Source organism: Sceloporus occidentalis, unplaced genomic scaffold, assembly GCF_023333645.1.
Source record: "Sceloporus occidentalis isolate IW3139 unplaced genomic scaffold, rSceOcc1.0.p SCAF_5, whole genome shotgun sequence".
In the NCBI taxonomy this organism is placed as follows: domain Eukaryota; kingdom Metazoa; phylum Chordata; class Lepidosauria; order Squamata; family Phrynosomatidae; genus Sceloporus; species Sceloporus occidentalis.
In genome coordinates, this window is record NW_028316985.1 from 163,424,488 (window position 1) to 163,641,031 (window position 216,544).

At 38.5% G+C, this 216,544-nt stretch overlaps 3 protein-coding genes across 8 annotated transcripts; 2 read left to right on the top strand and 1 right to left on the bottom strand.

Moving 5' to 3' along the window:
• Nucleotides 1-45,657: 45,657 nt before the first annotated feature.
• GIMD1 (GIMAP family P-loop NTPase domain containing 1) lies at nucleotides 45,658-48,319 on the top strand. Its single transcript, XM_089526014.1, has 2 exons — nucleotides 45,658-46,050; nucleotides 48,059-48,319. The coding sequence occupies exons 1-2, from the start codon at nucleotides 45,658-45,660 to the stop codon at nucleotides 48,317-48,319; spliced, it is 654 nt and encodes a 217-aa protein (XP_089382140.1).
• A 2,677-nt stretch (nucleotides 48,320-50,996) lies between these two features.
• On the bottom strand, nucleotides 50,997-81,227 carry AIMP1 (aminoacyl tRNA synthetase complex interacting multifunctional protein 1). Of its 5 annotated transcripts, XM_089526011.1 has the most exons (9): nucleotides 81,145-81,227; nucleotides 77,379-77,484; nucleotides 70,384-70,441; nucleotides 68,810-68,943; nucleotides 65,757-65,870; nucleotides 64,609-64,770; nucleotides 62,687-62,898; nucleotides 59,244-59,412; nucleotides 50,997-51,240 (listed from the first exon to the last, which is right to left on the bottom strand). In XM_089526011.1, the coding sequence occupies exons 4-9, from the start codon at nucleotides 68,922-68,924 to the stop codon at nucleotides 51,074-51,076; spliced, it is 939 nt and encodes a 312-aa protein (XP_089382137.1). In that variant the 5' UTR covers nucleotides 68,925-68,943; nucleotides 70,384-70,441; nucleotides 77,379-77,484; nucleotides 81,145-81,227; the 3' UTR covers nucleotides 50,997-51,073. The 5 variants fall into 5 exon arrangements, with proteins under 5 accessions (XP_089382137.1, XP_089382136.1, XP_089382135.1 ...); XM_089526010.1 differs by lacking the exon at nucleotides 70,384-70,441 and having other exon boundaries at nucleotides 62,687-62,895; XM_089526009.1 differs by lacking the exon at nucleotides 70,384-70,441.
• A 123-nt stretch (nucleotides 81,228-81,350) lies between these two features.
• On the top strand, nucleotides 81,351-184,643 carry TBCK (TBC1 domain containing kinase). Of its 2 annotated transcripts, XM_089526015.1 has the most exons (26): nucleotides 81,351-81,388; nucleotides 85,581-85,811; nucleotides 90,577-90,649; nucleotides 113,353-113,467; nucleotides 114,471-114,544; nucleotides 114,898-115,033; nucleotides 116,398-116,458; nucleotides 118,437-118,498; nucleotides 118,799-118,860; nucleotides 121,161-121,309; nucleotides 124,333-124,471; nucleotides 126,649-126,748; nucleotides 128,646-128,695; nucleotides 129,638-129,767; nucleotides 131,173-131,271; nucleotides 133,353-133,415; nucleotides 134,560-134,686; nucleotides 135,769-135,819; nucleotides 136,872-136,955; nucleotides 142,385-142,470; nucleotides 148,221-148,257; nucleotides 150,603-150,764; nucleotides 157,275-157,450; nucleotides 166,319-166,494; nucleotides 172,783-172,942; nucleotides 183,635-184,643. In XM_089526015.1, the coding sequence occupies exons 2-26, from the start codon at nucleotides 85,619-85,621 to the stop codon at nucleotides 183,743-183,745; spliced, it is 2,676 nt and encodes an 891-aa protein (XP_089382141.1). In that variant the 5' UTR covers nucleotides 81,351-81,388; nucleotides 85,581-85,618; the 3' UTR covers nucleotides 183,746-184,643. The 2 variants fall into 2 exon arrangements, with proteins under 2 accessions (XP_089382141.1, XP_089382142.1); XM_089526016.1 differs by lacking the exon at nucleotides 131,173-131,271.
• Nucleotides 184,644-216,544: the final 31,901 nt, after the last annotated feature.

A 216,544-nucleotide genomic window follows, 5' to 3' on the forward strand; every position in this document is an offset into this window, starting at 1 on the left:
GTATCTCAGGGATCTGCAGTCAGTTTCTTTCTATTAGAAAGAATATATCAGCGTGGGCAAATCAGGGCATGTTGGCTCTCCAGGGCAGCCTCTCAAGATCCTACAGTCACTCAAGATCCTCACCTCTAGATTTTATTTTTATTTCAATTTTATTTTTGAATAAGCCAATCACTTACAAGGAAGTTCTCACTTAACAGGGTAAAAAGTTACAGTTCAAGCAAGGAGAATTATATTCAAAAGATAACGCATACATCCCTGAAACTTCTAGAGGTACAATTTGGGATATTGGGTTAGGAGAGTATAATTGGGCCCAGTAATAATGCTTTCATGTTACCTGATGCTGGGATATGTCATGCTGGTGGTGCTAGGTGGAAGGGAATGATTATCTATCCTGAGGATGGCTAACAAACAGATGTGAAGGGGAGGTGATAGGTACTGGAAACTGCTATGGTCAGTTCTGTGGAAATGCCTAGTTAGTATAAGAATGAACAACTGGGAGGTCTGGGAAAGGAAATGTTTTGGTTTTGAGATAAATGAGGTTTCAGTGAACAAAAAGGTTTGAATTGCTTTGTGCTTTTATTATACTGTGTAACCAAAATGCCTCAGTCCTAACAATATAACCATACTGTGAACTACTCTGGCTTCTGAATAAAGCTTGCTATTTTACCAGACCCTGAGTCAAAGTCTGCCAGTACATGACACCCATTGACATTCAAGTCATATAGCTAGACACACTTCAGGAGAAAGACCCAGCTGGGTAACTTCCAGAGTCAAGTATTACTGCTTGTAGCACTGGGCAGTGACAGTTGATAAGATGCTTCAGGATCTAACCCCTGAACATGATGCCCTTAAGGCCTGGATTTGGCTCCCAAACGTAGCAAATTATTGTGGGATGATGTCTCTAGTAGTAGTGTGTGTCCCTTGCTTTGAGCCTCTGACTATGGTAAGTTATTCTCAAACAGACCCGTCTGATAAGTATTTGGTTCAAGAATCCAAGGGCAGGATTTGGTTAAGGATGGTAGGACAAGCCCCATTGAGTAGATTCAGTCCCAGGTCTTTGATCTGGCAGTATGCCCACCAACCTTTCACATATCAAAATTGGGATACATGTATTCAAGATAGCAAAAGTTACTAATGAAGAAAAACACCCAAACTAGAAGAGTCTGGAGCAGGTACATTTTGCCTGCCCCTCTTGTCCCTTCGCCTTCTCTCTGCTGAGTTGGGTACAAGCTACTTTTGCACTTTGAATTCAGGTAGCAGCAACTGAAGAAAGCTGAGAACAACAGGGGAAAGTGGTAGGACTGTGATGGCTGCCACCTTGAATGCTTTATTATTATTAAACTTTATTTCTATAGCGCTGTAATTATATAGCGCTACATCCAAGTCACTATTCTTGTTTGTACATGCGAAATACAAGGAACTCTGACTAAGGTCCAAAACACACTGCAGAAATAATCCAGTTTGAGACCAGGTTAACTGCCCTGGCTCAGTGCTAGAAAATCCCAGGAACTGTAGTTTATTGTGGCAGCAGAGTTCTCTGATAGAGAAGGCTAGATATCTCACAAAACTGTAGTTCCCAGAATCCCCTAGTACTGAGACAGGACAATTATAGTAGTCTCAACATGTCTCATATGAAGGTATACGTTTATATACTTGTTTAAATCCATTGATATTGTATCGTTCCCCTGTAAATAGGATTCAAGACAACTCCAAAGCTTAAAAATGGCATCTCCTAAATGCCTCCCCCCCTTTTTTTTTTTTGGCTATTCTTAGAAATATTTCTCTTTCTTTTGCTGCAATAGCCTTTGTGTCATTTATAATACCTTTTTTAATCTAGAACAATTCCATCCCTCAGTCTTACAGCCTTTCTTTCTTTCTTTCCAAGATTTGTTCAGTTTTATATGTTGATACTGCCAAAACTTTGATTTAGACTTGATTCAAACAGGGATTAGTGCAATTTTCTTTTCATTATTATTTCTTTTTGTCATAATCAGCATTTGATTTCTCTTCTTAATTTCACTGAACATACCATTTTTTTTCTTCCAGCCTTTAGTTATGAACTATATAAAGCATGTGTTTCTCTTATGTATTATTCTTGGCATTGACTGCTTTTTCCATAAAAATACATATAATATACATATATGCATATGTATACAGTCAGCCTTCCATATCCATGGATTTTTTTTTATCTGCAGATTCAATCATCCATGGTTTGGAAATATTTTAATAATATTTAAATTCCAAAAAGCAAAGCTTGATTTTGCCATTTTATATAAGGGGCACCATTTTACAATGCCATTGTATTTAATGGGAGTTGAGTATCCACAGATTTTGATATCCGTGGGGGATCCTGGAACCAAACCCCAGTGGATACCAAGGACCCACTATACATACTTCAGTACTTTATGCCCAAGAATCTATTCACTGCTTACACTCCACTCTTACATTTCTACTGGAGGCTGGGAGCATGAAAACTCCCGGCCTCCTCCTGCTCCAGATTCCCATGAGCACCCAGGTGCACCCCATAGCCAAATGGTGACTGGGGGGAGGGTGTATTTGTATAGTAACTACTCTTGTGAGAAAATTAATACAGAAATGTGTATATTTCGGGGCTTGGAATAGAGAAGCACAAAGTCACATCTGTGTTTGGCCATGGAATTTACCTTATTTGATCTTCTACTCTTGGGCTTTCACTGTCTCTCAACAAATCTAACCTACAGTGTTTAATAGCAGGATAGGAACCATGTGAAGTGGCCATATATATTCCTGGTTTGGTAAATAAAAATAATTGTCTCCCATACAAGCATTTCTAATGCTACTGTATTGTCATCAGATAGGTTTTTTGTTTTGTTTTGTTTGTTGCCATCTGATTCCCAGGGAGAAATGCAGGGGAAAATGATGCAAACCCTACAAACCTCTCCTCCTTTCCTTGCACTTCACCTCACCTTGTACCTATTTATCTTGTTCCTTTCATCTTACCAATATACCTCTCTCCCTTCTTCTTTTTTGTCTCACTTTGTGACTTCACAATACTTCTCCCTTACCTCAACTTGTTCTTTTGACATGTTCTCTATCAATGCTTCTTGCACTTCACTGCTTTTGGCATCAAGCCCTCTGAAAAATGGCCTGTTCCAACCCATTCAGTTCAGGATTTACCCAAAGGCAGTGGGAGAACTTTAATTGCCCAATAGAACTTGATTTTTTTTTCCTGGACAACTACTGTAATATTGCTACATGAAACCACCATGAAAAACAATTGTTATATTCCGTGCCTTAATTCACCCCCTCATCATTCACTTCAATGGCTCCATTGCTTTCTGTGTAGTCTTTGCAAGGAGTTCTGCAAAACAAACTTCATCTGGACCTCCTCTGAAAAGCTAGGCTTTCATACAGATTTGTAACACTGTCCCACAAACCTTCAGATTTATAATGAGAGACAATGGCCCCATACAGACAGGCCAAAATAAATCTGCTTTGGGTCACTTTGGAGGTATGCTGTTTAATGATACATGTGTCCTAAGAGTCTGAAAGCTGCACCAAAGCTGCGCGCCAGTCCTTAGGACTGAATCGTGGCTTTGGTACAGCTTCCAGACTCTTAGGACGCATGCATCATTTAAACAGCATACTTCCAAAGTGACCTGAAGCAGCTTTATTTTGACCTGTCTGTATGGGGCCAATGGCTCTCAACTGATGCTATCCTAACGCTATCCAACTCATGCTAATGCTAAGGGTGGAACTCCACTTATTGGTTTGAACACACTTAGGAGCAGAGCATTTTTGTTTCCCCAAAAGTAGTAGAGAGGAGTGAATGTGCATTTTGCTCTATAACTCCACTTACAAAATTGATAGAGACCTTTTTTAATGAAAACTTGAAATCTGGGCTTGTCCAAATGGGAACTTGGTGCATGCCTAAAAACTAGGCGATTGTCTGGAAAAATCAGGGGGTAGCAACACTAACTAAGGCTTCCACAACAGAGGCTTCTATACAAAATAATTTCAGAAGAATCTTTAAATATTTGACATCAGAAGTAGAAATTAACTTAACCAGGGGCATTATAATTTTTCTAATTGAGGTCTGAATAACTAACATCTAAAAGAACAGAAAAATAATGTACAAAGGAAAAGTAATTCATTCTATTTTAATATTTCAGCTCACCTGTACTATAAGCCTTTGGCAAAGAAAAGTGACATATAACTAAATGTGTTTCCTATTTCAGTTTATGATATCAGTTTCTTGGACTAATTTTTCTTGACATTTTCCACTTCGTATCATTACCAATTTTTTTCCATCAAAAGAGAAAAATGCAATAATAAAACAAATCCCCATGACAGACATTTTTCCACTATGAAGAATGTATATTGAAAGCCTTGTCTAATACAAAACAGCAAAAAGGACAAAATAATGTGAATGAAAACTCTTCTTTTTCCTCCCATCCTAACTGTTTCTGTCTCTTTTCAAAGTATTATGCCATGTAGCTGTATGTATAAAGAATGCCATGTCACTTTTTGCTTGCTCTCATCAAATTTTCTTCCTCGGGCTTTGCTTTGTCAGAGAACAAAGTTTCAGAAAAATGTCAAATTATACTGAATCTGTAATCTTTGCTCATTATGTTAAAAAATTACTTCTGGAAAATATCACTGAATGTTTGATATTTATTTGTACACTTGCATCTTTTTGGGTTAAACCAAGAGTAGGAAAACGGTGATCTTCCAGGAGTTGATAGACTTCCAGCTTCCTACAACCCCAGCAATGAAGACTACGTGATTGTAACTCCCAATTATGAGAGTTACTATCCAACAACATCCAGAGGACTACTGGATGTTGATAAACTCAATAAATTAAAAATTATTATTTTTATTAGCTAAAAGCCACACTTTTGCAATAAACATACATCACCTTTTCTTAAACTGGTGCTGTCTAGTTGTGTTGGGACTTGATTTCCCACCCCTGATGCTGGCTGAAAGATTATGTAACCATAGTCCATCTACAGCATTTTGTAGGTGGCTGATTTGCAGTCTTTTTAAAGTGTAACAGATTAATTCAAAGTTATTAAAATGTCAATGTATAAAAATGCCCTCTTAAACTTATGCATAAACTCTTTATGAATCTTGGATCTGTACCATGCCAGACTACACATGGTGATGGGATCACATTTTGTTCTTATGAAATGCCTTTAAATCAACTTCACCCTATCCTCAACTGTCCTTCTCAACTGTTACAGACTGATGGTTGTAGCTTCTCTAACTGAATCTATGGCGGGATACAAACCGCCGCTTTGTGGCGCTTCCCCGCCGGCGCCATTTGCTCCGCGCGGGAGCCACAGCAGCCAAACCACGCGGCTCCAGCGCGGAGCAAAAAAGAAGCTCCATTTCGGAGCTTCTTCTTGCGGCGCACTGATGATGTCGCGAAGCGCCGCTGGCGCATTCGCAACGTCATAGGCGCCGCGACACGTCTGGACGCTATGCGTCCAGTACGTAAAGATGGCGGTGCCCATGTGGAAGGGGCGTCGCCATCTTGTACGTATTGTATATGTACTAGGGTTGGGGGGTGCGGAAGCACCGCCCCTTCCTAACCCTAGTACGTATACAATACGTACTATATGGCGGTGTGTATCCCGCCTATACTTCTGCTATTGCTCTTAATTTTACCAAAATGGCCCAAGACAGACGGGCCAAAAGCGCCATCTTGCCGCTGAAACTAGGATTCTGGAGCACGCAGCAACCACCCACTCCAGAACCCTAGTTCATGCGGACAGTGGCCTAACGGTGGCCTCTCATCTACACGGAGGCCGCCATCTTTACGTAAGTGATGCGCAGTGTCCACACATCACTATGTATCGCTTACATCATAAGTGCATAAGTGGTGCACTCACGATGTAACCCGGGACATCACGTGGTTTGGCAGCTGTAGCGTCCCTCCAGAATTAAAATGGTGCCTGCCGACTGCCATTATCGGGCGGTCTGTCTCGGCCCGTTATGTCTTTTCTAGTGAGCCCTTTCTTCTTATGATATGGCCCAAATACAACAACCTCAGTTTGCTTATAGGTAGATTTGCTCTAGGACCCATGTATTGGTCTTTTTAGCAGTCCACAGTATTTGCAGAACTCTTTTTCAACACCGCATATGAAATAAGTTGATTTTTCTTTTTATCAGCTATCAAATCACATGACTCCCCCATTAAAAAAAAAAAAAAACCTCATTGTGTGTATAGATTTGGTGTCCAGTAGAAGGATTCTAGTCTATCCTTTTCCCTAATTTCCTAGTTTTCGATGCATAGTAATGTTTCACTGAAAGGGATGTGGTGGTTTAGTGGTTAAAACACCAAATCTGATGATCGGAAGGTTGTCAGTTTGTCAATTTGAAGCCTGAGTGCTGCATGATAGGTTAGCTCCTGTCACTAGTCCCAGCTTCTGCCAACCTAGCAGTTCGAAAGCATGCAAATGCAAGTAGATTAATAAGTACCACTTAAGTGGGAAGGAAACAACATTCAGTGCAGTCATGCTGGCCACATGACTACCAGAGCAGTCCTTGTACAATGCTGGCTCTTCAGCTTAGTAACAGAGATGAGCAGTGCCCCCTACAGTTGGTTATGACTAGATATTCATGTCAAGGGACCACCTGTACCTTTACCTTAATGTTTCACTGAGGATGACCATTTCCCACCTGCAATTATTCATTCCAGAAAGACGTTTACCATCTCATGGGCCTCAAACAGCATTCAGAAAAGTAGCTGTGTTTGTTGTACTTCAAACAATGAAACCGTGGCTTTTTACAACAGACCGGCAAATTTGTTGCAGCATGACCTTTCCTGAGGTCTAGCTTTATGAAAGCTCACATTGCAATAAATGTATTAAACTTTAAAGTGCCACAGACTTTAGAATGTCTTAATGTCATTAAGTCATTATTAAGACTGCAGCAATAATTTCATAGTCTAACTGTCCTTATAGGCCTGCTTTTCATCAAAATCAACAGTGCTTTCATCATGCTAAAACTGCTAACTTCATTAGGATCAAATCATTACTGAAAGAAATAAATGGAATCCAGAGGGTCCTGATGAAATTTGTACATTACCTTTTGGAGCTGATGGGGAAACAGCTCTCCCTTGAGAACCCTAATTGAGAGGTAATGGGGAGGACACAGCCTTTCTTTCCTTCAAAATAAAACAAACCAAACAAATAGCCTCATATTAATGCTCTTCCTTCTGGCTGTGGAAATGAAGCTGTTTATCAGCCAGATGAATATGATCTGTTTCTTCTTTGTAAACCTTTCAACGCAAGACACATTTGGCTGGGCTCCTCCCTCTCCCCTGAGAGAGTCTTCTGGAGTATAACCATATTACCAGCAGGATTAAACCACCACTTATAAAGAAATAGATCTTTTTTCATTTGGTTCCTTAAAACGTTTAAAACAACCTTAAGCTGTCCTCATAAAATACATATATATAAATAAAGTGAAGTATTTTTGTGTGTTTCTTAGGCCTCAAGCTCAACTTTACTAGTCCCTTTGAAAAGAAAAATAACCGGTTTGGTTTATATAATTTCAGAATGCTGCAGGCTAGAACATTGCTTACGACTGTTATCCTTTACAGCAAAACCACTGTTGAGTCCAGTGTTGCCAGTTTTCACAAAATAATGAACAATGAAGATCTGTGGGGTCTCTGAAACAGGCAACATCCGTTATGTTCAATGTAGTGTTGCTTCAGGATTTTATTGAGTCCACATTTGTAAGCAAAACAAAGTGATTCACACTTCCTGGACTAATACACAGATTGGAATACAATTATCCTTCAGATTATGTACTTCTCTGAATTTTGCAATATAAAGATTCATTTACCTAAAAAAGTGACAAAAGGCATTTAAAATGCATATTTTAGAATAAAATGAGTGCAAAACTAGATTGTTTCGAGATAACATATGGACCAAAATGAATATTTTAGGATAAAATGATGCATATTTAACTATATGTTGACATTGTTTAATTTAAAAATGGGTAAGCAGGGTAGAATTGTCATGATCACTACATACACTAAGCTGACACAACCTGGGATTAGAATGAATCATCTATTCTTCTTCAATGACACCAAATCTATGAGAAAGTGATAGAAAGAATAGTGGCACACAGTCATAGAATAATATTTAGCTATGCAAATGATTCAAGAAGCTAGTAGTGTATCTAATTTCAGGGTGCTGTATTGTTTTAACTCAGTGATTCACTGAACATTTTGTAAGAGGTTTTTTAAATCTTTTTGATTGTATTTTATTTCTTGAGGCTCAACTGTTTTAATATTGTAAATAGTTTAATTCTATTTTAATGTTAACTTTTTGTATGTTTTTAATTGTATTGGTCTTCTAAATTGTAAGCTGCTTTGAGTCCCAAATTTTGGGCAAAAGCAGAATATAAATAAATATATATAATATATGTATATAACATATATAATATATAAATATATAATGCAAATAAATACAATAATAATGAACATCATCATTTTTAAATCCCTTTACTCTAGAGTATGCAGAGTAGGGTAGAGGGCCAGTGTGGTGTAGTGGCTTGAGTGGTCTGACGAAACCTGTTGTGTGGCCATGAACAAGATTCATTCTTTCAGCCTCAGAAAAAGGCAAAGGTAAAGCTCCTCTGAAAAAATTCTGCCAAGAAAACTCCATAATAGGTTCTCGCCTCAAGGTTACCATAAGTCAGAAATGACTTGAACACAACAAGGGAGAGTATGACATGTTGGCCACATAAGACTCCCCCATCCCATTTTTGTGGCTTCTACCTAATGACTCCTGCAGACATCCCCTTTTTAAAATGTATGATTTTTCATCCCAAAATGTCTCCAAACAGCACTACCCCCAAATATGGTCATTTTGCATTCTTTACATTTCTTTAGAAATGTACATGCTATTTACTACCCCAAATCAGTAAAAACTGAGCCAAAATGAAAGCTAGAAGTGACATCACATCAGTTCTAGTTACAGAAAAACTAGTGTGGAGCTCATTAAAGGTGTGCAAGGGCAAAACCTGGCCACTGTCTCTCTGACAATTGCCAGCCCCTGTTCTGCTACTTCACATGTAACATTTTAAGAGTATTTTGTTCTTATTCTCATTAAAGTTTTGAATAGTAAACCATTGTTGTTAGTTGTTAACAGTGTTGGAAAAGTAAGTCACTTGGTCTTCTCTTGCACTGCTTCTTCTTTTTCTCTTACTTAACATTACTTTTTTCATAGGGAAAAAAACCTTGGTATTGATAAGAGAATGGCATAACACTTGGAAAATTCCTATCATAATCCATACCTCCAGAGTTGTAGTCCAGCACTCAAACCACTAAACCATGCTAGCTACTCATCAGATGCTACTTGTCAGATATTACTAATCATAGCATGGCTCAGCAAGCATTTGAATCCGGTCTCCAGAGTCATAGCCCAACATTCAAACCACTGCATTACATTGGCTCCCTCTAAAATATTATTAGGATATTTTAAATATATCAATCCGGTACTACAGGTGAGTACAATAGATTGATCATTAAGCCATCCCACTACATAAAAAGTAAAATCCATCATGAGAACATTTCCAAGGCAAACACATGCTCTATTTTTCTGAAAATGCATTTCTGCTGAATGGTCTGTTAATGAAGCATTAACTGCCTCCATCATGCTCCAAAAACTGGATACAGAGTAATTGAAAGCATACAGAGGATGCAAGCTTGAGCACTAAAAATATTTTATTAGGATTTAGGTGAATAGATGTGGATAACGTATCTACAATATGTTAAAGACCATCTACTTTTAACTGAGAGATGTATAGGTGCCAACAGCACTGAGGAGAGGGGCATTTCCAAGATGCAAACTACTTCCCAGAAATATTGGTAAGTGTTCCTGCAGTCTTTGTCTTGTACAGTTTTACCATCACATTACACCATACATGTTTATATTCTTTGCCACAATTTAACTAAGCCTCTACTGTGAGGCAAAGTTGTTTGTTTGTAAAAGAGGCTGGCTGGTGGTTGCAAAGATACCACATGTCTCTTGCTTTTAAAGATGCCCTTGAAATTGTCCTTTACACACACACAAAAATCACCCCTATTCTAGAGTACCTGATGGAATTAGAAAGTCACATGCTATTCCTGTTCCCAGAGTGCTTTCTATCACACTGCAAGATAAATGCTCCCCAGGGTGCGCCCTTATATAATCTTACCTGGTACTACTGTGTGCGTGCGTGTGCGTGTGCGTGTGTGTTCAAACCTCTGAGTATCTAAGGCCACCAAAGAGATCCTTCTTTGTAAGAGAAATACTCTTTTCATTTCCCTTGCCCACACTGTTTATACCAGCAGCATTGCTAAAATAAACATATTTTACAAAGTGTATACGAAGTTATATCATGACAAAAGTTAAACTGTTGGAGCAATTTGCTTGCAACCAAAGCTATTTATACTTCTTTAAAATTCAAGCAATAAAATAAAGTTGGCTTCTATAGCCACCTTTAACTATTGGAATAAGTAGCTGATTTTTCAGGCGTTTGAAGCACCCAGATATCCTTCTTTAAAAAAAAGTTAAGGATCTTTTCCAGAGGATCTTGAAGCCAAAATTTCTGTGGTTTCTAAAAAGTGGAAATTGTCTTCCATGGGGGGAAATGCCTTTGTGTTCCAAGGAAAATGGCTTTTCTTTTAAATGTGTTCTGTCAACTTATACTTGGCTCAGGCCTCACATCTATTGTATGGATTTTTCACCAAGACTGTAAAATGTGCAGCTAAGAATAGCTGTGCTAAATGTGTGTGCGATTAAATTGTCTTAATGAAAAGTGATGGAGGTGCAGAAGGGCAGAATCTTGACACAATTTTGACTTACAGAAATGATGAAAATACTACTGCTCATAACAATGGTGCCTCAAGCTCATTCCTGGGAAACGATGTATATGATTTGGTAGAGAGTCCAAGTCAATCAAAAGTAATAGCCGCCCTAACCCTATGAGCCCCTGTACTGGCAAAGGAGCTGTTTTAGGTGGGCTGCAACAACTTTTGATCAAGCACGAGGTCGTGATGACCAGAATTGTTATGTCATAAGCTAACCTGTTATATACCGCCAACAATACAGTGTTGTTCATTGTGACTGTGGTAACAATTTTGACTTACACAATTGCTTCAAGATGTGCAAGCATACAGATGATTGTTGTTGAACTCAGGAACAGGAGGGGCTTAACCATATAGAAAAACTGGAAAACAAACAGTTGTAATGTGTATTATTTTAGAGAAGACAGTCTTCTAGATGGGCAGTCAGAGGGCAACTCAACGTCTGAAGTCACTCTTTATCTTAGTGATGGGGAACATAGTTCTAAATGCATTCATTCAAAGTATGCCACCTGAGTCCACTATAATTTATATCCTAGACCATAAAATCAGGTATTGTTTCTACTCTAGACTAAATCTCTAAAAGCATTTCTCATTCTCCCACATGGATTACTGGGATATATGCAACTAGGCAATTTTTAAAATATAATGTGCATATTTTTGGACCCAAGTTGTCCATCTGGTCTTTGGCATTTCCTGATTTCTGAGTGTTTTGCCATTCTTCCTTAACTTGCTTTCAATGCAGATTTGTTGTGGGTTTTTGGATTGCTGCTTAGGTCAGGAGGAATAATACATATGGATGTTACCTTGTTTATTAATTTATTTGTTTTTTTACCTTTGGCAGCACTCCTTGATCTTTTGCCTTTTCTCACTCATGAGTGCTTTCAACAATAGATACTTGGCTGGAACCACTGGATGGAAGACTGAAGTGCTGACTTTTTGAACGTTCAAGCCCAAAGGGCGGAAATAAAGTTGTAAGCTCTGCTGGAAGAGGTAACAGATGATATCTTAATCTTTCACTAGAGGCAGATTATAAACCCTTCTTGCTGCAACTGTAGAAATGGATCTATGACATCATGTCTAAGACTTTGGGTTGATCACTCTATATCCTTTGTTCTCAGCATGTCACTCACACTTTGAACAAAACTGATTGAGGGCACAACACCATTGATGCTGACAACCTGATGCAGAAGAAGCCTTTCATCTTTGAAAACTTTCAAGTGCTCCTCTGTTCATCAAAAGAGTACATTCACATTGTTTTTCTACTTGGAAGTTCTATATCTGAGAACGTGTGTGTGTGTGTGTGTGTGTGTGTGTGTGTGCAAGTTTTCTATCTTTTGGAAGACTTTGTGAATTCTTTCATATTCAAGTATGAGTAATAAACTTTCACCAGAACAAATCCACTCTTTTTTTTTCATTCATTTATTCTTTGCTGGCAAGCCAATGTTTAACTGAAGATAGAACCAGAATTTTATTCATCCAGTGGTGAATGTTCAAGAATGTACTCTCTTTCATTAGTCAGCTTGAGACATTCCTAGATGAAATGGATTATCTCGACTGATTTCAAGTTGGCTTCCCATCCAGTTTGAGGATTGAAACTGCATTGGTCTCCATGCTGGAGGCTTCCACTGTGAGAGAGGCTGGGAGTACAACTGCTGATTCATCCGATGCTCTCAACTGTTTTCAAAACCACTGGACCTGGTATTCTTCTAGATCAGTAGTCCCCAAATTTTGGTTCTCCAGTTGTTTAGGACTTCAATTCTGAAAGACCCTAGCCAGCCTGGCCAGTAGTTAGGAATTATCGGAGCTGAAGTATAAAATATCTGGAGGATCAAAGTTTGGGAATCAGTGTTCTAGATCGCTTGTATGATATGAAGAAATGAAGACATCTTGTTATGGTGGTTTTGTTTTTTTTAAAAAAAAATGCTTTAGGTAAATGAGCACTGTCTCAGCCAGCCACTAAAAGGTCATGAGGATGCTTTCCAAGACTGGGAAGCTTGGACAGAAGGGATACAGTAATATTGTACCAGTAAAGCATTACTTGCTGACTGCATGTTGTAATTCCAGAAGCCTCAAGCCAGCCATGCATTTAAAAAAAAATTCCTACAAATACACACACTTGCAATCACATACAACAAAATCTTTATTAGTTTTTTAAAAAAAATATTTTTAAAAAATAATATTTATTTTATTTTTAAATAAAATAAAATAAAAACCACAGTTTTGCACTACATGTATCATGGCAGTACATGGGAGTACTATGAAGATGCATGACTATAGATATACTGGGAGTATATCTGTTAACAATTTATGTACCTTTAAATCAACTCTGATTTATGGTAAAGATTTTCTCCAGAGGGAGTTTGACATTGCCTTCATTTCAGACTGAAAAGGTGCAACTTGACCAAGGTTTATGGGTTTCCATGTCTAAGTGAGGGTTTGAACCCTTGTCTCCTGGACAGAAACTGACATTTTCAAGTAAAGGTTGGGGAGAAGTCATCCCTAGATTCAACAGTATTTTATGAAGTAATTTTTGTATGAAAAAGTAATAAAACACAACATTTCCTGATTACAGCAGATATAATGAAAGCAGCATGGAATTATAAGAATAATATGTTTCTTCTTTTGAAGAAATTGAAAATCTGTCCTTTATCCTATTCAAATAGGTCACCATTTGGACATGTCTGTATTCCACTCTATTCTGTGATACTCTTGCCCTCTTCCTGTTCCATGTGTAGATCACACTTTTCCCTCTTATTTCTCCATCTCTGCCTAGGCCCTTATGTGGACATCTTTCACCCTAGTGTTGGCTGATCAGGGCCCCCTGAAGGCCTGGCAAGAAGATCAAATATAGTACGTGTCTGTTGGATGAGCCATCCCTGCTCATATTTTTATTGGACATTTCCAATATATCTTAAAGCAATTTGACCCAGTCAGCCATAATCTTTGCCAAATTTCCATTTCAGAATTCATCCTGTTTTAATTACGCAATCAAACCCTACAGATAGATAGATAGATAGATAGATAGATAGATAGATAGATCACTCAAGATTTGTTATTGATATGTCTATATGTGCAGTCACTCAGTAGATGCACTTGACAGATTATTCAGAGTAATCTGTTGTGAATTTGGACATTATCGCATGGGAAAACAGGCATGAATTACATGCAGTTTGTATCTGTCTCCAACAGATTTTACCACACTGCCCCATGCCTAGATGGTAAGCAGCCCGTGTGCACCTTGGGCTTCTCTGGTAGCTTTTCAAAGATGGGGAAAATCCCATTCTTGAAAAGCTACCGGAGAAGCCCAGGTTGCATACAGACTGCTTACTGTCTGGGCATGAGGCAGTGTAGTAAGATTCATTGGAGACGGATACAAACCAAATGTAAGTCATGCCTGTTTTCCCTTGTGATAAGCAACTTCCACATGATTCAACGTAACTGAGTGACCAGGAGGAAAGATTTTTTTTTGGGGGGGGGGGGTGATCAACCTCACCTCAAATAATAATTCTGCCCTCCCATGAATTTTTCCTTCAGTCTCCAGTTTTCTAGCATTGCAGTAAACTTCAACTGAGACTTTAGGATTGCAGTTTAGGCATCCAAAAAAAAAAAAAAGGGGGGGGGGGGGTCAGGAAAAGGTATCAAGGGAAAGTGAACAGAAATAAACGAGTTGCAGGTGTGACCATTTTGCAGTATCTTCTTCTATGCAAAGCTAGATGTTTAGAGTCTGAAGGAAAAATGCATAGGGGCAGAATTGTCATTTGGGGTGAAGGTGAACTCATATTTAGCATTCTCTGTAGCTTTGTGGGTATCCTAGGTTTTTAGAAAGAAAAAGGCTTTCAATCAATTTTTTCCATCATATGCATAATTCTATATTAGGAGAATTACTTCAGCTCCTTAATCATTTTATCCTTTTTTCTGAATTTCAGCCCCCCTCCCTCTTTTTTTTTTAAGGTCTTCATTATGTTGTTGTTTTTGTTGTTGTTGTTGTTGTTGTTGTTTGAGATCCTGGTATGCTACATGTAAAGGCTATTTTCTACCAAAAATCTATAAATGTGGAGAATACAAAATATAACATTCAGAATGGGTTCAGCAAATCACTCACTTAGGCGTGGTACATACTGCCCCTTTGGGGTGTCCTGCACCTGCCCCTTTCCGTGGATGATTGGGGCCAGGACAGCCATACTGGCAGCCCCTGCGGCCCCAATCTGGTGCTTTTCCAGGCCATGGAGAAGTGGCAAAATGCTGCTTCCCCATGGCCTGGAAAAGGGGTATCCTTGGGGCTGCATGCCCCCAGACACCCTGACAGGTGCAGCCATGGGAGAAAGGGGCCGCCCGGCCCCTTTCTCCCTGGCTTCATTCCCATGGCAATCTAGTTGCTGCGGGACTGAAGCATACGCCCAAAAGGAGCTCCATTTCAGAGTTCCTTTCTGCGTCGCAGATAGGGTGCCACAAGTGCCCTCCAGCAGCACAGTGATGTCACACACGTGTCGATCTGTGTGGAGGCAGCACATGCATGACACCATCATCACACATGGTGTATGGACAGCATGCCTTCAAAATGGCACCGTTCATACGAACTGGCGCTGGGGAGCGTGTGGTTCCTGTGCGCTCCCCAGTCCTAGTTTTGGTCTTAGGACGGCACTTCCACGCCGTCTATATCAGGCCTAGGTTTCATTCTCTTTCTTACCTTTCCATTTCAATCCTGGATCTTGAGACTCTTCCCAATGTCAAGAACCTTATTATTTAAATTTTCATTTGCAACACATAGAAGGAATTTCCCTAATATAATGGCTGAATGTATTTTTTATATGTTTTATTCATTTATTACTGGTATTTAAATGTAAATATGTAAAATTTCTAAATGGTTTTAAACATACGTATGTATCTTTGTGTACTTTCTTTTAATCACTTTTGTATACATTGTACAATGTAGAAGACCACAGTAAAATTTGGGGATGTGTGAATTGTGAAGCATAACTTAGTTTTAGCTTGCCTATTGGTTTGACTATACCAAACTAAGTAAATCTGTATTATGACACAAAGTGAATTAATTTCTCTCCCCTTCCCAGAGCAGTAACCATGCTGGCCAAGGGATTCTGGGAGTTATAGCACAGAAAATTAACTTCTCCAAGCTCAGTCCAAAACCTAGATACAATCATTTTGAAGGGGATGGATTCACATTGAGTGCACTTGTAACTCTGCAATCTATTTTACACTGAACTGATGATCCATGAGGAAAATGAGCTTATAAACAAACCAATTCCGTGTGCAGTGCAGCTTTGATAAAATACCATCAAATAAGAAATAGGAAAGCAGGAAATTGCAGGCTTGTGATTTTAAGATACCTATGTCTTTCCTAAAGCCACTAAAGCAGCCAATTGAAAACAGCCTTTTATCTTTTTATTTGAATATGCCCTGAGGCATTTGGTATCACAGACAACTATTTATGTCACAGGTACTGCCACATTTGAAACATGTCTTGAAAAAAATGCTTCCCCCCCCCCAAATCCATTTGGAATTTTCATACAACACCAGCAAGACAAGATTCATAGAGAGTTCACAGAGTCAATGAAGTGCAGAAGAATGTCTTTTTGTATCCACATTCCTTGTCTCTCATTTCGGTGAGCAATTGAAATCATGCTTAGTGGATTCAAGATCCATTAATTTTATGTACATGTTCCTCCCAGCCTCATGTTGTCCTGTTTGAATAACACAGGCCATTAATCTCGGACCAGGATCAGCCAGTCCAGATGCCAATCAGGTGGGCCCAGACTGATCCCGGCCCAAAGGGGCCTTAATCCAGTCCCAAAAGACTAGCTCCTCATTTAGGAGAGTAGGAAGAGCAAACTAATGTTTTGAACCTCCACCAATACATTGGAGGGGGTTGGTTATTTCCCTGTGCTCATTCCCTGGATAACCAGGAATGTGGAACAAGGATGATCAGCCCAACGAGCATGCAGTCTATAATTTGCATCCATCAGTAGTGCTACGTGGCCTTATGTTCTGCAAGGATTTATCGCTATGAAAGCACATGGAAAAACTAACTAGGTGCATTATCAAAACCACTGTAGCATTTCTTTACCAGATAAGCAGCAAAACAAAACAGCTGCAATTTTTGGCATTTGCTACAATGCTCACATCAATATTCAACAAGCCCCCAGCAGATGAAGAAAGCTATGCTAGAAATAAAAATGTATATTAAAAGAGGAAAGTTTGTTTTGATTCTGGTCAAAACTATTCAAGGACTTGGTTATTTCTTGATTGGCTCAGACAGCGGTTTCCCATTCTCTTGATTTTTCCCTCCAACTAATACTGTGGGTTTATTATTGTTATCCATTCCTTATGAAAGAGAACACAGCAAGCTAAAATTAAAGAGGAATATTTTCCCCCCACAACATGTTTCAGGAAGTCATTAAGTTCCACATTCTTCCCAGCTAATAGCTCTGCATAATTAACTTATAAAGAATTCTTAGAGTTGATCAGACTAATGCAAGTTGAAATTTATACTCAAAAATATCTCTGATGTTGAATAAAGAGAAAGCACAGGAACCATCCTAATTTTTAACACATTGGATGTCATCAATAACCTTTGTTCTTACTTCTGTATGACTGGACCTAAATATTAGATCATTAGTTCTCAACCTTCACAAACCTAATCACTCATCTACAATGTCCCTATATCTGCTCTGTCCACCCCATTATTGCTCTTAATAAGATCACCCGCATCATCAGGTTTTCATTTATTTGTTCATATTCTAATGTGTTATATTCCACCCCCTGTCAGCAATGCCCCTCTGCATTCTACACAGGGCAAAGAGAATAAATGGATGCAAATATGATCAGAGAATAAATGGACCCAATATGGCATCAAAAATAGCATTATACAGAGTATCCCAGGACACTGTCAGTGACTTCAAAGTGGAGTCTGACTCATTTTTTCAGACCCAGGATTTCCCAATCCCCCCATTACAGGAAGAAGAAGAGAAGCACACTTCCCAGAAGCTTCCAGGAAATATAATCTAACTCAAAAGATTGGATTTCTGCAACGCGCTCTAGATGGGGCAACCCTTGTACCAAACTCGGAAGCTGCAATTGGTGCAGAATATGGCAGCTAGATTGGTCGCTGGTAACTCCAGGTCGGACCATATAACACCTATTTTAAAAGACCTTCATTGGCTGCCTATTCGCTTCCGAGCTCAATACAAGGTGTTGGTTTTGACCTATAAAGCCCTAAATGGCTTGGGCCCAGGGTACTTGGAGGACCGCCTCTCCCCATATAATCCACCCCGCACACTCAGAACATCCGGGACTAAATTGTTGGAGGTCCCTAGGTCTAACCTTACCCGGACCTCACAGAGGGCTTTTACTACTGCTGCCCCTCTACTTTGGAATAAGCTCCCTGCAGAGCTTCGCTCCGCCGCCTCACTAGCTGTTTTCAAAAAACAGCTGAAAACATATCTATTCCGGCTGGCCTTCCCACCTTAATTTGTTTTTCTATTCTCCCTGCTGCCCCTTTTTCCCTTCTGACCCTGGATCGATGTACCTTTTTGCATTCTTCCTCTGCCCCTGATATGTGTATTTTTTATTCCACTGTTTCCTGTTCCTGTTTTTTGTTTTTTGTAGTAATGGTTTTAATTGTTATATTGAATTTTTAATCTGTATTGAAATGTTTTTTATAAAATTTGTAAGCCACCCTGATCATTTCCATGGAAGGGCGGGGTAGAAATAAAATTTATTATTATTATTATTATTAAAAGCATAACTCCTTACCACAAATATCAGCTGAGATTTTTTTAGAAAAATGAACTCGGGTAGATTCCAGATGGTGCAGCTGGGGGACGTGTGCTCCGATAAGAGGGCGCTTACATCTGGTGTCCCTCAAGAAGCCATTCTGTCCCCCATGCTATTTAACATTTGCATGAAACCGCTGGGAGAGATCATCCGGAGACACGGGGCACGGTGTTATCAGTACGCTGATGACACCCAAATATGTTTCTTTGTGTCTCCGACTGATGCAGTGACCAGGGATGGCATCTCTCCTCTAGATGCCTGTCTGGAGTCAGTAATGGGGTGGATGAGGGAAAACAGACTCAGTTTGAATCCAGAGAAAACGGAAGTGCTCGTGATAGGTTCCCCGAGCCCAGGGACGGAAATTTGTCCACCTGTCCTGAATGGGGTCACACTTCCCCTGAAGGACTCTGTTCGCAGTCTGGGGGTGTTCCTGGACTCGTCGCTCCACCTTACATCACAGGTGGATGCGACAGTCAGGAGCACTTGTTATCAGCCTCGGCCGATATGCCAGCTGTCACCCTGCCTGGGCCAGGGGGACCTTGAAATGGTGGTACATGCTCTGGTAACCTCTCGGTTGGATTTCTGTAACGTGCTCTACATGGGGCAACCCTTGTACCAAACCCAGAAGCTTCAATTAGTGCAGAACATGGCAGCCAGGCTGGTCACTGGATGCCCCAGGACCAGCCATATAACACCTGTTTTACAAGATCTACACTGGCTGCCCATTTGCTTCCGGGCGCAATACAAGGTATTGGTTATTACCTATAAAGCCCTAAATGGCTTGGGCCCAGGGTACTTGGAGGACCGCCTCTCCCCATATAATTTGCCCCGCACCCTTAGGTCAGCCGGGAAGCAATTGCTGAGAGTTCCAGATATGAAATACTCTGTGACTGAACAAAGGACATTTTCCAGCTCGGCCCCGCAGCTCTGGAACTCCCTTCCTGGTGAGCTCCGCTCGTTTACCTCCCTTAACTTATTTAGGAAGAGGTTAAAAACCTTCCTCTTCCAACAGGCTTTCCCCCAGACAATGTAGCATCTGCTCTCTCCCTAATGTATTGTTGCACCTGCACTTTACGCTAGCTATTGTTGTGTTTTAATTCTGAAGTTTTTACCTTGTTTTTAATCTGTCTTATTGCATTGCTTGCGTTTTTATGTGTATATACTGTTTGTGAGATTTGTACATTGTTGTACTTTGCTGTTACCCGCTTTGATCTGCATAGGAAAAGCGGGATACAAATAAACAGTTTATTATTATTTATTATTAAATAATAAAATAATAATCCCACACAGAAAAGGCTGTAGCTGGAAATTTGTGCACAGTTGATTTGCATAATTTGTTTTCTTGAAAATTGAAAAGCATGTGTTACAACCCTTTTAAAAATATAGTCAAATGTTGTTTCCATCCATAAAATTTACCAGGCAATGAAAACATTAAAAAAAAATACTGGGGACAGAATTAATGGTGTGAAATGGCTAGTTAACGATACAGAACATATCATCTCATGCATACTGAATTAATCAAAAACAGTGCAATAACATACCTAATAGCTGTCCTTCATGTCTCTACCCTAATGGAGTAAAAGCATAACCAGTAAAGATTTTCTTCATAATTTCCTTTTTTCATGAGCATTTCTTCAGTTTACATCCCTAAAGATATGCTGAAAGCAAGATGCTAAACATTTCTATGCTTTTAGAGGGGATAAGACTACATGTGAAAGAGATTTAGGAGTCCCAGTAGACCACAAGTTGAACAGGAGTCAACAGTGTGATGCAGAAGCTAAAAAGGAAAGTGTGATTCTAGGCTGCATATATAGAAGTATAGTGTCTAGCTCAAGGGCAGTAATAGTGCTTTGGTCTATTCCGCTTTGGTCAGGCCTCACCTGGAATACTGTGTCCAGTTCTGGGCACCACAATTCAAAAAGGATGTTGACAAGCTGAAGCGTGTCCAGAGGAGGGCAACCAAAATGGTGAAGGGCCTGGAAATCATGGGCTATGAGGAGAGACTGGGTATGTTTGGCCTGGAGAAGAGATGGTTAAGAGGTGATACGATGAACCAGTTTAAATTTCCGAAGGATTGTCATATTGAGATTCCACCTAAACATTATGGAGGAACTTCCTAATAATGAGAGCTGTTCAACAGTGGAACACTCTCCCTCAGAGTGTGGGGGACTCTCCTTTGGGGTTTGTTAAAAAGAGGCTAGATGGCCATCTGTCAGGGGTGCTTTGACTGCGAGTTCCTGCATGGCAGGGGGTTGGACTGGATGGCTCTTGTGGTTTTTTCCAGCTCTATGATTCTATGAGTCTATGATAGTAGTGGAATATGGTTGTAAACTGTTTTCTACTAGACAAGCTTGCAAGATCTTAGATCAGGGGTTCTACAGATATTGTCTTATTCAGGCTATCATCCTCAGCCAGCATAGACAGGTATTATGAAACCTGTAGTCCAAAAATTCTGGAGAACCATGCTCCCTATCCCAGCTGAGATTCTGTAGAGCTAATCAGTTTTAGCTAAATGTTGTCAAACTGCAAAAAATGCTGAGCATTTTGCTTTGATCTGCTAGCTCAAATTCTTCAAGGATTACATAATTAGCTTTCAAGAAAGAGCTCCCCTCTTGGAAAGCTAAGCTTATTGCTAATAATACTCAACTGGAATCTTTAATACAAAACCAGACCCTTTAGCTGAGACTAATCATACCAAAGTTGCGCAGTCAGTTTCTTCAAAGGTGGAGTCAGCTGCCAGTCAGAGCAACAGAAGTGACATAGCATTTATATCTTGGCTGGCACAACTATTCTTAGGGAACTAACCATGTATTTCTTCGAAATCAGGCATGGGGGAAGCAAGAACTAGTAGACAGCACAAGATTAATATTACTTTAAAACATCTTCTGGAATTGCTTATTTATGAAACAAGAACCTGGATGGAACCACATGGAAAAATATCATTGTAATTTACACGTACCTCAAGAAAAAATCTTTGTTTCATCTCCCAGCTAACCCACATACTTCAGAGTTGAGCCTTGTGTCTTAAGTGTTGTCTGTCTTTTGTTACTGTACAGTTCTGTGGCAGGCAGCAAGCCAGCTGCAGGCAAAGATTTGGACTACTAACTGTTACCATCTGATCCCCTGCCTCCCAAAGTGATTGTGACCCACAGGTTCAAAGACTTCACAATTCATTTTATAAATTCATATCAGAATGCTTTAACCAAGATAGTCCAAAGTGTTTTACTCCAAAGACCAACCAAGAGCATTTTCTTGCTGTTTTGGTAGTATGCCTTGGTCTACCAAACACACGGGGGTTGTTGCAGTGGCAACATTACCCAAGAACATAGCCATTCTCATGCATACGGCTGAATGGGAAGGAACATTATTGTTGTTCAACATAATTATTCACTTCACTTTCATGTGTGTAATTGTTGATTTGCTGGATAAGCATATTTTTCCAAGGTTATTTGGTTTTGGACTTCTGCACATTTTTATTATTCTGCTCTGTTTTCATTGATTTGAGAAGATGGATGCATCTGTCCTTCCACTACAGAAAACTCTGATGTTTTCCATCTTGTTGGTTTCTACTTTTCTTGTGTGATTTTAAAGGTACATACTCTCCAGAAATAAGCTGCCCCAATAGTCCAGCTACAGTGAGCCCTTGTTATCCCCTGGGGTTGATTCCAGGACCCTCTGTAGATAACAAAACCTGTGGATGCTCAAGTCCCATTAAATACAATGGCATTGGAAAATGGTGTCCCTTATACAAAATGGCAAATTCACGGTCTGCTATTTGGAATTTATAGTTTTAAAAAATACTTTCAAGCCATGGATGCTTGAATCCATGGATAAAAAATCCGTGTATAAGGAGGGCCAACTGTAATTATAAAATTCTTATTGAGCATACATGTTTTTTCCCTTATGCGGGGGGGGGGGGTCGGGAACGGATTCCCCGCGTAAGGGAAGAGTGCGTTGTACTACCAACTTCCATCCTTCAGTAAGTCTCAAAGGTGCTGCAAGATCCCTTTGCATACTGATTTTCCAGACTAACATAGCTATTTCTTTGAAAATCATCAGTTCATATTCCTCAGTACTAGCAATACTAGGGTTCCGGCACATTTAATAACTGCGTGGAAGAGGTAATTTATTAAAGATGTATGTTTGTCACCTGACAATATTACTCAATACATAAGACTGAAGGAGATATGGACAAGAAAGACAGAAAAATACCATCTAGAAGAGCTTTCCCAATGGCATTATCGAGAAATATTGGAGTACCATCGTCCCTAAATGTCATTGAGTAGGAGCTTTAGTCCAATACATCCCAAAAGCCCAGAAGGGAAGGCTAGTCTAAACAGTTTTTCAGAGGTATGCAACATTTGCCAGGTAAATTCTAGTTTTTGTGATGTGTCATGGGAACTTGAACTGTTTTGCCAGTTATCATATTGAGGAGGGAGCAAGCTTGTTTTCTGCTGCTCCAGAGACTAGGACCCGGAGCAATGGATGCAAGCTGCAGGAAAAGAGATTCCACCTCAACATTAGGAGGAACTTCCTGAGAGTAAGGGCTGTTCGACAGTGGAACACACTTCCTCGGAGTGTAGTGGAGTCTCCCTCCTTGGAGGTCGTCAAAATGGAGGCTGGATGGCCATCTGTCGGGGATGCTTTGATTTGGATTTCCTGCATGGCAGGGGGTTGGACTGGATGGCCCTTGTGGTCTCTTCCAACTCTATGATTCTATGATTCTGGTACAATAGACTGATAGGTTACCAAAATATGATGTTTTCATGATTTGGTGAATGAATCAGTATGCCAGTCACTTGGATACTGTTCATTTGCAGTATTTTTTATAACTGTTCTATTTAATTATAGCATTTGTAGAATTGATATACAAAGTCAATCTAGATGAACTATTTTATATTCTGTTCAGGCATGTTAGATTTTATGACTATTATATTTGCATTCTGAATAACATTTCAGTTTATTTTTTATATTCATGGTTATTTATTCCATGGCTAAGCTGAGTCTGCCTCAAAACTCTTTAAAGAATATTCTGGAGTAAATGTTATTCTGATTAGCTTCATAAGAAACTGATTTAGGAAACTGATTTCGGAAGTATGAGTAAGATCAATAAAACATTTGGACAAAGGATTTTATTAGAAAGCATGGAACATAAACATTTTTTAAAAGTAATGGATGCAAATATTTAGGGAAATGGTTCTTTCCCAAAAGATATTAAAAACATAACTTAGTTTTTTTTGAAAACAAATAGGATTTCCCTTGATAAAATTCAATATTGATATTCACATGAATTTCAACTGCACAAGAACTCAATGGTGTATGATTTGATAAAGTATAAAGAAAATAATGCAAGAAAAAATTGTTAAAATAAACAACAAAGTTATACACTTTCCCACTCATGAGTAACCTTCTGGCAATAATATAACACAAAGCAACATAGCATGATCCACTGTTGTTTTTTCATTTATATTATAGTACGTCAAGTGAAGAAACTGTTTTACGATTCTTATTCCTCTAACCTTTACTTTCAGTAGGAAAGTACTCTATCTTCTTGCTGGTGGAAAACTGATTCTAGGAGAGAGTTCAACTCAGTTCATCCAATTTATGGGTCAAGCAAAAGGGTTTTAACCACTTACCAAACAAGCTGTAAAATGCAACATAGGATAATATTTTATAACATGGCAAAACAGTAAAATAATGCCAAGTATAAATCATCTGTTGGACAGAAAACTTTAGAATTCCAATAAAATCCTACTCAAAGCTGCACTCCTAAAGTCCATGAGATGATGCCCCAGAGACCATGGGATTTTTGTTAGGGGGGATTTCCTTCTCTCGGGGTGGAGAAAGAGATCTGTTATTGGAGAGGGAGTGCTAACCTAACAACCTTCTACGTTGAGCAGCACAAATACCTACAGATGGTACTTTCAGGGTACCAGAACTCTGACATGTGAAAGCCATGATGAATCTGTTCTGAAGAACAGAAAAAGGAGGCATTCCATAACCATCCCATAGATGTGATGGGAGACCCTATGGATTGACAGTATCCAAAGCTCTTCTCTGCCTCAATATGTAAAGGAATATTTGGTATCTATATCAGTGGAGTGCAGTGAAGCCAATGTAGTATGAGCTTGTGGTATAAACAGGAGAAATATTCTTTTGTAAGATAAAAATGAAGAAATTACATTTGTTGTTTTACAAAATCCATTTTGGGATTGGTAGGAGATAGACAAAAGAAGATTATCTAAATTTTAATAGAAGATCCCCTAAGGCTGATTGACGTCCCATTAATTTCTAGGGCCTAAAAACTATAGGTTGCCCTAACTAAAATGGACTGGTTGAATCAATGTGGTTTACACAAGTGTTGTCTTATCATTTATTAACTTATTTAGTGGGGCTGCTAAAACTAGTACTACTATTAGGATTCAAGCCAGTGCATCTATGCCAGCTAGTTCTAACCTGTGATTTAGCAATCACAGCAGTATTGTTTTTTGGCACCATATTAGCGATACCATGTGCATATTTTTAACATAAATATTAATATTAATATTAAAATCATAGAATCGTAGAGTTGCAAGAGACCACAATATATCAGAACAATCCTTACAATCAAGAAAATACATTATAAACTAATTTTAACTTATTCTATATTGCAGGATTCAAAAAAATAATTAATATTGCTGGGAGCAATGTTACTTGTTTTGGGTAACAAAGACAATAGAAAAGAAGACCAAATAATCTGGAACTCAAAATATGGACATTCTGGAAACAGAAGTAATTTAACCAAATTATTCTCTTACTAACAATTCTCCAAATTCTTTTAAACCTTTGGACAACTCTATCATTTGTGGAGGGGAGGGGGGAATCTGCCAGATTTTCTAAACAGAAGGAAGATGTAAATGCTAAACTCTAAGATCAGATTGAAGTCGGTTAAGAATTCTGTACTTCTGGACAACCCAAGAGGTATTATCATGCCTTTGGCATAATTTCTGGGATATGAATTCCCTTTGGTCAGTAATAAGTGCCATTTTTGCTCTGGCTATGTGTGGTGGAGTTGGCTCTAGAGTTCCTGACTTATTACAGTATACTACCACCACCACCGCATTTTGACAGATTTTAATAGAATTTGTTTCCAAAGACTATGGTAAGAGAAATAAACACTTATCCAGAGACTGTACAAAAAAAGGCTTATAAAAGTGATTGGAGTTCAGTACTTCAGTTTGAGTCCACCAAACATCTCAACCCCTATTTTAAGAGTATCTCAAGATGTGTGTTATAAAACTGATACAGTTTTTATACGCAGCAGTTAGAATCTGACACTTAGAAGGGGATGTTTTAAACATAGTCATAAAATCACACTTGAATAACAATTATCTGCAGATGATTCTTGGAGTTTTGAGGGCTTTAAACTTGGGTTAACCTTGCTCATGTGGTACTGAAAGACATAGTATCAATCAAGGGTAGGAAGGAGAATGTGTATGTGTTCGTGTGTACCTGTGTGTCAAAATCATATGAAAGAGCAATTAGATTTGCCAACAGGAAAGCATTGCATGCCATTAAAAATTAGGGTCAACTCTATTGTTCACAAATCCAAACAAATGCCATTCTTAAGTTTGTGCTGTGTTCTCTACAATCCTATCCATGGTCCCTGGAGTCTTCTTCACCACAGCTCATGAGTGCCTTCCAAAAGGGGCTTGAGTGATGTGACTAACATCTGTCATGCGTGACTCATTTTTATTTCAGTTGAGAGTTGTGTGAACAGCAGGAGGGAAGGCCTTGTTTTGTAGGTGTGGGTTTGTTTGTTTTGGTTGGCTTTTGATAGGAATGTACATGCTGTTAAGAATCCACACAAGCAATGGGAGACCAAAGACATTTCACCTTCCACTTGGAGTGAAAGGTGATGGCGCCTATGAAGGCACTTGGGTTTGGCATGGGAGCTGTCCTTCAATGAAATTCTGACAGAATGAAAACACAGGTGTCCTCTTTTATGGAGACAGCAGTGGTCTTTGTTTCTCTCAAAGGTCCCTGTGGTCTTTGAAAGTTTCCATTTTCTGCCTGACTGTCTGCCTCCATCAGATTTAACCTTAACAAACTGTTGCTATAGCAGCATCACAGCATTCTCTGAGGAGCAGCATCTTGCTATAAACCCCACCAGTGTGAATATAATCCAACATTATACCAGCATTGCCAGATGTGTAATGATTCTCATGGTGTATAAAAAAAAATTAAGGACCTTCACCATGAAATGCACACCCCTTTGCCCTGTATGAGAATTCAAGGTTGTTCTAGTCTAGTCAATACTAAATTGGGCATCACTCAAGTAGCATCTTGCTTGGTCAAGAGAACTGAGATAAAAGTATGAGCAAATGTACAAAAAGATGGGCAAGAATTCCTCCTACCCACACTTATGTTACCCAGAGGTAACATAATTTTACTTATGTATATCTGCTCTGTAGTAACAGAAACTTCCTAATAACAAAAGTTGTAAGAGCAGAGTGTAAAAATAAGGGACCCTCTGCCTTTTCATTTCCTTGAAGTGTTTGTGTTGGTGGATTGTGAGGAGTGCCACTAAGTCCAGCTGGAGTAAATCACCTAAACCAAAGGTAACTTGAGAAATCAACATGGGTTCAAGTTATTCAGTCAGCCTATTGTAGTTTATACTAAGAATTAGATGGGGGGGGTTGTGCACAAAAAAAGCACATGGGGACAAATGCAACACTTTTAAACTCTATTGGGTTACTGGAAGTGCTTGGGTGTCATTGCTGCCTGAGAGAAGAAGAAGAGTGTAGCACAGGGGGTGGGCCACATTTTCCAGCCCTTAAAGCTATTTAAAAATAGCTCTTGACAAAATCAGCCCAAAACAGCTCACAGCTGCTGTCAAATATGGTGGCTTTGCACACACAACTGCCCAAACCTCCCCAAATGTTTTTGTTGTGGTCTCTGTTATGTGCTTTCATATTGTTTCTAACGTATGACTACCCTAAGGTGAACGAGGGAGTTTCCCTTTGCCTTCCTCTGAGGCTGAGAGGGTGTTACTTGCTCAAGGTCACCCAATGGGTTTCCATGACTGAGCAGGGATGCCCCTCCCAAAAAAAGGCCAAAAACAAAATTGCTGCTACTATAATTCCTCAACGATCCACTTCCACTACTTTTATATGTATATCAAACAATTCCTTATAGAAACTAAGCAGTAGGCATACTTTTAACTACAATTCTATGATTCTATGATTTCATTAAATGCAATTCAAATAATTTCATGTATAGCATTACATTCTTTATTCCCCAATATATAGACACTTATAGCTGTATTTTCTGTTATATTAATTTACTACTAAGAGCCAGCATGGTGCATTAGACTATGGCCCAGTACAGACTGCCGGTTTGCAGCAGCCTGGAGCCAATTCTCGGGTTCCAGAAAGAGCTGCATCTGTATGCTCCGGAGCCCTACCACGTAATGGCGGCACCATGTTTACACAGCACCATCCACACAGTGCATGTGTTGGTGACATCACATGCATGCCGCGTCCAAATGGGGCAGTGCATTGCGATGTCACCCAACGCCACAGGGCGCTAATGGCGCCTTGGCAGCATTGCAGAAAGGATAGTTACCACAGCCATGTGGTTGCCATGGCAACAATCCGGAGAAGAAAGGGGCAGCCTCTGGCCACCCCTTTCTTTTAATCTGTACCAGGCCTATGACTCTGGAGATCAGGGTTCAATTCCTCACCCAGCATTGGAAACCCATTGGGTGAACATGGGTATGTCATATGCTCCTAGCCCCAGAAAAAACACCTGATAGGTTTGCCTGAGGATTGCCATACATTGGAAATGACTAGAAGGCACACAACAGCAACAACAACAACTAACCTCCCTATTTTGCCACAAATCATATTTGTCTCTCACATATTTTCTCTTACTTTCTTCTGCAATCTTTTCTGTGACCTGCAATGATTCTGCAATCTTTTCTGTGACCTGCAATGATTCCACAAGCACCTCTCATTGTCTCCCAATCACAATTCATATGCAAATTATCTTCAACAGTCTACATGGTATGATACCATACATGTTGACCAAGATCCTACATCAAAGAGACAGAGTGTAACTTTACACCCATGAAATCAGACAATGTGCATACATTAGTGAATTCGCTACTGTGCAACTAAACGTGCAAACAAATGTGAATGCACTTCTTCCTATGCAATGTGAGGCTGTGCCACAAAGCGATAGCGCCACTTGGGCATCTGTTTCCAGTGTCTTCAACTGTATACAGACTTCCATTCAGACAAAAATGTCAGACAGTGCATTAGTAAATTCACCATTGTGGAAGTGACTATAAACAAATGAGAAATACATGGCTGAAGTGCGTAATGCACACCTACACGTGCCATAAGCACAACAGGTTCAATAGCACAATGTTTACAATTCTGTTTCCACAACCTTCAATCAAATACGGACTTCCACATTGGACAAAAATGTCCAACCACTTCTTCAGGAGAATTTATGCATGTGTAACTCACTAACTAGATGCCAGTTGACATCATACTTTACTTATTATGATAACATCAAAAATATTTAATCAATTATGTAATGTCACAGGAGAATGTGTATATGGAATTTCTCTCTTTTCCTGTATGATAGTGGAAAGGGGGGGGGGGGGGAATTTTGAAGTCACAGGATAAGTAGCCAGCCAGGCTTTGACTGTTAGAATTCAGCAGTCAATACTTTAGGAACACATATATGTATTTGCTTGGACAATATGTTATGAAGGAGGACCCTACCATACAGTTAGATCTTTTCTTATCTCTCTCTGCTAATTTGCCTCAGCAAGTGAGAACCAGGAACAATTTCCAGAATGAGTTATAGTGATACTTGCCAGCCAATTCCTTCTCCCATAGCAAGATGTAAAGATTTCCAAAGCTCCCTCAGGTGATGGCTATCTGGTGAGCAACTTCTGAATGTCCAGCTGTCAAAACTGAGCTAACTTGATTGGGCTATGAATACAAAGCACAGCTGGGCGGCCAGATAAGTACATCATATTAAGACTCTGAAAAAAACTATTCTTTTTAAAAAAAAAAAAACAGCCAAGCACATTGGCATAAAAACATAATCTAAGGTCCACAACCTTGTCCTCACTATCAAACCAATATCCTTTAAACTATTGCAGAATCATTACTCTAAAAAACAGTGGGCCCTTTCTTCAGAACCTCATGGTATTATTTAGTTGTTTTTCAAGACAGTAAACTTTATAAAGGAAAAACACAGGGGGTTAAAATAAAAACATTGCACATCTTGAGTTCTCTTTAGCCAGAAGGAAACCTGGTTTTCAGCATTACACAGAGAAAAGGCACCCATGAGCACCTGACTGGCCATATACCCCTGGTCTTTTCTTTGTCTTGTAACTTACCAATACAGAGGGCAAATAAGAATAACTTTTGAAAGGCAAAGTGTTATATAGTATATTCACTAAAAATAAGCCTTCAACCTTCATAGTGCAGGGCATTAAATATCTGCAGAAGAATAAACAGTTTTTAGTACTTCCACAAAATTTCCATCTCTGGCTTTGTCAAACATCTAGATGAAAGAATTCATAATTATTGTTAAGAATATATTTAAAGCAAGCTTAGGAAGACTATGGCTTTTCAGATGTCTAGTACAGTGTTACTGTAAACAAGAGAACGTAGGTTCAAACAACACTGCAGAAATAATCTGGTTTGAGACTGCCTTAACTGCCCTGGCTCAGTGCTAGGGAATCCTGGGAATTGTAGTTTGTTGTGGCACCAGAGCTCTCTCTGACAGAGAAGTCTTAGTGTATCACAAAACTACAGTTGCCATGATTCCCTAGCAATGAGCCAGGGCAGGTAAGGCGGTCTCAAACCAGATTATTTCTGCAGTATGTTTTGGACTGTATTCCTCATCAAATGCCATGCAACTTTATTATTTTGTTATTAGAAAAATGAAGTGACTGAAAACAGTTGTTACTTTCAACCTTTGCACTATTGATAAGGAAGCAGGTCATCTTTCAGTACTTTAAACTTTGTTCAAAAATAAAACCTGGAGCTAATGGAGTTTAAAAATAACTATTTTTATCTTTGATATCTTTTGTTCTGGAGTTTCAACCAAATGAATCTTCCAAATAGTCTCCAGGATATAACTTCCACGTGTACACATTACAATAAAATTCTCATGAACAACTCAGATGATCAGTAATTCCTAGAACATAAGAATCAATGCCTAGCAGTCAATTTTTGACAGGAGAGACTCAGGTGTCTTATAGCATTTCAATATCATGTTAACTGCATGGATCCTAAGGAATGCTATAGTTTCACAAGATGTTTAGACTTCTCTGCCAGAGAGCACAGGTGCCTCAACCAATTCAAGGAATCTATCGGAGGTAACCATAGCAGTTTAAGTGGTTATCAAAGTGCTATAACTCTATGTAGTATGAAAGAACATTCAGATTCAAATATTGGCCTGCCATGAAGCTCACTGGAAGGCATTAGCCAAGTAAAAGTGCAATTTCTAAGCTTAAGCTGTTGGAAGCTCTTACTTCTGAGCTGTTGGAAGAATGCTACATGCCTAAACTGCTGAGAGTCCCAGGAATAAGGCAGGAAAGAAAACTACATAAATAAATATCAGCATCTTGGAGTTACATTATTTTAGATAAAGTCAGAGCAGGATCTCGTCTCTCCCACCAGTGAAAAGAAGGAAAAAAAGAAAAAGAGGAGGAAGACAATGAACATAGAAAATGCATTTGTAGAAACAAACAAACATAGTCTTATTTTAACAATCCTGTAGTTGCTTCTGCAGCATTACTTTCCACGTAACAGATACTGTCTTGGTAGAACATTTTTCAAAGGTAACAATATCTAATGTATACATTTTAACTGCACTGAGGTTTTCCTTCCTGAATTTTTTCAAAAAGGTCTTTACTATAGTACCCTGTGGATTATCACAATATTATGAATTCTATGAACTGAGTTGAAGTAACAGTAAATTAATAAGGAGATGACAGTGTTACTTTGGTCTTGTGGTAACCTGTCGTGCCTTGTGGAATTTATGAATCTAAAGATATTTTTGTTTTACACTAGCAGCGGGTGTCCTCTGATGATACTGGACCAATACCTTCTCCAGTTCATATCTATAGTGACATTTTTGGTACACAAGCAATCCCCTTTGGCTTGAATGGTATAGAATCTAAATTTGTTCTGACTCCATCTATCAACTTTAATAATTTTAATGGGAGCTGAGAGGTGTGAGTTAGGATAGGGGTGGCAAAATAGTCAGGTGTTATGATAATAACAAACTTTCTGTGGAACTAACAGTGTGATATGTAGTCAGAAAAGTGCCAGTATTCATCATTTTGACAAGTAGGACACTCACTCAGAATAGTAAGTTCTGCCTTCCTTAATATCCACCAAGACTTCAGTGGAGGGAGAAAAAAGATGAAGCACAACATGGGGAATATCCAGTTCTGCTGCATCAGCTAAGCTGAAACCCGTACTTGTATTCATGGAAAACAATCGGCACACTACTTTTTAAAATAAAAATATTCTTCATAGTAGTTCTTAATGAATACACTGCTAGTGATGTAAATATTTGAAAATTTCATTCTTCCAAACAGAAATGTGTGTGTGTGTGTGTGTTATGATTTTCTTCCTTAATGTGAGACAGTCATCAGAAACTATACAATTTTCTAAAGCTAGAAACAGTTTGGGATTTGTTCTATGGGGGAAAAATGCACGTTAGGGTTTTATATTATACACAAAACAGCATTTTCTGCACAGAAAATAACTTAATGGTGTTTCTTGTACAGAAAATGCCATCTGTACAAAAATTGTTACATGCATTCTTTGTGCAAAAACCCCAGCCTATTAGAGCCATTAACACATCTATGACTGCATCTATGCTTCAGAGATATTGCAGTTTGACACTACTTTAATGGCTGTAGCTCCATCCAATAGAATATTGGAAATTGTAGTTTGGTGGGGCACCAGAGTTCTCTGACAAAGAAGGCTAAATAGCTCACAAAACTAAAAATCCCAGAATTCCATAGCATTGAGCCATGGCAGTTAAAGTGGTGTCAAAGTGCACTATTTCTGCAATGGAAGATGCAGCCAATAATTCAAATACCAATAGAGGGGGGGGGGCTTTTGTTGTTATTACTTCTTATAAGTCATCTATCAGGCACAGTGATGGATTAGTAATGAGATTAGTGTTGGTGTTCCCAAGATGAGGGTCAAAAACCAGTGGCCGCTGGTAGTTTCCATGTCAATGAGGTTGTGATCCTGCCCTGGGTTGAGCACCTTGGCTAGCTTTTTTAAAAGTTTAAACTAAAACCAGCAGTGGGTTTAACACCCCACCAACATGGAAGTCACCAGCTGCCACTTGTTGTTACAACCTCAGAGACTGGGGATAAACTGTGCCTAACCTAGGAGGAAATGTCCACTGTTTCTTCTTGTTTATATTTCTTTTGCATTATTATGGTGCCTGTTGTTGGCCATTCCTCTAAGGGCCAAATATGCTCTGGATCTGTATCAGACTCACACATCAGGTTTGGCTTGCAACCCTCTTCCCCCTTTATTCTCTCCTCCAATGCAATTTTCTCAGTGCAAGCTCCTTTGAGGACATAAGACAGTGAGGAATGGAAATTTTCACTCACTCTCACATACACACACACACACACACACACAACAGATCAAGAGCAAGTTCCAAACTCAAACCCCGTGACTGCTTTCCCTCATCCAAATAAACTGGCCAAATTAAGCTATGCCTGTTTAAACACACCATTAATGCCACCTTTACAGCTCTTTTCTCAGTATCTTGAAACTCATAAGATCAAACTTAATTTGAACCAGCCCTTTGCATGTCAAGATAAAAAATAGCCTTCTTCGCAACCATGTTGCTTTTCTGTTTTCAGGAAGTTCTTTTTGTGGGGGAGGATATAGCAAGTTCTTTCTTCCTCCAGCTCTGTCACTAATCCCCACACTAACGCATGCGTCTTAGACTGCAGAACTGTTGCTTTTTGAAAATATATATTTAATGTTTAACTATCAAAAATGCCATAGTTTCTGCAGAAACTGTCCTCCATTATTTCAACATACCAAATCCATAGTTAACTTTCTTTGCTTGCATGGAGTTGTTGGTGCAAGCAGAGAACCTATGCACGCTAGCAGTCCTACTTTCTGAAAGCCTTATTTCATTACTCCCTAGGATGTTGTTTACTGAACTCTCTTCCCAGAGAAGATAGACTGGCAGCCTCCCTACTTTCCTTTCCCAGACAAGTAAAGACGTTTCTGTTTCAACAGGCATTTGATAAGCAACTGTTTAAGGACTGTCTCATCTAAACAACAAACTAGATCTTGCTAATTGTTGTGCTTGGTTGGAGAGTGTGTGTATGTGTGTGTGTGCAATATAGGTTTTCATCTGGTTTTAATTTTTATTGTTTAATCTTGTTTTAAACTCTTGTATCTTGTGTACGTTTAACTAGGTGTTTTGTAACTTGTAAGCTACTTTGAGTTCAAATTGGGGAAAAGGCAGGATAGAAATAATAATAATAATAATAATAATAATAATAGGCTCTACTATTAGGCATAATGAGAGAGTTGTGTCAGTTCGATACAAGATGCTGGATGATGCAGCAACAGTGATCGCCTTTTAGTTTTTCCCTTTTGTTGAAGGCAAACCTATGTACTCAAGGTAACTTATCCTGCTTACCTTAAGGTAGCTTGCTATCTTCATTTGAAGTTGAGGATGTTGCCCTATCACTTGAGCTGAAGCAAAATTCAGCTCCTATAACAGTTGGCTTCTATAGGAAGAATATGTGAAAACGGGGAATGTGTGAGAGGGAAAGGACAAAATGAGGACTCTGCCCCCAAATACAAATTCTGTCCCCCAAATGAAATTTTCCTCCAGTCCCCAATTTTTAGCATTGCAAAAATGTAACTCTTCAATTAATCCTTTGGAAATGCAGTATAGTTTAGGCATCCAAAGCAAAGAGGAAGGGAAAATTTCCAAACACAACAAAAGGTAAGATTTCTAGGTGCAAACAACTGTCAGTGTCTCACTCTCTGCAGGGCTAGAAAGAGCACTGAAGGAGACTGAAGAACTATTTCATTTGGGGAGGCAGAATTCATATTTGGGACTCCCCCCACCCAAAAAAAACCCTACACTTCTGGGGAAAAGTATCATTTATAGCTTGCAAACTGTAAACAGCATTGATTTGGCCCTGATAGTTTCCATTTATTGTAATGCTTTTCTGCACGTAAAGTTGTTTGAGCTCATATGGAAAAATTAAATAATAAGGCATTTTTGGTACCCCCGTGGCCTCTGTTAAATTAACTATCAAACATTATGCTCAATAAATAATTTTCCATAAAAACTGCATTTTTCACAGATAAGTGTTGAAAAACATGTTTTCTTGAGGGGAAAAAAGAACTCTGTTTTATCAATAACTATTTTCTGTTTTCCCTAATTTGATATATTAAAAATATAAGTGAAACTTAATACATCAGGCAGCAAGAGTTTATACTTCACATTCTTTACACCAGCTGCTTTTATTTCACTTTAAATTAGCAAAGCAATTCCACTAAAACTTGGGAACTGTCTGTCCTAGCAGCAGTGCCATTTTGCCCTGACCACATGTTTTCTATTTGGTATATCTGAGGTAAAATCCCCTCACGAGAGCGGGAGAAATGAAAACGTGACTTGCAGGAAATATAAAAATCTGTATGCCTCTCTCGGCGGACTTAAAAGGGGGCCATGCATTCATGAGGATATAAAGCAAAAGATGTCTCAAATTTTTAAAAAGCAAAATGTTGTCAAGTAAGTTTCTAAATGTTTATGAAGGCACGAACGATCAGTCAGTCAGTATTGTTTAAGATAACAATGCATGCGTTCTCTAGAGAGCCACATAAAAAGTTGAGGTAAAATTCACATCTGAAAGAGGACAAGTTTCCACAAGAACATGCATTATAAGATGTTTTAACCTGGTAATATTCCTTTTGGTATAAGAGATCCGTAACCGCAACATTTTCTTCGGCAGCCTTTCCAACTAACGGTCCTTTCCCATGAGGACAAAGGTCCTTAGTACTTTACTAACTCTTGCCATATTCAGCAACATCCCTATGTAATAAAATTGTGTAGAAAGAATGATTCTTCTAGAAGACAGTATTGCGATGGTTGAGATTTTTTTGTTTTTTAGAGAAGATTTACACCTGAATGTAAAAGTTCCAGAGAAAGACGGACGTAATGGGCTGAGTGTGCAGGAAGGATAAAAATAAATGTAGAACTGGTCAGCATGCAAAAATCCATGGATAAGTAGAAGATGGACTTGGTGTCACACCTGCAAATGTTTCCAAGAAATAGAGGTAGTGAACTGACAAAGTTGTGGTTATAATAATAAAAATTTGTAATATTTTCATTTGAAGAAAACTTAAAATAATAATGAGTGGAATACAATCCAAGTACAAAGGTGAGCAAAAAGGCTGCCATCCATTCATCAGGATACAAAGCAAAAAGAAGTCTGTGGGTATTCTAGATGAATAGTTTCATTTATTCACTGAAAACAATGATTCATTAAAGAAGCAAGGTGCCTGAGGTCTTGCATCTTGAAATAGGTTCATGTGAATCAGTCAATCAACTTTATTATGATCACAGATCAATCATATAAAAGATAAAGCAGAAACCCCCAGCCTAAAGAAAATCAAGGATAAAAAATATGGCTCCTAGGTATAATCATTCTTGCGTATATATGTAAGAGGCAGTTCAGTGCCCAGCTTCTAAATAATTACCAAATAGCATTCACTAGGATTAGGGTGAGTTGTGATGAAATTTGACCAACTTGTTCCTAGTCAAATATGCTAACATTAAAAAAAAATCTGCAAAACAGAAACTATCAGAACAAATTAGAAGAATCTGAAAGGAACTTTTCCAAAATTGGGAATAAATATCATTATAATTAATTAATCTCTCACACAAGCAAAGTTATGCTTAAAATTTTGCAGCAGATACTGCTACCATGTATGGAACAAGAAATTCCAGATGTGCAAGCTGGTTTCAGGAAATGAAGAGGCACTAGGGATCACATTGCAAATATAAGATGGATAATGGAGTACACCTGCAAATTTAAAAAAATCAGTCAGTGCTTTATAGACTACAGCAAAGCCTTTCACCACATAGATCTATGGAGAGATCTTTTAAAAATGAGTATACCATTGAACTTGGTTGTCATGATATGTAACCTATAACTTGATGCATACTCAGGATAGGAAGCTACAGTCAGAACAGAATCTGGAGAAACAGAATGGTTCCCAATCAGAAAGGCTGCATTCTGTCACCTCATCTATTCAACTTGTATGCAGAAAATATCATCTATGGAGTAGGTCTAGACATGAAGGAAGGAATGTGAACAACCAAAAGTATGCATCATACTAGTAGCAGAAAACTTCAAGTGCTTGAAATAATTAGTAAAGAAAGTCAGAGAGGAAAGTGCTAAGGCAGGCTTGCTGTTGAACATTAAGAAAACAAAAATAATAATCATTGAGGAACTACAGGAATTCAGTATAGACAATAAGGAAGTTAGTATTAAAGCAATCAGTTTTCAATTACAGAATATTTCTTTGAATCTCTAGCTAATAATTCAACTTATCTAAAACTAGGAAACATCAAGATTGAGTTTGGGGATGATTCTGTGGGTGAAATTTTATGGATTACAGAAGCTTCCCATTGCTGTGTACTGCAATTTAAAGTGATGTCTGAACTAACTTTGTCATCGTTCTGACATAACTATGGAAAACATAGTTTATAGCAGTGGCTCTAAATCTCTGGTCTTCCAGAAGTTTTGGACTTCTGCTTCCAGAATCTCTAACCAAGCTGGCTGGGACTTCTGACAGTTGAAGTCCAAAACACCTTAGAGGACCAAAGTTTGGAACCACTAATATATAGGTTATTTTGTGGTAAATGGAGCTAGTGAATACAGTGAAAGTGAGAAAAGCTGACGTCCTATTCAATCCCATTTTATAAAGTATCCAGAGAGAAAAACCACTATCGTAATCAGTCACATCTAGTAAATCATCCAAAATCAATCTGCCTCATCGTTTCCATGAAATCGTGCCAAGGTTTGATTGGCTGATGGCTTTGTTTATAAAGCCTGTCTATCAACTTTACTTGATTTGGATTCCTTATGTTAGAACCAAGTCAGAAACCTTAGCTTAGGGGGGAAAAACAATTCTCTAATGTTTGGACAAGGTGATGAAGCTGATGATACTTCCCTACTGAGATTACCCCCTGATGAAAAAGTACTTTAAGGACTCCAGTTTGACTTTTGGTATCTGTTCAACTGCTTTGGTATAATTATTTTATGTTGCAAAGCGGCACAGAACAAGTGACCCTCCAGGTATTGTTGGACTGCAACTCCCATTAGCCCTAGCTAGCATAGCCAATGGGGAAGAATGATGGTACTGTATTGATTTATTTTATTTATACACACCCCACCTTTTCTTCTCAAACATGGGACTCAAGGGCCTACTAAATTATGACAAAAAACATAGTTAAAACCAAGCAAAAGTTTATTGCTAAAATTGAATTAATCCTTTTTAAATCCATATAAAAATTAAGTTCTTTTCACATCTTTAGACTGAGATCTTCAACATATGGAAGATCACATATTCCTCAACTTGTGGCATGTGTTCATGGATGCCACGTCTTCTTCTTCATGATTTAAAAACCAGTGCTGGGGGGAAGGAAATGCTGAAATAATCCATGTTAATATTTCAGTACAGCTAAACTTTCTCATTGATGCACATTGAAAGGTTCACTGAAGGCTGTCAGGAAAAAAAGGGAATATGGTGCACTGAATCAGATCTTATGACAGAGAAATAAAGATGCCTAAGAAATTTGTTCTTTGGTATTCCAGGACAACTTGTCCTAATCTGTATCTCCTAGATTGATATGAAGATCTGAAGGATAACTATCATTATTACTTTGTGCTTACTTAAATTTCCTACTAATCTGTACCAAATGCATTTTTAAATTGTATTTTATGATAAAATATGTATCAAATGAATATATAGAAAAATGTTTTTAGAAATCCATATTCTGTATGATAATCCATTCAAAACTATGTATTGAAATAAGTATTCATACATGTGCATTTTTCCAGGTTGCTTGATGCTGAAATAATGTATAACAAACATATAGATAAACACCAGCAGGAAGTGTTAATTTGGTATATTCACCTTCATTTTACATTTTCTGTTACTCACATTTTCTTGTACTCACAATGAAGTATTCTTACCATCTCATTCCTATGGCAAAAATGCTTATATAGGAGATTGCATGGTAAAAACGGTATTTTCCCAACCAGTCTATGAGTTTGCTCTGGTATTGTGATAAATACCAGTTTCCTTTTTTTGAACAGCATGTTCTGTTCAAAATTCAATATTAAGATTATCTGTTGACATACTACACATGAACCAAACAAGCTTCAGCCATTCACAGGTTCTGAAATGGCTCTATTGACATAACATCATCTGTTATTTTTATTTGTTTTGACTCTGTAGCCCAAGGACATATAATAAATTATAGTATATTCTTATCTTTTGCCTGAAACCATCCCTTGAGCTTTATGGCTGAGAGGGATAAAATCCTGGCCAGTATCATGTCAATTTCACCATGGTACATTGGCATTTGCTTTCAACAAAGTAGTGTTAAGGTTGTCGTTTTGGACTGTAAGCCTGCCTAGAGCCATGTGCATTTAAATCTAAGAATAAAACTGTTCTGCCTTTAGGGAAATCGTTTTCTCAGCAAATAACTTTGCTGCTCAATTTATCAGACTCCACTAACATGGAAGTCTAGGATGAACATGCTGGGATTTAGACATATACTTGCAAGGAGTCTTGAACTCTAAGACTTGCACTTGGACCTCTAATCCATCCATTCAAATTTACATGCATTGTGTAGTATTTTTTCCATTCCAGTTCCAGTGATTTCAAGCCTGCAAAACAATTATTATTGCCAAAGAAATCCATGTTGGTTTTAAAGTAATTTCTATTTTTTTAACATTACATTTGCAATGGCTTGGAACTGTATAATGTACAGGGAAAACATTCCCATATTTGGGTCATTAGGTTTTAAGTATAAAAATACTTATAAAAATATCTGGGTCACACATCATGTTCTAAATCCCTAGCAAATATTAAAATATGGAGAAGTCAATAATTTCCAGCAGATAAAAAGTTTGCTTATTGTACAACTCTATTTAAATTGTTTTGGATTCATCCCACTGGTACACAGAAAGGTTCAGTATGAATCCAGACTGAGATGTGAAGGCCTTTATCAGCCCTTTTGAGAAATAAAGGCTTTCAGTACCAAAGTTATTTATTCCACAGTGTACAGTTCACAGTCATACATCACTACTATACCATACTGAACACAACTGAACTTGCATTATTTTGAAAGCTAAACAGGGTCAGGCCTGGTTAATATTTTGATGAAAGATAAGCAGGGGATGCCAGGGATCTCTATGTAGACATAGCAAAGAAGCCTACTTGAAATCCTAGAGGGTCACTAGCAAAGTTCACAAGACTGGGCTGGATGGACAAGTGGTCTGACTCAGTATAAGGCAGCTTCTCACATTGAAATTTTACCTGGCATTGCCACTGTGTGGATCCCCTAGTTTAGACAAGTGAAAGATGGGAAGGCCACTGAAGTTAAGCAGACTAACCTAGTACAAAGAGTTCAGCCACAGAGAGGTTTTTTTGCATTTACTTTTGTTTTGTTTTTTCAAACCAGAGTCTAGATAAATTACCTTTTGAATCTATGCTATTCAGAATTCCCACCCAGTATGGTCACTGGCAGCTTGGGGTTATAATCTAAAAGATAACTTTTTCAAGCTCTCGGCTGAGCTTCCATCTTGAAGAGAGATTAGGAATCAGATCAAAGAGTTTGCTAGAGCTCAAAGATGTTTTGCTTGCTCAACTATTCACTTATAGTTACAAAATTCTAGAACTGGAAGTAAAAAACTGAAAGAAAAAGAAATGACCAGCTACTTCTTTCTGGAGACCAGAGCTAAACTAAAGTGGACCAGAGGAAAGATTATGAAGAAACTTGCTGCAGGGGGATAAAGAAGCACACTCATAATTCAGTAGCAGTTTGACCTGGCTTACTTTAATAAAATAGTGCAGCTGTTAGCTGCTAGAGTACCATATATGCTGTGAAGTCTTAAGGAGCTGGAATAGCCAGGAACCAAGAATCAGAAAGCATGACCACGTGAGGGTATAACATATCTATAAAACAACTTATCTAGAAGAAAATGGAAACAGTACTGATCTCTAGATACAATGCTTTTTTCAATAAAGGTGTAAATTGTGTATCGTTGAGTCATATCTGATGTACGGCAACCCTAAGGTGAACATATCACAGAGTTCATGGCACAGTTTGTTCAGATGGGGTTTACCATTGGTTTCTTCTGAGGTTGAGAGACTGTGACTTTCCCAAGGTCACCTCATAGGTTTCCATGGCTGAGAGGGAATTCAAACCTTAGTCTCCCACTGTCCTAGTCCAACACTCAGACCCCTACACCATGCTGGCTCTATAAGCTACAAATAGAACAATGCAGTGGTGATACTAAAAAGAAAATTGGAAAACACTTTCCAATTTTAACTAGGCATTATTATCTTAACATAAAAGGAGATTACCAGCAACATCTAGAAGCTCGAGAGATTCAGATGAATTGAAAGAAAAGTGACCAGGATCCTTAACTGCCTTAAGGTGTTTCCAAAATACCAGATCTTCTAAATTTGCATGTGTTTTGCTTGTTCAGGTTTGCAATTATGTTCTAAAAGGCACATATGAAATGGAAGCTATAGAAGTGGCTGACCATGAAGAAGATGATTCTGCTTAATAAAGTATCAAACCACTTTATATCAAAAGGCAAGAAGTGTTCACTTTTGTACAAGAAGTCAAGATACAAACATTCCTTTGTTGGCAAACAGAAATACACAGGGCTTTGTTTCTATATTGTACTGCTTATTTTCCTTAATCATTAAAAAATTAGGATGTAAAGCATATACTAAAATGATTTGATAGATTTAAAAGTTTTCCCAATGTTTCGTTGTTAGTTTTTCCAAAGACCTTCCTCCCCAATAACCAGCTTTTATGTTCGGAAAATAACTCTCAATAATTCATAATGTACGATAAATGGAAAAGAAATTTCCAGCCAGTTACATCAATACCTGTGAAACAGGCATATGCTGCCACCTTGGGGAAGACTTCTTCCCCTAAGCTGAAGGCATCTTGAGCATTGCAACATAAATCAGTTTCATGATTTGCCTGTCATATCCCCACAGGAAGAGAAGTTTCTTAAATCCTTCTACTCATGCATTCATAAGATCTTCCAGATGTCTCCTAGCATCCTTCACATTATGATCCTCATTGTGGAGAAGTGCCATTGTTCTAAGTGAAGAGAAGCACAATTTAATGTGTAATTCCGCAAGCCTGCTTTAACTGTTTATCACACTATACCCTTAAAGTGCCACAATTCCAGTTTGACTCCTCTAGCTGCCTCCTGTTGCATTCTGGGACTGGCAGTTTTAAGGAGGGGTATTTAGAATTCTCAGGCAGAGAAGTTCAGCTCCTTAAAACTGCCAATCCCAGCATACAACAGGAGGCTGCTAGAGGAGTCACACTGGAATAGTACCTCTTTAAGAGCATAGTGTGATAAACATCTTAGTATCACCCTGCATCACAAGCCAGTAAAATAAATGGCCGAGTGTTAATGTCTCATGCAAAAGAGACAACTGAATGCACCCACATCTTCGTTGTGTCCAGCACCCAAACACACAGCTTGGCCACTGCCAATTGTGCTGGGGTATTGTGGAAGCTGTAGTCCAGTTCGAAAGCATGTACAAATGCAAGTACATGCTGACACTCACCCAACATTCTTCGACCAGTGACCAAACTTAGGGCTCACTGATCTGTTTTGTTTTCCTTTTGATTTTTTCCCCATGCATTCGAATAGTATTTTGTCGTTAAATGATAGATGTACATGCTGAACCTTGTTTTGCTGCAGAAGGAGCCGCCTTCAAGGAATGAGGTTGCTGTTAGTACACTGAAACCTTACTCAACCTGGTGGCCCTTCAGATGTGTTGATCTACAATCCCATTGCCCCAGCTAACATGGTGTACTGGGGAAGGTGGGGAATATAAATTAAACCCCTGTGGATTGCAGCAGCTTGAGGAAAACCTTAGTCTGTTCCTGCTGTTAGTTACCAAAGGCCTAATCAATGAGCAAAAAAGGATAACATGACTCTCCAAAATACTGCTGGATTTGATCTCCCACAACCTCTTACCATTGGTCATACTGTCTTGCATTGATGGCAGCTGCAGGAAAAGATAAAAAGTAAAGGTGTTAAAGGAACACCAACTCCCTTCTAAATTTAATTCCAGATAACTGATCTTGCATACATTTCAGCATTTAAAAACAGTTTTATAATAATATTCAAACAGATTTCAGGTGAGAATAAACTACAAAGTGCAGTCTGACTGGAGCTAGAAGGACGTTATCATCTTATCAGCTATAAATGAGCATAACTCTGTAACCAATTAACCTATGTAAAGTGTTTGTGCCAGTCTCACTGTGGCACCTTAGCAATATCCGTTCCTGACTAGTACGTGCTGGAACTCATCACACAGAAGGATGGGAAAAGACAGAAACTGAATGGCGGAGAACTTTTAGGGTCTAATAAGGTAAGTGAAACTTATTATGCCATCTCAGGTTTATTTTCTAAATGCTATTCTTAAACATTGTTGAAAGATTTAATAATACACATCAACTGTAGCATGTTAGATACAGCAGCATGCAGAGAGTATAGCAGCAGTCTCAGCTCATAGACAAACTGTGCACTGTATTTTTGTTTTAAAATGTACCTTTTCCTCAAGCATTTGAAAGAACATGGAAATTACTAGTACAACTATTTGACAGGTTTCTTTACAGGGAATGCCATCTGCAAACCAAAATGATAGCTTCCTAGTGGGGAGAATGCCTCTAAATTTGCTTCCTGAAAATAAAAGCTGTTCGATAGTGGAATGTGCTGCCTTGAAATGTGGTGAACTCTCCACATTTTTAAAAAGAGGCTTAGTCGTCCGTCAGAAGTATTTTGTGTATTCTGCTTGGCAGAGGGTTAGACTGGATGGCCCTTGTGGATTCTTCCAACTTTATGATACCTCGTGTCCAGCTTGTAGGTTTCCCATAAACTGTTTGGCTACTCTGAGAAACCAGATGCTGGGTTGAAGAGTCTTAGCTATAGTCCAGCAGAATGCTTCTTTGGGTATGATAGTAAGCTTCCTTAAAGCAGGGATGGGCAAAGAGCAGTGCTAGGGCTTTTTATGGTCCCCAGGGCCATTTTTGTCATACTTGACCCTTGAAGGCTTCCCTAAACTTACACTTTCTGGATGAAAAAAATGCTTACCTCTCCTTGAAGCCTCCAGGAGTGCAATTTACCTTTTTTACAGGCAAATTAAACCCTCCAGTGTTGGTTTTTTTCCCCCAAAAACCAGAAGTGGACTATTGAACAATGTCCCTCAGCAAATGTTATTTGTGGTTTATGAGCCTGAACAACTATCAAGAGCTCCCATTTGGATGCAAAAACCTTCCATTCATTTACACTCCAAAGTGGATCTTTGGATTCCCTCCTTGAAGCCATATTGAAAGGGAAGTTGGGAACTCGGGTTCATTTACATAGTGCTAAATTGTGTGTTAGCACTACTGTATGTTCAAAGTCAACTATTGTCTTGCACATCTGGCAGACTAATTTTAGCAACTATCCTTCCATCTCAAGTCACTTTCTTTAAGATGATATTGTGGCTAGATCTCAGTTATGAGTACCAAGTTTTTAAAAAGCTATCAATAAACTATAATGTGTCCAGAAGAAGATAACAAAATCATAAAGAAACTGGCCCTGTGGTTGAGGAAGCTGGGTATATTTTCTTTGTAGAAGAGATTGAGAATTGTGTGTGTCTATGTGCCTTCAAGTCACCTGTTGACTTATGGCAACCCCATGTTCCAAAATCCCAAAGTGTTCACATGGGCAGGAACATATAGGCATCTATATATAAAATAGCGAGATCTTTGCTTTTTGATGGTCCAGTGTACACAAACTCTGTTTAATGCAGAAAATTATTAAAAATATTATGTCTAAAATTAACTTCAGGCTATGTGTATGTATAATGTGTATACAAAACATAAATGAATTTTAAGTTTAGACTTGGGTCCCATCTATAAGGTATCTCATTATGTATATGCAATTATTCCAAAAGCTGAAAAACTCCAAAATCCAAAATACTTCTGGTCCCAAGCATTTTGGACAAGGGAAAGGCTCTGTCTGCACTGCAGAAATAATCTAGTTTGATACCACTTTAGCTGCCATGGCTTAGTGCTATGGAATTCTGAGAACTGCAGTTTTGTGAGACATTCAGACTTGTCTGACATAGCGTTCTGGAGCCACAACAAACTTCAGTTCCCAGAATTTCATAGCATTGAGCCATGACAGTTAAAGTGGTGTCAAACTGGATTATTTCTGCAGTGCGGATGCCGCCAGACCCAACCTGTAAGTAAATAAATACTCAGAAGAAAATCAGCCTGAGTTCAACGGGACAACACCTAGGTTGGTGTGCATGACTCTAACCTGCTTATACCTAGCCACATTTTTATGTTACCTGATAGCAAAACACTTCACATTATTCAAGACTGTGAGATGGAGTTCAGTACTTCAGGTTAGCCTTCTGCAGCCTGGTACACTCCAGATGTATTGGCCTCAACATAATACAGAACTACTGTTCTCATTCCCAGAAGACAGAAGTGAAGATTAATTGCTAAATCAGGGATATTTCCTCTTTGAGTACTTCAGACCTTACCTTTCTTAACCATCCAGCCTATATGTACCATGATAATGCAGTATGTTATTACCGTTCTTTCAAATGTTAATATAGTGTTTCATTTTTAAAGAAGAATTCTGCAGGAAAAGCATCATGTCTGATGATAACAAGATGACTATCAATCTCCTTTTGCTGGGAAGGACACAGAGTGGCAAAAGTGCTACAGGGAACACCCTTCTAGGCAGTAAAGACTTTGCCAGCCATCTTTCTCCGGGCTCTGTGACCACAGTCTGTAGTCTCGGCCGCAGCTGCTGCATTTCCAACTTTGCACGTCGGCAGGGACGTGAGCTAACTCTGCAGGTCCATGTGCTGGATACTCCTGGCTATCCCCACAGCAGCTTGAAGAAGGAGCAGGTCGAGCAAGAAGTAAAAACTGCTTTAGTTCAGCACTTCGGAGAGAAAGGTCTACACTTGGCATTTTGGGTCTTGAGAGCTGACGTCCCACTGTGTGAAGGGGAAGAGATTTCCACAATCCAGTTCATCCAGGTAAACTTGTTATAAGCACTTACATCTGGCAACAGGCTAATTTATTTGTTACATTTATCTGATACTTTTCCTCCAGTGAGCTCAAGCAAACAGTTCTAATCTATTTGTTCCTCACAAACATATATATATATAATATATCATAAGACACTGAAAGAGAGAAATGTCATAAAGTATATTCTATAGCTGGGAAGAGACTACCATGATTTCCCAAACCCCAATTTAATATCTTAATACAATGATTGGCCACAGTTGTTTTTACAGCCTTGGATCCCTCCAGGCTCCCCCATTTTCCATCCTAAAAGGGTGAAATGCCTCTGCAATTCAGTTTAAAGATTGTACTGCAAGCTCCCAACCCTGTATAATACTAAATAAAATTCTGTTTTTTCTCAACCAGAAAGGGACTTACAGCCAGGTCCTGCTTTGTTTTTCATGTTTTCATTTTTGGCCATTTGCACAGCCTCTCCAGTTCCAGAATAGAATACTGGCCCCAGAATAGTTTTTCTTTTTGTATTTCTACTTCAGAGAAGGGCTTCTCCAGATGATCTTAGAATCTGAGTGGGCTCTAAAGGGAGATGTGGGGATTCAAATAGTCTAGGTCTGAGCTGTATAGGGCTTTACATGTCAACACCAGAACTTTACACTGTGACCAGAAGTGGCGAGGTAGCCAGTGTTGCTGTAGCACCAAGGAAGTTTTGTGCTCTCTGTAGCCAGATCCAGTTAATAATCTGGCTGCAGGTCTTTAGGCCAACTGAAGTTTGAGTACTTTTCAAAGGGAGTCCCACATACAATTCATTATAGTAATCCAAATGGAAAGTAACCAAAGCATATGTTACTATGACAAGATCCAACTACTCCAAAAACAGGCAGTTGGCACACTGGCTTTAACTGTGCAAATAAACACCTGGCTGCCACCTATGCCTGGGCTTGATGCAATGGTAGCAGTCAAAGTCTTTTTTGCTAACTTCATTGTCCCACCACAGGCCTTCAGGTAGACTTGTCCTTTTTCAGTCGGATTTGCTCTGCGCTGTCTGAATGTCAGTCTTGTCTCCACATTCATTTTATCACTGCCAGCTCCTTAGAAAACCAGGGGCTTGGTTTAGCTCCACTCTGCAAGAGGGGACACTTACAAGCAATTTTGTCCACTACCTTGGTAATTTCTCCACTCGACAGCAATCAGGGCATCAACCAAGGGAGCAGAAAATGCCTCAAAAAACATCAGGAATTCATAAGCTTCCTGGGATAGACCATTTTAATAGCGCCTCCTCTACCCCACCCCCCGGCAGAGGTTCTAAGTCTCATCAAGTCTAAACCTGACTGAGAAGTGATCTGTCCAACAACAGAACAGTAGAAAGTTCCTTCTTTCCCAGATCACCATCATCCTACCCTGTACCAAAAATAAGGTCTAGTGTGTGTTCAACAGCATGAATGGGGCCTGATAGTTTTTAATAGTAAAATTTTAACTCACTTCTGTTCCCAAAACACTACTTGAAGTAGTCAACCCTCCATATCCACATATTCTTTATGCAGATTCAACCATCCACAGCTTGAAAATATTTTTAAAAATACATAAATTCAACAAATCAAACCTTGATTTTGCCATTTTATACAATGACACTGTTTTATTATGTTACTGTATTTAATGTGACTTGAGCATCTATGGATTTTGGTATTCACTAAGGGTCCTGGAACAAAACCCAGCAGATACCAAGGGCCCACTTAGTATATTAGGTTAAGACGGAAGGTTCTTCTAATTTTATAATCCAAGAAGTCATGTTTGCTACATCTGTCAAACTGTCACTTTTATATTTAGGCAGATGATCAGGTGCACGTATCTCTACAGAAAAGGGGTGAGGCTTCCTGTCTTTGATAATCTTCACTCTGAAATAGAATCCCCTTTATAGATCCAGAGCAATGCTTTGCTTGATTGGTGGAAAAGATGAAATAGGAAGCGTATAAAAAGGTATGAAAAGGCTATAGTAAAATACGTGTTTGTTTGTTTGTTTTACAGAAACTCCTCGGTCCTAACTGGAAGAGCCACACTGTCATCTTATTTACTCATGCAGATATGGTTGAAAAGGCTAGGTTTAGCAAAGAACAGTATTTGCATACTGCTTCAGACACACTACATAAGTTCCTGCAGTGTGTACAGCAAAAATACATTTTTGTAGATAATCATGCAATGATGCTAAAAGAAGGAAATTTAAACGCTTTAAGAAAAACGTTGGAGTTTATAAGGCAAAACCATTACCAGACTCTTCAATTTAAGTAAACAAACAGTGTAAATTTAAGCAACTTATATACTTCCAAATTCTCATAAATTTGTTCCTACATTGCCTTTATGCTTTCCAGATTGGATGCCTGCCAAACTGTTCAGATGTTAACCTCAGTGTTTAATAAAAATGCATCATAAAATAATAATATACCTTATGTCAATAAGCAAGCATCTGATCAATAGAAACCTTTGAACTCAGCAAGATGCCAGAGAAAAGGTGCCATGAATCAAATGGTACAAATAATGAAACTAACATATTCAGAACTATTCAATGCTTGATCAACTGAATTGGGGTCCTCTTTACCACTTCTAGATTTTGCTGTGGTTCTGATACCAGACTACATTAGAGCTCTTTCCTTATATACGTACAATCAAATGTAAATTGACATTCAGCCCTAGAATGGTTTTTTTCAAAATGACTCATTTTTTCCTTCCTCATTAGGCATAGCACTGTATTGCAAAATCTATTAAATATAGGACAGTCAATATGGCTGCTATACTATAGATGTCATTACAATGTGTGAAATCCTCCACATTGTTTTGAATGAGCTCTGCTTTGTTCAATACTACAGAAATGGTGGTGCTAAAAATAAATGTAAAATTCACTTTCCACATCTCTGTTCATGCAATAACTGGCACAATAGATCTCTTATTATCCAATTGTTGTTTATGAGACAATAGGCATGCTGGGTTATGTCTGTTAATAACTGAATTTTATATTATTTTTGAAGAAAATGTATCTGTTATCTTTAATGCTGCTAAGAATCAACATTAGAGGCAATTTTATTTATCTCCTGGCACAGCAGATTACACAGTTAAATATTTAAAAACATTGAAACTGCTTTTATGAGTTATTTTTGTATACTGGAATCTGAGTATTTCTATTTGGAACAACAAATTATACCATACAGAAAAGTATTTTAGATTTAAGAGATAAACAGATCTGAAAAATTACACTGGATATTTTATGGCACATGGAATGTTACATAAAAATCAGTTTTATTATCTGAGGTATGGCATAAAATTTCATTAAACGTTCTAAATAAAATTCATTAAAATTTACTCTTCCAAGCATCAGGCTATGATTAAATTAGAAATGGGTTTTTGTTTATTTCCTAACAATGGCCTAGATCCAACATAAAAAATTTCTGCTAGTTAATGGGTCTGGATTTAACTGCTGTGCAAGAGACAGCATGCGCAAGAAAAATCTGAGCTGTTTTCTGCCCAAAAAAACTGAGCTGTTTTCTGCAGATATGGTTGAAAAGGCTAGGTTTAGCAGAGAACTTACACTTGTTAAGAGAACACCCTTTCTAAAACTCAAGACTTCTGCAGCACATTAATGGTGCTCCTGTATTGCAACAGTAACATAAAAACGCCAAATGAAATAAGAAGTGTTATTCACATTGAAGTGACTGTATCCACAAGTGGAGATAGGAAAATCAGGAGCACCAGCTATACAAGATTCTGGTGCTAGAAAAACAGCCCCTGAACCTTGGAGCATGCCTTTCCTTCAGTAGCAGAAAAAATATTATGTATCATAATGATACATAATACATCATTGGCTACAGGATCAATAATCTTACTGTGGACACTTCCCATCTCCAGAGGTTCACTGCCTTTTATGGATAGGAAAAAATGCCAAACACTCAGGCCCGATATTAATCAATGGGTGTTGAATATGGTGTATAATATAATACACATAATATGGGGTGTGACAATTCATTGATGGTCCAATCCACAGATCATTAGCCCACTGTATTGAAATATTATAATCTAGGACATTGCTCAGTTTTCAGATACAATTATATGCAGAATCTAGTAGGCAGCAGTTCAAGGATAATATCACAGACCGTACAGGTTATTCACTGATGACAACATACATCCTTTTGCATATTGTTCTTGTAGAAGTGTTCTCCTGGGACTCAGTTTCTGTAGAATACTGGGTAATTAAAAAATGAATGGTGCAAAAGTAAAGCTGTTTATATTTGGTTCTGCACCATTCTTTTTTAATCACTCCGCATTAGCTATATTATTTGTCTATGTCTTTATAACAGTGATAGGAATCATGCAGCATTCCTGATGTTGTTGGATTGCAACTCCAAGCATTTTGCACCACAGACTACGCTGGCTTGGGTTGCTGGAAATTGCAATGAAATAGTAAATTTGCTTTATTCTGAGGGATCCACTAATTACTTTTAAATCCAAACAAACTGTTTAATAAGCCAGATAAACTAAGAATTTTCATTTTAAAATGACTGACACTTACCATAACAGTACTATTCCAATATGATTTAATGCATTATACAGAACCTTCTAAAAATCTGTGCAACGGTCTACATTCATGGCCTTTGTAAAATTAAAATGACAAATCCCATTTTTGACATGAACACTGGCAGGATGAAGAAAGAATAGCATAAATATCCTGAATGGTAAAGCTAATTAGTGCTCTGATTCTCAAACAAGTTCATTGATATGCACTGGATAGCTAGATTGTTTAGTAATGTACATGAATTCTTTGAACTACTTGCAGAGCAATATAATGACCTCTTGTTCAGTGTGAAATCAATATTTACACTTGTACTTATATGCAAGAAAGTACCCAAAGAAGAAGGGTAGAAAGCCATGAACAGGCATACGTTTAGCAGCAGATGTAACAAAAATGAACAACTTATGGTTTGGAGTGAGGCAATATTTATTTTTAGTTGTTTTTCATTAAAAATGACCCTCCAGCTGTTCCATGACTGATTGAGTTTATTTGATTCCACTGTTGGCCATGGTAGGAGCCTTGCACACACCCTTCCCCTTCACTTCAAATGGCACTCCTTTATACATAGCAACACACTCATCATTGGTATGAAGATCAGGCTGTATCTGCTCCCACATTTTCTTCTTGGGATTAAGTTCTTTCTCGGGTTCACCTATTAAAAACAAACAGGAGACATGAAATGTTGGAGTTGGGAGAGATTATCTCTTTTCAAAATGCACCAGAAATGGTATGGGCTGACCCAAATCAACATGTTTTCATTGACATCAATTTTATTTTATTTGTAAATTCTAATTTTATCTGACTTTGACAAAAATACTTTTTCTTTCTGGTGAATATATGGTACCATGCTGACAGAGAAAGGATTTAAGTATAACATGTATTTCCAGTTAAAATGAAGAATGGAAAAACTTAAGCTGATACAGATGCAATACCTATTTTAAGCAATAGTTAAGGGATGCAGACTGGACCATAAGATTATGTACTCTTATCCTTCATCATCTTCTAACCAGCATTAAAATTCCTTTGTTCCTCCACCATTAAGGTTAGTCACAGCTAACACTCATCAAGGTTTCCTTTTAAAAAGAGCTTGGTTTAAAGCTGCTGAGTATTAATAATGCTTAATGTGTGTTCAGATCACAACTAAACTAAAAAAAACCTGTTAAGTTCTTCAGAAGAACTATAAAACACATTCTGACAAAAACAAGGATGCAAAGACAAGCAGACAAAATATTTTAAGTGCTATTTTAAAAGATCACATAACTCAAATATGCTCAAGATGGTTAGGAGAGAGGGGAAAGCAGTGGACAAAAATTCTGTCGCCTTTCACGTGTAACCCAATACTAGGGAAAAGAATAATGCCCTTTCCACACTACTTGGTGAAACTGCTGAGAACAGTTAAAGGGGTCAGAGCAATGGAATAACACAAAGCCCACATGTAGGATTATCAAAACAATTTAAGTGAGCAAGGTGTTCTGCTTCCCATCACAAATATGAGAGACCATGCAGAGCAGCAGTAATGCTTTATTTCTTATTCCTTTAGGATTAGCAATTAGTGCCTGCATTAATACACTTGCGAAGAGAACATGCTTTCTAAAACCCAGGACTTCTGCAGCACATTAATGGTGCTCCTGTATTGCAACAGTAGTATAAAAAAGGAACTCCAAATGAAATGAGAAGTGTTATTTACATTGGTTTTGTAATGAATTTGAAAAATAATGACAATGAACAATATAACACATATTTTTCTGTTATCACTTTTAAGGTGACAGGTACTGAACAGTATGCATGTCAACAAATTGTACTCAACACCTGAAGGTCGACTAATCAATTGTGATGTTGTACAATATTTCCAAATCCAAAAACCTATGAAATTTACGCCCCCAAGCCTTTACAAAGTAGCAAAATAATGAGTACAATTCATTGATCACTTCCCAGCTGCCAAATAAGAAGCGGAATATTATTTGAAGCAGACTGTTTTCATGATGAGCACTGTCATACAACCATATCCCACTATATTAACCAATCTCAAACAAAAGCCAAACAGAAAATGTGGGTGACCATAGCATAACATTTGCACTTAAGACTGCATAACCCCAATGATCCAATCATTTGGGATTTTGATCTCTGTCAGTAAATCAGGAGAGATACTTTGGTCATGCCAAAGTAGGCATCTACTACTGCTACTACCGCTACTGTTTTTCTCCAGCATTTGTTTTTATATTCTTGAATTAAAGAGCAAAAATCAATATTAAATCTACTGGGACCAGAAACAGACTAATAACCAAAACACACTTCTGAATTACTCCAGTTTAAGACCACTTTAACTGCCCTGGCTCAGTGCTAGGGAATCCCGAGAATTGTAGATTATTGTGGCACCTGAGTTCTTTGACAGAGAAGGCTCAATGTCTCACAAAACTAGAGTTTCCAGACTTCCCTACCATTGAGCCAGGACAGTTAAAGCAATCTAAACCTGGATTACTTCTGAAGTGTGTTTTGGATGAAGATATTGTTATCAGTGAAAAGAAAATGAAGAACACCATCACCAATTTCAGCTTCACTATAAAACAAGACAAATGTATGTACAAGTTTCCTTCAATCTGACCGCTGACAGGTTTCAACCTTAAAACAGGTACAACAGGTTTTAGAAATCAGAGGAAGTACATACAGAAAACCAGAGTGCTGTAGTGGTTTAAGTGCTGGACTATGACACTGGGAGACCAGGGTTTGAATCTCTGCTCAGCTACAGAAGCCTACTGGGCAAGTCACACTGTCTCAGCCTCAGAGGAAGGCAAGGGCAAACCCCTTTGAACAAATCCTGCAAGAAAACCCTGTGATAGATTCACCTTGTGTATGCATGCACTTTCAAGCCGTCTGCCAACCCCACAAATTCCATGGGGTTTTTTAAAGCAAGGAATATTCGGAGGTGGTTTGGCAAGTTCCTTCCTCTAAAATAAAGCCTACAGCATCTGGAATTTGCTGGTCTCCTATACAAACAGTAACCAGGGCTGATTCTGCTTAACTTCCAAAATCATACAGGATGGTTGCCATAAGTCCAAAATGGCTTGAAGGCACATAACAAGAAATGGACAATCATTTTCTCATGGAGTTTGTTAATGTGATGTTAACTCAGTTATACTATCAGATGGCTAGGAATCAACCTTTCACCTCAGCACTCACCATACAATTAATTACAAATAGCCCACCATGCTTTTCTTTGAAGGACAGCCAGAGAGAAAAGGAAGCGGCAGGTTTCATGCAAGTCCCCCACTTCTTACAAATCAACAATTTACCTTTAGAAACGTAAAAAAGAACCTGAGAGATGACCAGCTTCAGCAACAAAAAATACAGAAAAAGGTTCAACCCAACTCCAATTTTCAGCTGCGTTTTTCAAATACAGAAATACAGCAAAGCTAAACAAAACAAGAATTAAATTGCCACAAAGGTGAAGACACTTCTTCCAAAATGCAAACATTATAAAGGCAAATTTAGTTTTAATAATAAACTAAAATCTGGCTTTTATTACATAAACACCTTCTGGATCTTATTAAAATTTGCTTTGGAATACCCAGGCAAACTCCCCTGGGATCTGTGGTGAGTTTGTATTAGATTAGCACAGGCACCACTTTTAAATGTTACCAGAGCACCATGTTGTATGTACTACAGTAACCTCCCCTCCTCATCCTTTTTTTAAAAAAGAAACAACCATTATGAAGAAAATTTATAAATTAAACTGGAGGAAACTAATGATTCTTACTCTTTAGACAGAATTTCTATTTTCTAAATATGTAGAGCAAGCAAAATGACAAGCAAAATGTACTCCCACTCAAAGTAGCTCATGCAATGAAACCATACTAAAATTCAGCACAGAACATGCAATGTATCATTCAGAAAAAGAATCAGAATTGTTAACAGGGATATTCCCCCAGATTTTGACAAAAATTTCTTACCAGCTTACTTTAATTTCATTAAACATATACTTGCAACAAGATTCTAAACTGAACATTCCTGGATATCTAATTGCAGTCAGTATAATTTTATAGTTATTCATAAATTTTCATTTACTTTACCAAGTAAATTAGACTTGCATAAATTAATACTGAGGAAGATTAAAAGGAACTTATGATACAATGTGTATTTCCAAAAAGGACTATGATACAATATGTATTTCCAAAAGGGCCCATGGAAGTCTCAACTGAGTGCAAACTGATTCATTATACTATACCTTTAAAATGCACCACAGCTTTATCACTCAAAGCAAGTAAGTTTGAGGGGCAACAGTTTTCTATTCCTAGAGATAAAAATATTCCTAAAATGCAGCTTGAGCTTCATTTTGGATTCTGAAGTGTCTCCTTATTGCCTTTTCTACATCAGGTATCTGTTCCTGCACATCTAGTTTGTGTTACTTTAAATGTTTAGCTTTTACTGTATTCTTTGTATTCTATTAATACTATGATACAAATACGATACAAATCTACTAAATAAATAAGTACTGAGATACTATCGTTAAAATACTTGATTGAATAACAAAAAGATTGTTTTACCAATTCTCCATCACTCATCTAAGTCTCCTTCAGCTTTTCCCATTTTGGGAATTAGTTATCTCCCTAGATGCACTTTTCCGACATTCATTTCTTTTATTGACACATACCAGAACACCACGAGAACTAAACCAGAAATACAGCTTCATTTTCATGCCAGAAAGAGCCTCCTGCACTATTAAGCGTATTCTTGATGTTACTGGTATTGTTTTGCAGCTACCAGATTTGTGAGCATTTATTTCTCTTTGGTGTTTAGAGACCAATCACATTTAAAATGAGTCATAAATCCTTCATTTGGAACTTTTTAAGTTCCAAGGTTATCTCGTGCTTCCTGACAGAAAGGAAGCAATGATAAAGTTTGCAAACCCTTTTCTCTCTCAGTGCTACTTAATTCCTCAGTACAACCAATGAATCATGTGTGACTTTTTTGCTGTGGCAATGAGTGGGGTAGAAGTGTATGTCTTTCACCCATACATATTTATATCAAACAGGAGTGTTAATTATACTGTATTGGGGCCTCTAACTGTCCCACTACTACCGATTGTAGGGAGCTTTCCTTTGACTGCACTGACTACCACCAAAGGTGGGGCCTTTCTAAAGGGCCTCATGGTTCCAGTGTGGGAGACTTTATGGTTTAACATCCACTGCCACCACAAGCAGCCTGTGTCTCATGTAGCACCAGACCAATGCTATTATAGCAGTGTTCCAACAGGAACATGTATAAAATATTTATTAAATGGAAGATAAACACTGGTATAAACATAATAAATAAAAATAATAATAAAACTTTTATTTTTATACCACATTTCGTACAGATCAAAGTAGTTCACAGTCATTAAAATTCTATGACCCATGTCATAGTACAATATATCATACAAATCCAAAAAAACAATCAAAGTTTAAAAACATATATAATAGCAATCGGGCATCAGATAACAAGCTATTCCAGTAGGGAATAATTTCTCTACAGCGAGTTGGGAGGGTATGCTACCCGGAACATACTTATTAAATGGAAGAAAAACAAATCAAATGTTCAATAGCTTGGATTACAATTACAATCGGCCCGCCATACCCACGGATTCAACCATCCAGGGCTTGAAAATATTTTTAAAATATATAAATTCTGAAAAGCAAACCTTGATTTTGCCATTTTATATAAGAAACACCATTTTATTATGTCATTTGTTTAATGGGACTTAAGCATCCACAGATTTTGGCACCCACATGGGGTCCAGGAACCAAACCCCAGTGGATAACAAAGACTCACTGTACTTATTTAACTATTAATTCTGTATCAGTCACGCAACTAAAATGTTATGTTTTATATAAAATATTTATTTCAGTCACACTACTAAAATGTTACTAACTAAAATTAAGCAGACTAAAAACCTAACCCTATGCTCTCTCCTTCTTAATCATGAGTTCTCAATCAGGCTTCACTGGAATCCTAGGGCTCCATGAGAGGTCATTAGGGGTTCTGTAAGAGATTGAGATTAGGGGAAAAACAACTTTTTTGAGCTGCAGATATAGCTTTTATGCAGGAGTTCCCTAAATCCTGAAAAAATATTTCAATGGTTCCTCCAGGATATAAAGGTTGAGAAAGGCTGGTGTAAACTGACCTCTCCTTCACCTAAACCTCAACTCTTTTTGTATCTCCTCATAATCTCATCTGAATCTGTTTATCATCTTATCTCTCTCTCTCTCTCTCTCTCTCTCTCTCTCTCTCTCTCTGTGTGTGTGTGTGTGTGTGTGTGTGTGTGTGTGTGTGTGTGTGTTTGTGTGTCTTCAGATGTCCATAAACTTATGGCAACCCCATGAATTTGATTGCGTTTTCATAGGCAAGGAATATGGTACTCAGAGGTGCTTTGTCCAGTTCCTTCCTCTGAAACATAGTCTATAGCACTTATGCTGCATCCACACTACAGAAATAATTCAGTTTGGCACTGCTTTAACTGCCATGGTTAAATGAAATGGGAATCTGGAAATTGTAGTTTTGAGAGACAATTAGCCTTCTCTGTCAGAGAGCTCTGGTGCCAAAATAAACTACATTCCCCAGAATTCCACAGCAATGAACCATGACAGTTAAAGTGGTGTCACACTGGATTATTTCTGCAGTTCAGACACAGTCCTGGTATTCCTTGGAAGTCTCCCAACAAAGTACTAACCAGAGCTAATACTGCTTAGCTTCCATCATCAGATGGGATCAGGTATCTTTAACTTCCCCTGTCTAAAACACATTTCAAAAGCACATTCAAACTCAGCCGGTCGCCATCAACATTCCATGCTTTCACCCTCTCCAACAGACCACTTACCTTATCATATGCATACTATATAAATAATGATACATTGCCTTACTTTCTATAATACAAAAACTGTTCATATCATTACATGCAGTCCTCTAAATGTTGTTTAAGTGCAATTCCTAGGAGTCATATTCAGTGCAGCCAATGGTAAAGAATGTTGAGAGTTGCAGTCCAACAATGTTGGGGGGGGGGGGCATACCCTTCTCACTACAAAATTCCACCATTCCTTTGCTTGAAACACCTTACAAATTAACTGAAAAGAGCAATCGAATCCAACAAAATGAAACTATAATCAGTTGCAACAAAGCCACAATAAAATAACGTATCTGATTGTAACAGGACCACAATCATCCTCAGAGGGATGACATTTGTTAGCATCAGTTTCCAAAGCCTTCCTCAATGTGTGAGTTTAATGTAAATCTACTGATCGTTTTTGGAAATGTAATGACAAGAAAAGAGATTCCACCTCAGCGTTAGAAAGAACTTCCTGACAGCAAGAGCTGTTCAACAGAGGAATATGCTGCATTGAAATGTGGTGGAGTCTCCTTTGGAAGTTTTTAAACAGAGGCTTGATGGCCATGTGATGGAGCTACTTTGTGTATTCCTGCATGTCAGGGGGTTGGACTGGCTAGCCCTTGTGGTCTCTTCCAACTCTAGGATTCTATGAACAACTGAGTATTTCAAAAATTTAGTTTACTAATACAAAAGCTGAAAAGAAAATTAGTGAAGCTTATTTAAGAATCTGTTATGAATGCTAAGGCAATAGTGGGAGATGAAAACAAAACTGGAATTGATCAAAGAAAAAAAAAATTAGCACAGCCATGAGTACTGTTCTCAGATATTACATGTGAGATAATAAGAGTGGTTTATATATGACATGAAATGCATCATAGTAAATGAACACAAACTTTCCCATTAAAATCTAAACAAGCATGCATTTAAAGATCACTGTCATCTCTGTAAAAATGACATTTAACAACATTTCTTCATGCTCCAGACATACCTATTTGATAATATAATTTGGCATAGCATGCCAGCTTCTTAAATGTTGTTGCTGTGTGCCTTCAAACTGTTTCCAATCTATGGCAATATTAAGGCAAACTCATCACAGAGTTTTCTTTTAATAGTTAAAAGGGCAGTGTATACTTTGCATCACAAGTAACATGTAACACAAAATTCTCACTAATGAAAGTGATAGTACCTGCCCATGTAGTCTTTAAACCACTGACCTTTTCTCCTGTAATTATCCTATGCTACACACTGTGTCATGCTATACAGGGTGTACACATTGGTACTCTTTAGTAATGTTACAAATTGTGTAGCACAGAAAAATAATTTTGGGATTAAAAATAAATCTGTTCTCCCTGGAAGCCTTCAAGCTTCCTGCAGGCATCCAAGCCTCTAAAGTGCTGAATTTAATGTATATTTTCAAAACTACAAGGAAAATTCCAGCTGCCTCTACTTTGGAAAACACAAACAGAAACACAAATGTGTTTCCTAGAATAGGGACAGTCCTCAGCAGGACCTGGAAGATCACAACTGGCCTGAATATCCATGCATGTTTTCCATCTCTTTTCTAGAATATGACATAACTGTATAAAATGTAGTTTCTCCAGTAGTACGAAGAGCATTTTTTGCATTAGTTTAAGTAACAATCATATTTTTTTTTCTAATTAAATAAAAAATACAACTGATTGTACCTAATTGATCAAGGTATCAAGATATGTTTGTTCTATTTTTAGCTTTAATGGCAAATATTGTATAAATCAGGTAGACAATTTAATTCTGAGTGCATCTAGGATGCTTTTGCTTACCAGGAAAACCTTCAAATGTAATTCTGTCTCCCGGAACAACTCCACTAGGAGGAACTAGAATTTCCACCTTCTCTGGCGTGCTAGCACACATCAGCATTGCCTGGGACAGCACTCCTCTCATTTTTACTGGCTTGAGGTTGCAGAGAAATATTGCCATCCGGTTTTGTATCTGGACATGGACACACAGGTTTTAGAAAACAGAAATTAGTTAGGCCTTTCTGAACTTCTTCCATAGAGCAGAACTAAGACAAGTGTAATGCCATGTAACACAGGAGGTAAAAATATGCAGATACAGTGGAGCCTCCGCATACGCAGTCTTTTTATAGGCAGCTTTGAGCATAGGCGCTCAAAGCCGCCGGTGCGCACAGGGCGGCGCATCCCATTCAATTGAATGGGCGCGCACACCCGTTGCGCCTCGCGCGCCGCCACGCACGAGCCCCATTGGAAACAATGGGGCTCGAGCATAGGCAGAAATCGCCATACGCGGCAGGATCCGGAATGGATCCCCCGCGTATGGCGAGGTTCCACTGTACACTGTACACTGTTAGCAACAGTCAACGTTCTTTCAAGACTAATTCAAGAGTAAGAGCCAGAAAACAACCAATTAAGAGCTGTCTTTTAACATACAAACACAGTAGGGTGCAATAAAGACACTAGATCTTGAGATGGGCTGTGTTAATGCCTTAAACAATGTTTTCCTAGCTTTGCATTCTTTGTGGTCCTGGAGTTCAATTTTAACAGTTACAGTAGGAATTTGGCTGAAACATCTTTCTTAATTAATCAAGAAAAGAAGAACCAATTTGCAAGGTGGTTTACCATTCAGGATGTAAACATGCTTACTGGTTCCAAATGCCAAAGACAGGATGGATATTCTGGAAGAAATTAAATTAAAATGGTTGCACTACAACTCATTCATTTAATGTAATAAATGATTGGGTTTTCCTCTTCTTAGGAAACAATATCATAAATACCACGACGGGGCTGCATTTTGCCAAGATAATGAATAAACAGGGAATCAATTCAAGATATCCAACAAAATCAAAATACATTGTGTAACCTACAAGATGTCCTATCCTACACTACTTTTGCACAGTATAAAAGCAGCAGTTTTCAGTAATTATCTTTGCCCTGTAAAAAGGAAAAGCAGATTGGAATGAATTGACAAAACACACTGCAGAAATAATCCAATCTGAGATGGCTTTAATTACCAGGGAATTCTGGGAACTGTAATTTTGTGACACATTTAGTCTTCTCTGTCAGAGAGATCTAGTGCCAAAATAAACTACAATGCCCAGTTAAAGACTGCTAGTTAAAGCAGTCTCAAACTGGATTATTTCTGCAGTGTGTTTTGGATCTGGATTAAGCATAATGTTATACAGTATCTTCCATACATTAAAATAATTTCAATTGTTTCAACAAACTATTGAAGACATTTAAGCCTCATCTTAAATGGAAGGCCAACTAAGGGAACAAAGGCGGTGTACAGACCGCCCCTTTGGGGCGGCCTGCACCCACCCCTTTCCCCGACGGATTGGGGCCTCAGCTGCCACAGCGGCAGCCCTGAAGCCCCGATCCGCTGCTTTTCCAGGCCGCGGGGAAGTGGCAAAAGGCCGCTTCCCCGCGGCCTGGAAATGGGTGTCCTTGGGGCTTCAAGCCCCAAGGGCACCCCAACAGCAAGGGAGAAAGGGGCTGCTTGGCCCCTTTCTCTTTGTATCGCTGGCGCGGCTGTATACAGGCCATGCCAGCGATACGCGTGGCCAAAGGAGCTCCGAAACTGAGCTTCTTCTGGTGCCGCTGAAAGGGGCCACAAGCACCCTTCAGCGGCGTCAAATCACCACATCCGCGCCGCCCCATTTGGAGGCGCGGCCATGACATCATAATGGCAGCTCCAATGTAGAAAGGGTGCCACCATTACAACGCCGCGGCAACATACTAGGGTTGCAGGGCATCTGGAAAGGACGCCCCAAGGCAACCCTAGTACATGTGCAAGCCGGTCTGTACAGCACCAAAGAGTATTTTCTCTTCTAGAACACTGTGAACTGTAAAGAAGAAACAGAACACTAAATATAATCTCCTCCCCTTAGCCCAAATATGATTTTGGATGAGCTTTAAGATGTAGATGAAACCTACTGCTATATGTTTTGCCAGAGAGGAATTCCTTCTCAGTGCAACTCTGGCTATCACAAATATCATTGAATCTGTCTGGATCACAAAGGTTCCACTATATTGTATGTAACTGGCAAAAAGTAAAATACCATCTATGCTTTAAAATATACTGGGATACAGATGACACCAATAACAAAAGGTCTGCCATATTTTTATGCAATTGTTGGAATAATCAAACTGCCAAAGCACTCATGCACTGAGCTAGCCTTATAAACTATGTGTTTATCTCTGAGAAAAGGGGAAAAAAACAGTATGATCAAATGTAGGTTCTATACTGTAAGGTCTAGGGCGTCAAGTTTTAAAAAAGGGATTAATGATGCATGGAGCTTGGTAGTTTTCCTTACTGAGCAGCAATAACTTGTCATGGGAAACCTCTTCTGAAACTAAGGTCCAAAACGCACAGCAAAAATAATCCAAGTTGAGACTGCTTTAAGCGCCCTAGCTCAATGCTAGAGAATTGTGGGAACTGTAGTTCTGTAAGACATTTTGCCTTCTCTGTCAGAGCGTTCTGGGGCCACAACAAACTACAATTTCCAGGATTCCTAGCACTGAGCCAGAACAGCTAAAGTGGTGAAAGATAAGTTATAGTGCTTAGCAAGGAATAATGCATGCTTTTTTCCACATATTTCCTCCTGATTCACAAACAATAGGAAGAAATAATATGAAAGTAGGTTTTTCTCCCCACAAAATTGCTTAGATTATTTGTGATCTGGCTGAAGAGCAAAATTAGGATATCACATTGGTGTGAACATTAGTGTTGTATTTCTTTCCTACTAGCATCTTTTTTCAGTTTCCAGTATTATCTGTGCACTTATATGTCTATCTGTAACTGTTAAACACAGCTTCCCTTGCACATGTATGAACACAGACAGGGACATATTAACTGCTTAATATGGGTTGTACAGCTGAAGTGGCTTCAGTTAACAAGGAAATGATGCCCAACTCTCTTGCCTTAAGTTCCAAAATATTACAAGTGACTAGCACAGGAAGCAATACTGATGCAAGAGTAGAAGATGTAAGACTATGGGTCACTACTACACAAACAGAACGAGTAAAATTCTTGGAATAGATTCAAATTGAAATGCTGACATAAATAGAAGATTTGTTTCGGTATCTGTGTTTAATCTATTTCCAAAGTAATAAATTTAGGATTCTGAGATTTTCTTCCCCAGTATGGGGAAATGCTGAAGGAAATGTTGAAATATAATAACATTGAAAACATTGTAAAAATAAAACCTATTTCTCCAAATAATTTATCAAAGAAATTGAATCTGTACCTCTTCTAAAGGAACATGTTTCACTAGACCACTGACAACAGTTCTAGGATTTGCTTCTCCAACATCAACCTCCTCAATATACAGAGTATCAGCATCAGGGTGTTTCTTTGCTGTAGTAATGCAACCAATACGAAGATCAAGCCGGGAAACATCCAAAGGCTTTGAGTCATCATTTGTTGCTGACGGCTGTTTCTTCTCTTTCTTTTCTCCTACTGAGACAAATTAGAACATTCACAAACTTTGCAATGTAATTTAAGCACATTTATAAAAATATGCATTTCCAATTTTCCCCATATAAAAGAAAACTATGTTCTAAATCTAGTTACTAGTCCTAACTACAGTAGACCTACTGAACTGAAGGAAATTGGTTAAGCTAACACTCAACATCTGTAAGTCCACTTTTGTTAAAACTAACAAGTGGATTTTGGCCTCTCTTTGTGTGTATGTGCTATATACTCTCCATTATCTTGAATCAAGACATTAAATACTACAATTCTGCATCAACAGATTTCCTCAGATAAGGAAACATGGAAGCATACCAGAACAACAACAACAACAACAACAATAATGTAATCATTTCAGCATACAAAGGATAATCCTTAGGGTTGTGTAACTGTATTATTACTGTATTAGAACAAAATCAAACAGGATAAAAAACCTACTGTATATACTCATGTATAAGTAAAAAAATTGCTAAAATTTGACCCAAAAACACCTGGGTCGACTTATACATGGGTCAATATGGTAGTGGGCTGGACCCCAGAGCCTCTTCCACAGTTCACCTCCCCTCGTCTTTAACAGTCCTGAAGGCAGGAGGACAGGGGCTGGGGGGCGGGCTCTTGCCTCCCCTCCTCTTTCCCAGTCTGGGTGTCTCCCAAAGCAACAGCTGCACTGTACAGGAGCAGGAAGAGCGAACATTTGTCCCTGATGCTTTTTCCCTAGCTGGGCTGTCTCCCAAAGGGACAGCTGGGCTGCAGAGGGGGAGGAAAGGTACTGAGACCCAAATTTTACCCTCGACTTATCCACAGGCCTTCTCAAAATTTCTGATTTTGGCCTTAAAACCTGCCCTTGACTTACACATGATGTTGAATTATACACAAGTAGGATGGAATGTTGAGCCACAGATTGCTAAGAATGTCAGCTCAGGAAAAGAGAAATGATGGTAGAAGAATGGAACTAACATGTCTGAGCCTCAAATATAGTATGTGATATGACAGAATTCTCGTTATTCTCCTTTCTACACACTCTGCTCATCAATACCAACTCTCATATTGATGAAAGAAGTAATATATTTTTTCTACTGTTTATTGTACATACTCAACTATAAGTCGACCTCATGTATAAGTCGAGGTCAGGTTTTGGGGCCAAAATTATGGATTTTGCCATGGCAGGGGATAGGTCGAGGGTAAAACTTGGAGGCACCTTCAGTGTGTGTATGTGTGCGTATGGCAACAGAGACTCCCATTGGGGTTTTTTGCTTCATCATTTCAGCCAGACATGGAGGCAGGAGATGGACTCTTAATCAACCAATTACCCAGAACTCTTTCTGCTTGTCTCCAGAAAGAAGGAAATTCTTCTCCCCATCGCATGGGGAAATCTGGAAGAGATGCTATCACATTACCATAGTGACCCATAAATAAGTCAACCTGGTTTTTGGGGTCAATTTTTGGGCATAAAGTTTTACACTTATAAATGAGTATACAGTCACCCTTCCAGGTCTGCGGACTTGAGATCTGCAGACTGGGAAATCTGCAGAGGGGCAACCAGCATTAATGGAAATGGCGTGCACCCCATTCAAGCCTATGGGCCTTGAATATGTGCAATATTTGGAACATGCAGGAGGTGGGTATCCGGAACAGATCCCCCGCGAGTTCCAACGGCCAACTGTATACAGTGTTAGCAAAATACTTCTGCAGTATTACCTTTCTTCTCTGTTTTGTCTTTTTTCTTCTTTTCTTCACTTGTTCCTTTAGGTTGGTCCTTGGGAACAGATGGTGTTACTGCAGCAGATGCTACTTGAGAAAAACTGTCTGAAAATGACACTGTAGACAGTGTTTCACTGCTTGGTACTGAGACTTGTTTCACTAAATGCAAACACAAAATAAGATTCATGTTATTTTTAATGCAAAGATATTCTGGATTTAGCTTAACCAAATTGCTATAAAGTAATCCATTTAAAATCCTGGTGTGCTAGTTAAGATTATTTGGTGAAATATAAATCAGTGTAAATTGTAATGTTAACAGAAACCTTTGTTTGTGTATCCAAGTTCATTATCATTTGCACACAAATTTACATACTCTTCTGGCTTTTATTGGCAAGCATCATGAAAACTGATAGGTAATTAAAAAGCAAACAACAGCAGCAAGATTACTATAACCTAACCAGTTAATCAGAAGTATGTCACACTGATTAAAATGAGATATGCTTCAGTTTTACTTCTGCTTGGTATTGATTTCTCTGATGGATTTCTGTAGTTAGTGTAATATGGATTAACATTATAATAGAAACACAATGAAATATACAAAAAAACCTCTTTTTTGAAGGTGTTGGAAGTTAATGTTTTGGAAAACTGTCAGTTGCATCTGCATGTTTTTAATAAGACTAGTGCATTAATATTTTCATGTAGGATTAAAAGTTATATCCAATGAAATCCTTCAGTTAATACAAGTGTTAGCAAAATGAGGGGGAAAAACAGTTCCCCCTTCTAATCTGCAGCTGAAAAGTATCCTCAAAAAGTTCACACTTGACAGCTTTATTTCTCTCTGATCTTTCTTCCATGATGGGACTCAAGGCAGCATACATGGAGTTCTTGTGGACTTCCATAAATACACCGACTACACCAAGACCTGAAAGCTTCAGCAAGGTGGCTCCACATATGCCCTAACATGCCCTAGGAATTATACAGAGTATTCAAGTATTCTACCTCAAGCAGTGAATGAAAAAGCAGCCTCTTTCAACATACTTTCAGTACCTTCCCCCTGCATTTTTTTTTCAAGTATTACTTCAGGCTGAAATGAAGAACTGTGGTAAAGTAACACAACATTACCCTCCCAGCCCAAATTAATTTACCTCCATTTCGAATTTCTGCCTGGATCAATTCTTGTTTTAGCACCTCAATTTCTTTCTTCAGTTTAGCATTTTCAACTCGAAGTTTCTTCTCTTCCCTCAGAGATGCCTGTAAGACTACAGGGTACAGACATCACATTAAGAATTACTAAAGACAGAGTGTATTAAGCAGTAAGTTTATTTTTATTTTTTGCCTTACAAGAGGAATAGCCATGACAACAGAGAAAGCTTCAACATAGCAACTGAAAGGAAACATGTTCTTTCCATTAAAGGTCTGCAACAAGGAGAAGGAAATTTGAATTCTATCCCCTCCTCTTCCATGGAACACTTCTATCAGAACTTAGCACCTTAGTGTTCCTAAATATTTAAACATTTACCACACCATATTATTGTCAAAACACTACAGTAATACCTTCTGTGCCTAAGGTATTTTGTAATTCATTCCACGACATAAACAGAAATAGAGTTTCTTAATCAGATTGACTCTCCACCCCTCCCCTTCAATTTGGCACCTGTTCTAAGAAAGAAATGTTGCTCTAAGGTTCTTGTGGGAATACAATTGGGAACAGTATTATGTGCCTATTACAATGGAATGCATAGCCAAACTGTTTATTCTTTAAAACCTTCTTTCTTACTACATGAGGAAAGCTGGGATGGAATAAAGATGACAGACCATTTCATATAAGATGTAGTGAAATGAACTCTAGAGGCACTACCTTAGAGCTATGCAGAAACTGTTGAAAAGTTTGATCTCTTATATTCATAAGCAGAACATTTGTCTGTCAATTCTAAGCCAAACCACTTGCTTGGGAATTGAAACAAGGTAAGGCTTTGGTTGAGACACACTGGACAATATGCTAAGAATATTCAACATGAAGAAAATATGGGGGGGAAAAAAACAAAAAAAGGGGAATTGCACATTTTTATCTTGGATCTATAATGGCCACAACTTATTGACTGCAGCCTACAGTGACTGTTCCACATACAACCATCAAAGTATAATTGACAAAGGACATAAGGCAATATTAGTCAAATGGCTTTAACAGCAGTTCTAGATCGTAAAAAAGGACAGATTAGGCTTTTTAAATAAAATTTCAATCTTGACAAAGTTAAATAGAATTTAATACCTACCATAAAAAACTGTTAAATAACTAAGTGCTAAATGTAGGTGATCCTGGAAAAGAGCACAGGTCACAAGGAAAGGGCAACACATATTAAGTCACAGGTTGAAAATCCCTAGTTGAAGGACCTTTAGTTCAATCTCTCTAGCCTCTTTCATTTTCTAATATCACTAGTGCTCAGCTGGGCAAGATCTCAAAGCAAAATTTTCAATTAGAGAAGGTTATGCTGGGTTAGATAGATTACTTATGTGATTTCTCTAAGGTAACTTCATATGATGAATTTTAACAATGTCAGAGCAAAAGGGAGTATAGGGGAAATACTGTTTTATTACTCAGAGAAAAGTGTTTGACTTTTGGACAGTTCACACTCACTCCTTATACATCACCAGAAGAATAGTATTTCTAAAGTTAGTTCAAGACACAGCACCTTTGAAGAGATACTGGAGAAGTCCATATTTTACTATACTAATTAAATAGCACTCCAATAGTGCTATTTCTTTCCTTTTTAAAGAGCTTATATTTCTGTTCTCTAATCATCTTCCAAACAGGAGTTACATTTTTATTCTTTTAGTTGGTGCTTTCCAGGTCCACAAGCCACTGTATTAGTAAAGTAGTATAATAACAGAATGCTGCAACTATTAAGCAGCATATAAAAGCAGCTATAAAGCAGCAGCCTAATAATGAAATCACTAGCAAAACTACTAAATCATCCAACTTAAGCATTATGATAAAAATGAGATAACTGTGTGTGCATATAGCCAACCAATTAGCATTTTCAAGGTACAGAATTTGGAATATATTAAGCTATTTAGGCTTTAATTAGAATCAGTTCTGATGCAACAGCTACAGATCTGCACACTCTCTCTTAATTCTCTACATGATGTGAGCATCTATTCTTTAGTTCAGTAAATAAAGTAAGAAATGCATGACTGGGAAATTATTTTAAGCCAGTGTAGAAGAAATAATAGATCAACTGCAGTATGCTATCATACATAACATTCTAAAAACATTTCTTCTTTAGAAGTATTACTACAATATGTTAACATCGTTTTCTGGACTTTCAGCATGCTTCTGTTGCTTCCACTCTTTGGAACCATCACCCTCTCTACTGTCTCATCCATCCATCATTTAGGGTGAGCAGAAACAGTTATGCCTGCTGGAATTTTGTAAGTTCTTTGACATCATTTTTCTATGCGCCATCCTTTGCTACATGCCCCTGACCTTTACCCTCAACTGATACTAGGGGATGGTTCATGTCAAAATCCCCCAAACCTGCCCTCCACTTATACATGAAATCAACTTATAGTCAAGTATACATGTTATATTTGATATACCAGCTCCACAGCTTACATTCAGTTGTTAGTCCCAGTTGGAGTAAACAACTAAATCAACTCCTGAAAGGTAAATCATTATTTAGGAAAATCTCCCTGATCCAATGGATCTTTTCTAGTTGGGAATAGCTGTGGGTCTTTGACTCATGCTTGTTTAATTACCACTGAATTTAGCCACTGCTGTTCATGCGCTGCTCTAACATCTGTATTTGTGTAGTGCACCTAGAGCAGTGCTACTCAAAAGGTAACACACTGAAAGACAGCATGGACATTTGCACTGGCTGCCAGTTGCTCTCAAGTTAGAAGCAAACTTAGTGATATCTGGTTACAAAATCTTCAGTGTCCTGCCACACTCTCTCCCATATATATGTTCTCATTCATCATTTATTACAGTGTTAAATTCAGCATCTTCCCTAGTAAATGTTACCAAGTAACAACCAAATCATATTCATTTGATTTTTTTTTTAGATGTTTGAAAACTTTTATTGTGGGATTGTTTGTCTGTCTTACTGTAGGAAATGTAGAACCAAAAATATAAGGTTTTCCACTTTACAGTACTTATTAATTTTGTGTGGATATTTAACTATAAAGATTTATATCTTACTAGCTTTTTCCTTTAGAAGAGCAACTTGTTGCTTGAGGTATTCAATAACTTGATCTGCCTCTGCACCCTTCTGCTCCAGCCTGTTCAAAACTGCGTTGTTGGCTGCCATTTTCATCAAAGAACGGACTAAAATCCTGAATAAAAAGAAACAGGGTAATGTGAACATTTTATTAATGCAATTATCTGCAGCTTTATTTTGCATGAACTGATTGAAAACCAACTGGTGCTGACAGAATAGAGAGTCTAATAATAGAATAAATTGGGTTTATCCCATCTTTAAATTCACACTGAAAGGAATTTTCAAGTTACGTTTATGGTATGACCTATCGTGACAGATCCCCTGTCCAGGTAGCTCACTAAAACATTATTTGGTGTTTTACTTTTGTGCTTGTTCAAAGCACAATAAAAGTTTTTAAAAAACAAGCTTCTTCCATACAGTTTAAAATCTATTTGCTTCTTCTAGGCCAGGCAAAAATAAGGATGAGAATCAGACAAAGCTCAGCATTTTCAATGCCTACGAGTTTTCACAAGAGTAATACAATGGTCAGGAATGGGGAAATGCTATCTTGTAGCAGAAAGGTTCTCCATACTGATTGTGGAGGACCTGGCCCTGGCCCTTCCAAAGTTGTCCCTCTCTTCAACTACCAAAGCACGCCCCTCATCTGGGGATTGGAAAAGTAATTCTCCAAGAGCTAGCTAGGAATGTGTAAATCTTACTGTTATCTCTCCCTGCCTACAGGACATAGTATCATAGTGTTGGAAGAGACCACAAGGGCCATCCAGTCCAAACCCCTGCCATGCAGGAACACAGAATCAAAGCACCCCTAACAGATGGCCTTCCAAACTCTGATTAAAAACCTCCAAGGAAAGAGACTCCACAACACTCCGAGGGAGTGTGTTCCTCTGTTGAACAGCTCTTACTGTCAGAAAGTTCCTCCTAAAGTTGAGGTGGAATCTCTTTTCCTGTAGTTTGAACCCATTGTTCTGGATCCTATTCCTGGAGCAAGAGAAAACAAGCTTGCTCCATACTCAATGTTATCTGAATTGATCCCGTTTTAAAACTGAAAGCATATACCACTTTCTAAGTGACAGTGTTTGGCAGCAACTGGTTCTTCTCAGTTATTTATAGCTGCATACTGCTTCAATAAGCTAGCAGTGTATCAGTGATATTTCTGTCTTATGTATTTGGAAGAGTTCAGAAGATATGCATAAGATTTTACTATTTGAAATGTACAGTACTTATTCAAAGGCTGAAATGACCACTACAATAATTCAAAGATTGTTTTTTTACTGTAGAACTTTTAAAGCTCTTCCTTTTAACTAATGAAAAACATTTCCCACGTCTGTGAAATTCAATAGGTAACATTATCTAATATGAATTTAAGGGACCTTATAAGAATGAGTCTTCCAAAGTTCTGATGATACAAATTTGACCTATTTGTGCTTTACAAACATTGTTCAAAAATGTTCAAAAATAAAAGTGATAGTTTGTCAGCATATCAATTTAGTCTGACATTTTACACCTAAGACTGAAAACAGTATTAGGAGGAGGATGGAGCAAACAGAAATATTACCTATGGCTTAGCAGTCAAGACTCTCTCAGTCTTCTGCTTTGGCCATGATTAGAGCAATCTATACAAGAAATCACAAATGAGGGAAACGTAAATACAAACCAAAAAAAATCTTTTTTTCTAATCATATTCATACAAGGAAGATCAAACATTTAAATTTCAGTTCCAATTAAGCAAGGGAAATTAATTTATATAGCTATATGAACATATAAACATACACTCTGTCTTGTAAATTGCTTTTGAAAACTATTGTGGTGGGACATGCAAGCTAACCCATTTCTCAAATTCACTTGCTTTGTTAATGAACAAATCAAGCTACTTCTTCTTGCTCAATTCACATTACATTAGAACTATGTAACATAGTTTAATTATTTCACAAATATTTATTTGTGGAACCATGTTAAAAACACAGATATGCTTTCATATTTTTGGTACAAGGCAACTGCATATTAATCAGGAATTAAAACAAAGTGTAACCTCTGAGTTACATCTAAGTGTACTTCTGTTTTAAGTTGTTTAAATTAGGGTGCAATCCTATGTGCACTAACATGGGAATAAACCTACTGGTTTTTGTGAAATTTGCTTTTGAGTAGACAAAGGAATATGCATTTACTCATTAAGTGTGCTTCTGTTATAGTTCCACTACAAAAAGAAATCATTAGAGAAATTTAAAAGGCTGATGCACTAGTTGCAGGGAGACCCTCAGTTTTGACCTGCCAAGATTTCAAGCTTTGTTTGCTGAGCTAGTCAGTAATACTGACAAGTCACAGTAGGTCACATATAAGTACACACTGTTCTAGTTCAGTCATACCATGGGCAAGCAAGAAAAACACATGAAACAGAAGTACAGTGAATGTTTTTAGTCCTGCTGAGCATGGTAGATTCTTTTCAACAGAAAACTAGTTTTCCTGTTGAGTAACAACAGTTCATACTTTCATGTACCACTGAATCCACTCTTCATCTTTGTTGACACTATGCTTATTGTGCGCCATGACTTCATTTCGGACTTGTGGTGACCCTTTCATGGAGTTTTCTTGGCAAGGGGGTTGGGTGCTACTGCTTCCATCTGCGGCTGAGAGAATGTGACTTGCACAAGGCCACCCAATAGGTTTCCTTGGCCTATGGCAGCTTTAAAGCCTGGTCTCCAAAGTCCTAATCCAACATTCAAACCACTACACCATGCTGGCTCTCTTTGTTTCCACTATGACTTTCCTTATTTTTAACAGTATTCAATATCAAATCTTTCACCATGTATAGGACATTTTAAGGAGACAACATGGTACTTTGAGCATTGGATTACGACTCTGGAGACCAGCGTATGGATCACTGCTTGGCTATGGAAACCTACAGGGTTGCCATACATCAGAAAAAACTTAAAGGCATACAACAGGAAGACATTTTAATTGGGGAAACTAACCTAATCAATTCTTCTGAAGTGCATTTTGGGGTTCCTTATACCATTTCCAACAGGAATCCATTCATATTAAGCCTCTCATTAATTTGAAATGTGGATTGTACATCTAAGTTTGTACATCTTGTTTGTCCTTTTAAGTTGATATGTGTTTTAACTGATGACTTTTAACTGAAGTTGTTTGTTTGTTAATTGTTGTTATTCCTCGCCTCGATCCATGGGGAGAGGTGGGTAAGAAATCATAATTGTCATAATCGTCATTAGGACTTCTTCAAAATAGTAGAGGAGTTAAAATCAGATCTTAGTGACCATATTTACTGCACTAGCCAATGAAAACAAGATGAATGAGCCAACTACTTTTCTCCCAGATAGAAATAGGATAAAGCAGTGTTAAATTATTGCTCCCTCTCTTTATAGTTTGCTTGCCACCACACTGCATTTTTTTCTTATTGATCTTATAATAAGTAGGGTAAAACTGCCTCATCTCATGGGAGTCTAACCACCACCATCCTGAACCCGTCCGATTGTGTCTAATTATGGAAGTTAAACTGGATCACTCTTGGCTAGAACTTGGATGAGTGTTCACCAAGGAACACTAGACATTTGCAAATGAAGCTGGGGGGATCTGTCTAAAATGCCAATCAAAGCTGACAAAACAGTGTTGGACAGACCAATGATCTGACTCTCAATGAGATAGTTTGCTATGTGCAACAGAATAGACAATGTTTTATACTGTTCTAAATTCTAGGCTGTTTTACACCATGTTCTACATCTTTAAAAGCTCTATGACAACCTTAAATGTAAATTTAACAAAAATACAAATATAGTAATATTATATTTCTCCACATGTTGCAGAAACAAAAACCATGAATATCAATTTGTATGGAAGCATGACTGTTTTAAGCATAAAAAACTTTGTGTCTGTACCTTAATAATTCAATTTTATAAACCACTGTGGAACTACTACCACATAATCATTTAGTTAATTATAAAGTTGTGAATGAGCAAATTACTACAGCTGGCCTGAATTTTATTTATCTAACCTTTATAGTGGGAGTTAGCATTTTATCTCACCCATTGCTTTCTTAAAACTGAAGTCACACATGATTGTAATTTAAATTGTAAATTGCCTATGCTTGGCAAGTAGGTCTTTTCTCCTCTCAGGTGCTGAAAACAAATGCTGCAAATGCAGTCTTAGCCTAAAGAAAGCCTAAAAAAATAATCTGCCTCTCTCCCAAAGCTTAGTAAGTGGACCCTCCACATTCACTGAGGTTACACTCTAAAGACCCCTGTGAATGTTGAGAAACCACAAACAAAAAACACTTATTCTTTTTACCTAAGAAAGCACCACTCTAGGTATCTCCAGTGTAAGCCTATGGTCAACATCATGCTGGAGAACCTACAAATTACTAGCAACCCATTTTCAAAATTAGTTTCATTTGCATGATGACAATTTGATTCTCAAACTTGATCAGTATCAGAACAGCCAAACTCAAATTACCAAGAGGGAACTCCAATGCCATTTTGCTAAAAGTACTCTCAGCAGAGCTCTGCATCCAGATCTTTATCCTCGAAGAGCAAGAAATTATTTATATATGGTAATTCATGGTAGCCCTCCCATTCCCACAAGGACTAGTCTGAGGTCTCATATACTGTATTGCTGGATACTGACAGAACACACTTGTATTCCATTCAGAAACAACACTTACATAATACATGTTTTAAATAGCTTTCACATGGTCCTGACAGAAGCAAAGATTTCTGGTCCTTCAACTGGACCAGTGCTGCAACTGATTGTTAAGCACAGTCCAAGGGGTGCCTATGAACACAAATGACAATGAAAATCCCTATTCAGCCAAGATTTGCTGAAGGAACATGGGCAGTAATTGGTACTCTCTTTTAGGCCATTATTGCTTTGAGGTCATCTGTATTCAACATCCAGAGGGAGAATAGACCTGCTTGCCAAGCACAGTCAATTTGCAGTTTAAATTGTTTTCATGTGCTATTTCAATTTTTAAAAGCTTCTATCCAAGCAGTTGCTAAGTACCCACTAAAACATTTATCAAAATAGAAATATAAAGCAAGTGTAAAACCTGGGAGAGCTTCTGGAAAACAACACTTAAAATTTGTGATGGTAGGTAGCAAAGTCACTGGAGAATGCTGTATAGGGTTGTAGAATTTAATATTGGCTCAAAACAAGAATAGTAAAGGAACAGATGGGAAGAAAGAGATTCTTGTGGATGGTCACTTTCCCCCACCCCCAAAGTGACTGCTGCTTCAGAAGCTAACAGTTGCTGGATCACTGGCAGCTGAACATCAAGAAAACAAAAATAATGACCACAGATGATTTACATAATTTTAAAACAGATGATGAATCAAGATGCTCCATTCGTTGACTCGGTCATTAATCAAAATGGAGAGTACAGTCAAAAAATCGGAAGACAACGAGGACTTGGAAGGATAGCTATGAACCAAACAAATAAGATTGTGAAGTGGAAAGATATACTGTTGAATACTGAAGTTAGATTGTCCATGTCATCATATTGCCAGTTTCTATGTATAGTTGTGAAAGCTGGCAGTATGGAAAGCTGTTAGGAACAGAATCAACTCATTTGAAATGTGGTGCTGGAGAAGAATTGTACTGATACTGCACACTGCTAAAAAAGACAAATAAATGGGTCCCCAGCAAATCAAGCTTGAACTTTCCTTATAAGTTAAGATGATTAAATTGAGACTGTTGTACTTTGGATATATCATGAGAGAACATTATTCACTTGAAAGGAAAATAATGCTTGGTAAGGGAGAAGGCAGTAGAAAAAGTGGAGGACTGCTCTTCAGATAAACAGACCTATTGTGGGAGCCCCGAATCTGGAAAACTTGAGTAAGGCTGCTGATGATAAGGTGACTTGAAGGTCTCTCATTCACTGGGTCACTATACTTTGAAGTCAACTTGAAAGCAGTTACCAAGAAAGAAACCTGAAGAATCAACTTGGAGGTATGGGCTGAAGGAGCCATTTGTGGAAACTGGCTCAGCATTGTTTTAGAATGAAAGGTCAAGCCATGTGTAGCGTGCCATGAAGACATTATCTTTCTCTCTCTAGTCTTCCTTTGCCATTTCCTGTTGAAATGAATTATATTCAGAAATTCTAATCCATTAGCAAAAGTATGAATGAGGACAATGGCTTCATGGCACACTACATACATTAATCCAAGAGTCTTCTCTATTGCACACATTAACAAAAGAAATCTCAGAGAAAGTTTTGAATCCCAGGAAACTAAATTTTGGCTTGCAGATCTAGTTTTCACACATAAACACTAAGGTCCAAAACACACTATAAAAACAAACCAGTTCAAGGCTGCTTCATTTGCCCTGGCTCAGTACTAGGGAATCCTGGGAATTGTAGCACTGAGCCAGGGCAGTTAAAGCGATCTCAAACTGCATTATTTCTGCAGTGTGTTTTGGACTTCACTATAAAGATCCGAAAGACCCTTGTCACATTACATAGCCCTTTGAAAATTTAGGACAAAGGTCATGATTTGCATCTTTCTGGATCCTATTACATTCCATCCCACTCCCAGAACTGTGCAAATATTCTTTATACCTGAGCATTCATTATCAATCTGTCCTGAATTCAGATAAGTGGATTTATATCCAAAAAAGCTCACAGGAAAATGAAAACCAATTCTTCTTAAAGGTGCTGCCACATGTCATTTTCTTTCCTTTCTTTTCTCAATTCTTTCTGCCTCCTCCCTGCCTCATTTTTAGGCTGCAAGAAACAAACAGGGCTACTTTTTAATACTCCTTGGAGTTGACTCCCTTTCCAGTAAACTTCCATAAAACTGAATTGTGAAGCCCATTAGTTCTACGCTATGTATTTAATGATCAGAATATTTTTGAATCATTATATTTAGCAAGACTACAAAACACTTTTGAAGATTCAAATGTTGCTGCATATTTATTTTAACAGATCCTTTTATTGTGATATTAATGTTTAAGTATTTTATCTTTCCCATGCAAAAAAGCTTATAAACAAAATTATATTGAAACATTCATGGCAGATATACATCTAAAATCATATGTTTATGGTAACTGAAGAGTATTATTGGAAATTTAGGCCCAAAACAGATGGGCTTAAAAAGCTGGCCTCCATGCGGCTTGGGGGCCTGGCAGTTACATGGCACATGCCTCCAACCTGCATGGAAGCTGTGCCAAGGCTATCTAAGACAGCTCAAAAAAGGAGCTGATGTTTCCCACTCCTTTCCACAGTCCATTTGGTCACCACAGCCCCGGGGGAGATTGGGCTGCCCATCTGTTTTTCCACTTACTCTTTCAATATATAGTGTGAGTTAATATATCAAACTCATGGCGCTGCCACAACTGAGAACTTTGAGAGTAAAACAGAAAACCGTCTCCAAAACCTTTATTGGAGAACTATGCTCCACTGTACTGAAAGAACTGTTGTAGTTTATTTTAGAAATGTATACAGTGTGCCTGCGTCATATGCGGGCGCGCTATATACGGATTTGAGCATACTCTCAAGTGAATGGGGCTCGAGCATACGTGTTTTTGGCTTACGTGGGGGGGTGTCTGGAACGGATCCCCCGCGTAAGCCAAGGGCGCACTGTATTCTACTTTTTACATAAGCCTTAAGGTAGCTGCAAGATCATATTAAAATGAACAAAAATCAGATAGTGATCCAGCAATTATTTTTTAAAGCACTGGTCAATCCAGTTTAAAAGGGAAGACTAAGGGTGCATCTATGCTGTAGACATAATGCAGTTTTAAGTGCTTCATCCTATGGAATCCTGGGATTTGTAGTTTTACAAAGTCATTAGCCTTCTCTGCCAAAGAGTGCTGGTGTCTCACAAAACAACAAGCAACCACTGAAGTTCTCTAAAGTTCAGGTCATTATTCTGTCCGGTACAGGAAATGAATAATCTGGGGAGCTTTCATGCTGCCATGTAAACTGCTTCAAAAAAGAGTGAGAAATAAATTGTACTGCAAGACTCTCCTTACCAAATCCATACCAATGATACAATGATATTCCAAACTACATTCAGCACAGCATTAAATCTTTATAGACAAACAAGATTAAGCATAAGAGTATAGACAAACAGACAACTAGGAACACTAAGAGTATTTGTAAACTATTCAACTTCCCAAGTGACTACGTAGTTGCCATTTCAAAATGTTTCAAAACTGGTTCACAGAGTACTATCAGCATAAAAAGATAAAGGAATGGAGGACCATCAGGACCACAACAGGGCACCTTATTGAGAATGCTACATGCCACTTCTTCTTGCAAATGATCCCATCAGCTTTCAGACTTTGAGCAACGGTAAGAAAACGTCTTTATTCAAGCAACAGGTCAAGCAAAAAATGCAACAATCACTACATATAAGAAAGCTTTCTACCCTTTCCTACAGGTTTAGTTTTCCTCTGCAAATGTCTCAATCACCACAGTGTTATGAATCATGTTGTCTTGCCTCCAGCAATGCCTACATTCTGCTTTCCCTTGTTCCAAATGACTGTTTTACACCAACAGCATTGGTGTGTTTTACACCAACAGATTTAAGACAAACTCACATTTAACAGGCACAGCCAGAGCAGAAATCCTCCCTGCAAGATTCAGTGGAAGACAGGACCTCAACTCTACTTCATCTTTCCCGCCAAATATGTCCTTTGTAAGCACCTGATATCAGGAGAGGCAATATTAAGCATGGTCCTTAAACACAGTAGAGATATATGTTTTATATATTTAAAAACACACTAGTCTCAGTTTCCATTAAGAATTTAAAATTCTGCATAAGGCTTCAGCAATGCTACATCATACTAAGACACTATAATGACTTGAGAAATAAATGGAAGGAAGAGTTATAATGCATTCCACAACAATAAAAAAAGAACAAATGTAAAGATCTGGGAGAACAATAACAAGAGTGCATACTGAGCAAAATCAAGACAGACATAATTTTTCAAGCTCATAAGTAACAACCTATTAATTTCTGATGTGGTCATTGCATCCATAATCTAGCATGTAGTGCAGTCTGATTTAAACTCTTAAAATTCAGAGACCTCTTGGAATAGGGTGACGAACTACCCATTGACAGTAGTTTCTTTCTGCCTTCAATCCTTTCTTTCCTCTTTAAGAATCATATTATATGAAGACCTACCCTCACAGTTTGTTATTTAATACCTTCACAATTTTTAAATGCCTCATAATTTCTTCTTCCATTTCTCATGCTATGCCCTTCTTCCTGCAATTAGAACAAAGCCAAGCAGAGTTTACCCCTGAAATCTGTAACTTGGGCCAGGCTCAATACATACCTACTAAAGCTGCTGGAGCATAAATACCTCTATGCCTGGACCAAGCACTCTATGTGAAATAAAAACCACAACTAATTTTCTCACAAGTTGGTGAAGTACCATTTCCTAAGGAAAGGAAGAGGAATGATTTGATCCAGCATTTATCTTTGAAAATTTGCTCTTAAACTTTCAGAAATGGAGGTGTTTTAGCCTGGTACAGTAAAAAACAACAGAGTGCCATGATATTTTAAACAGATATATTCTGACATAAACTTCCACAATTAGACACATATATATGATATCTTACATTCAGCTGGTAGCAATATATGAATTTAAGAATGGCCAGGTGCAACATTGGTTCATCTAACTCAGGTCCAAAACACACAGCAGAAATAATCCAGTTTGAAACTGCTTTAACTGCCCTGGGATGCTAGGGAATTCTGGGAATTATAGTTTTGTGAGACATTTAGCCATCTCTTTCAGAGAGCTCTGGTGTCCCAATAAACTACATTTCCCAGGATTCCCTAACACTGAGCCAGGGCAGTTAAAGCAGTCTGAAACTGGATTATTTTTCCAGTGTGTTTTGGACCTCTGTTTCACTTACTCTGACAAGCAGAAGTATTGCTATCATCTATGATCAGAAGTTTGTAGCAGGAGATGCCAAGGACTAAGCTTTGAACGATCAGCATAGAAACACATGCTCTGCCCCTGAACTACATACAACCTATGTATGTCTGTGTGTGCGCACTCATAAACAAGGTGTTCAAATATATGTCATCTATCTCTGTCCACACTTAACACAGTACACACAAGGGAGCCAAATGCCCATTAAATGCCAACAGATAAAGTGCAGGAAAATACAGTGGGCCCTCCACACTCCCTGGGGTTAGGGGTGCAGCACCCACATGAAAGTGGGGAAACCGCAAATTAAAAAACCCTGATTTTTTAACTTGAGAGAACACCTCTCTAGGAATCTCTAGGTCTCCCAGTGCATGTCTGTGGTCACCGGCTGCCAGAATTGCACCAGAAGGCCTAAAAATACCCGGAGAAGTGTTCTAAGAATCTCTAGGTCCTCCAGTATGATTTTATGACTTAGAGTCAGGACCCAGAGATTCCTAGAGAGAACATATTAATTAAATCTGTGAAGAACCCACAAAAGTCAAAGCTGCAAATGAGGAGGGCCGACTGTGGCACCTTCACCCTATCTCCCCCTCTTCACAGTATACTAATGACCAATCCTCAATATCTTCACTGTGTCCACACAGCACTTATCAATCCTCCCTCCCTCCCACAAACCTGGGAAGGTGCCCCCTTTGCTCTTCCAAGACTTTTTTTGGAAAGTACGGGCCAGAACAGACAGGCCAAAATAAAGCTGCTTCTGGTCACTTTGGAGGTATGCTGTTTAAATGCTGCATGTGCCCTAAGAGGCCAGAAGCCTCCTAAGGACTACAACACAGCTTTGGCGTGGCTTCTGGCCTCTTAAGATGCGTGTCATTTAAACAGCATACCTCCAAAGTGACCAGAAGCAGCTTTACTTTGGCCTGTCTGTTCAGGCCCTGCAATAACATCCAAAATCTATAAAACGATACCTTTATTTGGCCACTTGAAATGCACAAAATACATGATGCAAGCTTTCGAACCCCCACTTGTTTCCTCATCAGGCAAACGTGCTAAAAGGTTATGAAACGACCATGGTACATTACAGGCCTGCATTTTCTCAGGGTATTGTTGTTGTGTTGTTAGAGGGATATCTAGGGAAGCAGACCATCCTCCTCCTAACCTTATGGCACAGGGAACAAAGCACTCCAAAGTCTAGGAGATAAAATCTGAATTTCATTAGCAATACAAAAAGGTTACTTCTTCTGAGATTCCAGATGTCTCCATTCTTTGTGAGGTCAAAGTCCCCTTTAAAAAAGCCTCACAAAACTACAGTTCCCAGAATTCCCTAGCATTGAGCCAGTGCACTTAAAGTGGTCCCAAACTAGACTATTTCTGCAGTGTGTTTTAGACCCAGAGAGCCACATAATGTAGTGCAGTGGTCCCCAAACTGTGCCCTTTAAGAGATTTTGGACTTCAGCTCCCAGAAGCCCTCAGCCATTTTGGCCAATAGTCCGGGATTCTGGGAGCTGAAGTCCAAAATCCTTTAAAGCAGACGGTCTGAGGACCACTAGTTTGAGCACTGATCCTGGAGGTTCTTATCCTGGCTTGGGCAAGTCACACTCTCTCAGCCTCAGAGGAAGGCAATGGCAAAAAAACCTTGTGGAAAAAAGAACTGGCCAAGGGTTGCCATAAGTTGGAAACAACATGAATGTACACAACAAACACAACAGAAGCAGAACAGCAACAGTCCTGTTTGAGTGTTGTTGCTCCTGTTGTGTGCCTTTAAGTCATTTCTGATTTATGGTGACCCTAAGGTGAAACTATCATTCTTCCTGTCAAGATTTGTTCGGAGGAGGTTGGCCACTGCCTTCCCTGGGGCTGAGAGAGTGTGACTTGCCCTAGTTGTTGCTGTTGGGCGCCTTCAAGTCGTTCTCAAGTTATGACAAGCCTAAGGCAAACCTATCACTATGGGTGAGTACACTATTCTCCAATGAGCCTCTATGGGCAAATATCCTATTATTCTCTATGGGCAAGTATTCCCCAATGATTCCCTACAGGCAAGGTTTCCTTGGCCACCTCCTTCACTGAGGCATCTCCTGGGGCTGAGAGAGTGTGACTTGCCCAAATGCACCTGAGGAAGTAGACTTTAGCCATTCCTTTTCACCTCAGTCTCTTACAATCATAGAATAGATCTCTCTAGAGGCTCTATCTTTCCATATGGCTTTCCAAGCCAGGATTCGAACCCAGGCCCCCTCTTTGGAAAGAGCCGCCTTCCATTTAATTTACAGGCCTGGCCTGGCGCCTATCTTGCCTTCAGGCCCTTCCCTCCAGAGCCCCAACGCCCCAGGCGAAGGGACCAGAGGGACTGCAAGTCCTTCGGAGGAGGAGAACAACAAACGGAGCCTCCTTCGAGAAAATGGCCGCTCGCCGCCAAAATAAAACTTACAAGCCTCCCGTCGTCGCCTCTCGTCCACCGGCCCCAACCGGCGGCTTCTGCGCATGCGCGCGAGAGACCTCCTCAGCCTTGCGTGCGTTTGGCGCATGCGCGTTGAAATCCCGGCCGGCTCCGGCCAATCAGGGAAAACCAGGAAGCGGAGGGAAGCAAGTGTGGCTTTGTGGGCGGAGCCACGAGGCTGGCTTTGTGGGCGGAGCCATGAGGCGGAAGCACTGTGCACTGCTAGGATCTGCAGGTAGAGTCCATGGAGGGCTTGGGCTGGGCTTCAAGGCAAGGAAGTGGAGTGTGGTTGTGGCTCTGTGTGGAAGGTCTTTGTTCCCCTGCTTTATAAGGAAGTTGGGGACTTTGAATAGGAGACAAATGACAGCACTTGCCCCATAGGGAATCATTGGAGAACAATTGCCCATAGGGAAACAATGGGGATGAGTTGCCCCTAGGAAACCATTGGGGAATATTTGCCCATAGAGAATAATAAGAAAATGCTTGCCCATAGAGAATAATAGGAGAATACTTGCCCATAGGGAATCATTGGGGAATGCTTGCCCTTAGAGAATACAGAAGTTGAGTTTCTAAGACATTCAACACCAAAAAAGGAACCCATAAATGTTTCTCTGTGGGCAAGTTTGGTTTCCATATAGGCAAGTACTGTCATTTGTTTCAGTAGGTCCTGAGGAAGCTGTGCCAAAGCTGTGCTCCAGCTTCCAGACTCTTAGGACACATGCATCATTTAAACAGCATATTTCCAAAGTGACCTGAAGCAGCTTTATTTTAGCCTGTCTGTATGGGGCCTTTGAATGCATGAAAAAGAAATTATGTGAAGAAAGCAATTCAGTGCACCCTTAAGTAAAAACAAGGAGACCAAAATCTGTGGCTGCTCAGATCCCATTAAATACAATGGCGTAGTGGGTGGGAGCACAAGAGTTGCTCAAGGGGGGCATGAGACTTGGAGGCTGTGATCTCCTCCTCCTCTTCCCAAACTGTTTTATATGCAAGATTTACACATGCGTTGAGTTGAATGTTGAATTTACTTTAATAAAAATGTTCTAATTTGAACGATATTATTTCCTTATGAAATGTTAAAATATGAATCTGCGTGAATGAAAATATGCACACTAAATAAAGACATATTTTTATTCAAATACTACACCGATTGTTGTGCAGGGCTGCTATCTCCACATGTAGATATAAAGGGAGATCCCAAGGGTAAAATGCTTGAGTATCACTGGCTAGTGAAATTGTGCCTATTACATAAAATAGCAAAATCGAGATTTGATTTTTGTAATTTATATCTGGAATATTTTCAAGCTGCGGATGTTTGAATCTGTGGATAAAGAATCCATGCACAGGGAGGGCCTACAGTAGACATACAATTTATTGAGGTGGTGTGGGTAAATGCTAAGAGCCAACTCATTAATATTATTAGGTTCATTAAAATCCAGCTGAGAACCTATTTTATCCTTACATGTATTGTTATTATAGTGTTGTCTCTGGGGTCTTTCTTCTGTGAACTAAACTGTTATAAATGGAAGAAGGTTTTTTCCCCTGTCCTCCATGCATTGTGCAGGAGAGGAGTATATGTTTTTGATTCCTCATTGCATGGTGTAACTCACTACCAGAAACTTACTCCAGAAAACCCTTCAAAGCAGATTTCTTGGGAATGTTGCTTTCATAGATGTAATGACAGCAGTGGATGGAATCCAGTCAATATAACTTAAATAGAAGCACAGTGCACCTCATCATAATAGGAGAGTTTGTGATCTAGTGACCTGTGTGCCTGTTCGATCTGTTGTCCAGATGTTAACAGTCAATGGGTAGTTTCATGGCTTCTCATCTCCCTTCCCATTTATTTTAAAACTGGGCAACCCTTCAAAAGGGGACTGTCCTGTGTAAAATAAGGCACATGATCAATGTGATGTCCTGCCAGGACTGATTGAATTTCCACTTGCATTTTCTTTCACATTGGTTCAGGCCATAGTATGTTTAGTGTAGAAAAGTTATTTGTATTAGTTGTGGGAAGAGCTGTAGGATTCCCCTGCATTATTTCCAGGTTTGGTTTGCCCTTTTCCCAGCATGCTCTGTTGTAGCTGGAAGCCTTTAGTTGGGAGCAGTCTTTGCTGTGAGCAGGCAGAGAGCTGTCTTTTGGTGGCAAACAGGCCCAGACAGCCGGAAAGGGCATTTCTTACACCTTAGCCATTTCAGTTACCAGGCTTTAGCCAATTTAGTTACCAACTCAGCCAAATTAGTTACTATCAACAAGTGAATAAAGAATTCAGGAGCTGAAAGACCCTGCACCAGCTCCATTGAGTGAGGAGAGCAAACTAACATCAGACCCAGAAAGATGACATCCGGAAGATTGCTGAAACTGTAAAGTATCTTTTATTTAGAGCTGGGGAAGAGAAAACTCTTTATTTTTGTCCTTTAAATTAAATTTCCCCCCTTTTGAACTTTACATTCAGCTTCAGAGCCTTTTTGGGTAAAGAGTTTGATCTCACCAGGGCACCTTGCACACCCAAACCTGCCACCACCTTTAGTTGGGTGTGTCTTCACAATCAACTTACCCAGTCATTGGATCATCTGATGATCTTCAAAAGACCTGTTGCTCACTTGGGCATTTCAATCATCATAAAATGAAAACATCATTTATAGTACAGTCCTACTTTAACCACAGCTAATTACTAAGTAAATCCTGTTGAATTTGGTGGGACAGCAACTTCAGGAAGTGTGTATAAGCTTGCAAATGTAAGCTGCCCTGGGCTTAAAAAAGCCATTTGGGGATGTGAGACCAACCTGCCAGTGCGGTCTTTGATCTCAGGAGAGACATATATATCACAGAAGAACAGAAAGAGCAGTGATAACTTGGCTCCCTAAAAATGTTGGGACCTGCTTGGTAGAAGTCATATTGGCTCAAGACCTTTGTCTGTCTGAACTGGAGCATCAAATGTTAACCCATATCCAGATGTTATAGTAACTAAGGCTGAATCCACATTGCATAAATAATGCAGTTTGGTACCACTTTAACTGCCATGGCTCAGTGCCATGGATATCTGGTAATTGTAGTTTTGTGGAACATTTAGCCTTCTCTGTCAGGGCTCTTTTGCCACAACATACTACAGTTCCCAGAATTCCACACTATTGAGCCATGGCTTTCTTCCTCAGAGGCTGAGTGTGATTTGCCCAAGCCCACCCATGACTAAGTGGGGATTTGAACTCTGGTCCAATGCTCAAACTACCACACCACACCATCTCTCCTTGGCAATATTGTAATAAATAGGTTTAGACTGTAGCCTTAGTGGCTAGAGTTAGATAAATAGCCCAATCTCTTTGCAGAGTTAGGCTGCACCTGCACTACAGAAATAATCCAGTATAACATCACTTTAACTAGCATGGTTCAGTGCTATGCCATTCTGGAGATGTGTAGTTTTATGAGATATTTAGCCTTTTCTGTCACAGCTCTGGTGCCACAACAAACTACAATTCCCAGGACTCCATAGTATGGATAACGTGATGTCAAATGACATTATTTCTGCATTTCATCTAATTATATAAATAAATAAATAAATAAATAAAATTTTTATTTATACCCCGCCCTTCCAAACGATCAGGGCGGCTCACAAGTGCACCAAAGTGCAAACATCAAACAGAGTTAAAAACAGCCAAAAGCATAGACATAAAAACAATCCTTAAAAACAATAAAAAAAAAACCCCTTAGCCCAACCTCACGGCCACGAGAGAGGTGGGAGGCCCATAGGATATTTAGTCGGGGAATGCCTGATTAAATAGGAAGGTTTTAAGACCCTTCCTAAATTGGGCCAGGGTGGTAGATGAGCGGAGCTCCGTGGGCAGCGTATTCCAAAGGGCTGGGGCAGCTGTGGAAAAAGATCTTCTGGCAGTAACAGCCAACCTGGCCCCAGGCACCTTCAGGAGTTGCTGCCCAGATGTTCTGAGGGTGCGAGGCGGAATGTACGGGGAGAGACGGTCTTTCAGGAAACCTGGGCCCAAGCCATTTAGGGCTTTGTAGGTAATAACCAACGCCTTATATTGAGCTCGGAAGCGAATGGGCAGCCAATGGAGATCTTTAAGCACAGGTGTTATATGGCTGGTCCTGGGGACACCAGTGACCAGCCGCGCTGCCATGTTCTGCACCATTTGCAGCTTCCGAGTTTGGTATAAGGGTTGCCCCATGTAGAGTACATTACAGAAATCCAGTCTATATCCATAATATAAATATTATTGTACATGTAGTGTATTGTAGTATATATTTCCAGCTAATGGAAATAGCTTTTGCTGCTCTGTTATAACCAATGTTAATATTAACAGCTTGTGTTTCTTCAACTGGCCTGACAATTAAAGCCCCAATCTGCTTGTTTTATAGGCAACCCATTTACTGATCCAGAGCCTGTTTTTACTATTTTTGTTTCTCATTCCAGGGCACTGTACTTAAGGTACAATCTCATCAAATGCTGAGATGTTCCCATTAAAAGATGCAGAACTGGGAGCTTTCACCTTCTTTGCTTCAGCTCTTCCAAATGATGTTTGTGGGAGCAATGGTCTGCCTCTGACACCAAACTCCATAAAGATCCTGGGCCGCTTTCAGATTCTGAAGACGATTACTCACCCCAGACTATGCCAGTATGTGGACATTTCTCGAGGAAAACACGGTGAGGAAAACATTCTTCCTCCCTTCTCTCCCCCCTGCCCCCAAGCATTGGGTGTGCATATAGGAGTGTTACAGTAATTATTCTATACATATGTTTCAGAGTATTCTGGACTTCAAAGACTAGCAGCAGTTTGCTTTTCTCCAGACTGACTCCATTGCAGCATTCTTCAGTCTTGTCACTCTGTTGTTACACATAACAGACACAGATGTAGAGTGTCGCTAGATTGCAAAGCCTTCGTTATGCTGTAGTTCAGATCACACTCATGATTTGGGGATATTTCCTTTTCTTTTTCACACTCTATCTTTCTTTATTCCCACTCCCCCCATCATCTTCTCTTTCTTTTTTCTTTTCTTTTTGGCATTCTTTAAAATTTACAGGCTTCTTTCAGTCCATTTGTTTTGTAGATTCCTGTAATTCATCAATCTGTCTTGCTTTTCCTTTAATTCCTTAAATCTCTCTTTTGATGTTTGAAGTTTAAAAGAAATCTGCTCCACAGAAGGCAGTCTCGACAATTTTCTCCCAGGTCTTACATTTTGGAACTTATCAGTGAATCATATATTGCAGTGCAGATGAACTATAAACCGTAATTTACACCTCTTGATATATATCTTGCAGACTGTTGTAAATCACTAGATGACTTCAGTTTTAGTTGCATCCTTTACACTGATCAAATAACATCTTAATGTTTTGTAGGAAGTAGAATATCATTATTTCCTATTTATACAGTGGGTCCTTGTTATCTGTTGGGGTTTGGCTCCAGGACCTACCATGGATAGCAAAATCAGTGGATGCTTGAGTGCCATTAAATACAATCTCATAACAAAATAATGTCCCTTATATAAAATGGAAAATCAAGGTTGGCTATTTGGAATTTATACTTTTTTGAATATTTTCAAGCTGGGGATGCTTGAATCCATGGATAAAAAAATCCATGGATAAGGAGGGCTGATTGCACATATTATTTAGTGAATGTTTTTCTTATGCTTTGCAAATGATTGTGCCACATTCAGACCAGTAATTATTCCTGTTGTCTAAAAATGTCATTCAGCAAGCAGTGCTTCCTCGTGTTTTCTGACTTTAAGGTAGAGTATATGATTAGAGTGGTTTCTTTTTCTTCCCCTTTTTGGCTTGCCATTTAGGATAATTTTTTTTAAATTATACATACATAACACTGACTTTATTGACACTGCAATAATAGTTGTGGACAAGTTCCGAACTGGGTAATACAGCTTGCATGCTTCAGATCAGTGGATGGTCAGTAATGTTGAAACTGGTGGGACTAATTTAGCTGTGACTACTTTTATCTCCTCTTCATTTTAGTAGGAGTTTAGTGTGATTAAGGGTCAAGATAGGCTGGATTGCATGAATGGATTTTGGAAAGTAAAGAATTCAGATTGTGATGGGCATCACCCTGCCTGTCTTGTATAGGAAAAGGAAAATCTCAGCAAGGAAGATGATTCATATGGAACCAAAGTATGTTCCTGACAATTAGAGTTATCAAGATCAGGTAGATTTGGCCCCCACAGAGCCAGTTTCCCAAATCATGCCGAAATGATACAGTGTCATGAACTGCAGTACTTTATATGAACAGGTGTTACATTCAGCTGCTTACAGACTTTGACATTGAATAGTGTGAATATTTGTACCAAACAGTGCATGTTTTCTCTTCCCATGAAACTTGTTATGAAGGGTACTGGTTTAGAGTTACTGTAGTAAAGATTCTTTTGTAGGCTTTACAAGCAAATAACAATTTCCACTTTCCCTCCCTACCTCAGAGCTCCTGAACAGAGGTGATTAACATTTGGTTCTCCAGAAATTTTGTTCTTTAGCTCCCAGAAACTCCAGTTCATGGTCTATGTAGGTCAAAACAAATAGCGTTCAGGTTCTGATCTTATAGAGTCTTACATCTCTTAGAAGTTATAGAACTTTTTGTCTCTGCATATCTGTTATTTAAAAAACTGTTATTAAAAAACTGAAGGCCCGTCACACATCAGACATAGGTCCAAAACACACTGCAGAAATAATCCACTTTGAGACCACTTTTACTCCCCTGGCTCAGTGCTTAGGGAATCGTGTGAATTGTAGTTTCATCAGAGCTCTCTTACGGAGAAGGCTCACAAAACTAGTTTCCAGAATTCCCTAGCATTGAGCCAGGCCAGTTAAAGCGGTCTCAGATTGAATTATTTCTGCATTGTGTTTTGGACCATAGCCAGCATAGTGAGTGTTGGGCCTGCAGTCCAAATATTTTTTTAAAAATTGGGAGGCCATAGTTGCCCATTCATGTCCAAGGGTATGTGTTCAGAATGTCTGTGTGCAGAGTGATCCTTGAAATACAAAACCTCCATCTGTATACAACTTACCTATTGTAATAACTACCATATTCTTAGATGAATGCGTTCATAATCTGCAGCTGTTCACCTTTTCCCTTACTTTACTTGTCTGTCTACATAGTTGTCTCCCCCTTACTTTGGTTCTGATGTTGGATATTGCATGTGGCCTGTCTCCTAGGAAAATTATATTTTTATGTAGAAAGTCAGATCAGAAGTCAGGTTTTGCCTGTTTTCTATATGCTATTCGAAACTGATTCAAGATGATTGTTCTTCCTTGGTATTTTGGCATCAGCTCCAAAAGAGAAAAAAAAGGCCATTACACCTGGGATCAGTTTTGTTACTTTAAGTGAATGTGTGTGTACACACACATGGAGAATTTTGTTAAACTAGCTTTAGCTATATAACTAAACATAATGCCTGGCAAAGTGGAGTGCAACACATAAGCTTCACATTGTAAATCTATTTTCGAGGAGTGAGGGTTATATGAAAAATGGCAATAGTCTTGCAACTATACTAGAACAATGTGTTATGATATAACAGAGAAAATATTTTTTGTTTGTTTTAAAATCACCAAATCAAAAGGGATTACAGTTGGCAGGGCATTGCACTGTTTTGTGTATGATGTACATCACAAGCAAAAAGACATTCTTTAGCTGAGGAGGAGCAGAATTATTATTACTACTACTACTTCTACTACTACTATTATACTTATTCATATTCTACCTTTTCCCAGTCTGGGATTCAAAGAGGATTTCAAATGTTAAAACAGATACAGCTAAACAAAATTGTATCACACAACAGTTTAAAATATACTTAAAACTATCAGTAAAAGTAGAAACACATAAAAACACAACTGTCAAAAAGAACTAATAGAAACAACACAGCACATGAAAGCCCCTTTCTTCCTGAGCAGTCAGTCCTCAGAGACCTGCTTATACAAAAAGGGCTTCACCTGCCTATGGAAGGCTTGCAAGGAAATTGCTTGTCCAACCTCTGTAGGAAGGGAGTTCCAGATCCTGGGAGCAGCCACCAAAAAGTCTTTCTCCATGTTCCCTCTAAGATCTTTCCATATATACATATCCATGGAGGAAAGATCATGGGCCAGAAGAGGGGGAGACCTTGAAGACTCTCTGTGCAGTGCAGAATGATCCACCACTGTTGTTCCAATACCATCAGAACTCCTGATGGTCAGAGAAGTGGCAAAAGAGACATATTGGGAGTGAACTGGACATTACCTCAAGCAGGTTGAACAGATATTTTTGTTTGATGTGGCAATGGCTTGGCCAGCCCCAAGTACATTTTGTATATTTCCTTCCAATAACTTGTAATGAGAGGGAAATATTCAAAATGAATGAAAATAGCTGGAAAAGGCCAGAAACAAACATTGCCCACTCATACCTTCTGCCCTGTCAGTAGGCTGTATGTATACTGCAGTTTTTCCCTCTTCCATTACATGTGTGTTATTTTAAATGTTAAATGTGTCTTCTTTCCTGCAACAAAAGGTGAGCTGTGCATTTTGGAATAAATACAGTGGACCCTTGTTATACGCTGGGATTTGGTTCCAAGATCCCCCGTGGATAACACATTCCGTGTATGCTCAAGTCCCATTAAATATAATGCCATAGCAAAATGGTGTCCCTTATAAAAAAAATTGGAAAATCAAGGTTTGATATTTGAAATTTATACTTTTTTGAACATTTTCAAACCGTGGATGCTTGAATCCGTGTATAAAAAAAACTGTATAAGAAGGGCCAACTGTAATGGAGGGAATGTGGAATGAATATACTGCCATATAATTGACTCCCTTTCAGGGTAACAGATAAATATTCATTCGCAAACAAAAAACTGAAAAATAGCCCCACCACCAATCCTATTGGCTTGGTTTTTAAAAAAGGAAAGAAATCAAGAAAGCAGCTAATACTGTTCTAGTATTAATCTATATGTGCAGACACTTACAGAAAATATAAAGCAGTGACAGCAAAACTATCAAACAAATGTGTTGAAAAACAAGAGCTTGTGTGTGTATCTTTGAACTGCATTTTTTTTAATTCATTGTCACAGGAAACTAGTCACAATTCTCCACGTTGAAAATGACATCAGACTTTATTGGTTACAAACAGTTACCACCTAAGCACCGAACTCCTGTTGTGTACTTATGCCAGCATACCTACATTGTTGTAAAGAATGTTACACTAGTGTCATGCACCAGTAGGATTCGAGCCTGTGCTTCAATTTTTTTTTCTTCTATGTATTATTTATTCATATGATTTTATGTTCAGGTAAAATAAGTAAACATCTTCTTTGTCTTATTGAGATACGGTGTTGTATAATATGGTTTTAATTTCAGTGCAACGTGAGTGAGAAAGTGTTTCATGTCTATGAGCATTGAGATGATTTATTAAATCTGTCTTTGCATGTATATTTTTTTTTCTCAGAGAGGCTAGTGGTTGTTGCGGAACACTGTGGAAGAAGCCTGGAAGACTTGTTTCGAGACAGGAAACCAGTGAGGTATGGTATCAAGAAAAACATTGCAAGGAAACATGCAAGCTGAAAGGTTTATCTTCTTTAAGTGATATACTCCAGATACACTTTTTCTTTTAAAACATTAACTACTTTTACAGGTCTATATGGAGTCAAAACTGACATCTTCCAGTTCTGCCTTATCCTTCTGGCAACCAGATAAACACATGCTTAAGATGAAGTATATAGTTCTTTTTAAAAAGGAAAAAAAAAGACATTTAAGGTTTTATCATGAAGGTTCTGAAAACTGCCAACCATTTTTCCTAATATATATTGTTTCTCTTTTTAGTTATATTTCAAATATTTTTCTTTGAATATGGAAAGTCCCTGAAACATATTCAAGAATTCTATGTATACAACACAGATTCTATCCTTTCCATGTTGTTTGTGCAGTGTTTTATGTAATCAATAGTAAATTTAACTTTGATACCAGAGGAAAAAAGATAAAGAAAATGCATAATAACTGTTGTTGGGACAAAAATGATAATTAGTGCAAGCGCAGAGATTAGGACATTAGAAGCAGCCTAGGACATTTTCTGAGGAAAATGCTTCCTCCTCCACTCCATGTACAAAAGGTAGGCAGATTAGTACTTAAAACTTACTACAACATTGGCAATTGGCAGTCCTGCTATGGAGAGTGGGGAAGGGGCTGGGTGTTTAGAAAGAAAGGCTGGAAGGGTCTGTCTTGGTTCCATCCAGGGACAGGCCATTTTTTATCCAGGTGACATAATCAGGAAGGCCACCTGTAATGGTGGTTACTGCAGAGGATGGTATTGTAGGCCTCTATCAAAGGAGCCAGCATGGTGTTTGAGCGTTGGACTATAACTGGAGACCAGGGTTCAAATCCTGGCTCAACTGTGGAAACCCACTTGAGCAAGTCACACTCTCGACTACAGAAGATGGCAATGGCAAACCCCCTAAGAAGAATGTTGTCAAGAAAACCCTTTGATAAGTTCACATGAGGGTAGCCATAAGCTGGAAATGACTTGAAGGCACACAGCAACAACAATCAAACAGCCACTGCACTAGTGTAACATCCATTGTGCTAGCAGAGATGTTTTTATACAGTTAATGAAAGAGAAGGATCTATTAGCTTTCTCTTTATCCTGCATCCCCCATCCTCTGGTTGAGGATACAGGTGAGATCTTAACTTCTGTACTGCATATTGTTTAGCTGTTTTAACTTGTGTTGTCAGCCCACGTAGAGTCCCATTTTGGGAGAAGGACAGGAAGAAACGGGCCAAAATGTGTTCTGTTCAGTAATTGGCTGCATGCATAGTGTCTCCTGTGCTTCCACTTTTGCAGTGAAGAAAACCAGAGCAAATACACTAATTGAGTTTTTGCTCCACTTGTGGCATATTGTATCTAAGCCATAATGTGCTGGTGATGGAGCCAGATCTCAGCCTTGGAATGGCACTGGCTGTGGCTGTAGTTGTCGCTGTGCTGTACATGTGAATCTATTTTTGCTATGTTGTAATCATGGGATTGGACAGTTGCGTCATGGTGTCTGTATTCTGATAATTATGAAACTATGTATCTTCTAGCTGTTCTCCTGGTTGGGGCAGATAATATAATCCTAATCAATATTCCTTGTACATATGTAAAAGTTCATTGATCAGATTCTCTATTATTGCTGTGTGCACCTTCAAGTCACTTCTGACTTATGGCTAGCCTAGGGTGAACCTGGCACAGGATTTTCTTGGCAAAATTTGTTCAGAGAGGGTTTGCTCTTGCCTTCCTGTAAGGCTGTGAAAGTGTGACTTGCCCAAGGTGGATTTCCCTAGCCAACCATGGGTTTGAATTTTTGTCTCTCAGTGTCCTAGTCCAACACTCAAAGCACTACACTATGCTGATTCTCTGGCTTTCTCTTAGTTATGATTATCTTTTTCATGACTGAATTTGTAGTCTTTCTCATTTACTGCGCTTTTTGCCTTCTGTTTTGAAAGGTACTCTTGGCAATCTAAACAAGAGAAGGACAAAGCCTCTGAAGTTCACTAATATATAGCCTAATATAGGAAGTATAACAATAAAGTACAGTGGAGCCTTAGTATCTGCTGGTTCCAGGACTTCCACCACACCATGGATACCAAAATCAATGGATGCTCAAGTATCATTATATACAATGGCATAATAAAATGGTGTCCCTTATAAAAATGGCAAAATCAAGGTTTACTTTTTTGAGTGTTTGGGGTTTTTGGAGTATTTTCAAGCCATGCATGGTGGAATCCATGGAGGCAGAATCCATGGATATGCAGAGCCAATTGTAATTTATAAGTACATTTGTATGATACATATATAGGGTCATACAACAAAAGTTTTTAGTTTCCAAACATATAAACAGGTTCCATAAACATGATAGTTACATACAGACAGAAAAAATATTTTATCAAAAGTTTACCTATTGTAAATGACCAACATTTACTTTTTCCAAGAACAAGCTGTAGCCAATTAAGATTGTTAGTTGCCAGATGCAGCCTTCTTCAGTAGCATGTTTTAAAAATTAATCTATCTGCTTGAGTGACAAACTAAAAGGAGCAGTATTATTTTGTTTTGGATTTTTCCCCAACTCTTCAAATATCTAAATAGTTATGTAATTACTGACAGTTTAGGGGAGAGGAATCTAGAAGAAAGGGCAACAGAAGATATGAAATAAAAATTATTTTGTAATAACTTTAAGAGCATGATCCTAGATAAAAAAAGTTTGGATAATACTGAGATGTCCTTGAGTTTGGATAATCCTTGAGAAGGCAGATCTGGCTATGGTGACACATGCCTTGATTACATCCTGTTTGGACTACTGTAACGCACTCTATTTGCCAGCAGGTAAAAACATTCCTAAGAAGGCAGGCTTTTTAAAATCGTGCAACCCTGGTTTTACTTGGGAGGGAGGTGGTTTTAGATTATGTTTTTAACTTTTGTATGTTTTTAATTTTAACTATGTAGTGTAGTGTTTTAATTAGGTAATTTTAACTGTCTTTAAAAAAATTGTTTTAATGTTTGTTTGTTTTTATATTGTGAACTGCCATGGGTCCCTGAAGGCAGCATAGAAATAAAATAAATACCTAAGAAGAAATAATACGCCTTCAGAATATATTGTCATTTACTATAGATTAAAAAGAAACATGTTTTCCCATTATTTAATGTAACTATTATGTTTGGAAGTTCATGGAAAATCCGTGGGCGGAAATAACTAACATTTCTGCCCTGTCATGGACGGATCATTTCCTGGTGGAGGTGAAAATCAAAGCTTCTACCCAGATCCCCCCCGGGGTGGCGGACCTATTAGAATGGTCCACCCTCGAAGGCTGATGGAACCCGAAAGGTTCCAGGAAGCCCTAGAGGGGTACATGGTTGGAAATGACAGTGATTCTGTTGATGCCCTGACTGGTATCTGGGACACAGTTCTCTCCAGGGCTATACACAGTATCACTCCCAAGCACCCTCTCAGGCCTGCTTCCAAAAGGAAGCCCTGGTATACGGAAGACCTCCAGGCAAGGAAGCGGGTGCTGCGACGGCTAGAGCACCGCTGGCGGAAACACCTACGCTTAGCCGACAAGGCTCTCCTAGACCGCATTTTGGAGGACTACGGAGAGGCAATACGAGCAGCTAAGAATTCGTTCTATGGTGCTCGTGTTGCGTCCGCAGAGTCGCGTCCAGCAGAGTTGTTCAGGGGTCAGGGAGCTAACTCAGCTCCCTCCTGTGCTGAACCAGATCCTTGAACCTTCTAAGGCCTGCTGTGACAAATTTAACAACTTCTTCGCGGATAAAACCTCTCGGATAAGCGAAGGTCTTAATGCCAGTATTAGAGCAGAACCTAGAGAAGAGGTATCCATAGCCTCCGTGGACTCTATTAAACTGGATCAGTTTGAGTCTGTTAGTACCAATGATGTGGACAAGATCCTTAGAAGTGTTCGGAAGACAACCTGCTCTCTCGATCCCTGTCCCTCGTGGCTAGCGGCTCAGGGGGGACCGGTGGTAACTTCATTGTTGCACCGGATCATAAATACATCTTTGAGGGACGGGCAATTTCCATCAAGCTTAAAATTGGCCATAGTAAAACCTTTGCTTAAAAAGCCCTCCCTCGACCCCCTGATGCATAATAATTATCGGCCAGTTTCGCTACTGCCATTTTTGGGGAAGGTGATCGAGAGGGCGGTTGCAATCCAGCTTCAATCGATCTTGGATGAAACGGATTATCTAGACCCATTTCAAACCGGCTTTCGGGCAGGTTACGGGGTTGAGACTGCCATGGTCGCCTTGGTCAATGACCTCAGTCTGGGCATTGACAGGGGTAGCGTGTCCCTGTTGGTGCTCTTGGACATCTCAGCGGCTTTCGATACCATAGACCATGGTATCCTTCTGGAGCGCCTGGCAGAGGTGGGAATCGGGGGCACTGCGCTCCAGTGGTTCCAGTCCTACCTCTCTGGGAGGTTCCAGATGGTGCAGCTGGGAGACGTGTGCTCCGATAAGAGGGCCCTTACATCTGGGGTCCCTCAAGGAGCCATTCTGTCTCCCATGCTTTTTAACATTTACATGAAACCGCTGGGAGAGATCATCCGGAGACATGGGGCGCGGGGTTATCAGTACGCTGATGACACCCAAATAGTCTTCTCTATGTCTCCGACTGATGCAGTGACTGGGGATGGCATCTCTCCTCTCGTGGCCTGTCTGGAGTCGGTAATGGGCTGGATGAGGGAAAACAGACTCAGCCTGAATCCAGAGAAAACGGAGGTGCTCGTAATAGGTTCTCCTGACCCGGGGAAGGTGGTGGTTCCACCTGTCCTGAACGGGATCACACTTCCTGTGAAGGACTCAGTACGCAGTCTGGGGGTGTTCCTTGACTCGTCGCTCCACCTTACATCTCAGGTGGATGCGACGGTCAGGAGAACCTGTTATCAGCTTCGGCTGATACGCCAGCTGCGTCCCTACCTGGGCCAGAGGGACCTTGAAACTGTAGTACATGCTCTGGTAACCTCTCGCTTGGACTTCTGCAATGCGCTCTACATGGGGCAACCCTTGTACCATACCCGGAAGCTACAACTAGTGCAGAATATGGCAGCCCGACTGGTCACTGGCATATCCAGGGCCAGTCATATAACACCAGTGCTTAAGGATTTGCACTGGCTGCCTATTCGCTTCCGGGCGCAATACTAGGTGTTGGTTATTACCTATAAAGCCCTAAATGGCTTGGGCCCAGGGTACCTTGAGGACCGCCTCTCTCCATACAATCCGCCTCACACACTCAGAACAACTGGGCAGCAGTTGCTAAGGGTTCCAGGGGCTAGATTAGCTTCCACTTCTAGGAGGGCCTTCACCATCTCGGCCCCCAACCTCTGGAACTCTGCCCATTGAGCTCCGCTTGGCCACCTCCCTGGCCCAGTTTAAAAAGGGGCTGAAGACTTTTCTATTCACACAGGCATACCCTGATATGAGCCCCGAATAACCCTACCCTCTTCTCTTCGTCAGCAACGGCAAGCTGGCTGGAGTGTTCTATTATTTTATTGGATTTTAACTGAATGTATAATTTGTTTATATGTATTATTATAATTTGTGGAATGTTGTGCACTGCCCTGATTTTGTAGAAGGGCGGTATATAAATAAAATTTTTATTTTTATTTATTTATTATTCATTTTTATGACTGGTAATTGAAAAGTACCTGGTTTAATTTTATTCATACAAACACGTACACACACACACACACACACACACACACTGGTTGTTATAAATTTGCATGTTTTTCACTACCTTTTAAAAAACACTTTACTCTAAAGCAGGGGTAGGCAAAGTACAAACTGAGGTAAACATAAAGGCTGCATGTGTGCCCCAGGGACACTTTTGTGGGGGGGGGGGGAGAGCCTCCCAAGGGGCTAAAAAGTTCCTAAGAGCCTCTACAGATCAGTGTTATATGATGGCGTGGTGGGAGTGTGGCGTATGCATGCCGCCCCTGCGCTAGAGTCATGCTGCACGTCCAGCCACATGGCAGAGGCGTCATGATGCTCCATTGGCACAGCGTTTAAAAATGCTGTACCAAAGGAGCGCTGAAAAGCCACCATCGCCATGGCTAGGGTGCCCTTTCCGCAGCATGAAAAGGACCCACTTTTTGCAGTTTCTTTTTCCGCTGCAGAAAGGCCAGATCAGGGCCGTGGTGTGTAGTTGCTGCGGCCCTGATCTGGCGAGGAAAGGGGTGGTCTGTTGAGCCCCTAAATTCCCAAAATTAATTTCTAGAGGGTGTAACAGGCCATTTCCACCCTGGAGTCCCTGGCCCAGCCCCTTCAACAGTCAAAATGAAATTCTACTCTCTCTCTCTCTCTCTTTTTTATTTATATGCATCCCCAAATGCCCTGTAAGTGTCCAGTAAGACCCCAGAACAAGCCCCCATATCCTCAAGAGGATGTTTGGAGACCAAAGATTGATTTTTTTGGTAGGACTGATGAGGGTGCAGCTCTCCAAGGTCTGTTGGGGGAGCAAATGTGCCCCCCCTTTAGTCTTCCACAGTTGCAGACCTTGGCCTAAAGAACAATTAGTTTGACATTATATGCTGTTGTTTATTCTATTTATATCCCACCTTTTCCCCAATATAAGAGCACAAGTTACCAGATCCAGGGGAGAATCTTAAGGGTGAAAGGCCCCAGGGGTTGGAATGATGGAGCCAATCTGGACAGGGCTTCTAATCATAGATGGCACTATAGACTGATCCCTTTCCTTCTCCTGCCTTTAGAGCCCACAGTAGGGCATTTTGCTCATTTTTTCCTTCAAAACGAGATTTTTTCCCCTCAGAAGCATGAATGACAGAACACCATCAAATGGTTTGAGATGCGGATCAGGACTATAGTATAATCAGAGATTTAAGAGAGAATGACAAGACAAACCCAAAACTTTCTTGTCAGGCTGATGTTGCAACACAAATACCCAAGCTCTTCCTTGGGCATCTTCAGAGGGAATGAGACAGTTCAGTCTACAGTTTATACAAGTGGTGGCTGGTATACCCTGCAGTGTTAGTGGGACAGCGAGGCAGTTTTGGATTTTACTTTCAGTTTTTGAGGATCCATGGTGCCAAGCTTGTTTGGGGAACAGGTTCATTAGCTCATGCAATTCCTTTAAAGTTCAGTCTAAATCTCAGTGGATTCACAACTCCCATTGACACTGAGGGCCACCACCAGCTGCCACTGGAATATTTGGAGGAGCAAGTTCATGATGGATGTCAGAGCTGGGAGCAGAGTCAGATTACTTTACATCCAGCAGTGTGCTAAGCTATGATTAAAGACTCCTAAGTCACTGGGAGACTTAGGCCCCATGCTACTTATTTGTTATGTGAAAACTAGAGTGTATAAGGATTGGATGAATGGTGTCCATTTCCTCAGGTATTTTTTTTGTATTCTCATCTTTTTCCTCATTACACTTCACTTCCAATAAAGAAATTCTCAAACTTGTATTTCCTATGTACCAAATAAAAACTGCCAGAGGTCTCAGAGGACCACTTAATAAATCAGTAGAGGATTAGTTCTAGAAATGAAAACACATTAGTCCTGTTTTCATAACCATAGTTTTGGCTTTGCCTGGTTTTGTGAATAAAGTTCTTTGAAGCTGGATGCAAATCTTTGTCAACTTTAGCCTCAGTTCAGGTTCACGCTTCATCCTACTTCTGTATCTACACATAAGGGTAGCATGTGGTGAAAATTTTCTCTTCAACAGGTACATGCCTTGGTCAAAAGGGCCTCAAGATCCTTGATGTGAAAAAAAAAATGCCAAAAAAAAAAATTGGTTGTTCTGCAGTCTTTCTATGGACCATCTGAATTAGGCTCACAGACAGCTTATGGTCTCTGACCAGAGTTAAAAATCTTTTCTGTTATCTTTTAATTTGTTATTTGGAAAAATGAATAAATACTATTTTAAAAAAAAATCTTTTCTGTTATCACGTGGTTGGATCTGAGCCACAACTACACATTAGTTCTCTCAATCACCATATTCCTTGGTAGAATCCACTTGATCCTCTAGATATTTTTGGACTTCAGCTCAGCCCCTGTAGCCAATGGTAAAAGAATATGAGAATTGTAGTCTCAAACATTTAGAAGACCAAAGGTTACCTACTGCTGATATAGACACAGCCCAGCCATTCTTTTCAAAATTTGAAAATAATTAATTTTGAAAGTTACTAATTCAGGACTAGGATATACTTCACCTTTTCAAATGATTGAAGAATGTGGCATACACTATTCATTGTAATTCTAACAACAACCCTATAGGGAAGATCAATATTATCTCAGTGTTGCTGGAGGAGGGGGGAGAGGAGATGAAGCAGAGAGATAGTGACTTTGTGATGGAAGTGAGATTTTAACTGGATACTATAGCTCAGACTCGTGGCTCTCCGAAATGCTTGCTCAAGAGACAAGATGTAGCCCTCCCTTACTTCTATAACATAAAAAGATTATATGATTTATATGAAACAGTACTGGTCCTCCCAATTTTGTTGGACTTCTAATCCCATAAGCATTTCTAGCATATGTGATGGACTGAGATGGTTTGCAGTTGGAGAACATTTATGCAGCACAATTTACCTGCATCCTTGACAAGACATAAGTCCATTGTCTCCAGAGACTGCTTAATATTGCTCAAAATCTAGTTATTTTTGCTTAATACTAGCTGCAAAATCAGTTACATTTTCAAGTCCTTTTATTCTCTCCATCAGAAAGGGAAAAGATTGAAATTGCTTTTCAAGGCTATGAATTAAAATACCAAACCAAAATAAATATATATCAAAACATTGTGTCTAGTCTTTTTAAAAATTCATTGAATGTTGAGGTCATTAATCTAATTATGATTTTGTGTGCCATCCACAAGCCAGCCTACACAACACAATTTCATCTTCATAGCAGTCAAAAGAGAAACTGTTTCATCTTAAGGGGACTTCCAGTGAGACCAACTAAAATATTTCCCATAGCTTTTCAGTTAAGTAAAATGGACATCTTTTGGTTTCTTTCATAAGACTTTTCAATAGACAGAAATAATTTAAGAAAAAGCAATTCCCAGTTATGCCATTCGATCTATCTTTGTCAATTAGCTTTTCAGAGAACTATTTGGGTTCTCCCCCCGCCCCATTTGTTTGGATTGCATTAGTTCATGATAGGAGCACTGGTCTTATACCCCAAAGTTGATGTGCATGCTATTGTAATTAATTTCACAAACTGTTATGGAATGGGAGACGCTGTCCTTATGGTTTATAGATTAATTCTTCTTACACTTGCCAGGAAATAAGTCCTTTGCACCTGTATCACTGGCTGATGTCAAGTCAGCAGGAAATCTATTAGCCTGTTGCTGAAACTGAAGATACAGCATAGTAGATGGTCCGTCTTTGCATGCTTATTACAAAACAGCAGGCTGTCCAGCTGTCTAATAGTTATTTGCAGTTAATCTTATGAAGTCATGCATCATTATACACGTTACATATGAGCTAACGTTTACATAGGTGTTTTTGCACAGTCCTGATTTAAACCCACAAGAAGATCCTCCTTTTCCTCTCCTTTTCTTTTAGAGCCGATATTTCATTACTTCATTAAATGATGCTTAGAAGAAAGTATCAGAAGTTTAAACTAGAACATAAGATATCTGAAGTAGTTACAGGCTTAAATATATTTGGCTGAATTCAAACTAAATTGTCCTGGTTTGTTATATCTTATCAGGAAGGTAAACATTCCACATGAAACATTAGAACACACTTTTCTTTTATGATCTGTGTATCCCCAAATGCATCCAGTATGGATAATTGAAACCCTTTGCTAAATGTCATAATCTTCAAAGCTTTTGAAGATCATATTATTACTTCTATCTTTTTCTTGTTAAAATAATCTGGGTCAGACACAGGGTCATTTCAAACAATTTCTGCCACACCAGTCTCTTATGTTTAACCTCTCTTCTTGTTGCTTTTTCTTCCAAATTCTGCTTCATTTTTTCCTGACCTGTTTTTTTAACTCAATACAGTAGTATGGTTCATAAAAATCCTTTTGACTTACTTTTGAGTGTTTGCTGGTGATGTGTGATGGGTTGTTAGCTGTGGATGCATCCAATAGCCTTACCTTCTCCTGACTTTCCCTTCAGGTTTCGGTTGTCCTCCTCATTAGGAATCTTCATGTTTATCTCTTACCAAAGGTTTCTGGTGTTGTTGTTGTTGTTTGTTTAACTGTCCTTAGTGTGGATCCTAAGACAGCAAGCTGAAATTCTGTCATGTTAGTCAGCACAGAAATGATTTGGTTCACAGTCTTTCCCCATCTTATACAAGTACCTGGAAGCAGAAAAAAGGTTAAGAGAAGGTGAGCCCAGTCCAAGTCAGTAGCGGACATTGCTATGCTCTGCCTCATTCACAGTTTTTTCATGGAACCTAAGACATTATCACCCTCTGCTTATGACCCTCCTGTATTTTCCCATCATTGCTTTTGGGTTTGTTGTGTTTTTTTTCTGTCTATAAAATCAATTGAGGTGAAGATCCATAAATACAATATCTTTACTTGCTATTGCTAGGACCCTTCTTTCTGAAATCACCTGTCTGTAGGATTGCACTGAAAGGCTGTAATCCTACGTGTGTTTGCTTAAGAGTAAGCCTCGTTGATCACAGTGAGACTTACTGAATTAATGTGTATTGGATTGCACTGTAAATGCAATAATTTAATTTCTGCTGTCTGTCCAGCAAAGACTAATGGAATTTTAGCTAAATCATTGGTAGTTTAGGTGTAAGAAATGTTTCAAAATATTTTTGCTTGAAAATATTTGTCAATATAGAATTTGTCCTTTGGATTTGAGATACAAGGTTGATGTTAATAGATAATAAGTAATAAGGCGGTCTAATTAAAAGAATTTTGTGACTGCTTTTGCATAGGAATAGAAAGATGTATAATCCTGTCTCCTATAATTTTGCTGAAAAAGTGATCTATTTGTATAGCCCAAATTTCTATCAGTATTAACTGTTCGAGTGTGTGCAAATATGCCTACTGGATTCTTCACTCTAATGAAGAGATGGTGTTTAAAATTCATAAAGTATTGTTTGATTTATTTGCTTGCCTCTAGCTGGGCTCTTGCAGCTTGTTCATATAGGTTTAGGAGTAAGTCTGACTGTGTTCAGTGGGACTGACTTTGTAGTAAGTGTGTATAGGATTAGACTTTTAGCTGTTTTTGAAACTTGGGTCCAAAACACACTGCAGAAATAACCCAGTTTGAGATGGCTTTAATTGCCTTGGCTCTAGGGAATCCTGGGAATCATAGTTTATTGTGGTACGAGAGCATTCTGACCAAGAAAGTGAAATGTCTCATAAAACTACAGTTCCCAGAATTTCTTAGGAATCAGCCAGGGCAGTTAAAGCAGTCTCAGATTGGATTATTTCTGCACTGTGTTTTGGACTTTAATAAATTACCTGTCTTTTGACTTCAGCATTATGTGTAGCAGAGGTTCCCAACCTGGGTGCCCCACATACCCCTTGGAAGCGAGATGGAATTTCAGGGGGTGGACAAAGAATGGCTTGTGTCCTTGAGTGACGACTCCCAACCCATCACTCATATTTTTCTGAATGAATTGGAATCCTTCTGCTCAATTTAGATTTCCATTTTTAAAGCTTATTTTTTAAAGTTCAGTTTGTTAACCCACAGTATTGTATGTGGTTAAGTATTTGGTTCAAAAATTAGAAATTAGATTTCATCATCTTCAAAATTGTTATTACTCTGGTAGGGGGTGTGAACGCTAATCAAATATTTTCTAGGGATGTGGCATAGAGGGGCATAGAGGAGGTTAGGAACCACTGATCTAGAGGTACAAAAGTGTCAGATAGCATATACAGTATAGCTGTTACAGTTGAGAGCATTTAAAAGTAATAAATGCCGTATTTTATTGTTCTTTTCCCATACTATACTTCAAAATGCTTTTTTTTAAAACTATCTTTTAATTTAGAAAGGCTACCAAATTCAGGATATAAATGCTTAGCTGACTTTTGGCACCTACACTGTGCATTCTGGATGGTTCTGAATTTGTGAGCAGAGTGGCCATAATATGTCTTCAATAAAATATAGTTGTCATGTTTCAGAGGTTATGGTTTTGAAAAATTACCAGTGAACCATCAGAGAGATACAGGGGTATAATATGTTATACACAGAGTCTTTGATCAGAAGCAGATTGTGTCTGCAGCTGTTTACTAGCTTGGTCGAAAACATGATCTGATTCGGGTGAATAAGTTTTATTTGCTCTTATTAAACTATTATCTGCCCTCTGGATTCATCCTCTGCTAAATATATTATTACAGTTGCATTGTACTTTAAAAATCAAATAGGAGGCAATCTTTATGAGAGAAACAACATGTAATTTGCATGGAGATAGAGACTGTGTGTGTGAGAGAGAGAAATCATGTGTGTGTTAATTAGTAATGATGAACAAGGCAAACACATGTTTTCTAGCCTGAGTTGTAGAATTGCAGTTCAGAAACAACATTTGACATGCTTTCAATGGCTGAATGTAATATTTGTTTATTTGTTATTTAATTTATATTCCACCTTTCTCTTAATCTGACAACCAGTGCAGAATTATAGCAAAATACAGTTAAGCCAATATATGGTACAAATAGACTAGGGCTGGATTTGAGTGCTGAGTCCATGAAAAGGGTATTGCAGATTTAAGTGAAATGCATGAAGGGAGAAATGTGTGTCATTAAAAATAAATGTATGAAGCGTTATTTCAGTTGTACCCATTTGGAAAAAATGATTGTGTCACTCAGAAAAGGGGGGTTTCCTGTGGAAGAGAGTAAAAATAAATTTAAGGAAGTGCATTACGGCTCAAACACACAGTCTTTTAAAACTAAAAAATGGTTTGTTTGTTTTTAAAAATCTTTCATTCTCATTCTAGCTAACATTTGAAAGAGCCAGACCTGAACCTCAGTGTTGAATTCATTAGTATTGCAAATGCTAGCTTACCTCCATGAGTGACAAGAGAACAATAAACCTATTTTTAAAAATCCTTTTCTAACCAAGTATGACAAAACATATTTTTGGGCATATCATGTCAGAGTTTTTCTTTTTAATCCTTTTCCAGAAATTCATTTCCAAAACAAAATTTATTGTAGTGAAGTCATGATGCAAGAAAATCCATTAGTCATGTCTTGTTTATGTAGTATCCAATAGTGCTTTTCTTAATTAGTTGAATATTTAGTAAATATGAAGTTGGAACTGAAGCTGGATTGCAAAATAACTTAAAACTAAAGCAGAAGGTATCATTGTACTAATAAATGTTTCCACGTGGTCGGAGTCTTGAGAGATGGAGTATGAATCTCAACAGCTAGGCCTCGAGGAAATGTAAAATTTAACTAAAGCAAAGTACAATAACATCCGAAAGCCACAAAACAGTGATACCCTTGTGGGGTCAACTAAAATGCATAAAATATATTATGCAAGCATTCAAAGCTCCACAGGCTTCTTTATCAGGCAAAGGTGTTAAACATAATATGAGGGTGGTAGTGGTGGATATGATGATGTTAGTCACAAGCCTGCATTTTGTCAGGTTGTTGTTGGTGGTGTTCTGAGTATGGAAGGATATCTAACATCTTGAAAAAATGCAACATTGTCAAGATTTTTCCCCTGTATTATTTTAATACCTTGGCCTGATGAAGAAGCCAGTAGAGCTTTGAATGCTGGTGACATATATTTTATTCATTTTGGTTGGCCCAAAGGCATCACTGTTTTGTGGATTTTGGCTGTTATTGTACTTTGCTATATGGCCAACATGGCTACCCCTGAATATGTTTAGCTAAAACAAGGCTATTTTAATATCTGAACATGGTCTCTTAGGGGCAGATATACCAGGATCTGAAATATTTGTTTTTGTTTCTTTATTTTTATTTGAAAAATAAATGGGTCACCTTTCAAAAAATTTCGGCTTGATGTGTGTTCATTTCTAGCATTGTTTTTTCTGCATCTTGGAAGGCTTTATATGAAATAGGCTTGTGCAAATATGTAAGGCTTAACTAGTGCTTAGGGACTGGGAGTGATCTGTGGGACCTTCTTGTCAAGTTCAACAAATTCCTGCCCTTCTTGTGAGCTTCAGCATGAATTAAAACTGAGCCTGAGAATGCTTTGGAATATACTGATACTTGAAATTTATTTCAAGCTGCAGTTTTTCACCAGTGCTTAACCAAGTGAAAGAGGCAAGGTAATGGAGAATTTTCAGTGGAGAAGCCCTTGCTCTTGACATTTTTAAAAGAAACTCTCTGTGACCTTTACTCTACTTTTCTTCATATTTATACAATATATTGAAAGTGAAATACAGGTGTTAATATATCCATATTAACCATATTGAAATATAAACAAATCACTTCAAAGACCCACAGTTTCATTGGTGCAGATTACTCCCACTACCAGTCCAGATTGGAGCTATTTTGCACCATTATGCAAAGGGATCTTGTAGCACCTTTGAGACTAATGGTGCAAAAGAAGTTGTAGCATAAACTTTCATAAACTTGGTCTACTTCCAATTCTATACCTGGAAAAGTGTTGTGAAGAGGATAATGGATTTCCACTCCATCCGGGTGAATTGCTTTCCAGGGGGGTAGAATTCAGAGATATAGCTGTGGTAGAGTCTCAAAAGTGCTACAAGACCCTTTTGCATACTGATATTAAAGACTAACATGCCTGTGTCTCTGAATTCTACCCCATGATTGTATTCCTAATTGTTGTGGCCAATTCATTATAACCCTTCTGGACATAAGGCATGCTCTACTTAACTAGGCTGGTCCTTGAACAGTTTATCCGACAGCCTTCTGTTACAGCTTTGCAGTATTGGTAGGACCTGCCTAAGCTCTGTGCTGGGCTGTTTGAAGAGCCCAGGGTCACACTCCTACAACGGGACAGTAGAGTAGGGCCTAATGGAGGGAAGTTTAAAACATCAATCCTAAATTCAAATGGCATAAAATGAGTTTAAAAGCAGAGGCAAGAATTATCACCAAGAGTCCATCCGAATAGAGGAAGAGGGATGTCATGATGTCCAGAGGAGTGTGCCGAAAGAAGGGCAACCAAAATGGCAGAAGGTCTGAAAACCATGCCCTAGGAGCAGTGACTTGGGGAGCTGGGTATGTTTTAGCCTGGAGAAGAGAAGGTTAAGAGGTGATATGATAGCCCTGTTTAAATATCTGAGGTGATGTCATATTGAGGATGGACCAAGCCCATTTGCTGCTTCACTAGGACATGGAACATTGGTTGCAAACTACAGGAAAAGAGACTCCACCTTAACATTAGGAAGGATTTCCTAACAGCAAGAGCTGTTCAATAGTGGAACACACTCCTTCAGAGAGTGGTGGAGTCTCCTTCTTTGGAGGTTGTTAAACAGAGGCTGGATGGCCATATGTCGGGGATGCTTTGATTGTGTATTCCTCCGTAGCAGGGGACATAGCAAGGGGTTGAAGTTGATGGCCCTTGAGGTTTCTTCCAACTCTATGATTCTATGATGAAGCAGAAGGTCCAGTTACAGAGGTGTGAGGTTATCTTTGCCTGTTGGATTGGTGCTGAAACCTTAAATCTGGTCATAGTGAAAATCTCTGAACTCAGGTTTTTTTCCCCATTGACATCCTACGCTGGCGATTCCTGTTTACTTTTGAGTTTGCTCTGAAAAACAAATTGAATTTGACTAGCTTTAAAGTGTGGCAGAAGAGACTTGAAAGAGAATATTTTAATAAGTTTCCACTCAATTATTTTCATCTGTTAAAATGGCATTGTGTTGAAACCAAGAGTCTACTAATCCTGGCAGCCTGCTGTGTCAGCACTTTTTTCATTTTTTCATGGCTTTGCATTTTATTAAATCAATATATTCCTTTTGGCCTCACTATAAAGGAGGAAGCTGTGGTGGGTCATTTAGGACACTCCAATACAGATTTCATGATTTGTGCAACCTTAAGCTGGAAAATAGTATACAAGGTCACTCTAAGCAATATTATATATATTCTGAAGGAAAGCAAAATAATGATGAAATTAATTAGTAATTTCCTGTCAGGAACTCTTATGGGGAAAAAAAATACTTCGAGAGAATGATGCTAATAATATGAATTGCTTGCTATTTTAAAATAATTGCAGCTGAAAAAGCACAAGGAAACCCAAAGACTCACTTCCAAATATTTTAAATATCTGAAAGTGGCTCTAGAGAGTAATTTGTATTCTCCAAAGGTCTTTCTCCTGCCTGGAAAAGGTGTGTGTTGTTCTTTTTTAAATAACAGTTCCTGATAAATATTGCTGTTATTTTAATGGGGAGATTATATTACCCCCCCCCTTTTTTTTTTTTTTTTTTTTTTTTGCAAATAAAGATTTGATGAGGCAAAGACAAATTACTTCTTGCACTATTCCATGCGTGCAAGAATTAACTAGTATTGTCTTCATAGACTTGACAGCAGCTCTCTAGGATTCTAGATATGGGACTTTTTTGGCAAGCTGCACCCAAAAATACCAGCTGTCTATGGTTGGTATCCTATGGAATCCTGGGACTTGCAGTTTTTTGTGGGACCAAAGGTCTCTGCGAGAGAAGTCTAAATGTCTCACAAAACTGAAAATCCCTTTTGTTACATACGCAGTAGCAAAGTCTCATTGCATACCAAGAATCCATTGTCTTTGTTTATACCTTTGCTAATGGATTGAAATTCGTGAATATAATTAAGTTCAGCTGTTTCTCTTTCAAGGCTTCTTTTGAAATTCCTTCCTCAAGGACTGTGACCTTTAAATCCCCTACTGTATGTCCAGAGAGGTTGAAATGCTCTGCGGCTGTTTTTTTGGGTATTGCCACTTCAAATGTCTAGCCTGTGTCCATTTATCCTCTTGCACAGAGAATGTTCTGTTTGTACAATGTAGAATTTTATAGGAGTTAAAGTACAGTACTTACATTGACCCATGGATAAGTAATTCTGGGTTTTTGGGGTCAATTTTTTTTACTAAAATTTCTAGACCTATGCTCACCCTTCAGATTTGGATCTCATAGAAATAGGCATTGTATTATTAGTGTCAATTATTTTCAATATCTGAAGCTACTTAGGGTCAGGCAGACCATTTCTGTTGACATGTGACTGTGCTGTTTTCAAGTCATTTTGTATCAATCCATAGCTGGAGCGTGTCCAAAGGAGGGCAACTAAAATGTTGAAGGGTCTGGGAACCATGTCCTATGAAGAACGACTTAGGGAGCTGGGGATGTTTAGCCTGGAGAAGAGAAGTTTATTATAGCCCTGTTTAGATATTTGAAGGGATGTCATATTGAGGAAGGAACAAGCTTGTTTTCTGCTGCTCCAGAGACTAGGACCCGGAACAATGGATGCAAGCTACAAGAAAAGAGATTCCGCCTCAACATTAGGAAGAACTTCCTGACAGTAAGGGCTGGTTGACAGTGGAGCAAACTCCCTCGGAGTGTAGTGGAGTCTCCTTCTTTGGAGGTCTTTAAGCAGAGGCTAGATGGCCATCTAGCTTTGATTGAGATTTCCTGCATGGCAGGGGGTTGGACTAGATGGTCCTTGTGGTCTCTTCCAACTCTACGATTCTATGATTTTATGATTCTTATAGAGCATGCAATAGTATGCTATCAAGGTTACAGTCAGTTTTAGAGGTTACTCTTTCATTGCCGATGATGAGCAATTTTATGATTTAAAAGTTGTCCAGTTAACATGTTTTCTCTTTTTTTTATGATTAAGAAGTTGTTGAAAATAAGTGTTTCTCCTTTGTCAAACAATATTTTCCCAAATGTCCTCAATCCGTTTGCAGTTAATGACAATACACCTACACTTAACATGCATATTTTAAAGTAGCAAAGAGCAAATGGTTTTTGTTGCAAAATTTGTTGAGAGGAGTTTTGTCTTTGCTTCCTCTGTGGCTGAGAGAGTGTGATTTGCTGAGTTTTCATGGCTGAGTGGGGATTTGATCCTCGGTCTCCAGAGTCGTAGTCCATCCCTAAAACCACTACACCAAACTGGCTTTCAACAAAGAGCAAATATTGAGATGCATTTCTACCTACCCTGTAACAGCTTTGAGGAAAATACAGTGGACCTTTGTTATACGCTGGGGTTTGGTTCCAAGATCTCCATGTATAACAAAATCCGTGTATGCTCAAGTCCTATTAAATATAATGGCAGAGCAAAATGGTGTCCCTTAGAAAAATGAAAAATCAAGGTTTGATATTTGAAATTTATATTTTGAAACCGTGTATGCTTGAATCTGTATATAAAAAATCCATGTATAAGAAGGGCCAACTGTAGTCCCCTTTTCAGATGCTGTTTGTATTGAAAAGAAACCTTCCATTGGTGCTGATTCATTTTTACAAAACACAAAGCAAATTAAAATGCAAAAAAAATTATTAAGCATCAAATCTCATTTAATCCTTAGTGCAGAACTATGAAAGCATTTGCATTCTGTTTAAATAGCAAAGAGTGTGTCATTGTTATCTTGCAAGGAGTTTCCTATGAATTAAGCATACTGAGAATTTCTGTTGGCCAACATGTGCCTCTCTCTGAAACAGTGGGAGGCTATGTGTTAGAGTATTTAGAGAATGACCTAGTATATGGGCAAGCTGAAGACATCTGCCGCTCAGTCTTCACTCAGCCATCACCTCCTATAGAAAGAGCAAGCCAGAAACACATTTTGCGTGCTACATTCAAAGATAGAAATGTATTTTGGCTATTCTTCAGCATTTCCCTCTCTAGTTTCTTTCCAAGGCTTCTGGCTGACACTCTCAGCTTCTTGACCTTAGGGTGCTGATTACCTGCGCTAGTTGCAGCTTATCACTCAACTATGTAAATTACCATAGTGAGCAGCAGTGTTGAATAAAAGAAGTAAAGAAGAAAAGGGGTTAATTATCTTAGAAAGATGGCAACTCACAGTGAAGGGAAATAAATTGAGTGGTTATTTAAGTATTAAAGAGCCAGTGCAGTGCGATGATTTGAGAGTTGGACTAGGACTCTGGAGACCAGGGTCTGAATCCTAGCTTGGCCATGTAAGCCTACTGTGTGACCTTGCACAAGTCACACTATCTCAGTCTCAGAGGATGGCAATGGCAACACACCCACCCACCCACCCGAAGAAATGTCCCAAGAAAACCCCATGATCGGGTCGCCTTAGGGTCACCATAAGTCAGAAACAAAGGCACACAACAACAATTTAAGCATTGCTCAAAAAAGAGGAAATGGAAATAGAGAAATAGAGGGTCCATATTTACATCTCAGTGTCATATGCACATTCGGATCTATGTGCAAATGTAGATATAGTTACTACAATTTAAATAGGAATAATACATTTTGTAAAATGCAAAATTAAAAAAACACTCCAGTACCAAACTGATTGTTTCTGTGGCATAGTAGAGGTGTGAGACTATCATGGCATTTAGAACAGTACCACAGTGTCAGCCATAGAAATAGTGTAACCCTTAATGCAGAGAGAGAACAATACCATATGTTTACGAAGTGGTAAAAGCATTGTCAAAAAAAAAAATCTACCTGTAGAAGCAAATTTATTGGTTCTGAGCAGACTAGCATATAGTAAACGTAAAACAGTCTATTTTTGTATGCCTGAGCATTGAAAAATAGTTCTGGCCAGTGTTCAGTGTGTATGTGTTTTATGTGCATGTGAGAGAAATGCTCAAGCAGCCAGATCTCTGCATATACTTTTTCTTCTCTTTTTAAACTGCTTGTTGGTTTGGCTATAGAAACGGCTTCAGAGACCAATACAGATTTCTCCCTGGTGTGCTAATATATTCTTTGGATTCTGCTCACTGATTTCAGCTTTATGTCCAACCTGAGACCAAACCCAAGTGTATCCAAGTGGAACTTTAAACCTGAACTACGCAGGGTCTGACCTCATAAGTCAGGAGTGAACTGTGTAACACATAGCTGGCCAACAATTTGTCCATTCTCCAGCACCATTTTGTGGACTACAGCCTCCTGCTGGACTAGAAGGGTCTCCGCTTTCATTTGAAAGAGTTGCATTAATATTTCTTGGTGTTGGATGGAAAATTTTTTACAACTTATGGATAAGCATGAGGCATGTTAAATAGATAGACGTCCACTTCTTTTGTGTTCATGTATCACTTCATCTCCCCCCACCCTCGGTTTGGTTTGCTTGTATTAAGAAAATGTAAATATATTCCTTATGATATAACCCAGGGACTGGGAGGAAATAATGGCTATTTGATATAAGAGGCAAACAATAAGACAATAATGTTTCATACCAAACTTATCCTAAGGAGACGGAAGCCTGCTAAGGCTGTCCATAATGGCAATTACCTGTAAGCAAATCCTGTTAACATAATTGAGGTTCCTTCCAAGTAAAGCTTTTTATCAGTTCTTCCAGATCAGTCTAAAGAAGCGTGAGTCCTGGTCCTTGGGTCTTACCACTTGGTGTCACTTCTGCATCCATTCCTTTTTTTTTCTTTTTTTTTTGGGGGGGGGGGGGCTATTTGTAACAATTTCTTCCAAAGGGTTTTTAAATCCAAAACACTTCTACTCCTAAACAGGGATTAGGCAGGGACTAGCCCTCAGACCTACAAAGTTACACCATTCCTGGGCTAGATGGACAGGTAGGTCAAGGCAGCTTGTTATGTTTCAGTCCATTCCTAGTTCTTAGCTCTTGCCAATATTAATAGGGATGTGTTTGCATGCACCCCTCTTTGAAGAAAACTTGGACTATGCTATAATATTAATTTGAAATGATCAGAAATATTGTGGATTTGTTTAGCTATTTAGAGTTTAAAATGTCTTTGATCAGACAGTTCAGTGTTTTTTTCCCCAAATGGCTGAGGTTTCTCCCTAAGAAAGTTGAAAATAAAATATGTAGTTTTGGAGAGAAATCTTGACAATTCTTGTGTCTTCATTCCTGTTTTGTCTGCAATTTTGTTGTTTTGCTGTTATATGTCTTCAAGGCAACCCTGATCTGTGGTGACAGTGTTACAGGGATTGCTTGGCAAGATTTAGTCAAACAAGGCTTGCCGTTGCCTTCTTATTAAACTGAGAAAGTATGACTTTCTTTTATTTAATGAATTTCCATGCTAAGCTGGTCTTCCATGGGTTTTCCAAAATCCTTGTCCAGCACTGAAACCACTACACCCTACTGGCTGTGGCGGCTACATACAGCTAACTTTTCCTATCAATCACAATCCATAGTATTTTCTTCAGAGTGGGGGTACCTTTTTCTTTCAGACGTTTATACATAGAATATGCATGAATGTTGTATAGAGTGGATGTAGTAATGAACTCTGAGCAGGATAATTAAAAAGTACACTTGCTAAGTGCTCTCAGCCAGTAAGTATCTATTGATGTATATAAGGCAGTTCATTACACAAGTTTGTATAACTTTCAGGCTTACTTACAAACTCTGCAGAAATCTCTGTATCCAATTAGAGTTGTTTCATGTTTTGGAATCTTGTGAAAACAAAACAGCTAGACACATTTTTAAAAAAGGAAACTTCAGAGTCGTCTTGTCTGCTTATGTCATCCCATATTTTCCTCCCAGTAATTACTGATAGAGTTCTCCTTTTGGTACAGTATGCGCATGGAACAAAACAGTTTAAAAATAGTGAGTGCTATCCTGCAGCCTGCAAAAACATTAGGATAAAGTAGGTTCACCTGCCCATGAAAGTCTTTGTTTGGCATCCTAGAGGGAAATTGTAGTTGTATTGCCTGCATCACAAACAAACCCTCACTTAATAGATCTGTTACATATTTTACTTGAGCAGTTAATGTAGTAGTTATAATTTTGAACAGTAGGGTGTATGTAATTGGCTGTTTAAAAGTTTTACTGCTCAAAATACTCTGGTTTTGTACATTGTCTTTTTTGCCATTAGTTATACAAAGGTTGCCCTCTAGTGTCTAAGTAAAATACCATTTCTTACATGTATATTATCTGGATCTCTGTTCTTGAGAGTATAATGCAAAGTCTGTATGGAGAAAATGCATAGATCTGTAAGTGACTGCAAAGGCAAATAGTTCCAAGCACCAGCTAATTAGGTGCAAATGAAGCAAATAGTTCACTTTCTTGCACATTTATTTTAAAAGCTCAAATTCAGTATATTGGTCTGCCTATCTAAAAAGAAATACATAAAACTGGTAAACCAGACTTTTTGTACAAGGCAGTTCCAAAATCCAGGGACTATCACCAATTATTCTATTCTTCATTGTTTCCATTTTCATCCCTAATGGTGATAGCACCTGTAGAGGGTTTCCAGGTGTGCTTAATTTGGATTGTGATGGAGATGCTACATCATATATGCTAAAAGGATATCACTGCATGTGAATTTTCATTTGCTAAAATGTTTGCAAAACATGTCTGTGGTTTCATATGCTGTTGTGAGATTAGAAAAGGGGGAGAATATTATACCTTTCATTGGTTAAATATGTATATATATTATCCTAAGTCAGCATTGTGGTAATAAGCAGACAAAAAACTTTTGAAGTTTTGTCTCTGTAGAAAAGATACATGGTTAGTATCAGAGCTTCTTCTACGGTCCACCTGCCTTGTGGAAGCTGATAGAAAGAGAGCCATACTATTCCAATGAATTTTAATAAGCTAAAATAATGACTCTATTCGGGAAATCTATGTAGTTTAGCCTTAACAAATTAACAATTTAATTGATTCTACCCAAGTTCTTGATAATAACTGTTGAAAATACTACTTCATTCTAGAGACTCAACCTACGATATTTTCTTAATCTTCTGTTACAGCTCTTTAAAGGTGTTATGCATTGCTTTCGAAGTGTTGCAGGGCTTGCAGTACATGAACAAGCATGGAATAGTCCACCGAGCTCTTGCACCTCGAAACATCCTCATGGATCAAGAGGTAAGACTACACCATTTATTTCAGTCTACATTGTTTTTCTACATAATTTTGAGGGGGGGAAATATCTCTTATAAATCAGTAACTTGCAATAAAAGGTATTGAAATTGAAACTGCAGGCAGATTCTGGGAAAGTTAATGAAACTAAAAATTAAGATGGATTCTCATACTGACATTTACCAATTTGTAGATTTATATACATCAAAGACTGAGTACCTCAAGCCTTGTTTCTGTTTCTACTCTTCATGGAGTCCATATCAAGCCTTCTGGGCTTCCCCATTATGGATACTATAATTTGGTGGTTGTCCAGCTGTTGTGTGTGTGTTTTCATTTTTGTAAGATTTGAATGCCCCTTCTGAACCTTGACTACTAATTGTTGTTGTTCTATTTATTTATACTTCCCTTTTCCCCAGGATGAGGACTCAAGGTGCTTGCAAATTATGACTACAATTTATTTATAAGCATACAAAAAAACAACAATAAAATAGAGCTAAACTATTAACAATATCAAAACATACAATTATAAAGAATGAAAAGTAGTTAAAATTGTTTGTTTGAAACAAGCAAGCTTCAACCCATCTTCTTTTTTCAATACTGTTAACATTTAACCACTAATTTGTGGTCATAAAAAGACAGTAAATTATGCTACAGGCTTTTAGTGTATTTTACAAAGAAAGAGCATAATAACAAGAACTCTGGGGATGGTTTCACTGAGATTGTGACAGTAATTGAAGAACATGATGCTTAATCAAAAATTTTCCTTTTTATTCCTTGTTACTCAGAGTTACTAAAAATGTGTCAACTTCATTTCAAAACTAATTCTGCTATCATTTATTATTTGTATGTATTTTTGTATTTTATTTCAAAAATAATTATAAAGGTAAAGAAAGAAAGAATACAAAAAACAGACAAAACAAATCAAAAACAAAAAAAGAAAAGAAAAAATTGGGGGAATTAAAAAGTCTAGTTTATAAACTAATTGTATGTTCTGCCTTTTTTTAAACAGGGGCATATTAAATTGGCTAAATTTGGTCTTTATCACATGACAGCTTATGGTGCTGATGTTGATTTTCCTATAGGGTAAGTTGTACATTGTCAAATTCTAAATATTACACATCATGTCTGCACTTTTTGAAACTGTTTTCTAAAGACTGACAAATTTAAAATGGCGTTTCCCCCCATTATTTCATAAATTTCAACTTCACTCATTAAAATCCATTTGCCTGTTTGCTTTTCTAGCCGTGTATTCAGTGTATCTTTTCAAGGTGACATTATCTTTAAATGTTTGTGTGAGTGTAAGGAGAGAGAGAGAAAGAGAAGGGTTTTTTTTAATTATCCTTCAGAGATACATTGTTTAATGAGACAAGTTTTCATTATGCTTAATCTGAGGATTAAGATATGCCAGTGTTTTAATTATCATTCTGTTTTTATAGATATCCATCATACCTGGCACCGGAAGTAATTGCACAGGGAATTATCAAATGTAGTGAACATATGCAAAGTGAAAAACCTTCAGGGCCTAAATCTGATGTGTGGTCCCTTGGTGTTATATTGTTCGAGCTTTGCATGGTATGTAATTTATGTGACTTTGGCCTGTTACAGACTGCCAAAATAAAGCTGCTTCGGGTCTCTTTGGAGGTATGCTGTTTAAATGATGCATGCATCCTAAGAATCCAGAAGTTGCACCAAAGCTGCACTCCAGTGCTTAGGAATGGAGTGTGGCTTTGGCATGACCTCCGGACTCTTAGGACCCATGCATCATTTAAATAGCATACCTCCAAAGAGACCCGAAGCAGCTTTATTTTGGCAGTCTGTAACAGGCCTATGTGTATTTTGGCTGTCATTTTATGTAGTCGCTTCTGACCCAAACATCTTTGTGTAAATGTGTTTTTACTCCACTCAAGCAGTCTTCACGATATGACACCAGATACCAAGCAGGGGCTTATCTTACTATAGTAGCACATGGGGGGGGGTGGGGGGAGGCCCACAAAGTTATAATACTATAATGTTCAAAAAACAATCACAAACTGTGATTATGGAGGGTTGTGGAGAAAATCAGAGAAGGGTTCAGTTGAAAAAAAGAAATAAATTTACCAGAAAATAAAGTAGTATTGCAGGTTGAGTCACCCTTATTGAGAAATCTGAAATATTCCAAACCTAAAACTTTTTTCATAGATGGCTGAGATAATGACACATTTGTTTTCTGATGGTACAGAAAAATAAAAGAATTTTGTATTTAGACATGGGTCTCATCTACATGATATGTAGATTAGATGTAAATCTACATTGTGTAAATATAGCCATTCCAAAATCCAAAATGATTCAAAATCCAAAACACTCTGGTCCCAAACATTTCAGATAAGGAAGAGTCAACCGGTACATGATTGCCTCAAAATTTTGTTTTTCAAATACAGAGGTGTACACTGTCTCTATCTTATATAATACACTACACATTGCAAACCTATGTGGTAAAGATTTGTTTTAATATATTAACAACACTGGGCTGTAATTTAGTAAATTTCTCTTTTGACTTGCATCTTTGGTTCTCCCAAATAATGATGTACTCTTCAAGTTCTGAGACACTCCAATAAACTTATTTTGGAAGGGAGGGATCTCCCATACGAAGTCATATGGGACAGCTTAACCTTAAAACATACTAGCCCAGTACAAGAGTGAAAATTAGCCTTCACCACAGTTGCTCACCCGTTTAATAAAGAGATTGTCCAACTAGTACAGCCAAATGTTAATTGATTCATAATGATTTTAGAGTTTCTAATGGGCATGCATCTGTTATTTAAGTCAGTATAACTGATTGTCCAAACAAAACATGTATAATTATGGATGTCTGTGTTAACCGAAGATTTAAGAGCCTACAGTGGCTATGCATTTTATAATGATGCTTCATTAATCACTTATCTTATTATTGCCTTCAGGGCAGAAAACTGTTCCAGACTCTGGATGTAGCTGAAAGACTGAAACTTATATTTAATCTTGGTGAGTAATGTTAACTATAAAATCCCAGATGAATCAACAGTTGTAATATTGATTTGGAAATGCATTGTTTTCAGAATGTATGAAAGATGAAAAATTAAACATGTATTAGAACAACACTGCCCATGAACAGCAGATGGATATGGTTAGTAGAACTGTTAAATGCAAATCCTAAAGATTTAAATGGGTGAAAAGCTGGGGGGAGGGGGGACTTGCTGCTTATTTTAGTTGTTTATTTTCAGTTATATCTGTAATGTGATATGTCACTTGCAAACATTACAGAAGTTATAGTTGTTTCTGTGCTGCTAAGTCTGTGGGCTGATCCTACCATTAGGCTGTACTTAGTGTTATCCCTGTTATCAAGGAAACTTATCATGGACACTTCATTTGTATAGTGCACAAAACACTATTGCACAACTATCAGCAAGCATGGAAAGGATTACTTTATACTTAATGCAAAACACTATAACTAGGTCTCATTATTCACCCTAGCTTGGCATTCCAAGAGAAAAGAACATGGGATCACCTGTATTCCAGTTCAGAATAACATGGGGTCATCACTGAACTGTGAGAGTCATGGCGAACAATTTTGCCAGACTTAATTAGGTTTGTTGTCCTCAAGAAATTCTAGACAGGAAAGGAGTAGCTTGCTTTTGTGCATTGGATATAGAATTGCTCCTCCTAGCCATACCAGGAAATATTAGCAGGTCATGCTGGTGAATCAAGGGTCCAACTTGATATAGAGGGGAAAAAATACATATCTGTTCTCAACCATGATAGACCAGTATCTGAAAAGAACAGGAGCCCTGGGCCACAAGCCCTTACATTCTCATATAGTTTGCCAGGGTTGCCAAGTCACTACTACAAAGCACATGCACTGCAAAAGTTCCATGAAGCTGACAAATTCTATAGAAATCACAACTTCTAGGCATCAGTAGGTCATTTACAGCCTCCAGTAAGGTAAACAACTCTTCTCCTGTCTTTGTTACATAACCCAATCCCCAGTCTTTCAATGTCATAGAGAACAAAATATGCTATGTAACCTTCACAGTGTCAGCTTGTTCTTTTGGAAGAATTTTCCTAGCATCAGGATATACAAAGAGTAGAGATGAAAACATTTTTTGTATTAGCACATGCAAAAACATGTTAGGATTTTCCTTCAAGGTAGCTGGCTCTTGTGCAGTAGAAAATTTGTTTAAATTTTCACTATATGAAGCCACTGCTTGAAACCTCTCCTTGGTTTTTTATCCAAGAGTGAAGGGAAGCATAAAGGAGCTTTCCGGGTCATCTTCCTGGTGCATCTTGGGAACCCCAGTACCACCAGCTGAGAGGAAGTCCAACTTCCATCAGCCAAGAGTATGTGTGTATGCTTTTCTCTGCTGTAAAACATGTACTGCATCCATTAATCACCCACAAGTGCTATTTGTAACCAATAGCTTTGTCTCATCTTGGACAACCTCACATGTTCTCTGTTTCCATACATGTCTGTGAGCAGGTCCTCAATTATTACATATATATAGTAAAGCAAACACTTCAGATAGGAGATACTGGGTAGCTGCTGCCCTTGTTTTATTATCTTATACTCTGTTTTAATGTGTGAATTACTATGTTTTAGTTTACTTTTTTTTAAAAAATCCTTTTAATTTTCAAAGCTTTTTATTGCATATTGTTTTTAAATGACATGAGTGGCTATGGGTTCCTTGTTTGGAGAAAGGCAGGATATAATTTAAATAAATAATAAGGTGATGAAAGGTTAAGATAAGGTGATGGAGAGGTAAGATAGGATTTAGCTATCATTCAATTGATTGCTGTACATGGAGTATCTATCGATTTATTATGAATTATTACTTTTATTTTTCTGCCTACCAGGGCACATAAAGTAAAGTCCATTAAAACAGGGTAGGAAAACCAATATGTCCTTCATTTTAGGTCATGGGCCAGCCCTGAATATTTGATACAATTTGTTCTCTTTCATTTTCAGGATGTGTAGATGATATCTTAACAGTACTAGCTGAGGAACATGGATGTCTGGACATTATTAAGGTTTGAACACCTGCATTCTAAAAGTTAATGTGACTTTAACTTTATAAAATAAATTTCTACGTGGAAATTCATCTTAGTCTCTTAGAATTTGCACGTGGTAGAAATCTTTTGCTGCATGTTTCAAATATTATCCAACACAGAAGGTGTAGATTTTGTAATGTGATTTAAATCCATGTTCTTAGAATTCAAAAAGGAACATTGTTCTCTTTCATTGTGAATTAAAGTCTTCATTAGCTGGACATACTCCATCCCATACAGTATGCAGATTTTGATAATGGTATTTGTTCATTTTTCTACTAGGAGGTTCCCGAAAATATTTTAATTCTGCTGAGGAAGTGTCTCACGTTCCAGCCTTCCAAGAGGTGAGTACATGCTGAAAATACATTAAACAATTATTATACAATTATGTGAACTATCTTCAAAGTAAGAGAAGTAAATCTATCCTGCTACCACAGTTTCCCCTACTTACTCATAAAAATGATGGCTATATATGACCAATTGATTTTATCTCTTATAGCATACTTTATATCCTATTTTATATTTTCTATACTAATTATATCCTAATTTATATTTTATTATATGTATTAGTTGTTTTTACAGTTTGTCTTTTAACTGAATAACTTGCTTAATTTTGTGTAGTTTATATTTTATTACTTTTAGATTGTACACCATTGGCAGGTTACATGCTGTTTTGATGATGCCTGTAAAGTACCATGCAAATTTATGGTGCTATATAAATAAACAACAACAACAGTAATAACAACAGCTACTGAGAGTGGTTGGAATCCTGTGCCAGCATAGTTATGCAAAATGGAGCAAGAAAGTACAAAGACAAAAACAGCAAGAGGCAAATATGTGTGGTGGTAATGGGAAAAGTATGTTGCAACCTGTTCCTGAAATGCCTTGATTCTGAGGGTTCATAGAGCCCAGGCAGTATAGAGGGCTGACTTGGACAAATTGCCTATTGGCTGGCACAGCCAATTGTCCAAACCTCCAGTCCGATACTTGTTCAGGTCCATGGATCCCTAAGAGCCAGACATTTGAAAAGCATGCAACATGGAACCACCAGTCTTCTTCCATCTCTACCACCCCCTCACTGCATAGCATTATAAAGTATAACCACTAGCATAACAAACTGTTATGCCAGTTTCTGAATAGAATCCAGCCCAAATAGGACTCCACTCAAAATCTGTATAAATACAGATGTGTGGAATTTTTTTTTATTTTTATTTTTTTATTTTTTATTTTTTTGTGCTGAGTATATTAACAGCCACATCTAACAGACAGCCAAAGGACAGGAAAAGTGTGGCCCTCCAGATGTAGCTAGATTACAACTCGCATCGGTCCTGGCCAGTGTTGTCAATGATAAGAGCTGGTAGAAGATGAAGTCTAACAACATCTGGACCGTAGTGTTACAAGATCAAGAGCATCCCAGGCCTTGAGATTTTACAGCCAAAACGCAAGAGCTATGGAGGCACCTGGGTGATGTCATTAAGAATGATATATTAAGCATCAATAACAGTTGCTCAGAACATGTAGCTCAAATAATAATAATAATAAACACCAAGTCCATTAAATGTGGAAATGCATGTCTGGTTGAAAGTTAAGTTTTCCAAGCTCTGTACTAAACAGGGGGAAAACACTTTTCCCAGAACTATTTTTATTGCATTTTCAAGCACTCCTTTTAAGAGTACATGGGAGCTACAGTTCAATCCAGAACTGTTTTACAAGCTCTGCTTTGAACAATAAAGTCTATAGCAGCTGTTCCCATGCAGTAGAGCATTAGGATACCAAGAATAAACAGAAATACAGAATTTTGAAGCCCTTAGATTCCTCAGCCTGAGAACCAGAGAAGAGAGTATGTGATCTGAGCATCCTGCTGTATAGCCACATCTACCCCAACTAAATTTGGCTTCTCGCTGGCCAGTTTGCACATTACACAAAGGAAAATCCAGGTTTGCCACCAAGTATATGGTCAGCTAGGAGCTATAGCCAGACATGGATTCCATCCTAATAGCTACCTTGAATCCCATTTGGGAGAAAGGTGGGATATGAAGCCCATAGATAGATAGATAGATAGATAGATAGATAGATAGATAGATAGATAGATAGCATACCTCTGTGTGTGTGTGTGTGTGTGTGTGTGTGTGTGTGTGTGTGTGTGTGTCCCCAAGAAACATGATGGCCAGTATGGACTATCAGTGACAGAAGCAATTGTGTTGTGAAGATGAATGGTAAGGAAGCAAAGACAGGATTCAATCCAGAAATTGGAAACGTTACATTTTTAAACAACAAATAAGAAACTCCTACAACTGTCATGGACACTTAGCAATCTGGCTGGAGGATTCTGTGAATTGTAATCTCTGGCCTGAATCCATTAGCTAGTCTCACATAAAGTACCTGAATGGTAAGCAAATATTTCAATAAATCCTATTGATTAAATAGATTTGCTCAGGCTGGGACTAACAATTGGATTTAGCCCACAAAGCCTACGCTTCCCAAGCTCTAAATTAGTAATATTGCTTTCTAATAGAAGATACACTGTGTAGAAAGTACTTCACTTACTCAGTTTTTGTATTTGGATTTTCATGTACATTTTTTAAGGAGTTCATTTTCAAAAGAGATCTGATATTTTTCCTGCCTCCTTTTTCTGTTATTCAAGGCCTACACCTGACAGGTTACTGAGTGACTCGGTTTTCAGTGAAATCTCATCTTTGTATCCAGCCTTTCACAAACCTACCACCCTTTTCTCGCCTACTCTAAGATGTGCTAACTTAACTCTTCCTGAGGATATTAATCAACTGTTCCAAGGTAAAAAAGAAACAACAAAAGCTAATATCTAAAGACCAGTATTAGAAATCATTTTGTACAACTATCTAGTCACTTGTGGAAAATTTCCTAATAATGAAAGAATAAAAATTATAACTTACAATTATAATTAATGAGAAGTAACTTCATTTCTGAGAGTCACTGTAGTATAGTGGTTTGAGCACTGGATTACAACTCTGAAGACCAGGGTTCAATTCCCAGCTTGGCCATAAAACCCATTAGGTGACCTTGGGCAAATCACATGCTCTCAGTCTCATGGAAAGGCAATGGCTCTGAATAAATCTTGCCAAGAAAACCCCATGATAAGTTCACCTTAGATCGCCATAAGTCAGAAAGTACTTGAAGGCACACAACAACAACTTCATTTCTTATATAACTATTTAAAGTAATTTTTATAGTTATAGGGATGTGGCCTCGTTTAATTGTTGAGGTGGAATATCATATGCTTTATTTGTTGCCTTGTGCTCTGTTGTGGCATTGGCAAAATGGAATTGAGGAAAGTATGTTTTATATCATTCAGATTTTCTTCATAGTATCAAAAACCATTTGTTTTCTTTAAAGAAATGAGAAACAGGGGAGATAAAGATTTGGTTTTAAAAGTCTTAACTGGAGCTTATCGCTCAGCATTTTAAACAGGCTCCAGCCTCCAGGGCTGGAGGTGAGGATTATCGCACAGTAAATCATGGCTGATTCTCCAACTGTCATCAGCCTGGATCCAAGCCGCACTCCGCCAGCACTTTTTAGAAGTCGGAAAGCTTTCCAGTTTCCAAAAAGTGCTGGTGGAACATGGTTGGGACCCAGACTGATGGCAGCCAGCGGTTCAGTGGTGATCCTCACCTCCATCCAGCATCCCAGTTCCAGCCCAGAAGGCTGAAGCGAGTTTAAAATGCTGAGCGATAAGCTCCTTTATAAAGTATAATTTTAAAAATTATAACTGAAGTGGTAGCTAACTATTGGGCGGGATTTGGACTATAACCCCAGCTAATGACTTTTTAAAAGTAACTTTCCAATCTTTAAATGTATGTGTTTCTGATCCTAAGCAAATTGTTTCTGTCACAGTACTGGTGTATTTTTGTTTGGTGACTTTCTGGCTGTTGAAGAATATTGCACTTGTTTGTTGTTGTCTGTTGTGTTTCTGACTTATGGCAACCTTATAGTGAACCTGTCACAAGGTTCTCTTTGCAAGATCTGTTCAGAAGGGGCTTGCCCTTGCCTTCCTCTGAGGCTGAGAAATTGTGTGATTTATGATTGTGAGATTGTGATATCACCCGATGGGATTCCATGGCTGAGTGGGGATTCAAAACCTGGTCTCAGAGTTGTAATCTACAATCACTCAGATCGCTGCACTACACTGGCTCTCAGGTTCAGGATTTATCCTGCTATAGAGCTGGAATGCAAATTATGGTGTGTTAATTACTATAGTCTGTCTTCGTCCAACTGCATCAAGACAGCATCTCACTTTTAATTCTACTAAAACAATAGAGTCTCAGGAGAACAATTTCCCATGTTCATAGTATGACATGTTATATTGACTAAGTGATCTGACAGTTCAGATATGTACCACCATGTCCATTCTAAATTTATTTTATTTAAAATGATTCAACGTTTGAGTGCTCTTAAGAGTTTGTCACAGTCATATGTGTGTTTGTGTATTTGTTATCCTTACAAATGTTGTTTTTATGTTTAAAATCTTATTTTATGTGAATAACAATATTATTTTTTTTAAAAAAGAAAAGAGTTCTTTACCGTCTTCTTAATACATTTGTGCAGACTCTGAGCCTGTGTTGTATATTTTAACCAGAAGGCTCCAGTCTTTGTCATGCATTTGTTTTGGAGAAAGAGAGAGAGACAGATTGCTCGGCTGGAACAGATTACCATATTAGAAAATTCAATGTGTTTATAAATAGCAGCAGTTAGAATGATCAGAAATGAGACTTCTGTTGCTTGTACTTCAGTGACCCAAGATGGTAGGAGATTTTATTGCCACAACATGAGATTTTTCTAGCCTCACAGAGACGACTAGCTCTTGAAAGCTGAAGAAAAGAAATATTGTCAAACAAAGACCCATAGAATCATAGGCTCAGTTCATTTTCAGCTTCATGTACTAGAGCTAAAGAGGGCCCTTTCCTGAGAATTTAATTGAGACCCAACTTGTTGTTATAGAAATTGCTGGACTACAACTCCCATAAAGCAAACCTAGATTTTGGGAGTTATAGTCCAACATCTCTGGAGGGCATCGGGTTGGCAAAGGCTGCCTTAGCAAATATAAACAACACTGGGCCACTGAGTCAATGGCTACACTCAGGGCACAGCAACTCATCATAGGTACAGTTTATTTAAATTGTTCATTTTGAAATCAGTGACAGGTTAAGGTTTTGTTGTTTCGTGGTTTCTGAAGGATATATTTTTATGGTGACATTTGGCCACAAATTTGATATGGCTCAAGTCAGCTTTTCCCAAACTGGTTCCCTTCAGTTATTCTTAACTTCAGCTTCCATCATATTTGGCTCATGACTTTGCTGAGGATGATGGGAAACAAAAATCACCTGGAAGTCATCAGGAATCATGAGGGATGGCTGTCTTAGGATACATTTTGGTAATCATTCAAAGTTGCATGAGCAGAAAGCACTTGAGGCAAACTTGGTGGATTTTATGCATTCTGTTATTTATTGCCACCACGTTCCATTAAGCTAAAAAATAGAAGTATATTTTAAATGATGAATAAAACATGTATTAAATGGTTCCCTGATGCACGTATTGCATGTTCTGTTTTCTCCTACAAAATCAAGATGGAGATGTCATTGTGTTACCCCTCTCACTGTGGGACAACCCCATAGTTTGTCCAGCTGCCTTTGTCTTCCAGGGAATTTCGCTTCTAGTGCTTCCAAAGGGAAGATCATTTATCTCTAATAATATTGTTTGAGGAATTATTCCTGTTATTATATGTCTAACAATGCAGGGGAAAAACTTAAAGAGTTACTGTCTTTGTTGGCTTCTGTTAACAGAGGAAAATTCCGATTACCTAGCAGAGAGATCAATTGAAGAAGTTTATTATCTCTGGTGCTTGGCTGGAGGAGACTTGGAGAAAGAGCTTGTCAACAAGGAAATAATTCATTCAAAGCCACCCATCTGCACTCTTCCAATGTAAGGAGTGAAAAACTACTTTTGGGGATGGAAGCTTGAAGAAAAGAGTTAATTTGTAAAGTGGCTTTAAAGGGGAAATGCAGGGTTGATTTTCCCCAAAAATGCTATTATCATGTGACCCTATGTAGCTGGTAATGTACTAAATTTTGTTGCCATTTCAAAATCTATGATCTGTGATGCAATTTCCCTATAATTCCTGTTTTGGGAGATCCAGTACATAAAACATTAAATGAAATATTTATGCCATGAGAGAGATGGTTCTCATAACAATTTGACTTGTTAGAGCTTACCTTTTGAAATTCAAAGAACTTAAATTTAGTCATGGCCAACTTAAATCTCACTGATTTCAGTAGGTCTTTTCTGTGTATGATGAGCTAGGACCAGTATCCAAAGGTGTTGTTCTGATGGTGCAATTGATGTTGCACATGTGGACATTTAGTTCCAGACTATGTGCATGGAGGAGAAAGAATCAAATGTGATTACCAGTTGTGTAATTGATTGTAGAAGAGATAACATCCCTAGCTCTTTGTAAGAACAAATACGGTATGCTACTAATGGAAGAACCAACAGAATTATCTTTGTGTAATAGAATTCTGCTTGTGTAGCTAGAAGAGCATACGATTGTCCCCTGCTAATAAGTGCCCTGGATTTATACCTTGTCAGGATCATTTAAGATTACTTATTAGGACCAGGCTGGCTAGTCCATACTTCTATTCATGTAAGACATGTGTATTATTATGCCCTTTGTTTTTCATGAGTTACTTTTATTTCTTTTCCTCTGAAGACCACAAGGTGGCACACTGGATCTTCCATCCTCTTTTCTTTCCTCCAAACAATCCTTGTTTTATTATAATAAAAATAAAACCAACTCAGCTCCATATAAATAGATATAGAAAGAACTGAAAAGGGGGACTAAGTGAGTCCTCAGAACAGCATTCAACAACAGGGATAATGTTGCATACTAAAAAACAACAACAATATTCTCTTCCCATCATTGCTCTGCTTGATTCTTTGAACTGGGATGAAGGCCTTGAAAGATACTTGCAGGACACAATCTGGTTGAATTAAAGATACAACACTGGTGAATTTAACATTTCTTTATACCGCCCTTAGACATTTATTTTGTCTCTAAACCAGTGCTGATTTTAGACCCTGTGGAATCTGAAACAGGCAGTGGGAAGTGAAATGTCAATATATGTCTTCACACTGGATGTCTTGCATCTCTAAACCCTGGATCATGTTTTATTTTGTTTCATCTGAGGGTTTTTTCCTTCTAAATAAAGTCATGTTTTCTGGGTTACCTTTTTGTCCTGTCAGTGCCTCTCATCATATTAAGTCTGCAAACTAGATATTCTCCTTTAGCTTGTGGATTTTATTTCCATCTCAGCTCTTATAAACTCTGGCATGTTACAGACCGCTGAGAAGCAGTGGTTTGGCTCTGCCTCCGCTTGCAGTGTCCGGGAACCGCAGCCTTTAAATGGCGTGGCTCCCGGACGCTGCAGAGAAGGAGCGCAGAAATCACGCTCCTTCTCAGGCCCTGGAAGAGGCGCCGCGAGTGCCAAAAAGCGCACTCGCGGCGTCACTTCTGGTGCGCCACGTGCAGACACAGAGCGTCCGCTACGTCAAAATGGCGGTGCCCATATGAACAGGCCACCGCCGTTTTGTATGGACTGAGTCCATGATAGGGTAAGGGGCGTCTAGAAGAGACGCCCCTTTTTCAAACTGTAACCCGCCTCTGTTTCTGTATATATCATACTGATCATCTCAACAGAAATGGCAATAGAAAGGGACAGTTCCTTAAAATTATACAACAGCTAAATTTAATCAAATGCCAATGGAAATAAAATAGAAACATCCCTATTCAAAATAAAATAATGTTAAAAATAAAATTAAGATTGCAGTAGGAAGAGCTTAACTCTCCTACAAAACAGCAAGACATTTTGGTGCACCAAACCTTTTCCCAAATGATTCCTTTAGATGTAGTTTAATGGGAACTGTAATCCAACAAGTCTGTATTATCTGCTCGGAGAAAGCTAAAATTATTATATCTTCTTTTTTTGCCTTGAATGCTTTATTCGTGTGTTCATCCCACGGATTTCCTAGATAAAGATAAAGTGATGAATTCTGTGCATTAATCTGTGAAAAACATATTTTGAAACAATTTCTGTTTGCTTTAGTTTTGTGTTTGAAGATGGGGAAAGCTTTGGACAAGTGCGGGATAGAAGCTTCCTTTTGGATGATACAACTGTCACACTATCTCTGTGCCAGCTTAGAAATGTAAGAGGAAATATGTTTCCCTAGGTTGGAATATTTATAAACATAAGTATACAGTTATACTGTGTATTTTGAAGAGAATGTGTAAGCATAGTGAGAAAATGTTTAGATAGTACCTGTTCAAAATGTTGAAGTATGTTCGGTATCACTTATCTTCCACCACTATCCCATTAAATCTTTATTTAAAGTTAAGAAAATACCATCTTGTTTTAGGCCTTCATGGTAATAATTCTTCATTTTAGCAATTATAGTGCTATAAAATTTGCATTTACTATGTGTGGAAGTTGCAGGTGGAAGGTTGTTGACATTGTGACAATGGTTTGACCTTTGTGGTGTGCTTAATCAGTTGGGGGGGGGGGGAATGTTCAGTTAAATGTTCTGAAGCAGTTTTAAACTTATACTGCACATGCTGGTTTGTTGGGGAGAGTTGTTGGTTGGTGTTTGTTTGTTTGGTTGGTTGATTTGTGCTAACATCCTATTTGTCTGGACCAAGGGCATGTTGGGCATAATCCAATAAAAATGAATGATAGTTTAGTCCCCCTGCAACTCATGGAATGCAGAACTACTCATAAGTTCTCAACCTTTGGTCCTCCAGATGTTTTGAAGTTCATCTTCCAGAAATACTAACTAATGTGGTTCATGGTCAAGGATTCTGGAAATCCAAACAACTGGAGGACTAAGTGTTGATAACAATTGATCTAACTAAAACATGGTGTTCTAAATTGTATGGGCGGAAGCCTGGCATGAATAGGAAAAGCTCTGTGCTACACATATTTGCCATCAGTGTATGAAAAGAGATGAAGATGGGATTGGAGCCAGCATGTTCATATTGCTTTCCCCTGCCCCCTCTGAGTAGTTCTGGATAAGAATTTGAAGCCAAACACCCAAATACAATATTTCGAAAATATGAGTCTCATATTGAAGTTTGTAATCAAAAGAGGATTAGTGTTGCATAAGTAAAAGACATTTAAAGTAAACTGTACATCCCCAAAGAAGATAATTCTGTGGCTTCACAAGTAGGACCTGAATTGTATAAGAGCATCCCTGCGGTGGTATTAATTTTAATAATGCTGGATTGTTAGGTCTACAATTTATTTAAGATGTGTTGAAAGCTATAGCTAGGAGAACACTGATGGCTAACAAGGTCTCTCTTCATATTGATATCATCTTTCTTGTTCTATGTGAACATTGGTTGCAAAGAAGCACAGTAATATAAATATACAGTAAGATAAATTTCAACAAGGTTTCTACAGTTTTCTGCTATTGCTGGAAAATTGTTCCAAATTAGAACATGAACCTTTCCAAAAAGAAAAGCCAAAGTTGTTACCTGATTCATCACACCAATAGCTACTGTAAGTCAGAGATGGAAAATAATGTCTTAAAAGTCATGGCATTGCCTGTAGTAACAATTAAGTAATGTATCAATAATTTAAATAATGTTCCCAACTCTTTTCTTAGTAACCAATGTGAGCTGTTCTCAGCAATTATGAGAGGAAGAGGTAAATGGTCTTCCACTAGTTTAATATTTCTATTTGTGATCATAAAGGCCTTAATAACCATTGTATATGGAGGTGCCAGGTATATAAAATAATGTTTAGGGTTATATTCTGGGAGCAGGAAGTACATTTGTCCTAGTGTTGGATGGAAATGCGCTCACCACTTCATATTGGTAAACTGAACCAAGTTCAGAATATTCATATAGTAGATTATAGCCATGCTAAATACTCCAAAGGCATCAGATTTTGTCTGATCTTGGAAGCTAAGTAGGGTCAGCCCTGTTAGTAATCGGATGGGAGATTGCTAGCAAATACCAGGTACATAAGGCGTTATCTGTTTCTTACAGCTCATTATAAATGCATAATATCTTTTTAATCCTCGGTATTTTTATAATCTCTCATAGAGGCTGAAAGATGTTGCTGGTGAAGCCTTTTATCCCTTGCTTGAAGATGAGTAAGTAAATATTTTATTTATTTGTTATTTTAGTATTTTCCACTTTCCTTTTTCAGCAGATCTGAGCAAAATAGAACTAGCTCTTTACTTGAGGAGATCAATTTGTTTTATAGAATGCTTATGTTATTTCCAGTTGATTCGGTTTGTGATCAGTAAAGCTGTTTGATAGAATTTACTGATCTACTTTTGGTTCTGAGTGAGATGGACTTGACTTGGAACAGGGATCAGATTCATCCATTTCCTCCACTATAACAGCCTTGGGGTTTTATACAAAGAGGTTGAGTAAGCAAAGAAGATGTTCAGTACTAAGAGCACATATATTGATTGAATGACAGTAGCAGCACCTTCAATATATTTATATGAAAACTTCTTACTTTATTCATTATCTCTTGTACAAAATGCTTTACTGATCACAAACTGAATGCTTTTGTACAAAATCCTTTTGGAGTAGGAGATTAGAATGAACTGAGCCACTTTTTAAAGGGGGGGTATTTTTTTATTGCAAGAGGAGGAAGAAGATTTCAATTATTTTAGTATTTTCCACTATTCCTTTTACAGCAGATGTGGGCAAAATGGAGACCCTACATCTTGTTTTACTACCTTGTAGAGGCCCCCACTCTCCCATTGATTTGAACTAAAACACCTTGAATTGAAGTCAGAGAAACACATTTTTCATAAAAATACAAGAGGTGCAGCCCCTATAATCTATGCAATGGGTTCCAAGATTGGGGGATTGCAAACCAAAAGTAATATTTGATCAGTTCCCATTTTCATTTTTGAGCTACTTGGTGCCATTGGAGAATGACTGCAACCTACATGTAGCAGGTCCCAAGAAAGGAAATTGGCCCCAGATCCACTAAAGTTGTCTATCCTGTCAGCTACATCTTGTCAGGGAATCAAATATAATATTTATTTACAACTAGTTTTTCCTTTCTGTTTCAGCCAGTCAAATGTACCCCATTCAAACAGTAGTAATGAGTTATCTGCTGCTGCTAATCTTCCTCTTATTATCCGAGAGCGAGACACAGAATATCAGCTAAACAGAATTGTCCTATTTGACAGGCTGCTAAAGGTATGTAGCGCTAACAAAGCTAGACTCATTCAATTTTCTTTAGCATCTAGATTCTTGGTTTTTATCTTTTTTTGCTCTTGAGTGTATCTTGCAATTAAATATGATAAAGGCTTCATTTATTTTTCTTTATACATCAACACTAGGGCTGAAATTAATAAAATAAAATTCAACAGAGGGGAATGCAAATTCTGCATTCAGGGCACAAAAAACGAATGCACAAATATAGGATGGAGGATACATGGCTCAGCAGTACTACATGTAAAAAGGACCTTGAGATTATTGTTGATCATAAATGGAAGATGAGCCAGCAATATGATGCTGCAGCAAAGAAGGCAAATGCTACCTCAGCTTACATTAATAGAAGCATGGTTTACAAGTCAAGGGAAGTAATAGTCCTACTATATTCGGCTCTGATCAGGCCTCATCTGGAATATTGTGTCCAGTTCTGGGTGCCTCGTTTTAAAAAGGACATAGACAAGCTGGAGCAATTTCAGAAAAGGACAACAAAGATAAGAGGTACAGAGAGAGAAATCTATGAAGAGAGGTTCCAGAAGCTGGGCATGTTCAGAAGAGAAGACTGAGGGGTAACATAATTGAACTCTTTAAATACCTCAGGGACTGTCACGGAGAGAAGAGGGTAGGCCTGTTTTCTGCTGCTACAGAGGGTAGAACTAGATGTGATGGTTTGAAATTACAGGAAAGTAGATTTTAATCAAACATTAGAAATAACTTATTGACTGAGAGCCTCCTTCTCTGGATGTCTTCAAAAAGGCTTCTCCTGCTGAGGAAGCTGGCAATCCTGCATTAACCAGGGGTTGGATTTGAAGGTCCATAGGGCCCCTTCCAACTCTATGATTCTATGATTTTCCTGTTACTTTTTTCAACTATTTTTAAATATATACTGGATTTATTATATTTCACAATATAATATACAAACATGTATTTACAAACATAATACAGGTTGGGTCTTCCTTGTCCGGAATTTCCAAATCCAAAATATTCCAAAAGCCAAAGCTTTTTTCACTGAGATAGTGACATCTTTGCTTTCTGATAGTGTACACAAACTTTGTGTACACAATGTACACAGACTACACAAAAATCAGAGTATGCAAACTTTGTTTCATGCACACAATGATTTAAAATATTGCAGAAAATTACTTTCAGGCTATGTGTCTATGTATATATAAAACATAAATGAATTTTGTGTTTAGACTTGGGTCTCATCTCCAAGATATTTCATTACGTATGTATATGCAAATAACAAGTATTCCAAAATCCAAAAAAATAAATCTGAAATCCAAAACACTTCTGATTCAAGCATTTCAGATAAGGGAGTCTCAATCTGTATAAAAATGTTAGGTATTATTTAAAGTATTTCTAATACTCTAAAATGGTATGTCTGTAGGCCTATCCCTATAAAAAAAACCAAATTTGGAAAGAAGCTAGAGTTGACATTCCTCCACTGATGCGGGGTTTAACTTGGGCAGCCTTACTTGGAGTAGAGGTAAGAATAAAAGGGAATGTTTTTAATTGAACATACTAGGGCAGTGGTGGTGAACCTATGGCACGCGTGCCAGAGGTGGCACTCTGAGCCCTCTCTGTGAGTACATGCTCTCTCACTCCACCACAGAGTTCGCCAGAGTTTGTTACTAGAAAGCTAGGGGAACATGGCACTTTGTGATAAATAAGTGGGTTTGGGGTTGTATTTTGGGCACTCGGTCTGTAAAAGGCTCGCCATCACTGTACTAGGGAGCATTGATGAAAACTATCATTCTAACTGATGGTTTCTTTTGAGAACCATGTAGTAAATTGTAGACAAATATTGCACCATAATCAGATTTTCCTCACTTTTGAAGAAGGGAGGATTGACCTTAAAACAAACCTGTCATGGATTTTGTTTTTGGGTTTTTTTGGCAATTTTTTTGTCCAAAGGGGGCAGTTACGATTGGCTTCCTCAAATGCTGAGAGAATATAACTTGCTCAAGGTCACCCAGTGAGTTTCTATGGGATTCGATCTTGATTTCCCACAGTTTTTAACCAACACCCAAACCACAACACCAAACTGGTTCTCACTGGATAAACAAGGCTTTTTGTCTCCTTTGGGTCTTAGTCTTTGCTGAATGGAATTCAAGATGACTACCTGCTCATTAATTACTCTGCTATTCCATGGGAAATACTTTTTTGTTCAATAATTTTTAGTCAAGTAACACAACACCTGAAGTAAGTGTTATTTAAAACTATGTAAAGTTGTGCAAAATTTTCATCGAGGGAGAAGTTGTACTCATACAACCCTTCAACCTACTATTTCCAGACTGCTTGTATTTCTTCTGATCATCTCTGCTTCATATCCCATCCTCTCGGGTTTTCAGCAGCCACTATTTCAGAGTAACTCACTTCACACTCCTCACCACCTCTTCTCTGTCCTAGTTGGTAGAGCATATGGGACTAGAGCTGAATCTACCAAAGTAGACTTGGCAAAGCCCTTTGCATTGACCATGAAAATAATCTCATTTGATTGAGGTGCTGGGGAGAAGCATCTTTGAAGGAGCCATTCCTTAAAGTCTGATTTGCTCCCACTTCAAATAACGGAGGCTGAAGAGATAGCTAAGTTCTTTTTGGTTCAGCTTTCCTTCTTCCCATTCCCACATCCACTCAGAGATGGGAGAAAAGTATGGGCAATAAAGATTTATTTATTTTATTTATTATTTATTTATGGTATTTATACCCCGCCCTTCAGCCCTAATGGCTATCAGAGTGAGTTTAAAGATATATAAAGATGGGCAAGAGAAAGGAACTCTTGGGTTTTTCATGGGCAGGGGGAACTGAATCAGAGGTGTCTGTCAGGAGCCAATTGTATCTTCACAACTTTTGCTCTCGAGTCCTGTTGTTTGGAAATGCATAATTAATTAACTGTAGCATTCCATTTTCTTATAACATCACTGATCCTGAATAAAGCACATAAATGTTCCCAGCACTCAGTCTGTTGATATGCTGGAGGGTGACGAAGGGCTAATGAGGAGATACTTCATCTCAGTTGCTGCCCATGCACATGGAAGATTACAAAAGCATCTTTTCCCACTCCATTTACCCACTGTGCCAACCCCAGCCTAGCATCCACAAGGTCAAAACATTAGGATATAGCTTCTAAATATAAAAACTCAGAGCTGGTTTTTACATTGAAGATAAATTGCAATGTTTGCCTACATGTGTTAGGTTTTATATTTGATGTTATAGCTTGCACAGAACTTGGGATGTGAATGTAAGCACATTTTTTGCCCCTTATTAAGTGAGCTACTAACTCAAAAAAGTAGAATATTGTAGTATGGCTCAAGATGTGCCCTTGAGAAGATTATATTTCACAAGATTTGCCTTGTGGCATTTTGTCCTGGCATGCTGCAATACAGTACCGCTAGGTAGTGTCCTGACATGTTGCTATGCAGTGTGAAGTATGCATTACAGGCCCCAAAACTCTTATCTGAGCCCTTGATAGATGGGTTTCGTTGGCATTTCTAACAGCAAAACAACAAATTCAGTGGAGCTTACAAATACATCAATAATACATTTATAACCTCTTGTGCATTTTAGGGTGACATTCAAGCAAAATATGATGCTATTGATAAGGACACTCCAATTCCTACAGACAGACAAGTAAGATTCTTTGATTTTGATTCTTTGAAACTATGCTACATAGTCACTGGATAGATAATAACATATATATTTTTCTGCACAAAAATGCTTCACAGTCTTTGTATTTTGAACCATTACTGTATATTTCATGAGAAAGCTGTAACCAACACCATTTTAATGATGCAAATGTGAAATTGACAGTAATTTGTGCAACTGAATGATAAACCAAAGGATATACCCATGTTTATCTAATGAATGCTACCTACAGTTGACTCCTCATATATTAATGAAGGATAACAAATGAAAAGGAGCTCAGTTGTTTTGTCAGTATTAATTCCCTGTCCCCATCATCATGACTTTCATCTTCCTGAAATAGAGTGTTATCTATAGAAGAGAGAAGAATTCACATATTTTCTATTAAACAATTTTCTTCTTAATGTGGGAAGGGAGGAGGTAACATTTCTTCATGCTCATTTATGAATTTGGGTCAGTCCCAGTAAAGACACTGTGAGTACTTTTTGACTCATTACTGTCAGGAGAGAATTATACTGTACATTTCAGGTGTTAAATTCCATGACCTGGTTTGTAAATACCTGCAACCAGACCTTGGAAATTTTGTGGTGTGGACTACAGCTCCCAGAATCCTCCAGTCTGCATCACAGGCTTCAGATATTTCAGGGGAGAAGTTAAAGGTATGAATTATATCAGGGAAATCCCAATTTTGGGAAGTCACAAGAAAGTTATGTCCCCCTCAGCAATACCAAAGTTATTTATGGAGTGGTGGAATAAAATCAACAGCATAATACTTTATTAATGGGCTTCCATACAACCATTTCCTTATTTTCCCCATCTCCTTTTCACAGTGTATCATTGAATCAGAACTTGGAAATCTCTTTTCTGGGCTACATTTCCCAAATTCCCAAAAACCAGTATGGCTCTGGGGAATCTGGCTGGCAAATTGTAGAATAATTAGTCCCAAAAAGTCATTTTTCAAGTATTACATAGTTAATATACTAGGATCAGTCATTTGGGATGACGAACTCTCAAATTTTCCCTTGATCTATAATGGGCCGTTTAAAAAAAAAAACTAGAGCTCCCATTCCATTTCTATGTCCTCTTCTGGGGCTTATCCTGATTTCTTTATCTGTGCTTGTATTTATTGTAGATTGAAGTTGACATTCCTCGCTGTCATCAGTATGATGAGTTGCTGTCATCTCCTGAAGGTCATGCAAAATTTAGGCGGGTGTTGAAAGCATGGGTCGTTTCCCATCCTGATCTTGTATATTGGCAAGGTTAGTTGTGCTGGTTACTGTGCCAAGCTGTCATTATTATTATTTAATTGCTGACATGTATTATTTCTTAATAAATTAATTAACAATATTTTTGAATTCATTGTGCTGGCTTCCTTAAAAATTGTTGAAAGATCATTCTTCTGTTATTTCCCTATTGTGTTTTGAAAAGCTAACTAGGGCGCTGTACAGACCGGCCCTTTTCGCCGGCCTGCACGCATACTAGGGTTGCCTTGAGGCGTCCTTTCCAGACGTCCCGCAACCCTAGTACGTTGTAATGGCGGCGCCCTTTCTACATGGGCGCCACCATTACAACATCATGGCCGCACCGCCTCCAAATGGGGTGGCGTGGACATGACGACGCTGCTGAAGGACGCCTGTGGCGCCCTTTCAGCAGCGCCAGAAGGAGCTCCGAAACGGAGCTCCTTCCTTGGTTTGTGTCACTGGCGCAGCCTTTACATGCTGCACCAGCGACGGCCCCTTTCTCCCTTTCCCCACTGCTGTCGGGGTGTCCTTGGGGCATGAAGCCCCAAGGATAACCCTTTCCAGGCCACGGGGAAGCAGACTTTTGCCACTTCCCCACAGCCTGGAAAAGCAGCAGATCAGGGCCTCAGGGCTGCCGCTGTGGCAGCTGAGGCCCTGATCTGTCAGGGAAAGGGGCGGGTGCAGGACTTCCCAAAGGGGTGGTCTGTACACCGCCTAGGTTAGGTCTCCATAATGATATACTGACAGCTAAACAAAATGATTAATATCTGAAGCCTATGAATTTCTAAGAAATGACTGCTAGACTCACTGGGTCTTAATTCTTGGAATCCTGTATAGGATTGTCATGCAAGTTATAATTTTAAGATGTAGTTTTCTGAAAATGATGGATGGTAACAAAGTGGAAAAATCGCTCTTAGCTCAGGACTTCATCACATATTACAGTCCTGAGATTAAAAAAAACCTGTGATATATATAAGGGACATATGTGTGGGTATAAATACAAGGGAAGTAATATGTCAGGCAATCAAAATATCTTCTGAACATTTTAATGCCTTACGAATGCCTTTAATGTTATTGTATTCATTTGTCTTCTTCTATAGGTCTTGACTCCCTTTGTGCACCATTCTTATATTTAAATTTCAACAATGAAGGTAAACTTTTTCCCATTTGTGATGTGAATGGATCCCCAGAGTATATCAAACTCTGCTTAGATGAGGAGTAATCAAATGTAGCCCCCCAGATGTTTTTGGTTGTACTTCCCAGAATCCCTCATGACTGGTTGTACTGGCTGAGGCTAACTTGAACTGTAGTCCAGCAACATCTGAAAAGTCACAGTTCTCTGTCCCAGGCTTAGATCAATTTAATTGCAATTGATATTATGCTAATCTTATTAATTTATGCGTCTTGTATTCATTTGATGCAAACGCTGTTTCAGAACATGCGGGGGAGCGGGATGTTTGAGAGGGAATGAAAGAGATACCAAAAGAGAAGGCAGCTGTGATAGGGTTTCAGTTTGACATACCCTGATACATTTGCTGATGTGTGGTCTTTAATAAATGGAACTTTGAAATATTTTATATATAGGAGTCTTTAGTATAAATTGTTTAGCTTATAAAGACAAAATGTAACTGTTCTAGGAGCAATATACTTTTTTATTTAGGGAGACATTTGAGCCCGTACAGACAGGCCAAAATAAAACTGCTTCAGCTCACTTTGGAGGTATGCTATTTAAATGATGCATGTGTCCTAAGAGATCAGAAGTTGCGCCAAAGCCACGCCCCAGTCCTAAGGACTGGAGTGCGGCTTTGGTGCAGCTTCTGGCCTCTTAAGATCTGTGTGTCATTTAAACAGCATACCTCCAAAGTGACTCGAAGCAACTTTATTTTGCCCTGTCTGTATGGACCCATTTGTTTTCTAATATGTTTAGACAGATGGAGCTTTTGTCAAGGAGTGTTGTGTTTTTATTTTGTTATGCTTTCAATGTTTTTTAACTTCTGTTTTTAACTTTTGTTTTTTAAAATAGTACTCAGGTTTAATTGTGTTTTAATAGGGTTTTGGGGTTGTTTTTTTTAGTTGTACTGTGTTTTTAAATGTCTGTAAGCCACATTGAATCCCATGCTGGGAGCAAGGAAGGTTATAAATTAAATAAGTAAATAAACTGATAGATGTAGAAGTTATTACTCTCTTTGTCCTTCTCTTTTAGCTCTGGCCTATGCCTGCATGTCTGCTTTTATTCCTAAATACTTGTATAATTTCTTTCTAAAAGACAATTCACATGTGATTCAAGGTAGGTTATCTGTTTAAATTATATTCTAATAAGCTGCCCCCAAAGGCCTTTATACAATTGCGTGTCTTTATCTGTATATAGTTTTAAATTTATAATCTGCTTCTCAATCTAATGGAAACTGTCATAGCCATAATAACAAATACCAGAAATCATGTTACAAGCCTTCTTGTTGGCTATTTATGAAGATCTTTTAATTATCTGCTGCCATTCATATGCTGCAGAATGTAATTCTGTAATCTTATTTACAGTGGCTCACATTCTAATTTTTTCCTTTCCCATTCATGTATGGGAGAATGTTGACTTCCACAAATGCAGCCCTTTATCCATTTGAAGCATCCCTGTCCTGTATTATAAAAGAGACCACTTCCAAGGATCTGCCTTCCCTCCAGGGTCAGATTTGTAAGAGACTACAGACAAAAGGGTTTGGGGTATGAATGGGAATGCTGTTCTGTGTTCTAAAGGAAATCTTCGCATCCAGTATATTGTGGCACTGCACTGTGAAATGTCTTCTGCTGCCTTGTGCAAAAGTTCTTGGAAGAACCCCATGGAGTTGCCTTATAGAGAGTCTGGGCCACTGGTCCAGGTCTATTCTGGCAGTAGACTTTTTGAAGCACATGAACTGTTTTCCAGCTCTGTGAACTTGGATCTTTTTAACAGTTGAAATTTAACAGGAGATTGAACCTGAGACCTTGTGTTGTACTCCTTAGGCTTTATGCAAAGAGATCTTGTAATACTTTGTGACTAACTGAGCAAAATATTGTTGTACCATAGACTTTTATAGACTTGGTCTATTTCCTTAGATGCATGGCTGTGCAACAACATCTTTTCTTCACATAGGGACAAAACAGACCACCCAAAAAGGGCAGATCAGGGATGCCCCAGAGCCACAACAACTGCACACGTGCACCCCCATTCTGGCCCATTGCTGCCACTTCAAAGGGACTTCTGAAAAGGAACTTTTTTTACTGCTCCTTTTCAGGGTGACTTTTACGGGTTGAGAATATGGATTATGTAAAATGCAGATTTTACTAGATGATGGTGCTATATGTGATTGTTTCTGAGCCACTGGGAAGATAGGAAGCTGCTGTTTTTATAGTCAGATTAGTGTCCTGCCATTAAACTATTCTCTACTACTATCCCCTGCTACTATAATGAAACAGAATGCTCATTTGCTACTTTTTAAGTGTATTTACTAAAGCATGCAGTGGTCTCTAGAAGTATGTTAAGTTTACCAGTAGGGTATTGGTCACTGGCTGATGGATTGTGGGAGCCATAGTCTCCAAGGTCTGAGCTAAATACATGGTTATTTCCATTTTCATGATTGTAGCAATTCAAAAAAGGGTCAGTGTGCTACCCCATAATTCTGGCAATGGTGTGCATGGATACACACACACACACACACACACGAAAATGTGTGCTTATAAATAAGTGCCTCCATACTGTTCTGGCTATATGCCTTGGTGGTTTTCAGCATTTCTAGAGACCATTGAGTAGAAACTGCTAACCTTGGAGTCATCATAGCATTTCCAATTTTAGAACTTTGTCCTACACAGCCACAGTATAGGCTTTGACAATATTGTACACTTTTTGTATATGAAGATGCAAAACCAGTTAAAGATTTATACCTATAGGATATCAAATTAAATGAGGGAATAATTTGTATCATCTGAACCAGTGCTATTTGTCTGAATCCAGCTGATAGGTTTTCATAGGTGGATGTGTGCTTTCAATAGTCACTTAATTAACCATGTAATCCCACATCGCAATTATATTTTAAGAGCCAAGCTATTCAAATAAAAATGACATTTTAACAAGGTGTAGCATATCCATGTGGAACCACTGTGAGCACGAATTTCTTGTTTAAAAAGAAATGTGCTTTCAGGAAGCTAATTGTAAATTTGTTTTCATCAGCACATAGCTGAGTTTATGTGATTAGTGGATTTAAATACTTTACCTGTGGTTGGTGAATGTATTAGGGACATAAGTATGTTAATGCTGCATGTGTGAAGAGAGCTAAATAGTGTAAGAACCCTTTCCATAGCTTAGAGAGTCTTTTGGTTTTTCACACTAGAATAAAAGTTCTAATTGAAGCTTTGGGGCAAAATTAAAAATAAGAGAAGGGAATTCTTACCCAATATTCTTTCTGCTCTGCTCACAATGTAGCTTGTGTTGTGTTGTATTGTCTTGTATTACTTTATTTATACTCCACTTTTCTCCAAAGCTGGGACTCAAGGTGGCTTAGAAGATAAAAAGAAATAAAACCAAAAACACAATTACAGGTAGCTAAAACATATAAAAGTTACATTTAAAATACCATTTAACTGTCTATATAATTTAAAAGCATTTAAAATATTCAGTTAAAAGCTTGTATACTCAATTCTGGCTCAAAAGCCATTTCTGTTGAGACATGAAAGAAAAGTTGAAGAGTCTTGGGCCCAAGCTACATGTTACTTTAAAGACAGTGTATGCAGCTGCACCTGTACTTTTAAATTACTTATATCAAAGCACATCCATATTCAACCCTGATCTGGATCAAGACCATTCATTATACATGATTTAACATTTTCATGTGTTCCCATCCCAATATTTCTCAGAGTGGATATTTTTAAGATAGGGAACACCCCTCCCCCTCTTCCTTTAGCAAGGGTTGTAATGTTGGAAGGGAAGTTGAGAATGGGATCAGGTTTAAACATCTAACTTTATATGCAGTCATCACAGTCTGGTATATCTGATGAAGTGGAGTGGGTCTAAAGAAATTTATACTGAAAGAAACTTGATGTCTTGATCTGGAACAGGGTGTGTTCCCAGGCCTATTTCAGGATTCTTTCAATGGCACACACTGACACACATTGCTGCTATGGCATAAGATTATTTGATGATAAATGATGGCCTCTCAAGGTTTATATAGTGCAAAAGTAAACAAAGAAAACCAAAGTATGCAAGCATGACCCATCTCCTCCATAAGTATGAGAACTGCACAAGCAAGTCAGCAACAAAGAAAAGTTTACTCCCTCATTAGTTCTCAGCCTTCATATCTTTTCTGAATCTCAAACTACAAAATGAATGCCAAAAGTATCCAGCAAGGTAACTAGTACAAGTTAACTCTTTCATACCTCTGAGCAGCTTTAACATTGGCTAGCAAGAACTCTAAAGCCCATCTGTCCAGTGGCAGGCCCTCAACTTCCTGAACATGGCAATCTTTAAAGTATCTCAAAATTCATTGTTAGTTTTTTTTACAATGAACAAATATCACCACAGCCACCTGCACCCCTTACTCACTTGTGAATAAACAAAAAGTAGAGGGCAATTGCATGCACTATTTTCAAACTGTAGAGCTGGGGGAAGGGGCTATTGTGAGTCTAAAGGTCCAATTTTCTGCCCCTGATATCCTTCATGGGCTGCCCAAAATACTAAAGAAATGGAGGGGTACAAATCCAGAGGTCCATTGCTAGTTTTGAAAAACTGGTATTTTTAAAATTCAGTGGTGCAGCCCGCTCTTCAGCTGTGGAGTGCAAAGAATACTCGCACATTGCCTTGATCTTGGTGAGGAAGGATGTGTTCATAGTTCTGGCCCATGGAGACAAAACTTTTGGAATTATTTGTTCTTACATGCAAGAAAGAAATAAACAAAAGATGTACACACCCACCGGCAAACTATTAAAAGGATGGATCGCTATTCCTGGGGTCTTCTAGAAAGGATCAGTCTCCTTTTTGTGGCCAGAGGAATTGTGTTAATATAAAGTCGAAGGCTTTCATGGCCGGCATCCATAGTTTTTTGTGGGTTTTTGGGCTATGTGGCCATGTTCCAGAAAAGTTTCTTCCTGACGTTTCGCCAGCATCTGTGGCTGGCATCTTCAGAGAATTTTTGCCTGGAAAGGACTTGGGTATATATAATGTGTGACCTGGAAAGGCAGGATTGAATTTACATGTATATTGTTTTTGTTGCTCATGGCAGGCCTCAGGGTGTGAGGGTCTGCACAAGAGGATTAATGTCTACTTGTTTAGTGCTCATTGTCTGCTGGGAGATTTCTTATTTGCATTTGTTGAGTCTTTATCTTGCTATCTTTCAGGACTGGTAGCCAAACCTTGTTAGTTTAAGGGTTTCCTCTTTCCTGTTAAAATTGTCCAGGTGCTTGTGGATCTCAGTGGCTTCCCTGTGCATCCTGACATGGTAGTGGTTGGCATGGTCCAGAACTTCAGTGTTTTTAAACAGTATTTTATGCCCAGGATGGTTTGTGGCATGTTCTGCTACTGCTGATTTTTCTGGCTGGCCCAGTCTGCAGTGTTTCTCGTGTTCCTTGATTCTTGTTTGCACACTGCGTTTGATGGTCCCTACGTAGACTTGTCCGCAGCTGCATGGTATGCAGTAAACTCCTGCGGCTGTGAGAGGGTCTCTCTGGTCCTTGGCTGAGCGCAGCATTTGCTGGATTTTCTTCGTCGGTTTGTAAACCATTGAAAGGTTGTGCTTCCTCACCACTTTGCCTATTCTGTCTGTGACTCCTTTGATGTATGGTAAAAATACCTTCCCTTTGGGTTATCCTGGGCTTGACAGCCCTTCTGATGTCTGAGCTGGAATAACCATTGGCCTGTAAAAACTGGTGCCAAATAAAATTTGTTAGTCTTGAAACTGTTGCATGATACTTTGTTGATGTTACATCCTTTGATTTCATACAGCTCAAGTGGATGTCTGTGAACTATTGTTAATATAAATGAAAACTGGCATAAACTAATAGCTGGAAAACCCAAACTGAAAGTGAATTGTTTTTTAGCAACTGTAAAAAAAATTATTAAAAGGCATGTAAAAGTATTAATCCCGCCCTGCACCAGTAGAGGTAAAATATCCAAAAACGTATCTCCTGAAGAAAATATGTTCTCTGTTTGATTGAGAATTTTTTTCAGAAAAAATAAAAACAGGTATAGCTACAGAAAGGGACAGAATAAGGTCATTGCCCTCAATAAGAATTCTGCCACCCCAAATGAAATTTTCCTTCATTCCCCAAATTATTAGCATACAAGCAACATAAGATTCAGTTGTAGATGTAGAAATGCAATTTCTAGTTAGTAAGGAAATATAAGACAGAAAATATAACAGCAAATACAAGAATTCTGTGTGTGAACATTTTTCAGTATCTCACTCTCTGCAGCACTAGAAATTTGGGGATTGAAGAAACATTTCATTTGGGAGAACAGAATTTTTGTTTGAGGGGCAGTATCCTCATTTTCTTCCCCCTTAGTTACACTCTTGAATAAGAAAAAAGAACCATAACTCTTGTGCAGCTATGGATCAGTTGTAGTGAGTATTTTGAGATTGTCTCCTTTTTTTATTCTTGGAATGGCAGTTCCACAGAACAAACTTTAACTGTGTTCCTGAGGCTAAATTCCCAGGGAATGATATTCTGAAACAACTTTTCCTTTTTCTCACTCTTCAGAATACCTAACAGTGTTTTCTCAGATGATTGCATTCCATGACCCCGAGCTGAGTAACCATCTCAATGAAATTGGCTTCATTCCGGATGTAAGTGAAAATGCTTCTAATAAATTTTTAATGAATGCAGTGAGAGAAGAAAGTTGAGTCCATCTGAAAGATTTGTTTATACATAATATAATCCCAAGCAAATGTGATACAGGTTGAATCTCCCTTTTCAGGAATTCCCAAATCCAAACTACTCCAAAATCTTTTGCTTGTGTGGTTGAGGTCCTGACACCTTTGCTTTCTGATGGTTTAATGTACACAAACTTTATTTCATGTATACATTTATTTAAAATATTGTATAAAATTAACTTCAGGCTATTTGTATATTTGAAACATAAAAGAAATTTTGTGTTTAGACTTGTGTCCCATCTCCAAGATAAATCATTCTGAATATATATGCATATACAGGTATTCCAGAATCCCAAACACTTCTGGTCCCAAGCATTTGGATAAGGGAGACTCAGCCTGTACAAAAAGGTTTTGAAAAATGATAGCAGCTGCCATTACAATGAGCTAGGTGTTCTGTTGAAAGCTGTTATGTCACTTAACATGCTATTGACTTCCAATATGTGTGGCAATTAATCTCTTGAGCTTTTCCCCACTTCTAGCTGTTCTTTCCTATCTGAGATATCTACTGTCATCTGTCATATGGCACAATCCTATACATGTATACTTAGAAGTAAGTCCCATTGAGTTCACTGAGGTGTACACCTAAGTAAGTGGGCATACGGTAGTGGTCATAACAGACAATGGCCTAAATCATATTATTAGGGCTGACTAGAGTAGACCCATTAAATCAATGAAATTTAATTATGTGTTGACTTGCCATTCAATAATTGAGCCAATGAGTCTACTCTGGTTGTGACTAACAAACAGGATTCCATCCAATATGTATACTACAAATACTTATTACTGGTTTTAAAATCATTTAACTGTCATGTTTTTCCCCAAAGGATTCTGAAAACTGTGCCCTGATTGCACAAACAGCTTTCTTTGGGAGTTCTTTTCCTTTTGTGTTATCTGTGCCTCTTGAACCCAAAGTTCACAGTTTTCCATAAGCAGAATGCAATTTAGGTCTTACCCAGATATTACAATGATGATCTGATGATCTGTTAGCTATCTAGAATTGCTGTTAGATACACTGATCAGCCCTCATTTTCTGGAAACTCCCTCAGTACCAATATACACAGTCTTTGCTGCAAGGATTTTTAGAAGCTGGTAAAGAGGTGATAAGAACTATATAACTTCCCAGAAAATAAGTTATATTCAAAATTGCATTGTCCATGCCAGTAAGGTTTGCAGTTCTAACTAAACCTTATAGCAATCCCACTTGTCATTTGGAAAAGAAAATCTTCATTGTATTTCAGTACCTGTAACAGTACAGGATCCATCAAGGTGAAACATACACACTTCAGCAATGATATAAACCAGATTCTCATGTTTGAGTGCTAATCCTATCAAATCGGATGCTGATTAATCTCTCAGGTTACTGCTGTGAAAGAGTTTTTTTCTTGGCTCTGTTATAGTACACAGCTTGTAGAATATTGAACATTACTGAACAGTAAGCGTTGTCAGTTGTTTTAATACTTGCATTAAGTAGTATATAAAGCAGGTTAATAAGGGAAATGGAGAAAGCAATTTTTAGAAATCATCTTATAGTTTATAAAAATGTATAAGGTAGTATAAAACAGCATCCTTCTGCCAAGTGAATAAACATTACCAGTGGATCAAATCCTCCCCCAAACAAAGCCCCCTGCACAAAGAAATTATTTCCTGGCATGTTGAAGGACTATCCAGCAAATTTGAAGGAGAGAGGAGAAAGGAAGACATTCATTTGCATATTGTAAGAATTAACCTGATATATCCAACAACAAAAATTTACTATGTTTCTCAGCCTTATAACATGAAAACAAGTCAATAATAACCAAAATGACCTTTACCACCAAGAAGAGGATGAGTACCCCTAAATTATTCCTGCTTTCCTTCATCTGCATTTTATGAATACAAGTCAGTTTTCTTATTGCCGATAAATAAGAGGTTCTAGTTCTATTTAGTCATTACAGTTCTTAGCATAAACCCAGTTTTATTTGTTACAAGAAACTTTGGACCTAACTTAATGCTAGACATTAAATAAATAAGTGTTACTGTTGGTTTTGTGTAATAATGCCACAACTAAAGAATATTGAAAAGGATGCTACCACCAAAACTGTCGTCCTTTAGGGGCCATTCAGACTACCTTTTACGCTGGATCAGGAACCGAATTATGCATGTGAAGTTCATATTTGCCCCAAATCGCCCACAAGCGAATCCAAGGCTTCCACACCCATTTCGGGGCAAATGCCCCTTAACACAGGTCATTTGGAAGCGGGGTAAAAGCTGTATCTTTTGGAAAAAAACAGGTTCATCGAATATGAACTTGCCCCCAATCATGATCGGGGCAAGTTCAGGGGAGGGATTTAGGTCAGAGGGAGGACAGAGGGCAGAACTGGAGAAAGGGTGCCAAGAGGAGGGCACAGGACAGAGCAAACCTCTGCTCTCGCACCAGGCAGCTTTCTCTCTTTTATTATTATTTTTGACAGACTTTGTGCATGTTCTTTGCTACAGATAGATAGATATATAGATAGGATGTGGCTGCCTGCCTGTTCACTTTCCCTTTCATTTCCTTGCTTCCAGCACGCCACTTTGCAGGAGGCTTTTTTTCTTTGTGAATGCTACAATACGAATGTTACAAATGTTTCTCTTTCCAATTTGGCAAATTGATACAGAATGCTTTTGCTACTGTCTGTAATGAATTCAGGGGTAGCTGAGGGAAAGCAAAGGATGCATGGCATCCTTTTCTGGCATTCCGAGGTGTGGAATTTATTATTATTATTATTATTATTATTATTATTATTATTATTACATGTGTATGAGGCACTCTGGGATGGCAAGGAGGGAGGATGCAGAATGCAGAGATGGCATTAGATTGCATTTTGGTGTTGAAAACGGGGCCAAGGGAAGATCCATAACCTGCAGTGACCCAAATACCTATCCTATAGCACCTGGGATTACTTAGCAGTCTTCCATCCAAGTACTAACCAGGACTGACACTGCTTAGCTTCCATGATCAGACAGAATCTAATGCCATTAGAGTATTTAGGCCCTAGCATTTACTCTACTTCTGCATTATTTAGAAACCACAAGAGGGAAAGGGTGAGTGCCACACACTTTCTGACATGCTTTAGGTCTGATGGAAAGAAGAGAATGACACATATACACATGGAAGGAGATGCATGTTAGAGGTTAAATCTTAAATGTTTTTTTTCCAGCTTGTGCCTGGGGCAGCATATGCAACCCTCTGCACCATGTCCTACATTGATCAGTATCCACTACTGGCATATGTCAACTAAAAAAGTATTTGACACTGGTGTTCCTTTTTACAATGACTTGGAAGCTTTCTCTCTCTCTCTCATCAGTGATGATGAGGAAGAGCAGCAGAGCCAGTCCTCAGGGAAAGTGTAGGAGACCTTGGTAGGATCAGTATAGGAAATGGCTGCTGTTAAGCCTCAGAGGAGGCATGAGGTGGGGGGGCTCCTTGCTGAGGAGTACAGAAGCAGTGTTTTGTGGGCCCAAGAAGATGCCTCGGAAGGTGTGTGGTCTCCTTGGGCAAAAAATCTGTGACTTAACGGAGAGACTGACAAGACTTGTCAAGCCTATTGGCTGTTACCCCTTCCTTTTGGTCAGTGTGGATACCAATGACACTGCAAGGCACAGCCTACAGAATATCATCAGGGACTGTCAGGCTCTGGGTAGGAAACTGAAAGAGCTGGATGTACAGGTTGTCATCTCATCTCTTCTCCCAGTTGAAGGGCATGGTCCAGAAAGGGAGAGGAAAATAGCAGAAGCGAGATAATAGCTGTTATAGAGAAAACATATGAAAGGGATCTAGGTCCTAGTAGACCACAAGATGAACATGAGTCGACAGTGTGATGCAGCAGCTAAAAAGCAAATGCAATTCTAGACTGCATGAATAGAAATACAGTAGATCCTTGTTATATGCTGGGGTTTGGTTCCAAGATCCCCTGTGGATAACAAAATCCATGGATGCTCAAGTCCCATTAAATATAATGACATAGCAAAATGATATTCCTTATAAAAAATGGAAAATCAAGGTTTGATATTTGAAATTTATACTTTTTTTGAACATTTTCAAACCATGGATGCTTGAATCCGTGTATAAAAAATATGTGTATAAAAAGGGCCGACTGTACAGGGTCTAGATCAAGAGAAGTAATGGTACCACTCTATTCTGCTTTGCTCAGGTCTTGCCTGGAAATACTGTGTCTAGTCCTGGGCACCACAATTCAAAAAGGCTGTGACATATAGAGTGTGTTCAAAAGAGAGCAACCAAAATGGTAAAAGGTCTGGAAACAGTGCTCTTTGAGTAGTGAGTTAGGGAGATGGGTATGTTTAGAAGATTAAGAAGTGATATGATAGCTCTGTTTAAATATTTGGAGGGATGTCATATTGAGGATGGAGCAAGCTTATTTTCTGCTGCCTGAGAGACTAGGACATGGAGCAATGGATACAAACTACAGGAAAAGAGATTCCACCTAAACATTGGGAGGAACTTCCTGACAGTAAATGCTGTTCGACAGTGGAACATACTCCCTTGGACAGTGGTGGAATCTCCTTCTTTGGAGGTTTTCAAACAGAGGCTGGATGGTCATCTGTCAGGGGTACTTTGATTGTATGTTCCTCCATGGCAGGGGGTTATACTGGATGGCTCTTGAGGTCTCTTCCAACTCTATGATTCTATGATTCTTTGTTCCATCTTAAAAACAATTTTTTAAAGAAATATTGCAATAAGAATTTAGTCTTAATGCCTAGTCATACTTGAGTTAGACTGCTAGGGGGCAGTGTGTAATAAGAATACATTTCAAGCAGCTGCTGCTCCATGTTGCTGCTTTTCTTCAGTGCAAATCTGGGAAGCAGCTATTTGGTAGATATTATCTGTTTTTGTCTCCGTAAGAGGGAATAATATGAAAAAAAATGATTATAGTTTGTTTTGATAACTTTACTATTTATTTTTCTTCCATGTAAAATGGTGCACTTTCCTGGGAAAGCCATTTTACCCTTGATGATGAAACCATATACTCATTTACTATTTTTAAAGTGTGTTTACTAATTATCATTAAGTCAAAGGCTTTCATGGCTGGCATCCATAGTTTTTTGTGGGTTTTTCGGGCTATGTCGCCATGTTCTAGAAGAGTTTCTTCCTGATGTTTCGCCAGCATCTGTGGCTTGGCTTGAATCCGTGTATAGAAAATCTGTGTATAAGAAGGGTTGACTGTACTGTGCAAAGATGAAAACATCTTTTCTTCCCTCTATCATTTTTTTTTCCTATGAGTAAGTGCTTTTATAGGTCAACACTGAGTTCTGAAATGGGGAAGAGTCTGGAATGAACATCCCATTTTGAGTTTGTACAGGAAATTTCGTACATAGAAAAACCATGTAAAATGTTTGTAATGAGCAAGAATATATGATGGAACATGTATTAGGTTCCCTACATGAAGCTTAAATTACAGCCATTATACACTACTAGCAAAAGTAGTCAAATACAGATTCTAAGTGTTTAAATTGCAGTGTTGATAACAAATTACCATAACAGAGATTTTTAACTACAATCCTAACAAATTTCTTATACTCATTACAGTCAAAAGCTTCAGAATTAGAACACTATTGTGATTGAAAATTTATAAAGGTCTGTTTTAACATTGCTTTTCTTTCTTCCATTCCTGTCATTTTTATAGCTGTATGCCATTCCTTGGTTTCTCACAATGTTTACACGTGAGTATGATATTTTCTCATTTTTTTCTGTACTAAGGGTTGTTGTTTTCTAATATTAGGGGGTCTATGTAAAGTAATGGTGGGTGGGGAAGAAGGAACTGGTATGACCTCCTCCTGGGGCAAGGCATGGGAGGTACTGTTCTGGATCCAATTTTCCTTTATAAAAGCAAGTCAGTGGTGTTTAGTTCTGAACATACATAGATGTGTTGATTTTTGAACCTTTGTGAACCTCTTTACTGAAGAATTATGGTAGACAGAAGATTTAGGTAGGAACATACTACAAAGCATGGTCAATCCTGGTTAGTGGAATGGAAGACCACCAACAAATGCCAGGTGTTATAGACCAGATTTCAGAGGAAGGAACTGACAAAACCACTGCTAAGTATTCCTTGCCTAAGAAAACCCATTAAATTCATAGGGTCATGATAAGTCAACAGGCAACTTGAGGGCACATACACACACATACTGCTTCCAGTTTTGAAATTATTGTATATAGCTGTCCTAGTGACAACTACTTTCTGTTCCTTTTGTCCTACACTTTCTTGTCATCACCAGTCATTTTAAAATACAGTACTGATAAATTTATATCTGTATTTTCTGGTTGGTTTGCTCACATGGCATCTCTGTTAAGCATTAGAAAATTGAAAATATGCTTATAGAAAAAAAGATGCCCTTGAAGACATATTTATATGGGTAGAGAATGCTAACACAAATCATGTATTCCTTTACTTTGTCTTCAGTAATATGCTTTGGCATAAATACAGTGTATTTTAAAAAAAGATGAAAGTCCTTGAGGTACGGGGTGTATGCATGTGCCTGTATTTATATAAAAGGGACAGAATTTATAATCAGCTTATTTAGACTTTTAATAATATCGAAATGACTAAATTGAATTTATGTCCTTGGAGAGGGTGATAAATGTACATACAAAAACAAATCTTTTCAAACAATATTAGATAGTGTTTGTACTTAACTCACAAATGTGGTAGAAAAATAGCCGTGTGTGTGTGTGTGTGTGTGTGTGTGTGTGTGACATACAGGATTGACAACCAGTTCAAGATTTCAAAGGCTTTCACGGCCAGGATCCATAGTTTTTTGTGGGGTTTTCGGGCTATATGACTGTGTTTCATAAGAGTTTATGCCTGACGTTTTGCCAGCCACAGATGCTAGTGAAACGTTAGGAATAAACTCTTCCAGAACATGGCCACATAGCTCAAAAACTCCACAAAAAACTCAAGGTTTGTAAGTATTTTAATTATTTTATTAATGTATTCCCTGAATTGATTAAACACTGTGTTTGCTCATCACTGCAAACTGTGGTTAACCATGATGTACACATGCTTCCATAAGCCTTGGGACCATGTGTTCCCATGTTTTCCCTGTACTGCATAGTCTGGAGAAGGATTCTGGGGGCATTGTGTATTTCCACTTCTCCTTAACAGTGACTTCCCTTTTCAGATGGACTAGTATAATGGTTAATGCTAACTAGCCAGCTTTGTAAACCATGACTAGAAATGGTCTTGTTTGGGAGTGTTCAATAGTTACTGTTAAGCCATCGTCCCCGGTTCATATGATATGTAAAGCTGTGGCTTAATTGAACAGAAATCAAAGTCTGAGCCATGCAGGAAAAAGGATGTGTGGAGGGAATAGCCCAAATCTCACTGCAGCCCATGTTCACCATGGTAAACAATGGTACAAAGACACCCAGTTCCTCAAAGTGGCTTTTTCATCACTAAATTGTAGCCCTTTTTATTTGAATACATGATTAATTTGTGAACTTTGGGGTCTTGAATCAGGTGAATAAATCTAGCAGTGGATAATTATATTAATAATCATATTATTAGCAGAACACACTGTTTTAAAACAAGATACTGTGCATACTCAAACAGTATAGGACAACTCGACCACATGATAATCTTACTCCTGTAAGACTGATTGTAGTCCCATTTCCTTCAACCTTCTTATGGGCATTGGTGATTATAGAACTATGCCTCAGGTCCCTCTTGAGGAGAATTATAACAGTAACTGCCACATTGGGAATTGCTAAATTAATGTATATAACAACTGTGAATGTGAATGACATGCCCTTATCTGTACAACAAGTTGTAAAATCAACTCTCTCTGCCTAGCCTCTGTGGTCATAATACTGAAGCTCAAACAGGGTGAATTAAATTTTCTGTTAATAGCCATCATTCTCTTTCCTCAGCTTCCTTCTCATATAATATATTTGGTGCCTTTCTTCTTGCCTGTTCATTGACTGCTAATATACCAAGTAAGCATTTTAGTTGTGCCAGATTATTAAAAATGATATTGCTGTCCTAATGTGTATTTTTCTCACCTTGCAGATGTTTTTCCTTTGCACAAAATCTTTCATTTGTGGGATACGTTACTACTTGGGAATTCTTCCTTCCCATTCTGTATTGGAGTGGCTATTCTTCAGCAGCTAAGAGACCGGCTTCTCTCTAATGGGTTTAATGAATGCATTTTGCTCTTTTCTGATTTGCCAGGTATTAAGATCTGTCTTTATTTTCTTGTCTCCATGTTGGGTGCTATGTTTTCTGAAATGTATTTTTTTCCAGTTTTCTCTCTCTCATAGATATAGATATGAGAGAATGATATCAGAATGGAGAGTAAAACAGTTGATTCAAATAGGCTGTTCGGCTGCTCTGAAGAGGTATTACATTAGTTGTAGGCAGTATTTCTTTGAATTTTAGGGCAGGAACAAATTGGCTAAGTTATATGAGCTTAGTAAACTGAGAAAACTGAATCAAATGTGGACATGCCAAAATGTAGAACCATACAACTTCTAATAGAGATTAAAGTAATCTTTGCTGACAGGATTCTTCAATTGTACTTGCTATGGCACATACCCAACCATCTGGCAAGTACAATGCGTTCTAACCTTCCTACAAACATTGAAATTGGAATGGGTGAGGTATCTGTCCCATACATAATTGTATCGCACTTCTGACATGTTCTAACTACATTGAAATGCAGTGTGATGATCTCAACCCCCACCCTTCTTCTGAAGCTTGGGGTTGGAGGAATGTGGATTATCACATCAGCTGCACTGTACTTTGGAGGTATTAGTAGTACTTCAGTAGTGCAGGGTAACTGCAGACCTTATTCCAGCACTGTTCCCCCACTCAGGAAGCAGTCTGGGACTCATTTGTGTTACACATGGCTTTTGAGCCATCCCAAACTCCTCCAAAGAGTGTGTGCAACTGAAGCAATTATTTCCTTGCTTACCCCATTCCCCACTTTGAGCACCAAGTTCCCAAGGAAACCTGGGACTTCTCTGCCTCATACTGTTTATCCCTACACAATTCAGAAGCACACATGGCTGAAGAAACAATCCTTCATTCTACTCTCCTGAGCTCCAGTTTTGTTGCATGTGCAGTAGACTGGAAAATAGACGGGAAAGTATTAGAAGTAGTTGCAGTAGGGAGAGTGCAGAACTACCACCAAAGAGACAAGCTAGGCTTAGGAGTTTCTGAATGTTCAGGCACATAATGACCCATATGTGTGAATTCAAAAATAACCAGTCCAAGATGCACAGTTGCAGGTAAGCAACCTATCCTTCCTTTTAATGTTGGTAACTTGATTTTTATTTTTACGAATAGTCTATTAAATTTGTTGTTGTTGTTGTTGTTGTTGTTGTTGTTATATGCCTTCAAGTCATTTCCAACTTATGGCAACCCTAAGGCATACCCATTATGGGAACTCACCCAAGGTCACTTGAGGTTCCATGGCCCAGTAAGGTGTTCCTCCCCCCAACTTATTTTTAGCGTCATTGAAATATCATTGAGTGAAATCTATCTCCCATTAGTTAATAACCTCCAAAGGAGGATCAGAATTACAATCATGGCATTAGAAAATATCAACAGATGACAGCACCTCTGAAAACCTAAGAAACTTCACTGAAATGTAGGAGATTAGGTACACATTATCAGATCACAGGGGAAGCCGCACAGCCCTGTTTGAAACAAAGGCAGCTTCTCCAGAAATTTTCCCTACAGGCAGGAAAAACTGGCAGAGTGTTGGATGCTTGATTTGCCCCGCTCCAAAGGTGGATGCTTTCCTCTTTCTGTTCCAAGAAAAAGACACAAGAGTTGCTTGTTTATGAGAGGATTTCTTTTTTTGTCCCTGCCTAGTCTCGAGTCACTTCTGTTTGATGGCTTTGTTGAGGAACCAGAGGCAGATGTGTTTATAAAACATCCCTCAAAAATTCATCAAAGGTGAATAATGGTATTTGTGAAACAGAAGCTATGCATAGCTGCCAATATTTAATAGCTCACAGCCAAGAATTGGATCAAGAAGCCAGCTTTAGTACAGAAGGAAAATGATTTGTTAGCATACACCTCCTTACCAAAGATTTCTGTAATGTCAACGCCTGAAAGATTAATGTCATTTACCTAAATCTGAGAATCCTTTAATTATGCACACCTTTGAATTGTATCTACATAATGTTTGGTTATTAATTCTTTCCTTTTTACAAGGATAAATATGAGAAAACCCCAAATCTCCTATATGCATAGTGCACTGGTTTGACTGTTGGTATGACTCTGGAGACTAGGGTTTGAATCCCCGCTCAGCCATGGAAACCCACTGGATGTGCTTGGGCAAGTCACATTCTCTCAGCCTCAGAGGAAGGCCAAAGCAAACTCCCTTTGAACAAATCTTGCCAAGAAAACCCTGCAACCATCAGAAATGGTTTGAAAGCACACAGCAACAACAGCAATCATTTCTCTTACTGGTCTTTGGTATTTATATAGAGTTGTATCTGATGGTGTCCCTCCACTGATGGAATGTTCTCTGAACAGTGGAAATTCTGTCAGCAGGATGAGTAGGGGAGGAATTTTTCAGCTTCCCCAATGAAGTGCTTGGGTGATTGTCCAATTAAAACAACATGGAGGATGGTGTGACAGGGCACAAGGATTAAATGCCGGTATTACAGCCACAACATTGTGAGTTTGATCCCAGGCCCTAAGGTTGACTCGGCCTTCCATCCTTTCATAGGTCGGTAAAAGGAGAACCCAGCTTATTGGGGGCAATGGGCTTACACATTGTAAACCACTTAGAGAGTGCTTAGTTCACTATGAAGCAGTATAGAAATGTAAGTGCTATTTGCTAAATGTAAGTGCTAATTACCTGTTTTTTAATATCTCTAGGATTTACTGGGGTACCTCTGAAGTGTATATGCAGATCATTCATTTTTGTGTTCACCCAAAGTTTGAAGGCTTTTCTGTAAAACCATTTTTCATTAACAGAAAACATTCTGGTGTTAGGTGGAGAGTGGTGTATTATCTAGTCTTTAATTCTCCTAGGCTTTTTAAGGACTACTTTTTAATGCTTGTATGTCTTAGCATCATTTTATTTTGTTGCTAGTTTTCATTCCAGAGTTTTTTGTGGGTTTTTCAGGCTATGTGCCCATGTTCTAGAGCATGGCCACATAGCCTGAAAAACCCACAAAAAACTATGGATGCCGGCCATGAAAGCCTTCGACTTTACATTTTCATTCCAGCTTCGTATGTTTTGATGTTTTCATTCTTTGCTGCTGGTTATATCTTGGTTTTATTTGAGCAGTCTTCTGTTATTGTTTATTGTTTCTGTTTTATATTTGTAATACAGCACCCAGGGAGCACTAATTATTGGGTACTGTAAAAGAGAATAGATTATTCTTTTAGAAAAGATAAGACCTAAGTAGAGAAAGTATTAGGTTTATTATGGTTTCATTAGGTTTATTATGGTTTCATATGCTGTGATATTTTTATTCTTTGCTACCGTTTTATTTGTGCTGTGGTCAGTTACATTTTTCTTGTTATTTTGTATTTTTAATATATTCTACAACAACCAAAGAACTCTGCTTATTAGCAGAGGTTTAAAAGTTCAAGAAATGCATCAGCAATTTTAAAGAATGGAGCAAAAACCATAACTAGGATTTGCTTTGATATGCAAGAGGATGTTAAATAAGATAACTTCTGCAGGCAATGTGTATGGCCTCTTTTCCCCACCACACCTGAAAATGTTAGGGTATTTGTTTATTTATTTGCTTGCCTGAAGCTAGTTTTGTGGGATAATAAGTAAAATACTTGGGCAGTGAGGTTAATCCAATGCTGTTACCGTTCCTTCTTTCTGAGAGTGACAAGCAATTTGTCTTTCTACATTCCCTCTTGGAATTCAGGTTTGTTTGAAAGGAACAGGTTTCTGGTATGGATTAAATGATACAGACCCAACAAGAGTATGCGCTCACACACTGTCCTGTTTATATATTCTTTTTACTGTGTATTTTATAAAACATTTTGTCTCAGCAATCACTCATTTAACCCACACTTTTTTTCATGTGAGCTGTCTTTGCAGACAGGCTCTCAAGTGCTTTGCAGTAAAAGTACCCCTTGGTTGTCACCTGCATGCCATCTTAACTTGGTGCTTTATGTACTCTCTGCCAACCCCGTAAAATACAGACTGAAAGTTTAAAATTGCTGTCGGAGATTATGGAATCCCTCTGAAGTCTGTGTGGCTTTGCTGTTTATCAATTATATTTTGACAAGGCTTTTAAGAATGCAGGACGTGACTGTGAGTTGCGGTATGGCATTTCCAGTTGCTACTGCCTCTTAATAGTCTCTCCATCCATGTGTGACAGGTTTATCAAATCAAAAAGATTAATTATTGGCTTTCTGTTGAAAAAGACAGCCATCCAGTTGCCACCATTTACATAGCAGATTCCTTTCTCCAGTTCATTAAACCTACAGGAAATAAGTTTATTAACCAGACTTAATTTTAGTGAATGGCCATTAGATGATTTCCAGACTAGATGGCAGTGATTTGAGAAATGGAAGTAGACTTGACTGGACTTCATTTTAAACCTTTTCCAATTATTTGGTCTCTTAAAATCTTTTTATGCTGTCCTTCCTTCACATAGCTCAGGGTGGTGCACACGATACATCAGTCTCACACACTCAACCCACATACTGACAAGAAGTCTGTGCAACAGATGTGATTATAGGAACCCTACATACTCAAGTCATTTAGCAATTGAAAACTACTGGCAGTTAGGGGTTCCTAGAGTTAGACAATTTGAACTTGAATATTGCCTGTGATAATCCACTGTGGTGTTTGCTAAGTCATACTGGTCTGCTGTAATTACAGAAGCTGGAGTATGATGAAGTTGTGATGACAGCAGCAAAAGCCATATATCTTAAAAGTTAAGCATTGTTACAGCTGGGGGCTCCTATGACACTGGCATTGGGAATCCACTACATGCTTTAGTCCAAACTTTTTAAGAGCTATCCACAGTTCTAGACCGTATCCTCATAAGCTCAACAGCTGAGGTGCTTCATTGAATGTTCAAACTAAAACCAGAAACAGATTCACTACCCCACTGATACCATGCAATATATCTATGGTCAGTTACCGTTAAATACTCACTGCTTAGTGCTTAGGATAGATGCTTAGGATACCAGGGATAGCCAAAAGGACAAACAGATAGGTCTTAGAACAGATAAAGCCAGAGATCTCATTAGAAGCCAAGATGATAAAATTGAGACTGGTGTACTTTGGGCTTATAATGAGAAGGTATGGATCACTGGAAAAGACAATAATACTAGATAAAATAGGGGGCAGAAGAAGGAGAGGAAGACCACATGCCAGATGGATTGACTCAATAAAGGGGGATATGGGCATGGGATTGCAGGAACTAAGCAGTGAAGTGGAAGATAGGGGTTCTGGGAGGTGTCTCACTCAAGGGTCACAATGGGTTGAGCTCAACTTGGGGGCAGTTAACAGCAACAACAAAGAACAAAGACGGACTACTTTATACTTGGTATCCGCTGAGGTTTGGTTCCAGAACCCCCCATGGATACAAAAATCCATGGATCCTTGTCTTGTTTTATACAGTGGTGTCGTAAAATAGTGTCTCTTATATAAAATGGCAAAATCAAGGTTTGCTTTTTGGATTTATTTATTTATTTAATAATTTCAAGCTGTGGATGGTTGAATCGGTGGATGTGAAATCTGTGGATATGGGGGGCTGGCTATACTAAAGAAAAGTTGGTCCTTTTTCTAGAGGATTGCCTCTCTATCCATTGTTTAGTGAAGGGGTGAGCATAGTTTGCATACAATAAATTAGCATTTAATTTAGGATGTTAGTCTAGGATGCATTTTTCTTGCTAGGGTGGCTGTTCAAAGTATGCACTCGCAATTTTCACATGGCCTTCACAATGTAACATGCTGCTCTGGATCAGTGACTGCCAAGTTACTGGCTACTTGAAACTGGGCACTTTCAGTGGGAGCCTAATTCTCTTGAAACTATACAAAACAATCTGAATTTGGCCAGTGCTGGACATAGACTATTAGTAATAGTGACCCTTATAATTTTGTGCAATTTGGAGCTACGTTTCAGCTAAGATTATATAAGCTTCAAGTCTTTTTATATCAAATGCATCACAATTTTGTTGTTTTCCAGCAGCAATTATATGATTTTGGTAAATAGCATCAGGCCTCTGAAGTTCAGATTCATGAACTTTTGTTTCACTAGTTGATTTGGTTTGTCTCAGTTTCCTTTGACAACTGTAACCATGACAAAATGTACTAAACTCAGGCTTCACATCATGCTAAAGGATGCCATACTTGACATTTAGGATTCATCACCATTTGCCCTGATTTTTGCCACATTTTACTAATTTGCAAATTGCCTACATATTATAATTAGAGTTTGCAGCTGAAAACCTACTATTCACTTGAATTTTTGGAATAACCTTAATATGACTTTTATTGCTCTGTAATTATCATTTGAAATTTCCACTTGATTGCATATTGGTACAGGAAAGAAGTATTGTTTGTCTCCAGTTAGATTAATTAACTACAAATCTACAAAGCAGGCTAAAAATTAAAATTAAAAATTCATGGTAGAATTACATAGTTACTTAAAACATGTACTGCCTCTTGGCCACAGTTTTGCTCTGGCTTCAGAAATGCTCACTTTTTTACTTCTGTCCATCTTTTTCTCCTCTCTTCAGAAATTGACATAGAACGTTGTGTCCGTGAATCTATCAATCTTTTCTGTTGGACTCCTAAAAGTGCTACTTACAGACAGTATGCCCAGCATCCCAAGCAAGCCAGTGAGGTAACGTGTACAAGAAGTTTAATGTCCTGTTTCTCATCGGACTATCAAGATGCGCCAAGAAGTGACCTGGTGAGTGATTGTTGTTGTTGTTTTTTACAGAAAAGCTTGATGTTTTATTAAGTACAAACACCAGAGCTCTTTCACACTACACTTTTTTAGTGCTTTGATTCCACTTTAACTGCCATGGCAACATCCTATGAAATTTTGGGGAGGGTTATTTAGGATACTCAGCCAGACAGCTTTAGTGCGTCATCAAACTACAAACATTAGGAGTCCATGGGATGTTGCCATGGATGAATCCATAGCTCTATAATTGGGCAGTGTGAAAGGGCCTCAGGTTGAGGAAGCCTGGGATGAAATGTGTTCTGCAACTGTCTGTATAAATGTATTACTTTGTCATAGTAATGTGTGTTTCAATAATTGTGATATATTCAAGATTTTTACAGTTTACTCTACTCTTACTCTACTCTACACCTTATGTCTTTACTCTTCTACTATAAGACTTTAAAACAGCTTAATATGTGTGTTTTGTGTGCCTTCAAGTTGCTTCTGACATATGATCACTCTAAGGCCATGGTGGCAAACCTATGGCACACGTGCTACAGATGACTGGCGAAGCCATTTTTCATGGCACATAGAGGGCAGAGAAGAGGAGGCTATCTCAAGCCTTCAGCTGCCTCTGGAGAGGCTAGGAGGGTGTGGGAGGAGAAGAGGAACAGGTGCGCACCTGTTCCTCTTCTTCCCCTCTTGCCCCCCCCCCCCAGCCGTCAACTGTCTCTGGAGAGGCAACTGAAGTCCCAGGAGGGTGGGAGGAAGTCCTGCCTCCAGAGAGCATAGGTCCTGCTCTGGAAGTCCCGTTCCTACTCGGAAGTCCCTTCCCCAGCACCGAGTAGCACCCGATGCTGGAAGGCCTTTTAATTTGGGCTCTCAGTCCTTATAAGGTTTGCCATCACTGCTCTAAGGCAAACCTGTCATGGGGTTTTCTTGGAAAGATTTGCTTAATACCACAAAAGTATATATATATATATTTAATACTAAAGAAATGGGCCACATTTTTCTTGGAGAAGAGTTGTGCTATTCCTGTTGATGGGTCAGGTAATTAGGAAGAAAGGGACCATTGGTTTCCATACGGTCGGTCAGGACTAAACATTTAATTTAGGGTGCTGTTGAGAGACGAACTCAGAACTGGTTGAGAGTTCCATTTAGAATATGGCACTTGACAAGCACTTTAGACATTTGTCATTGAATGGGTTCTGGTTGCATATAGCATAGAAATGGGGAACCTCTGACCTTCTAGATATTATTGAACTCCAACTACCAACAGCCCAACTATCATGGCAAGGTATGATGAGATCTGTCGTCCAATAATGTGAGGAAAGTCGGTGGTTCCATCTCATCTCCTGTAGAACTGAGTATGAATAGTTCTACATCATATTGAGAGACTTCATTTAAGATGTATGTTTTTATTTGTGTTGACGTCTCTTAATTTTACTCTTAATAACCAAATGTAGATGTTTATATTTCATTACATTCCACTTTCCTTGGCTATCTCTGTCAAATATTTATTGTGTTGAGCTTGCACTGTATCTTTGTTCTGAATGACCCAGCCCATTTCAGTAAGCTAGCTTCCCCAGGAAATAATACCTTTTTCTATCTTTACTGACTTCTCAAGCATTTTGAACTCTGAGTTGTTCTGTGGTTTGATAGCCATGTGACCTATATTTATGTTCCAATATCATTTTGATCCTAAAATTGCTCTGAAGAATGTGCCAATGTAAGTATTTCATCTTGTGCCAGGGCTTCTCTCCACTCCTATTCTCCAACTGTTTCTGTTGGGCCTTTTATTTCTGTAACCGAGATTACTAAGGCCTAGTCACAGAGCTGCTGGATAAGCCTTCTCTCCACTGAGGAATAATAGTGGGAAAGGATTCATTTTCCCTTCCCATGGAATTTGTGAAATGTACTATTTAGGAAGGCTGTAGTTTGGAAGCCAATCACATATATACAAAACAATTAGTTGTAAGCAGGTAGCTTACATATTCTAGATCCCTCTTATCTGCATGTACTTATAGAAATATATTTTGAAGAAAAGTATTTTTTTTGTTTTGTTTTGTTTTGTTTTTTGGTGGAAATGTCCTCTTTTAGATGATGGTCAAGGAAATGAGCTGAAACCAGATAACATTTTTGAGCTTTGTCTACTCTACCCTAGAAATATGTTAATTTTATTCCTCATTTTCTTTGAAACCTATTTTTAATATTTTGACAAGACTTAAAGTATAAAAGTACTTTCTGTCTGTCATCTTTGGAATCAGTTTTGATTTTTTTAAACAGTAATATGGAAGATATGCTGAGAGCTTAATTACTAGGTCTTTACTTTCTATGTTGCTTTCCTGTATACTGTAGTTGTTTGATATTGACAGAGGTGAACATTAAGATATATTTAATGTAAAAAAATCTTCACCTTTAGGTGTGGAACATACAATAAAATACTGATGGAAGATATATAAGTAGCAGTACAAAAATTCAAAACCTATTTTCTTAACAAATTTGCCTACATGTTCCTTTGTGTGGAGCTCAATTCATGACTTCCTTTAAAATTTGTTTGATTATTGGTATATTCCATGTTCTTATAAAGATCTGAGGTATGATACGCCATTGAAAAATGCAATATTCACATTTTTTTAAAAAAAAGAAAAAGATACATATTTTTCTTTTACTGGAAAAAAGACGTAAACCAATTCTGTTGGATAAGACTTGCTTCTTATGAACAATTACTGCTAGCCCTTTGAAGTAGTTGCAATATCAGTAGAAATGTGCGGAATTAGTAAACAAAAGTCTGCAAATATTGCCTAGATGAAAAGTTTGTACTTTCTGAGCCAAATAGCAACCTTATCAGCAGAACTGCTTTGCTTCTCTACAATTCCCTTCACACTCCAACACACTCTGAATTTTACCGACTTAACATCAGATGTCTTTATTTATACATTGTAATTATTTTCATGCCATGAGCAGCATTTCCCCTCAGTGTGCTGATCATTTCCTAAAGTAAACTCCTGAAGCCCATTGTCATAGTGCAAAGCAAATGTCGATGGTATGTTATACAAAGGAAACACAAACACACTTTCAGCAATGGGACTCTTTTTCTGTTTTGCTTTATTGAGTGTATCTTTCTCCATCCTAGCACATGCCGTACCTCAAGAAGAGTGCTTCAAGTGGCTTCATTTCTCTTCAAGAGGGAAATAACTGAGGCTTATGAGGCCCCACTGTAACTTATCAGTTTACTGTGGCAAAACATACATGTAGGAAAGAATAAACAGACATTTTGTTGTTTTTGAACTGCAGGTTTCTGAATTATTTACATAACTATTTCTCCCCCAGCTGCCAAAAAAGAAAAAAGCTATTCAAAGTTATGATCTGTGTTCTTTCAGTATCCTTCTGCTTCAGCCATAAAAGAAATATAGGGTGGCTGTCTTGTCCACTAATAATAATAATAATAATAATAATAATAACTTTATTTATATACCGCCTTTCCGCAGTGATCAAAGCGGTTCACAAGGACATCAAATACAATTGTACAATACATCAAATACAAAATACGTAAGTACATATAATTAAAGAAGCATCCTTAAAATCACAAATAAGAACATTAATAACATCTGTCAGTCATAAAGAGCATCTTTCAACAAACAATAATTTCTAATGGGAATCAGAAGGATATGCTGACCAGAAAAGATGGGTCTTTAAGGCTTTCTTAAAGGCATCTAAAGAGGAACTTAGCCTTATCTCCTCCGGGAGCTTGTTCCAGTATATGGGAGCTACAGATGAAAATGCTTTTTGGCAAGTTGTCAAACTTGTCTTAGGATATTCAAGTAAGCATTTCCCAGTAGTTCTGAGAGTGCGGGATGGATTGTATGGGGAGAGGCGTTCCCTCAAGTAACACGGGCCCAAGCCATGTAGGGCTTTATAGGTGATGACCAACACTTTGTATTGAGCCCGGAAGCTGATAGGAGAGTGGAGAGATCTTAATACCGGTGTTATATGATCTGATCTAGAAGTTCCGGCGACCAATCTGGCTGCAGCATTTTGAACTAACTGAAGCTTCCAAACCTGGTACAAAGGTAGCCCCATGTAGAGTGCATTACAGAAATCTAATCGAGAGGTTACCAGTGCATGTACTACTGTTTCAAGGTCCTTTTGGTTGAGGCAGGGTCGCAGTTGGCGTATCAACAGAAGCTGGTATCAAGCACTCTTGGCCATCCATTCTACTTGAGATGATAACTGTAGAGATGAGTCCAAGAGTACTCCCAAACTGAACTTTGTCCTTTAGGGGAAGCGTGACCCCATCCAGGACTGGATGACAAATTTCCCTGTCAGGACTTGGGGAACCTATCACGAGTACCTCTGTTTTCTCTGGATTCAGCTTGAGTTTGTTTTCCCTCATCCAGCCCATTACTGACCCCAGGCAGGCATCCAGAGGAGAGGTGCCGTCCTTAGTCACTGTGTCAGTCGGAGACATGGAGAGATAGATCTGGGTGTCATCAGCGTACTGATAACACCGAGCTCCATGCTTCCTGATGATCTCTCCCAGCACTTTCATGTAAATGTTAAATAGCATGGGGGACAGAATGGCACCTTGAGGGACGCCCAATGTTAGCTCTCTTTTACGAGAGCTGCTGTTCCCCAGCCCCACCATCTGGAATCTTCCCGAGAGGTAGGAACGGAGCCACTGGAGCGCATTGCCCCCGATACCCAACTCTCTCAGGCATTCCAGAAGGATACCATGGTCGATGGTATCGAAAGCCACTGAGATGTGCAAGAGCACCTGCAATGACACGTTACCCCTGTCGATACTCAGACGGAGATCATCGACTAAGGCAACCATGGCAGTCTCACCTCCGTGTCCCGCTCTGAAGCCAGTTTGAAATGGGTCCAGATAATCGGCTTCATCCAAGACAGCTTGGAGTTGAAAGGCAACTGTCCTCTCAATCACCTTGCCCAAAAACGGTAATAAAGAGACCGGTCTGTAATTACTCATCTGCAAGGGGTCCAGAGAAGGTTTTTTCAAAATTGGTTTTGCTATGGCCAGTTTTAAGGTGGATGGAAATGTCCCCTCTCGGAGAGAAGTATTGATTATAGCAAGTAATGAAGATTTTATTACTTCTCCTCCCTGAACGGTCAACCACGAAGGGCAAGGGTCGAGAGGACAAGTCGTCCTTTTTACACAACCAAGGAGCTTGTCCACGTCCTCAGTATTCACAAACTCAAAGTGATCCAGAATAACTAGGCACAATACAACAGAGTCTTATTTCCCATCTTTTTGGATCATGTTTGCCCGTGTCTTATTCTGTCTGGCAACAGTTTTCAAGAATCTTCAACAGACCTGTGTTCAGATCTTTTTACATTGGATTTATCATGAACTGAATCTGGGATCTTCAGCATGCAAAGTGTGTGTTTTACCAGTGAGATCTGGTCTCTTGCAACTTCCCAGTTTGTGAACCAATTCATGAAGTGATTTTTAAGAGAGAATTTTGCCACACAGAAGAAATGTTATTTATTAGTTTATGAAACATAAAATAACATCAGATGATGTGTAACAAAGCATGTACAACATGTTCCTAATGGGGAATTATGAAAGACAGCACCTTATTATGAGTTCTAATCCTTTGTTGTTTGACCTATTATATCTTCCAAAAATTGATGTGGGAAACTGGGATGTGAAACTCTTTGGGGTTACTGCTTGCATATGAAATAAATGAGTACCATATTGCATAACTTACTGTTATATTTCCCTTCATCTCTTAAAGAGTGCACATATAAACTATGAACTATTAGCAAGATTTATAAAACAATAAGCAAATAGACAATGTGACAATATGAACTTTGAATTACAGTAACACACTCTGTGGGGCTGCTTTTGAAGAATATTGAAAAACTTTAGGTCCTAAAGAAAGCTGCAATCAGATTGTTAACTTGGGCTAGCTAGAGAAAGGAAACTCTTTTGTTGCAACAGCTCCACTGGCTGCCAGACCATTTCCAGACACAGTTCAAAGTGCTGGTTATGGTCTATATAGCCTAATATACCACTGGTCGAGATCATTTGAAGTACCATTTTCTCCCTTGTGAAACCTACCTATGTTTTGAGGTCTTCTGAAGGGAGCTTTCTCTCTGCCCCACCACCCTTGCAGATACATCTGGTGGGGGCTTGGAAGAGGACCTTCACAGTGGCTGCTCCCAAGCTCTGGAACCTCCTTCCCAGAGCGCTAGACTGGCACCCTCCTTGCTATCTTTCTGGAAGCAGAAAATGTTTTGTATCAACAAACCTTTGGGGATTTATTTTATTTTTGCGTGTGTGTAGAAGGAATGGGTCTTGCATAGTGTTCTGGATTTTCTTTTTGCTGCTGTCTTTTTAATGGTTTGTGTTTTTAGCAGGTTCTTATTCTCTGATAGATTAACTGCATTTTAAACTTTTGTATCTTATGAATTTTTAGCTATGTTTGTTTTAACTCTTGTAAGCTGCCCTGAGTCCCAAACTTTTAACAAGACAGGAGGAGAAAGAGGTAGTAATAATATACTACTGGGTAGGTTCCCAGTATGAAAGAGCCTCATGACAGGACTAAGATCTGAAGACAGCAACTGGGTTTAAAGTACAGGTTGAGTATCCCTTACCTGGAATTCCAAATGGGGCTAGCAGCTAGCTGAGTGGGAACCTATGATAAGGTAGAGAGCTGCATTTCTAGGTCCAGTATCTGCCACATGAAGCAGCTGACTCTCCCTAATGGTAGGGTACCCTGAGAATATTCTGTTGTGTTATTAAGTTGGCCCAAGGCATCTAGCTTGATGCCTTCTCTTTCAGAGACAAGGTAATGCTTTGGAGGATAGTGGAAGATATATCCTAGTAGTCTTATTTTCTCTTTAAACATTTGAGTGGTTTTAGGTGAAGAAAATGTGGCTAGTGAAAACAGATCTTTTGGCAGCAAACTATAGTGCAGAAAGCTACATATAGTGCTGTTTCAGGAGTGTTACTGTTTTATGTCATGCTTCACTAAAAAAGCTATATATTTTACTATAAAAAAGAGTATACTTCATTTTTTAAAAGAGTGAAAATGGCCTTAGAGTGAGTCTTACATTTCATATCTAGTTGATAAATAATCCTCTAGGGTTGGTTCATTGGGCAGATGTATTAGATCTCCATGCTGTCAGCAGTACAGAACAAATAAAGCTCTGTAGTAGTTACTGTCTGTCTTCCCTTATTTCCTCCTATGATAATGGGTAATTGTTCCCAAAGGAAACAATATATATCAAAGTGAAGAGTCTAGCCACTGGTATAAAATGCGGTAGGTTATGAAGGTATTGGTTTTCTTCTAATCCTCTTGGTTGCCACATTTCCCTTTCCACTTTTTTAATTAGCCTGTTTTGAGTATGCGTGCATAAGAGCAACTGAACCACTACAGAGTTTTGCAACTGGGATTTCTTTCCTCCTACAGTGAGAAGTGGCTAGCCTGTCTACTAAGCTCAAGAGGAAGTAGTAAATGAGGATTTAAAACAGGTCCACTCATGAATATGGAGGTGCAGAGTTTCCCACTGTTGTTTGAAGTCACATAAAGTTACTTAAGATAACTTTAGATCTGTAGTCTTGCATAACATACAAGGGATGGCTTTTACATGCACTAAATTTCTTAGCCTAAAAAGAGCACTGAGCCTGCTCAATCCAAGATCTCACTAACAAGTTTCAGTCATATTGATGGATTTATGAGTATGCAGAGAGTAGGGAATGAGAAGCTTTCAGGGACTAAAAGATTGCACCAAGCTGAATCCTGGAGCTTAGCCTTCTCCACCTAACAAATGTTTTTGTCCATAAAATTGTACCTTCACACCCTAAAAGTCTTGTGAAGCCATACTTTGTCCACCTCCTGTGTAGAGGAAAATTTGTATTTTGCTAGACCTCAGGGTTTAAAATATCTGTGTGTACTGTTTTGGCATTTCAAGGTTGTAAGTATAAGTTCGTGCATATAGTTGTCTGCACTTTCAGTCACTGACATTGAAGCTAACCCTTGTTCAGAATGGAGACACATTTTTGTGTGTACTAAAAGAATGTTTGCATGTGTCATGCTTTGGCTACTTGCTCTTGAGAGCCTAGTAGGTCCAGCCAACGAGAACCCAACCATGATTCTATTTATGTTTATTGACTTCTTAAGTCTCCTGGGTTCTGTTTCTTTGTCAAGCTAGTGTGTGATGAAACCTGGAAACCAAAAGGCACAAGATTGGGTAAAGCTACTGTAGGGAAAGTGGTGCTTTTGACAACATAATTTGAATAAGCAATTAACAGCTGTAGTTCAGCTTCCAAACAAACATGCATGCCTTCTTTTAAAATGCAAATTGACTGAGGCAGTTTTAAATATCAAATACTAAATGCATTTTTCAAAATTCAATCAAAAATAAAATCATGATGCAGAATTGTGACTGTAAATATAATAAACAGGATGAGGGTTTTTTTGTTGGGGTTTTTTGTGGGTTTTTTGGGCTATGTGGCCATGTTCTAGCAGAGTTTCTTCCTGACATTTTGTCAGCATCTGTGGCTGGCATCTTCAGAGAATGTTTGCCTGGAAAGGACTTGGCTATATATATTGTGTGACCTGGAAAGGCAGGAGTGATTTGCATGTATATTGTTTGTTGCTAATGGCAGGCCTCAGGGTGTGAGGGTCTGCACAAGAGGATTAATGTCTGCTTGATAGTGGTCATTGTCTGCTGGGAGAGTTCTCATTTGCATTTGTTGAGTCTTTACCTTGCTATCTTTCAGGATGAGGTTTGTTGAGGGGAAAGTGTTTTGTTAATAAATTTACACATCTTAATCTTATATCAATGAACAATTGCAAATAAGCCAGCTTGATAGCTGTTCAAGTGCATGATTTTTTGTTTTTTTTTTTCTCTATTTAAAAGTCTAGAGATTCTATCATGCTGAATGATCTGAAATCAGAAGTGTCACCACGGATCTCAGCTGAAGATTTGATTGACCTATGTGAACTGACAGGACCTGGCCATTTCAAGACCCCACCAAAGAAAACAAAATCCAGCAAGCCCAAATTGCTTATTGTTGACATCCGTAACAGTGAGGAGTATCCTTCCAAACTGAAGAGGTCGCAGCTTATCTGTCTGTCTACCATTTTCTTTTTTAGGCACAACTGCTACAATGATAAAAAGAAATGTAAACTCATTTGGTCCATACAACTTCAGATTGTTGTTATTGTTATGTTCCTTTAAGTCATTACTGACTTATGGTGACCCTAAGTGAACCTATCATGAATTTTTCTGGGATTGAGAGGTAACACAGGTTGAGCATCCCTTACCTGAAAATCTGAAATCCAAAATGCTCCAAAATCAGAAATGGGTGGCTGAGGTAGTGACACCTTTGTTTTCTTATGGGTCAGTATACAAAACTTTGTGTCATGCACAATTTTTTTAAAAATATTGTATAAAATTACCTTCAGGCTATGTATATAAGGTATATACAAAACATAAATCAATTTTATATTTACACTTGGGTCCCATCTGCAAGATACATGGGAATATATCAAAATCTGAAAAAAATTAAAACACTTCTGGTCCCCAGCATTTCAGATAAGGAGTACTAAACCTGTACTGTCAACCAAAATATGATGGAAGTGGTATGCTTTACACCCTTTCAGGAACACAAAGTTTTCCTTACTTCTTTAGGGGAGTAGCTTGGAATTGTGGACCAATTGCTCTTAAAACCTGGTTGCTTCTTGGGACCATCTAAATGTACCCTAAAGCAACAGTAGGAGATTTTGACAAGACCTCAAATGGGACATGGGGAAATGATGATCCTTAACATATGAGCATCTCCAAATCATTTTTAAGTCTTTTAAGGTTAAAAATAGTATTGTAAATTAGCTCCAAATTACTTTGGCAACCATTGCAGCTTGTGTAAAAAAGGCTGGAAATTTGCCCATTCTCTGATAATTCATTACTACTGTATAACTCATGTATAAGTCTAGAATTTAGGTCAAAAAATTGACCCCAAAAACCTGAGTCGACTTGTCCACAGGTCAATGTAAGTACTGAATCTGAACTCTTATTTAAAAGAAGGAACTGTGCCCTGGTGAAAGGCAAGAGTATAATCTATCCTGGAAGCACCAATCCCCACCATTCTCTCATCCATCCAGCCTTAAGAGTGAGTACAAAAAGCTATGACTGCTGGAATTTTGTAAGTTCTTTGACATTGTTTTGCTTTGCTTCATCCTTTAGATCCTTTGCTATATGCCCCTAAGTTTTACTCTCGATTTATCCATGGGTCATAGCAAAATCCATAATTTTGAACCCAAAACTTGCCCTCAGCTTATACAAAACTTGCCCTCAATTTATACATGAGGTCAACTTATAGTCGAGTATATACGGTAGGTGTGCAGCATTATTCTCCACCAGCTGATGTTTCTGGGTTGTATGGGAGCCATCATGGCATAGCGGTTTGGGTGCTGGACCAGGAATCTGGCGACCAGGGTTCAAATCCTTGCTCAACCATGGAAACCCGCTGGGTGACACTGGGCAAGTCACATTCTCAGCTTCAGAAGAACGCAATGGAAAACCTCCTCTGAAGAAATTTTGCTTACAAAGCAACTTAGGGTTGCCAGAAGTTGGAAATTACTTGAAGGCACACCACAACAACTAAACAGTAATCCAAGGGCAGTTCCATTTAGAGGAATCAAGCTGGAACAAAGATTTGGCAAGATCTGGCATATGCAGAAAACACAGAGATATCTCTAGTAGCCAAAGGTGGAAGAAAGTACTTTCAGCAATAGCTCCATTCTCCTTCTTGGAAAGCAATGCTGCAATCTGTAGTTCTCCATTATTTGGTTGGGTCAAGTCACATAAAAGCTCATATCACATTCAAGTGAATGGTCTTTTCTAGATTATGTCTTAGTCTGTACTCTCATATCCCTTTGACTGCCACCTCTAAACACTGGTTCAGAAATGTGCCAGTTCCTAAATGCCTTGTTAGAAATATATAGAATTGATTGACATCCAGTGCCAAAACTACAAGTGATATGTGTAGGTATTTTCTTATCAGTACCCTGTCATCCTGGCAGCTGTCAAGCACAAGAGGACACCACTGTGTCAGGAGTTGCATAGACAACTGCCATAAAATATTGGGTATTAGGTGTTATGGGTTATACAGTAGATGTGATATTGTTAAGTCATGATGATCTCAAACACAATTGCTGAGAGAATGCTGGAAAGGAGGAAAGCATGAGCCAAGCCAGTTAAAGGGCATTTCTGCGAAAGAATCTGGTAGTGACAACAAAAACATGGGAAGATATGGGAAAGAGAGGAGAAGTGTGTTTATTAGTTATAACAAATAAGAAGCCTGCCTGAACTTTGAAATTGTATGTAGTTTAATTAGGCAATTTTAACATTTGCTGGTTAGTTCTGACAATGAGCTTTACAATTGAAGCCTGATCTTCTGAACTTGGTATCTTGCTGGATTTGACACACTGATTTTGCTAAGTGACAGGGAGAAAGGGACTGAGAACCAGGGATTATCTCCACACTGCAGGGTTTTTTGGTGTAGGAAAGTGAAGCAATACGAATCAATTAAATGATTCTTTAAATCTTGAGGAACTCATAGATGTGACCACTTTCTGACTCCTATCAGGCAGAAATATTTGAGGATATCTTTAATATTGTAATAGAGATGATTTGGCCAAAATCTCTCTCTCTCTCTCTCTCTCTCTCTCTCTCTCTCTCTCTCTCTCTCTTTTTAAATAGATCTTTCAAGGTAGTTTGGTAGAAATAGGAAGTCTTCGGAGCCACAACTATAAATGAGTAAAACAAAACTGTCAGAGCTTGAAAAAATGCCAACCCCCAATCCTCAACATGCTATGCTGTCTAACTAAAACAAAAGTGATCAAAGAAGCATGAAAGTATAATTATTTCTTCTGTATGTTTGTTAATTTCATGCAACAGTGGAAGCTTCCAGTCAATCACAAGCTTCATTGTCTAAAACATTTGACTCTTCACTGTTTAGTCATCTGAGGCTTTTTGTCCTGAAATACATTAGTTATTTAAAGCTAGATTTATCCATATCAAAAGCTTTTTAATTTGTCTGCCTTCCCTATCTGAAACATTTTAAAAAAAACAGTAAAGTGAGTAGGTGCCAGTGTTAATCAGCTAATCATTTCTAGGCAAAAGTGTAGGACTAACAACTGATACAGGTTTAAATCCATCTGTTAAGGAAAGGATTCATGAAGGTATCTATGAGATTACACCATCAAATATACAGGTTTCATTTTGTTAGCTTTGGCCCAGCTTTCTAGTCTATTCAGGTCATTTTGAATTTTGATCCTGTCCTCTGGAGTATTAGCTACTCCTTCTAATTTGGTGTCATCTGCAAATTTGATAAATATGCCCCAATACTGTCATCCAAGTCATTAATAAAGATGTTGATGAAATCACTTAGATTCCATCTTTCTTAGCAATGGCTAGATAACATTATCTTTTTACCTGGAAGTTTATCCTTACAAACTCTGTTGGAGAAAGAAAAGCCACTTAGACCTTGCACTTCAGGGCACTAGACAGCAAGCACATCAGTATCTCCTTAGCTTCTAAATGGTTTTACATGGAAAATGCCATGAAAATTAACAGAATGCCTTTTGCTGGGTTCTGTTCAATGTATATTTTCCATAAATATTTGTGTTAATGAAAATACATTAAATAGCATTTGCATTTTTTTCTGAACTGCTTGAGTGCTTCATGGGTGAGAACATGAAAAATAATGATCAACAACTAATGTAGGAGTTTAGCAACAGTCAGCACAAGTAATGTCTGACAGTGTTCAGTTCCTTCCATGAAGATCTCAGCAAAATTCTTCATAGTCCTTCCATTTCCTTGCATGAATTTCTAGTTCTTATAATTGTACCAGTGGAATGGTTAAGATGGTCATTTAAGATTAGAAGGAATACAAATGACTTTTTAAAATGTTCATAGTGATAACTAAGGCAGTTCCTTTCACTAAAAATAAATTCATTTGTTCTTGTTAAGTCATGTGTACTGTTGTCATAAAGACTTCTCATTTTACAGTTACTATGGTATACTGTAATATTTATGATAAAGCCATCATAAGATGTATTGGTCCATAAGTTTTACAGTATGAGAAATAATGATTCCTGTTAGAAGAAATTAGTGAACTATTTTAACTAATGGGACGAGGCAGTTTCTGTTGGAGTACTGGATGTACGTTTGTGCTTGCATGTATTAGAGAGAGAATGTGCATATATGTATGCATGCCCAGATACACACACACATACACACACACACACACACACTTACAGCACCTCATATTTCCCATGGTTCAATACTGACAGTCATCCAAATGCAACTGTTCACATGAATCATTTCAAAAGAAATAATTGTTAGTATTACTTCTAGATTAGCTGTAAGCTTTTCCAAGATAATTAATGCAAGATCCTAAAATCTATTTTGGTTTCACAGCAACTTCATTGAAATGTAACTTAATATGATCCTGGGCACTGTGGTTCTCAAAGCCACCCATGTGCACCAGATGAGACATCCCAATTTGGTTAGCACCACAAATCCTGCTTGGAAACTGAAGAATGCATAGTGAATGCATATCACTTGCACAGAAGATCTTGTTGCCCTAACAGTTATTATTATTATTAACCTTTATTTATGAAGCGCTGTAAATTTACACAGCGCTGTACATGCAATCTTTTTAGTTAGACGGTTCCCTGCCCTCAGGCTTACAATCTAAAAAGACATGACACAGAAGGAGAAGGGAGTGGTGGCGGGAAAGGGCAAGAGGTCCAGCAGTTCCTCTCTACCTCCGAGGCCTGGACCAAGGCAGATGGACTGGAGGGAGGGCTTGGCTTCAAAATGGAAGGTTAATCTTCATCCAGGGAAAATACATACTCAAGTAGGATAATACATATACAATACATAGCAATACAGGAAATGGTTCGATAAACAGGCAACAAAAGAACATCAGATAGTAAGCGACAATTATGCAATGCCTGGGAAGGCTTCTCTGAACAGGATGGTTTTCAACTCCGTTTTGAAGCTAGTTAAAGAAGTGATGGCTCTTGCTTGTGGGGGAAGAAGGTTCCAGGAATGAGGGGCAGTGAATGAAAAGATTCCCAAGAATATTCAGGATAAAGCACACAGTCTGCAAATGGTGACCCAAGGATTCAATCAAGACATCAGAGACCAGCCATCTGGCTTCCAACATGATTCCATAGCTCCAGGGTAGTTTAACCAGAACTTGGGAGATCTAAGTTCAGATTCTCAGTATGTCCTTAAGAACCTGGCTTAACAGGGTACCGACCTATGTCAAAAGTTGACATTCAAATGACTGTCCCTGCATAATGGAAACCAATATGATAATTTCAGTATGGTATAAATTGATTGTGTTTGCCCATGATGAATCATCCCCATAACAAAACCATCTGAGACTTTGGAGAAACCCAATTTAATAGGCATATTGTCAATGATGATTGACAATACTGACTTTGAAACAAAACTAAATACATCAAAAGTGTTGATTCTGCTGCCAAGACATGAGGGGATAAGCAAAAAAGACGAGAAGTCAGCAAAATATATTAAAGATCAATACTGTTTCCAGTTCTTTGTATTACAGACTTATAGTATATGTCTTGAGGCAACGGCTTTTTGCATTGTTACTAAAATTGCAATGGCATAATCCCTTCTCCTATTACTCCCGCTTCAGCAATGTTTTCTATAGCAACAGAGTGATATAAAAGAATTGTGTAAAATTAATTCTTGTCCACAGTTTTTTTAAAAAAAATAATGTGTTTTTTTTTAAGAAACTGGACAAGAATTAATTTTGCACCATTCTTTTCTATCACTGTATTGCTATAAAAACATTGCTGAAGGGGGAGGAATAATAGGAGAAGGGATTGTTGTTAACTTTGCTTGATATTAATCCTTTAAAATTGATACAGTATCTTTATAAAGAAAATATTCTGGGAGAAATGAAAAAAAGGTCACTGAGTAACCTTGGGGTAGTTGCTCTTTCAGCCTTGCCTATTTTACACAAGTTGTGTGCAGTTAAAGTGGAGGAAGAAATAACCATATATCCTGCTTGAGCTTGTTGAAGGAAAAGCAGGACATAAAGGTGGCAAATAAAATCAAATAATACAGTTGCTGATTACCCTGAGGACATCAGAGTAGATATCATTAGTGTTTCTCACTGTGCAAGAACCCAGAGGATACTACAAACTATAAGATCTGGAGGAAGCATTCATAAAGTGTCCATTTCTGTTAGTCACCATGCATTACGGTATCATGTTATGTCAAATTTGCTTTGTTTCCTTCCATTCTAATTAATTTCCTTAACGGTACCTCTTGCCCAGTTTTAATAGAGGGCATATATCAGGCAGCATTAATATCCCATTCGGATCAGCGTTTACTACTGAAGGGGACCTCATCCAATGTCCTGCTACTTCCATGCTGCAGAGTTTTAAAGGGAGAGTGGTGGTGATTGTTGGCCATGTGGCAAAGAATGCGGCATTGGTGAGTATTTATTGTGTCATATATTTTGTTCAGAACCATAACAATGAGGAATTAAGGAAGGACTCTAGCCTTCTGGAGAGAATGCTAAAGCAGCATACACGCTGTAGTTGAAAAATAAAAACGTGTAACGCAAAGCTTGGGAATGTCATCCCAAACAGTAATATATATATATATATATATATATATATATATATATATATATATATATAACTTTTCCAAGTCCTAATACAATCCCAAACCCAATTTTAACTATAAGCAGACAAGAGAATTAAAATCAGTTAAAGTCATAACTGTTAAAAAGAAAACAAACAAGACAGCATACTCTGAAAGTCCCTTTCCTTCTGAGCAGTCAATCTGAACCAAAAAGGGCTATACCTGCTTAGAAAAAGGTAGCATGAAGGGTGTCAGTGTAACCTTTTTAGAAAGTGAGTTTCAGAGCCTGAGAGAAGAAGGCCTGTCTTGTGTTCCAACAAGATGTACCTGTGAGGTTGGTGAAACGGAGAGAAAGGGCTCCCCAGAAGATCTCAAGACACAAGCAGGCTCATGGGAAGAATATGATCCCATAGATAAACAAGGTGTGAACAACGTAAGCAGTATACATCATAACCAGCACTTTGCATTGTTCTTTTGTGAAATCATTAGGTAATTGTGGTGTGTGTGTGTGTGTGTGTGTGTGTGTGTGTGTGTGTGTATGAAAGTTCTTCATACTGTATGTAATATTTATTAATATTTAAACACTACCCTCTCCGGTCTCCACCACCAGCATTCATAGTGGATTGGGTGTTGTTTACCATCCTCTTATTATATGAAGTTTTGTTATGCTTCAGAAATTGTTATATAGAACGTCACAAGGGCCTGCCAATCAGTACTAGCACCTTTTGGTGAATAGAGAAAAAAGGAGTCGGGAGGTGATTGCTGGTCAGTTCAAAATATAGTAAATGCACTAACCCAGTATGGGTATAACATTAGGACTGCATAAGTCTTGTAAAATGAACAGCACACTATGTAAAAGTTTAACACGTTTAACAGACCATGTATGTGTATGTCAAGGCACTGTGACATCCAGTAACAGGCAGATTCTCAAATACCTATGCAATGGTCAATACTTTATCCCTACTTGTACTGTTTTTGTGGGCTGGTACAGTATATGTATACTTTCATTGAACAGTATGATGTCTTAAGTAATGTAAAATCAGGGTTACCACTGAATTAAGAAATGACAAATAGGTGGCATAATGCTATAGTAGATAATAAAGACATAGAAATAATTAAAGATTTTCTATGCCTTGTTTCCATCATTAAGCACTCTGGAGACTTTGGTCAAGAAATTAGAAAAAGGTTGAGACTTGGAAGAACAGCGAAGAGAGAACTAGATATCTTTGAGTTAGAATCAACTGTGCCATAATATTTCCAATTTCTATGTATGGTTGTGAAAATTGGAAAGTGAAGAAAGCTGACAGGAAGAAAATCACCTCATTTGAAATATGGTGCTGGAGGAGAATTCTACAGATACCGTCCACTGTTACAAAAACAAATGAATGTGTAGGCCTCAAATTTTGCTGGAAGATAACTAAACTGAGGCTGCCATGCTTTGGACATATCCTGAGACATATCTATGGATATTTCATGAGACGACATGATTCATGGAAAAGATAATAATACTTAGTAAAGTGGAAGGAAAGAGAGAAAAATTGCTCTATTGGTGGATTAAGTCTGTCAAGGAAGCAAAAACCCGAAGGTTGCAAGACTTGAGCAGGACAGTTGAAGACTAGGCTTTTGGAGGGTTCTCATTCATATTGTAGCCATTAGTCAAAGTTGACTTGTTGGCAAATAACAACAAATAAATATTCAGTGTGTTAGATCTGTAATAGGCCTGGCACGTTTAGATCAGCACTTGATGATCCAGTCACTGAGTGCTGAATTTGCATCTGTGATGTTGTCATGATAATTCTCTGCAGAAGATGACGCCTTAAAATACAACACATGCACATCATGCAAAGGGATCTTGTAGCACCTTAGACTAAAGGATGGAACAGACAGCCTGGAAAAACTGGCTTCTGTGCAAATTGGGGGCATGGCATTTTGATGATGTACATCTCCAAGATGCCAGGAAGACGCCCAGCCAACCAAGCAGGAGAGGCTTCAAGCCACTCCAGAGGTGTGGCGTTTTGACAGTGCATGCCCCCGAAGTGCGTGGAAGCTGCCTGGGCCCACCTAAGGCGGCCCAAAACTGGCCCAAATAGGAGCTGATTTTTTCTGCTATTTGTGGCGGTGGTGGGGCGGATTGGGGTCACGGCATCTGTTTGCCATGGCTCCGGGGTGAGCAGCTCTGGAGCAGCCCCAATCTGCCCTTTTGGGGCAGTCTGTTTCGCTCCTTCCTGAAGCATCTGATGAAGTAGACTTAAGTCTGTGGAAGATTATGCTACCAACTTTTTTCTCTGTTAGTTTCAAAGGTGCTAGAAGATCCCTTTGCATACTGATCCTCAGGCCCACTGCTCACACAGCTGCAGAAATACTTATTTGTATCTCTGGAAATAAGCCAATCCCATCATGCACACTGAAAAATCTAGTACAGTTGTTGTTGTTAGTAGTACTAAATTGGAGAAATCATGGTATAAACTTTTTTGATGTGCACACAGTAGAATATGAATCTGGCATAGATGTTTTTAAATTTGTCTTGTGGTTGTTTTAGTGCAGTCTTTTCCTCTTGTTAACTGTTTTATTGATTATTCCTGTTTTTAATTATGTAACATTAGTGTTTTATGAGCTATTGTAAACTGGCCTGGAAATGTTTAATTGAGGGGTATCATAATGTTCATGTGTTAATTTGATCAACAACAATAAAGCCAAGCAATATGACCAGGACTAAACTTGTTTTAGAAGTTGTAAGGATTTAATTGTGATTTCCCAGAGTAGTTTCAGCACTGGCTTTCAAATATTATCAATTTGTTCTCAATTTTTATTAAGGTACCTGTTTAAAACTACAGCAGGTTTAGACTTATTTTGCAATTCTCTAAAAACACATGGTTATTGATAACTATCAATAGCTAATTTATGGTGGTGACTAGTGTCTCAACCTTCTTCTTTTCATCTTCATATATGCTTTCTAGTCAGGACACCAAGTTTAGTGTGACAGTGGAATGTGATACTTTCCAGAACTGTAAATGTAGTCCAGAATGTGGATTCTTTATCGGTGGAGATTCTTCAAAACCAATTGAACAGCTTTTCCAAAGTCAAAGTACACAAGGAAAGCTCTGGTTTTGAGACTAAAGAGGCTCATATGGTGAGCTGCTAGCTTTCTAGAATTGGCTACACAGCTGAATCTATCAATTATAGGATTTTAGCCATCCATATATAAATGAAACCATCATAACTCACCATTAGCCAGACTGGCTGGGGCTGAAGGCAATATCAGTGGCATCTGAAGGGTATACGGGTACTCCAGACCTGGAATATATGCCCATTTAGTTGCACAGACAAAGCAAGCTTATTCTTAAATCTTGCCATCTTCTAATAATAAGTGTAAGTGCACATACTGATTTGGGGTGATCCAAAATGACAGGAATGTCCTTCTACAAGGCAAAAGCAATCCTATTAATGTGAAAGAAAAGATCTGGCTTAACTTTATTAATCTGTTGACGGTAATAATTAGCCATTCCTTTCTCTGTTACTCTGGGAAAAACATTTTCTTGGCCACAACTTCAGTAGCTCAGGCCAGAAAGGGTGATTATAGAGATAAATGAACTTTTTACCCTACTGTGCTTTTATAGCTGTCCGCGGTTATGGCCAATAAACGCTGGATCATCACACCAATTTATTCTGGCCTGTAAAAATTACTGAAATGTTACTCTCCCATTGTCTCAAACATATTCAAAATATTTCATGCATGTTGCTGTTCCATAATACCACATATCTCACTGGACAATGTAAAATTTAGCCAGAAGAGAGTTAGTCAATCACCTCCAAACAAAAAGTCACTCATGTTTCTGTGTGAGATTTTGTTGCAAGTAGTAAGCAATGTGACACATTCTTGGCCTGAGCAAGTGTGTCTTTCCCTTATGAAAATGACATGCTTCCTAACATGCATGGTGACCCTTCCATCTGGGAACTGTTCCTTTGGCAAAATAAAATCTCTTGATTCACAGCACCAGGAAACTAGTGTTGGAGCACATTTTCAATCCAGTCACTGGAATTACTGATAACTGTATCTGTGTGCTAATCTAGAAATTGCATTGTGGGATGCAGGCAAAAGTTTATTAACAGGAATTTTTATTTCTTTTATTTCTTTAAAAAAAAAAACCCTGAAAAGCAGCCCAAAAAAGCTGAGATCAGAAAGAGATGAACACCAGGCACAACTCTGTCCCAAGGGGCCATCATTTTCTACTCAATGGTTGTCCAAAACTGTTTTTCAACTCTGACGTCAGGGGGAAGGGAGAGGTACACTTGTAAAGCATTAAGCAGCCCCTTCGCTGGTGGTATTTCATTACCATCTTCTAGTCTGCTACAAATGCTTTTCATTTTAAATACCAATCAAGTGTTCTACTATTCTTCTGTATAAGAGTGGGTTTGGTCACATTATAGCAAAGATTTGGCCCCTTTCACCTCAAAAACAAACACAAAGATTAAAAGAGTAGAGCCCATAAATCATGTCATTTTGAAGAAGGTTTGTTGTATTCCTTTGACACATTTGCGTTTGCATGTCTTCATTCCTTTTAGAAATGATCTAATATTTTTGTGATTTTTTGATGTGTATTTCATGAACACATCATTGTTTGTGCCAGGTAATAATAAGAAGTAAGAGACTATATAAATAGCATTTGTCCTTCTGATACATGGTTTAGGAAGAGCCCTTTAAACTGCTGAATATTGCAAACACATTTCAATTGTTATAGCAAGATTGCAGACAGTCTTTGAAATATTTCCACTTTGAAAGGTTAAAATTTTTTTAATAAATACTTTTATATTTTTTAAAATAAAGAATGGGATCTGCTACAATTAAGAATTAAATATAAAGTGATTAACCTAGAAAAGGTCTCTTTTTGAGGCATGCTGTGGTGGTAACCTTATTTCTTATCATATTTTGCATCTATGTAGATTAATGGGATCTTTAAACTCCTCGTGTGTTAGGCCCTCATACCTGTCGTTTATACTTGAAATTATAGAGTGGAAAGTGTACATTCCTTACTAGCTGAGTATGTAAGGAATTTTTCCTTGATCTTGAGTGAACAGAAAATGTGTTTTTGCCCTACTCTGTTCCATACTACTTATCCCTCTCATTGCTTTGATATTTCAGAGATAGTTCTGCTTTAGGCTCCAAATCACAACTGCAAACCTTTGGAATTCTTTCATGTTTACTTGTCAGTGGATATTTACTATTCAAAAATGTTTTTGTAAAAAAATTGTCATTTGCAAAATCAAGATCACCAACAAACTATCTTTAACAAACTATCTTTAGCCCTCCAGTTGTTGTTGGACTGCAACTTGTTGTTATTGTTGTTAATATTTATTTATATAGAGCCATAAATTTGCATGAAACTTTACAGGCATCATCAAAACAGCATATAACCTGCCAATGGCGTACAATCTAAAAGGCATAAAATATAAACTATACAAAATTAAGCAAGTTACGCAGTTAAAATACAAACTGTAAAAACGAATACGTATAATCAAATATAAAAGCATAAAACAATATTAAAATACAGTTCCATATGCTTTAGAGAACAAGAAAGTCTTTAATTCGGATTTAAAACTAGCAAAAGAAGGGATAATCTGCAGATGTTCAGGGAGGCAGTTCCAGGAGTACGGTGCAGCAAGTGAAAAAGGATGAAGCTGAGCCAAGGAAGAAGAAGCCCTTGGCTGGGTAAGAAACCACAACTTCCTAGAGTGCAAATCTCGAACAATTCCCATTATCCTTGACCTTCTGTCATATTGACCAGGGACATCTGTTCCTTCCTCATGACAAAGAGTGTGCTCTGGCAAATCAATAGAGAATAGCCAATAGCTGATCATGTTTAAAGTTGCCCAACTGCAGTAAGCATTTTTCCATTTTGTAAACATTTTAACTGTATAAACTTTAGCAAGCCCCAACTGCTTTCCACTTTCTTCAGGGAATTCTTGTGAATTTCAAAGATGTGATTTAGTTATGGGTTGACCTCATTCTGGACTGTTTATCTGAAGACCATGTCTCACCACCACTGAGTTTATTAATGTAAAAGTTGATTAAGCCTTAAGGTCAACTATTCTGATATATGAAAATACCATCTCTATTGTGTCCATCCATTTTTACCAACCTGCTTTCAGTAGCTCCTGTTTTCATTGTTGTACACTTGTCTGTATGAGAAATTAACCATAAGGACTTGGCTTTAGTCCATTAACTGTTGAACAGGGTTAGTTTTTTCTCACTCTTAATGGAATCTTTATTGTATATATATACTGAGAACATGATGTGTGCAATGTACCAACATACTTGAAAGATGTGGGGTTTTACTGCTGTCGGTGGTCTGGCATAAACATAATCTGGCAAATCACATATCAGGGAGCATAGGAGTTGACAGTCAAACTGTAAACAAAGGATTTTAGCTTCTGATGCATGAGTATAATGTAAATAGTAAGGCCTGTGCTATAAATTCACTGGCAGACAAGTATATTCAAGGCAAGATGTTTTAGAATGAATTTGTGTTGCCATACTCTTATTGACTTTTTATTTGCTTAACTTGAAGTGTGTGTGTATGTGAATTAAACTTCTGTTTTCACCCGATGGATATTTAGGTTAATTGGATATTAGTAAGAGGAGAGTGACAAAAATAATTCATGGGTAACTTTTGTATACTTTTTACTCTCATTCTTCTTCGTTTCCTTTTTTTCTGTGTTACACTAGCATTCATTTTTCTGTTGCTCATACACAATATACATGCAAGTTCAGTATTCGACATCAGAAAATGCAAAACAGTAACTTATAAAACTCAAAAAATCAATTTCTTCAATACCCATGTTGCAAAAGAACCTTTCAGACGTCCTTGTAAATATTAGCAGTGATTGTTCCCTCTCTTTCCCTCCAGCAATATACATACCAGAAATAACCCTTTAACCTTTTTCTTAAAAAAAAAAAGAATCACTTTAACTATCATATATTGCAACTTTATGGATAAGAAATGAAACAGCACTAGAAAACATTTTAGCTCAGTTCTGATTTTATTCTCTGCAGTTACATGCATGTTTCTGTTGATGTTTAACTTGCCAAAAATTGAGATGCCAGGTAGTAATGGTGACTGTAATTTAGCAGAAAGGAAAAAATGCCGCCCTTGGCACAACTCTTGTAGTTCTCATGCCCAAAAGTAACTTATCCTGTAACTAAGCTTAAGTACATGTAGCTGAAATAATCAAGTATTTTTCCCATGTTTATCACTATCTCCACTTCCTTTCTACTTTTGTTTCCCCTGTGATAAAATTTAGGTTGTTAAATCCCTTGGAGCAGTCTAAAGGCTCTGCTGTATAAGCCGTCATGTGTACTGAATATGTTGTATAATTGGTACAAATGCACTCTCCCAGCGTTTTACTTTGAAGCAAAACTTCAAAATGTTTGGATTATACCTCCCCAGTTCCCTCAGCCAGTATGGCCAGTAGCCATATGTGCTAGGGGATTCTGCAAGTTGTGATCCAAAATAATTTTATCCAGTCTATTCTTTCAAGAATGCCTTGATTGAAAGTAATAAAATGTCCACATAACATGTATGCTGCCACCCATGACAAATGGTTGTTTGTTTATTCATTACATTTACACACAGTTGCTGCCACGCAGGCCACAAGTGATTTCCTAAACAGAAGATAGAGCATGTTTAAAATTTGGTATGTGGAATAGGACCTTACCTATCTATTTTGATGCAGTTCAGTAATACACCAGATAGAATTCAGATCTGTGGTTGTATTTGAGGTGGGAAAAGATGGACTGACAGTTCCCTTTTCCAAATTACATCTGTTGTTCTTTCTCGTAAGAAGGAGGTATGCATGCACTTGTGCATTTCCTTTATCCCTCTTTATTCTAGTTTTGTCCCTTTTCACTTTAAGCCATTTGGTATCTCTTTAGTGTTCTTGCCTTGCCTAGACCACCCAGCCAGCAAGCTAGCAACTCTTCATCTGTATCACTGTTCTTTCTCTAATATTTTAAAAGTTGTCACAAATTCTCTCCAGCCGGGTTGCTATGGATCTCTCAGCATGATAATAGTAAGAGCCCCTCAGTCCTATCAAGAAGTTTAAAGGGGTCGTTTGTCAAAAAAGTTTCAGTGAAAGACTTGTTTTACTGCATTGTGATGACTTAGCCGTTGCAACAGAACAACACAGCACAAGATTTATTAGCCTTGAGTGAGAAGTGAATATTGCAACACACGCATAGTTGCCTTCTGTATAAGTGGAAGTCATCGTTGTAAATATATCCTAAACTATGATGCAGCGGGGGCAGGAGGTAGCATTTCACATAAAGATTATTAATAAGCACTCTCTTTTTTGCTCTCTTTTTGAATAGATATACAGAAAGTGTGTGAGAGAGAGAACCTTTCACATATACAAATGTAGCCATTTGGCATCAGCTTCCTAGTGATGTTCATACATATTTCATACATTTAATACTGGAACCAGATGGCTGGCTGCACATTATATTCAATAAATATATCATTGTCCTGTCCTATCACATTAGTAGTTAAGGGACACAACGCATTCTGTGACTGCAAAACAATATCACTTTTATATACAAAATTACCCTAGATCATGTACTAAAACTCCTTATGCAGTTGAAGTCCAACATGAAAAAAAAAGCCTAGGTGGACTTTCTTAGGTTCACAGGACATGCAGACTAGAAGGCAAAAATAATATGTAATGATTGTGGGCTTGCTTTTCTCTTTTAAACTCAGAAACAGTTACTTAATTCATGTTATAATACATTTTAGTGACCCTCTCTTGTGAGCTGGAGCAGACAATGTTTAAGTTCAAATGCAAAGATAATATATTTTTTAAAAAATCCCAAGATTTCAACTTGGAAACTGGGGGTTCTTTCAGTCTTCAGCACCTTGTTCCAAAAAAACAAAAACAAAAAAACACCCAGGGATGTGGAGGACTCCATCTGAAAGCAGTACCTTTGTTTTTTCACGTGATGCATCTGGATCCCTGTTCCTTCCATGAATATAGGATATTACCTGTAGTTGTGAGCAAAAGTCAACACTAGGAAACCTCAGTCCTTTGATGTGAGGGGTGGACATTGCTGATAGGAGAACAGAGGAGACTGTTACTGTTTACATTTTCAGAAGAGAAAATATTGACTTGTACAAGTCAGAGGTTGAGATTTTAATGGTGACTAGTAGTGCCAATGTCATGCTGCAGTTCTGTGTCCTGAGAAATACAGCAGCCACAAGTTTTATCAGCTCAAGACTATTCATCCATCAGGCTCAGAATTGCCTACCAACCAGTTTTCCAGGGTTGTATTTCCACCATTTGTACACAATTCTTTTTCTTTTTCTTTTTTCTTTTGGTCAAAGATTGAACCTGGCACCTTCTGGCCACAACATGTGTTCTCTGCCACTGAGCTGTGCCTCATTCCCAGCATTAAATAACTTCTTAACCTATTGTAAATGTAACAAGCAAAGTGAAATGACAGTGCGGCAGATCCTTTGCCCTTTTATTAACCTATAGTGCCAAATGAAACTAAGGGTCAGAACATACCGGCAAAATACACCGGCTTCCCGGCAGCTTGAGGCTGTGGGTTACGCATGATTCACACACCCAAGCCGACAGGAAGTTGCCGTGAAGCCACCCACCTGTTTACATGGTGGCACTTTTCAGAGTTCCAGCAGCACGGTATTTAGATGCCACAGGAGTGCCAAAAAGTTGTGGCAACAAAAAGGGTGCCCTTTTTCTGGCACAAAAAGGAGCAGCATTTTGCTGCTTCTTTTTGTGCCAGAAAAAAGCCAGATCAGGGCCATGGCATGTTGTTGCCGCAGCCTCAATCTGGCGTGTAAAGGGGCGGCATCAAGCCGCCACTATATAGCCATCTATTTCAGCTCCAGGTTTCAAGAAAATGGGACTGTTAACTTTCCTTTTCATTTTGAAAAAAATTGATGCACATCAGTGTTTCAGCTAGTGCATGAACAAGGAGCCCTAGTAGCGCAGTGGTTAAATGCCTATACTGCAGCCATTCACTCAAAACCACAAGGTTGCGAGTTCAAGACCAGCAAAAGGGCCCAAGCTCGACTCAGGCTTGCATCCTTCTGAGGTCACTAAAATGAGTACCCACACTATTGAGGGCAAATTAGCTTACTTGCTGTTCACCGCTATGATCTTTGGAATAGCGGTATATAAATAAAACAAATTATTATTAATTATGATGCCAGATGTCTGTATTACAATCTGAAGCTATTTTCCCTCTTTTTGTTGTTGTTTGCATCCATGCAATTACTAATAAAAGTGTAATCCTTATAACACACATGCAACTTCAGTTTGCAAATACAGAGAGAATAAAGGAAACAATAGATTTGGTCCAGCTGTTTGTTTTACAGTTTCTGGAATAGTCATAAAAACTTTATCAGCAAATTCCTTAACCACTTTGAAGGACCACTGCTTTCCTTATATTCTCTCCAATCTAAGATGTAACATGTATGTGAACCTACTTATTTAATGTACCATTCTGACTGAATTTTTATGCTTCAGTTTGCAGCTCATCTGGTGAAAATCAAATATCCAAGGGTTTGCATTTTGGATGGAGGCATAAACAAAATCAAGCCAACTGGTCTGCTGACAGTACCTTCTCCACAGATATGACCCAAACATGTCTATTAGCTAAATGAGAAAACTGTTATGGGCATTACAGTACTTGTATTATGATTATTGCCATCTTTTCACAGTGGTTTTGCAGGGAGAACATGTTTGTCTGTTTGTCTTTTCACATAACAGGTTCAGTTTTACTGAATTAACATTAACTTCTGTATGGTGTCATCCCATCAAGACTTTAGTCATTTCACTCTACGTTATTCATCTAGCAATAAACCAGTGAAGTTGAACAGATTTTAAATCCTGTATATATTCTGTTCAAATTATCAGTGCAAAATTTCATGAAATATTTCAGTGGTAATATGTTAGAAAGTGAACAAACTAATGGGATGTAATCATCACATGCAAAAAAATACAAGTCCACATTTCTCCTTTAAATTATTCAGTTGCCTTATTGATTTATTCCTAGACCCGTGTTTTGTGTATGTATGTTTTGTTTTGTTTTTGTTGCTTTTTTTAAATAGTAAGATATTTCATTCATGCACTGATTAACTATTTAGGGAAAATGGCAAACATTTGCATTTTATTTCATGTGAAGAATAAAGGGAGAAATAATTTTTTTTCTTGTAATATACAGATTGTAATATCATTCAACCTAGAAGGAAATGTGTATGGAATCTATATCTTGTACACTTAACTAGCAGATTAAAAATGCTAGGAGTTTGTATTGTAATTGGTAATGTAATTAAAATGTCTTTTTGAAAGCTAAAGCGCCTATAAAGTATCCATAGTCAGTCAATTTAGAGACCTATTGAAACAAACATGGTCGCCTATAGATACTTCACAGTGTGGGAGCAACCCGGACGTGCTAAACATCATAATTTAGAAATACATTGCTTTATATATTTTCATCAAAGCTTAAAATAAAGCATGGAGTGTTTTGTCAACACAGTTTGAATATGGTTTCACATTCCTCCCACTGCTTTTTTTTTTTTTAGAAAAGATCTTCCAAAATGTAGAGGTTACTCAGTCAAATGCCAAAAAACATAAATTGTAAATAATGTATGAGGTGTCTAATTTAGCATTTTAGATCATCATATGCTCATTACTAGCCAGTAGAGCATTACAATAGTGCAGCATGTTTATAACTTTGTTACCTTCAAATGAAAATGTTAAGTTAAATTATTCCTTTATCTAGTATTTTCCAAAACAATATAGAGAAATGGCTGAAAATGAAAAGGGAGGAAGGTAAAAGGAAGTGCACAGTTCTTCTGCAAACCAGCTAGAACCCCAATTAGTTAGGAGCTAGACGGTTGCTAACTGGCTCAAGAGCCAGTGTGATTCAAAATATCCATTGGTGGGCTTGTGTTATGCTGAAAGGAAGCAAGCAGCAATACAACAGAATTGTTTTCAGGCAATAGAAATTCTCTCCTCCTTGTATTGGAGTCCTGGGTGCCAGGTCTTCTTCATGTTCTTCATGACTAACATATATGGGTCACATTTGCCTATACAATATACATTTTGAAATGTCCTTGAACTGAGCAATATTTTTGGCAGGAACCCTCGCCCTCTCCTTAGCACGCCTGTGCACTTTTTCTCTGAACATATCAGATATAAAGCGGGATTAGACTTAGAAGAAGGAGGCATTAAAATTGGAGGAAGAAACATCAACAATTTAAGATAAGTAGATGATACTGTACTACTAACAGAAAATAGCAAAGACTTGGAAAAATTACAGAAGAAAGCCAAGGGTGAAAGTGCAAAGATGTTTTCAGTTGAACATTAAGGAAACAAAAATAATGACTACAGATGATTTACATGACTAAATTCTGAAAATCCTGAATAGACTCTGGAAGGGCAGCTATGAAGGAACTAGACAAGATCCTGAAGTATAAAGATATATCCCTGAATACTAAAGGTAAGATTGTCCAAGCCTTTGTATTTTTTTTATTATCAATAATATTTTTAAATTTTACAGTACAAAGTATTATGCTTTTTTCATACAAGTATATGCTTTACCACTTTACTTATTTTATACTAAATGGCCCAGTCCAGACAGGCCGAAAAGGACGCTCTTGTCACGTGTGAGAGGTGCCGCAGGGCAGCGCTTCTAGACACCCCTCGCACGTGATGAGGGCGTCAAAATGGTGGTGCCCTGTACAGCGTGCATAGCGTCCGCACTTCACGGTGCCATTATGATGTCGCGAGTGCACCATTGGCACACTACAATGTCGTAATGGCGTTGCAAGAAGAACCCACTTTTCACGGGTTCTTTTTGGTCCGTGGGGAAGCCCTGCGGTCTGGAGGCTGCTGCTTCTCCGCAGACCAAAACTAGGCACTGGAGACCGTCCTTTTTGGAATGTCTGTCCCGCACCAATATCACGTCAGTGCACCCCTTCTCCAGAGCCGTTCCCATCCATATACTCCAACCAAAATTTTAAATAATCTCCATCTTCTTTTCTTAATTCTTTTTCAATAATTTTTTCCATATTTCATCAAAATCATTTCTTTTCCATAATCCTTTCTTCACGTTCAGTTTACATGTTAATTTATCGTTAATCGCTATTTGCCAGACTTCTTTATACCAATTCTCCAGTTCCACATTTATTTTCGTTTTCCAAAGCCTTTGTATTTTTAATTTCTGTGTATGGTTGTGAATGCTGGAAAGTAAAGAAATCTGATAGGAAGAAAATCGATTCATTTGAAATGTGGTGTTGGGGAAGAGTTCAATGGATACTGTGGACTGCTAAAAAAAAATGAGCCCCAGAGAAAATCAAACCTTAACTCTCCCTAGAAACCAAAATGACTAAACTGACACTGTCCTACGTTGACTGTATCATGAGAAGACATGACTCACTAGAAAAGATAATAATGCTTAGTAAGGCAGAAGACAGTAGGAAAAGAGAAAGACTGCATTACTTTGGATTAACTGTCAAGGAAGCCACAGCCCTGAATCTGCAAGACCTAACTGGGCTGTTGAGGATAGGGTGACTTGAGGGTCTCTCATTTGTAGGGTTGCCATAAGTCAAAGTCAACTTGACAGCATTTTTAACAATAATAAATCTTTACATTTTACTTCTTAGTTTGTAATAGAATAAGCAGAGAGGTGGATAAGTACAGGGAGGAGGTAGAGAGATAGGAGTAGGTATTCTGAAGCATGTTTCATCAGCTGTCAAGGACATTTTTTGTTCTAAAAAAATGTATATGTATTTACCTGGCATTAGCACAGTAAGCTGATTCCAGTGTGAGTCACGGCTCCACCTTTTCTCATGCACCACTTTAGAGAGAAATTTAATCTTGTTTCTGGAGTTAGAACATAACTCTGGCGCCACCGAGTACGAAAGTAGCACGATAAATCTTTCTTCTGCTAGGTAATTGTGAATATTAACTACAATAACAAATCCTTCAGTATCTGGGGGATATACACGTATCGGATACTGTACAGCCCAAAGAATTTGAGAAGGCTGTTTTCTCACCTTCATATAACTACACTTGTTTTGCCTAGTTACCACCCTTTAAGAGGCCTTTAGTTAATCCTTAGTCTTTAATTAGCCCAGTCATTTTCTGGCACTTCTGAGACATCTGTATTTTCTCAAAAATCCAGCTGCTGAACGATAGGACTGTAAGACAAGGTGTTTCATGAAAGAATTAGCACTCTGTCTAGAGTGTACTATTGTAATTATTGTAGGTCTGGTCCAAGTCACATAACTAGAGGAAATGGATCATGGGACTAGCAGTCCAGCAACATCTGGGTGGCTGCATAGTCCTCATCCATGATCTAAAGCAGTGTTCCTTAAGCTATCTGATATGGGGAACCAACACGGTTTTCCCCACAGTGTGCCAGGGACCACCACCATATTTGTGCCCATTGACTACAACTATTTCTTTCTCATCACAGATAGTCAGCTAATAGCTCATGGATTAGGATTGGTCCATAGGCCAGTACTTTGAGTAGCTCTGATCTATACCACCCTTTTCAAGCAAGTTATAACTACCATCATTGGCCATGCTGCTTCTAGATGATAGGACTTGTTTTCCAACAATACCTAAAGACTCATCATTGGGGAAAAGCTGATCTAAACGAGTAGCACATTTTCCTGATCCATTAATAAATCCAGAGTTGGAAAATATGATTTTGAGGAATCTGTCTCCCAGAACAGCCACTAGCCACTCTAATAGTTTGAAATAACTTTTCCAAGCACTGAATAAGGGCTAGCTGTGGAGTTTGTAGCTTGCTGCTTTTACAAAGACTTTGGCTATATTCCTGTTCACTTTTCCTTCTCCTACTGCCTTAGATCAAAATGGGATCCTTTTGCTCCTCCCAATGTAGGAATGCAGCTCTAATTAGGCCTCACAAGTGACAAGAGGATGATGGGAATTGTGATCCAACAATATCCACATGGCCATAGGATCCACATGGACTGGTTCTTCTTGCCTGTAAAATAAATTTTACTGATGTATTTGCTTCTCATCCTATATTGCAACCTATCCTACAGAAGCTTTGTCCTGCAACCATATTCCTCAGTATGGTCAAAAAATAGAGACTGCGGGAGCTATAGTGCACATCTGAAGGGAAGAATGTTGTCTACCTTGGTACTCAAAATAACTGTTTCTGGACCAAGTTCTACCTCCCCCGCTTTCACAGTTGACAGTCACTGTTCCCACTCCCAGAATGTAAACTGTGGAAGCATCTGAGCTTTGGCCAATGCCTGACCACAACACAATATGGTCTCCTATTTAGATGAGATTAGCTATTCCAAATGGTAGTGAGTACCATCCTGTCTCCCTGGAGAACAGGAATTTGTGGTGAAGAAATTTCCTTTCATTTTTATTTACTACAACAGTAATATGATGAATAGCTGCAACCTGATATATTTGGCAGTGGCATCTACAGGTCTGGCATATGACAAAATCATAAACTATCTCCTGGTTACAATTTCTATCCCAGGTTTTCTAGGACAAGGCGAGGCATGATCTTGGTGCATTGTTGAAAACATTTGCAAGACCTCCCTGTGGAAGGAGAAGCTATATTTCAGTGGTGGGGCATACATTTGGAATAAAGAAGGTCCCAAAATCTATCACTAGCATCAGCAATTACAAAGAGATTTAATATCAGTTAATCTACTCTGAAAGATCTCTGCCTGAGACCCTGGAAAGTTGTGTTCAGTTTATTGTTTCAGTGTAACATCCCCTCAGTGTAGCATGAATATCCACTTGCAGACCTATGCTATGCTGAACCATATACCCTCACCGACTTACATGTGTATGGCTACTGCCCCATAGCCAAATGCACAACCATTAAAGCAGTGTTGAGACTGACAGAGGACCCTCACGGATCTCAGCACTCTCTGATCCTACCTTCTCACTGTGAAGTTATGGAATGGCCATAAAAGGGGGTTTGTGGGCTTTACAGGTGAGACTTTGGGTACTGTGCAGACCAGAAGGTAATGCCAATGCCACACAGTCCCCCCCGCCAAAAAAAATATGATCTGCATGTGTAAATATCTCTAATTGAATTCTGACCAAGGTCAACAATATTCTAGTCAATGGGAAATAGTCTAACCTGGTATAAGTCAATTTCTACCTGCTTGCTTATCTGTTTACAGGAATAGTTCTCAATCTTTGATCCTTCAAATGTGTTGGAGTTCACCTTCCAAAATCCCTGATCATTGCTCATACTGTCTGGGTATAATGGCATCATTAGGGTATGCAAGGGGTTTAAGCTACACTGGGTATTACCCTAAGGGAAGGAGACACCACTACTCCCCAGACATCTGCCTTTTCACAGAAATAGGCTGTGACGTTCACCTGCATCCCTTTAAAACACCGAAGAGATGGTGTGAATGGAATGAGGGTAAGTGAGAGGAGAAAGGGGAGGCCCCAGGTTTTTTTAATCTATTTTTTTATTTTTAAAAATGTAACAAAAAATGTTTATTCTTTTAAAATTTTCTTTAAGAACATCACATCTTACCAAAGTTTCCCTTTAGCCAAATGAAACCATGTAAATGTAAATACATTTAGGCTGTGCATATGATATTGCAATTTAATGGTATAATTTTAATTATGTGAGTTAATTATGTCACAGCTATTGCCATTACATTCAGTGATGTACCAGAATGATGATTTATGAGCACCATTAGTACAAAAACATTACTGAAGATTCTGTATGGTGTGGTATGGGAGAATGTCAATGCAGAAGGGTGTGTCTGTGTGACACCATGAGTTACCACACCAAGTGATGCTAACCCTAATGACACTACTGTCTGGGGCTTCTGGGAGTTGATTTCCAAAACACCCAAAGTACTAAAGTTTGAGAGCCACTGGCTTTGGGTGCATCTACACTGTAAAAATAATGCAGTTTTACACCACTTTAACTACCATGACTCCATCCTACAGAATCCTGGGATATGAGGCACCAGCATTCTTTAGCAGAGAATGCAGAAGACCATGTAAAACCACAAATCCTATAATTCCCTAGGATGGAGCTACAGCAATCAAAGTGGTATCAAACTGCATTATTTCTACAGTGCAGAGTACAAACAAAGAAGTCCCTAATTCAAATTGGCCATAGCTGAGCTTTCCTGATTTTGCTGTCTGATGTGAAGAACATTCAGTCTCCCATTCCAAGTGCAAAAGTCCAACTAGACAGTTGTAATGTTCTTCTTTACGTACATGAACAATCAGTCAATGTGCTCTATTGCAATGCTACTCAGAATGGTGGTCTGTCAACCAAGTCAAGTTTGCTTCAGGTTTCCAGGGGAAAAAATAGTTGCAGTCAATGGGCACAAATATGGTGCCAATCTCTTGGGAGAGGGGGAATCAGATAGTTTAAGATGCTCTGTTCTATTGCACCTTAGGCAGCAGCTATTTCATAACTATGTAGTGGAGTCAGCGTGGTCCACAGTTCTGTTCTCCATCACTTTGCTGCAGTATTGAAATATGTAACTGCTGAGATGGCCATCTCACTTGACTTAATAGATGCAGTCCTGCAATTAGATACATTATTTACTGTTAAAGTACCTTCTGAGAAAGTTTAAGTTTTACGGGGTTATTTTATAGAAAGCTCATAGACCTTGTGTAGAATATTTATTGGTATTTATATATCCAAATATGGCTTGTTCACACAGCCGGTATCTTCTCATTCAGAAGGCATCTAAATTTCTTTGAGGACTAACATAACATACCCCAACTGTCCTGATCTGTCAGGGACAATCCCAATTAATCCTTTGCCATCCCACTTTTCCAGATGTTTTTAAAATGCCTCAGTTTCTCTCTTCTCCCATTTTCCCACTTTGTCCTCAACTTACTTCAATTGCTGGAAATTGATTTCAAAGTCCAAAAGTAGTGGGAAGAGGAGAGGAAGTGCAGACCTTATTAGGCTCAGGCAAAAATAAATTCCTACAGCTTCTAACTTTTGTATTAATCCGCATTAATACCTTTCATCATTTTGACCAAGCTCTGATGGTGCTTAGCTACATGAACCCTGGTTTTCATCTGTAAAACATTGAAGTGTATGACATAATAAAGCCAGTGTTCAATCCTAACCTAAGAATGTTTTCCAGGGATAGGAAAAATCCCCCATACATCTGAATGCCCTCTAGTTGTTCCTGGACTGCAACACCCATCAGTCCTGGTCAGCATCTCCAATGCTGTGAATATCCAATGCAGCATATCCAGTCCTCCCCTTCCTTGCTTTCCTAACCTTAGTACTTTTTTCTGGAGAAGGAGTAAATTGCTCAGTTTAATGTCTATATAGCATAGATGTGCCTCTACATTTCTCTGTGAGACATGTACCAAGCTGAAGATGTCACTTTGCCTCCAGAGAGAATCAAAATTAGCCATTTATTCTTGGATTCTTTCATTGGCCAGTTCACAGCTCCCCCATATGCTGTTACAAGATTTTTTTCCCCTGCCAATTCATTAAAACAGAAACTCCCTTACAGGAGAAAAGGAAGACTTCTGCCTCCCCATTCCTTTGCTCTCTTACTATTTGCAAGGCAGCAGATTCTTCATTGTCATGCTGAAAAAGTGTCATTGATGCCAAACGTCCATCTAAAACAAGGGTGGCAATTGAAGGTAAACGCTACTTCCATCAGAATCACAAGGCCTTCCAGATGTTCCTGGATGATAGCTTCCACCATTTTTAGCACTTGCTTGTAGGGAAATTTCAGTCTTACTCTTTTACTCTTTTGCATTTCTTTCAAACTTGAAGACTTAAAACCGGGATGGTTAAACTTTTGAACTTCCAAATATTCTCAGCTCCAACTCCCAAAAGCTACAACCATCATGGCCAATGGTAAGAGACTGGAGGAGCTGCATTCAGAAACATCTGGAGGGACAAAGGTTCCTCACTTCTAGCCTAAAATATGGCAGAGTCACAAGAGCTCTGACAAGTTATGTGAACCAGCTCTGAATGTTCTCAAGTTGGTTGAGATTGCTTTTGATGTGCAGTAATTAAAAACAGATGCAGTGTTTCAGCTGTTATCTTCAAGTGTCATAAACAATAATCCCTTTGACTCTTGAGTATCGTTTAAGTAGAATGAACTTAACACAATTAACTTGAATATTAAAACTGTTACATCAGATACACACGCAGTCCAAGATGATCCTAAAATATCCGTTTGGAGACTGAATAATTACTCAGGAGGACAGAGGTTAAAACTGGACTACTTGCCAAAACAAAGAATCATATTTTAGTTTTAAGAGCCTTATTTCTTTCTACATACAGAAGTTCTATTACACTGTATATCTTTAGGCTCTCAGAGTGAGTAAACAGTAAAGTGTAAATAACAATGAGTTTGGGACAGGCTCCAAACATGACACCAGTTGAGTAGACAATCCTATGCACACTTTCTTGGAAGTGTGTGTTATATGTGCCCTCAAGCCACCTGTCAACATATGACAACCCCATGAATTTCATAGGGTTTTTTTAGACAGGAAATATTCAGAGATGGTTTTACCAGTTTCTTCGTCTGAAATATAGCTTCCAGCACCTGGTGTTTGTTGGCAATCTCCCATCCAAATACTAACCAGATCTGAACCTGCTTAACTTCCAAGATCAGACAGGATCTGGTGCCTTTAGGTTATTTACGCTGTTTTAGGTGTACGTTTTTGTTAATGTCATTGGGGCTCACTTTTGAGTAAGCCTCATGAGGATTGCACTGTGATCAATTGGCACGGGAGTTTTACTACTTCTTGCAGTAATCTCAAACCAGCCTAGAACTTCAGAGTTTTTGTAACAGCTAACTGTTCTATGTTCATTTAAAAAAAAAACTTGTATTTTGAAGACTCAGAAAATGTACTCTTAAGCAGGACTGAGCAGCTCTGGAAGGCTAGTAAGCCACATTAGCCCCCAGGAGACCTCATGTCCACCCTTGTTCTTAAGAATTGTGAAAGCTCTCATTGTCACAAACACTGACACATAAAAAATATTGAATAGGATTATCATATATATATATATATATATATATATATATATATATATATATATATATTACTGTATTTATATCCCCTTTACAGCCACAAAGGCCCTCAGAGTGGTTTACAGATCATTAATTGACAGTTCCCTGCCCTAAGGTTTCCAGTCTAAAAAAACATGACACAAAAGGAGAAGAGAATGACAGTGGGAAAGAGGATCAAGTCCAGCATGGAAGTTGGTCCCCCAGCCCCCCAATTTTTAATTCCTTACATGAACAAGGGGTCTCTCAGCAGACATCCGGCAGTAGACCCTGTTTTCTTACTAAGTTCCCATTGATTTAATGGATCTAGCTGGGACTGGCAAATAGATTTAATCTACCTTAACAAAACAGATGCCTCATTATACTCTTATTTTGGTATTTATTTTGAATGTATTGGACCTCACAGATGTTGTTGTTGTTCTTTATTTTTTATTAATATAACTTGTAATAAATAAAAAGAATTCTCATTTACCAGTATTGCTTGGGAGTGTTGGGAAACCAATATCATGGACATCATTTTTTTAAAATAAGGTGGTCTGTTTATGGAACGTAGGAATAGTTTCACCTAGCACTTCCTGGTATCTCACACTATCAACTGAAGAATTGCTTTTTTGTGTTCTTTGTAGAGAGAACTGAATGTGGGATGACCTGCGCTCTACAATCATGCGTGACTATACTGAAGGAAGGTGTGGCTTTTTGTTGAAAGTGTATCTGCTTTCAGATCAAGTAGTGAGAGAAAGGTAACTCCCCATAGCATTTGACAAGTGTGCGATGCAGACCTTCCTTGAATACTCTTCATAGCTTGACAAAACATGACTCTTGTTGGAGAGCCAATTCTCAAGCCCTGGGCCTCCTTTCAGTCTTGTGGAATGATGAGCAATAGCCTTTTCTTCTGTTGCAATCACTGAGAAGGTGTTAAGTTGCTAGACGTGCCACAAACTGAGGGAAAGTCGTGGGATATGGCTCTAAATCAATTTTCCTGTGCTAAAGGCAGAAACATATCTGGCATATAGTTCCATGGTTCTACTGCACCCCATCCAGGGCTCAGTCTTTGTCAGTTAAATCAGGTTTAGACTGAGTGCAGGATCTTGCAGAAGGGATTGGACAAAAAAGTGTTGCTATATAACTCTTTCCTTCCTAGCTATTTATCTTTTCGCATTTACAACACACCAGATACGCACATGCACCCCAGATGGCTTTTCTTCCTGATCTGAGATGATTTGGGAATCTGAAGGTGTCCTATACACATATTCAAGAAAACACTAATCATGATCACAGCCTATGCATTGCTTCTTTCCTACGTTTTTCTTTCATCGTTTTTCTTATTTCATTTCTCTGATACAGCTTTGGATAGCTTGATGCAGATGAACCCTGAAAGGAATCAAATGCAGTTAACTACTAAGTTTTATATTTCAGTGTACATGCTTTTTATAGTTTGCAATTTAAATTTTCAGAGTTTGCTGGAGAGTGCAGAGGAATCTCTTTGTTCAGGGTGCTCTTTTTGTATATGTGTTTGTAAAGTTTGTAGAACAGTACAATGTAGCTCTGTGTTCCTTCTTGAGCACTTGCAATTATCTTTATTAAAGTAAGAGATGCTGGGGAGGAAACTGTTTCATCAAAAGAGAGAGCGAGAACCCTTTTAGTTTCTTTTTTTTTTTTCTTTTAAAAGATAAAAGATGAAAGAGTTGATGGAATGTCAATTTCTTGGTATTATTTCTGCCACCTCACAACCTTTAAGTGTTTATCAGTTCTTTGAAAATATCTTTCCGCCTTGGAAAGCCAAGTGCTGACTAAACTCATAGCTAATGAATGCTGTTCATGGGAAACTTGATTCACCTCACAGGCTGTCATTCAGTACTGCAGTTTTAGATGTGTAACTTAGAGTTGTGGTTCCACAGCTAGTCTGTTTCCACTAACACTAGGTAGTTGTACTAGAAACCTACATAAATGCCACTGCAGTCCACTTTATGTACCAGCAACCCTCACTGAATCTGTCTGCTGGAGCTCAAGCTGGATAGGCGGGTCAGGCTAGGAGCTGTTGTTACTGTAGTTGTGTTCAAGTCATTTACAACTTATGGTGACCCTAAAGTGATCCTATCGTATGGTTTTCTGGATTGAGAGTATGTGACTCAGCTAAGGTCCCCATTGGATTTCCATGGCCAAGTGAGGACTTGAACCTGATCTCCAGAGTTGTAGTCCAGTGCTCAAACCACTACATCACACTGGCTCTCCTTAAACCATGCAGCCAATTAAAACACTACATTTAAGACACTAAGAATTGAAACAAATTAAAGATCACATATGGCAATCAGAGAGCTTAGGAAATGGAATTCCCATTACCTCCTGCCTCTATCCATTTGGCTTACCAGTTCCAAGGATCCCCAACCATTGAGTCTCATGAATGTCTCTAGGCCTTAAAAACAATGTTTCTGCAGTTGCGAAAACCCTCCAAAACTTCTTGCAGCTGGCTCAAATTGACAATGGTCAATTTGGGGAAAGCCAGGAGGAAGCCTATCTCTTGTTATGAACCTGTCTGGGTCTCTTGCGGATACCTTAATCTTTGGAGCAAAGGTGGCTGAAGTTGTGAATCTCCTGTTGATTGTACTACTGTTCCTCCTGTCATTGCTCCAAACTTAATGGAAAGTCGGGCAATGCCAAACCAGGCCCAGATGAGCTTCTGCTGAGCAGTTCAGGGAGATAGATCCACCAGCTGTCAGGGCCATTCGCTAAAACTACCCATGAGGGCTTTCTCCTGTGTAGCTTCCAGACTGTGGAATACCCTTCCATTCAGAACTACAACCAGATTCCATTCTTGCTAACGTTAAGGAACTTCTTTTTTATGTGACCTTTTAAGTAGTTTTGCTTATTATAATATTTTCAATGTTCTGCTGATTTACATAGTTTAAATCATATTAGCCATCTGGAGTGCTATTTTTGCTGGCAAGGCAAGATAAACAGGAAGAAAGGAAGGAAGGAAGGAAAGTCTTGAAGGAGGGTTGGCATCAAGGTATCAGTCATTAAAAGTCAGGCATAAACTTCCCAAATGTGCAGACTCTGCTTCTAATAGTTCATCTTCCAGTCTGAGAGAGCTCCTTTCCCTACCTTTCACAATACCAAATTTCAATGCCATTTTTGTTTCAAACATTTTTTTCTGACTTTGGTCTGCTTCTTTCTTTCTCCCCCCCCCCCCCCCATTCCATTGAAATTGACCTTCAAGGGACAATAAAACACAAAAGGGTAAACATTCTCAAATTACTGACATAGTGGTGGTGCTACACAACAGCAGTGGCAAGTTTGATCCTTTGAATGTTGTCAGACTAAAGTTCCCATAATCCCCGACCACTGCCTATTTCTGCTAGGGTTGTTGGACACTGGAGTCCAACAACATCCATAGGACCACAGGTTCCTTGCCACTGGTATTGGTGGAGTAGACTTGTACATAGAAACTGTTTATCTTAGTCTGTTTAGTTTACCAGCAGTCATTTGAGAGAATACATCACGGGTGATGGTTATATTCTAGTCAGGAATAGTCCAGCTGTCTTCCTTCAATCTTAGTGTTTCTCTTGCAGAAGTATTGTGTTTCTCCCACTTGTAATATTTTGTGCAATGTGACACTTTGCTTCATTTGGTTGTCTACTGTCATTATAGATTAGGGATGGGAAAACTCCTCAGCATTAACCTGCAATCATTACAAGATTAATAAAATAATCCGAAATTTTGGATTAAATACATCTAAATTTATTTATTTAGAAGAATGTTTCTTAATCTTTTTAAAGTCACAGCATGGCGTTGTGGTTTGAGTGCTGGACTATGACCCTGGAGACCCGGGTTCGAATCCCTGCTCAGCCATGGAAAGCTACTGGGTGACCCTGGGCAAGTCACACTCAGCTTCAGAAAACCCTATGATAGATTCATCTTAGGGTTGCCATAAGTCACAAACTACTTAAAAGCACATAACAACAACAAATACTTCTGAGAATCTAATGATAACTATTGACGCCCCCCTCCAAACTATTGCACATAAAGTATTTTATTGCACTGTAAACAGTTTAACAAAGCAGCAGTGAAGATTGTACATTACTTGTCTGTATACCATCTCATCCCCCCTCACATGTATGTAGAGTGAAATATCTTAATAACATAATTTGGCATTACTTCTTTTATAAAGAAAATTTTCAAAGGAATGAAAGTGAAGAAAAAGAAAAGGGCATTTCTTTTGCACTCTGTTCAGGGATACCCTAAACCCCATCCATGAACCTCATAGAGATTCATAGACCACAAGTTAAGAATCCTTGTGCTAGAAGAGAAGCTTAGAGAAAGGAGATCAGGGTGAGGAAACTCAACATGACCTTAGCTTAGTAAAAACTAACCAAAATTAAAAGAGAATTTGATTTGGATTGTAAACAGTTCACCCTTTCCAGGATGACATGGCTACAGGCGATGCACAATCTTCACTGTTGCTGTGTTAAGTTGTTTCTAGTGCAATAAAATAATTTGTGTGTGAAATTTTGGAAGGGCAGAAGGGTAATAGCTATCATTAGATTCTCAAAGGTGTTTGTTGTTGTTATGTGCCTTCCCATAGGGCAGGTAGAAGCATTTGGCACTTAATATCATTACTGGTTTGTTTGTCACAAATGTCACAGTTAGGTGTTGGATAATGTTGGCAACATTTCCAGTGACAATCCCTTCGCATATCTTCACTCCACTGGCGGAAATGATGCTGATGGAGGGAGGTTTGAGATAATCTGAAGGAGACAAGACACTTCCCAGCCAAAAACAAGGATACAGAAAAAGAAGAATTTTAGGTGCTGGAACTCATGCGGAGTTGGTTTGGAAGAGTAGCTGAATTATGAAGCACAATTTGCTGCAGAGTTGATGAATGAAATTAGAAGTGAATTTATTTGCCTATAAAAGCTCAGCATGATTCCAGCACCAATATGTCATCCAAGCTGTCTTTTTTCCAAGTTGCTAGAGAATAAAAGTTCACCATAGTGGGCATGTGAGTTTACTAATCTGTGATGATTTATAGATATTTGGGGGGGGGATAACTTCAGGAGCTTGCCTGAAATACTGTAAATCATGATAATTCAATGACTTTTTGGCAGATTAATTATCCAGAATTACATTTAACTGCAATAACCTATATAAAACAACCTATAAAACAGGACTGGAGATGTTGTGGCCCTTTATATATTGTTGGACTGCAACTCCCATGAATCCTGTTAACCATAGACAATGCTTAATGTACAAATACATGTACACACACAAGCACTAACAGTGAGGCACTCAACCTGCACTCATAACTTGCATGTTGACTGATGAATTAGGTTCTTTTTGTGCCAAGTGTAATGAATAGTTAGAAATTTAGCATTATGTTGAAATTGCTTTGATGGCTAACTCTTTTTTGTCATAAACTTTTGTTTAATTTTTTTAGTAAAAACATTATGTTATCGTTGCTATTTGATTTAGATGTGTATGTGTATTGTTATTTCTAGTAAATATTTTGATGTATTATTTTTAGCCACTCTTGGTGCATGGTGCAAGTGAAGCACTACAAACAATTTTAAAAATAAATCAATTTGTTTGTGTGCTTCCAGACTCATAAAACAGACACACTATTGCAACTGAATCTAGTTGCTACTTCCAACTGAATAGACATAGTGAATCATTTGAATTGCAACTATGTGTTGAAGTACCAAGTTTCCGTTGATTTAAAGCAGGGGTCGGCAACCTACGGCCCGCGGGCCGGATCCAGCCCGGCAAGGCCTTGGGACCAGCCCCAGCCTGGTCCTGCCGGTGAGTGCCGCCCCCGCCGCAGCTTCCGCGCCGCTCCGGGCGCCATTTTGAGTTCGGCCCCCCAGTTGTCTGAGGGACAGCAACCCAGCCCCCGGCTCAAAAAGGTTGCCTACCCCTGATTTAAAGGGTCTACTTTAGTTATGTCTAGCAATTGGATTTAGGCCTTTCAAAAAGAATCAAAGCTTGTTATCTTATTGTTTCTTCTCTGGGCAACAACATCCTTTGAAAGAACACCTGCCAAATGTCAGATCCTATTGAAGTCTGCACACCAGCCAGATAATGATCTCCAGGTTTCAGCTTATATCTATGGAGCCAAGAGTTTAAAACTTGAACTCATTATGATAACACAGTTCTTTGTCCAAAGACTTTCTCTATTTCTTCTTGAAGAACAGAATTAGAGCTGCAGCAGAGTTTTGTTTTATTTTGTCAGAACCTGATTTTCCTTCACATCTCTAGGATTGTAGAATCATTGAGTTAGAAGGAACCACAGGGACCGGCTATACCACCTATTGTCATGAATACACAACTAAAGCAACTCTGAAAGAAGCCCATTCAACCTCTGTATAAAAACTTCCAAAGATGGAGAGTTCACTGAGAGTCCTCTGAGGCAAACTGTTCCATTGTTGAACAGCTCTTGCAGCAGCTCTTGCAGCAAAAAAAAGTTTTTCGTAATGTTTAGATGGATTCTTGTTTCTTCTAATTTGAATCCATTGGTTCATGTTCTAGTCTTGGGAGCTTGCCCTTACTTACTGTTATTTTCCTTTGCATCTATGCTTTGGATTCCTATTTTGAAACTGGCATATTACGAAACTATTTAGTACTAGAATTTGGGAGCAGGGTGCCCTGCAAACACAGAATAGGAAGACACTAGAGAGAATGATTTTGACTTTTGAGAACCCAGCATTTTGGAAAGATGGTATTTGAACTGATTACAGCATTGTTTGTTTGTTGTTGTTATTAGCTCCCCTCAAGTCAGCCTTGACTCATGGCAACCCTGTGTATGAGACATCTCCAAGCCCCTCTACCCTCCACTGCTATGCTTAGGTCTTGTAGATTCAGGCTCGTGACTCCCCTAGAGTCTATCTATCCATTAGGCATGTGGTCTTCCTCTTTTTCTACCACTGTAAGCCTTTCCTAGAATTAGGCTCTTTCCCAATAATTCATGATGTGGCCAAAGTACAACAGCCTCAGTTTGATCATCTTGGCTTCCAGGTAGATTTCAGGCTTGATGTGTTCAAGGGCCCATTTGTTTTTCTTTTTGGCTGCCCTTGGTATTCTTAGTACTCTTCTCCAGCAGACATCTCAAATTTTCTTCCTATCTACTTTCTTTACTGTCTAGCTCTCACATCCATACATGGTAATGGGGAATACAGTGGATTGGAGGAGTCTAACTTTAGTACTCTGTTGTATATCTTTACTGTTTAGGCTCCTGTCTAGTTCTTTCATCCCTGCCCTTCCTATTCCTAATCTTCATATTTTAGTTGAAGGAATAATTCAGTTTTGCTAGGGTTTAATTTGTCTTAGTCTTTTAAATTGTTTATGACATTATCACTGTGAATACTACCATGAAAATGAATTAGACCAGTACGTACAAAATGGCAGCTACATGGAGGCCAATGCCCTGTAGAGCTGCTTTATCTCTGTTATGATTTCTCAGTCAGACCTGAGACCTATCTACTTCAACATTCTGTCCCAATAGTAGCCAACCAGATAACCATTAGTAGCCCACAAACAGGACATGAACACAACAGATCATACCACTTTTTTGGCAGCTTATCAGATGCTGATATTGGATATTATTACCTCAATCTGTAGAATGGTAGTTTCCTATTACACACTACATTTTTAGTGCTACCTTTTCTCCAAGAGTTCTGGGAGCTGTACATGATTCCATCTTCCACATTTGCTCCTCAAAGCAACCTATACCATGGAGGTTAAGCTTAGACTGACCAGTCTTGCCTTGCCTAAGATCATCCAGTAAGCATCATGGCTAACTGGGGACTAGAACTCATGCTGTCCACTCCTAGTGTGACACTCTTAGCTTCTCCATCACACCAACACATTCTGATAAGGCTCTATGAAGCTGGTTTCTTTGTAGAGTCAAGCAAAAGAGATATTCAGATTGGCTGTCATCCCAGATTCCCCATTTACAGCCTTCCTCTTTGTCAGTTTGTTAATTAGATTAGGAGTGTTCAAAAGAGAAGTTTATAGTGATCGCTTGTACACTGACCAATGAAGAACAATACTCTCTTTCAGTTTTCTGAGTAGAGTTGGGGAAAAGAGCCTTTTTTATTAATGGCTGGACAATACTGATAGCCAGTGGAGAAAATGTTAAAAGCTCTTTGGATTGAAGGGAATTGCTCTCTGATCTTTGTGTTTCCAAAATTCTGGAGATGATTAATTCACTTGGCATTTGCTTTAAAAGTGCATTAGAAAGGGAGTGTCATCAACAAGTTCCCAAGTGCAGCTCTTTCAGGGTTTCCTGCAGGGAAAACCACACCTTTCTCAGGAAGTAAGCAAAGAGGTGAGAGCCAAGCTTTTGGAAAGCATAAAACAAAATTATAAATACTCCTAGTTGAGTATTTAATGTAACTAGCTGGTCCTAAATTTGTGTGGTGGGTTTTCCGTCCAAATACATATGTTCAATGTGGCATCATCACAGCAGCTAAGCAGATTATAATAATGTGCAAACTAAACATATTTGTCAGATTTTTAAAAATTAAGTCCTGAAAAATTATATTACAGTAGCATTCAGAAGCAATGCAAAGTGCTTCAAGTTTGTTACTGAAGAGTCAAAATCATACAAAAAGGCAGACAAGAGGCATTGTAATATAGCTTTGACTCTACAGAGCTTAGATTTATGCTGCATCTACGCTGAAAAATTAATGCAGTTTGACACTGGTTTAACGGCCATGGCTCAATACTATGGAATTCTGGGATTTGTAGTTTTGTGCGAGTCTTTGCCTTCTCGGTCAGATTGCTCTGGTGCCACAATAAACTACAAATCCCAGAATTCCATAGGATGAAGCCATGACAGTTCAAGCAGTGTCAAACTGCATTAATTCTGCAGTGTGTCTTTCTTGCTTCCAGCCACAGGTTAGCTGTAAATTATTTTTTCTACAGTCCCCAAGTTTCTCGCACTGCAGAAGGTGTGACACTGAAAATCATTCACACTTAGAACTCTCCATGTCTGCTGTGCTTGCACACCCTTGTTAACTGTCCCTGCCTGTGCTGTATACTTTGGATGCCTATACTCTAGTTTTAAATGCTTGATTGAAGTTTTTAAGTTACTGAAATGATAGAAATTTGGCAACTGAAGAAATATTTACAAGGGGGCATTCTTCTTATATGAGGGGCGGAGAGCTCTTATTCTCACACACACATAGGTCCACTCCTTCCATTAACTTGTTCAGCTATCTGCCAATTGATCTCAACGGGCTGTTAAGCATTTGAAATTTATTAAATAACCATGTTTTTCCAAAGCCCTGCAATTCTAACTGTTTTATCCATGACTTTTCAAAGACAGTCTGCCATCCCGCATGAATCTTTCCCTCCCAAAGTCTGAGATCAGGAGTGCACTGGACTCAGGGAAGGAAATGATCAGAAAATGAGGTTCTTTGGCATCATAGAAGGGGATAAGAGTGTTTAAAAGAGAATACAGTAGACATATAAGAAGTAGGAATGAGAAATTCCAACCAGGAGGGCTCATTCAAATCTCATGGGAGGTAAACAAGGGCAAAAAGACAAGAAACATGTTGGCTTTAGGGGGGAAGGAACTAGAGGATGGCCTTCAGCCAGTTACAGTTCATGCATGTATTCACAAGCCAGGCCTTGGCATAGAAAGATTTATATAAAAGATGCTGAAAGACCATTTTTTGACAGCTGACTAATCTTCTTGGAGTATACAGCAAGTATCAAGGTGAGATAAATCCAGTAATAATGTCTTGGTGGAATCATTGCTTTCTTTACTGTTATTTTTTTTTTTTAAGTAACGTGAGAATTAGTTTTTGAAAGGTAATTTGGCAGTCACTGCGATAAGTGTAAAACTACTGCAGAATGAGAAGGCAATGTTAACGTTTCAGTTGCTTGCGTTCAATAATTCCTGTTTGCTTAGCAGCTTTCTCAAAAAGTAAGTTGGTCACTTGTGCCAGAAAAAACATCCAGGGAGTTTTATGGGTCCTAAGGGCAGAGAAATTATGTTATCATTAAAAGGTGGATCAAGCAAAATCCACCAGATATAATACACGTTAATGAGCCCATTACTTACAAGGATTACAAAGATGAACATTTAATTTTAAAATACACACCTTTGGGTATAAAAACTTTAATTAATCCTTTAATAGTCCTTCAAAACATTGTTTTCTGTATTACCTCCATAAATTATAATGAAACAATATACAGTTACAAGAGCTCAGGTACTTGTTCCTCAATACCCTCAGTCTAAGGGTGTGTTCTTATTAACCATTGGTGGAAATAATAGAAGAGTAACAGCTTCTGAAATAACTGTGCTTGAATTTGTTTTCCAAAACTTTCAGCTATTCTAATTTGACAGGGACAGTCCCAATTAAACTTCTATCAATCCACATTTTAAAAAATATCCTAGTTTGTCCTTGGATTACTTGCATTTTCTCTTTCTCCCAGTTTGTCCTTGGCTTACTTGCATTTTCTCTTTCTCCCAATTGGCTTACTTGCATTGTTGCAAACTCAGTTCCAAGGACAAAAATAGTTTGCACTCAGCTCAGCTGGGAGGAGAGAAGGAGGTGAAATCTTGGCAAACTTCTTTTGCCATCTTGAACACAATTTGAAGTTGCTTGGGCATGTATGTCCTAGTTTTCATCTATGACCCTATTCACACTACAAAAATAATCTGGGATTATTTATATTAAATTAGCTGCATTACTAACTTTATTATTTTTATGACTTCCCACAAAGGATCCTGAGAATTTCAGTTTTGTTGGTGGTACTGAAAATTCATAGCTCCTCCTCACATTACTATTTATTTATTTATTGCACTTATTTCCCACCTTTCTCCCAAAATGGGAGAAGTTTCTAAATTGGTAATAGCAAAGTTTCTAATGTCACTTGATTTAGTTGTTAAATCAGTTGAAGTCTGTTGTGTTGACATTCTATGGTTAGGTAGCATGTGGCCTTCTACATATTGTTAGATTCCAACTTCCATTAGCCTCAGCCAGTATTTTGTAAGAGATTATGAGAGAGCAGTAATTTGACAACAAGGAAGGTCCACCTCTGATATTTACTATCTGCTGATATGTCAAAGAAGCAAGGTTAATCCTTCTGGAATCTTGGAATAATAGTGACCTTCAGCTGAGGTTGGAGATAGATATCTGTTAGCGCTAAGATGAATTCCATAATCCATGTTAGTGTCCAATATCCTTGTCAGGCCAACCAAAAGGGTATGTATATGAAATCAGGATCTCCATACTTCTTCCTGAAGAAAGTCATCACTAAAAGCAAAAAAAGTTAAACTTGATGTTAAAGATTAGGATGCCACAACAGCCAGCCAGAAAGTCATAGGAAACCTAGAAGCAGGACATGAGACCAAAGCACTCCTCTGTATTTCCAAGAAACTGATATACACAAGCAATCCATATTTCTGGGAAATATGGATTTATCATGGCTAGTAGCCTCTGATAGCTTATCCTCTCTGAATGTGAAAGCCAGCAGAGTTAATGGTAATGGATGTTGGGGTGGCAAATTTATTTGACAAAAGTACATGTGAAAAGGATATAGAAGTCTTAGTAGACTAGAAGCTGAACATGATTCAACAGTGTAATGTGGCAGCTAAAAAGCCAACAATTCTAGCCTGCATCAATAGAGGTCTAGTGTCTAGACTGAGGGAAGTTATATTACTACTCTATTCTGGAATACTTTGTACAGTTCTGGCCTCCATCATTCAAGAAAGATATTGAAAAGCTGGAATGTGTCCAGAGGAGAGTGACTAAAATGGTGAAAGTTCCTGAAACCATGCCTTATGAGGGGTGGCTTAGGAAGCTGGAAAAAGATGCAATATAATTTGAGTGAATTAATGAAAGACCATTGTAAATAAATGGGTACTGAAACCTCTCCATATAATGGCCAGTTAGTAGGGATGATTAATCAGTTCTCAAATGTGGGGTGGGACACCCGGGGGGTGTACAAGAGTTGCTCAAGGGAGTTGCAAGTCTAGGAGTCCCTGATCCTTCCTACTCCTCTTCCTAACCATTTTTTTATCCTGGAGGGGAAAGTCAAGGAGGGCTCTTGGAGTCTCTGCTTGAGGAAGGTGGAGGAGGAAGAAGAGAGTTATTTCCTTATAAAAGGTTAAAATATGGATGTACATGACTGTACAAATGAAACTACACATACAAAATTCATATACTACATTGAACAGAGGGCTGTCTGCATGTAGATGTAAAGGGGGGTCAAAAGGGTAAAACGTTTGAGAACCACTGGTCTTGGGGAACTTCAAAGATTAATCAATTCTGACAGTGCACCTCAATGCGATGGTCCCAAGACATTTTGACTACAGTTCTCATTATCCCCAACCATCGGCCATGTTGACTAGAGTTGACAGGAGCTGTCATCAAAACATCTCAAGAACACCATATTGGGAGAAGACTTTATGAACTAGTCAACTTCATCAGAGAATAGCTAAGACAGCAACCCCTCTGGAAATCAGAAAGCAATGAAGGAATCCAGTAGCACCTCAGAGACTAAATGGGAAGGATAAATTTCTAGCATAGGCCCTTGTGGACTCAGTCCACTTCATCACCTATCCATATACGTGACTGTCTTAATTATAGTCTGTTATTTCTTTGACAGAAAAACTACACCAGAAAATTATTAGAAATTTCTGCTGATATTTTTATAATAATTTTCATTGACCTGAATAATTGAAATCTTTCCAGTCTAATCACATCTAATTTCACCAATTGACATAATCCATAGCCAAAATAAACAAAAAAAAACCACTAACACTGCAGGAATATTGGCACCTTTAAACAACTGATAGCTCTTCCTTATGTTTTAAAATGCAATTTAATTTAACAGCTTGCCCTGAAGAAATTAGTAATCAGCAATGGTGTTCAGGCAGTCGGAATATCTCATTATAAACAGCCTAAGTCATTTGAATGTTATACAGAGGTGACTGGCACATTCATTTTTAGCTTAATGGTACCCATAACCACTATAATACGGTCAATGTGTCTGGCTTTTATGTAAATCACTGGCCATCATGGCACAGTGCTCAGGAAACTACCGTAGTTTTCTGCCTTCTGCATCATACTAAGTAGGCAAAATTTCACCCAAGGGCACCCAAGAAATAACATGCAGCTAATATGACTCCTACCTCCAGTTAAAAATTAAGCATTCCATCCATATAAGGAAATCTCTTGCAGAGATTTTCAGACTGAGATCTCAGTACTAACTGACCAAGTTGGTTAAGGACTGGAGGATCTGGCAGCAGGACATCTAAAGCTGTGCTGAACTTAAATGCCTCCCTGGTTAGACATGTGAAATTACCGAGGCCTAACTTTCTGTCAGCACTGCAGCTGAGTCCTACACTGGACAAAGGATGGATTTGGTATAATCCAGCTCTTTCCATGTCTACCTCTTCCTCTGCCTTTTTTGTTTTTTTGGCTTTTCCATAGGCCAATCTTGGCCTGCACAGCATTCTTCTTGCAGATTGTTCTGCTGGCAAATCTCTGAAGGTTAGCCCACAGAAGAAGGTTCTGAAAGCAATGCGGTATCTGTGATAGAATGTGGGGATATTTTCTAGCAAGGAGATGCTTCACCTCTAGCCATCACATCTTTGAAATAGGAATTCACAGTTTCTTTCATCACCTCACCTCAAGTGATAGGGTGCAAAGAGTAAAATGTGAAGCATCAGTCTATTAACTGAATGTCAGAGGCCAGGTGTGAGCAAAGTGCAGCCTTGGAAAACCATGTAGTGTCAAACTTGTGTTTTTTTTACTCCTCACCCCCTCCAAACTCCATGAGCCATGTTACTTCTAGCTATAAAAACATCCAAGAACAACAATTCACTTTTTAAATAGGTTGCAGGGCCCTCCTCTTTCACTGGTTAACATTTAGAAAACAAAACAACAGTTGAGATCCTTCATCATCATCGTAACTATGATGACAGAGGTCTATCGTAGTTACAACTGACAATACCCTCTCCTAAGCCTGGCAACACACCAACCAAAGCATTTCTGAAGTGGGGGAAGAGAGGGGGGCCTTGACACACCCCTTGACTGGAAATGTATTCCAAGGCAATTCACAACTGAAAATGTGTTGTGGCTATCATTTTCCAGAATTCCCATCTTCAGATCCTCCACTCTACAAAGGTAGGTTTTCAGGGTCAAATTTGGTTGCTTATGACAGTAAACATGAATCCCCAGCAGTCAGGATGTCATAAGCCCACCTTATGAAAGTGACGTATAGCTTGCTAATATGGCAGGTTAGATTCCAGATCACCACCAGTGCATAGAAGAATCTAAAAGCATTTCTACACTATCAGTGAAATTCCCCCTCAAGTCATAGATTCTCATGCAAGGATGGGTGGGACCATCTACCAGCTGGTTCTCAATTGACAGGGGAACAGACTCCCATTGATTGCAGCAGATACTTCTCAGTAAGTGAGGATTGGAGAACTTTCACAGTCGCTACATTGCCCAACTAGGAACTACATAGGGATTGTGAATACATAACAGTCAAATGCGTAACTCTGGGTTATTAATCTAACTGCCTTAGAGGAATCTGACCAGCAATACTGTACTTTATAATTGAAATAGAATCCAGAGACATGACCGTGTTAGTCTGGAGTATCAGTATACCTTTCAGATTTGCTGCTTTGATCAGGTTTTGGAAAAGCGGGATACAAATAAACTATATTATTATTATTATTATTATTATTATTATTATTATTATTATTAATTGTGCAGAGCATCTGAGTAAATAGACCATGTCTGTGAACGCGTATGCTACAACTTCTGCACAGACTCAGAGGTGCTACAAGATCCCTTTGTATGCTATATAACTGAAAGGCACAGTATTAGTAAAGTGCTCTAAAGCAAAGCACCTTAAAGTGAGGTATTCCTGTATTAACTGCTGAACAGGATGCTAGCCAGCATTTTTAATAACCAGAAGTGGGCTTCTTCTGGGTTGTTGCAGTGTTCTCTTGCCATGTCTGATAGTCTATGCATTCTAGTGACTCTGGAAACACTGAAGTTGCCTACCCAGATATAGACAAAGACCTGTTTAATTGTGTTAGAATACATTGTGTTTGCTCAACTCTCCCTGTATGGATATCCCAATGAGCTTATACCTCCCCATGTAGCTGCACTATTATGTTCTGAAATTGTGACACCTTGTGTCCTGCAAAAGATACTAGGGCCTTTGAGAGTTAGGCTACCTGCCATAAACTTTGTGGTGTTGTGATCACCCACAGGGTACTTCTCTCTAAAAGCACAAATTGCTTCACTGGCCTGGTGGAAAATTATCGTAACCCCAGTGGCTGCTTGGGTGGTTTGCACAATTGGTCTCCCCCTGACTCCCAGATACTGAAGTCAACTGAGAAGATCTACACGCCTGGAGCTCCACATGATTTGGAGTTGTGCAGAGTTTCAGCTTGAAAAGAATGTGTTTTACAGCAACATCCATTCATGTTAGACATTGGAAGAAATAACACTTTAAAAAGCTAAGTGTTTTGTAAATACTGGCTACAGTCCAGCATAGAATTAAGCATGCATAAACTCATTCAAATTAAGAGTCTTAGGCCTGTTACAGACAGCCAAAATAAAGCTGCTTCGAGTCACAGTGGAGGTATGGTGTTTCAATGATGCATGCGTCCTAAGAGTCCAGAAATCGCACCAAAGCTACGCTCCAGCCCTAAGGACTGGAGCGTGGCTTTGGTGTGGCTTCTGGACTCTTGCATCATTGAAACACCATACCTCCACTGTGACTCGAAGCAGCTTTATTTTGGCTGTCTGTAACAGGCCTTACAGAGGCTTAAGTCTATATTGGACTGTGGCCAATATTAAATGTTATCATTAAAAAGTACAATTGAGTAACATGTGCATTGCCTGAAGAAAACATAAGAGATTTTGAAAAGAGATCACAGGCTTATGTACTAGCTGTACTACTCTTTAAAATGTTTACCATTTTATTATTTTAAAATATCAACTTCAGCTACTGCAGTGTATTGGTACATCAGCTCCCAAAATAATCTGATCTATAAAAAGTGAGACTTAAATGGCCAACCACATTGTTTCATGATTAAAATGTTGTTAGCCACTATCCCTTTCATCAACATCTCCAGCCAATGTGACATACTTGGATTTGGATTCGGAAGTCAGGAATGCTTGCCGTTGTACCAGGGCTGTGTGTTACGTGCCTGTCTGTGCTAGATCACAGCTGATGACAGGAGCTATCCGAAAGAGTGGCTTGAAGAAAAAAAGAAAGTAGATTTCATTGATAACTTGCCACGTCCAAAACAAAATCAGTTGGAAACAATTACCTCACATCTCTACAATTAGAAAAAGCAATGAAAAAGGTGGGGGAAAGGTGTGTGGTCATTTATTATTATTGTTTTTCAGTGAAAAATGACCTCATTGTTGGTATTCAGCATAGATATTTGCATGTGCTTTTTCTTTTTCCTGGTTATCTCTTTGGACTCAGCATGGACTTCTCAACTGTCCAATGGGACATCAGATATTGCTACATGAAGAGCTGGGTGCTCTAATTCAGCATCCTTCATGCAAGGATAGAAACAGCTTGAAATACAATAGTTCTCTCCATGTTCCTCCCCTCCCTATGAAACCTCTCTCCAATAATAATAATAATAATAATAATAATAATAATAATAATAATAATATATTTATACCCCGCTCTTCAGCCAAGGCTATCAGAGCAGTTGATAACAAGAATCAGGTATTAACATAAATGGCATGCGTTTGGATCAAAGGCCATTTAACCAGGAGAGCAAAAGAGCTGAATATCTTTTCCAAAATAGCTTAATATCTGCCCCTGATGATTGGATAAGATGTCCAAGAACAGTAGTGACACAAACTGAAGAGAAGATAGAGTTGTTGCTAACTTCAATTTACAGCAACTTTGTAAGAGACCTCTAAGTCATCCTAGAATCAACTAGCTCAAGTCTTGCAGACTCCAGGCTTTGGCTTTCTTTATCCACCTGGAATGTGGTCGTCTTCTTTTCCTACTGCCTTCTACTTTACCAAGCATCATTGACTTTTCTACCAATTCATGTCTTCTCATATGTCCAAAGTATGACAGTCTCAGTTTAATCATCTTAGCTTCTAGGGAAAATCCATGCTTGATTTGCTCTAAGACCCATTTATTGGTCTTTTTAGCAGTTCATGGTATCTGAAGAAGTTTTCTCCAGCACAGTTACAAAACTGGCACTGCTTGGGATGTGCAACATTATCCAAGAGCACTTCATTGACTCCTGGATTCTTGGTTAGAATCCAGCTCATTGATAACTCCAAACTCCCATCAATAATACCTAGTAGACTATAAAACTGAAACCATGAAGAAAGATGAAATGATGTCCTGTGGAATCATACAAATGTGAAACAATGCCAGTCTTGATACTTTGGTTGTAAAAAACTAGTGGAGCAAGCACTAAGGCTTCCTCACATTTCTACAAGACAAAGGAGTGTAAATTTAAAAAAAAGTTGTGAATATATGATTTAAGGAACACAAGAGATTTATGGCAATCTTCGGGTGTGTTCATCTGCCAAAGAACTGATATACTGAATCAGCCATGGCAAATAACATATGTGTGATATTTCCTCTGTCTTTCAAGAAACACAATGAATACATTAACAAAACATTTGCTATTGTTTAGTTTATTTTTCAAAGATGGTACAGTTAACAGCATGCAAAAATATTTCTTTTACTTCTTATTTCTTTGATTGCTTAATCTAGACAAGAAGGAAATGCTGCTATCATTGGTAATTTTAATAATCTGGATGAAGATGTGCAGGCTGTTTTAAATGGCCTTACATTCCTCCTAAAGTACGAAGCATGCAGCATGAAGGTCCTCCTGGATTGTTTTTATTAAAAGCATTTGTATACTTGGTTGTTGCTAACTAGCTTCAAGTTAACTTCAGCCTCTGGCGTGATGCCTCTAAATGAGGCCTCTCCAAGACTCCCTTTCCTCAATGGACCTGCTCACTTCCTCCAGACATAGGGTCATGTCCTCTTTAATTGAGTCTATCTATCTGGTGTGTGGTCTTCCTCTCTTTCTACTGCCCTCTATCTTTCCAAGTATTATTGTCTTTTCTAGATAATCATGTCTTCTCATGATGTGGCCAAGCTACAACAGCCTCAGTTTAGTCATCTTGGCTTCTAGGGAAAGTTTAGATCCAATTTGCTTTTGTATACATTTGTTTGTCTTTTCAGCCATCCACAATATCCACAGAACTCTTCTCATCTCAGATCGGTCGATTTTCTTTCTATCAGCTTCACCATCCGGCTCTTGCACCCATAAGTGAGGGAAAATACAATGGCATGAACAATCCTCACAATCGCTTTTGGATTGTGTCTAGTTCTTTCATAGCTGCCCTTTCTAGTCCTAGTCTTCTCCTGATTTCTTGACTGCAGTTTCCATTCTGGTCAAGGACTGATCCAAGATATGGAGAGACTTTGACTATTTCAGTTTCCTCGTAATCTATATTGAATTTGTGAATATCCTTTGTGGTTATTATTTTAGTTTTCTTAATGTTCAGTGTTAAACCTGACTTTGCACTTTCTTCTTTGACTTTCTTTAGTTGTTCCAAGTCTTTATTTTCTGCTAGTAATATAGTGTCATCTGCATATCGTAGGTTGTTGATATACTTTCCTCCAATCTTCACTCCTCCATTCTCTGAATCTAGGCCTGCTTTTTGTATGATTTTTTTTCATACAAATAGGGTGATAAGATGCATCCTAATCTAACTCTCTTTCAACCAGGAGTCGTTATGTTTCTCCATATTATATTCTAAATGTAAGAAATTCTATAAATAATTTTTTTGAAGAAAAGATGAAATTTAGGGACACAACAGCTTTATTCACTCACTTAAGTGGAAGAGTAATATCATACATACATGTTCTTCTCTACACAAATATCTGAACAGTTCCCACTTCATCTGACTATCTCTAGTCTATCTAGATATCTGCTTTACCAGAAGCGTTAGAAAGAGGCATAACTATAGTTACCTCACTATAACTATGCCTCTTTCTAATGCTTCCAGTAAAGCAGGTATCTAGATAGATATCCTACCTTGAACACAAAAAACACAATAGTTGTGTGCCATTCCTATCCTCTCTTGTCAAATTAACATTGGCTTCAATTTTTACTTCACTTTAAGACCTAGTGACATTTTAGTTTCAAGAGTCGAAGAGTATCTCATGGGCAGGTATATCAGTCAGAAAGAAGAATGGTGAGGAAACTTTCTAATGTGATATAGAGTTGAGGTGGAGAAGGAACGGAATGGTTGTGAAGTCTCATGGTAGACAATTGGACAAGATGTTCTACTCCCTTTGAACTTTACCATTATAGTCGCCCCTCCTAACACATGGACCCGAGATCTGTGACCTTGAATATCCACGTAGGGATGACCTACGCTATTTTCAATGGTGTGCACACCTAGTGCGCGTGCCTGGAGGTGTGCCCCATTCAAGCCTATGAGGCTTGAATATGCGTGAGCCTCCATTTTCGTGGGAGGCCAACTGTACTTGTTAGAAAAGGAGAGAGAGAGAGGACTGAGTACCAGCAAGATTAAGTTTAGTTTAGCATGAAATCACTTTCTAAAACCAATATTAGCTTTGTAGGTATACTGTCCAACCCAAATAGATATATGACCTTAAAGAGTTAAGAGAGAACATAAGAATTTTACAAGAAATTCTTTTTGTTACAACATGTCTTTTATTAACACCTTTAGGGCCTAATCTCATTACTTCTTAACGTATAATTGTACATGGTTTTAACTGTTTTAGCCTTTTCTGCTCTTTAACTTTATGATTTGTTTAGTATGCTTTTCTCCTAATTTTTTCTGTTTTTAATCTGAAAATGTTTAAACTGTTTATATTGTTCTAATTGTATGCCACCCTGAAATCACAGTGAGAGAAAATATTTCAATTAATAAAATAAAATCAGAAAGGCATTAGATAGCCAAGCATCACAAAACAATCTGAATAAAGAATGAAACCCTAACTGAAAATAACTGTGAAATACTGATTGATGAAAGGAATAATAAAACCACGGGCTTTTAACTTTTCTGGAATTTCTTTTATGAGTACTTTTCAATTGGCTTTCTGGGTGCACATCCAATCCTTATGGGAAACCAGCCATTTCTGAGATAGAAAATAGGCACTGCTCACATTTTGCACCAGTAAGATCACAAAGAATTTTTTTTAAGCGAGAATTTCTTCTCTAATAAAAAAAAAAAGTTTGGTACCCAATTTATTATGCTTATTGTATATGGTCACTGTGGCATAAATACACTAAAGGCACCAGATCATATCTATTACTGGAAGCAAAGCAGACTCAGCCCTGGTTAGTATTTGGATGGGTGACTGACAATGAGCACCAGGTGTTGTAGGATATATTTCAGAGAAAGGAACTGGCATAAACACCCCTGAATATTCTTTGCCTAGGAAAATCCTATGAAAAATTCCTGGGGTCATCATAAGTCAACAAGCAACTTGAATACAGAGTAAGAGAGAGTCACTGTGCTTTTTTAATTTGTTTTGTGTTGTATTTATTGAATTTATACCTCACCTTTCTCCAGGAATAGGAGCCAAGGCAGTTTAGGCAATCACAGGTTGAGTCTCTCTTATCTGAAATTCCAAAATCCACAATATTTCAAAAACTGAATCTTTTTTCACAGATGGCTGAGATAGTGACAAATTTGCTTTCTGGTGGTTCAGTGTACATTAACTTTGCTTCATACATGAAAAATATTGTAACAAATTACCATCCGGCTATCTGTACTGAATTTTTTGTTTAGACTTGAGTCCCATCTCCAAGATATCTAATTATGTTCGTATGTGCAAATACATGTGTTTCAAAACAAAACCAAAAAAATCCAAAATCCCAAACTGCTCTGGTCCCAAGCATTTTGGATAAGGAAAACTCAACCTGTAATATGATAAAATGATGACTAATTGATAAGGCTGCAGTTGTAAATCTGCACTGATTTTATATAACCTTTGGCTGAAAAATGGATATGTATTATGTTTCCAATTAATTAATGCTCTTCTGGTTGCATGCTCTCAGATCCTAAAACAACATGCCATGATGAACTATGTAACTTCATATAACTTCTATGCTGGTTATGGATTTGAATACCCAGTGAACTTGTAACAATGTCTTCACGTTCTGAAGCATCTCAGGTCCATTTGCAAAAGTTTGGTCTGGGGATTCTGTGACGTAGCCCCAAAGCTAGCAACTGAAAGATGCATAATGCCAAAGACACAAAGGCTTTGTGAAGGGTTAGACATCGAATTATTTTTTCTAAATAGGCAGACAGAATGTATGAACTGATTCTGTTGAAGCAGTTCATTTTAGGTGATGTGAGGCAACAGTGGCGGGATACAGACGGGCAAAAAGGGGTGTGTTCATGACGTCATGAAGGTAGAGCCTTCAGACGGCCCTTACCTGAATGCCGCCATGAACACGCCGCCCGCACGCCCCAAGCGGGAAGAAGCGGCATTAAAAAGGTGCTGCTTTTCCCCGCTTCTTTTCTGTATGATGCGCAGCTGCGCAGCTCCGTCTGTAAGCTGCTGCACCGGTACGCCAGAATTGTTACGCTGCTAATTTAAGTTGCCCATTTAAAAGCTCCGTGTCTGCTGCGTCACATAATGATTTGGGGTCCTGGAACATGCGCAGTTTGCAGTCAGGCTTTAATTGCAGCGTCAGCTGCCATGCAGGTGTGGAAGCTGCAGCACAGCTGCAGCAGATTTTAAGACTCGTAACCCTAACCCTAACCCTAACCCTAACCCTAACCCTAGAGCAACATGTACGCATGCGCTGCTAGAATCGGGGGAAGTTTGGAATTTAAAGTGAACCCCTACACACATTCCTGTGCCATTTTCACCTAACAATAAAAAACCCCTAAAACTTTAAATATTTACATATGTACAAGGGAGGTGATGGGGGATGGCAGGGGGACAGCGGTGGCAGCGGCGACAGCTGTGGCTGTGCATTGCAGATTCAGCAAGAGCGCGGGGACCAAAGGAGAGGAGGCATCCATGATGCTGGTGACACTGGCAACGTGCAAGCGGACAAGGATGCCAACACCAGCTGATCACCAGCTGGCAGGAGACCACTATTGTTCTTGGGCAGGGCGAGGGAAAAAGTTTTAAAGGGGCTTGGGCGCTTTAAATGTGCACATAAGCTTTCTGCCGCCGCTGCTGAGCACCGCAGCTGCGCATCCGCCAGCCGGCAAAAGAAAAAAAAAAGCCCCGTTTTTGGCCGCCCGTGCAGAAGCTGCCTCTCTCTTTGCAGCGTCCTCCGAGGTGGCGGTTTGGAAACTGCGGGTCAGAAACGGCCCCAGGTGAGGCGTCTTCACTGCCCCCCATGTGGAAGCCCCATCTCCTGAGCCACGCCCCCGGGGCGGGCGGTCTGGAGGCTCCGTATTCAGCAGAATACACCTCCAAGACGTCTTCCCCTGCCCGTCTGTACCCCGCCAGTGATTTTTTAAAATGTGTGTTGTAGTATTTTTGGTCAATCATCTATATGGTTTCAATCATTGTGGGGAACAAGGGATGTGTTCCCCAAAGTCTGGTTTTATAGCTGAAGATTTTGCCAAGAAAATTAACATTCAGTGATATGAGAAAACTTACATCATTTTCACTTCTAAGAAATTGAGATGAATGAATATAGCATGGGCATAAGTACTCTTTCTGTGTGGAACTACTGAGTATAGTGTTTAAAAATGTCAAGTGTCATCAGAGTAATGGGCTTTGTTTCTACATTTGCTTTGTTTCCACACTGTCTAGATGCAGTAAACATGGCCTTTTGGCCTCTCTGTTTAGTTTAGTTTCTAAAAGAATCCAACCATGAAGTTAATGATGCACTTCAAAGGAGCTGGGGGGAAAGGTGGAAAATATGCAATGGTTGCTTAATTTTCTGTCTTTCTTGTTGAATTCTTGGCTCTGTCAACAACACGACTGAAGATATGCCAGGGTGAAACTTTTCAGAAATCCTGGTTCTTTCATTCCCCAATGCATGTATCACTAAGTAGACAAGAAAACCAAATATGTATACACTGTTATCTGTGGGTTGGATCCAAAATTGCTTGTACTTAGAGCAGAAATCTATGTAACAAAACCCAAACATTTTTGTTAGTCTACTCTCAGTAAAACTAAAGCTGAATTGTTGTTATTCACAAAAGGAATATAACTGCAAATGACCAATGCCTATATATTTGTAAAGATATCTTTATTTTTGAATCAATTAGGGATCAGTTCAACATTTTTTTAAAAAATGTATTAAATTATTAGCTGGTAAGATGTCCAACATTTCACATTTCAATAATGTGTTTCATTTGAAATTAGTGCATTATAGGATTGTTGGCACCAAAAAGCAAGTTAA

Excerpts from the sequence above, each read along its gene's own strand:
- GIMD1 (XM_089526014.1), top strand. The coding sequence starts at position 45,658 with ATGTCTGATGATAACAAGATGACTATCAATCTCCTTTTGCTGGGAAGG. Across the intron at positions 46,051-48,058 it reads CCACAATCCAGTTCATCCAG|AAACTCCTCGGTCCTAACTG; the intron begins GTAAACTTGTTA and ends TTTGTTTTACAG.
- AIMP1 (XM_089526009.1), bottom strand. Across the intron at positions 65,871-68,809 it reads TCTTCTAAAGGAAAAAGCTA|TCTTACAGGCATCTCTGAGG; the intron begins GTAAGATATAAA and ends TGTACCCTGTAG. Across the intron at positions 62,899-64,608 it reads AGACAAAACAGAGAAGAAAG|TAGGAGAAAAGAAAGAGAAG; the intron begins GTAATACTGCAG and ends AATTTGTCTCAG.
- TBCK (XM_089526015.1), top strand. The coding sequence starts at position 85,619 with ATGTTCCCATTAAAAGATGCAGAACTGGGAGCTTTCACCTTCTTTGCT. Across the intron at positions 135,820-136,871 it reads TTTAAATTTCAACAATGAAG|CTCTGGCCTATGCCTGCATG; the intron begins GTAAACTTTTTC and ends CTTCTCTTTTAG. Across the intron at positions 166,495-172,782 it reads GACATCCGTAACAGTGAGGA|TTTTAATAGAGGGCATATAT; the intron begins GTATCCTTCCAA and ends CCTCTTGCCCAG.